This window comes from Rhamphochromis sp. 'chilingali' (assembly GCF_963969265.1).
Source record: "Rhamphochromis sp. 'chilingali' genome assembly, chromosome: 11".
In the NCBI taxonomy this organism is placed as follows: Eukaryota; Metazoa; Chordata; class Actinopteri; order Cichliformes; family Cichlidae; genus Rhamphochromis; species Rhamphochromis sp. 'chilingali'.
This window is the reverse complement of record NC_137938.1, coordinates 10,063,243-10,323,772: the sequence shown is the minus strand read 5'-3', so window position 1 is coordinate 10,323,772 and position 260,530 is coordinate 10,063,243. Positions and strand designations below refer to the sequence as shown.

At 40.2% G+C, this 260,530-nt stretch overlaps 9 protein-coding genes across 12 annotated transcripts; 7 read left to right on the top strand and 2 right to left on the bottom strand.

Annotated features, from left to right (window-relative positions):
* Positions 1-52,069: 52,069 nt before the first annotated feature.
* Positions 52,070-70,486, top strand: LOC308405931 (tumor necrosis factor receptor superfamily member 11B-like). The gene is made up of 6 exons (XM_080896739.1): positions 52,070-52,172; positions 59,908-60,135; positions 60,883-61,027; positions 66,498-66,713; positions 68,645-68,869; positions 69,173-70,486. The coding sequence occupies exons 1-6, from the start codon at positions 52,125-52,127 to the stop codon at positions 69,565-69,567; spliced, it is 1,257 nt and encodes a 418-aa protein (XP_080752865.1). The 5' UTR covers positions 52,070-52,124; the 3' UTR covers positions 69,568-70,486.
* A 1,885-nt stretch (positions 70,487-72,371) lies between these two features.
* LOC308405995 (tumor necrosis factor receptor superfamily member 11B-like) lies at positions 72,372-76,791 on the top strand. The gene is made up of 7 exons (XM_080896806.1): positions 72,372-72,452; positions 72,563-72,925; positions 74,517-74,642; positions 75,274-75,664; positions 75,805-75,984; positions 76,066-76,147; positions 76,244-76,791. Exons 3-7 carry the CDS (start codon positions 74,634-74,636, stop codon positions 76,482-76,484), a joined length of 903 nt encoding a protein of 300 aa, XP_080752932.1. The 5' UTR covers positions 72,372-72,452; positions 72,563-72,925; positions 74,517-74,633; the 3' UTR covers positions 76,485-76,791.
* Positions 76,792-88,479: 11,688 nt separating this feature from the next.
* LOC308405554 (tumor necrosis factor receptor superfamily member 11B-like) lies at positions 88,480-90,532 on the top strand. Its single transcript, XM_080896223.1, has 5 exons — positions 88,480-88,647; positions 88,740-89,130; positions 89,271-89,450; positions 89,532-89,613; positions 89,710-90,532. The coding sequence occupies exons 1-5, from the start codon at positions 88,630-88,632 to the stop codon at positions 89,948-89,950; spliced, it is 912 nt and encodes a 303-aa protein (XP_080752349.1). The 5' UTR covers positions 88,480-88,629; the 3' UTR covers positions 89,951-90,532.
* Positions 90,533-91,085: 553 nt separating this feature from the next.
* On the top strand, positions 91,086-173,403 carry LOC308405580 (F-actin-uncapping protein LRRC16A-like). The gene is made up of 38 exons (XM_080896252.1): positions 91,086-91,598; positions 96,183-96,280; positions 117,886-117,936; positions 122,795-122,854; positions 123,946-124,067; positions 124,854-124,951; positions 126,015-126,085; positions 126,351-126,424; positions 126,586-126,661; positions 130,280-130,368; positions 131,312-131,406; positions 132,217-132,303; positions 133,689-133,792; positions 134,896-134,973; positions 135,440-135,516; positions 137,175-137,279; positions 137,575-137,644; positions 138,973-139,054; positions 139,148-139,247; positions 140,438-140,492; positions 142,320-142,492; positions 143,643-143,711; positions 146,163-146,256; positions 146,432-146,530; positions 146,739-146,867; positions 150,962-151,093; positions 151,233-151,408; positions 151,490-151,577; positions 151,807-151,947; positions 165,040-165,106; positions 165,684-165,910; positions 166,062-166,171; positions 166,314-166,553; positions 166,684-166,894; positions 168,840-168,876; positions 169,007-169,270; positions 169,370-169,498; positions 171,360-173,403. Exons 1-38 carry the CDS (start codon positions 91,559-91,561, stop codon positions 171,530-171,532), a joined length of 4,191 nt encoding a protein of 1,396 aa, XP_080752378.1. The 5' UTR covers positions 91,086-91,558; the 3' UTR covers positions 171,533-173,403.
* LOC308405581 (uncharacterized protein) lies at positions 151,994-156,095 on the bottom strand. The gene is made up of 2 exons (XM_080896253.1): positions 154,318-156,095; positions 151,994-153,910 (listed from the first exon to the last, which is right to left on the bottom strand). Exon 1 carries the CDS (start codon positions 155,894-155,896, stop codon positions 154,544-154,546), a length of 1,353 nt encoding a protein of 450 aa, XP_080752379.1. The 5' UTR covers positions 155,897-156,095; the 3' UTR covers positions 151,994-153,910; positions 154,318-154,543.
* Positions 173,404-174,739: 1,336 nt separating the features above from the next.
* Positions 174,740-192,689, top strand: LOC308405824 (secretagogin-like). The gene is made up of 11 exons (XM_080896573.1): positions 174,740-174,926; positions 175,338-175,408; positions 178,700-178,792; positions 182,781-182,870; positions 184,599-184,655; positions 184,988-185,065; positions 185,638-185,693; positions 185,894-185,939; positions 186,071-186,130; positions 187,802-187,870; positions 192,125-192,689. Exons 1-11 carry the CDS (start codon positions 174,857-174,859, stop codon positions 192,251-192,253), a joined length of 819 nt encoding a protein of 272 aa, XP_080752699.1. The 5' UTR covers positions 174,740-174,856; the 3' UTR covers positions 192,254-192,689.
* An 11,979-nt stretch (positions 192,690-204,668) lies between these two features.
* On the top strand, positions 204,669-207,670 carry LOC308405796 (CCN family member 3-like). Its single transcript, XM_080896539.1, has 5 exons — positions 204,669-204,870; positions 205,078-205,306; positions 205,408-205,662; positions 206,041-206,264; positions 206,418-207,670. Exons 1-5 carry the CDS (start codon positions 204,820-204,822, stop codon positions 206,709-206,711), a joined length of 1,053 nt encoding a protein of 350 aa, XP_080752665.1. The 5' UTR covers positions 204,669-204,819; the 3' UTR covers positions 206,712-207,670.
* Positions 207,671-210,131: 2,461 nt separating this feature from the next.
* Positions 210,132-214,802, bottom strand: LOC308405838 (nuclear factor 7, ovary-like). 4 transcript variants are annotated; one of them, XM_080896599.1, is made up of 2 exons: positions 214,707-214,802; positions 210,132-211,490 (listed from the first exon to the last, which is right to left on the bottom strand). In XM_080896599.1, the coding sequence occupies exon 2, from the start codon at positions 211,486-211,488 to the stop codon at positions 210,223-210,225; it is 1,266 nt and encodes a 421-aa protein (XP_080752725.1). In that variant the 5' UTR covers positions 211,489-211,490; positions 214,707-214,802; the 3' UTR covers positions 210,132-210,222. The 4 variants fall into 4 exon arrangements, with proteins under 4 accessions (XP_080752725.1, XP_080752724.1, XP_080752723.1 ...); XM_080896598.1 differs by having other exon boundaries at positions 210,132-211,510; positions 214,707-214,737; XM_080896597.1 differs by lacking the exon at positions 214,707-214,802 and adding an exon at positions 211,736-213,533 and having other exon boundaries at positions 210,132-211,510.
* Positions 214,803-219,160: 4,358 nt separating this feature from the next.
* Positions 219,161-255,785, top strand: sntb1 (syntrophin, basic 1). Its single transcript, XM_080897630.1, has 8 exons — positions 219,161-219,890; positions 234,673-234,910; positions 241,188-241,305; positions 241,450-241,539; positions 243,021-243,157; positions 243,364-243,560; positions 252,439-252,668; positions 254,844-255,785. The coding sequence occupies exons 1-8, from the start codon at positions 219,347-219,349 to the stop codon at positions 254,934-254,936; spliced, it is 1,647 nt and encodes a 548-aa protein (XP_080753756.1). The 5' UTR covers positions 219,161-219,346; the 3' UTR covers positions 254,937-255,785.
* The last annotated feature ends 4,745 nt before the right edge of the window (positions 255,786-260,530 follow it).

Here is a 260,530-nt window from a genome sequence, read left to right as displayed (position 1 = left end):
GTCAGCTCAGTAAAGCACACTGGATATAAAGTTATTTGTGCACTTGTTCCCCAGTGAGCTCAAGAGCTACCTGCCATTTCCTACTCTTTCCATGGCAGAAGCAAATATCTTAAAACTGTTAGAAAGTACTAGAAACTGGGCAAAATATTTCTTTGAACTGACCTGAAACCTATAGATTTATTCTAATGCATCTAACAGGATAAAGGTGAGCTCACAGTTGACCTGTAGGTGGAGTACTTCTCGATACAATTCTTGTCTTCTCCAAATTCTAACAAATCTAAAGTTTTACTCTAACATATTGATACAACTTGTGACCAAAATTATCTCTTAAACTATTTATGTAGAAAAAAAAGCATGATTATGGGATTTGTTGAAAACTGGAAAATCATCTTTTTAGAATGCTTAGAGCACTTTACACTGCAATCCAAATTTATGCAGTACTTCATCTATCTTGCAGGATCGTCACTTAACTGAACACACATATCTTAGGACTGTGGCAAGAAACTGAATCACCCAGAGAAAACCTACGAAGGCACAAAGTTGAACCCACAGCCATCTTTCGGCTGTGGCACAGTGCTAATCACTGCACCACCATGCCACCCAAAAACCAAGACACACACGTCTTCTTTCCACGAAAAGAGGATACTCCCTCAACAAAATGAGTTCAACATTTGTTTGACATGAAAACAGTGTGATAGAAAGTAATGGCGTTGTGGTTTGGGTGATGGATGAGTATTTACATCTGTCTTCAGACTTCGGTTCAATATCCAGCTCTTCCAGGAAGTATTATACTGAGAAGGGTTTTCACTTTAAGGCTACAGTTTGTGTTATTTGACCATGACTAGTGGCTTACTCCACACTTAAATAAACTGTTTGGTTGCTAAACCTCAACTTAAATTATATCGCCTTAACCTAATCCTAGCTTTAACCTAAGTGGTTTTAACCAGTTACCATGACTACACCATTTCCATAGCTACAGTGTGCAACAGGACCAAATGAAACAAAGTATTCAGTGTAATAGTTGCACATCAAGTATCAAAGGTCACAATCTGGGTTTTAGTTTGTGCTAATGCCTTTATAACCACATGACAGTGTCCTGAACAGACTCGCTTCAGTATATCAAATGTCAGCTTTGCCTTTAGTAGTAAAATGTTAACCAACTATTCAAACGAAGGGGAGGAAAAAATACTCCATGTTTGCTTATTATAAATTACAAAAACAAACCACTTACACCACATTATGTTAACCATTCAAAGTCTTTTGTGCCGATGTACTCGGTGCCCACTTTCACAGGTAGACCTGTTTAACAGCTCGTTAATGCATTACGGCCAATATAGAATCAGCATCCAAACATACATGTCTCGGGACTGCAGGAGAAAAATACCAATCACCCATTCAGATGGCAGCCACTCAGTGCATTTAGCCATGTAGACATGGTCAAGGTAACCTGCTGAAGTTCAAATTGAGGGTTTACAGTGAATTATCTAAAAAAAATGTGAATATTGAGTGATAATACCTTGAGTTTATGGGAGAATGGGCAAACAGAAGTAGAAGTCACACCAAGCACCACTCCTGCCAGCTCAAAAAACAGGAAACTGAAGGCCACACAAACACTGAGGCACATGCTCACCAAACGTGACAACAGCTGATTGGTAAAACATTCCCTGGTCTGATAAGTCTTGAATTTTTCTTCAACATACAGATATTAGGGGCAGAATCTGGCACAAATAATGTGGAAACACGGATTTAGCCTACCTTGTATCAGTGGTTCAGGCTGGTGTTGACTGTGTAATGATATCAGGGGATATTTTCACTCGGACCCTCTTAATCCCAACTAAGCACCATTTAAATGCTACAGCCTACCTGACTATTGTTGCTGACCACGTTCATCCCTTTGTGATGACAGTGTACCCATCTCCTGATGGCAGTAGGGTAACGCACCATGCCGCAAATCAGCTCCAACAGGTTTTTTGAAAACGGCAATGAGATCACTGGCCTCAACTGGCCTCCACAGTCACCAGATCTCAATCCAATAGATCACCTTTGGGATGTGGTGGCACCCTCATGGATGTGCAGCTGACAAATCTGCAGCAACTGTGTGACTTCTCCAGCACCTTATTGAAGTTCGTACCATGAAGAATTGAGGCCAATCCAGTACTAGCATAGGGAACCTAATAAAGTGTCCAGGGCATGTAAATAGCTTTGACTTTTCTTATTAAATTAACTGTTTCTCCAACTTGTTAACTTATTCAAAATAAATTCTGTCACAGCCACATAACAAGGTTTGTTTGCTCTAGGAATCCATGTTAGTGTCTGCATTTCTCTTCAATATTTTACATCATGGCACTTGGTCAAACCAAGTTCCTGGACACAGTTTTACCCTCTGGACAAAACATTTATACTTAAGGAAAATTCCAAAAAGCAGCTGCAGCAGTAGCAAAACTACACTTGCTAATTATTTTAACATTGCAACAGCCTTACATATATTCCATAGGTGCACATGTAGCTTCTGGTATGTTATCCATACTGTCTGGCTAGATGAACTTACACTGGAGGCTAAAATGTAAACACAGTTAATTTCAAATATGTGTGTATCCATGTTTTGTTTTGTGTTGTCTTCTTTGGAAACCGTATCTGTGGACGTACACGTGTGAGTATGTTGTTAAAATCACCGTGCCACAGCGTCCTGATGCGAGGCTTAATTTGTTATCATTTGCATTCCTTCCCGGAGAAAGTCCCTGGGGAAAATTTGATCAGCTTCCCTGAACCCTATAAATGGACACAAAGCACGGTAATTTTCTTTTCAGACGTTTTAGACTAAAATCAACTTCCATGTTTAGGCCGGAGTAAGCAGGCACTGCACTCACGCAGGATCTTTTTTTTATCTGTAAAGAAGAGGTTATTATGAGGCAGATTAATAATGCTCAGACTCACACAGGCCCGGGAAAATACACAGGCTGTCAGTCAGACAGTCACAGGACATCACTGTGTTGAAGTGAAGCAGCACTATAAAAACAGCAGTATTTATAGTAAGCTCACCCATCACCATTTTTAGCTTCGCCCTTTAGACTTCACACTAAAAATCCCCAGCTGTATTTTTACTTAAATACTTATTTTTTTTAACTAATCGCTCTACAACTGATTTAAACAACTTTTGCGCATATTATAATAATTACTGTTTTGCTTTTGTTGAGAAAGATTACTTACTGTTCTAAAGCTAATAATAGCTGTATAACACCAAATTCTCCATAATTGTTTCTGGGAAGGTTCATTTCAACAGCATAGTGATTGGCGACATAAGGACCTCTTCCAGTAACAAATCAAATATATAAGATCATTTCCCCTCCTTGACATCAAACAGTGTAGCAATGCTGTCTAATACTATCAACACACACACAGACACAACTTCATTTATCCTTATAAGACACTTAGAAAGCTTTCAATCAAATTCTGATCTCACTGAGATTACAAACCCCTTTGGGGGATTTAAAACAATACTTGGAGCGAAGATTGATTTTGCAAACCACTTTATCTCACTCTCGATGAAACGCTGGATTAGATAGGGAGCTGTAAGCCGCAAATTGTCGTGTTCAAGTAGCTGGCAATATTAAATATTATGAGTCAGATGGGTGTTGAGAAAACCACCTCTAGAGTACTCACCATTTCTCACGACTCCACCTCACCGCTTTGGATGTCACAGTGTTTTTATAGTATACCTCATCCAGACCTGTGGTTGCACTTTAATATTAAAAATCCTTTCTGTTCTCCATGATTGACTTAAGTCTGAATTCCTCCCCTGTGTCTGAACTACACCTACAAGTTTGGAAATAGCCTCTGCTTAGGAACAGCGGGGGAATCAACAGTAGCCAAACTTCTCTTCTTCTTCTTCTCCATCTTCAGCCAAACACTCTTTGTTTCAAAATGTCAGGTGACAATTTAGACAGACTCACATGTCAAGTAGAATTTATAGATCTGCAATTAACTGTAACTCTTATCATTATTTGAATTTATATTGTTTGGGTGAAATCTATTTTCCATGTAAGCATGTGCATGAATGTGGACATGGTCTCACTTTTAGGATGTTGCTAACCACTAATGTTTACTTAACGTTGTGTGCGCTGCTATACACACCAGACGACGCAGACTGCCAGAGACACAGACGGATTTTGCTGCTAATCACCTCGTCCGCTGTTGGATAAGGTGATTAAAAGAGCAAACTGTATCTGTCTTCTCAAGCAGCTTGTCTTGTGTGAACATGTGCTGATCATGTGTGGCAACACATATACTGTAGCCTAATATAAAAATAAATAATATATACGCACTCTGTGGCCAGTTTATTAGGCACCACTCGCTGGTATTGAGTTGCACCTGCCTGTGCACCTCTTCACGGCACAGATTCAACACGCTGCTGGAAACATTCTTCAGATATTTTGGTCCATGCTGACATGATAGTATCACAGTTGCTGCAGATTTGTTGTTTTGACATTCATTTCATCTCCCATTCCACCAAATCTCAACTGTGCTCTACCAGTTTGAGATGATTTGAGCTTTTAGATAAGCTTTTAGATCCTTACTAAAAGAATGCAGAAGAAGATCGGTACACTGTGGTGGTAAGGGAATGGAAATGGTCAGCAACAGTTCTTAGGAAGGCTGTGGTGTTTAAATAATGTTTAGTTGCAACTAACGGGCCCAAAGTATTCCAAGAAAATATCCCTCACAACATTACACCACCACCAGCAGTCTGATGACATAAGGCATGGATCCATGCTTCCATGTTGTTTATTCTGAACATATCATCCAAATGTTGCAGCAGGAATTCTAATCAGAACAGCCAATTTTTCCAATCTCGTCTTGTCTTATTTTGATTAGCTTATACAAACTGCAGCCTCAGTTTCCTGTTCTTAGCTGACAAGAATGAAACCTGGTGTGGTCTTCTGCTGCTTTAACCTATCTGCTTCAATGTACGACATGCTGTGTGTACAGAGACGCTCTTCCGCATACTTTGGTAGTAGTGAGAGGCTGTGTGACTTACTGTTGCCTTCCTTTTAGCTTTTAGCAGTCAGTCCATTCTTCTCTGGCCTCTGGCAAAAACAAGACACTTTACCCAGAGAACTGCTATAAATATAAGTCTATAGTGTAAGGTCCACACTGGTTTCCAGTAAAGTCGTTTTATTGTTTAGCACACTGTTATGGTTCTTTTGGTTATTGAATTTAGCCAATTAGTCATTTTGGTCATTTTAACAGTCTGTTAAAATCAGCCTACGTACAGTTTGATGGGATAAACAGAAAATGACGGAAAACCTTAAACAGGACTTTCATGTCACTGTGGACAAATTAGTGTTTGGAGAATTCCCCTCGCTGCACCGAACACATCGTGAAAGTGGTTTGGTTGCAGTTTAAAAGCTTCCCAGTCTTCTGCATCAGTTCTCTGGCAGCTTGGCCTCTTTGTCTCACGCTGGCTCTTTGGAGGAGTCACTCTGAATGACTGATTTCAACATCACAGTCTGACACACACACACACACACAAGCAGAGGTAAAAAAAACACACACAAAACAACTAACATCTTTAACTGAAGCAGGAGTAATAATACAACAACAACAACAAGAAAAATTAAAGTTGAGCTCTGCACACAGATTTTCATGTAAGTAGCTGTAGACATGTTTTAGCAGTAAAAACAGCAAATTGTAAGTGGAAAAATGAGAGACGAGCATCCTGTGATGTGTAACTAAAAGCCTGCAGATATTCTCTCTTCCCTAAATTAGTTTCTGGTGTCAGATGTGAGCACTTACTCCACGTATGTGTGAGCCACCCATCTAGTAAAAGCAGCAATCCTTAAATTTCACTGTTTCGATGCTTCTCTTAACTTGTCACACAATTTCTCTTTAATGAGAATTAATAACAGTTGTCCATCTGGAGCTGATGTATTGCAAAAATGCTTAATCTAGCGTTACAAATATGCACTTCTAGATTTCATGTCTCCCTTTCCTTTAATATTATTGATGACTGTTTGTATAACAAGATTAATGGGGGTTTGGGTCGCTTGTCCATCTCCACTGGAACTGGACTTTATGGCACGATTATCAAAAGATTCTAACAACAACAAAACACATTTTCTCTCAGAAGACAAGGCTTTAAAATGTCAAGATGCAAGTGTGAAAAACACCTCTGAAAGATCAGTAATCCGTTCTGGATTTCTTTTTTTTTTTAAATAAAAGAGAGTACTAGAAGTCCTTGGACTCAAACGTAGATCTCCATTTTTATAGCTTTTTCTTCACAGCATAAATCAGTGACACAGAAAATTTAATTTGTAGCGGATGACTTATGGAATGACAACAGAAGGCTGAAGCTGCTTTTGAAGACTGAGGTTGGAGCCTGTAGTGTTGCTTTAGGCACAGCTTGTCCTGTGCGTGTATGTGCGTGTGTGTGTGTAAAAGCAATGGGATGTAATTGTGTGTCTTTAGCGTGGATTTGATACTATGTGCCTGGATTCAAAGCTGCTTCATAAGCCATAATGTTTTATTTCCATGTACACAGCACAGACTCTTTCTCATCACTGCTGTGCAAATACAGGAAAACAACAAACTATGTTCCCCCCCCTGTATTAATCAGCATCAGTCTTAGGCTGAATCTAAATGACTTAAATCTGTGCTGGCGGAGTGAGCAGCGTTACAGATCTCGCCATGATGTGTGGCCTGAGATTATGATGTGTGGGTTGAGACTGTTATGTGCGGTTTAAAAGGCCGTGTGAAATGTGGATTCATGTCGGTGACAGTTTGCAGGAAAGACCTATTCCACTCTTTCTTCTCATATTCACCCTATAAATCACCCCAAAGAGTGAACGTTTAAGCTGTAACAAGAGGAAGGGTGGAGAAGCAAATTCTTGTGCGTGTGTGGCTGAAACATGTTTTATTTTAAGAAATTGATGCAATTAGTGAGAATCACAGCTAATGTTACTGTCGTGGTACTGAGTGGTGTCAGTGTCATTACAGACAAGACAAAAAAAGGTTGATAATCTTGTGCAAAAAAGTACTGTTTGATTGAAATAAACCCTTTATTGTCACGGCCTGGGACCCAGGTCTCATGTATTTTTTGTGTTTTGTTGTCTCTCCTGTTACTCCATCTCCCTGTATGTGTTTTGTTTTCGTCGCGAGAGGGTTTACTTGTCACCCGCAGCCAGCTGTAGCGGATTACTCTGATCAGGAGCAACCTATTTAAGAGAGTGGCTGAGTTCTAGGCACCGTGGGGATTTTTGTGTCAAAGCCATTAAGTACAAGCGTCGATTTATATGTTTGAATGAGTAAAGACCTCGCTATCAGTTGTGGATCACCTGCTGACCCGTATGTGTGTTTGTGTCACCAGGAGTTGGGAGCGGAGCGCCTTACCACAGAGAGAAGTCACGGGTTGGAATTTGGGTTTTGGAGTGGCCATCTTTTCACCTTCAGGAATATTTGCACTGTGTGAGATTCACGTAGGAATCGTCACGGGAGCCACGGTGCTGAATGCTGGACATTATTGTGTTTTTCATTCACTGTAAATAAAGCCTCACTGTTCTTCATCAAAGTCCTGCGTTTGGGCCCACATTCCTACCTGCACTGCAAGCTCTGCCACCGCAGTCCGTGACATTTATTGCACATGTGTGCATGTGTTCAAATCATTATTTACATTAAATCAAAGGAGTAAATAATTAAATTGGGACCTCTGCAAACCAGTTAATATGCAGTTTATACCCATCCTGTCCTAATTATATAAAATTATATGTAAAATTACTTCCACTCATCCAGTTCAGGGTTGTAATTGTAGCTGTGAAAAAGTGAGAGGTGGGGGCTCACCCTGAACAGTTCAGGAATCTATCACAGGGCTAACACATAGAACCAGACTGTGGAAGGAAGCCAGATTACCCAGAGAAAACCCACGCAGAAAGATTGTTCGCAGAAAAACCCCAACCTGCTGGTGGATTTGAACCCAGGACCGTCTTGCCGTGAGGCTGTTTTGCTAACCACTGCTCCTCCCCATAATGACATCAGTTTTTCCAACAAGACATTTCACACATCTTTTCCAACAAGACGTGTGCAACGTTATCACAGCCAGAGCATGAATTCTTGGCTTTGAGACAAGCTTGGCGTGAGAACATGTAGTGACATTCTCTTAGGGCATTCCTCCCAGAATTCACTATGACCTTAATGTCTGACCTTTCAGTTCATCCCCAAGTCCAAGTGAACATTTCCACTACGTTTGAAGAAATTTGTTCAAGGCATTTTCGATATATTCAGTTAATGAGTTTTGACTCCATGTTCTCTGAAGTCACATTTTAGCCATTCAAACTCATCAGTCCATCACTAAGTACAAGTGAACATTTCTGCTAAATGTTCTCCACCTCTGATGATCTGCCTCCATCTCACCCTATCCTTCTCCCACACTAAACCTCTACACATCTTCCTTCACTACATCCATTAAGGTCTTCTGTGGTCTTCCTCTTTTCCACCTGCTCGCCAGCTCCAACCTCAACATCCTTTGTCCAGTATATCCACTATCCCTCCTCCAAACCATCTCAGCCTTGTATTCTCTAACTTTGTCTCTAAAATGCTCACCCTGACCTTTCCATCTGATATACTCTTTTCTCATTTTTTCCATCCTGGTCACTTGCAGTGAAAATCTCAGTTTCTTCAACTCTCCCGCTTTCAGCTCGGCCTCCTATCTCTTCGTCAGTACGACCGTCTCCAAACCAAACATCTCAGCAGGTCTCACAACCATCACGTAAACCCTTTCTTTGACTTTCGCTGCTGTCCACTGATACCTATCTCTACCCGGTCCACCATGCCTGCAATCGTTTCTTCACCTCTCTGTCAGTTATTTTTAATGGTTGAACTCCTATTAAGATTATATAAGATACAGAAATGTGTCTGCACTGGACGGATTACCATTCTCAGACGATAAATACCAAAGCATAAATATTATACTTTGAGTGATCAATATTTTGGTTGTTTATGAAGGGATGTAATGGTCCTTGAATCTGCTATTACAGACTCAAACCCTCATTTGTCTGCAAGAAAGCGAATTTGACTGGTCCTCACCTGTCAGAAGGGAGCTGCTCACTTTAGTTTTGTTTCGAAGGATTTTCTTGCCTGTTGTACTTGGAAACAAAATATTAAAAAAAAATCCACAGTAATATTTATCTACTTATGGTTCCCTTCAGGTTTTGATCCTTTGCTAAATAGTTCTTCCTTTTTCTTTTCTTTCCTTCAGCCGTGTTTCTCCTCTGGCAAAGAGGGAAAACCTTCTCTTTGTGGCAGAAAGAAAAAAAATGACATGAAACAGAGCAAAAGTGTTGCACATGTCAGAAGAAGAAAGCAACACGCCTAAATGGACACTAACTCACACTGTGTCATATCATTAAGAAATGATGCACATGTTTAGAACCAAACAGGATTTAAAGGATATGTTCCCCTATATGCAAAACACACATGAGTTCTGAAACCTGAATTAAAGCAATGTTAAAAAGATAGCTGGGCCTTAACAAAACTAGTTAGAGGAAAGCATCATGCTATGAGCATTTATTAACTCGGTTTTTCCTTGTCTCTTTCCATGGCCCGATTCCCGTTGCTTAACAAAGTGAGCCTCATGACAAAAACTCTAGTTCAGTCTTTACTGACGCGAACTGAGAGGGAAAAAAATATTCTCAGCATCACAGGGATTATCCGAAGCAGACAAAAACAGAAACAGCTGCAGTTTGACTCTCAATATTAGAGAAAGCATACAGCGAGCATGCGACCTGAAATTCTTTCCTAATCTCTAACGGTGGGGTACAGTGCCAAACATGAAAAGGAATTTCTTGCTACTGTGAAATAAATGTTTACTTTTGAGTTGAAGTATTTCTCATCAGATCGTGACTAAAACCTTCCCCATCCTTGAGGAAACTTAATTCTGTTTTCATATGACAGGAAATTGAAAGTGATTCCACAGTTTTTTCCCATCATCATTCCTCATTCACGAGACTCATCTGAACTGCAAGACGCTGTTCATAGTGGATTATCTCGATCTCTCTCTGTCTTGTCATCATCAGCCTTCCAGATGTTAATATTTTCCCTCTTATTACATCCATTCTTTCCAAGAGGCCATGAAAATCAGATAAAATCCCCTTTGTGGCTTAAATCTGTTACAGTTGTGACACCTGTGAGTCTTTCCATTACATTCCTTTAAATATGACCAACAGTTGTCATATTAAACAAACAACAACAACAAAACACTGACTGATCTGAATGTTTCAGCTGACATATTTAAAATGGGCAATTAGTTGCAACACAGTGTGCGAAAAACTTTTCCATAATTGCATTGACATGCTTTTAATTTGGAAAAGGCTGAATAAAAGGATACTTATGCAGCTCTTCATTGTGCAGTGTCAAGTGAGCCATAGTCCCACAGCTGTGTGTGATCAGTCCAGAGCTGTGATGGGATAATGACTTTTGGGGAAGGATTTTACGTCTTACATCTTTGAGAAACCCCATTTAACTATGATCTGTCTGGTAGTTTTCTAAGGTGTCATTGTGAGTTGCCTGGTGCTTCATCTGAGGGTGTTACTTTGTCATTCCTTTCTCTGGCTCAGGGTCATACTGGTGAATCAACGTTTCCCCAGAGGATTTGATGGGTTTGGCTCGTCAACACAAGGCTGCTTGGGTAATTATTGTGATGTCCTCATCTCATCTGTGCTCTCTGTTGTCTTATTTCCATCATCCTGCTGGCCCAGATTTAAGATTCTTTTATGCAGACTAGCTTGTGCTCATCTGTGCCTTCTGAGTTGTCAAAGTTTGTGACCGCAGCACTGCTAACATGAGCTCTTTCTGGAACCCACAGGCCTACTTGCCAGCAACCTAAGATAGTAAAAAGATGGACAAAGCTTGTTATTCTGAGAAATGAAGCCAAGGCAAAAATCCTTTAAACTTTATTAAACTTAATTCGCTTTGACAGCTAGAAGTGGAGTAACTGTTCTAGTTGTGAAGTGTCAGCAGGTTGTATAGACATCTGTGGGAAAACAGCGCCCCGTGCTTGCCTGCTCTCTATTATCAGTAAACTCATCAGTTTTAGTTTATTTAATAGAAATATAATGTTATACTTATAAATATACATTGATTGATGTGTAATTACATGTATGTCTTTTAATGCATCCTTAAAAACTTAGAATTAATCCACTAAAAATATATAGGAGTTGGTACTGGTTTGTGGAACCAGTGTTGCCCTGCCATCTTGAATACAGTGGCTGAGATGAAGGTGGCCATTGGGATTCATTGCGTTTCATATCTATCTAGCCATATAAGTTACTTTTAATTTAAAAAGTGCAAATACATATTTTCACAATCTTGTTCTTGTCATGTCTTTCTCCTGCTCTTGCACTTGATTCCTACCTCATCCTCCTGAATTAAAGTCAGGACTCTAACAAAAAAATGTGCATAAACATACTTATTTATTCTCAATATTTTCATAGTTACTTATTGCCAGCAGAATGTCCGTAATGCTACCTGCAAGCCAGCTAAATAGCAACAACAGCTGGTTATAAGCTAACATACTAGCTAATGTTAGGCTCAAGTGGCCTAAAAATCATACTATCCCACTTTTAAACATCTTGATTACATTCTCACATTGTATGAGAGTTTATTCTCTTAGCACCCAAGTTCAACAAAGTTAGGTCTACTTTAAAGAAAGTATTACTAATGCCAGTTAGCTTGGGCTAACGGCAGCTAACAGAGGCTAAGGGTAGCTAACAGAGGCTAACAGCAGCTAACAGTGGCAAAAACAGCAGCATTTTCCTCTGTGATATTTTAAACACTGTACCTGTAACAGCAATTTTTTTCTGAGGATTCTGAGGACTCCTTTAAATTGTAAATCTCAAAGTCATCTTAGACCTGATGACTTTAATTATGTCTAACTGTCCATTTGTACCAATTTTTTCTATTCCATCTCTGAATGGTGGAAACATACGTGGACACGACATCTGCACCTAAACAGAGGTGACACCTCTTTCACTGAATATCAGTTAATTCCCACTCTTTTCCTTTCCCTGTTTCCATCCTCCTTATCCCCTCCTTCCCCTCCACCCATCCAGCGATGACAGGCTGTCACTTGCAGATGAAAATTGCGTACATTCTGTCTCCCCCGGGTATATGATGGAACATATGATACAGCAAATAGCAGGAAGGGAGGGGCAGGGCAGGAAAGACAACTGGTGGATCGCAACAGATGATTGATTTTGTGGAACACTGCAGCCGTCATATAAATGCTCATTTGTGCAATAAGCTTTGGGTTTGGGATCACCCTGCTGTTTTTTTGTATCCTGGACAAATTTGCACCTCTGGAATATTCACTCTTACCCTTAAAAATCATTAAACTGCCTACTGGCAACACATTCGGGTAGGAAAATCAGAAACTACTCTTGTTTCTTATAATTAGAAAAAGTCTGCAGAGGCTTAAAAACTCCAAAGTTTTGAAGAGAGTTTTATGTCCATATTTTACACATAGGCGTATGCTGTTTGATAGTGAAACATCTTGAGGTACTTTTGACCACAACATGTGGTAATGTGATTTTTGTATATAAATCTTTTTCGCGGGCTGTGCTGAAAATCCTCTCCACCTGAAGGAAAATCTGCCCAGTCTGAAACATGAGGCCAAAATTGCGCTGTTCTTGAGCCGAAAAATCAACATAACTGAACATTTAGGTAATATTATAACAGACTGTGCAGCAGTGGGCTTCGGCTTGTTTACTTGAGGTAAAATGAATGTGTTAATGGCATTTTCCAAGCGTTTTGTAATGTCTTCATGAGCTCTTGAAACCCTGTTAGTTTGGCCATCCATTAAAAAACAATCTGAAATACTTTCATTATTTAAGCTAGAGTATTTTTAAAAAGAAAATCATGTATAAACACCACATCTAATCCCAGGAATGTAATGATCATGTCTGTGTGGATATGACCATTCTTTCTGACCTCTTTACAGTTAGCTGTTGGGTTCCATAGATCTTTATTAACCATGATTCATACAAACTCTTTCAGCATTTCATCGCAGCATATTATGCTAATCTTTAAACTGAACCAAGTTAGTGCTTGTTCTAGATAGCTACATATTTATTACATCTGTTTTTGGGTCCTTCAATTAAATGCATTTTTCCTGCATTTGTCTTATGCATTACTGTCTCTTTATTGTCCTCCAATCCCAAGTAAAATTACTTCTCATTTCATCTTTGTTTTGAATCTGACTGGGGCCCACTGACATCATCACCATGGCTCCAGCAATGCACGCACACACACTTACACACATATGCAGACACACACGCTTGCTTTCATATCTAAGTGAGGATATTTAATTGACATAAAGCTTTCCCTAGCCGCTTACCCTAACCCTAACCATCAAAAATAAATGCGTATAAAACCTAACAATATCCAAATTGTAACCCTAACCCTAAAACCACATTTTGAGTCTATAAAAGGCCTTCAAACTTGTGCGGATGGGCATTTTGTCCCAATAAGGTACTGCTGGTCCCCACAATTATGCTAGCATTCCATATTTTGGTCCTCACAAAGATGTATAAACATTCACACACACACACACACACACACACACACACACACACACACACACACACACACACACACACACACACACACATAGTGGTTACTCAGCCCATTTGCACTGACAAAAGATCATGTTGGTTTTCGGGAGATGGACAAATTACAGGAACAGAAGCTACAATAACTGCATTCTTTCCCCCCGATTTGTTCTTGTTTTTTTCCTTCGACATCTCTAAGCTTTAGTACAAGGACACCTTTTTTAGCTTCTCCTGCCTGTCGGTCTCCTTTACTTCTTGTCTAATGGGTTAAATCTGTCACTGTCCTGTTAGAAAAAAAAGCAGAGCGCATAAGTAAAAGCAGGAGGACAGAGAGCGACTGTGTTCTGCTCCTGCCGGTTCTGATGAGAAAAGCAGACAGAGCACTGGCAGTGCTATGCCGAGGCTGTCTGGAAGAAAGAGACAGGGAGGAAACATTGCGTGGTCAAAGCAGACCAAAAAGGTCACTAAAGATGCACCTGGGATGCTCAGGAACAAACAGAGCCTGGGACCAGACATGAAGGAAGTGTGCATAAACTGCAATTATACTGCAGCTTTTGTGCATCTATATTTGTTAAAGTTAGACTTTTTCTCTCATTTTTCAACAAACTCATTTGGTGCTTATTATAGAGGAGCATTATTGCCTTAACAATATTCAATATTTGGGAAAACCTCACCTCAGTCCTGCATGGTTACCAGCCAAAACTGAGCTACATGTTTACCAGTCTGTGAGAGTACTGTATTTGTATTGTGTGTGTGTGTGTGTGTGTGTGTGTGTGTGTGTGTGTGTGTGTGTGTGTGTGTGTGTGTGTGTGTGTCTGCAGGAACTACTACAAAGGACGTTTTGAGTATTTTGACAGGTGTTTATAAGTCTGTATGTCTGCGGACAGATTGTGTCAACATGATAACACAGCAACAGTGGAATATACAGTCAGGAAATGTTACAGTTATGAAAAACTGAGTGTGAGAATCAGAGATGGGTGTGGACCAACCGAAAAGTACAGTGTAAAGTGTGCTGGAGATAGAGTGGCCAAGAGGTCATCCAGTTTGTGCTTCTGGTCCAGTTTCTTTTTTTAAAAAACGTGTGTTTCTAGCCCCAATATGAGGTATTGTAATTGAATAGATAAATATGTTACGTTTTTAAAAATAATATGGTCTGGAGGATTTGGAGGATGCTGTGGCTGCTTTGATCCCATCACATGGTGCTGTTTAGTTGAATCCACTTTTTCTCTGTAATCTGCATGAGTGATAGCTTGTGTTAAAGACAGAAGATTGAGTGGAATGGTTAAAGTGTTGCGAAAATCGCTGACCTTTTCCCGTAAACAGCGTATGAAGTGAGCTTGCAACAAAAACCCATCAAACGTAACGGAGACAGTTAAGTGACTACATTCATGTGCCGTGAACTATAGTGGATGAATCAACTCTGGCCGCACTACTGGTTCTAATATAGCCTCGCAGGGCATCAGAACCTGGTTTCAGTCATCAGTGGTAGGATAAAAACACAGCCTCGCACACTTTCATGGTCTTCATTTAGAACAAGGACCAACCCTTTTGGAACAGAACTAGCTGTGATGATATTTAGCCCCAATAAATCATACTTGACTGGGGTTTAAGGGCTTCTGCCTGTCTTAGCCTGGTAATCTGGGTAGCCACAGTAGCTTGGAACCTCTTTGATCTTTAGTCATGGTTGTGTGTCTGGAGGCTGAGGAGATTGCCACTTGTCGGTTGATGTGAGTCACCAAACGGCTGATGATGATCCATGGGCATGACAGGAAAAGGGACGTCTGGCAGGTGAACTAATAATTCTTGCATCATTCACATGGACTGAGTGTGGGCATTGTAACAGAGCGATGTCCAGCACAGGGCCCGAAGTGCGTGTTTGTGTGTTTTGTTGGAGGACTTAGCGATGAGAAAAAGGATCAGCATTCTGACTCTGAGCGCTTTTGCGTTGATGAGAAAACGAGTGTGCAAACGTTACAGCTGACCACACAAACACACACATGTACGGACACACAGTGACCTATTCATCAGGGTCTGTGGAGCCTGGAAACTCCCCTGTCACAGCCAAGCACACATATTCAGACGCGCAACTGGCATATGCTGAAACGCTGTGTGAGACAGACAAACAGTAGGCCTGCTGAATCCATCTGTCACATTTCATATACTTAAAATTTGCAACTTCAATAAATCTGTTAGTTTTTTTCCTTGTCTGACATGCAAAGCTTCGTATAACATTATGGCTCTGTTTTCACGCCATTTAAATCACAAGGGCTGGGATTGCTTTAGCTAATTGTCATGTTGTATGTTTTTTTTTTTGTAGTTTTGGCTGAAATGTACTTAATCCTGGGTGTGGTAAGCGCTTAAACTTCTAAAAAGATGTGAGGTTAATTTCAGATGGAGAATTCATAAACCACAGTTGCAAGTAAGAAGGTGCAAATTATCTAAAAAAAAAACAGAATATAAAGTGTCAAAAAGTGCCTTTTCTGTAATAAATTACAGCTGAAAAGCACAGTTCAGTGTTTTCATGTCTGCGGCTCAATAGAGCTGCGTCCCATATTGCTACAGTTTCCTGTTGGCCTTTAAAAGTGCTGCCACAGTTTAAGTGCTTGTGTGGCAGAAAACTCAGCTTCTGAAAAGCCGATACTGTTTATCATCTGTTCGGCTGTGCAAAGCAGCAACATTAACAAAAATGTCCTGAAGATCAAACTACGAATGTTTGATCTTTAGGACATGGATAGGTTCTTCTGTAGCTCCTCCAACACAATAGTTAAAAAAGCACTGAAGTAACCTTAACCCTCCACCCTCAAAATTGTCTTTGCATTCTTACATTCTCAAAGCACTTGTTCATCCAGTGATTAAGGCAAAGCCTCATCGTGTAACCAGTACACACACCTTTAAATATATGTAGCCCTATCCTTACATAAAGGTCAGCATGAACTTATATATCCTCTAAATTTCTCGTAACCATCTGGCTGAAAACAACCACACTCCTCTCCAAGGGAAATTGGACCAGTAGTACGAGGTCCGACTTCAGGCGTCTAATTTGACTTGCTTCTTGATGTGATGGCAGAGTAAAGACAGTGAGAGGAGGAGAGAGGAGGACCTACGAGTGAAGAGGAGGAAACTGGAACATTGTGTGACCACAGAAAGGCCGTAGCTTTAATACGCCTCAGTGAAAAGAGAGGGGAAAGCCAGAAAAACAAAAGGGGGTTTTGGCTACACCTCTTTCGCAAGCGACCTGGTCAGCTCCACAGTCAGCGTGCATATTGGGTGGGGTGTGTCACACACGCTTGGAGCGTGATTTCCCTCCACTTTTCCACTTTCTCTGGTCAGTTTTCTGGATGCACCGCACTACTGTTATCTAATCCTAAGAACTTGTTTTCCCTTACGTTTCCCTTACGTTTAGAGGATAAATATCTGTTTTTGTAGTTGTGTAGTGTTTTTCTAACCTCCAAATCACACAAAACAGTTTTTCCCCCCAGCAGGTTAATACACCATTTTACTATTTTACTATTACGGGTCATGATGTCACATCAACTGTCTGACTTCCAAGAATGCACATGGACACTGGAGTAAATTAAGAGGATATTTCTCTTTTCTTTAGCTACATCAATAAAATTACACTGCCCTCAAAGGAATAGGGTCAGTTACTACAAAAGAAACCAGGAGGGACATTAGCTAGTGGCAGGAATCAGGGACATCTAAACCATATTTTTAAGAGGGACTCTACAGAAAATACCCAAACCCACGTCACAGCTACACAAACATAGTGGAGCCTATGTGCATGCACGCAAACACACGCAGAGAGCATAATAGTTTCAGAAAAACCCCACAAACACAGAAATGGCCCTTAAGAGACTTGAACACGGGGATCTGTGCACAGAGGGCCTGGCATCACATGTTCCAGGATGTGTGGGTCCTACATTTACCAGAAACTGCATTAACAATGAGAAGTCTAACAAGATGATTATATGATTATTACAGCGTTGGCTTGAGAAGAAGAGTTTAAATTAAAGAAAGGGCAGTGGCGGTCAGATGGAAAATCACATGAAAGGCTCAGGGAGGAGTTTCAAAGAATTCCTGATCTTTAAAGACCAGCCTTACATTAAATAAGAGTCACAAGGAGAGGAGTATAGTAGTCATGTCTTTGCGCTGGATTGTTTTTCTTTTGCTTGAAAGTGACAGCGCATGAGTACATAGCTGACAGCTCTTATCGCACACAATAAACACCTTCCTCTCACTTCTCCCGGTGTAGCTTTCTACCCGAGCACGCAATCTGTCAAATAGGTGCTTTGAACCGTAGGTGTTACATGATTGTTTTTGGTTGCTCTGGGAATAGCCTTGCATACTTCCTCAACGCTTGCATATCTTTACATCATTCTGACCACTGCTTGTCAGACAGAGCTCAGAAGTTCAGATCAAAGGCAGTTATTCCACAAAACACAAGCACTGATAGGTGATTTAAGACCATCATTGCCCATTTGAACCTTCGTCCACACGCAGATCCACTTTCCAGATGTTCATTGATAAACTATGGAGCTGATTTGACCGATCCACTCATGCCGGACCACAATACTCACCAATCTGAATGGGAGCATGACGAAGTGGCCTTCTCCCCAAACCTCACTGTTGCTTTGAACCTCCAGAAGGTTTAGAAAGAGACTTAGGAGCTCAGCTCATAATATGGTTACTGGTTAGCCACCAGCGACCACATTTTGCTCTCTGATGTTGCCTTCAGAGGCTCGGTGCAGCTGGCTGATGGTCGAGGTTTGGCTCAACACAACTCTTTGTAGTGTGGCAGGTTGCAAAAAAGCAGGGAATGTCCCCTGTTTGTATTTACGCCCCCCACAAAGCTTATTTATTATCAAGAAAAGGAAACAATGGCCACTTTAGACAAAATAACTTCAGTCATCTCAGATTAGGAGCATGTGGTGTGTCAAATGTTGATTAAAAATTCATTAAAGTGATCAAAGTGAAGGAACAAGCCTTTCTATAAAGGTATCTATTTTTAGGCTTCTTTCCATTTAAATCACTCAAAACTTTATCAGATTCTCTCACAATAAAAAATAACTTTGCAAGAAAAAGGGAAACTTCCACATTCAAACTGCAGCTAAACTACAAAGGCACAGTGATGAGCTGTACAACCAACTCTTCCAGAGAGCTGGCTTGCAGTCTGTCATTGCCAGCCCACTGACTTCTTGATAAGTAGAAACCTTTTGCATGTTTCCAGGCGTCCTTGCACTTCTATTTTGTATAATTTTATTAATTTGCATACATATGTTTGGCTTCCACTGTTGACACGAGATGGTAAAGGTCACCACTCAAGTTAGATCATCCAACAAACATATATGCCATTTCCCTTATGTTAGTGTAGGGTTTTATTTTCTATTTTCAAAAGATCAGATTTACCGTTTAAATAATTATTCATGCATTTCCCTGCAAGTGTAGTGAAAGTCTGTGCTGACCGTTGCCTGAAACATGCAGCAGTCTCTTCTCTGACCAGTAATTAAATCAAATTACAGTTGCGGTCCTTGACGCATCCTTGACCGCTGAGTCAATAGCTGCCATACTAGAGAAAGAAGGGTCAGACTTTGTTGGAGCAGCCGTGGTGCCCTGTACAATTTATCAACAGGCAGTTTTAGAAAGCCTTTTTTCACTGTAAAATGTGCTGATATGGGTGGGATTGTTCTAGCAATTCAAGCCTATCCGACTTTAACTGAATAGTTTAACATTTATTTCCTTCTCTTTAGAAAGTCAGATGATGTAACAAGTGCACGGCCCTCTTTCTAATAAACACTAAGCTTGAGCCAAATAGCATTTCGCTTAAAGACTGTATGGAAACAACACAAAAAAATCTATATATCTATATTTCTGTATCTATATATATATTTGTGGGTTACATGGTATAACAATTTCTCGACAAATAAGAGTTTCTCTGTCCACCCAGCCCTTCTGTGCAGTGCCTACACTATGTCCTGGCATCACCGAGAAAGCCGGGTTCCTGGAAGTCGATGCACCCGGGTGTTGCGCGCCAAGAAAAAAAAAATCCTGTAACTCAACTTAAAACCACAAGTTTTGAGGCATATTTATGCTGTTTGTTTAATGGCACAAAAGGATGCCATTAAGATTCATTGAGATTCAATTAGTGGTGTTTCTGACAGAACGAGGCCAACTCATTTCTCGCTGCTTTCAGCCCTTACGCTCAGCTCGACTGACTCATCTTTGCCCATCTCTATCTCTGTACAATGCTGCACAGAGATACGGTACTGATGTCGGTTTTCTGGTTTACATCAGAAAGAGAACAAACAAATGCTTCCTTTCAGGACATGAGCAGGTAAATGTAGATGCTTGGCAAAGTGCATTAGAAAAACTAAACAGAACCTACTCAAGATCTGTTGGGTCTGCTACTAATTTAAGGACATCTGTGAAATACAACAAGAACAAGCATCTGTTAACATCACAGTGTGAAAACGCTCAGCCACAGAGAAACTCATGATTCACGTAGTAAATATGTGGTGTCTCAGTCTAGTCATACACCATGGATATCCTGCCTGGTTTGGTTCATAGACGAAGTGGATAAGACACTCACACATCAGCGAGTTTTTACCAGTGAATCATTGCACCTGGTCACTTTGGGTTTTCACACACTGAAAAACCACACCCTAACATAGACACTGTAGGCTGTGTTAAACTGCATCACTTTGATCATTTTGGTTTCAGTAGGAAGGCTTACCACTCCCTTTCACTTCATAAACTCCATGAAATGTTTCACTGGTGACTCGTGTGTTTGTCACAGCAGCAATGGCCCCGTTAAAGCTTGGCAGGATATATCAATATGCTTATTGGAGATTTCACATGCTGACGCTCTCTGTCAGGCTACAGTAGACTGAGAGTTCTCCCACTTTAGTGAAAGCATGCTGCTGCAGCTCACTGTCTATCTGCTGTGGCTAAAGTTGGGTCTGTGGGTATCCATGAGCTTAATGGGCAACCAAAGCAATGCAGATTGAAGATAAATGGAAGGATGGATGGATACAGCTTTGGTGCCACCCAAACCTTTAACTATTGAGAGGACAGTAACATAAAATATACTGCTGTGAATCACTTTGTGAACTACATGTGCCTGAAGACACATGTTTAAGTAATGTGAAAGTTTTAATGCAAGGTGAGTTAACCACATGGTTGTATGCAGTGTGTTTATTTTTTATTCATGCAGCTACCATGAAAATACATCCAGTGCAATAGAGTGGGTATGTCACGGTCCTGGGTCACCCAGTGTTTCTGAGTTTCATGATATTTTGTTATTCATCTGTACTCTAGTTTCTTTTCAGCTTATCTAGTTTCATTCTGTCATACCTAGTTTGCAGTTATATTTCATGGTTTATCGGGTTACCCTTGTGTCTCATCCCTGTGTTAATTCTCCCTTTGAGGTTAGTTAGTCTTATCTGTCATGTGTCTTCTCTGCGTAGTTCATGTTGTCTAGCTCGTGTAATGTGTGCGTCTTATTTAGGGTTCCTGTTTTACTTTGATGGGGTCTTGTGTTCAATGTTCATTGCTTTAGTTTCACTTCCCCTGATCACCTCATGTGTGTATTTAAGTCCTCTGTCTTCCTGTGTTCCATCCCTCATGTCAGTGTTTTTTCAGGATTTTGTGCAGGTCATGTTCATGTTTGCTAATTCATGTTTTTCATAGTTTCTTCATGCACCTGCACAAAATCTTGTTCATAGTCGTCATAGTTATTTTCCCATAGTCATTTCTCATTGTCATTTCTAATATTTTCCAGTTTAGGTTTTGGTTTAGCACTCGCCTCTGTTCTTGTTGTGTCTTTTGTTTGCACTCTGGTTGTCAGCCCAATAAAGGCTCGTCTTCAGTTTGAGATCCATTACCGTCTCCTCACTTGCGTCTGCTCTTGGGTCCACCTCACTCACCCCACTCAGACCGTGACAGGGCAGTTATTTTCCTTATGGAAGTTTAGTTGTCATATCACTTTGACAGCTATGAGAAGAGTCTTCTTGTTGCCCTAACATTGAACTGTCCCTCTCTCTGACTTATTATGTATCTTTTTAAGTAAAGCTATTTTAACAGTGCAATAATTAACTTTCCTGTGGTTATGATTTTGTTTATCTGCTATTATATAAGCTATTATGTCAAGTTGTAATTGTTATCCGGTTGTTCAGTCTGACCTCACTAGCCGTGTCTGGGCCTAAACTCTGCTGCAGGTCCATATATCAAATGATCACTGTGGCATTACTGAGAGTTAAAACACTGTCTTAAGTCTTTCATCTTTAATAAAATTATCAGCGATCTGCTCTACCAGGTGTAACAATTGAGTTTAACATCCAGGCATCCATGAAAATGGAATTTATGACATTTAACGGAGTTAGAAGTTAGCAGGAAGTTAGCTCGCTAGCTTCCATGTAAATACAATTTAGCATGTCCTGACTGCGGGGTTTTGGAAACAAATTAAAACGTACAGCTTCCTTATCACTTCCAACATAAATGAAGACAGAAAACTAAACAGCAGTGACGTTTGTAGGGTTACTGAAGTTTGGCTAGCTGGTATATAATGATGTGCTACGTGACCGCTAGCGACACAGCTATGTTAGCATAATATAAACAAGCTAACTTTTTTCCCACTCGATAAAAGTTAACGTGAGTGTTCTCAGTGGTCAGGAACAAATGTAATCGCATGGCAGGATGCTGTAAAAGGACCAAACTTCAGCCAGGAGAACAAGATAAGGAGGAGATAATCCATCCATAATACGAGGTTAGTCATTCATATACTGCTGCATGGGCTGGGCTGTAGTTACATCGTAAGGTTTTAAAAACTGAGCTTAAATAAATGATTAGCGGTAATAAAAGCCGAGAGAGGTCAACGGTGATCACTGACTTTTTTTAGGAGTTTTTTTTAGATTAGGCAGCACGGTGGCGCGGTGATTAGCACTGTTGCCGCACAGCAAGAAGGTCCTGAGTTCAATTCCATCATCAGGCTGGGGTCTTTCTGTGTGGAGTTTGCATGTTCTCCCCGTGTTTGCGTGGGTTCCCTCCGGGTACTCCGGCTTCCTCCCACTGTCCAAAGACGTGCAGCTTGTGGGGATAGGTTAATTGGATAATCCAAATTGCCACTAGGAGTGAATGAGAGTGCGAATGGTTGTCTGTCCCTGTGTGTTGGCCCTGCGACAGACTGGCGACCTGTCCAGGGTGTACCCTGCCTCTCGCCCTACGACAGTTGGGATAGGCTCCAGCGACCCGCGCGACCCTGAAAAAGGATAAGCGGAAGCGAATGGATGGATGGATGGATTTTTTGAGATTAAATAGAAGAAAATACAAAACATTAAACATGTTAACAACACAAAAGCCATATTAAATGCAGACTACTTTAGGCCTGGAAGTAGGATTCATCACGTCATCACTTAATAATCGGATTGCTACAGTTAAATTACATTTAGACCATGGCCTTTCAGATCAAAGTGTTTACATTCTCTGTATTTACCAGAATGTATTTATGTATTAGCTTTCACTTTGAGCACAAGCTGGCAAAAGTGCATGATGTCTGCTTGAGAATTCAAGCACTAGTGCTCTGAGTCAGAATCCATTAATTCCATTGAATATAGGTAAAAGAGTGCCTTTGCCTGCCTGAATTGGCATCAAAAAACTCACTTTGCCTATCAACACAATTAGATAAATGCACTCTTTACAAAAGGTACTGGGAAAATGTGATGAGAAAACTATTTTCCACTTAATTTCAGTCTTTAATGCTGACTGTAAATATAACAACAACTGTGTCTTCAGAGAACAACACTAACTCAGATGATGTAGCACTAGCTGGAAAGGATAATAGGCTCGGCTTGACGTGTAACATGAGACAGTCAGTTCAAGGTGTGTCAAAGCATGTCACGGCATAAAACCATGGTTTGATTACATGAAACAGTCCCATTTTGTACCTTTTAATCATTTAGACTCACTCACACAATTTCACAACAGCTGTGAGATGGCAAACAACAATTATCCTGTTACTGGATGTTCTTTGGGGCAGCTTTAATTGGGAGGTTTAACTAAACTACAAATTGCAGCTTAATTACCTGATAGTTGTGGTCTAAAGTTTACATGCACTCATTGTGGGCATGAATGTCATGGCAAGTTTAGTTTTAACTGTTACGTTTGCACGGTATAAATCTATATAAACTTTTAAAACAAGAGTTGGACACACAAGTTAAAAAGTTTTGACCTATCCACACAGCGTCAAAAGTATACATACAGGCTCAAATATATTAATAATAATGAATAATAAATAATATTACTCATGAATATGAATACTTATGATGTAATCAATTTTTATTATTTATATATCAGCAAGTTTCTGGCATAATTCTAGTTGGATACTTGACCACTCGACCTTACAGAATTGGTAGTTAATTTAAATTAACTGGTTTGTTGACAGTAAACCAGCTTTTAAGGATAGTCCACAAGTTTTCATTAAGGCTTTGGTCAATTTTCATCAGGGTATACCAGAAGTTTAATTTGCCATTTCTAAAAAACTGCAGGTTCCACTGATATTAGTTTAAGTTGTTTAGATGCATCACCATTTGTAAAGAGAAAGACTAAACTGTCATACTTAGATTAGAAGTAAAGGTAAGGTTTTAAAACCTTTAAAAAAGTATGGTGGTGGTAGCATCATGCACTGGGGCTGTTTTGCTGGAAGCAATACCTGGACATTATACAAAGTGGATGTAATAATGAAGAAGAGGGAAGGAATTCTACCAATTCTGCCAAGAACAAAAGCTTTTAAAATAAATTGAAACTTGTTTGGCCAATTCTTGTTCTTTTAAGTCATTAAGACTGATGAATGTATGTCAACTTTTGGCCACAGCTGTATATTTTACACCCTTATAGGTAAATTACAATGGGATGATACAGATATTTATACTGAAGATAAACAAAACCTAACACATTGTTTTTGTGGCAAACACATAACACATTTTAGTAATGATCCTTTTGATTTCATTATTACAAAAATTGTGACCAAGAACAACAAGCCAACAAGGTCGTCAGGGACAGAAATTAGAAGTAGGATTTGTAACTTCATTAAGTAAAGCAAGTAAATTATTTTATAAATGTTATTTCTATTGCACCTTTCAAGATAAACATCTACAAGTGCTTCAGAACAAAATACCAGAGTGTTAAAAAGCATTGACCAAATGCAATTCCAAAAAGATAAGTTTTTAGTTGTTTTTTCTGAAAGAGATCGTCCACAGATCTCAAGCTCAGAGGGAGAAACTTCCAGAATCTGGGGGACACTGTTGCAAAATCGCTGTCTCCTTAATTGTTCAGCCTTGTACGATGCTCGGCCAGTAGCTCACAGATCTGCTGGGGAGGCATGGATGTAAAAGTGCACTGATGTAAGCTGGGGCTTGTCCATGAAGAGCTCAAAGTCAAAACCGGAATATTCAACAGAGAGCCATTGCGGTTGGGTCAGCAATGGTGTGACATGTGAGTACTTGGAAGACTTCTGTACAACCTAAAGATGTTCTAAGAAGTTTTTGCTTTGACAAGTGAACAATGAATTACAGTAATCCAAACATGATCAAATAAATACATAAATGCAATTAATGAATCTCAATCTTCAGTTCAGAATGTGACATACTACATTTTACTATATTTCTAAAGCGATAAGAAAAAAGCAAGCCAAAGATTTGACATGAACATTCAAAGCTGAGTCAAAAGTTATCACAAGGTTCCTGATAGAAGATTTGGCAAATGGGGCAAGGGGACCATTTCCATTACCTTTGGCACAGATCTGTCAGGGTCACAAGCAACTATCTCTATTAAACAGGCCTTCAAAGTGGCAGTAATTAAACCACTACTTATCCATTACGTGATCCAGCTGTTAGGTAATTATAGGTCAATCTCTATGTTATGTCCTGGTCTAGCGGTTAGCATGAAAAAAGGCCAAAATAACAAACAAAACTAGCTATTCCAAAAAGGGAGGTGCTACCTAAACCCTGTTTGAAACAAAAACCAAACAACAGACAAGCGCTACCCTTAACTCCCTAATTGAATAAATAAGAGATTTGGTACAGAGAACAGTAAGGTAGTTCATCCCTTCTGCCTCATTGCTTATTTACAAGTGAAAGAGTATTTACGACACTGCATGCAAAACTTAACGGTTCTCTGAAATCACGTGGGAAATATGTCACTGATGGTTTGGAGCCCAAGGACAGGTCTGCTGCTGCTGTCAGTTGTTGCCAGGTGACAACTGCTGGAGAGGGTTTTTAACATGGTCACTTGATGACGGAAACCAATCTGCAGTTCCAATCAGAAAGAGGACCTGCAGAGATACTTAAAGGCACAGAACACACCCATTGCACAAAATCCAGACTCTGTGATTCAAAATATGGCCCGGGCCGTAACACCACCCCCTTCCCAACACCAAACATCTCCCTTGTAGATGTTTGATACTTAGTGAGATGGAAAACCACGAGAGAGTCGATCCGCTAGCACATTTTCTGATCCTTTCTTGTGGAATATTTCCATATTGAAAACCCGTACCAGGAGTGACCATCTCATGACCATCTCATGACCCTCTGGTTTGAGGCTCATGAGAGGTGCTAAGAAGGGGGTTGTGATCGGTGTAGACAATGACAGGTGATGAACTAGAACCAACATATACTTCAAAATGTTGTAGCGCAAGCAGCAGGGAAAGGGCTTCTTTTTCGATAGTACTGTACTTTTTTGGTGACTGTTACATTTCTTTGAAAAGTAACTGATTGGGTGATCAACGCCCTGTTTGTCTTCCTGCAACAGCACTGCACCTGCACTGCTGGCACTGGCATCCACTTCTAATGTGAAAGGACATGTGAAATCAATTCAATTAAATTCAATTTTATTTATACAGTGCTAAATCAGAACAACAGTTGCCTCAAGGCGCTTTATATTATAAAGTAGACCCTACTAGTGATGTGTCAGTCGCGAGCGAAATGGCTCTTAGAGCCGGATCTTTGACGTGAACAATGCGAGCCGGCTCCTTATCGCGAGCTGTGGGTTTGTTTGTTTTTTGGGGGAGGGGCGGTAGTTACACTCACAGTAGCACAGGAACAGAGCGGGAGGAAGAGAGAGAGAAAGAAAGCCAGGGACAACAACGTCACATTAGAAAGGTATCGTAATCATCCACAACTATTTTCAGTTGCGGATGATAAAGGATTCAGAAGGTTTATTCATGCAGGCCCATATGACAGAGAATATGCATCTTCTTTTTGTTTTCATATTATAATTTATATTTAATTGTGTTGTGGTTTGCAGTGTTTTGTGTTGTTTCACTTTAAATTTGTTTAAAAGGAAAAAGCTGAAAATTTAAATAGTTAAAAGTTGAAATGTGAATAGTTGGTTATGCATCATGGGAATCCCCCGGCAGCCTACGCCTATTGCAGCATAACTAAGGGAGGATTCAGGGTCACCTGGTCCAGCCAGAACTATATGCTTTAGCAAAAAGGAAAGTTTTAAGCATAATCTTAAAATATAGATAGTGTCTGTCTCCCGAATCCAAACTGGAAGCTGGTTCCACAGAAGAGGGGCCTGAAAACTGAAGGCCCTCCCACCCATTCTACGTTTAAATAGTCTAGGAACAACAAGTAGGCCTGCAGTGTGAGAGCGAAGTGCTCTAATAGGGTGATATGGTATGATAAGGTCATTAAGATAAGATGGGCCTGATTATTTAAGACCTTGTATGTCAGGAGCAGGATTTTGAATTTAAAAGGGTATTTAACAGGGATTTAACAGGGAAGCCAATACAGGAGAAATATGCTCCCTCTTTCTAGTCCTTGCTGCAGCATTTTGAATTAATTGAAGGCTTTCCAGGGAGTTTTTAGGACATCCTGATTATAATGAATTGCAGTAGTCCAGCCTAGAAGTAATAAATGCATGAACTAGTTTTTCAGCGTTATTCTGAGACAGGATATTTCTAATTTTAGAGATGTTGCACAAATGGAAGAAAGCAGTCCTACATATTTATTTAATATGTGCATGGAAGGACATATCCTGGTCAAAAATGATCCAGGTCTTTATGTCTTAAAGACATTCCTGCAATTTTAACTAATTGCTGGCTTCATGGATAGATAAAGTTGGGTGTCATCTGCATAGCAGTGAAAACGTATGTTATGCTTATCAGGAGTGGCAAGGACTGGTGTGCTGCAGAGGAGAGTTTTAGCAGACTGAAAATGCATTCTGGCATGTAGTTGACCACACAAAGGGCTGCAACACACTAACCTTCAGCCTTCATTAGTGAAATAGCATCAGTGAAAGTTATGAATGATTTTCTTTTGGCCTCTAACAGTGGACTCATCTCTGATCTTACCTGCTAGACCTCAATACTGTTGACCATAATATTTCGTTATAAAGATTTATGTATTGAAAGTACTGCACTGCAGTGGTTTGACCTGTATCTACATGCTATATTTTAATTTGTATGTAAATGGAGAGTTGGCCTCACACGCTAAGGTAAATTATGGAGTTCCACAGGGTTCCGTGCTAGGACCAATTCTGTTTACATTATGCATACTTCCTTTAGGCAGTATCATTAGAAGCCATAGCATACATTTTCAACGCTATGCAGATGATACCCATCTTCTTCATCTATCAATGAAACCAGATAACACTTATCAGTTAGTTAAACTGCAAAATGTCTTAAAGATATGAAGATTACAATTAGCTTTCTGCTTCTAACTTCAGTTAAAACTGAGGTTATTGTACTTGGCCCTAAAATTCTTAGAAATATGGTATCTGACCAGATACCTACTCTGGATGGCATTACCTTGGCCTCTAGTATCACTGTGAGGAACCTTGGAGTAATTTTTGACCAGAATTTGTCCTTTAATGTGCATATTTCTTCTATTTGTGCAATTTCTCTAAAATTAGGAAAATCCTGTCTCAGAGTAATGCAGAAAAACTAGTGTATGCATTTATTACTTCTAGACTTTACTACTGTAAATCGTTATTTTCAGTGGGTCCTAAAAACTCCCTGAAAATCAGTCACTATAGTCACTAGGGCTTTTAAAAGTAGAATGGGAAGCAGATCCTTCAGCTTTCAAGCCCCTCTTCTGTAGAACCAGTTGCCAGTTTGGATTCGGGAGACAGATACCCTCTCTACTTTTAAGACTAGGCTGAAAACTTTCCTTATTGACAAAGCATATAGTTAGAGCTGGATCAGATGACCCTGAATCATCCCTTAGTTATGCTGCAATACGCCGAGGCTACTGGGGGCTTCCCATGTTGCATGAGTGCTTCACTCAGCTTTTTTCACTCATCATGTGTTTATACACCACTCTGCACGTAATCAGTATTATAAAGCTCTGGCTCTCTTCCACAAACTGTCTCTGTCCTGTCTTCCTCTTCTCACCCCCAACCAGTTGGCAGATGGCTGACCCTCAGTCAGCCTGGTTCTGCTGGAGGTCTGAGGAGGTTTCTTCCCGTTCAAGTGCTGGCTCATACTTGGGTCATCTGATTGTTGAGGTTTTCTCTGTATTACCGTAAGAGCTCTACCTTACAATAAAGCATCTTGAGGCAACTGTTGCTGTTATTTGGCACTAGATAAACTGAATCAAACTAAAAGTTCAGTATTTGGTCGGTGCTTGACTTGCATTTACAGTGCTTCATATTTCCCATAATACTGTTTAGCTTGAGTTGTTTAGCTCAAGACTACCAAGGTACTACCAAGGAAGGCCCTTGGTAGTACCTTGTACTGAAATTGGATCTGTTAGCACTGCAGTCATCACCCAGTTTGTTACGTCAAACGCTGTTCTCCATCTGTTGCAGCTGGCCACCATTACTCTGATCTTGAGTTGTCCACTCTGGCCTAATACTAATTACAGAGGTCTGCAGAGCATCTTGGGGAATAAAAAAAGCAAACAACTTCTAAAATGTACAGAGAGCTGCTAATTTGAGAAATTCTGCTCTAGAAAATAAGACCACAGTTTGTCTTCTGTTGGAGTGAAAATGAATACCCTGCGGTGTTGTTTTATATGTTTGTAGGTTTGACACACAGAGCTGCCATTATATGATCCTGGCCACACAGCACAGCCTGCTTTTACAATAGCAACCCCTCGTTTAATCATCTATTACAAAAGCTTTCCCTACCACTGTTTTGAAAGTTACAAGCTGTCATGCCAGCTAGTACCCATACTGTGCTTTACGGGCTACCTACTATTAAAGCTGAGTCACTTTACTTAGGCATTATTTTAAGACTGCATCAGCAAGTTAGTATTTACCTGTAAATAATCATGTGACGTGTTTGTATGTTAAACTAAGCATCTATATTTTCTTCCAGGTATCTTTCACTTGACAAAAATACATCACCTAACCAAAGATAACAAATAGTTGAAACAGAAAGATGATTAAAAAGAGAAAGAGAAGGGATGATAGAGATTATGCACAGGTATTGAATTGAGTTTTGTAAATAACTGCTCTAAGGTGTATCAACACAGGGCTGTTTTGAGCTAGATGCTAACATCAGGGTGTCTCTCTATAATAATGATAATAATAATACTTGTGATATGTTGTCAACATCTCAGTTGAGCACAGTTTAAAGCAGACCTCACCTGAAAACTTTAAGGTATGGAAGGCAAGAGGGAGATTGTAGGTCTTTGAAAGGAAAGAGTGTCTTCTGTACCCTTTTATTTAATCTAATAAATGAATGGCTCATCAGAGCATCAGAGCATCAGAGAGGAGAAGAAAGTTTTTTTTAATTACTTTAAATGTGGCACTGTTGTGTGTTAGACGAGCTTGTCCAAGTGTTTTAGAAACTACCCATCTACCCGCATTTTCCCACATAGCCATCTCTGGTGTTTACAGTGGATGGTCTAAGGCTACGTCCACACTAATGCGTTTTCGTTTGAAAACGCATCGGTTTCTCAACGTTTTGGCCTTCCATCCACACTGAGATGCGGTTTTCCCCAAGGAAAAAGGCAGCATTTTGAAAACGCTCTCGAAAGCACATGCATTTCAAAACGGAGCTGTCCCGCCGCAGTGTGGACATTCGCAAATGCAGACTTTCGAAAACAATGACGCATGTTGGTCATATGATGCAGTCATGTGACCACTTAAACCAAGATAGCGGACCTTATCGTACCACATCACCATCACATTTGTTTGCTCACAATTTTGGTAGCCCTATCTCCCAGTCGATGCTTTGGAAACCTTGTACTCGTTGGTGGCTTGAAGCAACAAATCCACCTCATTATCAGTCCAGTTGAAAAATTTGGTGCTTTGTCTTGCCATTTAGCAACACGTTTCAAAGAGCCAGAATATAACTAAACGGCAGAGGGAAATGACGCAGGTCGAGTCGTCTTGCGTTTCACACATGCGCAGAACTGCAATGTCAGCGTTTTCGGTCGTTTTATGGGGACACACAACTCTTTGAAAACGACTGAAAACGCTAGTGTGGATGTAGCCTAAGAAAGAGAAAACGTTTAGTGAGTGTCAGTTCTCACTAGATGTCAGATGCCTAGCTTATGTCAGAGGTCAGAAGAGAATGACCAGACTGCTTCATGCTGATAGGACGGTAATAGTAGCTCAAATAACTTGTTACAGCCAAGGTAAATTACCTTACCTTCGTGGAACCTTGAATTCTACTTTGACATTTTGTTAAAGAAAAGATTCAAATAAAATTAAAGACAGCAGAATTACATTGAGCCACTGTGCAGAAGACAATACCAGGTGAAATTCATTTAAGCTAAGAACAAAAAACTGAGGATACAACATGAAACATGAATGTGTGGGTCCATCCTGCCTTGTATAAACAGAGAGTTGGGGAATGGCTGCAATCACAGCATTGTAAGATGGTGACAGATGTACCCTTAGGCCCCCTCCTTGATTCAGAGATGGTCTTTCCCTTTTCACATAAATGGCCTCCTTGACTCCGCGCTCAAACCAGCCCTCCTCCCTGCCCAGGATGTGCACATCCTCGTCACAGAAAGAGTGTCCACTGGCCTAAAGGTGTGAATAGACTGCGGAGTCCTGGCCTGACGAGTTAGCTCTTCTGTGTTGTGTCATCTGCTTAGCCAAATGTTGTTTAGTTTCCCCGATGTATAAATCATGGCAATCCTTGTGGCAATTAACAGTGTAAACTACATTACTCTGTTTGTGTCGGGGGACCTGATCCTTGGGGTGGACCAATTTTTGGCGCAATGTGTTTTGGGGTTTAAAAGCCACAGAGACGCAGTGTTGAGAAAACATGCATCTCAACTGTTCCGATACTCCTGAAACATACGGGATCACTTCGGATTTTTGATTTGGCAGCAGTTGTCCTTCTCTCCTGGATCAGCTGGAACCTTCTTTAGGTGCCTTCCCAGATTTGACAAATGTCTAGCTGGGATAACCACATTTACTCAGGGCCTTCTTAATGTGATGTTCTTCTGCTTTCCTGGTCGTTGTATCTGTGAGGATGGTGCTCGCTCTGCGTTGTAGCATCCTTATGACACTCAGTTTGTGCTCCAGTGGATGATGAGAGTCAAACCTTAAATACTGACCCATATGCGTCGGGGAAACCAAACAACCTCTGGCAAAGTGAAAGAGCTAACTCGTCAGGCCAGGACTCTGCAGTTTGATCCCACCTACAGGCCAGTGGACACTCTTTCAATGATGAGGATGTACACATCCTGGACAAGGAGGAACGCTGGTTTATCTGACAGACAAAAGCGGGATATTGGGAGAGCTTCACGGAGGCAGGTTCTTCTGAAACGGCAGAGACACTGTCACCGAAATAAGCTTAAGGCGGGGTGTGTGTGAGATGATAGCAGAGATTGTCTTACTTGGTTTGAGAGCAGCAACGGAGGGGTGGGAAAGTGGGAGTTGGTGGGTTTGCAGGTGAGAGGTGTGGTGATTGGTGGCAGAGTTCTGGAGCGCAGGCAGGTGAGTTCCATTCTTTCTTCAGCAGGAATGGAGCGTGTGAAGTCCGAACGTGAAGGCCAATTTACCGCCGTAGATTGGTGAAGAAAGACGGTCTGCACTGTTCCTCAACGCTGCTGCCCTTGATTAACAGAGATGGGTTGCAGGTGAAGACAGGCTGGCACAGAGTCCAAGAGCACCACCTAGAAATGTCAGTGATCTGGTCGACACCCACAGGCATGACACAATTTGCATATTAATTGTCATGAAACTGACCTCACAGCCCATTGTTTACCAGTGGTGCTAGTTTCAGTCATTATGCAAATGTTCCGTTTACAAGGTTGGGGAAACCTGCAGTTATCTTAGACTGAAAAAGTCACTTGGTTGAGAGACAAAACTATTCCGAAAACGTTACGTCCAGATTAAAAGAATATGCAAATCCCTTAATGACCACAGGGTAAATCTTCTAATGACTGCTTCCAGCAGAATAATGCATTGTGTCTAAAAGCTTAAATAATCACAGACTGGTTTCTTTAACATGACAGCGAGTTTAGTGTGCTCAAACGATCACCATGGTCACCAGATCTTAATCAAATAGAGCACCTTTGGCATATGAGGGACCAGGAGATTTGCAACATGAATGTGCAGCTGACAAATCTGCAGCAACTGTGTGATTCTTTCAAGTTAATATGGAGCAAAATCTCTGAGGAATTTTTCCAGCACCTTGTTGAATCTATGCCACCATGAATTAGAGCAATTTTGAAGACATCAGGGGGTCACCCATTGCCTAATACAACGGCTGGTGAATGTACATTGCAACTGGCTAAAAACACAAGACTGCAGAGAATAAGGAGTAGGTCTTAAACAATAATTTTACCCACAGACCGCTGTGTTAATGAAGACAGTTTCCCATTTTCATGCCAGTGAAAATGCACGCAGCCCTTTGCAACCAAAAAAATAATTAACAGCTACTTACAGTGTCTACATCCCACAGAAATCTAGCTTATGTGTGATGCATTACCGCTAATTAAAATGACTACCTGTGAGAACCTCTGCCAACCATTACAGCAGCACCCCTGACTTATAAAGTGCTCCCCAGCACTTCTACCACCCGTTGCTTAACATTGTCAGGAGGGGCACGGCTGGCCCACACACCGATTCACAGTGAGTCTGTTCTCCTGGCTGGATCACACTGCCTTCCCAGCACTGAGCCATTGTGTCATTCCATTCCTTTTATTTATGTTTCCTATTGCTTTTTAAACGTGGAAATAAATAATTTCTGACCAGAGATGGATAGTTCAGCTGTGTTTAGAGGCATCACTGGAGCGTTGCTGATTATGGCTTCTAAAGCTGCATTTAAACAGGTAAAAAAGATCTCATTTTGAACAGTTTATTGCACAGTTAGATAATGTTACAAAATGTATTAACAAAATAAATGGACAAAGAAGCCTATTCCTAATTTCCTCATCATTTCTTCCTGCACATTACTTCTGGAGAACTGTAAGGAAAAAAATGTCTAAGCTATCCTTAAACTTGAAACTTATACAGTAAATCATTTGAAAATACAGAGAAATTTCATAAGCATCTCATATTACACATGTGCACAGCACTTTGTTTTTCCCCAGCGTCCGCTGTACTCTGTCTGGGGTTTAGAGAGATGACAGCGTGGATGGTAAAACAATAAGATAAGACTCATTTGCCACAACTGGAATGCACTGATAAACCACAAACTGTCTCTGACGCCATAAAATGAAATGTCTGACCCACTGTATGTTACGATGGGTTTTCCCTTGAGCACTTAGTCAGAATGGTCATGTAATGTTTAGGGAAATACCCAGAATAGTGGCCTGTAATTTGAGCCATTAATAATAATCCAAACCTGGAGAAAGAAGGGAAACAGCTGTTTGACTCTATGAAGGTCTTAAAAACATAAACAGTTGATGAGCTACGTGTTGAAGGCTTAGTAAAATTGTGTGATAGTGTACGGATCAGATCCACTCAACAGGGTTGACTTCAAAATATCCAATGTAGGATGCAATAAAAGAGCAGTGGGGCACATGGTTTTAATTCTGTTTGATCAACAGTTTTCAACTGAAAAAAGGAGTTTATTAGCTGTGGTCACTTCTTAGACCTTTAATAATGTCAGTTTATTCTAGATTAAGTCAACAAAAGCAAAAGAGTTTTTATGTGCACGGTTTACCAAGGCAGACCGCATGCAAAATACCCGGTCTCTGATTGTGAAGTGGCTCAATTCAGCTGTCTTTCACTTCATTTGAACCTTTTCTTCTTTAAAATGTCAAAATGGAAAAGGTTTATAAATTATATGAGTTATCTTTAAAATAAAAAAATGCTATATAGCTATAGACAGTGTTCAATTTATGTATTAGATTTTTTTTTAGATTAAACTTTGAAATGCAAGACGCAGTGCTGTAAGATAACAGTACCTCCATTCAGTTCAAACATGTGTTTTTGATTATCTTTAGTATTAAGCATGTGACCAGTAATTTGAACCAGATGTCCTAAAATAAATAAATAACTATTTTTTAAGTTGCCTGTGTGCAAGTCTGGAAACAAACACGCTGGCAGTATCGTTTCGACTAAAAAAAGATACATTGCAGCTATTACAGCTGTCAAATTACACAGTGTTCATAACCCAGCTCAAAACTCAGACGATTATTCACCTTGAAGACATTTCTCAATAAAACAAAAGTATGGAGCTTGTCTTAACTGACACAACACGACAGACTGCTTTATACCCATAATCTGCACTTACAACAAAATAATATTTTGGAACTCAAACAGAGAGAAAAAGCTCAGAGGGATGTATGTAATGAGATGCTATTAACAAAAAGATTTGAGCTCTTTTATGAACGACTGTGAATTACTTCTTTGTTCTCCCTTCACAGAAATCCATTTTAAAAGTACAAATGCAATACCACAAAAGTTGGGAGGTGGTGTAAAATGTAAAAATAGAATGCAGTCATTTTCAAAACTCATAAGCCCACATCTTATTTCCACTACAAACATATTAAATATTTAAACCTAAGAAAGTGCAACATTTAAAATTCAATTTTAAGGAAAAAAATCACAGCTGGAGGAACATCTAGCAAGTTCTTAGATTAACTGTGAACAAGTCAGTAATGTGACCGAGTGTAAAATGAGCAGCTTATAGAGGCAGACTTTCACAGAAAATGGGCAGAGGTTCGCCAGTCTGCAAAATAGTGATCCAATACATTCCAAAGGTTTATCTCATCCTCAAAGATTCAGAGAATCTGGGGAAATCTGTGCACATATACGGGTGCCCATGAATTTTGGCCCTCATGCATCATTAAAAACAAACATAAATCTGTCATGGAAATCGCAACAAGGGCTCAGGAGCACTTCCAGAAATGTCTGTCTGTGAACACAGTTTACTGTGCCATCCACAAATGCAGGTTAAAGCTCTACCATACAGAGAAGAAGCCACATATGAAAATTATCCCGAAATGTTGCTGTCCTCTCTGCTCCAAAGCTCATTCAAAATTGACTGAAGTCGAAAACTGGTCTGTGAACAGATGAATCAAAATTTGAAATTACTTTTTGAAAACATGGATGCTGCTGCCGCTGCATCAAAAAAGAACCATCCTGCTTGTTATTCACACAGTGCTGAAAGGTGTACATAGATGTTAGAGCGACATGTGCTCTCGTCAATGATGACGGCCTTGGAAGGCCTTGCATATTTGCGGTAGACAACGATTAAACCAACAAACTGCATCTATTACAACAGCATGGTTTCATAGTAGAAGAGTACTGGTGCTGAACTGGCTTCCTTGCTGAGCAGACCTTTCAACAACTGAAGACATTAGGCTCATCAAGAAAAAAGAGAAGAAAGAAGACCCAGGATTAATAAAGGAGCCAGAATCCTATGTCAGACAAGAATAGCACAATATTCCCAGCAGTCCAGCAGCTGGTCTCCTCATTTCCCAGATATGTAAAGACTGTTAAGAGGGGAAGATACACTGTGGCAAATATGGCCGTCCTAACTTTTTTCAATTCAGTTTTATTGATATAGTGCCAATTCACAACAATAATTGCCTCATGACACTTTATATTGTAAAGTCTCGCCTGTCATATCGCCTTCTGCTGCAGCAGTGCCCCGTCCACTGGAGAATCAAGCGTGATGCGCCCAAGAAGACTTGGATCAATCAAACTGAAGACGATCTTAAACAACGACGTCTAACCTTCGAGCAAGCAAAGGTCAAGGCCAGAGATTGCAAGGCCTGGAAGTGCACCGTTGACCAAGACACAGTGTGGATGAGAGCCAGAGGTTAACAATAACAACATAGACAGTTTAATGATGGTGTCGCTATTTTGTTACTATTTCAATAAAAGGAAAGAGTGAAAAGACACGAGCGAAGAAGAAACTTTTTTTCCGTTTTTTTCCATTTAAATATTCGATTTCCTTTTTATGCTCTTTGGTGATTAAATACAGATTCATGACATCTGACAATCACTGCATCACAGCTTTTTTTGAATGGGTGTTGTAATTTTGATTTAAAGTTGATAGGCTCATGCAGAAATTATATTCAGAATATGGTTTGGTCTCGGGTTTTGGACATAGTTTTGAGTTTGTGGATCTTGAATTTAATTTTCCTTAATACATAAATGATATTGTTACAGTTGTTCATCACTCCCCTTCGTATCCCGAGTTCTTTATTTCGGTTAGCATGCTTGTCATTACTATTTCACTCTGTTGTCTCTGTTCAGTCTTTCGTTGCCGTCTGAGTCTTCTGTTTGTGCCTCTCTGTCAAGTTTGTAGCTGAGAGTCTGTTGTCTTTGTTTGGTTTCTTCCTGTATCAGTTTGTTAGTTATCTCTCCTTGTGTGTTCTTCATTAACTTCCCCATGTTTCATTATGAGATTCAGTTCATCTGTGTGCAGTTCCTAAGGTGCCTCCTTTCTTTTCTCTCATTCTCACTTGGATATTTATTCCCTCAGCTTGTTTCAGTTCCTTGTCGTGTCGTCCTATTCCTGTACTGTTCCCGTTACTGTTTACTGTGGTGACTGTTTTCTGTGGTTCCCACAGTCCCGTCATTTCGGAGCTCCCAGTGTTCCCCTAGCATTCGTGTTGCTGTCACACATCACACAAACTGGAAATCAAATATATGAAAACCTTGTTTTCATTTCTTTTATCATTACTTCCCATTTTCTTCTATACCTCTCATTACGCAAGAATCACACTGGTTATTTCCCACTGTAGACTTATTTTTATTGTGTTTGGTTTAAAACTCTGGTATGTATAGTATTGAAATAACTACACCATCATGAAACTGTGTATTTTTACAGTTGTGTGTATAAATTACATGTGATATTTAACTAATGTAAAAAAAAGAATTAAGCTGCTTAAGCTAAAAGTTGCTTGTACAATTGGAGCTATTCAGAGCTGCTCAGTACAAGAGAGCTGCCTATGTTGGGTTGAGTGTTTAGTGGGAAACAACAGCAATCAGAAACACAACCGACAAAAATAAAACTGTCAGAGAAAATCACATACATCTCTTTTTGTGTGTACTTCCCAATTGCCGTGTGAATGTGCTTACAGGTCCTCCTCTTCTATTAAAAGAACGGCACAGCGTTTCCTTTTTTCTCTTCATGTGGTCGTGATGAAGATTCCAAGAAAGCCGAGCAGCCTCACAGTTTGCCTGCGGGAAGACCATCAGCTCTGCTGCTGTGGTCAGAAAGGGAGACCTTCCTGAAAAGAAAACCTTCCACGGATGGATTGGATGAAGCTTAATGAAATCCTCCTTAAGTTAAACAAATATGGCCCTCTGTGTGGACGACCCAAAAGACCCCAGAACATGAATATTTACTCACTCCCCTGTCTTCACCTATCTCTTATTCCTAATTTGTCACTGCTGAGTCGAGGTCGTAACATGGGATTCATTTTTCTTATATTTGCTGCACTTTCTTTGCCTTTTTCCCTCTCTTATTTTCGTGGCACTCTTCCATCACTGCACCTCTCGATTTCCTAAACAGTTTCCTCCGTGCCATTTCCAGTCAGTCAAACCCCAGGTCAGACAAGAATAGTTTTCAGCGCCTTTTTACTGGCAGTGAACCCATCAGTGGATATAGTTCGCACTCCTTAATGGCTGGCTTTTAAACAGATATAAAAAGAATGAAAGCATGTGTCTGTCAGACTCTGTCTCTTTGCGCATTTCAGTACAATCTAGTAGTGTTTTCAGTGTACACAACCACGACTCATCACTGTCATCTAAATACGTTTAAATATATTAATAAATTAGTAATAAATAGACTTTTTTTACCATCTATGGTTGAGTTGAAACTGTAAGCCAAACGCAGAGCATTAAAAACATGTAAATCCTGACCAAAAATTAAATTAAATTTAACAAAGGCTTCATCTTTTGCGGGGGATTTTTGTGCGTATGTGAAACTATTTTACTCACCAACTGCTCAGAGTTTACAGTCATTGCTGATTGGTGTACATTTCAAGTAACTACATGATTCACACAAGTTTCAGAGGTTTATGAGTGAGTATAAAAGTTAAAGTGTCAAAAGAAAACAAAAGACAGAGAAAGATCTTGTTTTCCAGATGTTAAAATATCCCTTGTGCTTAGTGCATAACTGTAGATGAGTAGAGGTTCAAAGGATTAGTCAAGGCGTTCATGGCTTATTTCAATTTTTTTTCACAAATGTGAGATAAGCCTTTGTTACTTTTGGTCAGCAGTGGTTTTAACCTTAGAGCGCTCCCATGGATGTCATTTTTGCCCAGCTGAAAAGTGAACTCTGACCTTAACAGAGGCAAGTGAGGCCTGCAGTTCTTTACATGCTGTTCTGGGTTCTTTTGTGACCTCCTGGTTGAGTTGTTGGTGCGCTCTTTTGGTATTTGGTTGGTCTCCCACTGCTGGAAAGATTCACCACTGTTCCAAGTTTTCTTCATTTCTGAATAATGTCTCTCACAGTGGTTTGCTGGAGTCTCAAAGCCTTAGAAATGAATCTGTAACCCTTTCAACACTGAGAGATGTCATTAACTTTGTTTCTCAGATGTTCTTGAGTTTGATGGCCGGGCATTTACATCGCACCAGGATGTATTGTTTTGTCAAACTGAACTCAGGTTTCCCCCAAACATGTGATTTAACAAGGGGGAGGGAGGGCAAATACTTTTTTATTTATTACGCTAAATGTAACATTTTAAAAGCTTTTTCATGTTTTTTTTATGTTAACAAATATGTTTTTGTTTACAAAAGATGCACACAGTCATTTATTTGGAGGCCATGTTATTGCTATGACATCATGATAATTGCAGTCATTAGATTTTCCACATAGGTTTTCATTAGGTGTGTGACTCACTCCACTGAAAGTGCGTGCATTGTTATCCTTCTGTTGCAGTGTCTGATACCTTATTTTCCTTTGAATGTGTCGTTTCAGATATGAAGCATAAGCATGCGAAGTGCAACAGCTGCATCACTCGTTCTGAATCGCTTCTCCAGATTAAATAAAATTGCTCACATTTTTAAAAACACTTTTAAACCAAAACACACAGTCTTTTGGTTGCTTTACTTGTGGCTTCTGGCAGCTGAAATGAACCAAAAACTCTTATTTCACCAACATAAATTTTAAAAAGTGCTATTTAACTATCTTCACCTCAGTATCCTGCATCCTGTCATCACGGTGATTACGGGAATATCAAGCCTTGGACTGGGTTGAGTATGGAATAATGTCATATTCTTATGTTTATTCAGGAAGACATGCAAATGGATGTAGGAATAACCTTGACTTTATTTTTAAAAACAGTATTTTACAAGAGGTGAAAATTATAACAGAACAAAAATAAGGGCCAACAGCCAATATGTTTGAACTCAAGATGATGTCTGTTCCACACACTGACAAACACCAGACACTATAGCAGAACATTCTGGAAATTTTCTTTATCGCACTTTACACACACGGGACACACGCCCATCCACGCGCTGCCAACAGAATGCAGACAGACAGGCAGACAGGCCATTCCTTTGAGCCAAGCTAAGTGCCCGGTGCTGGGAAAGCCTACTGGACTGCATGCCAGTGGCGTCCTGGTGTGAGAGCAGGAAAACACACTGCTGTTTCAGACTCTGCTGGTTTGTTTGTCATCTTTTCCGAGGTAAAGACAGACTGCAGGAGATTACTGCTGTGGAAAATACTTGCAGAGATAATGATGGAAAAATTCAACAATGCAAAAATGTTCAATTTAAATGGAAACTTACATGGAAACACTGTCGTCTTCATTATGTCATATCTGAGTCAAAAATTACTGATAGCAAATCTAAGACAGTGACGAACATTTTTAACATTGCACACATGTAAAAAATGGGTTTTTGGACTCAACTATTCTTAACTTCTTAATTTGTGACAAATTGTTTATTTTTGGGATCAAGTTTTACTTTTCTGATCCTTCCCATCCGAGTACACAGATCTGACCAATCAAAATGCACGTGGTGAAGAGTGTGTTTGTAGCTCAAAAAGCACACAGGTACTCAATATACAGTAATTTTAAATAATACTATTTTACCTTAGACACTGCTCTCTGAAACATTTTCTCTACCTGCTTAGTCCCAACTAGAGCTCAAACTTCCCTACTGACATCCTGAGATATATCCGAAAGCGTACAAAAGCCATGATACATCTTCAGTTCTAGTGATGGGATTTCCGGATCTTTTTAGAGAACCGGCTGTTTCGGTTCGGCTCACTAAAAAGAGCCGGCTGTTTCAGCTCCGAACCGGCTCTTCAGGTTGTTTTGTTGCTTTAATTAATTTATTATTAACAATAATATAAAATTATGCACAAAAGGAATTACTAATATTAAAAAAAGTGGTTTTATTTATATATGTTTATATATGAACTTCCAAAACAGAGCTACCTAGATCACTTAAATTACACAATTGAAAGCATGAAAGCATATGTGTATTGTTTGTGTATTTATACACAAGCATTCATATATAGTCAAATAATAAAATAAAAAAAAGTTCATTTACCTGTTATTACCACACTTGCTGGCTTGTGTAGCCACTAGGTAACAAAAGTTCAACCCTGTGCCTAGCATCCTGGAGCACTTCTGTTGTCTTTTGTACGTGTTTTGAGTTTTTATGTGCTTCTGAGTTTTTACGTGTTTTGGAGTTTTTACGTGTTTTGGAGTTTGTACGTGCTTCAGGGTTCGTACGTGATTTGAAGTTTGTATGCGCTTTGTCTGTAGGCCACCGTAAATATACTTTTATTTATTCACTTCACATAAAATGTAATATGTAATGTATGTAATGTAATAAATAAATCATATAATACAGAAATCAACTATTCACATTTCAACTTTTAACTATTTAAATTTTCAGCTTTTTCCTTTTACAAATTTAAAGTGAAACAACACAAAACACTGCAAACCACAACACAATTAAATATAAATTATAATATGAAAACTAAAAGAACATGCATATTCTCTGTCATATGGACCTGCATGAATAAACTTTCTGAATCCTTTATCATCTGCAACTGAAAATAGTTGTGGATGATTACTATACCTTTCTAATGTGACGTTGTTGTCCCTGGCTCTCTTTCTCTCTCTCTCCCTCCTGCTTTGTTCCTGTGCTACTGAGTGTAACTACCGCCCCTACCCCCTCTTCCCAGCGTAAAGCACAAGGCTCGCATGCTGAGTGAAGCGGAAAAAAAGTGCGAGAGAGAGGGTGAGAGAAAGAAAAAAAAACCCCCAAGGCTCGCGATAAGGAGTCGGCTCGCGTTGGTCACGTCAAAGAACCGGCTCTAAGAGCCATTTCGTTCGCGACCGACCCATCACTATTCAGTTCATCAAATTCTCCCTGTTGCTGCTTCTTGTGAGAACTGGATGAACTTTCTTCCTTTTCTTGTTTAGAAATATTAGGACCAGCTCATCATTGCTTCGTATCAAGATAATTTTTTTCACAGTATGGCTTTTGAGGACAAATGTTTTTCACAAAAATGCAACGCTTTCAGTATACACTACATGACAATTTCGGATCTGAAAAATCTGGATAATAATCATAAGATTTAGCAGTTTGTAAAATTTTATAGAAAGGTATCACCTTGTCACTGGCTACTTTAAGGGCCTGATATCCACTTATAGGACATTATGCTACCACTGTCCTATTGAAATTTAAAGCAAATGTCCTCATATTTGGATCTCATTTTTCTCAGAAACAAAAATCAGGTAAAATAAAAAAAAAAATTACGTAATTCTTTGTTTTTACATTCATCAGGTCCCAATCATACGGTGGTCCTGAGAGGCCAAATGGACTGCAACTTAAGAAAACAGCAATAAGAAAAACGCTGAAAAAGCACACAAAACACAACGGAAATTGGAAAAATGAAAACAGAAATAGGAAAAAACAGATTTCCAAAAACACAAAGGAAGTGTTTCTGGGGAGACAATAACCCGACGGACCAGTTGCAGGAACCCAAAACGTGGTAGGTGTGTTTTATCATGATTCATATAATACTGATGACGGATTTTAGGCTAATAGTTAGGCTAACACACTTACCTCTCATCTTTTCTCTCTTCACAAAACCAATAGATCCTCCACTTCTTTTAAGTGGAGGCACAATTCTCAGCATATTTTGGTTCCTGCAACTGGTCAGTTGGGTTATTGTCTCCCCAGAAACACTTCCCTTGTGCTTTTGGATTTCTTTTTTCCTATTTCCGTTATCATTTATCCTATTTCTGTTTAGTGTTTTCCTATTTCCGTTGTCGTTTTTCCTATTTCCGTTGTGTTTTGTGTGCTTTTGCAGCGTTTTTCTTATTGCTGGTGTTTTCTTAAGTTGCAGTCCATTTGGCCTCTCAGGGCCACCGTACAATCAGCTCAAATAGCAAAGAGAAATTAAAAATGCATGCCATGAAAGACTTCGGGTCTTAGGAGGTTAAGGTAATAAAAATATTTATGGTTTATAATACCACAAAAGACTACAAAAAATCCTATACATGCACAGTCACATTTCCGCCCTGAGGAAACTCTGGTTTGGCCGTGGCCACTATTAATAGTTCTTAATGAAACCTCCCGTGTGTTTTATTTTTACCCTTTTATGGAGGTGTGACAGGGGTGAAGCCCAACAAGGTACAGTGTAAGTACAGTAGTTGCACAGTAAGGGCATCTTTACTCTGGGTCTGCGCCACTGTAGATTGTGGCCGATGAGTAAGACCTTCTCTGCCACGAGCTCATTTTAGATGGTAAACATTAGGTACAAGTACACACATTGAGAATTCCTTTCATGAACCAAAATTAGACAAACAAGAAAGCAGGCAGCTGCCTCTTGTCTGTTGACTTTCCCTAGCCATCACTTCTCTTTTGCTGACGGCAAAATAATTAAAAAGCCGTATAATGTGTGCTTTTAATTCAACTGTGAGTGTATTTGAGATTCGTTTTACAGGATCCGGCAGTTTCTCAACAAAGAATCACCTGTAAACTGGTTCATTCATTCTTAAAATTAATGCTGTGCTTTTCTGTATTTCTAGAGTCTACATTCCCACTGGTACATGGTCCATAGTCTAGTTCACAGAAAAGCTCTAATGACCATGAAATGCAGTATCATATTTTACACTGAAAACAATGCAAGTGTTGTTTTCAGTGACATCAACATCAGTCTTCTGTAATTACACGATCTCCTTTCTGTGTATCTGAAGCTCTTGTGTCGGATGAGATCTGGTTCTGAAACACATTGGCAATCAGATAGCCTAATAAAGTGTACTGCCAGAAAGCCCTTATTAGCTTCTCGACCAGTAGTGAGGACATGAAATACTTTTGTATTTTGCTCAGGCCCGTTTACCAGGGAACACAAAGTCAGCCTAACAAAAAAGGAACACGATACCATTTCAAGATTCTGTATAAATTCTGCATTTAGAGAGAAGCCTCTAACAGTGAGGCATATTTAGAACATGGAAATTACGATAAATTATAGTAACTAGTTATGACTCATAGACATGACTCATATGACCTACGTTTTGACCCCTATTGGGAAGTTTTCCTGGTAGCAGTTATGCATGTCAGAGTGTGCCAGCGAACATGGAAGTAACCACTAAATTTTTTTTTAAAAGGTGGTCACATTGTTCTTTGAATCTTGAATAACTATTTGGGCACTGTAACTTGTTTTTGCTTTCAAAACAAGTCTTAATTGTTACCAGCTTTGTTGAGCCATATTTCTAATAAACAGTTAAATGGGATGCGACTAAAAATATCCGCTAAGCTGGCTTTCACAGAGTAGAGTATAGCAGGTGGCTGCGATCTATGGTCTATGATTTGTATATCTTAAATCCAAAAACTGTCACACAAGAGCAGTGGCTACACCACACGAAACTGTCCTTTTTGATGGAAACCCAGGTGGTCATTGGCACATTTAAAAGGATTGCGTTAACCTAACCAAAATATTACTGCTGTATCACTCCTGCCTATAAACACTGGCTACATGCTAGCTAATTAGCGCTCACCTGCGCCCTGATAGTGATGAGTTTCATGTCCTTCTCCGCCTCCCAAAAACCACTGACCCAACTAAAATGAAAATACATAGAGTGATCGTATGTTATGCTTTTATCTTGACAGCTATGCAACAAAAACAGATTGTCTAAGAAGTTGGCACAGCTTCAGGTATCTAGTTAGCATGCGCTAGTAGTAACCAGACATATCATTCCACTAACTACAAATGGCCATGAGCCATGACAGACTCGAGAAAGATCTATTAATCTGTCATGCCATCCCACGGTTTCCCTTATTGACTCAAACTAAACCGCAAGCTTCACTGTGGGTGGTGCCCCCATAAAGATTCCTTTGATTTTTCACATTTGCAAATATTCGTTTCGGAAAGCAAAGACATTGGTTTCCCAATGCTCCAAAGCAGATCAAGAGATAATGACACCAGATGGCATCATCATTGGTGTCATCGTTGGAATCACGCTATCTTCAGAAGTCTCAGAAGATATGAAAAAAGCAGTAAGCACTCCAGAAAGTAATTTGTAGCGAGCAAAGTGGCGAGCTTCACTATTTTTAATGCTACAATGGGTGCTGTACATGAACCCCAAGCACCCTAAATTTGCAGGTTGTGGTGCTTGTGGTTCTAGGGAGTGTCGAGTGTTCAGGCATGATGGGGTTTTTGCATGCAGAAACTTGCATTGTATTGCTTCCTGCTAATATTAGTCAGCTACTGCCAGCTACGTGGAAGTGCTAATTTGGTAATGCTTAGCTAGTAATAAGCAAGGGATGATTTTAGGGTGGTAAAAATATCATCTATGTCTTTGTGAATTGTAGACATACCATATTGGACCATGTAAATGTACCAATTTATAGCATTATCGTGAAATAATAGTGAGTGCATTAATGTGTGTTATGGTATAAATATCACCCACAGTACTGTGTAAAATTAGGAAATAAATAAAAACCAAAATTAGTCCACTAATTCACCTGTTGTAATGTTTGTTTAGAAAAACCTGCATGCATTCAGCTCTTCACCATTATTGAATGAAACTGATTCCTAGTAGAGCTTTAAAAGTGGCAGAAAGGCATGCAGCCACCTCCCGAAAATAAGCCTCGTTGCATGCATCACATCTTGACACTACGCAGTTCAGAAGAAGAAGAAAAGAGTTTCCCCTAAATCATTTTCAGAAACCTCACCAGAGAAAACAAGGTAACCACATCAGCTGCCGTGGAAATCCAGGGATCCCTCTAGTGTTATTTCTTCTCCCAAGGTCACATGTGACTCACTGCTTTAACTGGCAAAGCTTCCAACGCTGGGCACAAGTCTGCTGGAACCCTCATCCTTTTTTTCATGCCTGTCTCGCTGTTTTTTTCTGCTACTGCTTTCTTTCATTCGCTTTACAGACACTCAGTGTGTTGCTTGTAAGCCATCGAAAGCCCAGCTACATCAGTCTCACCCTCCCTTCCCCCCTCCCCCTCGACCTTATTTATAATGTGCCCTGACTCACAACCCTGCGCTGCCCACATTTTCTGTAGGCATTTCTGCTCCACATTGATGATTTCAGTATCCTGTTGAGGCTTTTGCATCAGTTAGTAAAATAAAGTCTTGTCCACTGTGATTTCCATCTGAGGGGCCCAGGCAGTGAGAGGTATAAAATGTCCTGAAATAAGAACTTTGAGGTGGACCGCATGAAGGCAGAGGGTAGAATATGAGAAGGTCAAGATCCTTAACAGGGCAACGTGCTTCTTCTTTTGTGTCTGTACAACAACAGAGATTAAAGTGATGTGGCCAGGCTTTCCTGAAAACCTTTTGCATTAACATCACCTTAGCCCACTAACTTAGAGCAGAGCTAAGATGACCCAAGTGAAACTAATAGTTTTAGATGTCTGCAGTATGACTAAACACCACCGTTCAATAGATGCTGCAAACCTTATCTAAACCATATCACACCTTCACTAATGAAACTTATTATTATAACGCGTTCATGTTACTATTATTAACCACCAAGAAGGATGTTTTTATAAAAAATAAACATTTTCTTTTCATAATTCAATCAATATTTGCACTAAAAATATTTGAATGTTGTTCACTAACTATGTGTAATGGTCAAAAAGGACATTCAGTGACACAATTCAATAATTTGACTCTATAGACTTGGCAGCACGGTGGCATGGTTGTTGGAAACCACCATCTGTGGAGTTTGCATGTTCTCCCCGTGTCTGTGTGGGTTCTCTCTGGATATTCAAGCTTCCTTCCACAGTCCAACGACATGCACTTAGGGCAGGGGTGGGCAACTCCAGGCCTCGAGGGCTGGTGTCCTGCAGGTTTTAGATATCACCCTGGGTCAACACACCTGAATCAAATGATTAGTTCATTACCAGACCTCTGCAGAACTACGGGGGTGTCTAAATTCATGGGCTGCATCCTCCTGAGGCCCCATTTGTAGACCGATTACGTCACAGCGACGTGCCGAAGGCTGTCCAAATTCGTAGACTCCTCCGAATGCAGCTGATAAATGCGTCCTTCATTTCCCCAAATTTACAGGATGGGGCCAGTGTGTCCTTCGTGGCCCACCATATCCCAGAATTTATAGCATGGCCCAGCCAAACTCCAATTTCTGGAGTTACTAATTTTTAAAATTACTCTTATTAATCTTTCTGGGTCACAAAATGAACTTTTAACATATTTTCATGTGAGAATGCAGTTGTGTAAACTTTAAATATCTGCTGGGTTTATCAAGATATCACATATTTGCAAAAGTGCTCCGACGTTTTCGGAGACGTCTGTTACCCACTAGCTCGATACGTAGCCGGGAGCTCGAGGGTTACTAGAGCCGCCGAGAACGGCACAACTCCCGGCACATCATTTTCAGATCACCGCGGTCTTTCGCTACTCAGGTTAAACATAATATATAAGTCACTTAGATAATAGTGATGTGCGATACCACTGATTTTCTTTCCGATCCGATACCAAGTAATATTCAGGGTGGTATCGACGATACTGATCCGATACCGATACTTTGTACAAAAACGTATTTTATTTATTGTATCTCAAATTATAGCGTCATAACGATTACAGGACATCAGATTACTTGTTCTTATCACTTAATAATGCAGAGTTCATCATATAGAAATAAAAAAAACCTGAAGTTGTGCGCTATTTGAAGACCTTGCCTGCCTGCCGCACTAAAGGACTCCGTGAGAGACGTCTGTCTCGCCCTAGCAGCACCTGTCCCTGTCCTCCTCTTCAGTTCACCTCAACATATGCTCGTCATATTCTGTGATATGATTTACTCTGAGGTGTTTGACAAGGTTAGTGATGTTGCCACAACCATACATGCCAACCCTCTCGATTTTTCCGGGAGAATACCGGAGCCACCATTCTCCCGAATTTCTCCCGATTGTCCACCCGGACAACAAAATTGAAAAACCATATCGCAGAATTCATAGCACGGCCAAAGCCAATTCCAGTTTCCAACAATGGCGACAGATACTTAGTTTTAATATTACTCTTATTTCTCTTTCTGGGTCGCAAAAAAACTTTTAACATATTTTCAGGAGAGAATGTAGCTGTGTATACTTAAATATCTCAGCCGACCGACACATCGTCTTCAAACCCCCGCGGTCTTTCGCTACTCGGGTTAAACATGATATACAAGTCACTTTGATAATTTAAAAATGTTATTGTTGGGCTTTTTCAGTGTTTTATTTGTTCGTGAGTAAATCGGTTTGGCTGAGATTAAAGTTATTAGATTAGATTAAATTAAATGTAACTTTATTAATTAAGGGTTCCTCCGGGGTTTTCACACAGCTGAATAAACGTCAAACAGAAAACTGATTAAATAGAAGTGTGAGATGGTCGAGAATTTACGCCAGTGTCCTGTTATATTTTAGATAGCAAGGAGCAGACGGCCGAGTTTATTAAACTCCACCGAGACAGCGGTGACGCAAATCTGAAAGCTAGACTGTCCAATTTCACAGCCGTTTACTTCCGGCCAACCCGACCTTCTGAATCTGCCCACGTAGACCACAAAGGCCAGGTCCTCAGGAGGATTCAGCTCATGAATTCGGACATGACTTACAAGACATGTTGAGGAGGCAATTTAGCCATTTGAATTAGCTATGTTGGATCAAGGACACATCTAAAACCTGCAGGACACTGGCCCTCGAGGCCTGGAGTTGCCCACCCCTGACTTAGGTTGCCTGTAGGTGTGAAAGTTAGTGCAAATGATTGTCTCTTTCTTTTAGCAATCTCTCCAGAGTTTACCCCGCCTCTCACCCCACGGTAGCTAGGATGCGCTAGAGCCCCCCCCCCGTTACCCCGATAAGGATAAGTGGAATAGAATGGATGGATGAAGCTTTGCAGACTTCGTCACAGCAGCGGAAAATTCTATTTAAGGAGGAAAGCGAAAAATGCTCAGAACAACTGAGAGTGAGTGTTGTATTGTGAGGAACATGGTGAAACTAATTTACCAGGGCCCCCATATGATGAACTGTGGAACTAAATTTACCACGGTTGACTGAATACATAGTTTCACAGACTATTAAAATGGTTTGGACTTATATTGCCCTTGTTCAGCCGTAGCTAGGTTTTAAAAACAGCTTTGAAATGTGTTTCTTATTCAAGGACGTAGACACACAAACACATACACCAATAGCAGTGAGCTGACATGTCAAATTAGGGATCCATTTGTCTTGCATATAGACACTTTGTGGACTCTAATCACAAAGTGGTTCGGCCTCTAATGGCATGGTTGAGCATGCAATTAGTGTGCAAATCTGCACACATATAAAATCAAAATTAAAATCTAATTAAAATCAAAGCTTTTGCTACATCAGCATTTAGGTGTTTTGCAAGTTTACCCTTCAGTTGCTACCATAACAACGTGTTGTGCACTTTTTGCAGGTGGGGTTTTTGCTACAGTTAATTCCAGGGTTTTGATTGTCTTCTGTTTCTGGTTACCTGCAGTTATCCTTTATTTGCATGATTAGGTGAAAAGTTTTCATTGCACATATTAAAAGAGCTCTTTGTAACTTTCAGCCTTCAGGTGACACTGCCGACACAATAACAGTTACAAGTTCCCTTTTTTACTCATTCGTTTATGAAATCTGTTATGGAAATGAGTTGGTCTGAGATGGGTACAGCACTGGGCAGCTCACTCAGACATCCATGGAGTTAGTCAGGTCAGGCACACACAGCATCGTATGCCATGCACCCAGACAGTACTTGCTAAAGAGAAGTTGCCATGGTCCTAAACAATAGTGGTACTGCTGCTGTGAGAAGTGGATCACCTGCCAGAGATTTGATAAAAAGATGATAAAGTTAAGTAATCACCACATCTTTGTTTGTGCTTATCAAGCATCACCTTTAGAGTTACTTGAAACTTTGTGCGTGTTGTACAGATTGTCCTTTGTTATCCGCATACACACTGATTTTTTCCCCCCTTTAAAAAAGTATTTGCACTCTTTCTACATTCATATGCAATATATGCATGCAGAAACACAGACACATAGTGAGACCTAGCCTTGAGTACATTTTGACAGGCTATTAAAAATAACTGTAGTACAACCGTTGACAGGCCAAAACCAGCCAGCAATTTATGGGCATAGGACAAGTCAGCGAATTGCACTTGTGTGACTTAGATGTGTGTGTATGTGTGTCGGTGGAGCGGTCATGCTCCACTTCACCTCTTAACACCCACGTTTACACTGCGAATACACTGCACACCTCAGCGCCAACTAGCACGTCAGAAAGGCTCGCCGTTCAAGCGTTCCTGTGTGTTTGTGCTCGAGAGGTTGGACGTCCAGCTCCTGCTCCACTATTGTTGTGGTGTACCCTTACCTCAGTGCTGAAAGAGTTGCACAGCATGTGTATTTTTGTATCCTTTTCTTAAAGTATGCATTTGAATGTGCGAGTGTGCGTTTGTGTGTGTCGCGTTGGTCGTATTGTGGTGAGCCGTGACCTCACCACTAACATTTCGCTCACATGCCTTGGACGCCGGTCAGTGGGTGTGCCGTGTGTATTTTCTCTGCTTACGTTGAAACCTTGCGCTTCTACGTCACGGCAGCGGGCTGGGACATTTTGTCATCCTTCTGCATGGGGTGGATGCTAAGCGGATACAAAATGACAAATGGAAAACCAGATCTGTTTTGGGACTTTCAGTGGAAGATGGATATCGATTCAGCATCACGGAGATCACAGCGTGGGTGTGTGGCCTTTTGGGTTTACTATGTGCGTGAGTTACACGTAACTCATCATGGATTTTGTCTGAATTATGGGTGCACTTCTGTCTGGTTAAGGACTTCATTTGCTTTTCTTTTTTAAATCTTTAATTCCCTAGTTTGTCATCCAGTGACATCATCCATTCACAATCTTTTTGCAAGAGCTCCCTCTTTGCTTTCTATGTAGAATGAAGTTTAAAGCGGGTAGCTGAAGTTCTTTGTGCTTTTCTGCTCACTCTACACAAGCTGTGATGGTTAACCTTCTGAGAAAAACAATATTTTTGGTGTTTAATTGTCCTTTTCCACAGTGGGATGTTCAAATAAGCGCTACCACTCTAGCTAAATGATTTTGGCTGGTCCAAATAAACACACGTCAATCATCATGTTTACATTATGTCAAACCAGGAGTCAAAACATTTATTCTGGAAGAGTCTTCTTTATTCACACTGATTAAAGCTATGTGGGTTTTTTTGGTGCTTTTTAGCTTGTCAAATTAGGTGCTTAACCTTTTTTTTTTTTTTTTTACATGTAAACACTTCTGCACAACGTGCATATGGAAACATACTTTTGCACCTTTGTTCCAGAATGTAATTATGTCCTGGGCCTAGCTAGGTGTAACCTGGCTGCAGCAGGGTGACCTTTCAATTTACAACATGTGGCATATTTTTGGGGAATATTTGTATCCCTAAGAAACCCAGCAAACTTGGCTTAATTGATGGATGAACCCACCTCATGCAAGATACGTTTGGAAGTTGTTTTCTTTGATGTCACCTACGCCATCCACTGTTTTGGTTAATCGCGACGCAGCTCCGATGGATGCTGCACTTTATTTTTAGGATCGGAGAATGAGGAGGGAAGAAGGCAGTGCCTTGGAAAACGTGGGTGGGCGCATGGTCTCTCTCTCGCTCTCCCTCTCGCTCTCTCCTGTATATAGTAAAGGCTCTTTGATGGAGACTCCATCATACCGCAGTTCGCTTTTACGCAGAGAAGATGAGCTCACGGATAGCCAAATCCAAACCGGCGATGAAACTGATGGTGGTGAGTAGCCAAAGTGTTTGCAGCTCCGCTCCTTGGATATGCTCAGCAGTAGAGCAGCACTTTATTCTGAAGGAATAACTTTTTCATCTCTTCTTTTTCCTTCGTTTTTGTGTGTGTGTGTGTGTGTGTGTTTTTTTATATATAAAATTACTGATCCTTAGTTGGATTTTGCGATACATAGATTTCAGAAATGCGAATAAATCTGGAGATCTTTGGCATAATTTGAATACAGTGACTTGCATGTATTGTCGTTAAGGGCTAGATAAGGAAAAGCTAAATATTTGCCAACCACATGTTCCCTCTGTGCAGCACGCCTCTGTTCAGGTACTTTGATGATCCCCCATTAATGAGAGGGGCCAGTCTTTAGGCTGTGCGCCACAATCGAAGCGTACCCCTAAATATTGTTCGGTCCTGGTATTTGATGCTGCTATATCGGGCTTTAATAGATGCATTAATATGTGAGCATATAGTTGCTTTTCAGACTCGGCTGCCATTCTCCATATCAGACACAGATGACAATCTAGTTTGTGTATCTGCTGCATGAGTTTGCATATCATTTTATGGCGTGTTGTATCTAGTTTATACTAATAGCAGAAAGTCAGATATATTAGTAGTACGTTTTAGAGCTATGTTAGGATTTTTTTTTTTTTAAAGAGCTATTCAAGTAAATTGTCCGGTGTTGTTTATGCTGGGGATTTGTTTGCTTTTGGTAATGAATGGAGCTCGTTTTATTCACTGCTCTGTTCAGCCTCTACATCTTCAAACACGATCTATAGTTTTCTCAGATAAATTAAAGTTGACTCTGGGTAGTATTTCATTGCTTTTAATACCGCATGATTAAAATGAATGAAATGTTATCCTCCAAAAGCAGAGTGGCACGGTGAATTCCCAGCAGATGGTACAGTGTGTCTGACTTTACACCAATTTGCTCCTTTTTTTTTATGTTGTTTCCATTGGTGTGTTTTGCATGCCGTCCTGTGTCGGGGCCTTTTCTGGTTTTGCATATGTTCATGTATGCTCAAGATGGGTATCAGTCCAGAAACAGATAAAACTCTGTAGCTCCAAAACACTGATCTAATATCCTTTTGGCCTTGTGTGAGAGTGCAGGAAAAAGAGAGATTTTTTTTTTTTGCCAAGCACGGTCAGTCAGGAAGATGCGTGTTGTTTGTGCGTAATTCAGCGAACACGGCTGTGAAATAGTAGTTTATATGACCATATAATGTGATACTCAGTACAGTTTAGTTCCTCTAACTCAGTGTAGCCTGTCCTAAAATAGGCAAATATTCTGCTCTTTTGTTTATGCATCGTTCAGTTAGTCGGCCAGTACATTAGTCATTTGGTGAGTAAGACGGGCAACTTTCTGGCAACTGTTTACTCAGTCAGTCTTGACTGGCAACATCCAGCCAACATCTCCATCTCCTCTGAATCCACCACATGATATGCTTGTTTGTCTGCCTGTCAGCCAGGCTTGGTTGCAGTCTGTCTGAAAAACAATTCTGTGGTAAATGGAAACTGCAATTTTGGATCTTAAATACACCTCCAGCACCTGTGTGCTGTTCCTGTTGCTCTGCATACTCCTCACACATGTGCTTGTGTTGGCTCCAGAAAAATCTGTTTGGGTCATTGCCCAGCATGATGCCAGTGGAATAGTTCATCCTGTCAACCTGCTTTTATGAAGGCACATGTTTCAATATGTAAACAGTCATTTTCTTTGAAAGGGCAAAAATAACGCACCACTGTCAGAGCAGCAGGTAGTCAGTCAGTTGTTGTTGTCAGTGTGTCAACATGACTGTTAACCAGCATGGTTGGATAATCCTACCTCTAATCCTCATGCATGGACATGCTTTCTCCCCCTTTGTTATTATCCATGATCTACTATCTGTGTTCTCTTTATCTTTACGCCGCCTCCACGTTACGCTCTGCTTGTGGCCGTTGGCATTAGCAACAGCAACTTCCTCAAAACTAGCCGCAGCTTCACATGCAGGCTGAAGAAGCTACAGAAAGCTCACTTGGCCAAACACTGGAGAAAGGGTGAGGAATGGCGGGAAAAGACAGAGTTGGGTAGGAAGGTATCACAGCAACATGTTTTAAACAAACAAGCACAAATGTTTATTCAGAAAGCAACAATTGCCTCTAAAGGTTACTTCCATACACCTAACTTCCCGTTTCCATCAACAGTAGGTATTGATAGCAGAAGTTTGTGTGTGGGAGCCTGGGGTGGCTAGGGAGGGGCGAGTGGGATGGAGCAATTAATGGATACAAAGAGGAGAAAGAGAGCCTGCTGTTTATCTCTTACTACTGTATGAATCATTCTAAAAACAGCATGACTGATATGATGCAAATTTCTGTAGTAAAAGATTACCTGACATTAGATGTGTAACAACACGAGAACAGTTTGATTTATTTGGTTTGGTTTCAGCAAGCAGAGAAATAAAAACAACCACAAACGTTTAAATTAGTAAAACAGTCCAGATAATCACAGTGACGCGTGATCACAGAAGCAGAAGAAGTAAAGCTTCGGCCCCTCAATATGATCACAGCATAAAACTACAGGATCTCCTCTTTGTATCCAAATGTTGTGCTGGTGTAGCAATTCAGAAAAGTGATCAGATTTGGTCTTAAATAGCTCAGTTATTGCAGAGTTTTAACTAAAGAACTATAAAGCACTTTCTCAAATAACAGCTCCATCACTTGGACAGTTTGCATGTTTGTGTGTTTATCCAACGGCCCAAATATTTTCTGTTTAACATTTTTACAATAAAGAGAAAAACCCAGCAAAAATCACAAAGAAAGGCACCTTCAGACTGAGAAAGATTTTTGCACGGCAGCACGTTTTTTGGGTTAGAGCGCCTTGACACAAAATCCACAATAAACATTAGCTCTCGTGCATAAACGACTCAGTAATTTAGGTTAATCTGTAAAATGTTCTAGCAGCCAGTTAGAGATTAGAAGTTTCTCCAGCGTGAGAACATGGTGTGAGCGCACCGAGCAGAGACTGCTTGATGTGGTGTGGCATCGTGTGTCGCATAAGTGAAAAAAGACATTGACCTGCGCACACACCCACGGAGGCACACATGCACGCGCAGGCACGCGCACACACGCACACACACGCACACACACGCGCACAGGCTGGAATCCCCCCTCAGACCACCTGCGCTCTGCAGTTAACTGAATCCATGTGCCTGGTGGATAAGCTGGTGCAACGTGGTTTGATCCCTTTGTGCCACAGCTCTTCTCCTCATGCCATGAATTTAAAGCTGACCTCAAGCAAACCGAGCACGGAGTCTGTTTTTTTGCGCTGCATTTCAGCATAGTCCAAACTCTATCTTTCCACGAGCAACACAAAGTATTGTGTTTCTGTTTCATAATGCAGTTGTGAATTACTAAATTGCATTAAAATTTCCCAAGCTCTTTTTATAAAAACATTTGAATCATTTTATCCTGTAGTTTAACCTTTCGGAACACATCAACACAAATGAAATGCATTCGGTTAGCGATAGGACACTGATATTTTGCCTTTTCGTACTAGCTGACCTGTTTGACCTGACCTCTTCACAAACAAATTCAGTCAGAGGGGATGTAAAAAAGGCCCCAATAAACTGCTTTATGTCAGCGCAATAGATTTGCACATAGTTCCAGTCAAAGTATGTCATCATAGTGATAGATCAGTGACAGATAAACAAAACGAAAAGTGTGTGCCTCTGCTCGCTTAATCTCAGAGCCAGTAAATAGCTCACTGGATTGGGTATCACTTGTGTTGAATGTTGTGGGTAGCTAGCACAAGTGAGACGCTTTTGAGACGCTATTGATCCAATATAACCATGTCTGTCACCACCTTCTACAGCATGGAACCCACTCCCGCTGTTTGTTTTGTCTTTATTAAAGAGAAAACATCTCTTAAAGCAGCACATGTTCTCTGTTAAAGCATTGGTAGAAACTTCTCCTCATAAACACGAAGCTTTTTGCTCAGCTCAGTTCAAACGGGATTCGCTGGCACAGGTTATATAAGCAAACTATATCTGATGAAGCGGGTTTATCCAGTATAAATATAGACTGTTTTATTCAAACTTTTTAGTTTAATCCACAGAAATGTGGGAACTTTTTGAGCCTCCTTTTCCAGCAAGCCGTTTTCCAGCGTCGCTTGCAATTATTTACATGTAGCAGCTGCTCTGCCTTGCTCAAGGGCTTTTGCACAGGAATGCTAGAAAATTATCACCATCTCCGTACCTTCACCCTTGATTTTCTCCTCTGAGCTGGCTGAGCTCCAAATAGGATATGTCCCTTGCTAAGCACTCCTCTGATGATGCTAACATTATAATTATGGCTGTCAGTGGCCCCTAGCTGCTGTGTAATTTAGATTTCCCGTGGTCGTCCATGATGTCGTCAGATGGCAGCTTCTAAGGAGACAGACGGGTGAAAAGTTCAGTATCTTTCGTAGCTCTTGATAGATGGAGTCACATGCTCCACAGGACGTCCATCCCAGTGAGTTAATTTTTAAAAAGTTGACATTTTCTCTTCTTCAGTAGCAGAAAGCTACCGTGCTGGGTGGTTGGGATAATTTAGTGCTGCCCATCAGAAAGTGACCAGAAAGCAGGAAGGGCCTTAAATAATGTCTAGAACCTTCTCTGAAAAACATGCAGTCAGATGATCTGAGAGATAACATCTGTATATGCAATAATCTTTCAATATGGAGTCAAACATCTGTTGAACAACACTACTTGTTGTCAAACACTTGTTATACTTTATGAGGGCTGGCCTTGAGTTTTACTTTGTTTTTGTTTTTTTAAAGTCTGCTACATCTGTTTCTCAGGCCTCTGGTTCATTCACTTTGAAGATGACGAAAACATATGTGCACCGAACACTGCACAACCGAGGCATTTCTCAGACCCAACCTAAAAAGCATCATTGTACTCATTCATTTTTATTACCTTTTATACATTTCCTGTCACTGCTTTGTGCTCGCATGTCACAGATTTAGGCAAATCAAACTTGTTTCACAAAAAGTACTAAAGGCAGGACAACAAGGACAGATTGGCTGACAATAAAAAAAATGAACTTTGATAGATTAAAATCAACAAAAGGTGCATGAGAGTCCAACAAAACTAGGTACAAGCACTAGACATCAAAACCTAAACTGAAACAAGATGAAAGGCATGATAGGGATACAGAGGGGAAAGACAGGATTATACAGTGTACATGCAAAGAGCACTAAATGAGAGAACGCAGGTGGAACTAGTAGGGAGGTGGAAATCGGTTACAAAGGTGGTAAAATAAAGGCAAAGACAGCAACTACAAAAAAGATACAGAATGAAGCAGATTGCTAAAATAAAGCAGGACATGACTTTAACTGTGACGCAGAAAGCACATATAGACAGACAGAGGGAGGGACAAGCATGCACATGGCAAGCTATTGTGCCATTTGACGGATTTCTAAAACAAAAGGGGCAAACGTTTATCAAGGGCTCTGACCGAGGGTTGGACTGTCCTGCCAGTAAACCACACCTGGATGATCCAGGTGATCCTCTGTTAGTCACTCAGCATACTCCACTCTCCTGTTTCTAAATCAATTGGATTTGGTCTCTGGGCTTAATGGAGTGTATATACACATTTCTTAATTTAAGGAGTAAGACTATGATTATGGGTTTGAATCTTGCTGGGGCCACCCAGACTACAAACAAAGTCGTGCTACTGCTCAGCAAGTCGCTGATGAAAGCCTTCCACTGAACATTCGGTGGAAGAGGTCGATAGGTTTTGCCGGGAAAAGCACTGCGCTCTCCAGGCTGTTTGATGTTAGGTTTCTATTATGGTGTGCGAAACCCATTCATCTATTTTTTGCCGTCTTCCTCGGTGATGACCATTGGAAAGGGAAACAGAATAAGATGACGCAAATAACAAAACACGTATATGCAGGGTGCACGTAAAGTAGTAGTGTGGACGTAAACGCAGTGACGCTTAGGAAAAACACGTCATTTGTAGTCATTTGTAGAACGGGCAGTTTGTTCAGTAACATGTGGCAGGACAGGGAAGTCGCAGCTGTACTGCACACTGTTTCTCCCAAACTCACACCCACTCATAAACACGCGTAGATTTCTGGTGAAAAGACCTTTTTTCTTTTTATTCTTCAATATTGATTAAAGGATACAGAGGCAGTCATCATGTAACACACACACACACATTCTGGTTTTCCAGCCATTCTTTAGTTGCATGTTCATTTGCACAAAGTCGACTGTTTTTTGTGGCTCCGAGTTCTAAGGTGAATGGGATAAGTACAAATGCATGCACGCAGGAAGGAGATCAGTGGTGTGCTGCGGGTAATCTGTAGAACAGAGTGGGTGACTGTTTTGTATTCTGGTGGTGAATGGGGAAAGCCCAGTAACCTCCAACAGTACTCTTTATGAACAGCAGCCAGGAGACCACAGAGCGCGCAAACCAGCTCTGAGGAAGATGGTAATTGGACATGAACATCGACTAACACGCACACACCCATATACACTCACACGCGCACGCATTCCTGCATGCTCGCACCCCTGCACACACATGCATGGGAGTTTTTTTTTAGTTGTTTGTCATACAAATTCATTTATTTTTGAAGATGCACACATGATATGAAGCAAGAAACCACATGCAAACACACACTCACAGACAATACAAGACGGTCTATTGTTGGTTAGTCGTCCAAGCAGTGAGGATGTATCCGGGCCAACGGGAAAGTCCAAAGAACCAATGGCTAAGGGCCTTTGAGTGGAAGAAGCCTAATGTGTGACAGCTGGTCTGCATGTGCCCTCGACCAGCTAGATTGGCTCCATGTTAAACATGCTCACTAACTGATATCTCATATTTTAGAAATGAACCAAGCGTTTCAGTTTTTGCCTAGGCGATGATACATGGGCTTGTTTTTGTCATTAGTTACACAGGCTTGTCAGAGCCTCGCTGAAAACCACCCACTTTACAGAGTATCCATAACGATGGGCTGGTTTTGGGTGGCTGAGGAGAGTGTGGGTGTGGTGTGGATCTTAATCTGGGACAGTATTAAAGTGCGATAGATCACCTCTGAATCACATCAGATGCTTTTCAGCTGCAAAGCAGCCGAGCTTACGGGGCTGCCGGCATGGGTAGGGAACTGCTAGTGAGGGCAGAGAACACAAGGCTGCACAACTAATGCCTGTAATCCTGTGTCATGCACTTCTTTTATTTCAATGTGTAGAAAATTTTGGCATGACTGAAACATCTGAATTCATTTAAAAAGCTTTGGATTAAAGTCAAACAGATGAGAAATGATGCCAGAAGGCCAATAAAATCATTTTGATCCCTTTATTAATCCTAAAAGTTGAGATCAACAAAAAGCATTTACTGAAAATAATGACGAGTTGAGGCAAAACAAAAAGGGACGTTACTGCCCCAAAAGTTTAAAATACACTTGTGTTATTCCTGAGAATTTGTCCCTATAGAGTAATCAATTTATCAATTTCAGGGAAACTAGTCTATTCTGATTCTCTGAACTGCACTCTGAAGAGCAGCAGAAAGAACAGGACCTTATGTCCACCAGGAGCTTTACTGCTCTGACCTTACAGTCAACTCGTTCTTACTGGAATCTTTGGGTTGGCGAGTGCTCCAAAATATAAAAATATTTGATTCTTTTGCCAAAGTGAAGCTGTTCACGAGACGGGTTTCATTAGAGATTTTGTCACTGCTGTTGAGTCAGTTCCTGAAGCGACTTACTTTCTTTCTCTTGCAGCTTTTGACAGCTTCTCTCTCCTGGGCCTTTCAGCAGCAAGCTGAACAACCAACGTACCAGCACCGTGACCCCGCGACATCCGCGTTCCTCACGTGTAACCAGTGCCCACCTGGCACAGCGGTGAAACGACACTGCACTGCCGACATGCCCACAGAGTGCCAGCCCTGTCCTGACAGGCATTTTGCCGAGAACTGGCACTGGGGGGAGAAATGCCAGTACTGCACCTCGGTACGTATGAGGCCATCAACCTAACATTCAGTTCTAGTTTTTCCTCTTAATAGAAACTAGGGCTACATGTTTCATGAGGCCGATAATGGTTCCTTTGTTGTGTGTTCAGACCGTAACTGACGGGTTTTTGTGACAATTACTGGATTTTGTAGTAAAAAAAGATCAATGTATCGTCTCATACCTAAAAGAATTTCCCAGAGCTGAAATCAAAGTATGGTCAGGAATTATGCACATACCTTTAGTTTTTTGTCTTCCAGCTTTTTTCAGTGGTGCTTTTATGTGGCTTTGCTGGTGTCTTTTCCCAAGATGCATGACCTTACTGTTTATTTATGTTTTGGTGCTGCATTTGTCTTTTTTTTAAGCCAGTATTTCCACTTCAGTTTTTGTTACTAAAAATGAAAGTCCCAGTTTGCTCATTGTGGTAGAATGATCTTCCCCCAGAGTTTTGATGTTTCTCCTCCGCAACTCCAGATAAATTACGCAATCACCACTTTTTCATGATAATCCTTGTATTGTTAACATGTCTGCTTTGTGATGCTTTTAAATTTCAGTTTTCGTCTTCCCAACAGACTAATATGATATTTGAGACAAGTTGCAGAGCGGAAGCATGATGTTCTTTATGACCTGCGTTGCTGTGAACTGCTGTGTTGTTTATAGCAACACATGCAAATAAACTTTTACCTACATTTTCTGTGCGTGTGCAGCTTTACAGCTTCACATGTGTGACCTCTCTGTGTTCCCGTTTAGGTGTGTAAGGAGAGACAGCTAGTGAAGCAGCAGTGCAACAGCACTCATGATCAGCTGTGCGAATGTGCTCCAGGTTTCCACCTAGTGATAGAGTTCTGTATCGCACACAAGGCCTGTTCACCTGGATATGGAGTGGCAGCTTTAGGTAAGAGTAACATCCACATTAAGAATATTATTCAGACTGAGCAGTTTCTATAGGAATTGTTTGAAAAGCGAAAACAGCTGGTTTGGGCAGCACAAAATGCTTTGATTTTTTTTTAAACTGAAAATGATGATCAGAAATTCTGCAAAAGGCAGTTAAGAATTAATAAAATCATAAATAGATAATGATTTTTAATCAAATTGCTACTGAGGCCCATTTTCAGCAGCTGTTGTTCCGGTGCAACATTTTGCAAATTTATTGTTTTACAAAAAAATCAAGAGTACCGTTCCTTTCACAAACCACCGTTTCCTGAAGCTGCCAGTCAAGGACCTGGGAGGCATTCTGCACTGACGCCTCCTGCTTTCTTTTTTTGTGGTTAACTCAGGCTACTTCTGTTAAGGCAGCGGTCTGTGAAGATATTTCTGTGGTCCTGCAAGTAGCCAAATTCACTGCTTGATTAGGGAGAGAAACTGTTTCCAGCTGTACAAAAGGCCACTCAAGTGGAAAAATGGGCCTCTGCAGATGTTATGTATATTAAAAGCAATCAATAATTTATGATTAAGGGTAATCATTTACAACATTTCTGACTATTTCCATATCATATCAAATAAAACAAATGTGTTTTTCCTCCTAAAGAAAGGAGATTCCAGGGTGACGTCAAACCTTTGTGTAAATTGGACTTAAATGAGTAGATTGCTACCAGAAGCAGGAGTGTAAATATAAGGCTCGCGGGCCAGATTTGCCCCAACAAAGACTGCAGTCCAGCCCACTGGAAATCTTTAGAAAGTGTAAAAAGGAGATACATTTTTAATTTCAATTGTATTTTTTAATACATTTTACAGCTTTTCCTGCCGATAAAGCGCTCCCCCAGAGGCACCAAAAGTAATGAAATAACAGATAAACAATTCAATGACAGAAACAATTCATTTTTTTATGATCTACTATAGAATTTTTTCACAGTAAAATAAATAAATAAATAAATAAATAAAATAGGCATTTTTTTAATGAACAAAAACTTTCTGTGGCGACAAGCTGCCAGAACCTTTTTATTTCTTACAGTGTAGGCAGTAGGAAATACATGTAAATAAACAGTTTCTTTCATTTACTGCAGGATTCCTTTATCAGGGGGAAACACTCCGTTATACTTTTTAAAAATAAATAATCAGATTTTATATTATTATATTATTTCACATATCAAATGCATAGTTAAACTGATAGGAAAGGGCTTTCAATGGTCCAGCCCATTTAAAATCTAAGTGGGCTGCATGAAGCCCACCGTGTACAATGGAATTTGACTTTGCTGACATCAGGTGTCTGTAATAGCGCAAGAGTAAATTCAGTCTGCATGTAGACTAGACAGTTGTAGTGGTTTATCTTAGTGAGTAAACATGAGAAAAGTGCAGTATGTGTGCTCAAAGGGACACTCAGTCTGCGTGTCACTGTAACAAGTATCTTTTCTTTGATCTTCTTTTGATCTCACCAATTTCCCGGGCGGGTTACACTGGACTGGCCTGTCAGGAACTTTGATAAAGCAGAGAGATGCGTCAGTTACATTTTCACATTCAGATATGTTCTTAATTATATTACCAGACACCAGGTTTTTCTTCCTCTTCTTCCGAATATGTGAACCAAACCCATTCCTGATGAGCATCTCCCTTTTCACAGAAAAAAACCTTTTTAAAGTGTTTCTTAGAAATGTCCTACTTCTCTGTTTGTGTCTCTTCCTCACAGAGGTATTTTCACCATCTCCTGCTCTGTGTTTCCTGGCAGTGAGAGGCTATCAGGGTTTTTGATGTAGCTGTTAAAACATGCAAAGCATGCTTTGTTGTACTTGTGAACTAGAGCGCTAGATGTGTGAAACGGGCAGTTAAGTTGTAGCTAAGAACAATCTTAACAACTTTATTGCTACATATGCACGATTAAGCTGAGTAACTGGCGCATAAATGCATTTGTCCATGTTGAGAAAAAACAAAATAACTTGATAACTTGTTTCTGAGTCAACAGGAGAACTTGAAAAGTTAGTCTTGACATCATAAAGTGTCTGTGCAAATAAAACAGTCACGTATGTCCTGAAGGTGTGAAATACGTAACTATAGCCTTTCTCCACAAAATGTATCTAATACAGAACTTGGCGTTCTGTATTAGATACATGCTGTATATCAGTGTTCTAACACTGATATACAGCATGTCTGACCTGACTCAGTCTCTTCCACTTTAGTCTGTGTTGTTAGTGATATGAAGTCCTTTGAATGGTCAGCAAGACTAGTTATAGAAATGCCTGTCCATTCCAGAGTTCATCAAACCGTGAAAACAAACTGTCTACTGGCATCACTCAGAAAATTCAGGTTACTTTGTGTCATTCAGTGTGCGCCAAATGAACCACAGCAAATGTATATATCATTATAATAGCTATAACTCATTTCCTTTGATTCCAGGCCTTCAAAGCTAGCCATGTAGCTTTATCTGTGACTTTTTTTTTTATCACATCCTGTAGTGTTGAAAGGTTTTTATGTAAATCAGAGAAGCTAAATCAGAGTGTTATGAATCTTCTATGTCTACAACCCTCAGATAAATTATTATTTGCACAGTATTGTTGTCTTCGGTTTTAAAAGTAAGCAACAGATGATAATGTGACATTTTGAAAGAGTGAAAGCACTTTCTCATTTGTTCCTTTTGTACCTGATAATGCAAATTGTAAAGCATAAAGAGGAAACTTGAGCGATGAGTCATCAACTTATTTCGCCCTTCCTGTGCTTCCTCTTAGAAATAATGTGATGCAACAGTTTCTAGTTTCTCCGGCAGTTTCAACTTAGTCAGTGTGATGTCTCAGACCTTACAAAGACTTAAAATTACGCTGTAGTTTCTGTGTATATGTACTGTATATGCGATGGTCCGTGCAGGTCTATTGGTTGGCATGAGGCTCCAAATGGACTTCTGCATAGTAGCAGTTTACTACAACTAACCCTGGACATGGTCATCAAAAATAAACTGCGGTATTTAAATGATGATCAGTTGTTACCAAGGGAGCCAGATTGTGCCAAGAAAATATCCCCACAACATAACAGCACCAACAACAATCGGAGCCACTGATACAAAGCAGGACGGATCCATGGATTCGTGATAGCCTCTGCTTCCTGCTCTTAGGTGAAAAGAGTGGCACCCGGTGTGGTCTTCTGCTGCGTAAGAGGTATGCAGAAGAGCATCAGATATGCCTCTTGCCTTCCTAAAAGCTCAAAGCCATTTGTTCAGTCTCCTCTGACCATTCTCTATAAACCCTAGAGATAGTTTTTTGTATACTTGGACCAGTCTGCCTGGCACCAACCGTTTAAAGCCATTGAAATCACCTTTCTTTCCCTTTCTGATGTTTAGTTTGAACTCTAGTTGCCATGTTATTTGCTGACCAGATATTTCTGTTAACAAGCAGTTAGACAAAGACCTGATAAAGTGGCTGGTGAGTTTTTAATGTTCTGCAGCTGCGTGAGTCCATGCAACTATCATTCATGCTTAAGAGGTATTGTGTCCATCAACACCTGATACAATAACCATGCGCCAATAACATAGTGGATATCCAATCTGATATTTTTTTCAGATTCCTTCCTTAGTGTGTCTGTAGGAACTGTTGGTGAGAAAGTCTGATTTTAAGCATACCAGTGCACTGAATCTGGTATTTGTACTGGAACCACAGCATAAACTAACACCAACCTTCTCATGACTTCATGTTAAACTTTGGACCAGAGTCCAGAAATCACAAGGATGAAACAACATTTTCCATCGATTGTGGTTATCATGTGACCCCTGCAATACTTTTTTCCATAAATTCCACTGACCTTAATCCACAATCAGCAGACATGAGACAGCAATTTAGGGGATCTCCCCCCCCCACTGAAGCTGAAAAACTTATTATGTAATGCCTCGAGCTGTGGTTAAACCACAGGATGCTGGGTCAGTCTTCTGACAACACAAGCCTTTTATGACTCCGTCCTTTCCCCCTTGATCTCCTGATTGTTTGTTTCTGGTTAGAATTCTTTGTCATTCTCCGAATGGGATTTGCTATGTGGTTCATCTGTGTTTTTGGAATCCGATCGATATGGTAGACAGTACGGGGGGAGGGGGGAACAGCGTGCAAATCAAGTTTTCGTGAGTAATTTTTTTTTTTGCCTCTTCCATGTTTGTTTGATCATTATATTGTTAGGCAAACAAGTGTTAGATCATCAAAATTTCCAAAATACCCAAGATTTATTTTTGTTCAACATTTATTTAGTCAGGTGACGACTTCCTTGATTAAATAAATCAGCAGTAATTAACTTGGAAACCAGTTTTCTAGAGCAGACTGAACAAGCAGCATCGAAAGTTGCACACAAAACTACAACTACAACTACTAACAATAGTAGTAGTTAATATTATCACTATTATAAGCTGTCATTATAATAAAACTTTGATGAACAACAAATCAATGATTCATACAATGTGTTTCATCTATACATGTCTAGAGTCTTTAGTCAATAACTAGTAAACCTTGTATTACATAAACATTAACGATAATATGTGCACCATTAATCAGATCTAAAGCAATTTCTTTTAGCAAAGTGCTGACATGCATTCTTTAAATTTTTTTCCGCAGAGGAAATTCTGAGAAATTGACATTAAAGTCAGCAATAAAATATAACCGTCATACTACAGTTATAGGCTGTCACGTTGTCATCTGACAGAGTACATGCTTTGTCACGACTCGCAGAGGAAACGTTTTTGATTGTTTTTTACGCATATAAGGCGATGGTTTCCTATTTGACGATATGTTTTCAAGAAAGGACGCATTGTACCATGGTAGCGGGAAACTAATCAAAGGTTAAATCTGAAATAAGCATGGCTTGTCGTCCCACGCACTTTCACTTCAAGATCAAAATAAAATGAGGATGTGATTACTAGTTCCACTTCATGGACTGTCATGCGTGCTGATGGTCATATACCAGAAGTTGTGATGGTTTCCTGTAATGGTATTGTGGCAACTGTCAAATGAGATTATAAAAAAAAAGGTCACGTATCTAAATATAGTTTTAAAGTTGCAGCATATTATAGTAAATCAACTGTAAAATAAAGTTCTCAAAACATGCCTACGTATTACTATTAGAAGTGGCTTTGGCTGCAAAAAAATCAGCTGACAAATCACATTGCAGCTAAGTCACATGACATCATAGTAAGAGCATGTAAGATACAGAATGAGGGCAGTGTAGTGACTACGACTGATATGAGTCATTCTCTGAAACACGCTCTCAGTATGATGAGCTTTCACATGTCTCTGCGGTTCTTAGAATCACATCTGCTTCTTTTTGCACTAAATGGTGAAAATGGCTGAGTTTCAGTTAAAGCTCTAGATGAGAAAAAAAATCTGTGGTTAGGTGCTTTCTCACATGCTCAGAAGCGTCACTTCTATCAGTTTTCATTTGCAAAACTTATCTCTGTAAATCTCTTCCAGGTACGCCAGTGAGTGACACAGTGTGTGAACTTTGCCCTGATGGTCATTTCTCCCCGGGTGGCTCCTCCACCAAGCCGTGCCAGCCTCACACGAACTGCTCAGAATTGGGCCTCAAGACACTGAGATGGGGCACGTCCACTGCAGACAGCCAGTGTGGCACTCCGGACAAGAAGGCAACGCTGGAGTGCTCTCATCATCACACTTTGTGCCAGACTGGTGAGAACATACGCGCTGTCATGTTGGGCATGGCGCTGCAGAAAAAGATCATATGGAACGTTTTAGGACTAATCCTGGAATTTGGGTTGATCATTAGCGCAGTGTTTATCCAACACACACACATAAACGCGCGCGCACGCACACACACATGCACCAGTGTTGTTGAGTTAACCTCAGCTGTCAACAACTTAAAAATCAACTTGAAGTGAATTATTTCAAACATGTGGTCATTTTCACTCCTAAAGGCAGGGGATTTCCTCGGTCAGGTTCGCTGTCCAGATTCCAATCTTTTGCAAATTCTTGCGTGCCTTAAAACCAACACAGCAGTGAAAACCAAAGGGTTGAACGCTGGATGTTTATGGCATTGTTGTCAAAAAGACCCATGATGGATCAATTACCCCCTTTAACTGTCACATCCCCAAACACAATAACAGAGGAAACTGAGTCAAAGGAGACGCAAGGCACGCTGGTTGCTCTTTGTTACTCAGACTTTGACTGTGACAGATGCTGAAGGATAATTTGAGATGAGAAGCCGCAAGTATGACACTAAATTCCCAGACCGTGAGAAACCACAGACACTGGAGAACACACACATGCAGATGTACAGACCCTGGCGCACTCATATGCCACACTTAGACGAAAACACACAAAGCTGTGGTCCCTCTGGGAGGGTGATGCTCTCCTCAAACATTCATTCACAAATTGCCTTCCTGGTAACTACACCACCGCAGAGTGCCTGCTTCAAATCCTGGAACAGCTTAGCAGTGTTTCTGAGCAAAAAATGTAAAATTGAAAGCAGTTGGGATTCCCAAAGTCGGTATTAAGCCACCAGGAAGTCACTGTTAGTTGTGGTGCGAGCCGCAATTACATCACTCATAAATTACTGAAATGATCAACATGAAACATGAAATTTGGTGTAATTTCACATCATCTTTAATAAAAAGGATGTGAAATTGCACATTATATGAAGTGTGTCCGGTTGGGAGTGTCCTCAGCGAAAGCAGGAAGAAGAATGTTCGCTTGGCTGCCTTAAAAAATGTAGAGCAACAGGCTCGGCTACAGTTTGGCTCGGCTAGTAGGAGTGATCCCAATGAGTAACAGAAAGAAAAGACAGCTGTGGTTCTCTCGTGGTCAAATTACAAGGCAACACTCTAAACATAGGCAAAACACATGCAAACACAAAAAATATGCAGAAGTAAACTGATGAAGTATTGAAATGTTAAAATCCGTTATATCTAATTTTAAACTGCCTTCAATTAGGAACAAAAAAAAAGAAATTAAAGTTACTTTATGTTGTTATCCCAGATTCCCAGATTGACGTTATTAAGGTGGAGACTATGGAGTCTTTACTGTTGATTTTATGGTTGAAGAGTTGCAGTGACACAGATGAATAAGCAAAACATAGTGAAACTGTTACGTCAGTAAACATAGTGTGTAATGTCAGTTACACAGCGATGTCTATTTAAAGTGTGCAAACATGCGGTAACGTGCCACCACAAACTGTCGTGGAATCGCTCCACAAATGTGCAATTGGGACTTAGGTGGGAACCTCTAAGGTTAGTTTGGCATTATCTACAGATACCGATTTAAACAAGGGGTGAAAAATAAAAGATCTAAAAGACATAAATATGTTTAACATAGCTGATCGCACTAAGATGTCAAGCATTGTACTAAAAGCTGGGCCATGTTTGGGCAGGTGTCACTCTACCAGCCCGCTTGTCATACTGGAATACATACAGCCAATGGTTTGGAATTTACTAAAGTTGTTTTATTACTTGTGAACATTTACTCATTTGTAACAGGTTGTTACAAATGTTACATATGTTACATATGTTAATTCCTTCTGGTTTAAGCAAATGGATATCAAGCATCACTATCCAGAACTTTTGTGCATGTGTGTGTTTTCAAGCCCACTTTGCTTCTCTTTCCAGATGTGACTCTTTGTGAAGAGGCGGTTTTCCAGTCGCTAGCCTCGCTGCGACTTTCCTCGGTGCCCCTGGAACGACTGTTGGACAGTCTTCCTGGGAAGAGGGTGGATCGCAAGAGCCTGGAGAGGCTGAAGAAGACCTGCTCTCCCCAGCAGCAGGTTCTCCACCTTCTGCGACTGTGGAGAGAGCAGAACAAAGACCAGGACAAGCTGTATGGCTTCATACAAGGTATAAAATAAGATTTACAAGAATGCTGCACCAGCACAAACTGGGTTTTTGTTTAGAAAAAAAAAAGGAAAAAAGACTCAGAGATTTTAGAGACTGACCTAGTTGCACATATGTTGCTGTGAGTTTCTTTCTCAAGGTGCAAAATACAGGGAGGAGAATATTTAAATCAAGCGCACAAACTGACCACACATATGAGCAGCGTCTGAGTGTTGTGCTCACATGCTATTTTGCCCTGTTTAACATATCTGTTTGCTATTTTAATTTTTGCATTGGTGTACTAATGTAAACATACTTTATTTGAAGGTGTGAACCACTGTGAGAGGACGGTCTCCCACTGCAGCAGTCTAAAAAACCTGACGCTCGACGACCTCATGAAGGTAACGAACAGCTTGCCGGGAGTGAAAGTTAAGGAGGCGGATGTCCAGGCCGTGGTCTCTTCTTGCCTCCCCAGGCAGTACATTCTGCAGCTTCTTCACCTCTGGAAAAAAGCAAACCACAACCTGGACCTACCAAATGCTCTGTCTCACAGTCTCAGGGTCCTGCGCAACCAACAGGCACCACGTTATCTGCTCAAAGGCCTGAAGAAGATCAGCCGCATCATTGGAACCACCTCGGCACAAAAGATGTTTCAGAAGATGTTTGTCAGTATGCTTCAGGATGGATCGTGTTTTAAAGCCCATAAGCCATTAAATGAATAAGCAGTACACAGGTACAAATAGAAATAGATACAACCTAAAGCATAAATAAACACTATTTCACTGACAAAAAAGGGAACACTAAAAAGATACACAATGAGCAGGGAGGTGCATTTTTTTTGTAATAGTGAGAGGGCTTTATAATATCAAAGCTATGCATATACTGCCTAAAAATGGGTTTTCCTAACTTTAACATGGAAGGAAAGATGGAAAAATAAATTTGTCTTTCCTTCTCTGATTTTTTTCTGACCTAAACGAGGCACTAATAACTTCATCCTCAGTCCACGGTAACCGTCCGCAAGGAAGAATCTGACAAAAAAAAGAGGTGTTCACACATCTGTGTACTGAATACGGATGTAAAATAAAAGGTTTTTGAAAAAAAAAAGATTTTTTAGAACTTCATGACTGGAGTCTGTGAAAAATTAAAAAAAAAGTTATTTAAGATGTAAATATTAATACTATTTTATAGAAAATGGTCCGGCAGATGTTGTTATTGTTGCTTTCTCGCTGTTTGAGAGGAAGGATTTGGTTTCATAATGAAATATTTTTCTCATTTGTTGGTGTGTTTGTTCTGGACTGCTGACAAGCAAAGCTCATCGTTATTATTTTGTAGTTGTTACTTGTATGAATGTACAAAGGAGTGCAATTGTTTTCTATTTAAAAAAAGTAATTTTTACTTTCTGAACATGTAAAGGCTTATGTTTATTACTTCTTAGAAATACTGGATTCCAAATGCTGCAAGTTAATGAAGTGATATTTGTTTTATATTTTTGTTGTATCGCGTTTTTACTATAAGTGTATGATCTTTGTTGTATATGTGCCTGACTGGTCCTTTTTAAGCTTGTTTAAGTTGTGAACATTGATAACAAATGATCTGACTAAATTCAGTGTGTAAAGATGTATTGTTTCATTATAAATATGCAATGAACAGACAGACGATTTTAGTCTTGTGATTTCATAGCAGTGTTAAATTTTGGAGAAACCCCCCCCCCAAAAAACATTGTTTTCTGGTAAATCAACTATATTGTATGCTTTTAGTTTTAAAATCCTCCAAGGGTGCCTTCCCTGAGATGGAAGGGGACTGAATGGCTGACTGGATCAAACAATCTGTACTTCTGATCTCTTGACTGAGAAGAATTTGGTCTTCCCCAGCTTAGCGATCAAGGCGTACAGTGAGTTTCCTGACAGAGCCACTTTGATGTGAGTCACCTACATTAGATCAGCTTTTCCAAGATGTCAGTGTAGCTTCTATTTACACCAAAGTGCACATGAAGCCTGCCAGGATTAGAAACAGAGGCACTGCAGTTACATTTGGATATAGGCCTTGATGATTTCTCTAAGTATGAAAGTGCAGCTGACGTTTCATGGTGGGTCAAATGTCTGAAGTTAAAGGATCACGGTGCATGTAATGTGTACTATAATCATAACTTGATGCTGATTTCATGTATATCTCACAGGCAGTATCATTTTTCTGTAGCGGTGAGGACTTAAGAACTCAGTGATTGAATGGCATAGAAGTGAAGAGTGCAAAAACCTTTTATGGCCAGGATACATTCTGAATTACGCACAGAGGATGTGTCACATTTCAGATCATCTGGTTTTGAAACCCATATTTCACATGAGCGAGTGCCAGTTTTCAGCATGTGACTGAAAGGTTGACCTGATTTTGAGTCGACACACCTACGCAATCTTCTAAACCTTGTGTACCTTGTGTAAATTCCGCAAAGCCAGCACGATACATAACATCTTAAAAGGACTCACAATAAGTGCTACTCAACTAAAAAAAAAGTCATATGGCCACATCGGAAGAGCTGAAAAAAGATATGAAAATCAGCACATTTAAATATGGTATCATTTGCATTTTTTAGACTACACAGCGTTTTTAAACTGTGGATTCTGGCATGTTTGCAATAATAATTTAAAGAACAAAATTAGGACCATGAATCGTGCAATACAAAGTCAGTTAGAACCTAAGAAATAAAGGACATTTGATAAATGTAGGTCGTACTTGTGGGCACAAAGCATTTCCTGCACCGACAAAGCAGTAAATGTGACATTTTATTGCAGGCTGTAAAGTGTGCACATGATAGACTCATCATGCCTATTAGTTGTCGATGCAAGCTAAGAAAACCACTCTAAAGCAGCGGTCTCCAACCCCCGGGCCACGGACCGGTACGTGAGTCGTTTGGTACCGGGCCGTGAGAGTTGAGGCTCGGGTGTGAAATGTACAGTTATCGGGGACTTTATTGGTTTTTAGCATTATTTTGTTATCGTTTTTATCGTTAACTCGGTTTTCCTGGGTCTTCTCACGTGTGTTATGAATAAATCTTATTTTTTTCTGTACCGGTACTAGCCTGTCCGTGAAAATATTGTCAGGCATAAACCGGGCCATGGCGCAAAAAAGGTTGGGGACCGCTGCTCTAAAGGATAATTTTGAACCCTTTTCCCTCAAACTCCTTATCAGCCCATCCCAAAATAAACAGCACACTTGAGGATTGAGTGAAAAACTCAAGTTTCATTTGTTTTACAGCATCACACAGGAAACAAGAAACACTGCATTAATGGATCCTTGGTCGTTAGGAGCTTAAGGGAGATGCTGTAAGTTAGTCACACCAAACCAGCTGGTTCCTAAACCGTCAGCACTTTAAATGTTGGAGATTCGGGAGGATCAAATAGGGAGGAGACACGTTGTCCTTCCTCCTGCTGCTGATTTTAATATCCTAGATCTTATTTCCAGTTATTCCCAGTGAAAATTCCTGCCCCTATTTAAAATTCAGAATTCAGGCCTTTCTGAGTCAGAGTGGATACAGACCTCAGCAGGATCGCCATCAATGCAAGACGATGATCATTATGAGACGAAGGAAAAAAACACCATCTACTGTATCGAGGTATTACTATTACAGAATCGTATAATTAGTTGCCTATAAGTATAGTTATACTAGATTACAACTGTAGTATGTGAGCTACACTTATCAGCAGGTACTGTTCGTCTCCACAGCTTTCTGTACTAGTGCCATTCCTGCTCTCTGGTGAGATCTGCTGCATCAGGGTGGAGGACTCTGATCCCATCTATGAGCACCAAGACCCATTAACCACAGAAACACTCACAGGCTCCGCGTGTCCAATTACTGCATCATCACTGTGTACAGAGAGTGCGAGCCATGCAGAAGTGCCCAATACCTGTGGAACTACCTGCTCTGCGTGTGTGTCACCTGTGAGAGTCTAAAAGGTGTGTGTAGGTGTGTTTTTAGTTTGTGGATTCAAATTTTGTTGGAACTTTCCCAGGTGAGACTTCCGTGACATTCCTCTCAGGATTCTTCAGCGTGCACAGGATGCCTGCTGGGAGGACTTTTATTGCCAGGTGAGCCTGCTCCTTACTTACTTACCCATTACTACGGAGCCCCGCAAGGGACATAGGAGAAAAAAAAATGCGGGATCTCGCAAAAGTTGAATTCCAACAATGGCGGCAGCTACTTAGTTGTAATATTACTCTTTCTGGGTCACAAAATAAACTTTTAAGATATTTTGAGGCGTGAATGTAGCTGTGTAAACGTCAAATAGCTGCTCGGTTTACAAGACATCACATATTTGCAAAAGTGCTCCGACGTTTTCGGAGATGTCTGACACCCACCATTTCGAAGCTAACGGGAGGTCGAGACCTACTACAGCCAGGAGGAACACCACTCTCCCGGCACATCGTGCCTCGACCTCCCGGTCGGCTTCAAGCTGGCGGCCTCCGAAGAATGCGTCTAAAACTTTTGCGAGATCCCGAGTTTGTTTTGCGAGATCTCGCAAAAGTCCATCTTAATTTTTTTTTCTCCCGTGTCCCTTGAGGGGCTCCGTACCTTACACTCCTTCACCTCTTAATTGATAAAAAAGGAATAATATTATGAAGGCTCCTGATGAGCTCATGACCATTATGGGGGGAAAAAAATCCTTATTTTTTTTTATATATAACTCAAATGCACAAATTGGTCAAATTAACCTATTAAATACAATGAACAAGTACAGTGAAACACATCCTACCACAGCTGAGTCATGCTCATATTCTGTGGAAACAGGAAGAGAACAGAGAAATGAAGATCCTGCTGTGACTCACTGACCAGTTCGTTTTGCTAAGTCATCAGACTGTAAACCCCAATCAGTGACTCACTGACGTATTCTGCAAATTAAAAGGGGGACTCACATAGTGACGTATGATTTTGCCTGTTTCAAGAACCAGGTCGTAGAAAAAAAATATCAAAAATTTGTATTAACCCGCACATCATATGCAAATGACAGCACAGACACATTTCCCTGAAAGTTTAGAAGTTTTTCAAGTTGTGCAAAGGCAGATATTTCTCAAAAACCTGTGACTCATGTGTGATAAGATATATTACTGTAACATTGTAGACTTCTTTATTTCGCTATAAATTATATTCATCAAATTCCCACAAATGAAAGAAACAACTGAGCTTTTAAAACTGTGCAAGCTTTGGACTTTTGAATACAATATTACACAATCCACTGTGTATTCAATGACATTACAAAGTAATCATGCATTTCACGTGGAATTCCAATAAAACTGATTGATGTTTGTGGCTGTAATGTGACAAAATGTGGAAAAGTTCAAGGGGGGTGAATACTTTTGCAAGACACTGTATATTTGACCCTACACTTTACAGAAGATTTAAGGTCTTTTAAGAGTAAACAGTAAACTATATGCTCTATTCATGTAATCTCATATCAGTGGCCTCCCAGCAACAAGTTGGTGAAATCTGAAAATGAGCTTAAATGTGAATTATTTCTATCAGACAAGGAGGAACCAAAAAACTCTGTCACAACACTTGATTAAGATGACGCATAAAAAGTTAGCAACAGGCAGTGAGTGAAACTAAATCACACATTACTCCAAATACTTCCTTCCATTTTCTGACAGTTTCTTTTTTCAATAACATTGCTTTACTACACAGAAGTAGTTTGACCTTTAAGATGAAGTTTACAGCTGATTAGACAAACCACATCACCCACGCAGGAATGGTTCCTATAAAGCCGAGTGCTGTCAAATCCTCTTTGACAGACATCCCATCATGAACATGGTGAGTATTTGACACAACTATAGAGCTTAAAATGGGAATACGTGATAGGTTAACATTTCAAAAAACTCATTTATGTTTATTTTACACAGTATGCAAATTCTAGAAATGGGGAAATATTTTACAATAGAAAAAGAATAAACAGAGATATGCATTTATGTTTAATTACATTTGATTATGTAACGCGAAATAGTTAAATACTTAAATCACTTTTATCAATGATTTGTAGAGGACGTTTGCCACAGTGGACTCTTTTGTGCTTACAGTGTACAGATGGTTTATCCATTAGATGCTGCATTGAGGTTAAAGAGGTTTCCTCTTGTTAGTTTCATTCTGGCCCCTGAAAAGTCAGTGTATCAGGTCAGATCAGACAAGAGGCAACTTAAAAACAAAACACAGCTAATGTGAGAGGATTAAAAACAAACAAATGCTTCCATATTTTTGATGCATGTTCCTGTGTTACTGTTTTTGACTTGCGTTTTCAAGTTGTGCAATTTAAGCTAGTAAATATTTCCACTACTTTAGGTGAAATTTTAGAGCTACAGGATGAGGGAGCTATAACTCACAGGCATAGCAAATCACATGTTCTGAGGTATTTTCAGCACTTATAATCAGGTGTCGTCTCTCTCTACAGTTTATCGTGCCAGCGCTGGTCCTGCTCTCGGGTTCACTCTGTGGTGCCTCAGTGGTGGATCCTGTTCCCACCTTTGACCACCGAGACCCGGTAACCGGAGAAATCCTCAAATGTCCCAAGTGTCCACCGGGCACGTTCATGTCTGCTCATTGCACTGCCACCACACCCACACAGTGTCAGCCGTGCAAAAATGGCCACTTCACCGATCTGTGGAACTACCTGCCCAGGTGTCTGTACTGCAGCAACCTTTGCACAGGTAACCTGGAGGTGGAAACAGAGTGCTCCCCGACAACCAACAGGATCTGTCGGTGCAAAGAAGGTTTTTACTCGGCTGATGACTTCTGTATCAGGCACACAGAGTGTGGCCCCGGATACGGGGTTCAAACTAAAGGTACAGTATTCATTTAATAAATGTGAACTACTAAACCATCCATCCATCTTCTTCTGTTTATCCATAACATCAGTATGTCTAACTCACTTTACACTTCCAATGAATGTAGTGACCTGAAGTCCTCTGTTGTCCTCTCTTAGGTACACAGCAGACAAACACCGTTTGTGAAAAGTGTCCAGAGGGATATTTTTCCAGCTCATCTTCTGTGGTGGATTTGTGTGTAAAACATCAGGAGTGCTCCAGCGGGCAGAGCATACTCCTCACTGGCTCAGCCTATTCTGACACCGTGTGTGGCACCTGTGAGAGTCTTGCAAACGGAGGTATGTTATTAATGTTATCTGCCAAAAACAAAATATTTTTTAATGCAACCAAATTTACAAAGTTATTTCAAACTTTCTCAGGTGAGACTCTCAGGACATTCCTCTCAGGATTCTTCCATGCACACAGGATGCGTGTAGGAAAAATCAAGAAGTTTGTTTCCAAGTGAGCACACTCTTTGTCTGTTTGATTATTTTCCAGCACTCCTTCACCTCTAAATTCAAAAAAGATGCCAATTAAACCATTGTCTCCTTGCAACAGATACATCCTTACCTCGTCGAAAGAGAGGTGCAGTCTCCCCAAACAGAGAGAGCCTCTCATGGATCACATCATAGACTGGCTAGCAAAGGCTCCGGAGGAAAAGCTGAGGAAGATTCCCAACATGCTAACAGCTTCAGATCTTAACTCCATGGCAGAAAAACTAAAGAAGAGACTCCATGAGATTAAGCAGCAGAACCCAAACTGCAGCTTAACAATAGATGAAGTAAACAATGCTCTCTAGTCTGCAGTCCGTTACACATTGAAATTTTTTTTATAAGTGTTATAAGAGGATATTTTTACACCATTCTCCATTTTATTGGCGTACATGCATTGTAATAAAGGTAGACAAATGTTAAAACAAATAATATTATTTTTATACATTGAGGCTTCTGATTAGAAGACACATGACTCCATTACAGAAGAGTTGTGAATTATTCCTATGAAATAAGGGCCACAATGAACAAGCTATTAAATACATATATTCACATTGCTACAGCTGTTTTTGTAAACATTGTTAAGAGCTTAAGGGTGGAAAATAAAACAACAACAACTAGGAATTCCACACAAAAAAAACTGAAATATGAAAATATTTTAAACATGACATTGTGATGTTATTTAAAGTTTTAAATAAAAGGATTTTTATAAGATTGTGTGAATGTCATTCAAACTGAAATATTTTACCTGCCAAGTGTAAAAACCAAACAAAGTATCGCGCACATTGTAACCTAAAGTCACAACCTCCTGTATCGCCTCCTCCCTTATGACCTTCCTATGAATGAACTATTTCAAACAAGTGAAAATGTAGCTCGTCTTTCTTGTTATCATGATCCTGGAGTAAAACACATACTTTGTAATTGTATTACAAAGTACTACAGTTAGAGTGAGGAACTGTTAGAGATCCAACACGTTCTCACTCCCAAAGTGTAACAGTCGTGGATATAACAATAGGACAATTTCATGAATTAATCATTGCATAAGCACATTATTAAACTCATTGTAATTATAACTGCATTAATTATTTGATCATTTACTTGACAATAAAATGAAGAATTGGCAGCGATTTCAGCCTAATGTCAAGAGAACTTAGAATGCATTGCTCATCAAAGTTTTGTTAAAGTATAATAATGTACTGTTTTTAAGGATCCTTTTAAACTCACAAAAATACAGTATTGTTTGAGTATTTGCCCCCTTCCTGTCACAGTAATATTAGACCAAGATAACCTGAATAAATTCAAAATGAAGTATTCCAATGATCATTTCATTCATTAAGGGAGAAAAGCTATCCACTACGGAAGCGTGATATACATAATTATCACGTTCGTACAATATAATAATACAATATAATATTTATATTGTAATAACGTGATATTATGTTGTTCAAACGTGAAAAGTATATTGTACAAACAGGAAAAGTATCTTGTTAGAACAATAAACTTTTCACGTTATAACGTGATACACTTGTATTTTTCTTTTGCCTGGGTGGCAGCTCTACGCTTCCGTAATCCACACCTGCCCCTCTGTGAAAAAGTATTTCCCTCTAAAACTGCTTGTGCCACCCTTTGCAGCAAGTAGTGCAATCGAGCGTTTGTGATAATTGGCAGATGTGGGAGGCAGTGTTGGTCAAGTTACTTGAAAAAAGTAATCAGTAACTAATTACTAATTACTTCCCCCAAAAAGTAATCCCGTTACTTTACTGATTACTTATTTTCAAAAGTAATTAATTACTTAGCTACTTAGTTACTTTTTAAAAACACGATTTACAACCTGAATAGGTGATAAAGTGATAGATCTTTCAGCCCAATTCTACTTTTTCTACACAATCCATCATACAAAATGTAATCAAATGAAAAAGTCCCTTTTTAAAACTTGTTTTATTAGTTTTAATCTTTAAACTTTATGCATCAAGCAAAAATTTTATTATATGCAACATTCTCTGACTGGAAGAAATTTGTTTAATATCTAAACTTATTTTCTGCACATTCCAGCACATAAAATATATATTTTTTGTGTTTACACTCAGTCTTTCAAATAGATGCAAGTAAAACACAGCAGAAAATAAATAAAGTCAAAGACTAGCGGTCCGTTTGCTCTATTTTCACCTGTAAGGCGGGAGTAAGGTAGGCGGAGGTTTACCCTGGTGCAGGTGTGCCGCAGCAGTCAGTGGAAGAATCCGCGAGTTTCTCTGTGAATTTCCCATTACGTCGTAGCTACTCGGTGCTTGCTTGGAAGTTTAGGGGTTTTTTTTCGCTGTAAAAAGAAGTTTTCTTCCCACGCACAACGGACGCTAATGTTTTTGTCACTTTTTATGCAATCAAACTCAAAGTAAGGTCAGTACTTCCACGCTTTAAACACTGCACGCTCATACTCTCTCCCACAATCGATATGTGATCCATTGTTGATCTGCACACAGCTGTTGTCACCAACGTCGCACTTGCTTACGTCACTGTCGTGAGACATTCTCGCAAAAAAATCAGTAACGCAGTAATGCAGCGTTCCTACGGGAAAGTAACGGTAATCTAATTACCGTTTTTGCAATAGTAATCCCTTACTTTACTCGTTACTTGAAAAAAGTAATCGGATTACACGTTACTGCCCATCTCTGGTGGGAGGTGTGTAGTCATAAACCCTGCAACTGTCCATCAACACAAAGAGACAGAAAACAAAAGTTCGTTCAGTGCTTGTGTAACAGGGTCATAAATCACATTGTTATAATTACCCAAAATGTGTTCTAAACCCCCAAACCGTTCCTTTTATACCTGACTTTCAGGACCTCCAAGCCTGTAGTTATGTTCATTATCAGTTAGAGCCCCTCCTCATTCTTTTCTTCTTCTTCTTTGGTGCAATCCTATAAATACAGTGTACCTCTTTTGCCTCTCCCCTTTTCTACAATTCCCCTGTGGGAGAGGAGCTGGAGTGGGCAAATTATTTACTTGGAGGTCTTTCTTTCTTTTACCTTTTTTATCAGACACAACACAGAATCACACCGGTTACACTTGACTGCAGGATTTGTGCTGCAGCCCTGACCTGTAAGAGGGTTTACGTTCCTCCTTAGCGTTATGCGCCATCTAGTGGCAACTTTAAGTAAACACCTGATATAGTAACAAGTGGAGGTGGCAAAAGTACAGACATTGTGTCCTTATGAATCAGAATCAGAATACTTTATTAGTCCCTAAGGAAATGATGCTGTAAGTAAGTAGGTGTGCCGATACCCTGTTTGTATTTCTGCCATCCAAAACTTATTTCTTTATCAAGAGAATAGAATAATCCTTTAATTGTCCGACAAGGGGAAATTTGGTTGTAACAGCAGCCAGAAAGACACATATACAAACAAACAGTACACAGGACACAGAACAGAAACATACACAATTTTTCTTACATATTTACATTAAGGACAATGGTTACTATAAACAGAGTGCTGTACGGTTATTAAATTAAATAAAAATAACTACAGATAAGAGGCAAACCAGGTTGTAGTGCGAATCGTTTGATTAAATTATTGCAGTTACAGCGCAGATGCAAACATCTATGTTTGTTGGGAGCAGTTCTGATTGTACAGTCTGACAGCTGCAGGGAGGAAGGACCTGCGGAAACGCTCCTTCATGCATCGAGGATGCAGCAGTCTCTCACTGAAGGAGCTCTGCAGTTCAGCAACATTTACATGCATGGAGTGGGAGACTCTCCATCAGAGATGTTATTTTGGCCAGAGTCCTTCTGTCTCCCACCACCTGCACTGGGTCCAGGGTGCATCCCAGAACAGAGCTGGCCTTCCTGATGAGTTTATCCAACCTCTTCCTCTCAGCTGCCGATAAACTGCTGCTCCAACATACAACACTGTAAAAAATGACAGATGCCACCACAGAGTCATAGAAGGTCTTTAAAAGCGCTCCCTGGACTCCAAATGACGTCAGCAGCCTCAGCAGGTAGAGTCTGCTCTGACCCTTCCTGTAAAGAGCATCAGTGTTGTGGCTCCAGTCCAGTTTATTATTCAGGTGAACACCCAGGTACCTATAAGAGTCCACTATCTCAATGTCCACTCCCTGGATGTTCACCAGTGTCAGTGTGGTGGGTCTGCATCTCCGGAAGTCCACCACCAACTCCTTGGTTTTCCCGGCGTTGATCAGCAGGTGGTTCTGCTGACACCAGTCTACAAAGTCCAGAGTCCACTGTCTGTACTCTGAGTCGTCCTCACCTGTGATGAGGCCGACTATGGCAGAGTCGTCAGAGAACTTCTGTAGGTGGCAGCGTGGGGAGTTGATGGAGAAGTCTGCAGTGTAGAGGGTGAAGAGGAACGGTGCCAGCACAGTTCCCTGTGGGGCTCCCGTACTGCAGACCAGCATATCAGAGACACAGCCCTGTGTCCTCACATACTGTGGATGTCCTGTGAGGTAGTCCAGTATCCACTGGGACATGTGGTGGTCCACTCCCGATAGCTCCAGCTTGTCTCTCAGAAGTCGTGGCTGGATGGTGTTAAAAGCACTGGAGAAATCAAAGAACATGATCCTCACAGTGCTTCCAGGCTTCTCCAGGTGAGTCAGAGCTCGGTGCAGGAGGAAACAATGGCCACTTTGGACAAAATAACTCATCTCAGCTTAGGGGCATCTGGTGTGTCAAATGTTCATTAGAAATTCATACAAGCCTTTCTATAAAGGTATCTATTTATGTGCCCTTTATTAAACTGTAATCAAAGTAAATAAAGACTAATTTCGACTAAACACAAACTTTCCTCAAAACGTTATCACATTTTCTCACAATAGACAGTAACTTTACAAGAAAAAAGAGAAGCTTCCACATTCAAACTGCACCTAGTCTTCACAGAAACAGTGTTGAGCTGTACGACCAGCCCTTCCAGAGAACTGGCTCGCAGCCTGTTACTGCCAGCCCACTGACTTTTTGATGACTAGAAACCTTTTGCATGTTTCCAGATGTCCTTCCACTTTTATTTTTTATAATTATATTCATTTGCATACATATGTCACTGTTGATGCGAGATGGTAAAGAGCACCACTATGGCTGAGTGATTTGAGGAAAATCTAATATCGCAATATTTTTTGGGTATATCACGATACACAATATATATCACGATATGTTTAAATAACCTCCCAAACTATATAGTACTTCAAATTGCACTGGTATACTCATTCAAATTGACCATTCAATATTTTTTTCTATGTGAATTGAAAAATCTGAACGAACTGAAATGTTTTTTTTTTTGTTTTTTTTATGTAAGTTGCACACAGAGGTTTTTCCACAAATGACAATACTGTCACAGTAAGTCTCTTTCTGTGGTCAGTAGTAGACCTTTATCAACCAAAAGATCATAGCAACAAAAAAGTCCATCAAAAATTATTCATGAGACAAAACAAAGAAACAAACAAAAAACCAAGTGAAAGTAAAAATGTGCTTTTAACCCTTCAAGGTCCAAAACAGCAATGGAAAAATGATTTTCTTGCATTTCTTATTGACTTGGGTAAGTAATAACCACAACCAATCATTTTGTTTTTCAATAGACCCTATAGTTTTTAAAATATTGAGCTCTACCTCTTCCTCCCATATGCTAATTATATACAGGGATGAGTGATGGGCATGGAATGGTGATCTTTGCATTGGACTCTTTGCTCCACCATTTGACCGATGAAAGAGGCATGAACCCACAGGCATTAAGAAGGTTGACACATTTGTTGTCAAATCATTTTACTGCAATCAGACCTTCATCAGACCTGTAATCACTGCTCCATTGCCCTTCTTCATCAGGGGAGCTCCACCAGTGCAGTTTGATCACACAGTACTAATGCACCTGACACAAAGGAATTGTTCAAGTTCTGGACCAAGCTGAAACTTGTGAAGAGCTGAGGTTCTTTTATGGGTTTCAAAAGTGTTTTTTACAACTTTGGCCTAGAGGTAGCTTCTGTTCCTTTGCACGGAGGGGAGCATTGAAGAATGTAGATCCCCGTTGATACAGCAGCAAGTCGTGAATGTTGCCAGATGAACTTGGTTGGCAGAACAATTTAAAGCCCTTCTCATCTGGTTTGTTGGCAATATACTGGTGCCAGCCCTGTTGGCTTCATATGAAACCATGACCTCAAACACACTGTGGTTGAAGGTGGATGGTATCATGAGACACCAGTCACGAATCCGCCACAGGACCATGTGATTTTTAGCCATGTAATTGCCATATAGTACTTGTTGAACATGAAATTATAATTTTGACAACTTAGTAATATTAATTTTCCAGCTACTGTAAATTGGTTAAAAGGTGATTAGTTGTGATATTTGTGATTTCCACATGCTACTCTTGATTACATTTTACTCAGAAAGTTACAAAAATTATTTACTGAGGAAATTATTTCAGCATATTCTTGCTGTGCTAACACTTAATGTGATTTATCAACAGCAATTGATCACATACTAAACAGATGTGACCTGTAAGTCCTCTAACACTATATCAGAAAATGATACCTTCCTACTTTAGTTTCATCAAAAACACTCAAAATATGTTGGATGGTTTTTTGTTTCTGACTTCCTGGTTGGGAGAGGGATAAGAAGAACCAACCGTTTGCATCCACAGTGCCCTCTGGTGGAATTTATTGGCATTACAGATGTAAACCAGTCGGTAGAAAAGACTGAATAAGTTAGGTCAATTTCAGTGAAAGCCTCAGTTAGACATAGGGCCTGAAAATGTACTCTACCAATTGGTTGAGCAGAATACTAAAGGGTTAAAAATATATATAATTGTAAAATTTAAAAAATGTGATGACCTTAAATTACAGAAGCAAAAGTCTAGATAGTGACTATAAAAACAACTGACCAAGAACAGTCACAGGTGTCACAGTTGGTTTATTCAACGTTTTCTGTGGGGAGACGTTTAAAACATTCCTAATTTTGCAGCGGAATAAATTTGTTTGTTGCAATTTTTGCAAATGAACACATTTTATTTGACCTCTTTGTGAAATCCAAATGACAACGTGTCTCATTCCCTCGCTCGTCTGTCGCCATATTATTCCCTATCTGGTAGTATATAAACACATGCTGAGCGCAGTGCACCGGGTAGACAATTTTTTTAGAAAACCAATGACTTACTTGTGGGGTGTAGGAGAAAAAAAAACTCAGTGAATTTCATACAGACAGTTTAGTACTTCGATGGCAAATACTCGATGTATATTTTCTATGCTGTGGTGTGCTGGGGGAGCAGCACAGCAAAGAAGGACTCATCCAGGCTGGAGAAACTGATCAGGAAGGCGGGCTCTGTGGTCGGCATGAAGCTGGACACTCTGGTGTCAGTGGCAGAGAAAAGGAGACTAAAAAAAACTGCTGGACATTATGGACAATGCTGGGCATCCTCTGCACACGGCCATTAACAACCAGAAGAGTCTGTTCAGTGACAGGTTGCTTCTCCCAAAGACAAGAACCAACAGACTTAAAAACTCCTTTGTCCCACACGCCATCAGACTGTTTAACTGATGGCGTTAAAGGGAGGGAGGGGAAACAGGAGGACAAAGGAGGGGGGAACAACTAAGCTGTAGTGCCTCTTCACTTCACTGTGCAATACTTTTGTTAATAGTCAATGGTGCAATAGACCTCAATACTTGAAATGTGCAATTCACTTGTATTTTTATTTTTATTCCTATTTATTCTATTTATCCCCTTCGTATATTTTATTTATATATGTCTCTGTATTTATATATGTGTGTGTGTGTGTGTGTGTGTGTGTGTGTGTGTGTGTGTGTGTGTGTGTGTGTATATATAATATTCTGTAACTCTGTAACTTCTGTCGGTGCTGTGCTTTTGGAAATCGAATTTCCCAGAGGAACCCACCCAAGGGATTAATAAAGTTTTATCTTATCTTATCTCTTATCTCTTATACTCGAATGTTACAATAAAGCCTTCTTAACCATTGTATGTGGAAAAACTTGCATTACATCAAGTATACTCAACATATCGCAGACCCCTAAGCACCACTCAAGTTAAATAACCCAACAAGTGTATATTTATTTTTCCTTATTTTAGTGTGGGTTCAATTTTCTATTTTCGAATGAAAGATCTTTACTCAAATAAAAGCAAAAAAGTACAGGCTCTGAAATGTACTTTGAAAAGTAATAAAGTAAAAACTAGCTCCTTGAACAACCTTCTACCACCTATTTTTTTCCAAACCTTACTGAACCTTGTGCTACATTAATGTAATAATAAAATAATCACTGTAGGAATACAAACTTTACTTCAGTCTAAATTTGAATTCTAACAAAGATAACCAGGTAAGCAGAACATGAGCAGAGAAAAAGAAGGAAAATAAAAACTCTTCTGTTGTTTACATTATAGTGGGTTTCTTTGCGTCTAAACAGCAAAGTAAGTAGGGAAGCAGTTAAGGTGTGCACCCGTCCCTGTGCACCAGTCCAACACACTGCTCTTTAGTTTAAACTCATCACAGTAGTGCAGATTTACCTGTTTATCCTGCGCTAACCTGCAGAGGATTTCATGCAGCTTTTAAATAGCAGGTAGCCTACCGCAGCCCCTTTCATAATATGGCAAAAAATAATGTCACATGACGACCTTATTGTAAGCTAAGGGTTGGACTCATCATCAACAAGGAGAAGACCAGAATCCTTAAGATCAAGTCCAATAATAACAACCCAATCACCTTAGTGGGAGTCCTCTGGAGGAAGAACACTCTTTTACCTACCTAGGCAGCATCATCGACCAGCAAGGTTGAACCGATGCAGATGTCAAGGCAAGGATTGGCAAACAAGCGTTGCCTTCGTCCAGCTCAAAAGTTTTGCGAGATCTCGCAAAACAAACTCGGGATCTCGCAAAAGTTTTGCAAAAGTTTACAGCTGTAAAAAGTTAATACGTGACGAGGCAGGAGGAAGCAAAAGAGAACACACTGAACACGAGAGTAGAGACTGTCAAAATAAAACAGGAAACATGCAGACTAAGACACATGGACTTGACACTGGGACCAGGGAAGAAACAGACATGGGAACAGAATCGGGAGACGAAAACAATGACATGACTGGGACACGGAGAGAGGGACAAAGAGGAAACAAGGGACATAGAGGGAGATAATGGGTCGGGGAGCAAGAATTTTCCAACCAAAAATCATCACTCCAATAACCGTCAATAGGCGATGTATTCACGCATGAGACTTTTGATGGGCGGAGCAGTGTAAACATGCACAAACTGAATTGCGTTTAGAACACAGAAGACGTCCAAACATGGACGAACTAATTGCCAAATTGTACACTGGAGGAGAAGGCATAGATAGAAGTGGACTGTTACCTTAGCGAGGAGGTTGTAGACGGAGAAGACAATCCACTGGTTTGGTGGAAAATGCATGAAAAACGTTCCCCATTGATGCCACACATGACACGGAAATATCTGTGTATACAAGCCACAAGCACACCTTCAGAACACGTTTTCAGCACTGCTGGTAATATTGTTATCACTGCTAAAACCTGTTAAAGTAAACATGCTTGTTTTCCTGTCAAAGAGTTTATAAGTTTTGTTTGTAGGGAATATTTTCATTCATTCATTTATTTATTTATTTGAGATGCGCCAAATCGCACAAAATTTTTTTTTAAATTCACTGGAAGAGACATTTTGATTTTTAACTTATTTGTTGTTTGGTCGAGTGTGTAAGACAGATAAACACTGGAACGGCCAGTAAACACCATTATAGTGGAAAAAAGAAGCCAGTTTCTCGTTGTTTCCCTCCCCACCATTGTGGTTTTTTTATTTAAATAAAATGTTTTTGGGTTTTTTTTCTGAACATAGGCTACTGCCGTTCTTTCTTTCTGTTATGAGTTTCAGTAAATGAATCACTGCTGTATTTGGGCACACTCTGAGGAGGGTGCATTTGCTCGCAGCTAAAGGAGGGTGCCATTAAAACAGCGCTATTATTTATTATTATTATTTATTATCTGCTTCTGTTAACTTCATTGAATTGAATAGCCTTTATTGTCATTATACAAGGTACAACGAAATTGGAGTGCCACTCCCTTGGTGCAAAATGCAATAATAACTATAAACATAAAATATAAAAAGTACCGAAGTACTCAAACAATAGTAAGTACGATATACACAGAATAGCAGCATTCATTTAATGATAGTATGAACAGCAGCATAATATAGTGACAGTGGCAAATATGGTATAGTTAAGCAGGTTCAATTGTTTTGTGCTTATTTACTACGGTGATAGCTCTGGGAAAGAAGCTATCCTTGAATCTGTTTGTCCTGGTTTTATGTGACCTGTACCGTCGGCCTGACGGTAATAGTTCAAACAGTTGATTACTAGGGTGAGAGTAGTCCTTAATGATATTGCCAGCTCTGCTGAGGTACCGAGAGTTTGCAATGGCCTCCAGGCTGGGCAGAGAGCAACCAGTGATCTTCTGGGCTGTGTTGATGAGCCTCTGCAGTACTTTCCTATCTGCAACTGAGCACCCTGCATACCATGTTGTTATGCCGTACGTTAGGATGCTCTCTATGGTGGCTCTATAGAATGTCACCAGCAGCCTCTCCTCCAGGTTGTTCCTCCTGAGCACTCTCAAAAAATGGAGACGCTGCTGGGCCTTTTTTACCACTGCCGTGGTATTTGCAGTCCAGGAGAGGTCATCAGCCAACATTATTAGCAAAATTACTCATGGGCAAATAAATAAAAAAATCTCCCTTGTAAAAACGATTGACAATAACCTCAGCCTATAGACTCAGATAGTCGATATATCGCCAACCTTACCGGGGTGAAGATACATGAACTGACATGACAAACAGGGGAGCCATGGAAGGAAACACAAGGAGGGGAACACGTAAACACAAGAGGGAAAAAAAGACAAGGACACACACAAACACAAAGAGAGGGACACAGAGGACAAAGGGGAACCTAAGAAACAAATGATCACAAGCAACCTCAGAGACATAGTAAGAATGATCTCAGAACTAACTAGTTAAACTTAAATTATAATAATACCAAAACACTCACAAAAATAGAATACAAATACACCGAGTCCAAAAACCAAGAGCAAAAGTCCAAGAACATGGTAAAAAACAGTTCTGAAGGCTGGCCGTGATCTAAGGAAACTGAGTGCAAAACAAAACGGTTCAGGTGGCTGGCCAAGTGACCAATGGAAGGGATGGAGCAGGTCCGGAGGCCGACCGCGGGGCCAGCGGTGATGACAGAGCAGGTCTGGAGGCTGACCACGGGGATCCATACAAAGTAGTGTATTTCCAATTATACCTTCCTAATGAATAGGAATAGGACTTTCCTAATGAAAAGTCATCAGACTAATTGTTGTTATTGTTTAATTATGAAGAATTATCAAACAATAAATACAAAACTTGAAAAGTCAATACCAAAATTTTAAAATATTAAATTAACAATCACTAACTAGTATGACTGAAAATATTATAGCTGAGAAACATTTTATAGACGCAAATTATTATCTAACTGCATTGTGTATGAAATGTTTTTCAGTATTTAAACAGCGGTGTTTCGCATATAACTATGACAGGCGGAAGAAGAAGTAGTTCCCAGCAATCGACACAATGGTCCTGATAATCAACTGCAAATTTCCCCTAAATTGATAAAATGAGGATATTTTAATATGAAAATCAATTCCAGAGGATAAATATCTGTTATTGGAGGAATCCATATGTCAGTATCGATCCGCACACCACTACTGTTTTTCAACCACTTGTAGTCATGTCATCAACGCTTGAAAAAACAATTGCGCATCGACAGCGTTATGTACGGTTTAATATGAGGTCGCTATTCATGGTGCCTTCAGGTGCACTTCGTAAGTTCATCAATCTGTACACCCAAAGACATAAGGTTGTTGTTTTGGATTAATTTTCCTTTGTTTGGATAAACATACCTTTAATGACTTTGTTACTCTTTTTGATGCCATGTTGTATATAATTCAAAACTTCTGAAAGTTTCATCTCAAAACAAGTCTATTTTTGTAATTCAACAAATCCTATAATATTTTTTTTATTTAACACATTACCAAGACCCTTGTGATAGCTTTCATGTTTCACTTTTAGAAGCTACCTTATTGTTATGATTTCAGCACTGAATTATATAAAACAACGCATCAAGAACAACAAAGTTATTAAAGACACGTGTTTATCCCAACAACGGAAACATATTGACCCCAAAAAGCCTTTTAAACAGCCTTATGTCCTTGGGAGTAGAGATGGCTGAATTTACGAGGTGCACCTAAAGGCGAAACGAATAGCGACCGCATATGAACCGTACCTAACGTCTGTACGTGCGCAAATGTTTTCCAAGCGTGGATAGCGTCATCGCGGTAAGGATGTGGGGAATTCCCGTGATTTAAACATCAACACATAAACCTAAGACTAGACATCAAGACTTCAAGACACGCGGGTTCATCGTCGACATGTTTGTTGGGAACTCAGTATGTCTTATCTCTGGTGTAATATTGGGAGCGTACTTTTTTGTTGTTTTTTTAATTTTTCGCATAATGTCACGTGTCATTTCTCTTCACAGTTTATCGTGCCAGCGCTGTTCCTGCTCTCTGGTTCACTCTGTGGTGCCTCAGTGGTGGATCCTGTTCCCACCTTTGACCACCGAGACCCGGTAACCGGAGAAATCCTCAAATGTCCCAAGTGTCCACCGGGCACGTTCATGTCTGCTCATTGCACTGCCACCACACCCACACAGTGTCAGCCGTGCAAAAATGGCCACTTCACCGATCTGTGGAACTACCTGCCCAGGTGTCTGTACTGCAACGACCTTTGCACAGGTAACCTGGAGGTGGAAACAGAGTGCTCCCCGACAACCAACAGGATCTGTCGGTGCAAAGAAGGTTTTTACTCGGCTGATGACTTCTGTATCCGGCACACAGAGTGTGGCCCTGGATACGGGGTTCAAACTAAAGGTACAGTATTCATTTAATAAATATGAACTACTAAACCATCCATCCATCTTCTTCTGTTTATCCAAAATATCAGTATGTCTAACTCACTTTACACTTCCAATGAATGTAGTGACCTGAAGTCCTCCTTTGTCCTCTCTTAGGTACACAGCAGACAAACACCGTTTGTGAAACGTGTCCAGAGGGATATTTTTCCAGCTCATCTTCTGTGGTGGATTTGTGTGTAAAACATCAGGAGTGCTCCAGCGGGCAGAGCGTACTCCTCACTGGCTCAGCCTATTCTGACACCGTGTGTGGCACCTGTGAGAGTCTTGCAAACGGAGGTATGTTATTAATGTTATCTGCCAAAAACAAAATATTTTTTAATGCAACCAAATTTACAAAGTTATTTCAAACTTTCTCAGGTGAGACTCTCAGGACATTCCTCTCAGGATTCTTCCATGCACACAGGATGCGTGTAGGAAAAATCAAGAAGTTTGTTTCCAAGTGAGCACACTCTTTGTCTGTTTGATTATTCTCCAGCACTCCTTCACCTCTAAATTCAAAAAAGATGCCAATTAAACCATTGTCTCCTTGCAACAGATACATTCTTACCTCGTCGGAAGAGAGGTCCAGTCTCCCCAAACAGAGAGAGCCTCTCATGGATCACATCATAGACTGGCTGGCAAAGGCTCCAGAGGAAAAGCTGAGGAAGATTCCCGACATGCTAACAGCTTCAGATCTTAACTCCATGGCAGAAAAACTAAAGAAGAGACTCCATGAGATTAAGCAGCAGAACCCAAACTGCAGCTTAACAATAGATGAAGTAAACAATGCTCTCTAGTCTGCAGTCCGTTACACATTTATAAAAACTGTATACCTGTTTTACAAAGTTATGTGATAAAGCAGAATGTTCTTTGTATCGTTTGTCATTTTATAAGTATATATGTACTCTATAAACTTGAGTTTCCATTGCTAAAGCTACTGTTTGTATATGCTGTACTTAACTTCAGATGGTATAGTTTCTGGGAATCAGAGATTTGGTGGTGGAAAGAGGAAGTTCAGGAAAGTATTTGAAGGAAGAGGTTTGCAAAGATTAAGATTATGAAAGCAGACAGGAATACTGAGAGACTACGCATGAAGGAGAAGAGGACTGGAGAGATTGGGCTGGAAATGATTTGCAGCAGGTTTTGACGGTTAAGGATAAATATATGATAAGAAGTGAAGAGTGTGTTGCAAATGAGAGAGAACAGATGAAATAAAGACAGTGATTTAGGAAGTGCAAGTAAAGAGGAAGTATGGGCAGCTATGAAGAGTCTAACTGTGACCGGTCAGCCTTCCAAAAACTGTTAACTACATGTAACTTATGATTTAGCAAGGGTGGAAGAAATCAGAAAGAGGACAAATACTTTTTTACAGCACTCTACCTGATTCTCCAAATTGTTTGACACAATCTCAAAAAGCTGAAATATTCAAATTTCAACTATAGTTCAACTATAGTTTACTAAAAAAAAGTGCTGCAAAACTCCACTTTCATATATATATATATATATCCAACATAGTGCAACCACTACAGCAATCTGTACTGTCAACGAGCTACCACATGGTGTCGCCCTCACTCCGTTTATATTACTGTTGGAAAAACCACTTCCTACAAATTAAATCTTTCACACAATAAAATGTAGCCTGCCACTCTTGACGTATGCTATAGCTGTTTTTCCTCAAAAGACTCTAACAACCATCAAACAAAGCTTTAATATATTTTTTATGTACTTCCAAGCGATATATATACATAATCTCTAAAGCTAACGAAGCTGTGCGCTTTAGCTACTTCTGCATCGGGAGTCTTGTGTGTCAGATGTTAAACATGGGGATTGGCACCGCTAGAGGTCCCAGTCTTCCAGGAGCTGGTGCTGTAGTCTCATTAATATCGGTCTGACACCACCAGCGCCGCCGCCCCCTCCTGCCACGCCATGCCGGTGTTCTGGGAATCGCATCGGCTCCCAGGCTGTCGCATCACCGACCGGGGAGGGGCCCCGTTTCCCACCATTGGCTGGTAGCCTACTGTAGCCCATTACCGACAGCTTTACGGTAGAGTGTGTGTGTGAGAGCGTGTAAGCGGTGGTCTTTTTATCTCGGCCAGGCGCTCAGGCTGCAGGGTTTCAGCATGATTTTAAAAGGACTCTAGCTGATTTTCCCTCCCTAGCATCAGCCTTTACCTCACCACTCTCCAAACTGAAAAGGGATGCGCCTAAACACAAGCGGATACATTGTCCGGACACTGCGAGAGAAGAGGAGCATGTAACCGGGAGAATCCCAGCAGCAGCAGCGGCGGCGGAGGAACCACCTGACTCTTTCCTCTTTTTCCGCTCACGATTTCCCCTCATAATTTAAGGCTTCTCGATGCGCTGAGCCAGTTCTTATCGTTGTTTTGGATATTATCTTCAGCAAAATGAGCGAGGAAGTGTCGGAGGTCCCAAAAGAGCTTCTGGGTAAGATACAAAAGCGGATTTGTGGCTGTGTGTCCGGGCTGGAACAATCACCGATACCCTCTCTCTCATCCTCCTAACTCACAGCGTGCATGTGCTCCGCATGGTAACAAGTTTTACTGATAGTATTGTAACCATAAAATCTATTGTGTTTATAATGCAGCCACACTTGGAGTGCAGTGCTAAGGCACAAATATCCAACCACAGTATAAAAATATGTATACAGGGTTATTTTTTTTTTTCTTTTAAATTCATTCATTTCAATATCATAGCAATACTAAACCGATTTCTCCCTAAAGCAGACTGCTGTTATTAAGAGACTGCAAATTCTTTATCTCCAGTTAAGCTTGGAGATGTTTATACGCGGAGCACTGCCACAAGGTGCTTGTTCTGTTAATGTTTACATGGGAGAAGAGCCAGATAGTTGAGATGTGTGTGGTCAGCCTGTCAGTCCTCTGCACATAATTTTAACTCACAGTCATCCTGGTCCACTTTAGCATCTCTAGCCTTCTTGGTAGCTGCTCTACTCTAACCCTTGTTTTCATGATCCCCTTTCCTCATTTGTGTGAGTCTGGAAACCCCTTGGCTCAGGGTTTCTGTTTAAGAAAGTAGGTCAGGTTTTGACATCCAGGTGTAATGTTGGATGAACTTCATCATTCATCTCAAGCAGGGTTCATTTTCTCATTGCCAGACACAGGAGCAGTGGAGAATGTCAAGGAGGCTTTTAGGAAAATGCTGTCAGGTCACGTGTTAGCCGTGTATCATTTATACTATAGATCCCTAACACAGTTTTTACATGTTATTTTCTGTGTACCCTGGCCTCCAGTTAGGACAGAAGCCAGAAAGCGTGTAATTTTACATTGCAGGAATTTCAGTGGAACTCTTGCATACTTGACCTTTTATCTAATTTGAGCTATTTTGTTTACATTTTCCCTGAACTGTTAAACATATATGTCTTTAACAGAGACTTGGAACCACTTTTAAATACAGTTTCTGCAGGTTTTTACAGTGTTTGGGTTTGTTATAGACGGTATTTTTCCTCCTCTTCTTAATGGGAAATTTCCCTGATGTTTGCTGACTAATTCACCCAACTCTGCACACTAAATATAAGGAATCTGTCTGCGTCTGGGTATAACCAGCCATTCTTTGTTGGTGGTGATGATTCAGTATCATGCAGCATTACTCTTGGCATCGTGCAAGGAGTTTCAGCATGATGCTGCAGATGGAAAATTGTTGCATGAACTCAGAGTGTTCTCTGCTGAGTAACAGGACATGTCAAGTGCTTGTGCTCATGTTTTCCGTTTAACTTACTTGGTAGTGAGCAGATTAGGTCAGGACACTTTGAGTTTCAGCCTTTTGAGGATGGAATATTGAAGTGGACATATTCAGAATAAGTGAGCTCGTGCTCAAAATGTATTTTACTGAAACATGCTCAGACACATTCAAAGTTAGGGCAACAGTTACTCGTCTGATTACACACCTAAAGTAACCAGACAGGCAAGGCTGCGTCAGCAAGGAGAGTTAGGAAACAGAAGGAGAAAGTTTGCAGCGCAATGCTGATGCTGGTAGTAAACTTGACCTTCATCTCTATGATCTTTTTGGAGAGTGAGTTAAATATTTAAAATGCTCTTTCTTTCCATAAAATTGCTTCATGTCACTATTTTCTCACACACAGAAGTTTAAACATTTAGAAGAGAGGAAAAACAATTTTGCTCACTTTTGAAGCAAACTGGCTCTAAAATGACTTAAATGATTATTTGTCTCTATATTGATATATGATGTCTTCTTAATTCTTTATAGATGAAACAGTACAGTGATGGAAATCTCAGGAGGGATTTTTTTCACACTCCTCTTCACAGAAACTTTAAGTCCTTTAGGTTTCTTGGCTGCTTCTTGTTAACTCCAAGCTTCAGCTCTCTTCAAAGATTTTCTATAGGACTGAGATCTGGAGACCGGCCAGGCCACTCGAGCATCTTAGTATTTATCTTCTTCAGCCACTCCTTTGTTTCATTAGTGATATGTTTTGGGTCATTGTCATGCTGGACACCCATCTGTTACTAAGGGAAGGAGGACCTTTTTTAAGATTTTACAGTACACGGCCCTGTCCATTGGCCCCTCAATGCTGTGAAGTCGTTGTGCACCCTTAGCAGGAAAGCAGCCTGAAAGCATGTTTTCACCTCCATGCTAGACTGTGGGGATGATGTTCTTTGAGCCATACACAAAGAATCTGCCTGTACACATGCCTTCTTGAGCAGGGGGACCTTGTAGGCTCTGAAAAATTCCAATCCATTACTTTGTTGTGTGTTACTAATGGTGTTCTTGGTAATCCGGTTGTTCAGTGATGACGCGACGAATCCTACTTCCGGGTCTAAAGTAGTCTGCGTTTAATATGGCTTTTGTGTTGTTAACATGTTTAATGTTATGTATTTTCTTCTATTTGATCTCAAAAAGCTCCTAAAACAGTCAGCGACCACTGTTGACCTCCCTCGGCTTTTATTACCGCTAATTATTTATTTAAGCTCAGTTTTTAAAACCTTAGGATGTAACTACAGCCCAGCCCATGCAGCAGTATATGAATGACTAACCTCGTATTGTGGATGGATTATCTCAGTTGTTCTCCTGGCTGAAGTTTGGTCCTTTTACAGCATCCTGCCATGCGATTACATTTGTTCCTGACCACCGAGAACACTCACATTAACTTTTATCGAGTGGAAAAAAAGTTAGCTTGTTTATATTATGCTAACATAGCTGTGTCGCTAGCGGTCACGTAGCACATCATTATATACCAGCTAGCCAAACTTCAGTAACCCTACAAACGTCACTGCTGTTTAGTTTTCGGTCTTCATTTATGCTGGAAGTGATAACAGAGCTGTACGTTTTAATTTGTTTCCAAAACCCCGCAGTCAGGACATGCTATATTGTATTTAGATAGAAGCTAGCGAGCTAACTCCCTGCTAACTTCTAACTCCGTTAAATGTCATAAATTCCGTTTTCATGGATGCCTGGATGTTAAACTCAATTGTTACACCTGGTAGAGCAGAACGCTGATCATTTTATTAAAGATGAAAGACTTTAGACAGTTTTTCAACTCTCAGTAATCCCATAGTGATCGTTTGATATATGGACCTGCAGCGGAGTTTAGACCCAGACACGGCTAGTGACGTCAGACTGAACAACCGGATTGCAGCCCCACCTGCAGTCAGATTATTAACAAGCTCCTCCTCCAGCATTTGATCAAATAATTATTTCCCCTACTGTGTCATGAGTGTATTTATTAGTGGCTTTGTGAAGCAACAAATCAGGTTTGACACTAAGTTAATAAATTAGCCAACTAATTTATGGAGCTCTCAGTAGTTTGTTTACACTTTTGCAATGACATAAGTGTCTCATTTCCCCATCACCTCCAATTTAAACTGGTGTGACCTATAGCATATAGCACACATGCTCTACCTACCAAATGAAAACAAATGCCTTGTGAAATAAGAAATCCTGTCACAGCTACATTAAATTGGCAGAAAAAAAAATTACATCCGAGTCCGACACGAGTGATTTGAGACCAAAATCTGCCCAGACCCATTAAAACATACAAGGCCTACATTTGTGGCCTTTTGAGAGTCGCAGAGATTTTTCTGTGACTCTCAGGTCTCTGCACTGAGGTTGCAAAAGTGCTGCAGCAGGAAATGGTGCACACTTGCAGTGAAGTTTATTTAGGAAGCTCAAGGCTGGCAGATGAACCGTTTTGCACCGTACCTAATTATTACTTTTCCTTTGATCTTATGATGGTGTGAGGAAGCCCGTAGGCGAGGATATGCGCAGCACAGATGTACATGCAGAATCCCCGTCTGTGTCAGACGCATGTGCGCAGACTGCATTTGTGACTGTGTTTTAGGTGAATTAACGTGGAGAGGGGGCTGACCCAGTTCTCCTGTTTGAGCCTGTTCGCTGGTTGTTGACACTTCTGCTGGGTGTGAATAATCAGTCTGTAACGGGAAACATACACTCGGCATTAAGCCTCTGTGGGCCTGTGTTCAAACGGGTATGGATATACTCACATGCATAATTGAAATAATTGAAATTATTATATTATAAATGATGTTTTTTCTTTTCTTTTCTTTTTATGTGTTAGAAAGTAGGCGTTAAACGTCTCAGTCGTCAGAAGAGGGATTCATGATCTGATAATTAAATGAAAACTAGAATAAAGTCAATATTCTGTTATATTAAAATGGAACTTAAATATTTCATCATTTTTTTTCCTAATCAGTAGATATGATGGATTTTTCCCCTGTGGCTGATGTACACTGATCTTTCTCTGCTGCGTAAGCAAAGTTGGAAAGAGACTACAAATGAAAAAGAATATACATTAAAAGCCTTCTCTTCTCTTCTCTTCTCTTCTCTTCTCTTCTCTTCTCTTCTCTTCTCTTCTCTTCTCTTCTCTTCTCTTCTCTTCTCTTCTCTTCTCTTCTCTTCTCTTGTTGTAGGGAATTACAATTTCTTTAACAGCATTTTCCCAAATTTTCTCACTTTAGTCTGTGTCACTCCTTATTTATTTGACTCCTTATTTGACATCTTCTCTCCTCCTCTGTGTAGAGAGCGTGAGGGATGCGGTGGGAAGAAAAGTGAAGCTGTCACTGCGGAAGAGAGTCAAACTGGAGATCAAAGGAGACAAGATGGAGAACAGAGTATTGGTGAGTCAACTCCTGATGCTGCCAAACCATGTTGTTTCATTAAGGCTTGCATTTATCGAAATGTACTGATTTCTCCTAAGAACGTCAAAAATCTTCCTGCTTTTCCCACACTTGTCTTTAGCTGCATAGTTTGTCTTTTCAAGGTTCACTACTTTGATTTTTAGGCTGGTTGCACAGCAGCCCTGAACATTTCTAGACATGAAGGAGCGCTTCATTAAGAGTTCACGTGTAAAAACGGCTTGAGTGTGTGATCTGATTAGAAGGGGCAGTGGAGTGTGTGTGTAAAGCATCCAGCTGGTAACATTTATCAGGTTTTATTAATAATTGCCAGTGCAGTGTCTGGCATTAACCCAATATGTGGGCTGTGTGATCTTCTCGGCGGGGTTTTGTAAAGGTTGCACAAGAGCTGAATAAATCGGACTCGGGGAGTTGCACTGTGATTGCTTTTCTTTTTTTGGTAAGGATTTATTTATATTTTGGCTGAATTTCTGTTATTAAAAATATGCTGAGCTGAATGTTAGCAGTTCATATTGGCAGTGCCCTGCTGGCCCTTTTAGTAGGATTACTTTTATAATGAAGAAACATGTCACGATTGTCTGCCAAAAGGAAACACCTTTTTCCCTATAATTTCTAAGGATGTGTATGTTGCGTGTTGGCGATAAGGATATCCTCACAATGAATCTCCCATGCTGACTCTTAGCTTGTAAGTTTGGATACAGTTTGAGGGAGTCGAGCAATCGAGGTTTTAAAAGACGATTTTAAAGTTGCCTTATCTGTGTAGCTCCAAAGTGGCTGCTACTTTGCTGATAGTGTTGATCAGTGGCTCAATCTACAGCCACTAGCTTCCTTTGCTACTTGTCCGATGCGTCATTCATTCATTCTGTCATTTATTCACTTATTTATCCATCCAGCGACATCTCTGACTTTAAACACCAGCCCTCAGTGTGTGCAGAAATCAAGTGGAAATAGCAGCTCAGACCATTAACTTTTGGCCGCAGATCAGTAAATCCACCAGCAGCTAAATAATTAATACCTGGCAGATCATTAAAAATGCACTTGGCTCTTTCTGTGATGAACAGGGACAAAAAGCTGATATAGTTAAGACAGAACAGTTGCTTTTGTAAATCAGCATCTAAGCAGGGCTCATACAGTTGGATAGTACTTTGTGAAAATGGCAGGAGTCTTTTAGTAACTCAGCTCTTAGTGGAACGTGGAGCTTTTTGTAATTCAGCTTTGTGTGGGGGGAAAAAGCTTTGTGAATAGGCCTGCACAAGATTTCTCACATTTCTTCCATCTATATGCTTGTGGTAATGCTAGCACTGCTAGTACTGTACAAGTCTCCTAGGGACACAAGCAGAAAGAGGTAAGAGACAAAAGTGATGAGCATCTCTTTAACATCTTCTGTACTTGCTAAATGGTCTGGGAGCACACTGTGGGGGGAGAAAGTAGGCCTTCCTCTACTAAATGAGATGAATTAGCACTGCTGGTTTCTGGAGCCATCAGAGTCAGCACGGTTGATGTGGAAGAGGTACAGATGTGTTATTTAAAGACTTCTGTTATTTGCTAGTGTTTTACTTGCTGCATAAAAGGGCATTTCTGGTTTCATTCCTAATGTTAGCTGTGATTTTAATAAATCAACCTTTAATAACCCACAGTACTGTGCAAAAGCATCGAGCCATATCTTATTTCTGTATAGTTTGAATCCAAGGAAGCAGAATTTCTTGGAATGGAAGTGGTCTTAAGCAAGAGTTTTCCAGGCTTTCTGAAGGTCTTTCAAAGTTTTTCTTTGGACATTGGCTGCTTTTTAACTCATTTTCATTCCAGTGCAAACATTACAGGAAACATCACAAGCCCAAAAAAGCCCTAAACAAAATCTGCAGCAGACGAACAGTATTGGAAGTCATGTCTTGTCAAAGTCATGTGCTTAAGAAATAGGAAACGGGTCCAGCATAAACCTGACATAGAACGTGAGAGATGCATCTGGCCCTTCAGGTGATCCATTGACTATTCACTGAAGCCTCATCAGAAATGGTGTCAGTGGAAGGTTGACTGTCAAAAAGCTCGACAGTCGCTTGAAACTTTTAAGGAAGGGAAACTGGGAGAAAAAGCTGAGGTATGCCATATTACACAAAAACTTGATTGAAAATCAGTGGCAACAGGTCTTATGGAGAAGAGATTTATTGCAGAAGTAAAGTAGCCTCTTGTATAAGAATAATAAGATGAATACAGAGGGATGCACCTCCTGGGAACTTGGCTCTTTCACTTTAAGAACCTTGAGAATTGTTCACACACTGGTCTGCCTAAAATGGGTAAAAATGTGCTCTTGACAGTCCACTGTTAGCGTCCACAGGAATCATGTAATCTATTAATACAACATGGTCTCTGCAGAGGACCATACACGTGCAGACAGACACACAACATACACAATTGTAACTATCACCCTGTCTCCTTGATGTCCACCAATCGCAATTTTCCTGTAACAAAGTATTTTGTTCTATTTGTATAGTATGTTTTTCAGTTTATCTCATTCTATTCTATTGGTTTTTCTCTTTTTAAAACTTTTCATTAATACTCAAATGTAATTTAGTCCATTCTAGTGCTCGACCTGCAGCTAACTTTACGTGGCTATGACAACAATGTCGCTATGTAGGAGCTGGACACAGAGGCTATAGTAGTGCTCATACGCACATACGCACTAAACAAAAGAAAGAAGTGGGAGTCAGTACTGGGAAGTGAGGAATTCCAGTGGAGTGGCTCTAGTATTTCTTCCAGACGCGGAGCGTGACGTCGTATCGGCGCTCTGCTCGACTGAACAGAACAAGTACAGCGCTGTTTGTTGCTCTGCAGAAAAGCAGAGTCTGACAGACTGATTATGGAGGAAGTGGCTCAGAGGGAAAATAAACATGTCACGAAGTGTAACCTGTGAGTGTTATCTAGAGTTTGGCATGATGAAAGAACAATCTATTTATAGATTGCCTGGAGATTAAATGTTACTATCAAATATGAGCTTCAAGTATTTTGGAAAAGTACAAACAGGAAGTAGAAACAGGATGAAGAAAAAGGGGGCGTTCAGCTAGTTTAAATGGAGGGTATAGCTAGTATATTATGGAAGTGTAGCATCTGCTGTTCAGTGTTTAAGGTCTAAAAGAGGTGTAAAGTTTTCGAGTCCTTACAGCTTGAATTATTATAGAACAGATTAGCCATCAATACAAACTTAAGTCAGTTTAATACTATTGCGGTTTAGTACAGTTGGAAAAATTAACTTTGTTAGGATTTGATTATGCAGTAAATGGAAAGTATGATTCTGTTCAAGTAACCTTGATGAGTAATGTGTTCTTACTGACGCTGAGTAGAACCTACATCAGTGTTCTCCTCCTCCCAACTTTGTTAGGTGTTCAAATCATGGCAAGCAGCTCTCCTTTCTTTCTGTGGTTGTTTACTCTAATCTTGGTGGACAGCAGACTCTAGGACGTTTTTGTGATTTTTACGTGACACCTTGCAGTTTTGCTGTTGGCTTCTCTTTTACTTAAAAAGTACCATATATCTATTTTTACAACAGTTTATCTGTTCTTTGCAAGTATTACTCAAAAACATATGGATGCATGGAAAAGCTATCTAGAGGTGGAGCTTGGCTAAACTTTGAAATTGTGAACTTTAGAAGTTGATCTAGACCTGTATCTGAATTTAGGTAATTTTGGAAGCATGGATTGCCATTGTGGTTTAAGGGACAGTGGATCTTTCACATCATATGCATGTCGCACATTATCTTCTTCCTTAGAAAGTCCAGACCAAGATGTCCAAGGACGTAATTCATGCATGGTATGGAAGGAATGTTTAGCCTTGGTGGAGATGCAGTCTCACAGTGCTCTTGTTCAGTTGTTTGCTCGTGTACTCATTCAAAGAGGAGTAAACACTCCCTTCCTTTACTTTTGAAATACTGAACCTTAGCCCTGTAACATTACAAATAAACTCCGACCTATATAGGATTTTTTGTTGTTGTTTTGTTTTTAGACAGATACCTGTCCTGATTTGTTGATTTACAAATCTGATATTCGAATGTGTCATGGAATATTTTTTCCTTGAGAAATGCAAAACATAAACAGGTTTCCTTAACGTTTGGTTTTTGTGGTCATTTATTTACTTCTCTCGGTTTGCCAGACTCTGCTTGTATCAGCTGGTTGTCATGTTTGTGGCTTTCTAAGCAGGTTGCCATGAAGGAAGTTGCAGAGAGTCCCTTGTGAACAAACCATGCAATGTCAACATTTTCACTTATCGGCCATTATAAATGCTGAAGCCGATAGATCAGCAAAGAGCTAACACCAGCCTAACCCTAGTTTTATTTCCTTTTTAAAAAGAATCATCACTTCTTTTTTAATTTTTTTTTTAAGAAATAAAGTTTAAAATGAGGATCTTTATATTTAAAAATACACATTATTGTTTTGATATTTGAAATACTGTCTCTGTATTATTTGTAATTTTCAGTGGGTTAAATGATCTGCAGATTGGTAAGTTTTGTTGTTATGTACAGAAACACAGACTAATAACCTTTTTGGTTATATCAAACAGGCACCCTCATCGGCTACATAATGAGTGGAAAATTTTAAATGTAATAAAATGAATATACTGTACAATGAGCACTGTGCGTGTTTATTGCAGTTAATGCAATCTCTTCTTTGAAATGATACCTACATCAGTAGCGTAGTATCTTCAGAAGCCATCCGGCTGATGTTTTGTTTGATACATTTCTTTTACCTGACTACAGATGCCACATAAACTCCTAAACTTAATTTGCTTTAGAACATGCGACACCTCTCTCTCCACTGTGGCGTGTACAGATAATCAAGGGAGCAGTATTGTTATTTCCACTATCAATTAGGCTGTCTATTATATACACACACTCCCAGCCTGAGCGAGGCTGGGAGTGTGCCTGAGGCATCTGTTAAGCGCACGAAAGCTTGATACATACAGCCAGCTCCCTGCTTTGAAGACGGGGATGAAGGGGATACAGATAATAACATCAGTCCATCAAACACACCCTGGAGTAGAAGCGAAGGGAGAGGGGAAGAGTAAAATGTGTATTGAAATGTAGTGTACAGGGCAGAGTGCATGGAGAATAATCAGTGGAGAAAAACCATCATAGCAAAGACCAAAGCTTCAAATCTTGTCCAACCTGTCACTGTTCTCTTTTCTTTAACCTCGAGGCCTGTCTTTAGAGGAATTGTGAAAATGGAAGTGACCCAGTTGTCTACTCCCAGATGATCACCTGTAATGTTCCCATGTGGGAACCAGGAGTCCTCTGGTCTTTCTTTGACAGAAAAAGTACCCTCCTATGTTAAATTCTCTTTTTTTATGAGTGTTTTATTATTATTTTTTCATAGTGTGTCTACTTCCTATTAAGAAGTGTTTAAAAATGTCATAATCTAAAGTTATTATTGCATTTTAGGTGTCGCCATGACATTGACTGCTTTGTGAATTAGTGAACTAGTTTTTAAAGATGCACAGTTCAAAGGGAGAGCCCATCATCTCTATTGTGTCACAGTGTTACATGTGTTCAGGGCTGCCATTGGTCACTGAGCAATAATTTTGTGATATCCGGCAGCTTCGTGAATCGTGACAGTGGGATGTTCTCACTGGGAACTGGAGTGGGAGTTTGGGGTGTGTGGTTAAAGCAGTCTGACAAAAACCACAGTGATCTTACAGGATCTTTCCTGTCCAAATACATCTATTTTTAGTTTGGTTATCATTCCTGTGGTTGGGAATCATTTTGGAACTTTGCATGGCTGTGTGCAAACGATTACTTTTTTTTTTCTCGCCTTCCCCCCTTTAACTCGAGTTCAAACCGTTTTAATGATGTGAAGCCCATCATGGCTGTGTGTATTAACTGCTTAATGCTCCTTCAAGTACCTCTGTGTTTTTATCTCATTAGGATGTGCTGATTATTCACATAATTAGGATGACATTTGCAGTTAACCAGGCAGAAAAAATGTGTCAAACAGGTCACAGCTTCCCTGCTGAGTATACTCTGAAGTTACTATAATACATTGTAGTATTTAATCTACTATTACTGCTCTTGGCTAGTACATGGGCTAAAAGCAAGAGACATACATGGTCCATACCAAAAAGTGATTGTTTTAAAATTATGTTTTTTGAGTAACCTATGCATTAAACAGGCAATATTCTTAATTGTTACATTTTAGTTTTCTCTCTAAACTGTAGTAAGTTATAGGATCAACTCTCAATGAAATAACTTTATTTCAAATAACTACTGGCTGCTGGAAAAACATACAGATAATTGATGAAACTGAAACTGAGTTGCTGTAAACAGCGTTGCTTTTTTCTCTTTTTCAGTTGTTTCCTTCATTTTCCTTGAACAGTTTTGATCCTTTGCTCATACCAAGGCTAGCTTGCTGTTGCTTATGAGCTCCGGCTAGCTTTAGCTTCAGCTATTTTGCCGTTGTTAGTGTCATTAAAATGTCAACGTTCAGCCAACTGAGGGTGATTTAAATGTCTGATTAGGTTTGTCATTAAATGTTATGCTGGCCCCCCTTTTACTTCAGGACATTGCTGAGCTTTAACTCTAACAGCATGATAGCATGTGGCTGTGAGTGCAAGTGTGTGCTAGCAACTATTTTCCTGTCTTGCTGTTGCACGTTCATGAAATGGACTGGTTTGTAATTAAACATATTGGTCTGGCTGGTCACTTGTCCAAGTCAAGAACTCTGAAGACTAATATTTGTCCAGTACTTAGAATTTTTATGTTTGTTTTTTGTTTTTTTTAGCTGCCTTCTTTTATTTTTCCAAACACAAACACGGCTTTAGGCAATGTAAAGTTTCAGGTTCATCTCCCTAACAGTGTGGTCAAGGATACACAGCAAAACGTAATCAAATTATTCATTTAAGTCAATCAGAAAAGTCTCGACTGAATGCAGGATCTAGTTTTGTTTTGTCAGGAAGTCTAATTTTAGCACATCATGCATCCACACCATGCTATCAGAAAGCTTTTTATTCACCAACCTCTTTCCAAGCAGTTTGGTTTCTGTAAAGTACTGGACCAGATTTAGCTGAATGAGCAGGGTTAATTAGGAGTCGCATGGAGTTGGTTCTCTCTCTCTCTCTCGGTGTGTGTGTGTGCGTGTGTGTGTGTGTGTGTGTGTGTGTGTGTGTGTGTGTGCATGAGAGAGAGTGTGGGTAATAGTATGGTGGGTCTAACTGTGTTGTGATATAGCGATCAAAGACACAGACAGTCTTTCATCTACTGAGTGCAGAGCAAATTGTAGAAAGACAAAGCATTAACATGGTCACTTTTGTATAATTGACTTTGATATTACAAGATAAATAAATGCTCACAAAGTACATCAATAAAGCTCCACATTAACAAACATAGTCTCTGGAGTACACTTCAGCATCGCTTCAGCAGCCGAACACTTATGCATGTTTAAAAATATATGTGTGTGTGTGTATATATATATATATATATATATATATATATATATATATATATATATATATATATATATATATACTCATCCAGTCTCAGAAAGCACTGGTTAAAGTGTTTGTGTATTTATTGATTTATTTTAAGTAATTGTGTTTTATGTATATTATGGTTTTATATTTTTACAAATGCTTTATATACTTATTTATATACATATATATATTTAATGGTATACCTTGTGTTGTGTGTGTGTGTGTGTGTGTGGGGGGGGGGGAGTTGTGTGTGTGTGTGTGTGTTTCTTGTCTTGTTTTTATGGACATGTAGTCTGCCAATAAAGATTGAATTGAATATATATATATATATATATATATATATATATGTATATATATATATATATATATATATATATGTATATGTGCGGGGAAAAACTCCAAAAAAAAAGCTAAAGAAGAAGTGTGGCTAACATTTGTTGTTGGGGTTGTTTAAAAAAAGTGCTAAACTTCATGTTAGTGCCCAAAACATTATCCCACAGGGGTATATTGTATATACTAACACTAACATCACATGGAAAAGCAGGCTATATGACACCAGTATGTGTATGTGTGAGAAAGTATTACCAGAATCACCATACTGCCTTTTCCATGAATAAGTAAGAAGTTTACAGTTTCTTTCCTGTCATGCTTTAGTGACTCAGTGTATGTCACTCTGTGTTGTATTACCCACCACCAAGCTGAATAGTGATTGTGTTACAGCATTATCGAGCCCATTATGCCCTACAAAACCTCCCCAGAGAGACATTAACCTGTCACGTAGCGTGGCTCAATGCAAGTCCCGCCCACAGTCATTCATCTTTATTACCTCATAGGTCATGGGCATTGTCACTCAGAGTGTCTGAGTAATATAATTGACCCTGCCTAAGGTCGCTGATTTGATAGGTTTGGGTCATATAATTTCACACTATTGACTTCCAGTATGTCTGATTTCAACCTCACCTTTAATAGTCCTGTCTTTTTTTTTCTTCAAAATCTTCATAATGTGGTTCATTGCTCTTGTCTGTGGTTTGGTGCTGATCTGCAGTGGCCTAGTATGGACAGCATCAGCTGGTTTTTATTGGGTGTAATTGAATGAGGTTTGTAGGTCACAGCAGCAGTCAGCATTGATTGGACAACAATGACATTTGTACACCATGTCATAGTAAACAGCCACAAAACAATGAAGGCTAATCAATGTAAGGTTTTGTGTCGAAAAAATGAACCCAGCGATCAAGTAAAGACAATCCTCTTATTGTTTTACTCCCAGACTGACCTAATTCATGTTTTTTGCCTGTATGAATCCATATTTTAGGCTTGAAATTTAGATGTTGAGGTAGAGGTGGGTGATATAAACGATATACGATAGAAACGATATAAATTTGGCCAACGATAGAGATTTTGACAATACGGCTCTATCGCGATAGCGCATATTGATGATGTCATCAAGCGCCTGTTTTGGTCGAAAGCATCGCAGCGGCTACGACCACTGTCATCTGCAAATTATGCCGGGCGACAGTCATAGCAAAGAGATGAAGCACTTTTGAAACATGGGGAAAGCCAAAAACTGCGCTTCCTCCAATTCCGTAACATTGATTCATTAATGTTGAATTCTCTCGCAGCTGCTCTATTCCCAAGTTGTTGCAGTATATTAATAACTAACCTCGTATTGTGGATGAATAATCTCAGTTGTTCTCCTGACTGAAGTTTGGCCCGTGTATAGCATCCTGCTACGTGATTGCATTTGTCCCTGACCACCAGAATCCCTCACGTTAACTTTTATCGAGTGGAAAAAAGTTAGCGTTCGTCCTCCAGCTTCACTGTGCTAATGTTATGCTAACATAGCTGTGTCGCTAGCAATCACGTAGCACAACATTATATACCAGGTAGTCGAACTTCAGTAACCCTACAAACGTCACTGCTGTTTAGTTTTCTGTCTTCATTTATGTTGGAAGTGATAGCAGAGCTGTACGTTTTAATTAGTTTCAAAAATCTCTCAGTCAGAACATGGTATGTCATGTTTAGGTGGAAACTAGCGAGCTAACTTCCTGTTAACTTCTAACTCCGTTAAATTTAATAAATTCTGTTTTCAGGGATGCATGGATGTTAAACTTAATTGTTACACCTGCTAAAGCAGCAAAGCTGATGATTTTATTAAAGATGAAAGAATTTAGACCATTTTTAACTCTCAGTGTTCATTTGACTTTGGGTCCCAAAGACTTTGGGACTTTGGGACGGAGTTTTGGACCCAGATTACTCCGTGAAGCTCCTCACTACGGCAGCGGTAATGCCCTGACAATCCATCAAAACATTTTTTAACAGATTTCTGCACGCCAAAATCGGTTTGAGGTCAGTAAGCACAACCAGAATTCATACATAAGGCACACCCGATTTTTGAGAAAATTAAAGGATTTTAAGTGTGCCTTATAGTGTGGAAAATACGTTATACAGAAGAAAAGAATATATTGCAATATATATCGTTACCGCACATGCTTCAGATTATATCGCGATATGGATTTTAGGCCATATTGCCCAGCCCTATGTCGAGGCTTAAACCAACAACTCAAGTCAAAACAGGATGGAAACCCCAAACGGGCGCATCATATTGGACACTTTGCTGTGTCACAGACATTTTCACACATGCAAAATGACTGCAGTGACTTCTGAAAGCTTTTGCTGCATGGTTGGTTTTTATAATCTCATTGCAGTTCAGGTTGCATTATTATTTTTATTGTGGCCTGCTATAGACTAAATGCAGTTCCAACGATCATTACTTAATGAATTAATGGTGGGCTTGAATCTCATATAGGAGACAATTGCACCCCTTTTATTCAGTGATTTTTGGTCCTTGTATGAAGTCACATGTATCCGTTTGTGTTAATGCTCAACTCCCAGTGTATTCCGGAGTTGGAAGCCAATTACCGCAGGACGAAGATGGGAATCGAGAACAAGCTGTATAATTAATGAGCTTTCAAGGTGCTGATAAACAGATTGTATTACCATTGAACAGCGTCAGGCTAGTTGTGTCACCTTTCTCAAGTCTTTATGCTAAACTAAGCTCATTAGCTGTTGGCTGTTTTCATGAATGTTAAAAATATGTTTTGTTTCGTTTTGTTTTTTTGTTTTTTTGTTGTGTTCCTATAAAACAGAAAAGCATATTTCACAAAATGTCTAAAAGATCTAAAATTGGAAGTCCTGCTTATGGCCGTTATAGTACTGTCCCGTCTTAGCTATGACCAATTTCCATTTTTCTTTAAAGGGACGGTCCCATTAAGGTACTGTTGCTGTCATGGTAATGGTAGCTATGGATGTGAGGGATTTGTATATGAAACAATAAATCTTTGCTGCCCTCACTGGTAGTGACCTACCACTATAAGGACTTGCATAGAAGGCTGCTGGTAACAGCTAGCATTGCTAATGTTGGGCATAATGAGTGTTTTTGTTAATTTTAGATTAGCTGATTAGTATAATTTGTAAGGCATGATTAAAGCCACTAGATACTTTTTCAGTTAGGAAATTATTGGCTAGGAATGATCCTCCAGTCTTTGACCTTTGGAGTACTCGACCCTCACACATTAGTGGTGCCTTCTTAATCGCATTTTATGGTCCCTCAAATGTGTCTGCCTGCCTATGTGTTTATATTTGGTCAGTGAACAGATGAGGGTTTTTATCCACCGCAAATGTTGGTCCAGTACATTCCTCCAGAATCCCAACTACATTTCGCTGAATGCAGATGATGCCGGTCGGATGCTGATTGGTTGGCAAGTGGGCTGGAAAAGGGAAGTGAACAACAGCAGAGTTCACAAGAAATGGAAGAAGCATGAAAAAAATCAATAAATGTACAATATGAAAATTACAGGCTGTGACTGCAGTGGACACTTCATTGTTTAACACTCAGTTTCACTTCAGCTCTGTGGATGTTAGAAGTTCACTCTCCTGTGCCGCTGGCTGATGGACCAGCAGAAGTACAAGCAAGAGTAACCCACAGACCGGTTGAACCACATATTTTATGCACTGGCTCAATCAATAACAAACACTCAGTTGGTTGGCTGACCTTTGTGAATGACAGTAACACTATTAAGACTTTGTTTAATGCTTGCAGTTGCCATATTTCGCTGGTATACACTTCCTTCTGATGTTTTCGTGCAGTGCACAGCAATATGTGACCTCAATACATCACCTGTTTAATGGTTTCATAGAAAGAGCCACATCTGTTTTTCTTTCTTCCTTTTTTTTGTGTAATATATTTACTGATGCTGTCTGGATTTCTAACCTGGTATCCCCTAATACTGTGATACAGCTTAAGCCTAGTGCCCAGCGCTGAGTTTGCGTGTGTTATTACTACCAGCTGATGTTATCTTGTCGCTCCAGAGGGAAACCACGGGTAATGCCAACCCCCCTCCCTCCTCCCTTTGATTGCTCTGCCTTTGTCTGTGTCGGTCCTTACTGTATTCCTGTTAGAGGGTTTCCACTCTGATTTTTTTTTGTTACCTTGGTTGTAAAAATGGCACTCTCACCTCCTCTGCTCTCTCTTTTTTTTCATGTGATTCACTGTCTCACTCTTTAATCTCAGTGGTCTACAGTGATATCCGATTTGCCCACAAACTGGCTCACAATCAAATAGCTACACACACACACACACACACACACACACACACACACACACACACACACACACACACCCAACCTCCTCATTGTGTCTGGCTGGCATGCTGATGAATGAATGAGCCCCTGTGGTTCCTCCTTATCTCTGTAACCTAAACACGGACACAGCTCATAGAGGATGGTGTGCAGGCTGTGGCACTGCTCTAAGGGGTGACCCGTGTTATTCCCATGTGTTAAGCTATAAAACCATGATACATATCCTGGACCTGGAAATTAGAGTATAATCCTAATCTGAAAGCATAGTCATTTAATCCCTGTGCCTGGCCCTTTGAGTGCTTGATCAGTCTCAGATATGTTGTGTTAGCAGGTTAGCAGCATTTTAAACTTGTTAGGGACAGAAGCTGCACACAGAAGTGATCTATGGTGCCTGATTCAATATGCAAAAATGCTTTTTTGGGTTTAGTCTGGAGACTAATATGTCAACTGCTGCATGGATTTTCTTTTTTGCTGTGATGTGTGCTGTGATACATTTCCATTGCTCAAGCTTACATGGTCTTCTATTCATTATTTAAGACCTTGTGCATATATGCTGACAGCTTCTTGTCTGACTAAAAGAAAAAAAAAAATCAGCAGTAACACTGAAAATAGAATAAAGCTTGAAATGTAACATAATCAGACTCCACAGTTATTGATGCCTCGGCTCATTGCAGCTGTGGTCTGACGAGACCAGCCAATCAAATCTGTTCAGGGAAGTAGCACTGTCAGCCACCTTTGTTCCTCACTGCGCTCATCTCTCCAGCAGTAAAACGCAGAATGATGAACAGGCAGTGATAAAAGAAAATTGATGTCTCTCGTTCAGTTCTCTTCATGGCTGCTGGTGTAGTGTGGGAGGGATATGCACTGCAGGATGGTTTCATTCATAATTGGAACACGGTGCATTATTAGCCATTTGAGCTGTCTCCATTATTATTGTGCAGTGTTTGGCATGCTTCCCTAAATTATATAAGTGAGCATAAAGATACTGATGTCTTTGCTTATCTGGCTGCTGCTACCTTTTGCAAAATTACAGCAGTTCTAAGGTTTATTTAGATGTACACAGGCAGTGTTATTTTTCTCAACTGGGGTTGCAGACAGAAGACCAAACTGTACATAATCATGTCACCTATTTTATAACCAATGCTGTACTAGGAAAAGGTACTACATACTGGCGTTGTGCTGTGGTTTTGGCATAGCGTGAGTCTGCAGACGTTAGAGGAGCAGACCTCAGCTGCACCGTCAGCAGCTTATCTTAGCTGTGGAGAATCAATATAAAATAAATGATTTCTCTGCCTGAATATAGAATGGTTAGGGGAGCCTTTTCTGGAGCCAATTTAGGTTCAACTCGACCTCTACGCAAATCCCACCGGTGATTACTTCTGTGTTAGTCCGACTGAGTCTTCCTACTCTATCAGTGGAGATAAGGGGTTATCTTTGGCACCAGAGGCTTTTCCCACTGCAGGCATATGGCAGGAACACAGAAGAGCGCGTTTCCTCTGCTGACGAAAATTATCTGTTTGCTTTGTGGATGCTTTAAAATATATAAGTGAAGGGATTTATCAAAATGTGCAAACAAACATATAAATACAGTGTTTAAGGCAAAAGCAGGTTGAAAGTCAACATTTAGTTTAGCAACTTTTATACTTTAACACGACATGAGCTCTCTTAGACAACCTTTCTGTAACTCGTCTTCAGGAATAGTTCTCCAGGCTTTTATAGGGACATTCAAAGTTCTTCATTGAGTATTGGCTGCCTTTTCTTCCATTCTGCTTCCATAATGTTAAGTTCCAAGCTTTAGGGAGGTCAATGGTTATGTTAATGCTTATGGTGTTCCACTGAGTGGCAGTGTGTTTGAGATCATTGTCATGCTGACGAATGAAACCATGCCGATCAGACACTTTCCAAATGGTATTGCATTCTTGATCAAAGTCTAAAGGTACTCTAATGAGTTCCTAATGCCATCAAATTTTTGACAAGTTCCCCAACACTGCAGGCTGAAGTGCAGCCCCAAGCCATGACAGAATTTCCACAATGGCTGTAGACACTAGTTGTTATACCTCTCTCCTGACCTCCTCTTGTACATACTAACAGCTAATTTTAACCAAAAATTTAAATTTTGGGTTCATCACTCCATCAGTCTTGTTGCCACTTATCTTTCAGTCCAGTTTTTTTGTAATTTGGTATACCTGCACCTCTTCTCCTTGTTTCCCTTCCTTGGCTCCTTGACAGTGATCTGTAATTAGTGTTATCCCGGTTTTGTCTTTCAGACCTAAAAAATTTGATCCATGTGGGATTACATTTCAGGACAGTCTCTGAAACAAAAACTTTGCAAATAAGTGTAAAATGAGAATTTTTTTTCTTTGTTAAATTTAATTTTAATTTTATAAGCCAGCTGACAACCAACCAGCTGCTATCGCAGCACAGTTTTAGTATTTTAGTGCTGTAATGACCTTACATTAAAGTCACGTTACAAAAATGCAGACAGACTGAACAAACCATAATAGAGAAAGAATCAATCAAGAAATTGTCATGGTTGAAGGAAGCACTATAGAGCGAAAGGCTTAGGCTTCAAACTTTCCAGATTTTTATCTAATTGAACATCCAAATGATGCACAGGAACAAGTCTGATACATCAAGTCCCGATTCCTCAAATTACAGGACCAAACTTGGTCCTCTGCCACCATCACTGTCCCAGATTCCAAAGGGCAGATGTCCTTTGCCCATGTTTACCTACATAATATTAGGCAGGTGGCTCTTCTGTTATGGCTCACAAGTGTAATAATATTGGATCCATGAGCCACAGTATTGCGTTAATTTTTTTAAGGCAGTAAATAAAAACAAATTGAATTCAAGGAGCGTTGGATAAGCGACTATAATAATAAATGACTATATTATTATTATAATTGTCTTTTTCATTAAAAATAAAAAGGGTGGCACACCATGCTATTGAGTATTCACTGATCTATTTAAATCCACTTCTATACTATTGACGCAATGAATCCAAAAACCCTGGCGACCCGACCCGCTCGGATTATGTATGAAGTAGACGTGGCACACATGAAGGTATCTGCCTTACTGATTATATTGTAGTATTTTCCTTTTTATAATAGCTGCTCCGGGCCAGTGATCATCAGCCCATCTCTTACACTGAATTACACCATCCCTGATCGCTCCAAGATATGAGCAGACAGTGGTTTGAGTCTATTGGTATGCCTTCTCTTTACATACTCGCCACATATATATGTGCACACAGACAGTAGCATGAGCAATTATATGTGCTGTACATACAAGAGAGGAGGTACCAAAACAATGAATTTCAGGTTGCAACAGTTTTTCCTCTGTATATTGCTTTATGATGGCATTCAGTTTGAGATAAAGGCTGAACAAGAAGGAAAAATAACCTGAGCATTCTCCTTCTTGGGTTTTTCTGTGCCACGATTATTTTTTTCTTTTTTAATATTCATACATTCCACGGCATAAAGACGAGCATTTGTGCATAGTATTTAAAATACAGTGAGGCACAATGAGGCCACAGAAGTATGGGCACATTAAGAGATTATGGAATAAAAGAGAGGGAATGAGAGAAATTCACTGCATTGGCTCCACGGAGAGCTGATGGATTTCAGTGTACTAACAGCTGAGAGGGTCATCACAGCAGCATTTGTTTTGACAGAGATAAAACAGCTTTGCAACACTTCCCTTCATTAAATGTCTTCTCCTGTGATTGTATTTACATCATGGCTTCTTATCAGCAAAATAGCACTTAAGCTCTATTAAGTTATTTCACTGGGTTTGGTCTACCACCGCCCTCGCTCGCCTTCACCCACAGTCTCCCTCTCTGTCTCAATGCTGCTCTTTCTCTCTGTCTCTCTCCCCTCTTTACTTTTTGTGGTGCATAGACTTAAAAAAATACTCTTTTATTGTGCTGTGTTGACAGTTTGCAGCCAACATCATGACTCGTTAATGTTAGACATAGTGAAGGACATGTCTGGCATTAGTTATGCAATAAAGAGTCTGTGTCAGCAGTGGACTGAGGGGATGTTGTGCTGGCTGTGCGCTATCCACTGACTGAACATATTTTGGCTTCAGCATGAAATGAATGAAACAATTAGTTAAACACTTTACCTCCCTGCTGCCAAAATTTCTGGTGAGTCATAATTTGTCCAAGAGAAAAAATGATAGGCTTAATTTTGGCTTTGGAGGGTAGAGTTTCAAGCTAATACCAGCATGCTTGATCAGAAGCTGTACCCACAGGCTCTATGGGTCTATTACGTGGACATAAATACCTGCTAATTAGTACTAAGGCCTGAGAGCAGACTTCTTGGATGGTCTGTTAGTACAACCAGCCATACAGCAAGCCATATTATCTGGCAGATAGCTGCACTGAAAATGCTAGAGGAGGCAGCACACAATGTCTAACTTCATGACTCCATTTAGCACAAGTGAACCCTAACAGACAACTGCTGGCTACAGGAACTCACATGACCTCTTATCCCCACACTGGTGTTGTTCCTACAACCTCATAATAATGATGTTCATCCAGGATCAGCATTGCAGTTGACTACTGTCTGAGTATTCAGTTAGCATTAGCTAAGAAGTAAGCTAAACACAAGTAACCAAAATGTGGCTAACGGACAAACCTAGCTTGGTGGTATATTTGTTGGATAAGGAAAACATTTTAAAATGCCTACTATTTGTTCCGGAAGAGAGGTTTATATAAACAAAAGCATTTTATATATCTATAGATAGATTATTATGATGATGCAGGAACAACACCAACACCAAGACATCAGATACGCCACCAGTGGATCAACCTGTGAGTCAAAGTGGCCATGCTCTTATCTTTAGGCCCTTTTGAAGTGTAAAAGGGTGAATACATTCTAAGAGGTGAATTAGCTGAAGTGACTCATTCTGTTTTTAGCTTAGGGGTCTTATTCTTAGGTGTATTGACTCTCTCTTGGAGCAAGTCACCACTTCAGTTCTTGGCACTGCCACTCTGGGTTGATTTCTCTGCTCTGGGACACATAAGTATCTTTGACAGTGCCACAAATGTTGTTGCTTTTTTTATTTTGTTTTTAGTTTTAATTCTGGACATTTCTCTCACCCAGAACAAACCAAAGGAATACATTTGACACTGTGTGATTGATGGCTACAACTGAGTGTGAATGCACCCCAAGACATGATGGATGAATAAAGCATTTTTTGGTGGGGGGAAGATTTCCTGTGGTTGAGTGCTGCCACAGCTGAATGGCCGCAGATGAAACGCTGCTCTGTGTGGCTCCGGTTCCTACAGAGATTCAGGCTAACTGTAGGCCAGACTGAGAGTTGTTTTAAGGGTGAGAAAACTCATTGACATTCTCAGGCAAGACTTGGCACCGCAGTGTATGGCTTTCATGTGCGTGCGTCTATTAGTGTATTCACAAATGTGTGTTTGCAGTATGGGGCAGCAGTTGCCGTAGCAACGCAAAGTGTGTTTGAGTGGATAAATGGGTTGGCGGGCGGGAGACGGGAGGGGGGTGTTGACAATTTGACAGCCAAAAAATAATCTACAAATGATAAAAGTATGAATGGACTACACAACACACACGCGCACACGCACACACACACGCACACGCACACGCACACACACACACGCACAGTTTTACACTTTTCCGATCTTGATTTATTGCTAATCTTTTAAAAGTGGTTCGAGGTCTTCTTGGCCTGTACTTCTTTGTGCTTTAACTGCAAATTTTTTTTTGTTTGTTTTTTGTTTTTTTTTTTTACATGTGCACGAAGCAAAAATGAGCTGTATCTATAGCTCTGTGTCAGATGTTTGTGTATATGTGTGCGTATGTGTGTCTGTCTGCCGGTGATATGTATTTCAGGCCAAGAAGACAAATGGTGCTTTAGAGCTTGTGGCAGTTATCTTGCATGTGAGCCACCAGGATGTGTGTGAATGCTAGTGTGTCTCTATGTGTATTACAGTGAGAGAGAGAGAGGGTGTGTGCAATAGCAGATGCTCTCTCTGGTCTTGCAGACATGCTTCAATGCTGCTGCCATCTGGTTGGCTGAGTAGAGCTGAACGCACGATGGTGGTCGCTGTGAAATCACTGGCTGATGGGAAGGCTCAAGGCTTAAATCCACTTAAGACAGATAGCAAAGACAGAGAGAGGTAGAGGGGACATTGCAGAGGGGGGGGTCATGGGTCGTTGTGCCTTTGTCCACTTTAAAGTGCAGATGGAGAGAGTGGTGCGCTGAGAGAGTGCCGAGGGGCGATCATGCGTTGACAGGAGGAGGATGGCAGGAAGGAAAGCTAAAGGAAAAATTGAAGAGGCTGTGGCAGCTTAAAGTTTGTGAAACACTTTGAATTTGTTATAAGGGGTGCTGAATTTATCCTTTTCAAAGTATGTGACTGACCTGCATTACTTTAATTGATTTAATTTAAGTACTGGATTATTTACAGTTCTTTAAATTTACAATTTACAAAGACCGGACATGTAAGACGAAACCTCAGTCACATGGTTACTCTACTCTACTCACAGTCAGTGAGTTCTTTGTAATGACCATTTGCAAGAAGACGCTGCTCATAATAATATAACTGTATAAGGAATTGAGATAAAAAAAATACAGCTTTTATTCCAGTAACTCAATCAAAAAATTGATAAAGTAAATAATGATCAAATATAGATATGTTGACCTTTAATCAGAATCAGGATACTAATCTCCCAGAGAGAAACTGCTTTAGACATTAATTTGGGTCTAAAAAATAATTATAATGACATCAACAAGAATATATTTTTGTTAACTTTGGAAACTCCCTCCAGAGCCACAGAAGACATTTTAGAGCAGTTTCCACTAGTTGAATACTGCCCCTGGTGATGACTAATCTCAACTGTGTAAAGCAGCTGGAGAGCCCCTTTAACAGTTCCCAAGGTTAGACAAACTCGTTGCAATATAAACTGTAAAGTTATTGCCCAAATTATGGATTATGTATATCCATCTCAGTTGCATCAGTTACAGTCTCTACACTTTCCTCAGTTGATATTAAACTAAAGTGATCTTTAAATAAAATTTGTATCTTTATTTACCCCTTAAGGAGAAATGAAATGTATTCCATCACTAGTACACCTGCAGACACATTGTATCTAAATGAGTGCTACAGTGCAGAAATGATACTGAGACAATGACAGGAGATTTGAGAGTAGCAGCAGTGACTGGTGCTCTTTAGAAGAGGTTATCTTTGGCCATACAGGCTGGCCTGTCTGTCTCCATCACATCAAACCATGAAAGCCTTGCCAGTGAAGCTGAGCCACAGAGGCCTGGGAACCACTGTCATTCCTTTAAACCGTGCCTTTCATCCTTCTGTTTCTCTTTTCACGTCTATAAAAAAAGATTTTGACAGTCTCTAGACTTGCTTCAGTGTTTTCTCTCTTCCTGTCCTGACCTTCAAATCAGTCATTGTTTCACGAAACCTGTTATCTCTCCTCCTGTTTTGTTTGTATTCTTTCACTTTGCTTTTCTGCTTCTAAACCTTCTGATCAGTTTTCTCTAACTTCTGTTCTCTTTTTTTCTGCTACCTCCATTTTCTTTTTGTTTGTAGTGTGTCAAGCTTAGCTGATCTAAGCTGTCTTTCTCTGTAGCCTGCATGTTAAGATTGTGAATGTTTTTGAGTTAATTCAATACTTGTGGCATTTGTGGCAGTTTTTCCCTAAAAATCTGATTGGCTTTACCAAAATTATTTAAACTGTAAGTATGACACAGATAAACAGTTTGGGCTATTTCAGCTCTGACAGAAGGAAGTTGAGTAACCAACAACAAATATACTTTTTTTTTCTTTTCTTTTTTCTTTCAAGTAAACTGAGCATATTAGGACTTCAGACTCTTGGTCAGACACATTTAATGGAGAACATGTTTTTTGTTGTTGTGTATTTTTTTTTGGCCCTCTGCATGTTAGATTTCATATTTTGGGTAAATAGAGCACAGGAATGACATTCAGCAAAGGTCTGGGGCCAGAGGTTGATTTGGGGTTTTGGCTATTAAGGCATTTTAGTCCATGCGGTGTGAGCCTAACTGCAGAAATCATGAAAATTTAGAGGCTAGCCAATTTAACAGTTCATCAAGAACGTAATATGCCGATAAATGATTAGTGTAAAACAAATATCTCTTCCTGGTGTGTATCTTTGCTGACCAAGCAGGGTGTTTTCTTTGAAAAGGCTGGCAGTGTCCCTCTGAAGTTTTAAAGGTCAACCTTTGCTGTGCTGTGATACTTTTTGGCAGGAGAAAAAGCAGTGTTATGATCCATGCCTTTGTCTTTAAAATGTTACATTATGTCTTTTTGATGTTAATCTTTTTTTACTTCTTAAAGGTTGAAACCTTTGTTCTCCTGTTTGTGGTGCCCGTATGATAAAATTTGTTCACTTTACACATCCAACTTCCTCCCTGAATTGGTTTAGTGGAAGATGGATATGGACGGATAGCCTGCCTTCAGGTGCAATATGTCTGCAAGCCGCTTTGCAACCCACATCAACCCTGTTTTAGGGCTTGTCTGTTCTTTGGGTGTTATACTTTTGACATCTGTACGTATATACAAATTAAGGTGGGGGTGGTCCCACAACATGACTGCAGATAAATAGCTTTTTTTGACTGTAGTAATCCTGACTGAAATTGCATCCTTTCCACTGTTAATATTACGAGGAAGATCTCCAAAACCACATTATACTCCTTGTGAGGCATCAAAACAATTCAGCCAAATGACCCTTCAAAGCTGCTTGTCTGCTTGAAAGTGTTGCTCAACCAGGCATTAGAGATGTGCCTGGTTGAGCCTTTCACAGACCAGCAACATAAGTAAGCTCTGCCCTCGCTGTGTTCCATCATAAACACACATGATCAAGACAGTTTATTCAGCAGGGAGAAGCAACACAAACACAAAGTTTGCCTGCCTAAACCATCTTTTAAACATGAATTCTGGGCATTGTTGGGCGACTCGAGGTGGGACATCACGCGAAAGTTGCCTTTTCTTATATACAGACATCTTCTTACTGCTTTGGTTTAAATAAGGGAGCTACCTCAGTAGAGCTTGCAGGAGACTGTATACATGAATACCACTTGCTCCTTGCAGATTAACTGGACCATTACCACCACTGTTCTTACATGGGTGCATTCAGGCCTCAAAAGGACTTTGTATTAGAGAGCTGGCAGATTAAAGACCATTTAATGTGTGCGTAAGCTCTGCCGGGTAATGTCTAAAGAATGTTAGTGCAGCAGTGCATGTGTATCTTTAGTGAGCTGAGCTGATAAAGAGACTTTAACAAATGTTTCAATGTTATTAGTTCTACGTTTCAAGTGTCAGTGAATCTTTCTGTTACACTCTTTTCACAGAGATGCTTCACAGTCACAAGTCTTTTCATCCTGATGAGTCACCAGAGCAGCTCTTTGTGTTCTTTGCCATTTCCTGGTTCTTGTTGTTCACAGTGTATATTTACAGCAACATACTCATTATTGTCTCTGTTCTCCCCTAGGCTCTCGCATCTTACCGAGCCTACCTCTTGACGGCACGCATTCCTGCCAAGGTAAGAGCAGTTGAGAATAGTATTCTTTACTAAATGAAGAGTGTAGGATTGTGTTAGAAAAGTACTTTTAGGGTTCATTTTTTCCATTTAAATAAATCATATTAAACTGTTGAAATCACTTCAGAAGTTTTGGAACTTCTTGGAAAGTTTTCTGGAAATGGTTTCTGGGATTTTCCTTGCTAACTGGCTTCATTCTCCTCTTTCACTACGTGTTTGTTGCGAGAGAAAAACACAAACTTAAAAAAATGTATATTAACATTTTTCTGGTTAATTTCAGAATATGAAGACTGAACCAAAAGGTTCATGACCATAAAACCAAAACAACAAGCTGCTCATTGTCTGAATAATGATCAGTGTGTTGCAACTCTTTTATTACACACAGTAGCACTGTTTTCTCTTCATTATTAATGTTGTAATGCTTGTTGCAGGCAGCAGTGTGTGATATTTCCTTACAGCAGAGTTAGCAATTCTGTTTCAGCCATCATTTGCTCTCACTGGTGATACAGGGAGCAGTTTTGGATTTAAATAGATACTTTTAAGTTTGTGTACCTGAAGCAGTTCTAAAGCTTGCTGGCAAATCCTTTTATACAGTGGTGCGATAATGCAGTGCAGATGGTAACTGTCACCAGCACTGAAATATCCCTCATCATCTTTACAAGCACAGTCACCACTACCACATAAAAACCAGCAGTGCAATAACACAACACAGATGTTCATGCAAAACTGCTGTTACCATCACTACATGTATTATCAAGGTTAACAGCAGACTTGTGCTGCTGTTTTTGCACAATAAAAGTTGTTTAAAATAGTTTTGTCCAATCCTGCATCTGTAATATTCTGATAAAGAAAAAAAATAAGCAGAATGTATTACAGGAGTGTGAAGTGGGTGAGCCAGTGGCCAAGGGTTTACTGGCTTTTCTGGCCATCAAGTACACATGACACACACAGACCCACAAGGTGGATACAGTACCATCCATGCTGTTGCGGCTGCTAATGCTAATGAAACAAAAAAAGTGATTAAGCACGTTTTCAGTGTCAGCAGTTTTCAGCAGTAGTAGTGACTCATTGTCAAAAATAGCCTCTAGCCTGACCACATGCATAACCAAAGCTTGGAGTCATAAACCCAAACAGGGATGTGACTGTATATAGAAAACACCTACAAAATCTGGACTCGCCTGACAGGACAGGAAAGCTTTAACAGTATTTCTCTCAAGTCGCAATATTGCATACCATCTTATTTTAAAAGAAAAAGCTGCCTGCTCTCCAGTGAATAAGGTGCCCTGGAGACAGTGCAGTTGGTTGATTGACTGAACACAGAAAACATCATAGTTTACTCTTTCACATAACATCATTTTCCACTTTGGAAAAGTTTCTAGTGTTATGAGCCACAAGTTTAAAGTCTGTTTATTTAGCTGGTTCTGCATCTGTTTTTTATCTGTCTGCTGTCCTTTGACCAGAGGGATTAGACACCTGCTTTATAAAGAGCCGCCCCCATATCTCATCCTGCATTCGGATCTTTTTCCACCTTTTTTTCTTTTCTTGGCTTAAACACCTCTTCTGTTGGGAGACAGTTCTCTCTCTTGTAGTGAAACCAATCTTTCTTTGGTTAGCCAGATCACAGCCACAGTTCACCTTTCCTCCCCTATTTCTTTTCTCACTCTTATCCTGCCAATCTTTTTCAATAATCCATTAGTTCATCCGTTTCTCTTACGCTGACACCTCTGTTTCCGTCCCCCACTCACTACAATGCCAAAGGTCAATGGGATAACTAGTATCTTGTCTTCAGTGGATTGACTTTATTTTAAATGAATTTATATTACATTAAGCTGACAGGCAGAAGATTTTTTTTTAATTTATTTTTTTAAGGAAAAATTACAGTTTTGTGATTAATTTTGTGATTGACTAATTTTTGCATCAAAAATTCTTTATTTCTATTATTATTATTATTGTTAATAGTAGTAGTATTAGTATTATTCATTCACTAGTGCCAACTAATGCACTAATGTTATGGGTGGTTTCTTGGCGCCTGTTATTAAAACTAGAAAAAGAGAAAAAGTAAAAGATTGTTACCATATTTCTCCTAAATGTACTTTTCTAATGTAAAGTCTGTTTCACAGCCAAGATCAATCAATCCTAAATAAAGTTTAGCTTCTCCTCACTCTGGATCCTCAGTACTCACCTTCTGTTGAAAGCTGTTTTTTTTTTTTTAAATAATACAACAGATGATTTTGTATTATTTTATGGTAAAAGGTAAATGCATGGATTCTTGTATAGTTATGCATAAAAAGTGGTAATGCTTTAAAACCCTATAGGAGCACAAACTGTACGATGGGGATTTCATGCGTATTGTTTTCCTGAAAGCAGCCCGAGGCCTTAATGTTGAAGTGTTTTTAGTGTATAAAAGTAAAACCTCAGTTAAACATTAGACTGTATATTTCTCCTCTTAGTTATAGCTGAAATCCCCCTCTAGCTCTCTCATGTGCTTGTCAGTGGTTTTCTGTGTGTGTGCACGCTGCTTCGATTGATGCTTTGGCTCCTCTTGAGAAGCTCCAGGGCCTCGCTGTCTGCCAGTGTCTTCCTAAAAGCATGCACACATGCTCACACACACATTCATTCAGATCTTCCTTCTTGCCTTTTGTCTCTGTTTATTTTTGTAGCCTCACCTGTATGCTCTTCAGCTCGGTTGTCTTTTGTTTGATGTCAGAACTAATGGAGTTTATGTAATAAAAGGTCACACTGAGCATACCTTTGATATACAAAACATAGTCAGTGTCCATTATCTCATTAAAACCTGAAATACAAATGGTCAGCAGCATCCTCAATATTAACAGTTATAATAAATACCTTTCAGATAAACTTAGGTGCAGTGTGACCCGTTAGACTGACAGACGGGCAGTGAACGAATGAGTGAATGATGCAATTACTCAGGCATTTGGTTCCATACACCTCCCAGCATGGAGCTGGCCGTCGCCAATGGCTGAAGCCCAGATTTCATCACCACACTGATTTAAGTCCTTTCAGATTACAGCCACACCTTTTTACAGGCTGAAATAAATAAACTGATTGACCTATTTTACATTATGGATACATATTGTAGCAAACAACACTTTGCAGTAACAAATGAGCATCAAAATTAGTGTAAGATTAATTTAGTGTCTTACAGTTGGTAGCCTTCTACCCTGTTAAAACTTACCAAACCTCCCTATATAACAATAACAGCTACTGGAGTCTGTTGCTTTGTTTTATTTGAGAAACATGTCATTAGCTGAGCTGATTTCTTCTGCTGTATTTATGTCAGTTATGCTAATTTCTTCTTTAAAAGTCAGTTCACATCAAAGTAAGCGCTGAATATAAATTGGGGGGCGGGGTGTTTTTACACAGCACCTTGAGTGAGAGAGTTGCTATTGTGTGTTTATTGTGGATTTAGTAACCACAAGCACTACGAAACCAAATGCGCGCGCGCACACACACACACTGCATACTGTAGTCAGACAGTAGACAGACAGTCTGCTTATCCTCTCCCTCCTCTCATCTCTGAGCCAAGCCTCAGGAACACAGCGCCCACCTGGAATAGTCTGGCCCTGCTCTCTGGCCTACCCTCAGGCACTGTATGTGTTTGTGTGAAAGCAAGCAGCAGAGGAAAACTGCACTCGGTATGAAGCAGAAGGCATTTGTATGCACAGGTTTTCAATCTCATTTAAAAGAATCTGTTTCTGTCCTTTTAAGGCCTGTGAAGGCAAGTCGCTCTGAGTTGCTCTCTTGAAGCAGAAATAAAACATTCAGATGCAAGACTGCTCTAGGTTTCTCTAGCCCTAATGTTTTGATAGACTGTCTTTTGAATGATGATTCAGTATATTTTGTGTTCTGTTTAAGCTGCAAGAGAGCCATACTCATTTCAAACAGTTTAAAAAGTACATTTGAAATTGTGCAAAGCAGGGAAAAGCCACAAGAAGTTGAACAGTATGTGTCATATGTAGTAGTTTTATTTTACTTCCATTGGACTTGACTGAAAACTGAGATGCAAGTATTTGTGATGAAAAACATGTAACACCAAATATGACTTTAAAACAAGTTCGTCTGTGTGAGTCGGTGTTGGAAGATTAAATTACTGCAACCTGACTTATTAACTGTGACACAGACACTTTTAAGCAGGACTCATTAGATTAGAGTTAGCGCATTACACCAATTTATTCCTAATATTCTTCTTCTCTCTTTTCTTTTTCGGTTGTTATAATTGTTCTTCTTAATACCAACCAGCATATTCTTCAACAGTATGGTAACACTAGACTGTAATAACTTGTAGTTCAGCACGATCTGCACTAAAGCTAAACCAATGGATTTCAGAGCCCGATATTGCCCGATATCAGGTATATGGTAATCCATTGGTGTTTGTATTTATAACGATGATAATTAAAAATGTATAAAGTGAAATAGGGAATGGCAAAACAAGCTTGACGATGTTTGAGTGTTAAAGTTGCATAGTTTATCCAGAGAAGGGTGTCTTGCAAATCCCTTTTTGGCAGCACACATATTTGGAAATCCACAAGCCCAACACCCAGCTGATCCGAGCAGCGTCAGACAGGGTGTGGGTTTAAAAAAACAACTATCTTAGTGAAGTTTAGATAAAAATGTTTATGCTTGTGTGTCTGGAAGAAAAAATATATTGGCTGATATATAGGATTATTCTCTATTAAAAAAAAAAAAAAAAAAAATCTGTATTGTTTACGAACGATGACGATACAGATATTTAAAAATCTTGTATCTGCGGTATCTGTGTCGCTGTCACTTCTCATTAGTACAAGGTCATGCCATTGGATGATATTAAAATTTTAATGGGACATCTGTTCTCTTCTTTTAGGTGGAACACTCCTTTAATTATCTGGAGATCCAGGGAATTGCTTGCAACAAGCCAACGCAGGTACAGAAAAATATGAAAGAAAAAAGCTTCACACTACAGTCATTCTCATGTTAAGAGTAAGAACAAAGTTGAAGCTGTCCAGCTATTCCTTTAAATTGTGTTTCCATTTTGTGTTGTTGTTAAAGTGCATCATCTGTGTTATATCTGTAACCTGTCCAGATGCTGTTTAAAGCATTACGATTAAAAAAATGAAGCATTGAATAGTCAGTGAGACAATAGGCACATAAACACACATGCCTAAACTTTTATATGTCAGGTTTTAATATTGTTTTGTTTCTGTGTGTGCTCATGATGTTTTAATCATCAGCATATATTGTACTAATACACTAAATCTGGTGAAAAGACTTTTTATCCTATTTAGGGACACTTCAGCAGGATGAAAAAATAAAATAGACAAATCTAAAACTATGGCAGGAAAACGTCTTAAATGCTGGTATGATCTGTAGAAACTCATTAATTCACGGCTAACCAGAACGGAACATCTGTGCCAAGCTGCCAGTCAGCAGGATTTATCCATAAAATATGATAATCCAGCACTAACCACCCTGTTCCTGGAGCTGAACCTCTGTCCCACTCGTCTGAGAGATGTCAGTCCTCTTAATATCTTGACCGATGGTCTCCCATGTATCAGCAAAGATTATGTAAATTTTGGCCGGTAGAAGAGGCTCTGATCTGCATTTGCATAATTGTAGTGAATGCTGAAATGGTCAGCCAGTCTTGGTTAATACTATTAAATCATTACATGCAGAGATGTGGGATAGAACTGTTGTTACGTAGATAGATGGGTTTTTACATTTTTTTCACTTTAATTATTTTCAGTAGATTCCAGGGAGGTGTTTAAAAAAAAAAAAGAAGTCAAATATGGATTAAAATGAACAGAATAAGACACATGCATGCAAAAACACACAATACATCAATCTTGAATCCTAACATTAACTGATTATCAGTCAGTTATATCTGATTAAACCAGACCGAAGGAGAAAGTAAAAATGTGTCGGTCCCTTAACTAAATGGGTGCACTTGTGATTGACTTGCAGTGAAGGTGGAATCATTAATTGTTGTGATAACTAATTAAGATTATGTCCGTTAAGCTGTCCATAGAATATGAGCGCGGCTCATTTTCGTTGAAGTTGCCCTCCACAGACGAGGTAAATGAGGTGGTGGCTCACATAGGAAACTGTATGCAGAGGATATGTCCAGGTCTGCCCCCTAGGTGAGTTCAGTGTGTGCGTGTGTGTGTGTGTGTGTGTGTGTGTGTGTGTGTGTGTGTGTGTGTGTGTGTGTGTGTGTGTGTGTGTGTGTGTGTGTGTGTGTGTGTGTGTGTGTGCATGTGTGTGTGTAAAATGTACAGTATTCACCTGTCTCGTCAGTATGGCTGTGTATTGCAGTGCAGATGTGAGTGTCTTTCATAGATTTGTTGAACAGGAAGCAAGAATAGAAATGCAGAAATGAATATGGACGTAAACCATAAACTTCTATAACCTTTGAACAGTACAGTGTTTGAGCTCATCGTGAGGCTGACCATCATTAAATGTGATTGTATTTTATTTAACCCTTTAAAGCCTGAGCTACTGGCAGAAAATTCTATTTTATAGAAAATTGAGTATTTATTAAACTTTGTGACAAATAGAAAAAAATGTACATTTGCATATGAGTTTTAATTTGTATCAATTCTGCTACAACTGGGTGTGTGTGTGTGTATCAAATAAGATACAACAGGCATTAAAGGGTTAATACTGCCTTTTGTTATATTTTAAGCAGTTAGATGTTAGTTGTTTTTTTTTTAAATTTAAGATCACATAGTTTATTTTTAAATTCCTGCTGTACCATGTAGTGCATAACAGCTGCCTCATCGCTTGCTTACAAGATGTCTGTAGAAAAGTAAGGCTTTGCAAAAGCAGTTCAGTATTGCTTGTTTCAAAAAGAATGAAACTGTTAGTTTGAAACTCTCACCAGCTGCAGTTTTCATAATATATTTTCATTTGACTTCTTTTCTCAGTAAAGTGATGAAGAAGCTTTGCATGGAGCCTCCAGACAGGCTCTCTTCTCTGCAGACTCTGTGGGAGAACAATAAACCTGCTGAACCTGGACCCTGTGGTATGAACCTGTGACTACTGCGTGCATCTGCACACAGTACTGTGCAAAAATCTTGAGCCACCCATTATTTCTTTATATTTTACTTCCACGGAGCCAGACTTGCAGCCTGTCACAGAAACCCACATGTCTCTCCAGTTATTAAATCTATGAAAAATGCCAAAGATAAAAGTTTTACAGTCATAAAACAGCATTTCTTGACCAACAAGGTGATTCTTAAAGAGCTAACTTGGTGTATGTCAGTAATGTGAGATCTAACAGTGTGCAGTGTGTCCTTAAAAACTGAGTAAACTTGAAAAGTGGAGGACAAAAGAAGTAGCAATGTAATTTCCTTAAGAAAAAAGGAAGATATCCCCCAAAAAAACTTAACACAGGATTTGACAGATTTATCTGGCTCTTTAGATGATCTATCTACTGTTCACTGAAGCCTCATCATCTCTTAGTGGAAGGTTGGATATCAAGAAGCCATTCTTAAGGAAGGAAAACTGTGAGAAAAAGCTGAGATATGCCAAATTGCACAAGAACTGGACTAAAAATCAGTGGCAACGGGTCTGTTTGAGTGATTTAGGGTTAAATCATCCTCAGTGTGTACACAGTAGGTCAGGAGAGAGGTACAACAGAGTGTGTCTACAGGAATCTGTAAAACACGTTATGTTTGAATGTTTTGGGGATGCATTTCAACCAATGGTGTTGGAAATCTGGTCAAAAATTGTTGGAATCATGAACACAGAAATGTGTCATCCGATTTCTATCCATCATGTAATGCTATCTGGTAAGCATCTAAATGCCTTATATACTGTATTTCCATGAATGTTTTCACAGATTTCAATAAATCAATATCAATATATCTACATTACATTTTCTTAACAAAAGCAGGACATGAAGAATGGCTCAAGACTTTTCCAAACAGCTCTCTCTATATATTCTAAATGATGTGTTGCTGCTGTAGTAAGTTTACATGGTCTGTGCAGTGTTGCAAATAATCACGTTTCCAAAATCCTCCTTTCACATGTCTACTTTGTTCTGTTTTCTCTTTTCGTATTTGATGGTCTCCGTCTCTGTGTAGGTGGGTTTTCTCAGATGTACCGATGTGTTTGTGACTGGTTGGGGATGCCTTACAGAGAAGAGGTGCAGTGGGTAAGCATTGTTTATATTCTTTTGTGCAGTTGCACAGATCACATTGACAGATTCTTCTTCATCTAAGCCTCACCGCTGTAGGCTGGATCCATAAACATGCAACAACTTTTGATAAGGCCCAACAGCACTGACACATATATAGAGCCTTATTTCTTGACGCCTTCGTGCTCTTGCTCTTTTTCTCCTACATGAAACAAATCTTTTACTCTCCCAGTGCAATTGCTTTGTTTCTAGAGTCAAGATTAATTAATCGTTTCCTTTCCAGGATGTAGACACTATATATTTAACGCAAGACACCAGAGAACTTAATTTGCAGGACTTCAGTCATCTGGAGAACAGGTGAGTGCCGGCAAAGATCTTTAAATATTACCACCAGTGCAATTTAAAAACTACCATCAAAGTCATCACTGAGTCTGAGATGGTATTGATGAGAGAGATAAAAAAAGATTTTATGGCTGCTCTGACTTTTTCTCTTCTGCATTTGTCGTCCTCCTCCTCAGGGATCTGGTAGCTATAATAGCAGTCCTGGAGTTTAACCAGTGGTTCACCAAGGTCTCTACTAAGGATTACAAGCTGGTTAGTACTTCTCATATTTGAAAATCTGGCTAACACTATGCAAGCTAAAGTCTGAGCACTCCAAAGAAGATTTAATATTCAGTTCTTTGTTAACACTGTGTTAAGAGCTCTGTGGTCATGTCAGAGGATGTAGTTTGCTGAGAGAGTGCTGCTCATCACCAAGCATATTAACAAAGGTAGATCTTATAGCAGCGCTAGTCTCTTCCATTCTCATTCCTTTAGTTTGTATATGAATGTAGCTTATATCTTCATTGTGCTGGATAAAAGGTATGCGCTGTTAGTGTTTTCCCACAGAACCAGATTTAATCCTATCCCAGGTGTAAGTAGGTAAGAAAGCCGCCCTGCTGTATTTCTTTGGTTGGGTAAACCTGCTGCTCACTGCCTCGCCTCATTGCTACAACTGCGGTACGTTAGTTTCTGCTTTGTATGAGTCGGTATTTGTCGGTAAGGGCTTAGAGTTTGCCTCCATTTGTGATTTATGTCTCAAGTGATAACAGAAAGCGGTTAATTAGAGCAAAAGATGGAGATTTATTCTGTTTTATTGTGGGTCTAAAACTGTGTTGAGAGTGTTATCATGTCACGTTTGGCATATTTTAAATTATGCTAAAGAGCAGAGCTGATTTTCCTTACTATTTTGTGAAAGTTAAAAAAGGGGCACCTAACACTGTTGTTGCATCACATAGATTTCAGTTGTGTAATGTCTGTTTCTTTCTATATTGCATATTTCGATTTTTCCTTCTCTTTGTAAATTCCCTCTAATGTAAGCAGCTTTTCCTCTACCTTTTGCTTATGGTATATAGGGGTGTATGCACAGAATACTTTCCCCTTTGTTTCCTCCATCTCCCCCACCACTCTGTTGACTGACGATCAGTCCAATGTTTTCGTGTGATAAGACTCCTAATCCGTACTAGACAAAGGGGCTCAATGTCTTGGGCTGTTGCCCCCCTGCAGCACTCCATTACCAACTCTGCGTCTCGAGGCTTCGCTCAGTCTCACCAATTACCACACGCAGCTTCCTCAGTCCGAGCAATTATCTCACGCTTCCGTCATGGACAATTTCTTTCGTGCTGAATTTTAAAATCCTGTCCCTTGTGATGCCGTGTTTAAACTTGGGCACAAATGTTCACGCAGGTACATGTGCTAATGTTTGCCCTTCTATTTGAGATTAGTGTGTGGTTATGATGATACGTAAGGCTTTTGTCTTAGTGCTATTCAATTGTGTGTGCTGCTTGAGTGTTGTTGTTTTTTTGGCAGTGTTTGAATTGTATTCTGTGGCTTTACAACCCAGTCCTCTTTGAGTGCTTTAAGGGGGAAAAAATCCTCTTTTCCCAATGTGTGCATATTTGTATAGAGATACTGGGGAAGCTGGAGAAACAAGAGCTGCGAGGATGTGATCTGGAGCGTGATTATTTCTGATTCCCGTTCCAATGGAAATAATAGGAAGTCTGACAGAACAATAAGAGAGGAAGAGAGTGTGAGAGAAGGCGATGACAGCCAGCAGAGCAGTGGGACAGAAACATGAAGGTCGGGGGGAAAGGTCAGTGGACAAAATGAAAGTGAGAAATGCCAGATGAGTAAGGAAACGAGGCAGAAAGCATCACAAGGAGTAATCGTGTTTAACAATTACACCAGAAGAGGGGAACTAAACATTTTAGCTTGTGAAAGTAGACAGAATGAGGCCAGTTGATGCACAAAAAGTTCAACGAGAGGTTGACACTCAAGCTGGTCTGCTTTGTGTTTAACGTTCAGCCGTAGCGTTACTTTAAGAAATACCCTGTGGATCACCGAGAACAAAAACAGTTGATAAGGAGATGTAAAACATTAAATCCACGCGCCTCAAGCCTTAAACTTCAGTCTTGCATCTCTATCGTATAGATAAGGATAAGCAATATCAGTGCAGCAGACTGAGTAATAAAACAAATACAGACACAAACACTCACAGGCAGCAGGCTATCACAGTGAGGGATTTCGCTGCTCATCCTCAGTTCATTCAGGCTGTTTGTCTAGTGGTCTAATCAAGATGCTGAGCCCAGCAATGAGAGAGGAGTAGAGGAGAGGATGGCAGAGGGATAACCCTTTAATGAAGCCATGATAGCGCGGTGTGCATGCGTGCACGCACATGTGTGAAAGCGTGGGACAATTTAGCAGAGTGCAGGGTCAGAACACCACAGCGTGACAAGGTTGTTATTTAATGAGTGGTTAATGGTACAATACACATGCTGACAGTGTCGCCCTGCTGTCCCCAACAGTGTTATTGTGGCTGCTGTGGAAAAGACAAGACTTCTTTGTGTGCCCTCTGCCTCTCTGCTCGCTCCCCTGTTTTTCTCCATTTCATCCATCACTACCCTGGTATCGCTCTTTTTAAAAAAATATAGCATGTGTCATCCACGGTGGCCTCCATCCTTCTTATTCTTTTCTTTAACACTCATAGTTTCGATGAGTAAACATGTGAACAACAGTCCCTTTCTTCCGAGTTTTCCTGATACTGTCTCCTTCTCTTTCCATCATCACTCTCTCCTTTCTCTCCTCCACACTCTAGAGGCCCGCGTTGGACAATACAGGCACTGTTTTGGCCACACTGAGGTTGCTGGCTAACAGAAACAGCCCCTCACTGAAGAAATGTCAGCTACTGTGATTAATAACAACATACTGGCCCTTCTATCATAACGAAAGTTTTTGAGTTTTTCGGTACAGATTATTGGAAGATATATCTGTAGCAATGCTAACTGAATATGTCTGGTGCATGATTTCTGTGTATGTATGACGCAGCACACAGTGAAGTGGGTCAGTGAGCATCTAGGTAGGGCATGGACATTCAGCTGTTGAATCTTTAATTTTGTCTAAATACGAGTGCTTTTCGTCCCTCTGTTGTGTCTCCTGTGGTGTTCAGACCACAGAAGCGAGAACTATTTTTCTCCCTCTTAAGGTGTCCAGAGTCTGAACTCCCCAGTCTCTCCCTTGTCATGCCTAAATGGTCTTTAAGTAGAAGAATTCACTTGTATACTGTTGGGTTTTAATTAGCATAAATAGACTGCTTTCTGGAGAGAGCAGTTGAGAACGAACACTTGCAAAAGTACATTTCTTTATTGTTCCTGTGACCTTCAGTATCGAAGTTTTGCTGTTCCAGATAAATCATGTTCTAAGCCTTGGAGCTTGTTCAGTTAATTTGCATATTTTTATGCTGTGAACAGCTTTGAGTGTGACCCATCATTTTCTGTCCGTTCACACTTTTCGTGTGCATCATTCACGAATCTTTAGGAAAGAATATATTATTCTTAGTATTTTGCTAGAAAAATCAGAAACGGGAAGTGCTTTGAGCTTGAAAGTCAATGTTTCCAGATCACCTTTAATCTTCAACACAGCCTGAACTCTTATAGAGAAGCTGTCCTGTAATTTCTTTAAGTCATCTTCAGAAATGGTTCTTTAGGCTCCTTGAGGGACATTCAAAGCTCTTCTTCTTCTTGGATGTTTGCTGCCTTTTGTTCTTTTCTCTGCCAAGATGATCCTCCATACAGTCTGTAGAGATGATGATTTGAACCAAAATTGTACTAACACATAAAAATATAATGACTTTTGCACAGCTGTTACCAAAATGCTTTGACATATGTTCGTCTTCAGTCTGCAGATGTGTGTGAGCAGATCCTTCGGGTGGTGTCTCGATCCAGTCGACTGGAGGAGTTGGTCCTGGACAATGCAGGACTCAAAACGTAAGAAAATACGAAATGTTAATGTCAAAGACAATTAAAAGGTAGCTAGGACAGTACACATATGTAATCATTAGCACACTTTCAAATCTCAGAACTCCAAGGTTGCTTAATAACAGATTAAAATGAGTTTAATGAATTGAAAATATAGGGAGAATTATGATGTGACTCTCTGATTTTGAAAGCTTTTTCTTTTTTTTGCTATTGAATGAAAAAATTTTGACGAAAACTATTTATTTTGAAAATCCAAGGTTTGCATCCAGAATGAATACAGCTAAAAATGCTACCTCACATTATGGGAGGTGATTTACCCTTTTCAATCTACCCTTTTAATCTCTTAGTCAAAAGTGTCTGTGCTATATGGAAGTGCAATATTAAATCTCTGGAGTGACCTTTTATATTGACAGGTCGGACATTACTTGGGTCAGATTTATGATTTCGTGTAATTTAGTTTTATACCTGCTTGATATAATAGTAATAAAGCCCATTTTTAATGAGTGTCACAGCAAGAGAAAACTGTTAATGTGTTTGAAGCATTGTCATACACAGACTCAGTATTTTCAGGTTCAAGCTATGGGATGACCGAGATCTACATACGGAAAACTGCAGCAACATTGCAGAGGGTACCGCGATGTTAATTTGATTTAGCTTCCGTCAGATCTGTGAAGGAAATGGCTGTGCATCACATTACTGGATCCAGTTTTGTTAATCTATTTAGTGTTGAAATGGGAGCTTTGCCAGGCTGTTCCAGTGTATTCCCTTCTTTAAAAATATTGGATAGCTTTTTTAGCAGTCCCAATCTAATATTTCAGTTCACTTTCTGTAAGCTTTTCTTTCCTGCTACTGTAAAAGCAACATCAAAGGTGCTGAAGCATTCTGAAGGTCTTTGTTTGGTGCTTACATTGTTTATAGACCTGTAATGAATACATCCTTTCACAATCTACAGCGATTTTGCCCAGAAGCTAGCTGCTGCTCTGGCCCACAACCCCAGCTCAGGACTCACCACTATTAATCTTGCCAACAACCCACTGGAGGACAGAGGTAAAAATGCTCAGATCTAGTTTAATGTATTTCTCTGTGATCTTCTTCTTTCTCCTCTCTAAAAGCTGTGTTTCACCTCTGCTCTGTAATATTAAAATACAATTTTCACAGGTTACAAATGGTTACAGCATTCTTTTAAATATAGTAATATATCACGTAATTGCATTGGCTCTGGCACTGGAATCAGGAGGTGGGGAAGCTGTACAGTTAGAATGACTAGAAATGGCAAACAAATCCAAACAGATAGAAAACAAATAAAGCGACATGCAGGTAGAGTGAAAGGACAGCTCTATAGTACAAACACCACAGCCTGACACAGCCAGAGTTAGTGATGATACAGACGGTTTATGTTCCATTGTGATTGTGCAGTTAGTGCAGCATTTTAATATTTCATCAGCTCTGTCCTAAGGCCTCTCAGTCTATCCAGGACACATGAATTAAAGATGCATTCCACCAAATATTCATACAGATGCTTGCAACAGATGTCTGGGGCTCACCAGTCTCTAGTTTATTTGTCATCATGTAAAATTTATTACAAATATTTGGTGAATATGCCCTTCATAGGCATATATATGTATATAAATCTATCATTTCATTTTTGCCATACTATACCTTAAAATAAATAATAATATTAAAAATAAAAGGTGGCTCATTCTGATAACTGTAACTATATTGTCATATAAACTAAGCAGTTTTTTTTTCTTTTTATTGCCATGTGGTGTAATGCTTTCTTTTTCAGGTAACAAATACCCAAGCATTCATGGACAGTTAAGATAGACCTGTGTTGAATAAATTCTTCTCTCGTTGCAGGTGTTTCCTCCCTGGGTGCTCAGTTTGCCAAACTCCGTTTGGGGCTCAAGCATTTAAACTTTTCCAAAACCTCACTCTCACCCAAAGGTATGTGCTGTTTTCCCTTGGTGTTTGCGTCTGTAGAGTTGTTAAATGTTAAAGCGATCCGTGGATCCACTTGCAAGATTGTAGCAAAAGTAACAGATTGGTTAAAAGGACATATGATACAAATATCGTGCTGTAATCACTTGGTTTTTTTTCCGTTTTTGTATGCATTTACATGCACCCCTACAGAAAGATGCACTTAATTTCCTCCACTAATGTGATCACACCCACTGTTGGGATGCTAATGAGACTTAATTATCACACTATTAACACTCTTATAGAGAGATGCATGGAAAGGGAAGAAATTGTAAACAGTGTTCATGTTTTCATTTGCATAAATGCTATTCTCTAAATCACTTTCCTTCAGTCTGTAGCCCAAAGTCCTTCCTTTAATAAATAGTGCCAAGAGGCTGATTGTATTTAAGGCTATTCTAGATTGAAATTTCTCTGTCAGCAGTTACTTGCAGCCTATTTTTTTCTTGGTTATCATCCAAAATAAACTATTCAGCACCATGCTGGTCTATAGGAATTCATTGTAAACCTGCTTTTTTTCAGGCAATCAATAAAAAGCTATCATATTCCACATGCTGAGTTAGTAAGGCTGCTTAAACTGAGCTCTGCCTTGCTGAAGGTTCAATCCATAATTTGTGACTCCATGCCAAGAGCAAAAGCTGCAGATTGGGGACATTTACTCTTTTTTTTTTTTCTTTTTTTTTGTTTGGGTTTTTTAAAACAGCTTTGCTGCAGCACATAATTCAGCAATTTGCTCATTTGATGTTTTGAATGTCCTTTTTCTTACTCTCATTTGTCTTTAATCTCATTCTTTTTCATCTCTTCATCAAAGCATTTATTTGACAGTCACGCCTTGATTTACAGGCTGACACAGTCAGTTAGGACTTCATAGTATTAAAGTGTCAGAGTACCATGTCAGCCATGCGATGTGATGTGACACAGGTCAGTGGTTGCGTGCACAGTGTGTCAATAATAAGCTGTGGAAATGCAGGCGTGCATAGACATGCATTCCACATGCATTTTAACTCTGGCAAACACACACTGGTTGCATAAAGATTAGTTTTTGTGGGGCTTTTTCAGTATATTTATTGCAAGATATCTTTTTCAATATATTTATTAAGTCGGTAATATCGCCTTTACTGTGTTTATTTTGATAGGTTTTTATTGGAATTGTGGATTGCATTTACAGAACTGTGTGGAGGCCTACTCGTTTCATTTTCCATGCGCTCACTCGACGTTCTGAGCCCGTTTTTTCCGGTCTTCTCCCACTGCTCATTTCCTGCCATTTCCTTCAATATACTGTCAAAACATCAAGTGGAGATTTGAGGGCTATGATAACGCTGACAGTGCTTGTTTTGTGTGTGTTTGTGTTATAGGGGTGAATAGCCTTTGCCAGTCACTGAGTGCCAACCCGTCCATCCCCAGCAGCCTAGTCCATCTGGACCTCTCAGGGAACATGCTCCGAGGAGACGACATGCAGGTACTGAACATAAACTGTGGGGGGAAAAAAAATGTCAGTTTTGTGTAAATCATTTATCTTTGATTATCTTTGAATATTAATAGTATATTAGAAATTTAAAGAAAATTTCATTAGTGTCTGAAGGGGCATTCATTTGCTTAATTAGCCAGAGTAGAGCAGTCTTCATCAATTTGTATCGCTAACCCAACTTGTCTGCAAACACCTGCAAACTCCTCTACAACCAGAAAGGAAACCATTTACCTTCAAAGTAAAAGCAGTGCACTTTTGAAATGTGTGAAATGCAATCACAGTGAGGTTCTCGACTGAGTTCAGTTTGCGACTGCCAGCCACCTTAAGCAAACACATGCTAACCGATCAGGAACACTTTTCCATAACAACGGTGGTTTTCAAGGGGTCACTGACTGAGTTCTTAGTAAAAAGTAAAGACAAACACATACACATTATTTAAATGTGTTGCACCACTGACAGATGAGAAAGGAATAGTTTGGTATTTCTTGCATTCTTGCTTGGATTTGATTACAAACGTAGTTTAAAAATCAGTGATTTAATACCTGGTGCTAATAAAATTCACAATTCCTGGCTGTTCATGTCAGTGTTAATGTGTTAAGTTGCAGTGTTGTAACAGTTATTGCCTCTGGTCAATGTTGTGTCAGTGTCAGTGCTAAAGCTGGGGTCGAGCGGTATACAGAGCAAAGGCATTGCGAATAAAAAATTAGTTTTCTGTCTCGCAACTCTTTCTTCCACATGGGTTTGCAATAATAGGGTCAGAAGTGGGATTGATGCTTAGCCTGAAAATTGGATAGAGCGAGATCCAGATTCTCGAAAGAGCTATAGAGCAGAACTTCTGGCATCTGGAAAACCTGGCACTAAAGCAAGCTGAGCGGGCCAGTGATGCGAATTTTCCGTCCCACCCTGTTGGCTGCAGTGCACTGCAGCTCATCACTTAGTGATCGAGAGGACAAGTGAAACTCTGCCACATTCCTTCAAATCCAACAAAAATGGGTTGAAATCAGATTTATGAATGCTCTGCATCCACCAGCAGACACATAAATATGGTGACACTCTGTTCCCACACTAGGTTGTTCTTATGCTTTATTTTTTAGCACTTCTACCACTTCCTCGGCCAGCCAAACAGCCTGGCAACCCTTGACCTCTCCAACACTGATTGCTTATTGGACCAGGTGAGTGAGTCAAAATGAAACTGGACAAAGGAGCTAAATAGATAAATAGTTAAAGAGATGTCTGCTTCATTATTATACCGTAGTGATTCGCATTTTTGGTAAACAGACCACACAAACCTGCAGAGTTACTTTCTGCAAACGAGCAACGTTTAATTAGAGTGAAATACTCGCTATTAATGTCTGTGTTTCAGGCAGTGTAACCCACTCAATCTGTGTTGCTGTTGAGTATATGTAAAGTGGTGTAATACTGTATGTGAAGTATTGATGTGGGTCTAAGAGCCAAACACAGTTTATTGATTAGTTTGAGGTGTAGCCAGCTGTCATCCAAAGAAATTATTGATTCTCTTGCAAGTCATATTTTTTTCTCTCCTGTGTACCAATAAATCTAAATACATTCATGCATCTCAAAAACAGCTGCAATGAAAACTATTGCAACTGATTGATCTTTTTATTATGTGTGTTCCAGGTTTGCTCAGCACTGCTGCGGGGCTCAGTTGAACACCTCTCTGTTCTCAACGTGTCAAAGAGCGTCTTCCCTCACAGGTAAAAAAAAAAAAAAAAAAATACAAATCTGGGTTTTACTAACTCAGACCTGATGAGGAGGAAGTCATTTCTAATGCACTGTATTCTGTATTAGATGCTCTGTCATTGAAGAGCAAATGTGTATGATTTTATGAAAGTACTGCACATGCTACAACTGAAGGTGTATAAACAAATGCCCAATAGACCAAAACTTCAATGTTCTTTAGTTTCATCTTTAATGATGGTTTTCAATCACAGCTTTACAGCATCAGCACCATTGTTATCCCTAACCTGTAAAAGGCTGATGGGACATTGCTGTAACCCTGCCGGGTGGGCAGGCAACATGGACAGCCAAGTTTGTGAATGGAAGAACTCGAGAACAAGGCAACGTGGGATTTTGAAATTCATAACTTAGAGGTGTATCTATTAAAGTTTAGGTCAAGTTTCCTCTGAAGAGCTTGTGAATGTGATAACTCCAGAAGGAGGTAAACTAGGGTTTTCAGATTGATGAAATTGGTGCAACTACCAGGAGGCTGAGGATAACACTCAGTTGTTTGTTTGTTTTTTGTTATTACTAACAATCAGTATTACTGATTGTATTGAATTTGGGGTTAACTTTGTGTGTGATGGTTAGCTCTGTTTCCTCATACAAGAAGCTTTCTGGTTGGATGTAGCTGCTTCTGTGTGGAGTTGTTGTTCTTCCTCTGGATCCACGTTTCTGCCTCTTCCTGCTTTCAGTGTTTGTTAGCCCTGGAACTGCTTCTTATTCAATATAAACCCCCTATGACTGTCTGTGCGTGGATGTGCAGTGGATGGGTGGACTAAATTATGTTTTGTTCCAGTTGAAACTGGTGGCATGTGTGTAGTTTTTTAACAGCTGCATCTTTTTGTGAAATAATAATGAGGTAATCATGATTAACTTGCTTGGATAGAAAATATACAGTAGGGTAGTAATTTTTGTTTTCCATGATGTGATAGTGGAAGATGGGCTTTGACCTGGAAGAGTCTCTCATTGCTGTTAATACAGCACCCACTGAGGCTAATGTTTGATTCTCCTTTCTGTCTTTATGTATAGGAGTACTGGCTGAATCAGTCTTTTATTTATAAGGGTCTGTATGTTGATGTGTGACACCTGCTGGTAGTCAAGTGTCATCACATCTATGTGAGTTCAAATTCTGTGAATTTGCACTTGATTGTTGAGATTTTGTGACTGGCAGATGGGTGAGTGGTGGAGCTTTTTCCCCCAGTGTGTCTCAAAGGAGTCGAGGACTTTATCAAAAGAAGAGGTGGAGGATGGAGGGGAGTGAGGATTGGGTAAGCAGAGTAAGGTAAAGAGGACCTGACTATAGCATGTGGAAGAAGATGGAGGCTAGTGAAGTGTAAGGAAGAGCTGAGCAACTAAGCACTTCCAACTAAGAGTTGCAGTATATGTGGGACCCATCTGTGCTGCTTGATTGGTAGAGCTACAACTCCTTATCTGAAACATCAGATAAAGTTGGTCATGAGATTTTAGAGTAGTACAATCTTAATGTTGTCATGAATGTCTTCTGCATTACTGATCCTTTTGCTCGTACCACAAAAAAGCGAGGAAGCAAGCTTGTAGACTTAGTGAAATTCTATCCGATGTTGACTCTATGTAGTGTCATTATTTCATCCTTATTCTCTTTTTGTTTCTGTAGGAAAGGCAAAGACGTGCCCCCGTCCTTCAAGCATTTCTTCAGTAGTGCCGCATCTCTCACCTCCATCAACGTGTCAGGAACCAAGCTGCCACCAGAGGCTGTGAAGTGAGACAGCAATTCATTCACTTTTAATGTGTCTGAGGGCCTCCTTCCAAATTCTCAGAGCCCATTTTGAAGCATAGATACCATTTAAATGCCGCTTGTCTCGTCAGCCCTACAATGACTAACTCTGAGTTTATTGTTTTCACTGAAAGTAGTATTACATGAATTATATAAAAAATATAGAATTTGAATGAAGGCCATCTGGTCTTACTTTCTCCTTACTTTTAAAATTATCTCATTTTTCATGTTTTGAATTATAAATATGTATTTTTAACTGGAAATAATGTCATTACTGTAGAGCGCTCCTACTTGGTCTGGCCAGTAACCCAAGTGTGAAGGATGTCTCTCTAGACCTCAGCTGCTGTGAGGTAAGACGCAGAGAGTGCAGTGCGTGCAGGGCAAGTAGGGAACTGGGAACTTTCATGGCACATTTGCAAAAATAATATATTTAATATTTAAATAACCATTTATTTACTAACCAATGAGACAAGTGATATTTAGCTGTAGTTTTGTTTCTGTAAGTGTGCTTCCAAGCTATCATTTAAGAGCGCTTTTTTTAATACTACTAAAAAAAAAAAAGCGCAAAAAGATGATACTCGTCCAATGCAATCGGCTTTTTAGGATCCACTCAAAAACCATTTGACAGGCTAATGATGCTGCAAAGAGGCTGCATAATGGAGTACTCGGCAGACAACAGGGAGGGATAAAAGGCGGAGAGAGGAACAGTGAGAGGGAAGGGTGAAGTTTGAGTTGGGGATTTGGGATGTGGGGTCAGTTTCCAGCTGTAGTTGTTCTGCCGTAACTCTCAAACACACACATCAGCCTTCACCTTCCCCTGCTCCAAAAAGAGAAAAGACAGCTCTCTGCAGATTTATCTTGATGGCTAAAGATAGCTCATAACAGATTACCCAGGAAATCCGAATCCAGATCCCCACAGAAACCTTCCCAAACCAAAGCTTTTTTGGGGGGAAATGACGCAAGCGTCCCTTTTCAATGCCTTAATGAACCGTTTGGTGGGGGCGGACAGAATCTGTTGTCTGAGTGCGATCGCAGCATGCAAAATAAGGACTCCCCGCTGAGTGTGTTGCATGTGCAAATGCGTGTCTTTGATAAGTGAGTGTGTGGCCAGAAGAATGCTCATTAAGCATCTGTGTGTTTTGTTGTTGGTAATTGCTGGCTTGCTTTTGACATGCTGTTCTCTCTCTCTAATGCTTCTGTAAGCTTGGCCATTGTGTAAGTACTAATGTGCTCACTCTTAATAATTAACACGTCATTCTTCCTTTTTTCATGTGCACGTTTGGCTTTTTTTTTTCCTGCTGATCTTATGCTTAGTGGAGCTTTTTTCCCCTCAACATTTTGCATTAATTAAAAGCTACAGTTGCTCTGAATGATCTGTGCAGCTATTTTAAAGAATGTGCATTAAGTCATAGTAAATTGGATGTGTGTTACTTGAAATAATCCTATGCAGATGTTTTGCATTTTGTAATAAAGGAAATTTTAGGAGGTGCACAGAAGCTTACATTTTTGTTGTGTACTTGAATATATAGTTGAATTTTTTATGAAGCATTCAATCCTTTGTGGAAGTACTGTGACCTTTTGTGTTCATATTTTCCAGTCACAGTGCAGGATTTGTTTGTTTCAGATGCTTGGCGGTAAAATGAACATATTACCACAGTTTGTTTTCCTGTGCTTTCAGCTGCGGTCTGGAGGATCTCAGATCCTTGAAGGTTGTATTGCTGAGATCCCAAACATCTCCAGCCTGGATATCTCTGACAACGGTGAGATGCTGGTGATCATGCTTATTGTAATCTGTATTTACTAATCTCAAAGCAGAGGTGTATTACAGTACAACATATACCTTTCATTTTCAGGATTAGACTCAGAGTTGTCCACTCTGCTTGTTTGGTTGGCCAAGAACCGGTCTATCAGACACCTCTCTCTGGGCAAGAACTTCAACAACATCAAATCCAAGTAAGGATGCAGCAAAGGAGGAGGTGGTGTTGAGCTGTTGTGCACAGCTTGGAGCTTCCGCTGAAGTCAAAGGGAAGGCCGGGATTGAGTTTTGCTCTATATCCTGACTTGATTCTGGGAATAAAACATTACAAACAATCAAGAAATTAGGCAAGGGTTGAGTTTAAAATCTCCAGTACAAATCATTGAAGTCTGGCTTTTCCTCTTAGCAACTGCTTGTTTACTATTTATTAGTATTCTGTGAAGGTGAACAACCAGATATGTAAGGCTACGTTCACACTGCAGGTCTTAATGCTCAATTCCGATTTTTTGATCAAATCCGATTTTTTTGTCTGCTCGTTCACACTACAAATAAAATGCGACAGCAAACACGCTCTAGTGTGAACGCTCAAAGCGGCCCGCATGCGCAAAAGAAGACGTCACACAAAAGCGCTCTGTTTGGACCCAGAGCAAACAATATTGTTTGACTGATGGCCCTTAATATAAAGACTTCGGACTTTACGTTTCCCAATTTTTGCTTTAAGTTATTTTGTTATTTACATAATAATGTAAATAACCTAATAATTATCCTTATTGCTGTTTTAGAGGAGCGGTGCTTCAAAGGATAGTTGCAGATTTCTGTCAGAATCTGCCGATTATACATCCATCCATCCATCCATTCGCTTCCGCTTATCCTTTTCAGGGTCGCGGGGGGCGCTGGAGCCTATCCCAGCTGTCATAGGGCGAAAGGCGGGGTACACCCTGGACAGGTCGCCAGTACAAATAAAATGTTCACGTTGTCTTCCCAACAGTTTCACTGACATCTACACTGGAAGGCCAGGAAGCGTTCACGATGTCTTCTCGGGCGCTTCTCCGGAGCTGATAATTGGTGTCTGTCTTGTGTCAGTGACGTAAAAGACGGATTTAATGCGACATGACCGTTCAAACAGCAGTCGCTTTCTAAAAAATCGGATATGTATCGGATTCAGTACCACATACGAAAGTGACCCAGATCGGATTTGAAAATATCGGATTTGTGCCGTTCATACTGTCATAGCATGATCGGATATGGGTCGCATAGGGTCAAAAAAATCGGATTTGATGCGCTTTCGCCTGCAGTGTGAACGTAGCCTAAGAGGATTTACAAAATGTCACTAGGCTGAAAAAAATCATTTTATAGTGTTTATATACTTTTTCTTCTGTCTGCTTAGAAATCTCGCTCCAGTGTTGGACAGCTTGGTTCACCTGATTCAGGAGGAGGAGTCGGTGAGTTTTTTCCATTTCTCTCTCTGTGTGGTCAGCAACCATGTGACAACAGAGAACATCTTAAATACAGATATCACAGAAAGGCAGCCAGGGGCTAGAGCAAGTCCCTGAATCTCCACCAGCTGCGCTCCAGCTGACCACTGACCTCACCAGTGGACGGTTATGTTGCATGTTTTGCTACACTGATCAATCAAGACACAGTTCAGCATGGAAATTATGCAAGTTGGTCTCAAAATTTTAACCCTTGTCATTGCACACTGCAGATTTTCAACTGGTAGTGCAAGCCCAGTATAAATATGTCATTAAAATAATTTATATGGTAAATATCCAACATCTGCCTAGCTTAACTTGGCATTATGGGTACAAAATTGGGGAAATCCCTGTTGTTTTAATCAACTTAGTTCACCAATTTATTGATGAACTATTGCTATGAAGCCACTATTTGCATCTCTCAGGCTTCAATCTCCCAGTCCTTTTTTCCCTTTTTGTTTTTCAAGCGTAGAAAGGGATGCCACTAGTAATTACTTTTGTAAGCACAGCATACTGATACTATCATTATATACCTTCCTTTGCCTGCACTTATTGGTGTACTTGCATCTTAATTGTGCCCTGCTTTCTTTTGTGATCAGAGAACATGTTTAAGCCAGTTTTTATTTGCGGAAACGCAGAGATTTCAATCTTGTTTCGTATTTACAGAAGTTAAGCAAGAATTTTCTTCCGTGGCTATTCCAGTGTAAACTTCTCTATTTATATTTTTTGTTTGTGTTAAATGTTTTTAGTGAAACACGAGCGGATGAAGGCTGTAATTAATTCTGTGCTTCCCCAGAGAAGCTCTAATCAAGTAATCCTCTGCTTGAATAACCATGTTGACACTGGCCTTTCACACGGTCATCACCACACACACTGCAATTTATAGTCATTATCTCTAAATTTATCCCATGAATATGCCTTCTGAGTTTCATTAAAAGGAAATCCTTCATGTCAGAACAAACAGCCTTTGCTCTGTCGCCCCATTCGCTTTGTGAGCGCATTAACTGTTAGTTTGCTCTGTTTAAAGCTCTCTATATTTAGAGCTCGTTCCCAACACAGGAAACCATGAGATGTTAATTTCATTGCCAAGATCAGTTATTAAAAGAAATAATGAAACCTTTCTCATCCAACAATAGGTCTCTTGTATTTCTGTTGCAGCTCATGGAATGAGCATGCGTGCAGGCCTTGACGTGACTACAGCTGGATATTTATTTATAAACTCAATATAATTGAATTCAAAGAAAGGGTATCCAGTACACTTCTTAGTTACTATTTTTACAGGTTATGCGCTCTACATTTATTATTTTGAAAGTTGAGATAAGCTGAAACTGTAGGGATTAAATGAAGTTTGCAGTATTCAAATCTGTTTTCTTTTTTAGTTTTTTTTGTTTATGAAAAAACCTGAGAGTTTTATAAAGTTTCTGTCATGTCCAGCTTCATTATCACATTTTCTTTGTGGTAAAGATCATAGGGTGGGCCGATGGAAACATTATTAAACTGTAATAAAGTGATGCGAATTATTTATTGTAACAGTGACTAAGCTCTTGAATGCTTTAACTGGAAAACAGGTCAAAATCGCCAAAATAAAAGGAGTTCCTATTGAATGCTTTCCAGCAATGCCAAAACATATCAAATACTACTTGACGGCCACGCATGTTGACATGTTTACTGTCCTGTATTAGTAATTTTGAATGCATTTCTCCCTTTATATTCATAATATGTACCCACTCTAATCACCTTTACCCTCTCTTGTCCCCACACACACCTTTTGTCCCTGTTAAATCTTGCCCTTCCCAGCCCCTCAACTCTCTGTCTCTAGCAGACTCCAGGCTCAAGAGTGATCTCACCATCATTCTCAATGCTTTGGGCAGCAACTCCACGCTCACAAGGCTTGACATCAGTGGGAATGCAATGGGTGACATGGGGGCCAAAATGCTGGCTAAGGCGTTACAGATCAACTCCAAACTCAGGTAGCTGTGCAGGGGTCAAAGCTGCGCCACATGGTTGTAACTTTTTAAAACTGCTTGTTTCATAAGCTGAGGGGCTTCTAAGAGTTCCAGTTTAAAAGCAACTTGTCTAGTAGCATCTAATAATAAAGATATGAAGCTGGACATAGATCCACATTAACCCTAGAAGACTAATGTGCAGGTTTGTAACACCATCAGTAACACGATATACCCGATGAAACATATGTACTTTTCTCCTATTCCTCCTTATTCAGCATCTCATCAAATAAATAAAGGTATCATGGGGGTACCCTATAAAAAGGCTCTAAATTTAGTGGAAAATTAGGGAATTATTAACAACAAAATTCCTTAAAAAACTGAAAAGGACAATGGAACTGGGAATGTCCTCACTTCTAGGGCCACCCATTCCTGGCACATGTAAAACTTGGAGGCACGATCTCCCTGCATCAATGACATTTTTTGATGGAGAAAAAATGACCAAATGACTATTATTTATTTATTTATTCATTTATTTATTTATTTATTTGACTACATGAATTCCCCTGGAAATAACCACAAAGTGGTATTTATTCATCATGTGGGTGAAAATCACCTGACATTGGTGTTCTAGGATTAATAAACCTGTGTAATTACTGCTGTATTAATAATAAGATAAGATAAGATAAGATAACCTTTATTAGTCCCACACGTGGGAAATTTGTTTTGTCACAGCAGGAAGTGGACAGTGCAAAAGTTATGACGCAAAAATTAGAATACAATAAGAATAAATACAGTACACAACTGTACAGAATAGAATAAAATAATATACTATATACAGTAGTAGTAATAATGCAGTAACTAAAATAGGCTACAATATTTACAATGCCCTATATACGAATTATTGCACAGTTATTTGTATTCAACAGTCCATATCTTATACTTACGTATATTGTTTTGACACAGATTTTGCCTTTTGCCACTGTGCAGTTAAATATTCAAACCACTATTTTATAGCCCTTTTCTTTTTTTACCCCCTTTTTTCTGTATAAAATCCCTATAAATGTTCTTTAATGCCTATGGGTAATCAGAAGATAGCAAGTAAAATCTTGTAAATCATCTTTGAGAATTAATGGCTTCCTCTGTTCGGGTCATACTGTGTGCTTGTTTTGAGCAGGACTGTGATCTGGGATAAGAACAACACCAGCCCTCAGGGTCTGCAGGATGTAGCAGCCGCTCTGGAAAAGTAAGTAATGCCGTCCATGCTTGTAAATGTGTTGTCTATTCAAAATTAAATCTTTAAATGTATAGTGCTTCTATAATGCCTTTTTTTCTTTCTTTTTTTACACCGTGCATGCTTTTGTGTATAACATTAAAACTGCTGAAGGAACGGATGTGTAGTTACTGTAGCTTTTGCAGCCCAGATGGGGGTTTTTCTTTGTGCAGAGCAGAAGGAAAGTCTGAGGTTTGTTTAGACAGGAGGAAAAGATAAGAGGAAGGAAGGCGCAGAGAGGAGAGAGTGACACATGCAGGGAATACTACAGAGACACAATGACATGAAAGTGTGCTGAGGGAAAGAAAGCGTGATACATTAAGACATAAAAAAGTAGAAGTCAAAGCCAGACAAATCAGATTTTGTTTACCGTGCCTTCAGATTGTGTATCTGGATGTTTGTGCGTGTGAATAAATTTGCTTCTGGGATGTGTAGGTTCATCCACCTCTTTCCTCTTTTTCATCTCCTCTCTCTTTGTCATATTCTCCCAGCAGCACATATCTTCATTTCCCCTCCGAGTCTCTGTGCTGTATTATTGAAAAAACAATTTCTTGTTTCTGATCTCCGTTCGGTTCAGCAGTGCAGCATCGCGTGTCTTTGTTTCCTTTGCTCAATTCGCCATTTTCCTCCTGTGTACCTTGCATTCTTTAAAGTTTTTTTCTCTCCAGATATTCAATACTGCAATATAACAGACAGTTGGAGTATTCAAAGTCTCCCACAATCCCCAGCATATAAAAGCTATCCACGGGTCTCAGTGATTTATAGAAATTGTTCAGAGTAGATCTGTCTGGTCAAGGCGTGAGGAAGGAGAGCACACATAACAATCTGAATGAATAACAATCATTTATTCAGTCTTTGAGGTTAAAAAATTATTCTAATCCCTTTGCTTTACCTTCATATCGCAACAGGTTTATACACTACCAGTCAAAAGTTTGGCCACACCTTCTCATTTAATGGTTTTCCTTTATTTTCATGACTGTTTACATTGTAGATTCTCACTGAAGGCATGAAAACAATGAATTAACACATATAGAATTATGTAGTAAACAAAAAAGTGAGAAATAACTCAAAACGTGTTATATTTTAGATTCTTCAAAATATCCACCCTTTGCTTTGTTTACTGCTTTGTACACGCTTGGCATTAGGGCTGTGCGATATGACCAAAATCTCATATGCTGATATAAAACATCTATCGTCCGATAACGATATAAATCACAAAAAATTTTATATTTTCTGTAAATTCTGTGAATCTCGGATAGGTGAAGTGTTTCCAGCTGGGCGTCATGTATCTGGAGTCGAGTGTTTTAACCGATGCATGAAACTATACTTTTTTAGACATAGGTTGTAACGGCCGCCGTTTTCTTTGAGTATTTATTAGACGGCGGGGAAAAGCCTGTTCTAATGTTTGAGTCTAAGGTTTATTTTTTAGCACCTGATGGCTCTTTTTTTTGCTTCTCATCCATCAATAATACTTTTTCACGTGATTCTGTTTATTTTGAAAAGTCTCAACAGGATCTTGAGCTTTATTGTGAAAAGTTTATGTGGAAAATAAACAAGCGGACATGCGATGGTTTTACCGTCGTTGTTGCTAACAACAACCCATAAAAACAGTAGTCTGTAGTGTGGTTATATTAAATATAAGAGAAAGAGAGAACTTTAAGAAATTAATATAGCCACTACAATGGCCATCAAAACGATGAAAAAATATTGCCGTAAACAGTTTATTTTGGGACACCACGAAACAAACATAGCGTAAAATGAAACGAAAGATGTTTTTATATCGTCATCCGATATATATCGTTATATATGGAACAGCCCTACTTGGCATTTTCTCAATGAGCTTCATGAGGTCGTCATCTGAAATGGTCCAGAAGCAGTTCCCAGAGATGTTGAGCACTTGTTGACCCTTTTGCCTTTACTGCAGTCCATCTCACCCCAAACCATCTCGATTGGGATTAAATCAGGTGACTGTGGAGGCCAGGCCATGAACCCTGACACCACTTAGAGAAGGCCGAGGGTTTGCAGCACTGTCAACAAAGCAAAGGGTGGCTACTTTGAGGAATCTAAAATATAAGACATATTTAGAGTTATTTATTAATTTTTTCTTTGCTACATAATTCCATATATCTTGCTTTATATATTTCTTGTCTTCAGTTTGTATCTACAATGTAGAATTGTAGTACTGTATATATGCTTTTTTGTCTTTGTTTTTCTGCCTTACATGTCTGTCCCTTCATCTCTCCAATCTTAATGTGGATGTAAATAATGTGTGTGATTCTCACTTAGAGATCAGTGACCTCCGCAGGAGTACCAGTTTAATCCAATAATGTTTCACTGCTACAATGCACAATGCGTCTCTAAATACATCACTTTGCTTCTTCTTCATTTTGTTTTTCGTCTGTTTTTAAAAAAAATATCCATTAGGAACTTCACCATTCGTTTCATGCCCCTCCCCATCATCGATGCCTCCCAGGCTCTAAAGGCGAGCCCTGAGAAAACTGAGGATGCCTTACTAAAGGTACATGAAGAACTCCCTCTGGTTCCTGTCTTTTAGAGACTTTTAGTCTTTAAAACATGCTGAATGCAATGGCATCAGTGAAGAAAAACATTCTGAATAAACTGACACTGATTTTAATTTTAATCTTTTATTTTAAGTTTGCTGTCATGACATCAGCTTTGTTTTCGCTCCATAGATTGAAACGTATTTGTACAGGAACCACGAAACAAGAAAATATCTTCAGGAACAGGCTTATCGGCTTCAGCAGGGCATCGTAACCACAACCACACAGCAGGTGAGTGAGGCGATTATTGCGACCCCAAGAAACTTAAACTCTTCTGCTCTGAACTTGAGTTAATATTAAATATGTTGGTGTAGTGATATAGCACTGAGTGTCTTTGCCCCAAGTTATACTAAATTGCATCTGGAAACTCCTCTTTTGAGCATTTTACATGTTGTATGGCACACAAAAACAGTCATCGCTTGTTGTTTTTGTTTTCCAGATGATTGACAGGATTTGTGTTAAAGTCCAGGACCACCTGAACTCTCTGAGGAACTCGGAGACGGACGCCATCTTGGAGGATGTCAGGTCAGCGGAGAGCCTCATCAAAGATGCCAGAAATTCAAAAACGGTGAGGAGACAGCTGAAGGGGTCAAGGATTCTTTATTATCACCAAAGGGGCAATTTGTTGTACAGTCAGCAGAAAACACACTAACATCAATCAGTAAATAGTCAGTAGATACACAAAATCGCTACATTATGTAAAATTACAATTAAGAAGATATTCAAAAGCTCAACGGCAGCTGGGACAAAGGAGTTCTTGAGTCTATTTGTCCTTCACATACAGTTTCTGAAACCAGACGGAAGCAACTGGACGTCCTTTGATAAGAGAAGGCTAAGATCAGCCAGGATAGACTGGGCCTTCTTCAATATCCTAAACTTGTGCCTAGTCACACCTGGTCAAAGGAGCTTGCAAAGAAAAGCGTCTGGACTTCTTTAAGTTGCTTGAAGACGTTTCACCTCTCATCCGAGAAGCTTCTTCAGTTCTAAGGTCAAATGGTGGAGAGTCCCAGATATAAACCTAGTGGGAGTGACCCCCCACAGAGGGACAAAAGGACCCCCTGATGATCCTCTAATCGCATGAGCCAAGGTGGGAAACTGGGCGTGGGTCCCAATCAGCCAGAGTTTCGGGTGTGTTCATTGTGAAACCTGGCCCCACCTTATCATGCGAATTCCTGAGGTCAGATGGCCCAGGATGTGAGTGGGCGTTAAGGCGTCTGGGAAGGGATCTCAAAACTGGATTATAGATGGCAGAGAGTTGGTGTCGTAAACCCCCGCCTCTGTTCAAAGATGGTCGCTCACAGTAGACATAGATGGCTTCTTTCACTCCTCTTTCAAACCATCTGTCCTCTCTGTCCAAAATGTGAACATTGGCATCCTCGAAAGAGTGACCTTTATCCTTAAGATGCAGATGGACGGCTGAGTCTTGTCCTGTGGAGGTGGCTCTTCTGTGTTGTGCCATGCGCTTGTGAAGTGGCTGTTTGGTCTCTCCAATGTAGAGGTCTGGGCATTCCTCGCTGCACTGTGCAGCATACACCACATTGTTAAGTTTGTGTTTTGTCCAAGCTCCTTTGACTACGATGACCTGGATGACTGAGAACCTTCACAGACACCTAGTCACACCTGCACTTTTGCTGCACACTGTAACTGTACACTGAAGTCTCTAAGAACAGATTTGATAAAAACAATATTCTAATAAAAGTGTTTTCGACATTAAAACCAAAAAGCTTGAGATAAAATATTAATAAAACATTCAGTTAATCTTTACATGCTGTGACCATTCAGTTAAAAAAATGAAAAGGCGGACAAAAGGTGGGCTGCCAAAGATGCTTCCAAAAGTGTTTCTGTTTCAAAAAGCACAAAAGCATCAAGAGGAGAAGCATTATTTGTACTGTAAACACTGGATTATCAATGGATATACGAGTCATGGTTTGTACCAGTAAATGTGCAATGCCCATGCTTACTTTCAGTGTGCAGAAGTCCAGACCACAGCCTGTCAGAATCATATATATTATTTTATGCAATAGATTTAAATTTTCTTCCTACATTTGTTCTAAATCATTGTATTAATTCTACTTTTTTGTTAGTTTTTTTTCTTACTGGAAAACAAAAAATTATGTAGGGTATGTTTGTCTTAAATAATGTACAAAAGAAGTATTCAAAACAAACCAACATTTTCAAATTCACCAAGTATCCTGCGTCATAAAAGATTTTAAGGTGTATTTGTCAGCTATAGACACATACCAGGCATAACGTTATGACCACCTGCTAAGTATTGTGCTGGTCCCCCTTTTTGCATTCAATGGGGCCCCAATCTGAGCTACAGTCTGTTGGTTTAAACCACGCAATCCGTCCTTTTCTGTGAAGAGCACGTTTGTGCATGAGTGAGCCTTGGATGCCCACTGCTGTTCCCTCCTTGGACCACTTTTGATAATAAGTGACCACTGCAGCCTGAGAATAGCCCACAGGAGCTCTGACGCAGTCGTCTAGCCATCACAGTTTGGCCCTCATCCAACTTGCTCAAATCTTTAAGCTTGCCCATTTTTTCCTGTTCCTAATACATCAACTTTACCCATATGGAAAAGATATATATAAATCTTATAAAGTTTGTATCTGTCTTGTGTGAAACTTGTATGAAAAGCATATAAGAGTGAAAACAGATATAAGATCCCTTGAAAAATTATATAATGAAACTTGTATGTTTTGGATACTTACTAAAACAATGTATGAAAGTAATGAGAAAGTGGCCACTTTCATGAGTAATCACATATAAGTTTTTACTATTTCTTTTCCATATGGGTAAAGGGACAAAACGTCCACCTTCACACTAATATAGCCCACCCATCAACAGGTGCCATGATAAAGTGATAATGAGTGTTATCCACTTCACGTCATCAGCGGTTATGCCCGATCGGTGCACATGCATTAGGAAACATGGCTGCCCTGTACTAATATATTGACACACGTACGCAAACTCTATCTTACTTTACTGTCAGTGTTTTATTATATTCTATATGTTCCATTTTAGGGCTGAACGATATATCGCATTTGCGATAATATCGCGACATGATCAAGTGCAATTTTCTAACCGCAAAGGCTGCGATTATACTCTGGACATGTCCAAATTCATGGGGTGCATCCTCCTGAGGCCGCATTTGTAGACCGATTACGTCACAGCGACGCGCCGAAGGCTGTCCAAATTACTACCATATCCCAGAATTCATAGCGCGGCCCAGCCAAACTCCAGTTTCCAGCAATGGCGGCCGCTACTAAGTTTTAAAATTACTCATACTAATCTTTCTGGGTCACAAAATAAACTTTTAACATATTTTCAGGCGAGAAAGTAGTTGTGTAAACATCAAATATCTGCTCGGTTTATCAAGATATCCCATATTTGCAAAAGTGCTTCGACGTTTTCAGAGGCGTCTGCTACCCACCAGCTCGACAGCTAGCCGGGAGCTCGAGGGTTACTGATGCGGCCGAGAACGGCACAACTCCCGGCACATCATTTTCAGATCACCGCGGAGTTTCGCTGCTCGGGTTAAACGTAATATATAAGTCACTTAGACAACCTAAAAATGTTATTGTTGGGCTTTTTTCAGTGTTTTGTTTGTTCGTGAGTAAATCGGTTTGGCTGAGATTAAAGTTATTAGATTAGATAAAATAAAACTTTATTAATCCCCCGGGTGGGTTCCTCCTTGGTTTTCACACAGCTGACTAAACGTCAAACAGAAAACTTATTAAACAGAAGTATGAGACAGTCGAGAATTTACACCAGTGTCTGGTTATATTTTAGATAGCAAGAAGCAGACGGCCGAGTTTATTAAACTCCACCGAGACAGCGGTGACGCTATTCAGAAGGCTAGACCGTCCAATTTCACGCCTTTAAACTTTAAAGGCGTGTTTGTGTGTGTGTTTATACAATTGCTATTTTGTTTGCACTTTATGTGTAATGTTACTGACTGCAGAGATCAGTAAGATGTGTGTATTTTTTATTTATTAGTTTTATTTATTTAATATTATTTTTTAATTGAATGACTGTCTAGTAGTTCACAGATGTCGAAAAACTGAGTGTGGTAAAGCCACTGATTTTTTTTTATGTATATTTCTGCAATCTGCACATTGTACTGACTTTCATTTTAATGTTTACACCAGGGTTCCTTGTCAGCACTTTATGCTCAGATGTTTGTAAGCTAAAAATAAACTATTGTGTATGTTCAAATATACTGTTGTGATTGAAGAAGTTAAATAAAAATGTCAGTCATCAATTCATGCATCACCTCATGTCATCATAACAGAGGTCTGTCTTCCAGGAAAGAACAGTTTAAAATTAATGTAATATAGTATTGGCCATACTATATGATGTATTGCTTGTCTTTGTTTAATAATACAGAAGACAAAGACCTTAAAAAATAATCGCATATCGCATCGCAATCGCAATATTGGGGCAAAAAATCGCAATTAGATTATTTTCCATAATCGTTCAGCCCTATTCCATTTGAATTTAGACTTTTATAATGAATTTAGTAATACAGTGTGGATAGTTTATATTGTTCCAGTGATATCGAGATGTTTCTTTTTCAAAATTTAGAGCAAAAATTCAATCAGCCATATTGAAAGCCCATGTTTATCCTGTCCTTGTGTGCCTTCCTGTCATGTTTTTAGCTGCTTCCCAACCTCTACCACCTCGGATCAGCTTCCAGAGAGGAGGTGAACAGTACTTCAGTAGGTCCAATTCAGGAGAAACTGGAGTCTATGGCCGGGGAGGTGACTGCTGTCATGGACCAACAGCTGCAGGTTGGGCCTTAACGGTCATAGATTAGTAAAGTCTGTGAAATTGCATTTTAAATGTAGGCTCATGAGATCAGTATGACAGCTGTCATCTAGTAATTTAATCAGATCCATCATTACATTTTCCTCCCTGCTGTCTCTTTAGACGCTATTGGAGACCATGATGGATGCAGCAGAGTCTCTGTGTCCTCATGTGATGAAGAAGAGTAATCTTCGAGTAGAGCTGATGAAGGCCAGCTCAGCTAGGATGGTTGTACCTAAAAGCTTTGTTAGCAAAACCCTCCTGGAGCAGTCTGGGGTAGATATCATCAACAAGATCAGGTGTGTTTGGAGGCTTCATAGTTTAAGCATTTAAGTCTGTTGTGACCTTACAGCTCCCCTCACCTTCTCTCTCTGTGGCAGTGAGGTGAAGCTGAGTCTAGCGTCCTTTCTGTCCGATCGCATCGTCGATGAGATTTTGGAGGCTCTTTCCACGTCACAGCACGTGCTGGTAAGATTAGAATCGACTGTTTTGTATTCATTAATTAACAATGGCTAGAGGGGGAAAAGTAAATGTTGATTTAAAATTATTTAGTATTTTCTCCCCTATTGATCTTGTCTCATCCTGACTCTTCACCCCTTCTGTTTGCTTGCCTTTCAACAACTTTCCTTCTTCTCTTTACATCTTTTGTCTCTCTTGCGCGCTATCTCATTGTTTTTCTTGTCACCGGTCGTCTCAGGCGGATCATCTGGTACGCCGAGGTCGCCCCTTGGTGCAGCAGGAGTCGGTGGACCTGGATGTGCCGGAGGAAAAGATTCCAAAAAGGGCATCGGCCGAGATACTGGAGGCTGAGAGGCTTGAGGATTTGGAAACATGTATGGTAGGTTATGGTGGGCAACAGGTGAGGGTGTGAGTGTTTAATTAGAATTAACGGCTGACCTACCTAAGCAAAGGGAGGCAGTGGTTCTTGCTCACAGTTAGCTGTAGCTCACAAATACACCTGCCTTAAATTTAACCTCTACCTAAAAAATTAGTTCTCGTCATCTTTACATTGACCATCATTAATTCTAGCACAGACTGAAAAACTTTTGCCAAAATGCTAACAGCACTCTTGGCTGTTATTGGCTCATTTTTAATGCAGGTGAGTAAATAGTGTAGAAAGGCTACAAAACTAGGCTGGAGTTTGATTTGATTTTGATTTGATTTTATTGATTAGCATTCAAATTCAAATCTCAGTGAAAACAGTGAGAAAAAAAAACAGTGAAAACACAACAAAAATCTACCATAAAGAAAGAAAGCATGAGACAAGGCTAATCAAAAGGTATTGGCTGAAGCATTTGCTTATTACGCCAACCCTTTTCACAAAATATCTTTTTGTATGCAGCTCCTGTACACAGGGCTTGAAGAAAATAATAAAACAAAGCAAAAACCAAACCAAACAAACAAACAAACAAAAAAAAAAACAAAGAAAAAAAAAACTTTCCACCTTAGATAAGTAACTACATCAAAGCAAAAGAATCAAGAGGTTGGTTTTTTTTTCTCCTTTTTGCACTTTTCATTCTTGATTTATATATTTTTCTAATACTCTATTTTTAAACATGTTTTTAAACAAGGAAAATGAACCACACCTTTTTAAATCACTGTCATAACTATTCCACAGTTTAACTCCTCTAACAGAAACACATCTCTGCTTTATATTTGTACTTATCTTGTTTTTTTTAAAGAAATCTGTTCCCCTTAAGTCATATTGACTCTCCCTGACTTTGAACAGTTTCTGAGTACTGGGGCAAAGCAAGTTATTTTGTGTTTTATACATTATCTGTGCCATTTTATATTCAACTAAATCATAAAATATCAGGGTATTCAGATTAATAAACAAAATGTTAGTTGGTTCTATATAGTTTGATTGGTTTATAATTCTTATAGCTCTTTTTTGTAACTTGAAAATATGAAGAGTGTTCGTTTTATATGCATTACCCCATATCTCCAGACAATAAGTCATATATAGAAGCAACAGAGTACAATAAAGTGTGTATAATGATTTTTTGTTCAGGACATGCTTTGTTTTATAGAGAATAGCAATGGTTTTTGACATTTTTGTTTTCACGTGGTTTATATGAGACTTCCATCTCAGCTTATCATCAATTATCACTCCAAGAAATTTATTTTCGTACACTCTTTCAATTTCAATTCCATTAACCCTTATTTTAGACACATTTTTCACTTGTCTAATGCCAAAAATAATCAATTTTGTTTTCTTTATATTTAATGATAACTTATTTACATCAAACCAGTTTTTAAATATATTTAACTCCTTTTCCGCTGTAGTCAGAAGCTGTTCTAAGTTTTTACCTGAGCAGTACAGAGTGGTATCATCAGCAAACAATACACATTTTAACAGTTTGGAAACACTACATATGTCATTTATATATAATATAAATAATTTAGGGCCCAGCACAGAGCCCTGAGGAACACCACAAGTTACCTTCAACTGCTTAGATTTTACATTATTGAATTCGACATATTGATATCGTTCATCCAGGTAACTTTTCATCCACTTGTATGCTATCCCTCTTATGCCATATCTCTCTAGTTTATTCATTAATATAGAATGATCAATTGTATTGTAATGGTAATGTATGTTTGCACTGATTGCCGATCACGCTTCAACTGAGTCGTCCTCGGTCAGAAGGAATGGTACTCCACAGTGATGTAGTTCAAATAACTTTACTAAGGAGGTGGCAGATGACATCAACAGGATGTACAGCGTTGGTAGGGAGGCGTTATAGGATTCACATGCAGGTAAAGGGGGTGTGAGTGTGTCTATGGGTGTGTGTGGTCATCTGTAAACAGAAAAACAAACATTTGTATTAACCACTATGGATAGCAGTGTACCCCTTCTACAGTACTGTGGGTTTCCAGCGTAATGTTATACAATCTGCCATAACCTCATGGCCACTAGATGGCACCCTAAGACCATAAATGAATTTCTGGCTCGTATATACATTGGCAACCCAGACCTCTGCAGATTACAACGATTCAGAGAATAAACATAGTAAATAGTTACATCCGCCTACAACCACAATGCTTGACAGTAAGTCGTATATGAAATGAAACATGGGCTGAACACAAGGCTGCCTGTAGTAGGCCAAAAAAACGCATCTTAGCGATAGCAACGGGACTAGCTTCTTACATAGCAAATTACACAGATAAAGTCAAACAAGCATCACTCTCATCTTAAAATACTCACATGGTAAGCACGCACACAGTATTAACTCACACAGGAATGCAAGTAAATACGTTATCCTCCGACACACCTCTCATCTGTGCAGAACTGCGCTGAACACGTTCCCAACCGGAAGTACAGATACCGAGGTGCATCATGGGTAACGTAGTATAAACAGTTACAATGAACAAGCGGACTTTTAACAGCCGCCCCTGTATTTGTAGGCAAATACACTCCCGCTAGAGTCCTTCTATTTTGAAACAGTGTCATGTGAGTCCTCAGGAACTTCGGGAAGTTCTACCAGCTTAGTTACCGGGCGAACATAGGTACTGTCTTTAACTTTGACCTCGGCGGCTCGAACAACGCCATCAATCCCTGGGAAAACTTTGACAATGGTACCCACAGGCCAAAGGCCTCTAGGCAAGTTATAGTCCACAATCATAACAGCTTGTCCCACAGCCATGTTGTCAGTGGACTTCCTCCATTTCTGTCGGAGTTGCAGTCCTGGGAGGTAGTTCTGTATGAACCGCTTCCAGAAGTGGTCGCTGATGACCTGACTGTGCCTCCATCTTCTGTTCGAAAGAGTGCCTGAGGGGCCATAAACTGCCTGGGGTAGTGCCGAATCATGCCGCCCCATCAAAAGAAGATTTGGTGTGATGGGATCTGGGTCAGCTATGTCAGCCGATGCATAGCCGAGCGGCTTTGAGTTCAAAATGCCCTCAACCTCTATGAGAGCAGTGAGTAGGACTTCTTCCGCCACAACTTGGTCCTTCAGGACTACTTGCAAAGCTGACTTCACTGCTCTGATTTCCCTTTCCCATGCTCCTCCGAAATGAGGAGAGTGTGGGGGATTGAAGCAGAAGTTGATAGTCTGCTTGGCCAGTTGCTGCTTGAGGTCCGGCTCCATGTTTTCAAACGCCGTTTGGAGTTCTCTGTGCCCACCTCTGAAATTGGTCCCTCGATCAGACCACATCTCGTATGGCTTTCCTCGGCGTGCAATAAATCTGCGTAATGACATAAGGAAGGAATCGGTGTCAAGACTAGGGAGGAGATCAAGGTGCACGCATCTGGTTGTAAGACACTTGTAGATAATTCCCCAGCGTTTCTCTCTTCTACGACCTATCTTTATCGTGTATGGCCCAAAACAGTCTACGCCCGTTGACCAGAACGGCGGCTTATAGAGTCTCAGCCGTGATGAAGGTAAGTCAGCCATTTTGGGTGTAGAAGGCGAGGCGCGCCATCTCCTACAGTCCACACACTGGTGCTGATGCTTCTTAATGGCTTGACGTCCTCTGAGAATCCAATAGGTGCGCCGTATTTCCGCAAACAGCCTCTCTGCACCTGGATGAAGGAGCTGGTCATCATAAGTTTTTATGATGAGCTTGGTCAGGGGATGTTCAGCTGCTAATACGATGGGATGAATACTGTCTGGATCTAAGTCTGCAGCTCGACGGAGGCGGCCTCCGACTCTGAGGAGACCGGTAAGACTGTCATATTCAGGGGACAGCACGCTAAGACGGCTGTCTGAGCGGACTGGGTGCCCGATCTGGAGGGCTCGGGCCTCCTCTGGGAAGCTGTCAGTCTGAGCCGAGCAAAGCAGCATGGTCTTGGTTTCTAGTTGCTCCACTGCTGTAATAGGAGCGTCAGCCGCCCCGTGTTGGGTCTGGTATGTAGCAGCAATCAGCTCATCTAGCGTGGCATACTGTGTTGGATCCGGTAAGGTCGGGGATGCAGAAGCGTGCCCACAGAATGCAGTCTTCCTGAGCTCTGCCTCACTGCATGCCGGGAACTCTGTTGGAAACTTAGGCCAAGTGTCAGCAGTTTGTGACAGAAAGGGTGGACCATGTGACCAACGATTGCAGACAGTTAGGTCAGCGAGATGTTTCCCTCTGGTGATGTCATCAGCGGGATTGAGGTCACATACCGCCACTGTTCAGGAGATGTCAGCTCCTGTATTTCACAGATTCTAGTCCCCACGAATACCTTATAGCGACAGGAACAAGACTGGATCCACTGTAGCACCGTTGTAGAGTCTGTCCACAGGTAGATCGATTGCAGGAGAATGGTGAGCTCTGTCTGGAGTAATTTGGCCAATTGGGCTCCTGTGAGTGCTGCGCAAAGCTCCAGCCGGGGCATTGACACCTGTTTGCGTGGGGCCACTCTGGAGCGAGCCATCAGGAATGATGTGGCGATGGGCAGTTGTTGCTCGATTACTCGGAGATAATCCACAGCCCCATACGCCTTTTCTGATGCGTCACAGAATATGTGAGCCTCGTATGTCACATTGCTGGAGTTGTGAGAAGGAGCGTAGCAGCGGGGAATGGTGACATGCTGAAGGTGTGACAGTTCGCCTTCCCACTCAAGCCAGGACTTAAGTAGATTCCCTTCGATGGGCTCATCCCATCCTCTCTCTGTGCTCCACAGGGCCTGTACAATCAGCTTGGCCCTTGTAGTGTAGGGACAAATATAACCTAGGGGGTCATACTGGGTAGCTAGTACCTTGTACACGTTGCGCAGCGTGACCGTGGAGTAGGTTATAGGGCGGTGCTTATATCCCAGGACATCTGTCGGGCAGTGCCAGCTGAGTCCTAATGTTGACTCTTGTGGGTCGAGACTTTTGAAGTTCAGCCAAAGCTCGCAGCTCTCTGATCTAGCTGAAGCGGGCAGGTGAGCAACTACTTCGGGCACGTTGCTCGCCCACTGACGTATCTCGAATCCTCCTTGAATGAGTAAATCTCTCATTCGGTCGATGAGCTGCTTTGCTTCTTCTGGTTTGGACAGGGACTGTAAACAGTTATCCACATAGAAGGCTGTGTGGACAGAGTCACAGATGTCCTTGTGGGTGTCTTTGTGCTCCCTTGCATGTCTCTGTAGGGCGAAAATAGCACAACAGGGGCTACATGTCGTTCCGAAGGGCAAAACTCTCCACTCATATACGTCTGGGGGCCGGTCAGTTTCACAATCCCTCCACAGAAACCGTAGCAGAGGACAATCCTCTGGGAGCAGCCGAATCTGGTGAAACATGGCTTTGATATCTCCACTCACAGCTACAGGGTGTTGGCGGAAGCGGAGTAATACCCCCAGCAGAGTGGGCCCCAAGGGAGGTCCTGGTAAGAGGTAGTGGTTCAGGACGGCCCCCTGAAACTCAAACGAACAGTTGAAGACCACCCTAGCCTTATTATTGTGATGTACCATGTGATGGGGTACATACCATGACTCGGAAGAGCTATGTGTCTCATCTGGGCTCAGCTTAACAACATAACCAGAATCTACTAACCTGTGGATCTCCTGGCTGTATGTGAGGGTCAGATCAGGATTCTTGGCCAGCTTACGTTCGGTGGATCTGAGGAGGCCTTTTACTGCTTCAGGAGAGACACACATCCGTGGAAAGTCCCTTCTTCTCAGCAGCGGAGTGGCGTATCTCTCGACACCGTCTACTGGGACTCTGATGGTCTTTGTCTCCAACATAGCTACCGCCTCTCTGTCCTCCTTTGACCGTGTGACCTCCTTCTCTGTCCTGTAGGGGGGAGCATCTAGTTGCCACAAACGCTTCACATCTTGATGCAGGGCCTCTGCAGGAGAAAGGCACATGTTCAGGCACTGCAGGTCCCCCTCAGATGTAGGCATACTACTGGCCGGCCCCTGGATGGCCCATCCGAGCTTGGTGCAGATAGCTACTGGCCCTTTGGACGACCCCCGAAGGACGGGGCGGACAGGGGTGATGAGATGAGCGTTATCTGAGCCAATCAGCACCAAAGGTTGGATCTGGTTAAATCCCTCAATCTGGACTTTCTGTAAGTGAAGATACTTCTTCTTTAGCTGTTCAGCTGGACATGACTGAGTAGCTAGGCTCAGTTGTTGGGCTGTGAAGGCATGTGTTACTTTGTACCTCACTTTGGGCTTAGCCCTTGGTGACACCTGAAATGAGACAAAGCCTCCCTTCATCTGGATTACATCTCGACGGATAGTTCTCAGTGAGAGTGTTGCTTCCTCCTGTTCCAAACCTAGAGATTTAACTGCCGCTGGAAGCACAACAGTCTTCTCTGAGCCGTCATCGAGCACAGCAAATGTATCCAGTGATTTGCCCCCATGATGTAGTTGGATTGGTACTACCTTAAGCATAACACGACCTGAGTGACTTGAATAGTCTAGGTAGACCATACTAGTACTCACAGTTAGTATGTTAGGGTCCCGCTTCTTGGCCTCAACCAGGTCATGGAGCACCGACAAATGCTGGTCACCACAGGTGCTGCACGGCTTCTTCAGAGTACACTGCTCTGGAGAATGTTTACGGCCACAGCGCCAGCATTTGGCCTTCTCGGTAATCCAGGTAGCCATAGCTTTGAGGTCTAGCCTTTTGAATCCATCACAGCCATTCAGATAATGCTCTGTCCCTTCGCAGTATGGACAATAAGGTTTGAACTTCTGTTTCTTCTTAGGTTGGACTGTCGGATCTGGAGCTGTAGATTCTCCCTCCTGTTTTAGCTTGGCTTGGGCTGGATTTGGGCCGTAGTAGATGGAAGCAGATCTGTTGTGTGGCTTGAGCCCTGCTGAGGCTTTGAGTAGGTTCTTCTCTGGACGTGGCTTGTCCGGGGGCATTTGAGAGGCTTGTCTGGATAGCTGAAGGACTTGGGATTTCCGTTCGAGCCATTCTGAGAAGTCGTACATATTGTATGTTCGGCTGCTGCCACTGCGGATGATCCCCCGGGTGATACAGTACTCGATGAAGTTGTCCCTGTAGTTCAGAGGGAGCTTGGTAAGCAGTCTATCCACATGTGAACCACAATGAAGCTCACTGGCTGCTACTTCATCCATGGTACTGAGAAGCCCAACCAGGCTGGACACCGACAGGGAGAGGTCTTCAATAGCTTGAGAGTCTCCGGCTCTAATAGGGGGGCAGTTTAATATAGTGCTAAGCTCACTTTGGACTAACTGCCTTGGCTGTCCATACCTCTGCTCTAGCGCCCTCATTGCACTAGTGTAGGGAGTGCGGTCGTGAATGTAGCGCTTGGCTACCTGTACGGCGCTGGGATGCTCTAGATGATCTAGTAGGACCTGATACTTGTAATCTTCTCCCAGATGAGAATATGGCCCTAAGGTGCTGTCCAGCCCTTTCTTTAATAAGGCGAAGTCACTCTCTCTCCCCGACCGGAAGATCACCAGCTTAGGCTTTGGAATGCCATATGAAGATGCCACCATCATCTCCATCAGGTTTGGTAGAGGCGTTCCTGCTGGGTAAATTGTGGCAACCTGTGGATTATGGTGTTCAGCAGAGGAAGATGATGAATAGTTACATCCTGAGGGATAAGGAACATAGTATTTGCCAGCTGGATCGGGCAAAGCTTCAGGATGCAGTATGGTGGGCACAGGGGGATGAGCTTCTGCCCACTGTGATGGCTGGGGCACAGGTGCTGGTGGACCTGAAGGTTGCTGCAAGTACACAGGATTAGCTGGATGTCTGACTTGGAAGACAGGAGCAGCGGGATGTGACATCTGCTGCAGACTCGCTGGGTCCACAGCCTGTGATAGCTGGTGCATTGAAAGATGAGCATGTTGTAGTGGCTGATCAGCTGGGGATGCAGAATGTAATAGCTGCACCTGGCCTGGCCTGTTTATCAGGGGCTGATGTTCCGATCGCTGATATGAGAAGGGTTCAGCAGTGCATCGTCCAGGTCTCCTGAGTGGCGTCGATGCGGCTACATAAGTGGCAGGGTGCAGCACTGGCTGAATGTGAAGGCTCGCTTTACGGGGAGGTGATGGAGCAGATGTTTCCGCTTGCGTTGGCATGTTTGCAGGTGTTGTGGTGCCCTGCTCTGAGGGACTTACTAGCACAGTTAGTGGCTCTGTGGTATCATGTAACACCTCATTGCTAGGTTGTAGTGGTGCAACTTCTGTTATGGAGGAAATACGTTGGGGTTGTTCTAACGCTCCTGTTTCTGGGGGAAGAGGACTGCCAGGTTTAGAAGCTTGCTCCAAACGCTCCACCCGCTTTAGTAATGTCCCACGAGTTTCCTCCATAGACACTTGCAGTTGAGTCATGTGTTGGAGGTAGGGCTGGGCGATATGACCCAAAATTCATATCTCGATATTTTTTAGCTGGATGGCGATATAAGATATATATCTCGATATATTTTTTTAAAGCCATAAAGTAAGAACAAAAAGAGAGTTCTTAGTCAAAGCTGTGTCCCAGATGTCACACAGGCACTTTTATTAACATAGAACAGATATACATAAAATTTACTCAAAAATAAATTATGAGCATTTATTAAATAATAATGCTCCATAAATAAAAGAAAACAATGTTGTTTTTGTGCTAAACAAAAAGCTCACAATTGTGCAGTCAAAATGTAAACCAAAAGACGCTGAGCACAATAACAAAGACAGATTTCACAGCTGCTCTGTTCCCAACTTCTACTGCGTGACTGACAGCCTGGAGTTTGAAATCCGCTTCGCAACCACGTCTCTTAACAGGTGCCATTTATGGTCCTTATACACAGTAGGGTAATATTACGTTGAAGCACAGTACGTATCACTCCGCGAGGCTCAGCCGTAATGCTCCGACAATCCATCAAGCGGTGCAGCTCCGTAGCTTACCAAAGTCGTACTAAAACATTTTTTCACAGATTGCTGAGCGCCGTGTTCCACATAAAATCGGTTCGCAGTCATCAAGCACAACCAGAATTCATACATAAGGCGCTGTTAGGTATTTTAGTACCATGGTAGCATTTACTGGATATTGTTTTATAGTGACATTATGCAGGAAAACTCTGTCATTCAATAAGGCCCCTTTGTTTTAGTTATTTTTCTCTTTGACCCAAGAATTGATGTGTGAGAATCACAGGCTGGTACAAGGTTGAAATACCACAGAGATCACTCCCTCAGCTACATTAGTTTCTTAATCTTTTAGACGCCTGTTGAAGGCCAAATGGTTTGTTTCAGATTTCACTAATGTAAGAACTCTTTGTTTTGTGCCTTGAAAATATGTCGCTGAGATAATCACAATTGTAGCTGAACTGATACACTACACAAAGGATGCTTCTTCACCCAAGGGCAGGAAGACGCTCCCTTATCTTGGTCTGTACTGGTTTAAACTGATAAATCTGCTGTCTCATGAATTTTACCCTCTATATAAACTGTTGTACTTGTGAATAAAGTTGAGTCACTTTGGGAAGACAATCTAAAGCAGTCTCTGTTTTCTTGTTCTCCCAAGCTGCTCCCGAGCTGTAACTCGTTAACGGAGATTTGCCGTGTCCATCTTGTCGCTTCCTGCAGGTGAAGTGATGGGGGAGGAGGGGAGGCCGAGTAACGTTGCTTAAAGACGAAAGTGGACAAAAGAGAGGCAAACTTGCGGCTCCACAAGTATAATTATAACGTAACATAGACTATATCGATATAAAGGATATTGTCACATCTTATATCTCGTATAAAAATATATCGATATTTTTTAAAAACTCGATATATCGTCCAGCTCTAGTTGGAGGACACTGCTCCAAACTGATTCCATCTTCTGCCATCTCTCATCCTCTTCATAGTCGGAGCTGCTTGAACTACTTGGAGCTCTAGATGGCTCGGGTGGCTCAGTTAGGTTGTGCTCATAGTCCACCAGATGTCCCGGAAGTTTCTTCTCCCGCGCTGGACGGGGGCTATTCGATGCACCTCTATCCCGAGGGTTTGCCATCTCATTAACTCAGCCAAGGCGAACTCCGGCTCGAAGGACCACTTGTAATGTATGTTTGCACTGATTGCCGATCACGCTTCAACTGAGTCGTCCTCGGTCAGAAGGAATGGTACTCCACAGTGATGTAGTTCAAATAACTTTACTAAGGAGGTGGCAGATGACATCAACAGGATGTACAGCGTTGGTAGGGAGGCGTTATAGGATTCACATGCAGGTAAAGGGGGTGTGAGTGTGTCTATGGGTGTGTGTGGTCATCTGTAAACAGAAAAACAAACATTTGTATTAACCACTATGGATAGCAGTGTACCCCTTCTACAGTACTGTGGGTTTCCAGCGTAATGTTATACAATCTGCCATAACCTCATGGCCACTAGATGGCACCCTAAGACCATAAATGAATTTCTGGCTCGTATATACATTGGCAACCCAGACCTCTGCAGATTACAACGATTCAGAGAATAAACATAGTAAATAGTTACATCCGCCTACAACCACAATGCTTGACAGTAAGTCGTATATGAAATGAAACATGGGCTGAACACAAGGCTGCCTGTAGTAGGCCAAAAAAACGCATCTTAGCGATAGCAACGGGACTAGCTTCTTACATAGCAAATTACACAGATAAAGTCAAACAAGCATCACTCTCATCTTACAATACTCACATGGTAAGCACGCACACAGTATTAACTCACACAGGAATGCAAGTAAATACGTTATCCTCCGACACACCTCTCATCTGTGCAGAACTGCGCTGAACACGTTCCCAACCGGAAGTACAGATACCGAGGTGCATCATGGGTAACGTAGTATAAACAGTTACAATGAACAAGCGGACTTTTAACATGTATCAAACGCCTTTTTAAAGTCTATAAATACACCAACAGTATATTCCTTATTATCTATTGCATTAGATATCCCTTCAACAAGTTCCATCACTGCCATTGAAGTGGACCTTTTCACTCTAAAGCCATATTGGTTATCGCTTAGGAGATTATGCTTCTCCATATATTTATCAAGTCTATTAACAAAAAACTTTTCTAAAATTTTTGAGAACTGTGGGAGTAGTGATATTGGCCTGTAATTGGTAAACTGACATCTCTCTCCGTTTTTATGGATTGGAATAACTTTTGCTATTTTCATTTGTGAGGGAAACACACCAGTTCGAAAGGACAGATTACAAATGTATGCGAAAGGTTGCACTATATATTCTATAATACTTTTAACTAATATCATGTCAATACCAAAACAGTCAGTGGACTTTTTATTTTTAAATGTCTTCACAATGTTAATTATTTCTCTATGAGTTGCAGCACCAATAAACATGGAGGACACATTCTGAGTAATATGTTTATTTAGGTCGTTATTATTTCTTGACTCTGGAATTTCTTTTGCTAAATTAAAGCCAACATTTAAAAGAAATCATTAAATTCATTTGCAATGTCTTTAGTTTTATCAAGCACAATATCTTTATCTTTTTTTAAAAATTCTGGATAATTCTTATTTTTTGAGCCCTTTTTGATTAGACTGTTTAATATCCTCCATGTTTCTTGTGTGTTACTTCTACTTTGCTCCAATAATTTGTGGTAATATTTTTTCTTACTTGTTCTTATAATATTTACTAATCTATTTTTATATAACTTGTACTTTATTTCAGCATCTTTTGTCCTCTGTTTTATGAATCTCTTATATAGATTATTTTTCTTTTTACATGCATCTTCTATCCCCTTTGTGATCCATGGCTTATTTGATCTGTGATGCTTTCTAGTGATTTTCATTAAAGGACAATGTTTAAGTTCACTACCAGCAGTGCAATATATATTATTTCTCCCAGCCAAACTGGAACAGAAGCAAGTGAAAACAGTCTTTTATAGGCCTCGAGTTAAGAGGTGAAATATTTAGCAGTGTCCGTTTTTTTTCTGTTGGCAAAACAAAGATGATAACTGTAATCATCTGGCAGAAAAGTGTTGGTGCAGTCTGCTGTGGGGAAAAGCAGCAAGTCCTCCTGTCCTCTGTCTTCCTCTGGTTCCATAGTTATCTCCACGTTTTTTTCTTCTTCTTCTTAAATCTTTCCCCTGCCTCCCTCTCCTTCCTCCTCTGCTTCCTTTCATTTTCCTCGCTTGTTCTTCGTTAGGCCTTACTCTGTGTTGTCTCCCTTTCTCTTCAATCTTTTCCTCTTTTCCTTCTTCTCTTTTCCTCCTTTGCTCCATGGAGATTCTGTGCTGCACCAGTGTAAGTAATAGTGGACTGCCTCGCTCGATTCTCGTTCCTGTCCACTTTTCTTTGCTCTCACTGTTCTTTTCCTTGTCCCTCACTCTCCCCTGTGCATGCCTGCTATACAGTCCTCACTGGGTTCTTTTACAATTTGGTGTATGAAGAGTGTTTCCTTAAAAAGAAGCAGTAGAGCTTCCCTCATCCTGCCACTGTGTTTAAGGATAAATAATAAAGATAACATTTCAAACCCCTTTAAAATTCTAGAGATTTGTCAGATTAACCAGTTGATACTTTGGTTTGTTAACTAACAGTATGAGCTCCAAGTCTGAAGAAAACTGGCCTACAATATTGTTATTTTCTTTAAAATATGTTCTAAGTTAAATATACATTTGGCTTCTGGAGATCCGATCTCATCTTGTGGCACTGAGATACGAGTAAATAAAAGCAGCAGTCAAGACTTCGGAGAAGGGGTGGACAAAAAAATTTATTAAAGGGCCACATAAGACTCCGGGATTGTTGTGGAGGGCTGCAGCAATAAGCTGAACTCAGTTCTGCCCAATATTAATTTTTATCTCTTCATAAGCTTGACGGTTAAACACAGGAAGCTATAATATCTGTTATTGAGTTTCAACGTTAAGGAATTAGAAATATAAGATGTGGAAAACATGTTAACGGCTCGCTTGTGTCGCGTTATGACAGATGTGCTGTTTGTTCTTTTGTTCACTCTTTTTGTACTTGCACACAGTTGTTGCTTACGTGGTTTTAAAATCTTCAGCACTCATCCACTCGTCACTTATAGAAAATAAAGTTTTCATTTTAGTTCACAGTTGCTACAAGTGTAACTTTTCCTCCTGCAGATGACTCCAAAATCCAAAAGGAAGAGCATCCACAGCAGGATGCTGCGACCAGTGTCTCGTGCCTTTGGTTAGTACTTCATATTTCTGAGTTTACATGTTATAACACCACGTTCTCTTAAATTGAGATTATCATGCTGTCTTGCTGCTTTAGGCTATACAAAGCAGAATAATTCTAGTTTTGTAGTTGGATTAATTTTTTTTTTACCTTTTGTGATTTTTATTTCTTGTTTAGTTTTTATTGGTTGGAAATCTTTAGTTTTACTTAAATTTGTGTTAGTTTTAGTGTTTAGTTTAGTTATAGAGGACACATGCCAGAGGCAAGATTTAGGAAAATATTTAGAAAAATAGACGCAAAGTTTCAAATATGTCCAATAAACCGTCATCAGCTAAGTCATGTTAACTTTCTTTGTTTTTTCCTTTTTTAAAAGACAATTTTCCAAGTTCCCAAAATCATTTCATGTTGTTAACGTGTCATAAAAATCTAGTTTTTATTTTTTTTATTATAGTTAAAATCTTTTTTTCATATCTAGTTTGAGTTTTTCAGTTTGTAGTTTTAACTGTAATAACGTTAATAAGAAGTTGACTTGATGGGGTTTTATTTTTTATTTCTCTGTATTTGATCCTATAAAATTACAAATCTACAGAGATGGAGTTTGACCTGGACAAAGCCCTAGAAGATGTCCCCATCCATGTGGAGGATACTTCAACTTCATCTCACACTCCATCCACTCCATCTATGGTGCTGCCCAAACTGGAGCCATGTCCCACAGGTGTGATGGTGGAGCTTCCATCTGAGGAAGAAAAAAAGCTCCAGCACTTCACCAAACTCCGACCTCGGAGGAACAAAAAGACACATTCCAGCAAAGTACCAGTGAGTGGTCAAGATGGGTTTCTCAAGTTTACTTCAAGGCATTAGTGAGCTTACATTTGTCTCAAAATAACATATAAGACCTCTTTAGATATAGTCCAGTGCAGTTGATCTGCTTTCTGTCAGATGGTCCAGAAAATCTTTTTTCTTTCAGCAAATCAGCAGCACTCCATCTCAAGATGGGGAACAGAACAGCCTCATGGGAAGGGTGGATGAGGGTGTAGATGAGTTCTTCTCTAAAAAAGTCACCAAGATGGATTCCAAGTAAGGACTGTACTCTTGTCTCTTTATGTTTTTATCCACTGAATACATAAGTTGAAATGGGCTTCATCTTGACATTTCTAATACTCCTCTCTTATTAAGTCTTTCTCTCATGTGTCCCTTTGTCCGTCGTGTCTTTTCTCAGGCGTTCCCTGAAGAGTTCAGAATCTCAAGATGGCGAGAAGAAAAAGAAAGGAGGATTTCTAAATCTCATCAAACGATCCTCTAAATCGGATAAATCAGACAAACTGGATAAGTCTGAGAAAATCCAGGCCACTTTAACATCCTCGGGTCCATCACCCTCTGCACAGCCATCCGTCATCCCAGAGGAGCCTTCCTCACCGAAGGTTGCAATTAAGAGCCCAGCACCTGAGCCGAAGTCGAGGTGAAGATGAAGACTAAAGCAGAATTATATATATATATATATATATATATATATATATATATATATTTTTTTTTATATTCCTCTGTAACCACTCCCAGCTTTTTTGACAACATTTCCGTCTCCACCACAGAGACGCCTCCAGTCGCTCACAGCCCACAGACTACAGCAGCAGCTCAGACCGCTCAGAGGAGCTGAGGACACCAGACTCCATGGACGAACCCTGGGAGGGTTCAGATGGCAGGGGGAGTCCTCAGGGAGGCAAGCGGTATCCTGGTGTGCAGATGATGGGCAGTGGGCTCCTAGCAGAGATGAAAGCCAAGCACGAAAGAAGAGCGTACAAGGTAAAGTGATGCCAATTAAACCAAAAAATAAAGAAACTACACAAAGTACATGAAAATGGGGCACAGCAATATGTATGATGGCTCTGTTTCAAAGATGAAGACAAAGACTTGAGGCAAATCCAAAAAGACTTAAACTCTGCAGTTCTGTCGCACATATACAAGCTTAATTTAGTGAGTAAAAAGTCTTTGAGTTAAGAATGTATTACAGAGCAGTCACACACATAAACATGCCGAACTAATCCTGCAAACATCCTGCCAGTGGAACCAAATAGCTACTGCTCTACTTATTTCTTTGATTGGTGATATAATGAAGCGGTTTAAAGTTGATTCATATGTTTGGGCTTTTAAATGGGTAGAGAAGCACACAGGGATTAAAATGCGTTAAAATATATTTACACATTCCAGGAATTAAAGTCATTGTCTATGCTAATTGTTTGTCTATAAATGTATACACACATGCACACACATTTTTATTTTTATTTTGTCTGTATTTGGATTTAAAAGGCCTTTGGTTCAGATGCCCTTCCTCCTCCTCCTCCCCCTTCACCTCCTTCTCACCCTCACCCCTGACACTCGTCACGACTCACTCCACCCTGGGTTCAAGCCCAGTCTCTGAAGTTGAGCTAAAGATATTGCCTTAATAAGCGACGCAATAAAAGAAGATGAATATTTTTTTTAAATGGGACTTTCCTGTCCTGTCACACTTCATTTAGTGGATTTCCTATTTGTCTCGCCTGGGCCATTTTCACAGCTTTTTTTTCCTCCTTCCTCTTGGTATACCCTCATTTCTTGTCAAAACACAGCCTATTTTTTTTTCTTCTTTCATATTCGAGCAGTGATAATCTTTTTACTTGTTTTTGTTTTTGAATGTAAAGCAATTCGTCCTTGTGGCTAATTATTGCTCTGTAGTTGGGTGGGGCCCTTACATGGCATCAGTTTTGGTATTAGGGTTGTTCTTAGCTTGTGAAAATAATACTGCAGTTAATTTTTAATCAATATTGTGTTATTTAAGTTTATTTAAAACAAGTCTTATTTAGCAGATAGATGGAAAAATAAACTGTAAACTGTAGTTTTAATAAGTTCAGAGGATCCTGATCAGTCAATCAACGATATCCCAGTACACCCTTGCTGGTGGTGCTTTTTTAAAAAGAGCATATTTGGATTCAAAGCACTCTAGGTTATGAGCTTCCACTTGTCAAAGCTCCTTTATTCAACAGTCACTAAGTGTGACGTCCCCGCTGGGAGGATGTGTAAAATAAGAAGCATCGAAAATCAAAGGCATGCAAGGACCCTGATGACCTCAGGCTGCTCACAGCACCTGACAACATGTTGACATAAAAACACAAACAAGCCTCTCTGCCAGAGGGCAAGGTGAGAGTAGCAGGAATGGAAACAAGTGCAAAGTTGAATTGATGGAAACATGAAATCAAGCAAAATGACAAAATTAAGACGAAAAAGAAGGCCGATTTTATTTTTTTCTGTCATGACTCACAGCATGACATAAGTGCTGTGAATATTCTACCTACATAGATTTCCCAGCCATACAACTGCTCGTCCCACACGTCCGTCTGCTTTATCCACTGTGACATATTTATTTCCCCTGGTGTGTATTAAAAATAGAAAAGGAAAAAAGAGAAAATGGAAAAAAATGTATTTTGATTCAAAGGGGGAAGAATTAGTGTGGCAACACCAGGGATTAAACTAAAAGTTTGCGCACAGAGAGGTTTGTGGTATTTGCATCATTCGGGGGTTTCTGGGTCTTGTACCTTGTATCAGTAGCACTAAAGCTTCTCCTGCTGTACGCCGCTTCTGGTTGGCTTCCTGGTGTGTGTATGGTTGAAACTGAAAAACTGCAAATGCATGTGTGCACTTGAGCCTGATCTAAAACTATTCAGCTGTTTTGTGTAGTGATCCAGTGTTTATTTGTTTTTTTCGTCTGCTCTAGTCTTCCAGCCCTGACAGACCTGACAGCAATACAACAGGTGAGCTTTTTTCTTCTTCATATACCTGAAATTTTAGAGGAGAAAGTTTAAGAATCTTTTTGATGTTTCCAGTACAATAAAACAATAAAAAAACAGATTTTTCTTTTTCATTGTTACACGTGTAAAACAGCCAAGCCTCAACCCACCACTCCAGAAAGCAGGTCTCCAGGTGGTTCTGTTAGTAAGCCCGACCCTGCTTCTCCAGAGAAGACCTCACCACGCGGTGAGACTAAGCCAGAGCCAGCTCCTCGTCTCAGAGCTACATCTTCCTCGAGTTCCCCAGGAGGACCAGTAAGTCCCAAACCACCGGTGCCACAGGGAGCAAAGCCTGCTCTGGCTGCTCGACCTACAATCCCGCAGAAGCCGAGGACCACGAATAGCAGCAGGAGCATAGGTACTGTCAAACTCTGTGCGATGTTTTATTTTGTTAGGTATGTATCCATACTTAATGCTTAAAGATTGTTTTCTCTTGCTTTGTTTTTTCTTCACATAGATGAGAGCTCAGATTCCACCAGCAGTGGCAGTGTGTCTCATAAAGCCACAGGTCTTCCTCCAACACTGAAGAGGGTGCTATCGGAAAAAGGCAAGGACGGAGTCTCCACCAACAAAACCACTCAGGAAGGTACGTTTCTCCTATTTTGTTCATGTTAACACATTAAAGAAAATAGATTTAGAGCCTCACTGAAAATGCAGTGAACTGTCAGTCATCCCCGTATAAATACATCAGCTGTTACTTTTTTGTCTCCTCGTGAAGTTGGACAGACTGGTGGATGTTTGATCTCGCTGTCAGGATCTGACACAGTGTTTGCTTCCCCTGCGGTCTCGTATTTGCTATCGTGCCGTGGAGGCCGCTGCTGTATTTTCTACAAAATGACAGATGTGACACTGACAGATTCGGGTCACAGCTCTCACAAGGCTCTCACTGCCTTTGATCTACTATCTATTATGTAACACTTACACATAATTATTAATGTGAGAGTTTGTATTTGAAACCCTGGTCCAGTGGCCAATCTTCAAGTGACCTTTGACAAAAGTTTTCATTTCAAACATGAATACTGGGTAGATCCCAACATTTAAAACGTAAAGCACTGCCTTTATATTCCTTATGATGATTGTAAATTCAACTTTATATGAAAAAAGTAAATGAAACATCACAGAAAGAAATAACTCGGAAAGGTTCCAGAGTTGCCTAAAGGAGGAGCTCAGTTTAGTAGCCACATAAAGAAGTCATTGATTTGAATCTAAATATGACACAAGAAGGAGCTGAAATGTAGTCCCTGTTGTTATCTGGTTGTTATCTGGTTGTTATCTGTTCCTGATGGAGGAATCCACACAGTGTGTTTATTCAAACTACATTTAAACAGCAATGTTAACTTCTGTTCAGATTAAAGTCCCAGTTCACCAGAAGCCTGAAGCCACTGTGGTCCAGTAAGCGAAGACTACAGACCGTCTTCCCCCTGGTCTCAGTCATCTCACTGAACTTGCCCATATTACTGTCCAAACACCTCATGTTCCCCATGATGATCACTCAACAGCTCCGCCTCTGAAACTCTGCACTTTGCACTTTCCTCCAGATCTCATCTGGGATCCCAGGCCTCGCTCCAGGCACTGCAGTTGTCAGCGTGATCTGCTGGTCAATGTAGTGCAAAGTAAAACCACTAGTAAACTTTAAAAAAAAAAAGTAATTTTGCAAGATTTCAAAAGCAAAAAGTTGCCATTTTGACTCAACATAATGATCACAATAAGCAAGAAAAATCAACTTCATGCAGGCTACCACTCAGAAAAAGTGTTGTGAGTTTGGAGTGAGATTCTTTTTGAAAGTAGATACAAAGTACAGCTCCTGAAATATGCTGAAACTACAAAGACGGGATCAAAGCCAATATTCAAACTGTGGACAGCATAAATCTTAATCCCTAAAGTGAGTTTATGTATTATTAACTGAGTGTAGGGCTGCCGTTGAGAATATTTAAAATATTGCAATTTTCTCTCCATTTCTTAATGGAACATATGGAACGCCACTTCTTTCATTCCCGTGGGACCACAGAGCTTAAATTCATTCATGTCAACTCAACCAATCATATGCCATGGTACTGAATCTTACTCTTCAAATTGCACAGTCACAATGGTCTGTTGCCAGTTTAGAAATATGGTTAAAAAAGCTAACTATGCTTCTGCTCGAGGCTCTGAGCTAAAAGGTCCAAACATAGATAGCTAAAATGTTACAAGTTCTCTTGATTTAATTTTATTTTCGCTTTCCTTTCATAGTCTTATAACTTAATAATATCATTATTACAGCAGCAAACATGGTTATTTTTTCCATTATCCTACTGTTCAAAAATAACCATAATATAGAAAGAGAACCGAGGTGAAAATAAGCAGCCATCAGTCCTTGTGGGTTAGTCACTAAACAATAAACAGCTAAAACTGTTAAAGTTTTCTTCTCTTTCTTGCTTCATTATTTCTTCTCCTTTTATCTCCACCAGTGAGATCTATGTTGGACTCTGTTCAGCGATCCAGCCCTCTCAGCACCAACTCTGAAGATCACAGCTCCTCCAAGAACAAGGACCAAAGTGCAAACTCAGACAAGGACAAAGCAGCAGGCAAGAAGTCCTCAGACTCTGGGGAGGAGGCAGACAAAGACTTTATTTTGATATAAGTAAAACAAATTGACGTAAAACGCCTGTTGACAAGCTTCAAATTTACATTGAACGAAGGAAGGCCCCCACAGGGCAGCAAACCTAACTGTTGTTTCTTTTGTGTTAGAGCTTGTACCTGTAGGTCCTGTCTGACTGCAAAGTACAACAATCATATTTGGTTTGTAGTAGTTTATAAAAAGAAAACCTCTTAATTTAATCATGTTTAATGATGGGTTTTAACTCCTTGGTTATCTAACCTAACCCAAATACTTTACTATGTCGCAAAAGAGCTTCCTTCTCACAGACAGCCTTCTCTCTCCTCTCTAGATCACACTATTGATCTCTGCTTTCAGGTAAAAATCTCATGTCTGGAACTTGAATAGAAATCTTAAGTTTTCAAACCACTAAAAATGATGCATGACATTTATACAAAAAAGCAGAGAGACTGTGAAAGTGTGTGTACGTGTAAAATCTTTAACTTGAGTCTTTCTGTTGTCTGTTGCCATAGCTCGTCTCCGAAGGACCAAACACGCAATACCGCTCACGTCACGATTACTGTACTTTACCCATACAACCAGACCAGGAATCAATGGCGTTTGTTTTTTTCAATATATTTTTACAGATTTTGGTATATACAATCTTCAGCATGTGCAAAGGACTTTTTGGGGACTTCAACGGTGCCTGAATCCATTATGCAATTCGTGTTTTTTTTACAGGAATATACAGGTTTCAGCTGAGACTCTAAGCAAAGACAGAACTCAGATATATTTGATGTACTTTGACTTACTCACAGGGGACTAGCCAGACTACACTGCAGGACTGAGGGATAACTCTAAATCAGTGTAAAGCAAACACACCACCTGGACTCAAGTTAGACTCACTGCAAGAGCTGGAGTGACAGTGCGATGTGTTTAACCTGAACTTTATTGATAATCAGTATGGCTTCAGCACTGTTAAATAATACTGTTCTCTGTACGTAAACACTGTGGAAAAATATCTTATTTGCTGTTTTAAGGGGAGAGGATACCACTAAAGTGCAATACAGAGTTTGATTGTATACATTTTGGCCAAATTTCTGTGTTTATAACAAAATTAAATTCTTACTAAGTGTTCCTGAAAACAAATTGCAGCCTTTAGTCGAAATGTTGAGACTCTGTATTGCTCTTAAAGATAAAGAGGGCTCCTTCCTTCCAAAAACAGACTAATGTTATTCATTGAGTAATATTGACATTCCTCCAAAAGAAAAGCCCAGGCTTTGAAAATAACCTCATCAGTTTGTCCTCTGTGTAAAAGCAGGATACAGGAAGGAAATCCAGCCTTCAGACACTCTTCTTCCTCAGCATCTTCCAAATTTAGTTCACTTTTACTTTCCACACAGGACGGGGGAAAAATCTCAAGCCATTAGGTGGCAATCATAATGCTTAAATTCAAAAAGCAAGCAGTGCCTAAAGTGAAAGTGAACTGAAGGTAGCAGTATTTTGACCACGTGGACCTTCGGGCTATTTTGTACATACCATTTTCAGGATCTGACTGAGTCACATTAGCTCGGGTCTCAGGCCAAATTCTTCTGATTTCTCTCTTCTAAGAACAAGCAGTGACCTTTTCACACTGATACAGTTTGCAAACTTTCTCAAATACATGGTGCTTTTGGACTCAATAATCTTCAGAATTGAAAAAAAGTAAAGAAAACAGTGAAAGTGGCAAAGGATTTGTGGACAGCTCATCTCTCCATCTGCACGTGATGCTGTTTTTTTTGATACTGGACCGTGCAGTTTCACAGACGTTGCATAAATGGTTTGATATCCCACTCATGCCACGTCGGTTTTTAGTGGCCGATATGCTTCAGTCAGCCCACTCTTCCTGAGTGTGATGCTGCACTGTGTTGCCAGTTCAGTCTTAAACAGATGCCTCTGTTTTTATTTCGAGCTCTGCAGTCACTCGGTCTGACATAATGTCAGCATCACACTCTATAAACACCGGTATGTAAACTCCAACCTTTTATATCGCATTAACTACTTATTCTGCAGGTCGAGCTGTGCTCTATTGTCATTTTGATATGTGCGCTCAAGATTGGGTCTTCATGAACAGTGTGAAAGGGCCATGGCTTGTATTTATGTTACTGTGCAAGAGCCTAATTCAAGTCAGGGCCAAAGGTCTTACTGGTGCACCTTTTCCATATATTATGGTGTCTTCTGATGTCTTTTTTCTAGGGTTAGGTTTTGCTTCTTTGTCACTAATCATGGACTTGAAATAACGTCTCTGCTGTATATAGTCTTGTCCCTAAGAGCTGCTTTGATTTTCAACACTCAGACTTCACTTTTTGTCTCAAAGGTGTTCACGCCTATCTAAAACAAACAAAAACAAAAAAAGCACTACTTTGCAATATGCTGCAAGGAAAGGATCCGGACATCTGTGGTGTCGCGTGAAAGATAGTTTCCAGTTTCCTTCCAAACTTGAGTGTCCACATCGTTTCTGTTGGTGGGAGAAACATGAAAATAACTCGTAGCATTAAGTTTAGACCTCGGTGTCTACGTGTGTGACTGCATGATGTGACTGTGAGTTGTACTGTATGTATATATGTGCTGTCATACATGTAGGTGTGTGTATATATGTATGTGTAACATATGCACGTGTAATATACTTACATATGATATAGCCACACACCTATGTGACCGCAGCGAATCCTATATTGTTTTGGTACTAAGTACACTTCTATACTAGTGATTTGTTTGTAACTTATTTGGAATAATAAAAAAAAAAATTCAAAAAAAGCAAACAGTGGCCGGTGATGTCTTGATCATTTGTTGGTTTTCCTCTCACTTGTTTATAAATGTAGAAATGAATTCTTTGTACGTAATTATTTATTAAACGTAATCACTTTAGGTTTACTTAGATTGTTAATGGCACTTCAATGTGTTTTTGTTGTTTGGTTGTTTCCTTCTGTCATTAATACATCACTTGTTCTGTTTGGACACGGTTAAATATGTTCCACTAAGTCTGATGATGGGCATTTCTTCATGCAATTAATACTGATTAAAATAATTTTACAGGCTATAACATTTGTCACGTTGTGTGTATCTGCTGTTCCAGTTGAAGATCTGCTTTGCAGTGTAGCTAAACAACCACCAGATGGCAAATACAGTAGTGCTGTTCCTTCTGGATGTGAACTGTGTGTTTCTCTCTCTCCCTACACACACATACACAGAGGAAGGAGGAGTGGTTTTTCGCTTAGTCACAAAAAGCATATGTCAACCAAGCAGGCTACAGTGTAAAAACAGTTTGTCACCTCAGACGTCGTTCTTTCTGTATGTGTAAAGTTCACAGCCTGCTTTTCCTTAATAAACATGGACTCTGCCTTTGAGGACCTGGACGCAGCTGGTTTCCTGGAGATATGGCAACACTTTGATGCAGATGGTAAGGACATTCACTCATGTCTTCTTATTGTTCTTATAATAAAGATACATAAAACAGTGGAGTACCTAGAATTATTTTTTTGTCATTGTTAGACATTTAAGAAAGGTGACCTCTCATGAAGTTGAAATATTATAATCACATTAAAAAAAATAAAAAAAGAAGAGAATGAGTGAGTTGTTCATTTCCTGTAGGAACTTTGTATTAATCACATCTGAAAAGATTAGATAAAACAAAGAGGGTGTTGAATACTAAGCAGTAGTGCAAAGTTGCACAAGACACCTAAAAATATGAACTCGGCTTGTTTATGGTAGAGCTACTTCTCCACTAGGTATTTATTTATTTATTTGAAAGAAAATCCAACTTTGTTTAATTGTTAATGACATCGGGATTTTCTTTTTTATAATTGGACAGATAATGGCTACATTGAGGGCAAAGAGCTTGATGACTTTTTCCGTCACATGATGAAAAGACTGCGTCCACAGGTAAGTCGCCTCTGGATGAATTATTGCGATGACAGCTGTTAAATACAGTCAAGGGCAGCTGATCAAGCACAATGCTGAAAATTATAGCATCGTAACATCTGATCCTGACACTCTGTGTGCATGTAGTATGATTTTATCTCTATATAGTATCAGTAGAAGTAGTGGTGTAGAAATTTGCATGAAGGCCTGCATTTTATAGATTGTTTAGTCTAATGCTTTTCTATTTCTGTTGCCACAAAATTTACAAATTGCTGCACAGTAGGAGGTATTTTCTTCTTTTTGGTCTCATGAATTCACTGGAGGCAGTTTATGAAAAGAAAAGCGTGAATTGGGTAATCCCAATTTTAATTCAGACACAGAATTCACAGCATTTTCTGCCGTGTGGGCAGCTGAACATTATGGAGCTATCTAAAATGGGTGGGGTAACTTAAGGATGTTAGGCACAACTCAATTAAAGAGCTCTGGGCACTGTCAGGAAAAGCACTTGACGTGATTAGAAACTGGCCATTTCTGTGTGTTTTGTGCACTAATGACACATCGTGTTTACTGAGGAACGTTATAGTACCATTGTCTTGAAAAAAAGACAGAGCCAGCTCTTTCCTAATGGACACTGAGACGAGCACACATCTATTAGCACACGTTCATGTTTGCATGTGTGTTTATCAGTGGAACTCCCTTGGATACTAATTATGTAGTACTAGTACAAACAGACCACCAACCACATGTCCTTTTTGTCTTTCTGATGTTTGCTTTCCATCCATAATGCCCCCCCCCCAAGGTGATATAGTGTTTGGTGTGTTTGTTTTTGTGCTACAAAAGCACTTGACAGTCATTCTGTTTTTTTCTATTCATTGCTTTTGAACTATTGGGCAGCATCAGCCACACAGTGCTCTTTGGTTTGTTCTTTTGTTTCCTGGAGTGCATCATGCCACATAATTATGCATGTGGTGCAAAATATTGTACAAGAATTGCTCACAAGTTGCATACTCAGGTTTTATGTGATACATTGCAAGTCTAATGTGGCAGTAAAATCTAAACAATGCTCAAGTTAGTATTGTGCTAGTCTAGAAAAACATGTTTTTCAAATTAAGTTGTTTGCTTTAAAATCTTTACTTAGCAACAGAGTGAGTGATACAAGGCTAATGCTCAAGAGCAATACTCTTTCTGCAATGAGAAGGGCTGTCACCTTGTAGTCTGCAGACTGTGTACACTGCATTGGATGAAGCAGAGAGTCAGACTTCAGCCCCTTAGATCCACAGGTTTCTATAGTTACTGTTACAGAGTGGTTCATGGTTAAAAAAGAACTGAAAGATGAGCTGCTAAATATACTTTAAAAGAACTTCAGTGGCTCAAAATTATCGCCTTCAGTTGATTCACACTTATCTGACATCTGGCAGAGAAAGAAACTGGTCTGCAGAGGAAATGAAAGAAGCTGAGATAAGCATGCAACAAACTAACTCTGCACTGCTTTTTCTTTCTTTTTATGGTCTATTTAATTTTGTTTACAGTCTATTAGAAAGTGTTTTCTTTATTCTTGAATGCAACTCTAGTACAGTGTTGTGCATCAAATAGCAAGTTAAGAATCCATCAGATAAAAGCACATAATTGAGATGGTAATGGAAAATAAAAAGACCCAGCACAGTCTGTCCACTGGGAATCTCAATGGATCAGTGTTGTTCTATTCTAGGTGAAGACTCAAAGCACTCTACACAATATGCCTCATTCACATCCATTCATACTAGTACTTTTTTCTATCTAAGTGCTTTCTATCTAACAATTAGATATTCCAATGAATACATCGAAGAGTAATTTGTGGGTTGAGTATCTTGGCCAAGGATACTTTGGCGACCAGCCAGGGATCGAACCACCAACCTTCCACTGAGTAGAAGACCTACTCACCTAATGAGCTCCAGTCACTCCAGTCACAAGCCTCTGGATTGTTGTTAGGGTACTATATAAACCGAATGACTGATAAATGAACTGAAAAAGATCTCATTTTGTCCGAAAAGTTGTCAGCTCTCTCAGGACTGCTCTTTGACTTGAGTCAACAGGTTGGTCTGGCAGTAATTACAACGAGCTCGCACAGGTCCCAAGGATGGTTTCCAGTGGATGGATCAGTCGGTTCCGAGCCCCTTTTTGTTGGCATGGTGATAGACAGGCTGGCAGTGGAGATCAAAGCAGTAGTCTTAGAAAGCGATGATGTTCCCAGACAACATTGTGACCTGTAGTTCGAATACGGAGCATGTAGAAAGGCCCTGCAGAGGTGGGGGTATGCCCTGGATAATAGAGGAATGAAATTTGAAGTAAGACAGAATATGTGAATGAGAGATAAGTGTGGAAAAGTGAAGCTGCAAGGAGTTGAGGTATTCAAGGTAGAGTAGTTTAAATACACTTGAGAGAAGTAAAGAAACGAGTGCAGGTAGGGTGGAGTGAGCGGAGAGGAGTGTGGGGGATGATTTGCAACAGAAGGAGCAGCAAGAGATCAAGGGAATGTTTACAAGATAGTAGTGAAACCTGCTGTGATGTATGGTTGGGCGATGCTAGCACTAACAAAGAGAGAGGAGGCTGAGCTGGAGGTGGCAGAGCTGAGGAAGCTGAGATTTTCACTAGGAAAGACCAGGATGGGATTAGAAATGAAAACATCAGATAGACAGCTCGGGTTCTACATTTTGGAGACAAAGTTAGAGAAGCAAGTTTGAGCTGTATTTAACATGTGCAGAGGAGGGATAGCTGATATATTGGACAGAGGGGGTTTGAGGTGGAGCTGCTAGGCAGGTGGGGAAGAGGAAGACCACAGAGGAGGTTCATAGATGTTGTGAAGGGGGACATGCAGAGTGACAGGAGAATGGTAGAGGGTAGATGTAGGCAGGTGATCTCCTGCAGTGATAATGTAGTGAGTAGTGAGAATGGGAATGTGAAAAGGAAGGCCAAGTAAGTGAACTGTGGGTTAAGCTGTGGATCAGTTAGCCTGGGGTAGAGAAAGCAGACCTTGAGAGAAAAAAAAGTCTTAGATTAAATAAGTATCCATGGTGACACTGCTTAAAATAAGTGTGACTCACCCATTGAAGTATTATGTTCAATATCTTTGATTCTTAAGATTCTCAAATATATAGTAAGCAACCTGTATGTAATAGCATAACTGGATTTATCTTATATATTATATTTTATTACTGTGTACATTTAGAACCGTTGTTTATTCCACACTGTAGCTGCCTTTCAGTTAAACCGTGTACTGGTTTTGTAATGGTTGAGTTTGGATAGAGAATCAATGTTTTGTTTTAATTTGTACAGGACAAAGTCACTGAAGAAGATGTCCAGAATTTGAAGAAAAGGTTTATGTCTGCCTATGATGTCACTGCCGACGGGAAACTACAGATTCAGGAGGTACAGCCAGTTATGTCTCATAACACACATGAATTCTCCTTTTTTCTTTAATACCAAAGCTTTCAGCAAAATGTGAAAATTTAAGCTGTACAATTCTAGACTTTGGTGTGCACAAACATCCAGCATGACACTACAAAGTCACTCTCTGATAACTTGTTTAGTTTCTTGGGCTAACTTCCTGTTTTCTATACACTTTGTCTATTCAAGTCCTCCTATCACTTCTTTAGCTGCATGTCCTTTTCTTCTTTTATTTACCTCATCTATGTATGACAGTAGCTCAGTCTGTATGTTATCTAAGAAGAACTGAAATTATTCGGACTAATGGGGCTTATCCAAAGTTATCCTTGCAGCGAAAAGACAGCCAGAGGAGAATAGCACGAAAATCCTAATTTAAAGAGTAACAGTCCATATAATAAATATCAGTTTGCTCTATATACAATGTATAAACTGTACTCTTTTGTTCTTTTGATGCTTACATTATGCAGTGTAAACAATATACTGGCATTGTGAAAGGCCCACTGATTTATTTTAATTCTTCAAACATCGACATCATTTTTTTTGGGGTTTAACCAGGGTTAATTCTTACAGGACTTTCTGATTTATTCCATTTATTTCCTTAAATCAAATGTGACTGACGAGTTAACATGCAGCAGCTGTTCCCCTGAATTTTACAGACATATTTATATGTCGCTGCTCTCCCGAGCTCCACTCTGGGTAATTGATGCACCTCCCAGCTAAGCAGTAGCCACAGTGCTTCATCAGAGCAATGAAATGAATTATGTTTCCTTCTAACACAGAAACTTTCAGCCATTCATTAGACCATTCCCATGTGTGCAGCAACCACAGACACAAAAGCTTAGGCATTTACTCAGAAAGCTGAAAATAAAAATCAATACATATCTTCCCTAAGTGCCCCGTTGAAGATTTACTGTGACCGAGGCAGGGACAGAGTATTCTTTGTAGCTTCATGTTCTGCCCATCTGAATTTCCCGACACAGTTTCAAAACCATAACTCAGGTTTTATGTCAGTAATTGCTTATAAAAATTTCCAGTCTGGTAACAATCATCCTTTTGTGCCAACTCTGTTTGTGTGGATGTCACTATAATCATTTTTATGTAAGCTATTATAATTGTTGTGCTAATTTAGCAGGTGATTCAAGCTCTTGTCCAAACAAATGGAAAGGCAATCGTAGTTTCAGTTGTCACATGCAGTCCCTGGCTGCTTACAAGTACACCTGTTAAATCAAGCAAATATCTAATAAGCCAAACCTGTGGTAGCAATCAAATTCAACAAGGTCAAGATGACCTGCTGAAGGTCAAACTGACCTTCAGAGCTGGAGAAGAACGGTGATTTAAATGAACATGGTGTGTTTTTTGGTGCCAGAATGGCAGCTCCGAGTATTTCAGAAACGGCTGATCTACTGGGATTTTCACACACAACCATCTCTAGAGTTTTCAAAGAATGTTCTGAATAAGAGAAAATATTCAGAGAGTGCCAGTACTATGGTGCTTTGCTGATGTGAGAGGTCAGAGAATGGCCAGAACTCTTGGAGCTGATAAGAAGGCAACAGTAAATTAAATATCCACTCATTACAAACAGATGGTGAATCTTTAAGTAGATAGGCTACAGCAGCAGAAGACTGGATGCTGCCTGATATGATGAGTCTCAATTTCTGCTGCAATATATACATGGTAGGCCAGGATTTGAGGTGAATGGAAAGAAAGCATGGAACTATTCTGATTCATATACAGTATTACACCATTGTTGGCACAAGTTCGCACTAACTGAACACTACAGGCTACCTGAAGACTTTACTTCCACCAGTGTGTGCCCACCTTCTAATGGCTGCTTCCAGTAGGATAATGTGTACAATGCTCTGTGGTACTAGCTCAGAAACTGAACTAGTTCAGAGACAAGTTCAGTCTCTGAGACAAGTTCAGTCTCTAAACAGAGTATGTAGTAAACTAACACCTCTGTTCAAACACTTCTCTTGTCATACTTGTCATAGAGAGTCCTCCAGATGTGTGTGCAAGATTCAAGGTGACAGAGCTTTAGCTGCGATGCTCCACACACACATTCATAAAGACTGCAGTTATCATTTTTAACAAAGTGTAGCTAATGTTCAGTCTCAACACATAAAAATTCACTACATGTAAATGTGTGCTAGGACATATATTGAGCATTTTATTTGCATCATAGTGGTATAAGTTGAAATACTTATTTAAGTCATATCATTTATAGATGTAGCATCTCATCTGGGTTTGTACCAGGAATTGCTACACACTTGAAGATAAATGTGTCTGAATCAACCACTTTTTGGGTCATGATGCCATCTCCCCACCCTGCACGCTTGAGACATCCTCACATACCGTAAATGTCGGGCTATAAGCCGCTACTTTTTGCACAAGCTTTGAACCCTGCGGCTTTTAGTCAGGTGCGGCTTTTCTATGGATTGTCCGTGATTTTTGTCATATCGTAAGACGATTTGTTTTGTGTGTTCCGCTGTTGTACGGCACTACGTTGCCTGGCGGAAGGATCGGGGTTCAAGAGTAGTATGTTAGTCACATGTCCGTCCGCCAGGCAACGTAGTGCCGTACGAAGTAGCGCGAAAAACAAACTTCAAAGTAGCGCTACGCGTTCAGCGGGAGTCGTGGATGATGAGCGGCGATAAACTTGCAAGTTATGCCCAAAAAGCAAGTTATGCCCAACTCCACCGGTGGATTCTGACAGCGTGGAAAAGTGTGAAAACATCCACGATCACCAACGGATTTTGAAGGGCTGGACTGCTGCATGATGGAGAGGAGGACACCGCCACGGCCCTTCTGAGGGTGTTCGACTCTGACACTGACAATGAGGATTTCTTTGGTTTTGAAAGTGACAACGAAGGAGAGAAGAAGAGTGGATGACGAAGCCATCATGAGCCTGTTTGTATCCGACACTGGAGAAGAGGACTTTGGTGGTTTTAGTGCGCAGGAAGAAGAGAAAGATGGTGGTGAATGACTGACTTTTCTTCTTGTTAAAGCTGTGTCACTGCACCTGAGCCTAAAAGGTAGTCCGAATCTATTTTTCTGGTGTGCTGTAGGCTACTGTTATGTACTACATGTGCAAATATGTACCCATAACTTGTTTTTCAAAATATTAATAAAAGTGATGTCTCCAAACAGCCATCTCTTTCCTGACAATTCCCTTTGTGCATATTCTCTTACATATGATAAGTCAACATTGAAACACCTGCGGCTTTTGGTCAGGTGCGGCTAATGTATGTACAAAACAGGATTTTCCCCTGATTTTAGCTTGTGCGGCTAATATTTAGGTGCGCTTTGTAGTCCGGGAAATACGGTATATTATTAGTAGGAAGTCAAAAACCCAGAAAGCCACAATATCCTGTCTCTGCTGCAGTTGCTGTTTCTATACATGAGTGATCTGTTTAAGTGCACTTAGCAAACAAACTGTTGTGTGCCAGATATACATCATGGCATGAATTCTTTGGTGTGTGCAACTGTTATGTTGCGACCACATGCCTCACTGGCAAAAAGAAAACTTACAGAGGTCTGTTTTGCATCTGTGACTTTTGTTTCACGGCATTAAAGCGAGCTAAGAAAAAACCATTAAGCAACACTTGTTTAGGCAATCAGCTCTTTAAAAGCCACATATTTTGTGCAGTAAACAATTTTGTTTTACTATAGGTCTCATCAGGATTTGTGACCTGAATGCGCCAGTATTATCTCGTGTTTTAGTAGGAATGATGATCGAAGATGGTTTAATCTGCTAATGGAGGCCTGATGTTGGTTAGAAGGACAGACAAGAGTAAAGCATCATGAACTGGAGAGGAGCCAGGATGGGCTAGTGCAGGACCACACCTAAATTAAATCATCCCCATGTGTTGTCTCCCAATATGGAAACTTTAGTCGAGAATTAAGATGAAAAGCTTCACGGAGCATCATCATTGTCTTTACTCAGATTTTTGTGTCTGTTTTTATTTTCCAGCTGGCCCACATGATCCTGCCTGAGGATGAAAACTTCCTTTTAGTTTTCCGCAGAGAAAATCCTCTGGACAACACTGTTGAATTCATGACGGTAAGGTCAAAAATAACACACGAGAGCAGAGCATGGCATGACCTAAGCATCGCCCATCAACAATTTTAACAATTAAAAGTAATGCCAGTAGTATTAAAACCTCTCAAACCCCAGTGGTATCTTGATGACCCAGGCTTTGAGGCTTGCATATGGAGAACACACCGTTAAAGATCTGATTAGTGGACTGTTTTTTATATCCTCAAATGATACATTATTTCACTGGACATCATCGTCCTTTTTTTGCACGTTGGAAGAGTATGAATGGGCTCAGGTGTTCTTTTATTTGATTAAGTTGACTAAAAAATCTTCATGGCAGGTCAGATTCAACAAGTCGCATGTGAGATTTCTGCATGAACGCTTGCAGCTACTGATTGTTGTTTGAAATGCTTTACAGTGTGGTGATAGCCCATTGTGGTTCTTCAAACCTTCAACAGGTTTTCCTGAATATATTACCCAAATTACTCACCCATCGAAATCACTGAGTTCAGGTGTTCCACTTCACTTCTGTGCTCACAGGGGTAAAATTAACAAACAAAGAATGGGTCGCTCTTCCACAAAGGGAATTCCAGGGTGGTACCGTGATAGGATGCCACCTGTGCTACAAGTAAAATTTCCTCACACTTAAATTTTCCACTGTCAGCTGTTAGTGGTATTAAAAAAAAGGTGGAAGCGATTGGGAGTGTCAGCATTTCATCCACGGAGTAGTAGGCCATGTAAAATTAAAGCATGAGGTGCATGTTCTGCAGAGGTTGCCAACTTTCTGCAGAGTCAGTTGCTACTGACCTCCAGACTTCATATGACCTTCAGATTAGTACAAGAACAAAGAGCAGAAAGAGCTTCATGGCATGGGTTTCCATAGCCGAGCACCTGCATCCACACCTTACATCACCAAGTGCATGTAAAGTGTCAGCTGCAGTGGAGACGTGTTCTCTCATCCTCTTCTCCCTCTGGCAATCCGATGGCTAGGTTTGATGGTTGCCCAGAGAACAGTACTTGTCTGCTGGACTGTGCCAAGTATAAAGTTTAGTGGAGGAGGGATTATGGTGTGGGGTTGTTTTTTGGGGAGTTGGACTCGGTCTCTTAGTTCCAGAACGCTCTGTGCTTCAGCATACCAAGACATTTTGGAAAATGTCATGCTCCCAACTTTGTGGGAACAGTTTGGGGATGGCCCCTTCCTGTTCCAACATGACTGCGCACCAGCACACAAAGTAAGGTCCAGAAAGACACGGAATGAGCACGTTTGGTGTGGGAGAACTTCACTGGCCTGCACAGAGTCCTGACCTCAACCGATTTGGGATTACTTAGAGCGGTCTGGTCCAACATCAGCGTCTGAACTCACATGTGTGTTTCTGGAAGAATCTTCACTAATTCCCATAAACACACTCCTAAACCTTGTGGGAAAGCCGTCCTAGAAGATTTGAAGCCGTTATAGCTGAAAAGGGTGGTCTGACATCATATTAAATCCTATGGATAAAGAATGAGATGTCACACAAATGTGTTTGCATGTGAAGGCAGACAAGTGAGTACTGTTGGCAATAAATCCATAATAATCGATCTAAAGTAAATCTGCACTGCACTTCCAGGGAATTTCACCAGCAAACTGCAATTCTCTTTAGTTAATATCCTGTAAAAACATGATGATATGAGTTACCATGATTTTACAGTATTCAGATAGTCTCAATAACCGCGGGACATCACATGTAATACTTTGCTGATTTGCCTGTTTAGATATGGAGGAAGTATGATGTTGACTGCAGTGGCTACATATCGGCTCAGGAGCTGAAGGTAACAAAAATAAACTCCTTGTGAAGCAGAAGCATTTAATGTGTCTTTTCCTCACTGACTGTTTCCTGTTCTTCCACATACCAAGATGCAATCTTTTTCTTCAGAATAGAGATTCGTTGTTTTTGGTGTGATCTAGTAATGGCTGTTTGATTTAGAGATATACGGTGCTTTAAATGCATATCAATGCTGTGAATGTCTTTACTTTTTTTTCATACCGTGCATAAATAAAGCGCTATTTTTGTTTTGGTTTTGTTTTGTTTTTTTGCAGAATTTGTAAACTAGAACTCCTAGAACTGACTGTTTTGCTGTTTGATTATTTGATAAACCGACAGGCTTTCCTGAAAGACTTGTTCGAGCTGCAGCACAAGGAAGTGACACCGGACAAGCTGGAGGACTACACTGATACAATGGTAGTAAATCCAACTCTTGAATTAAGTGCAATTAGTCCTTGCTGACAGTTTATGCTGTTGATTCAGTGTGAAGCTGGACTCATCGGCCCCTTCATTGACTTAACTGTTAGCCGGATCGCCTGTTGCATTTCCTGTGTGGCTGTGTAAAGCTGGTAAAGGAGTTGTGGGTTTCCTGTAATGTTGACTTGTATTGGTTGTCCCCAAAACATTACTTGTTTTTATTTAGTTTTTATTAGAGATTTTTGCGATTCTTGTGATGTCATTTTGTTGGTATTTTCTTTGCTTTTGCGGCTATCAAATGACAAAAGGATCAAAATCGAGCAATATCAAATACAAATTCTTTTTCCCCAGTTACTTTTCTACCAGCCTCAAGTGTCAGACAGCCTATTCCTTCTCCTTTATAGTTTTCATTTTACAAGAGATTGATTCTCCCATAGAGGCATACAGATTGATGAGTGGCTCTAGAGTCGCAGGTGGTTTTAAGAAAAAAGGCAGAAAAACAAAGAAATAAGACAGACGTTCACTGAGGGTTATGTTTTTCATGCTTCTTAACACATCCTGTTATCTTGCAGATGAAAATCTTTGACAAAAACAAGGACGGACGTTTGGATCTGAACGAGCTGGCGAGGTACGGCTCAAAGATTCTTGCTCAGTGATAACAGCTCAAGATGCTACATGTCTCAGAATGAATTCCACTGTCTCTTACCGGATACACAGAATGTCCGTTTGTTTAGTTATTCTGTAAGAATGAATGAAACTATTCATAAGATTATTTCAAAGCTGGTGATACAAACTATTTCCCTGTTTTTTCCATGTTTTTCCCATAAGGATCTTAGCTTTAGAAGAAAATTTCCTTCTCCAGTTCCGAATGGATGTAAGTTTCTTCTTTATGTTGCTCTTTCATAAGTTTTGTAACTGGATCAACAACAGATTAAAATCTATGATTAAATCAAATTCTTGTTTAACTTTTTTCCCTCCTCCCGTCTCGTCCCTTGTTCATCCAAGGCCTGCAGTAAAGACGAGAGAAAGAGAGACTTTGAGAAGATTTTTAACCACTATGATGTTGTAAGTACAATAATACAGTGAGTGGATGAAAGACAATCATTTCCAGACATGTTTTCCACGTTATTCATCAGCACATTCTGAAAGAAAATATGGGAATATTGTGGTAAGACATCGTGTGGAACAAGTGACACATCATCACTACATTTGTTGCGCCTCTAAAATGTTGCATCTGCACTGTATTCCAACTTCTCAGTGTACTGTTAATTGTTACGGCAAGTCGTAGCAGATAGTTGTGATGAATCACATGATCGATCTCAGTGGAAGACAACACATAACTGAAGACATAAGCAAGGAGGCACAAAATACAGGGGATATTTAGTAGGAGTAAACCAAATTAGGTATTACTCTGCAGGTATTTTTACATGCCACACAATGTGCAGCTATGTGCAGGTTTATTAACTGTCCATCTCTAACAAATATTTCTTTGGTTGCTTGTTCAACAAGCTAGAGACTAAAGGGAGAAAGGCTGCTGTCTGGCTCAGTGTTAAACTGACTGAATATTAAAATAAAATCTGCATCTATGTAGACAAACACTATTTGGCTTGCCAAATGCAAACCTAGGGGTCAAATAATATTGGATGTTTGGATTCAGGTTTTCTTTGTTAAAACAAAGCAGATATTTTTTGCTGTAGCAAATACAAAAAATAATAATAATTTCAGCAGAAATCATGAGCAAAGCACCCTGTGGTGATAAAGCTGCCGGCAGTGGACGGCTGTATAATATATTATTTTCTGCGCCCGCAGTTGCCAATTTCCATGTAGTGTGTCGATCAGATTGTAACATAAAACATGGGTTCAGCAGTCTCTTTTCAACTTGTTATTGAATCTCTTATCAGTAGGACTGACCCTAGGACAGATATCATCAGCACTATTGTCTTCCTGTGCCAATTAATAGCACTCACAGATTTGCATACTGTGCTGCGGTGGGCTCGGTACATCTGTAATCTAGATGATGATGTAAATAATCCATTATGTAGTCAAATCACACTCTGGGATGATGAGTTAACGCTGTCATTCTGATTAATCAAACACCTACTGCAGCCTGAGAACCCTCCAATAAGCCCACATATTCCCGAAAGTAATCTGCATGCAGTTGTCAAGTTATACCTGAGGAAATGATCTGAATGAACCCTTTTTTTCTGTACTTGGATACATGATCAAATCAGCTTACTGACAATTGTTCTGCAGTTTTCAGGATATTAAAGAATAAAGTAGTTTAAGTACTTAACATATAATAGAGTAGAAAGATGGGAACAAGTTAGTTAGCTAATATTTTAACATAGGCAGAAGGTTAAAGAGCTAAGAGCTGGTCTCTTGGTAAAACCCAGTTCTATTCTATAAACATTTAAGTATTTATATGAGTAGTTTTTAGCACAGAATAAAAGACAGTGACGTGATTCCCTAAGATCTGATTTTTAAACTTTTTTCTATGAGTCGTTTCACCGACGCCTGCAATTAATTTCATTCATCCTCCGATGAGTTTCCTTTTCCTTTGTACATAACAATTGTGGGACAACCCTCACCCCTAACTAGCAAACAAAAGAAAGAAAGAAAAAAGGAAAAAGCTGACTGCCTGACTAATGTGAGTGGGAAGTAAGTTACAAAGGATAATAAGCGCCTTTGTTTTTACCTCTCTACTTTCCTACAACTTCTTTTCTTTTTCTTGTTCAGAGTGAGACAGGAGCACTTGAGGGTCCTGAGGTCGATGGCTTTGTCAAGGATATGATGGGCCTTGTCAGGGTAAGAGTCTGTTCTTTGGTCCACTTAATGTAATGGTTGTGCCAGTCAGAGTAGTACTGTCACGATCCTGGGTCTTATGACCCAGTGTTTTGAGTTTTAGTTCATTTTGATGTTTTAGTTTATGTAAGCCCTTCAGGTTCCTAAGTTCATTTGTTATCATGCTTAAGTGTTTCTAGTTCTTATTATTTCCCCCTCGTGTTTCCAACTATGGTAAATCTCCCCTGCTTTTCATGTGTTTCATGTCTGTGTCTTACATTGTGAAGTTTGGGTTGTCATGTCTACGTCTCATTATGTTTCCTGTTTTATTGTGAAGAGGTCTGGTGTTTCTGTGTTCATCGTGTTCAGTTTTACTCTTCCCCTGTGGCGTTGTTATGTTCATGTTGATCTACTGTGCCTTTCTGTTCCATGTTTCAGATCCCTATGTTCTGTCTCCCCCAGTCTGTTAAGTCCACATGTCTTGAGTTCCGTCAGTGTGTTTCCTGTTTTACTTTCACAGTCTGTTCTATGTTAATGTTTCTAGTTTTGCTTCCCTTGCCTCGTCCTGCTTAATTACTCTCAGCTGTGCTCTCCTCCTGTGGCTCATTCCCCCTCGTTATCCCTCAGTGTATTTAAGCCCCATGTTTCTCTTTGTCAGTGTTGCGTCCTCCATCATAGCTGTGTGATTTTTCCCTGTGGCTCCTTGTGCTTTAGTTTTTCCCAGTTTAGTTTAGTTTATTTTGTGTTGTTTTTCGTGTCCCACTTCACGCCAGCAATAAAGCTGTGTTTTTTGAGTTTACCTTTTGACTCTGTGAGTTTGCGTTTGGGTCCTACTCTTGCCTGCACACGGCCGTATTGTGACAGAAGGACGCAACCAGACAATGGACCCAGCAACTCATAATCCCTCCGCTGAGCTCCGGGAGGACATGATCTATGCGGTGGAGTTTCTATGCCAGGAATGGTTTGCGCTGCCCTTTGAAGAGTACCAGGAGGAGTTAGCCATCCGTCTGCAGAGGATGGTTTCTGGACTTCCCTGGCTATTTGGCACGCTAAACCCTCTCATCCAGGACTTCCTCGTTTCCACCGTACACATCCGCCCGGATCGGCCTCTCCACTATGAAGACTCGGAGGAGGTTCAGCCCGGTCCGCTGGAGGATTCGCGGGCTGGCACGTCTCCTCCCCCTCCTTCCCGGAGAAAACGGCGTTCACGCTGTCAGCAATCCCGAGCAGCGGAGCAGTTTTCTTCCACTGCTGGAGGGCCCGAGGAGCCCGTCCAGCTTCATGCCATGTCAGCTGGAGGGCCCGAGGAGCCCGTCCAGCCTCAAGTCACGTCAGCTGGGGGGCCCGAGGAGCCCGTCCAGCCTCACGCCACGTCAGCTGGAGGGCCCGAGGAGCCCGTCCAGCTTCATGCCATGTCAGCTGGAGGGCCCGAGGAGCCCGTCCAGCCTCAAGTCACGTCTGCTGGGGGACCCGAGGAGCCCGTCCAGCCTCACGCCACGTCAGCTGGAGGGCCCGAGGAGCCCGTCCGGCCTCACGCCACGTCAGCTGGAGGGCCCGAGGAGCCCGTCCGGCCTCACGCCACGTCAGCTGGAGGGCCCGAGGAGCCCGTCCGGCCTCACGCCACGTTAGCTGGCGGGCCCGAGGAGCCCGTCCGGCCACCTTCTGCTTCACCACCTGTGGCTGTAGTGCCGCCACCTGCAGGACCACCACCTGCTGCGCTACCGCCTGCTGCTTCTGCGCCTCAGCCTGAGGACGACACCTCGCCTGGTTCTGCTACACCTCAGTCTGAGAACTTATACGAACTCATCTCACCCACTATAGACTGTGTGTTGCTGCAACTTACACAGCCTCCTGCCACGTCAGCTGGGGGGCCCGAGGAGCCCGTCCAGCCACCACCTGCGGCTGCCTCACTGTCACCTGGTTCTGCTTCAGCCTCGCCTGGTCCAGCCTCAGAGTCTTCAGCCTCGCCTGGTCCGGCCTCATCAGAGTCTTCAGCCTCGCCATGTCCGGCCTCTGCCTCTGCTGCGTCTGGCCCTGCCTCGCCTCAGCCAGAGGTCTCCGCACCTGCTGGCCCTGCCTCGCCTGGTCCTGTTGCGCCAGCTGGAGGTTCAGCCAAGCCCGTCCAGCATCCTTCTATGCCGTCGACTGCAGCGCCATTATCTGGTCCTGCCTCGCCTGGTCCTGCCACGGCCCAGCCAGAGGTCGACAGCACACCTCTGCTCGTCTCGCCTGCCAAGCCACGTCCAGCATGGCTGTTTCTGGGGCCTGTCAAAACAGCCTGTTCATGGAAACCCACCAAACCACCCGACGGGTCTTGTCCACGTCGCCGCCGGCCGCCAGCCAAGCCGCCCGAGTGTGGCCAGCCATACCTGCTTCGCCACTGCCTCCTTCCTCGTGGCCGGCCCCCTGAACCTTTGAACTATGAACTGTTATGCTATCGACCTCCAGGACGGCCCCCTGAACTACTTAACTGTGGACTTTTGTGCTGTCACCCTCCAGGTTGGCCCCCGGAAAGTTTTGAGAACTGTCTCCGGAGCTTTAGTGCCTTTCATGGGCTTTTTGCGCCCTTTTTGTGGGACTTTTGCTCTGGTTTTGGTCGGTTTCGTGTTTGTTTCTTTGTTCATGGTTTTGGGCGTCTGGAATCCACCCTTGAAGGGGGGGCTCTGTCACGATCCTGGGTCTTATGACCCAGTGTTTTGAGTTTTAGTTCATTTTGATGTTTTAGTTTATGTAAGCCCTTCAGGTTCCTAAGTTCATTTGTTATCATGCTTAAGTGTTTCTAGTTCTTATTATTTCCCCCTCGTGTTTCCAACTATGGTAAATCTCCCCTGCTTTTCATGTGTTTCATGTCTGTGTCTTACATTGTGAAGTTTGGGTTGTCATGTCTACGTCTCATTATGTTTCCTGTTTTATTGTGAAGAGGTCTGGTGTTTCTGTGTTCATCGTGTTCAGTTTTACTCTTCCCCTGTGGCGTTGTTATGTTCATGTTGATCTACTGTGCCTTTCTGTTCCATGTTTCAGATCCCTATGTTCTGTCTCCCCCAGTCTGTTAAGTCCACATGTCTTGAGTTCCGTCAGTGTGTTTCCTGTTTTACTTTCACAGTCTGTTCTATGTTAATGTTTCTAGTTTTGCTTCCCTTGCCTCGTCCTGCTTAATTACTCTCAGCTGTGCTCTCCTCCTGTGGCTCATTCCCCCTCGTTATCCCTCAGTGTATTTAAGCCCCATGTTTCTCTTTGTCAGTGTTGCGTCCTCCATCATAGCTGTGTGATTTTTCCCTGTGGCTCCTTGTGCTTTAGTTTTTCCCAGTTTAGTTTAGTTTATTTTGTGTTGTTTTTCGTGTCCCACTTCACGCCAGCAATAAAGCTGTGTTTTTTGAGTTTACCTTTTGACTCTGTGAGTTTGCGTTTGGGTCCTACTCTTGCCTGCACACGGCCGTATTGTGACAAGTACTTAGCTGAAAATGCTGACATTAGCTTACAAAACATCGTCCTACTGAAGACTATACCCCCCTCTGTTCTTCCACATCTCAGCGGTGGTCTATTGGATCAAGATCTGGTGACTGTGGAAGGCATTTGAGTGCAGTGGACTCATTTTCACGTTCAAGAAAGCAGTTTGAGATGATATAAAAGGATGGGCATGGTCAGCAGTGATGCTCAATTGGTACTAAGGGGCCCAAAATGTGCCAAGAAAATTACACTATTACACCACCACCAACAGTGTGAACCATCTGCCTGATGGCTTCATGTTTTCAAGTCACCAGACAGGGCAGTGTTTTACAACCTGTTTCATTTTGGCCAGTTTGTGCACATTAAAGCAAATGAAACAGGTGTGCCTAACAAAGTGGCCAGAGAATGTATCTGCTCAGTAATTGCTGGTGGCGAAATCATTCATCATCATATGTAAACAAGATTAATCATCAGTCATTGCTCTCCCTGTTGTACCATCTCTCTCCCTTCAACAGCAGAAATGAGAGTTGTTCCTATACAGCTTCACTGTTTTGTGTGTGACCTACATTACGTGTTATGGCGAGTGTGTAATGTTGTGTTATCTATATGAAACAGATTTATCAGACTCCCTACTTCCTGAATACAAAAACTGATCATGCTCATGCACACACACTAATGACACGTTGCTGTAAACAAAAACAAAACTCCTGTTTTCTACCCGTTTTCTTTAGTTACACAGATATTAATCTATAATATAAATAAATACTGAATACAAAGAAGGGAAAGTCACCACATTAGTTAGAGATGAATTTGTACTTTTCTCCTCTCCAGCCTAATATCACGGGTCCTGAGCTGGACAAGCTGCGAGCCGTTCTGCTGCGTCACTGCGATGTCAACAAGGATGGAAAGATCCAAAGGAACGAGTTAGCTCTGTGTCTGGGAGTCAAGCTGAAAAATTAGAGATCTGTACTGTACTAGTGGATTATGAAACAATGACGCTACGTGTGCTGCTTAATCGATAATAAATGATAGCTAGTGAAATGCTGTGTTATGCTCTAAGTCAAGTTGCTAAGTTATTAAAGGTCAGCATTCATGGTGTATTGGATCCTGATATGCTAGGCATAATAAGATGCTCTGTGGCGAAATAAAATGACCTCTGATCTGAAATTACAGGTTATTTGTGCATGAAAACAATGAGGTTTGAATGTTACGTTGAAATGAACTTCAGTGCCATATGATTTGTGGTATATCAGTGTGCTGTTTCATGTGAAAATAAATCCTTTTTTCATTCTGATGTTTTCTTGGAGTACCTTATGCACTTGCATGTTTCTCTGCTTACAGAGAAGGCTTACTCACAGGATGTTGAGAATATTTTTACTGTAATGGTCTGCAGAGGAAATAAACAATGGCATATTGATTTCTCGTGTCATGTAAAATCTTTAACCCTCTCAGGCTCAAATTAAGTTTTTGTTGCTAATGCACAAAAGAATACCTGCAGTGGTACTTCTGAGTAAAAAAAACTCATAAAATATGTATGTGGGGTAATCAGGTTGTTAGCTTTTAAATGTCGCAAATCTGCAACGCCTGCCTTGAGAGGGTTAAAATGTTAAAGCCGGTGCTGGTGTTTCCTGTAGAAAATAATAACATGAAAGCTGCACAGTCTTTGTAGATGAGACGCCTTTTCAGTTTCTTTTATCAGTTTTATCACATTGATGATGATGACTGCAAAAACACAAGGAAAGAATTATAATGTTTGGAGTGTGCAGAAGCAAATAAGGGGCTACAGAAGGTGTGTCAAACATAAGGCCCAGGGCCAGAATTGGCCTGGCAAAGACTCAAACCTGACCAGCTGAAATGCTTCGGTAAAAGTGAAGGAGGGCGTCAATTTTGTGACTTTTAAATGTGTTTTCATACGTTTAACTACTTTTCCTGCTGATGAAGATCTCAAAGTAAACAAGCAAAAAACAATTAAATGTTCCTGTTTTTGCTGTCTATAGATTTTTTTTTTTTAAATGAACAAAAACCTTGTTTTATAAATACGGAGCGGTCTGGGCAATGAACTACCAGCACCTTTTCTGTAATATTACACATCTGTCAAAAAGGAAGACCAAGACATGCTGTGGAAATTCAGTTTCTTCTTCTTCTTCTTTTTTTTTAACCTTATATTGAGACATCTCAGAGATTAGTTATTACACTGACAGAAAAGAGAGTTTCACTCATCCAGCCCACTTCTGGGTAAAGTTTGCTGTATGTGACCAACATGTAAAATGAGTTTCACATCCCTGGGATAAAGATTAATCCAATAGCCGTTTGTTGGCTGATCATTTGTATTCTAAAAACACTGTTTCTGATCAGGCTAAGCTCAATGATCTGCTTAGAGAAGGTCAGGTCTAAATACTCCACCACATACACTGTAACACATGTCATTCTGATCCTTCTCTGCTAACAGCTCACAGAGATGGACAATGTAAACTAAAGCTGTTAAAATAAAAACAGCCCTCAAGCCACTGAAAGGGACTAATGGTGAAGACCTAAAAGCTTTACTCTGGATTACGGAGCCTCATTAACCTTTGAGTCTCCACAAAGCTCCTGTGCGCGCATGTGTGTGTGTGAGAGATCACTCACCAAAGAAGCCTTGCTACCTTTACACTGTTTGCTTTATACAGGTAATAGGTTCAGTTGCGAGTGTTTTCGTGCATGTCTGGTACAGTTAAGGGCTGATTGTGTGTTTTTGTGTGGGCAGAGCAGCTGCTACCCAATTGCTGCAAAACACTTTCCCATTATGGCCAACCACCGTATCACATGAATCATTTGCAGTGGCTGTTTAACAGCTATTGTAGGCGAGTAGGAGGGAATTTCAATAAAATACAATTTCTATCATCAAGGCTGGAGCACGGTGTATTCAGAATTATTCAGGCCATTTTTTAGTTTAATCATTCTTGTATTATCAGCTGAATAAAACTTAATTTTAGATGACAGTGCTTTCAGATTGACCTGGACTATATCTGAACCACTATCAGCCTGCCAAAGGCTGACGATATCACAAATATATTGAGTCAAAACAGAAGGCTCTTGGATTTTTAGATCCGCTTTACCGGGAAAATGTAATATTTTCTTTCCCCAGGAATAAGCTTAGATATAGATGGCTACCTCCTTCATTTATGAATAAAAATGACTGCACGGAGAAAGATCCATATTTTTGTGTAAATAATTTCCACTTTATAATATTGGTTGTATTTATTTAGTGGAGACGTGATGCCTCTTGATATGTGGCCTCGGAGCAAAATATCCCTGAACCACCATTGCTCCAAGCCCCTAAACAGGTTATAACCCTATTAGGTAGAGCTTAATTCTTAAGTAATGACCCATGGATGCATTTATTTTGTAGTGTTCCACTGCAAGAGCTGTGCCTGATACTTTAAAGCTCTTGGAGTATGTCTATTGAAGCCAGACACAATATATGGTTAAAGGGTAGCTATAGTTAAGTCTAAGATATGCAGATCATGTTCACATCTATGCAACTGTTTCTGCAAACATCTGTTAAACTAATCTGAGCAAACAGGAAAGCATACCACATCACTTGTCAAATATGGTGGTGTAGAGGTTTATCTGTGTAGTTTCTCAGTCATCCAGGCCGTGGCACTCTAAGAATCTTGGAAGAAAAGCGAGTGACTTTTATCCTTTTGTACACTGCGCCTAAAGGAGGCCGTCTATGTCCGCGGTGAACAACTGTCACTGAATAAAGGGAGCGTTGTGATACCAACTGTCTGCCACCTACAATGCAGTTTTGCGATCAACATCCACTCACATGTGTCAGGTGACCCCGATGGGTCATCCCCAATAGGGCGAAGCAAGATCTTACAGTGGTTTCACCCCAAAACCTCTGGTGGTAACAAGGCAGACCTTTTTCCACACCTTGGCTCATGTGGTGAAACACATGATTAACAGTTGGTCAACAACCCTTTTAAGGGACAATCCCCTCAGGGTTTTAAATACCTGGGACTTGTGGAGGGGAAACATCTTCACGAAACTTCAGGCGCTTTATTTTCAAGCTCCTGAGACAATGTAGAGGTGCACAGGATGTTTCTGTGTGCTTGGATTAAGTTGAATACATTAAAACTCAAAAACAAGTCTGCATGACATTCAATTCTTTAAATGTTCTAGTTCATCCTCAATAGGAAAATCAAATTATTAATAATAGATTTTAATCTATAGTGTCGGTACATTATTGCAGGCTGAAAATGCATTACAAGTCACTTAAGTGAAGGTGTTGCTCTGTTTTTGACCTTAACAGTGCTGATACATTTCATTTATAAAAGCAGATTTTGGTTTTTTGCCAATTCAATGCAAATTTATCATCCAAAAATACTCTGGCTTGTCTGCTTGCGTTCATGTCACACTTTCACAATCAACATCCTGCACCAGGAACCTTCCTCTGGTCTGCACCAGGCTGCACCTGTCAAAATTCACACCAGCCCATATTGCACTTAAAGTGCAAACAGGCAGTTTGTTTTAACCAAACCAAACAGGGAAGGTGTTATAACAGCCTTAGAGACTGTTTAGATTTGGCTTGTTTCTGAAGGCCACCAAAAAAAATCTAACTTGTTTTATGATTTGTTTTGAATGTATTTGCACTATTGTCTTATTAAACGCGAGAAGGGCACCTGCTGGGTTACTGCTTTAACGAGGTAGATTTTACAGCCATTCCTAATTTAATCACGACTGCGTTTTTCCTTTGAGTGGCACATGGCACATGGCGTCTAATGTGTTTTCACTTTGAAGTCATTATTCTGTCTTTGTGTTCAGTTCCAAGAACTAAGATGGCTAATAGGAGCATTGTTTTCCATCAGTGGGACAATTTTCCTGAAAAAAGCAAATAAGTTGTATGTGAAGTTATATCTCATGTTGATGATGAATACAAAATAGTCTTGAATGTAGCATACTAAAGGAACATTTCAACCGCTGGGAGATTTTTGCTCGACATGTGAAGCTACACCTGTTGTTACAATATTGGTGTGCTAGCTGGAAGCCCTTTGAGTAATTAAGACACAGCTGCTGAACCAATAAGTGCACGCATATTGGATTGTGTGTGTGTATGTGTGTGTGCCTGCATGTGAGAGGGAGAGCTGGAAAGAGAAGGAGACACTCCCTTCTGCACAGAACATCATTTTAATATTGGATAATGCTGCCCTCTAGCAGACAGGCAAGGGAGTGAAAAAAACAAAACAAACAAAAAACCCACCAACAATTTTTGTGATTTTCAGTGATAATAAATTGAGTCTGCAAAACAGTTTAAGGTTTATTCTCACTTGTCGCACTCCTAAAGCTTCCTGTTCTCCTATAAACATTGACATATAAAAACAAAAGAAACCCAAAGTGGGACTATCAAATTAAAACTGAGGTCATTAGAGTGTTAAAGTGTCACACTCATATATGTTATGTATATGTTACATATATGTTTGATTTCCTGGTTGATCACTTTTGTGCACGAATGTTCTCTTTATATCCAGAAGAGGCCACTATAGAGCTACGCATGAACACTCCACTTTTTTAACAGTATGACTGTTTTTTTATTGTTCTCAAAAGCCCAATGTACTCACAGATGCAGATGAGCTCATGGCAGTTTAAAGAGACAAAACAAAAAAACTTTTAGCTGACCACGTGTCCTGACTGGAGGTAAGGCCAGCTAATAAAGAGCCAAGAACATGTTGCACATCTCAAAAAAATTTTTTCTTTCTTTAGATACATTTTTACTCCCTAAAAACAGAGACCACATGCAATTTGATGGCTAAGCCTAGCTCTTGGGTAAATATCTGCAGGAATGCCCTGCTGCATGAAGCTGCGTGTCTGACGATGCTAAACTGGGAACAATAGGTAGTTAAATTTATGAAGGCAGTGGTGCTGGGCAGACGGCTGACCCCAGTCCTTCTTCCATGTCACTTCTCCAGAATATTCTAAGTAAGTAAACACCAAATAAGAAAGGTGCTGTAAATTGTAACCCTTAAAAGCCTGCCTCTGAGCAGTTGCGTTTCAATCCCTCTCCTAGGTGAAGCATAACATTCCCACGTTGCCAGTGCTAAATAGCCAGAGGACCTATAAGCTGAACTCTCAACATACTTCACAATCTGCCAGGTCACTGGTTGCCAAGGATTTAACTGAGCAGCTCCATGACCTTTGCAATAGAAGGTCATTCAAAGACAAGATATGTTGTGAAACAAGGGCCTTTGAATTTATCTCGTAAATTTTTGCTGCAGTTTAGCCAAACTCAGAACAGTGAATCAAACAGATTAAATGTTATCATTATGTCACAAACTTCTTTGAGGTTCAGATGCAAAAACGCAAAGAAATCGACACAACTTGCTCGTTAATAAAGTGGGCCATCACAACATTTCTTCTAACAACCCAACTCTTATGTTTACTTGTTATTTCAGAGCTGTTTAAATGTATCGTTTTTAAATTTATTATTTTGCTACTGGTTTGAATTAATAATAATAATAATAATAATGACATCAATAAAACAGTAGATTAAAATAGATTCTAATAAATTAAAATACAGAAACCAGCAAAATACAACCACAAACAACAAATTAAAATAAAACCACAGAATTTGACAGCAAGTAAAATATGTAATCTGTAATCTGAATTCACACTCCCTATTGTTTATTACTGAATTCATTTATTGTAGCTGATCACTTATTTATTAGGACATCTCAGCACAAAACAGACATTCACGTTTAACCATGTTAATGTTCATAAGTCAAAATGTTTTAATAAAACAAATCTTGCCAGTCATTTCAAACTGTTTATTCTGCAACACAAATTAAGGAATGAAATGAAGTGAGGACTAAGAAATAAAGTCCTTAGTAATCAGGCAGTAAACATGACTATTTCTGTAACAATCATAAAGTTCCAGTGCATTACACAGCACTGAGACTGCGTATACACTTTATGCTTTTAAAGGGTATTGGAAGAATAATACTAAGTGTGTGTGGCAGCAGTGATAAAGCCAATGACTCAAACCACCCAAAACGTGTTTATATGCTGACATTTTGAAATTTTCAGCTGCGAATATTTTATTATAAGATACAGAACTTATTTAAAACATGCAATTACAGGCACTCGTACTTAAACATTATGTTTTTAGGGATACTTCTCCTGTAAATGCCCTCATAAATCTAGGAAATTTGTAAAATAATCCCCAAAAATCCAGTGATCGTTGATCTTAATATAAACCAAATATACTTTAGGCTTCAAAGTCTAAGTCCAAGCCCTTCTGTCAGCTTTTCCAGTCAGACCTCCCTCAGTTAGTTCGTTTTTTGTGCGCCGTTAAACTTGGCTGTGAATTCAATTTTTTATTGTGGTCTGATTTTTTATAAGCTCTCCCCCAAGTGGCAGCCATGTGTTCAGTTCTTCAGCCACAAAGACGTTAAAACAAACATCACCATGGAACAGATGGACTCTGCCCTCGGCTGCAAACTGTGACAAACAGAAAGCTCAACAGGGTGTCCTGTTGGAAATGCAAAGACTGACTGTGAATAGCATTAAACACGCTTTTGTTGCACTGCTGCTATCGGTCTCTGCTGCTTCAAAATGACTGTCAGAATGAACATTTTGGTTTTTCCCTCAGAGAACACTGCACATCTTCAAGTTAGATACATGACGCTGATGTGTGCAGGCAGGCACCTCCCAGTTTAAGTACTTTTAAGACAATAAGTGACTCCAAGGGCTGACTGCTTGAAAACTATGATCTGCTACTGAGCAAAAGAAAGTCCCTCGTACTTTATGACCAGATTCAATTACTGCACCCGAAACAGCTGAAAAGTTGAGTCTAAAGCTTCCCTCTCCTTGCACACAGGAAGCCATCGGGTCCCTCTGTTTCCTTCAGCAGAGTATAAAGCCATTTGACATCCTGTTGAAGTGCAGCCTGTGGTTTTTCCATACAACATGTTTTATTAGTTGAAGCTCCACATTGTGTCCATCCACTACCACCCACCATTAGAGACACATGCCTCTGTCCCAGTGATTCAGCTCATATGCAGTGGCATACTGCAAATAAACCCTGACTGAGAGATTTGTGGTGGCCTCCCAAGCTGCTAAACCCACTGACTGACTGCCACTAGGCAAGCGAATTTAAATTGCGATGAGCATTAAACTTTGTGTATGATTCATATGGACATGATAAAAGACTTTCAATATGTTGCCCTGAGCAGATGATTAAAATTTAGGCGACGGCGACGAGTCGCTTTGATCAGGATGTTTCAACTCTTCCTGAACCCGGCCAGAGCAAGAGATGAAGCCCTAGTCGGGGTGAGAGAGCCTGAAGCCATGTCTACTATGCTTTGACTCATTGGTTGAACAGCTTATTAGGCTGCCACTTTTTTCAGCGTTTTGTATCTAGCATATACTACTATGATTAGTATTCCTTTCAGTTTGTAAGAAAATAACAATGTGCTGGAGAGTTATATGTTTGAGGATTTAAAGCCTGTTTACTGAAAAGAACCATATTTGGACTTAAGGCATGGCAGTTTTAACCATGTTGAATTATTCAAGGTCTTATTTTGTAATTCCTTTGGAAAAGAATTGATCAAACACTGCAGTTACTGAGTTTACACTCTTTCATTTACTTCATACCACCATCAGAATGCACACTAAGAACATTAAATATTTTATGGGCTTCATAAAAAACATATCAGGAGAGACCAATAACCCAGACTGGACTTTGTGTTCACTTTTATCATTTTCACAAAACTGGAAAAAGCTCTGTTCTAAGTGTGTTACAGTTATTACAAACAGAAGTCTGTGCAAATAATTATATTTGTCTTCAACAGAGAAACCAGCCAAATTTGCATTGTGAATGTTTGGATCCATATGACTTATCCCAGGTGGTTTTCAGGTGGAGAAAACTTTCTGCAAACAATGAAGTCACTTTTGAAAAAGGATGTTATGACAAGCATATAAAGAAATATGAATACCCTGTAATAACGGTGTAATTAAATGCAATATAAAGCTGAAAAAAGGTTTAATGTACATTTGATTTGGGATTCCAAACTACAAAGTAAGAAAGTGTGACACTCACCAAAAGCTAAACCTAATAGAACATTTTAATATTGGCTCATAAGGTGTCATAACATGTCAGGAGCATATAATTAAACTGAGCAGAAGGACTGGAAAACAAAAGACAGCTGTGAAAGAGTCAAAACTACAGTTCAAATGTCCTAATGAAGGTTGGTTGCAAAGCCAAATCTATGCACACAGCTTCCACACAGGCTGGCTGACTGACTGGATGGATGGAAAAATATATGGATTGGCAAAACTCACCTGTTTTACATTTTATTACAATGTAAAAAATAGTTACCTTTGTTTTTTTTGAATGTTTTTAAGTCAGCATCCAGTATAACTGTCCAGGGATCCATGCTTCCATCTTGCTAACCAGGCTAGCCTGCCAGATAGCATAAGCCAATAACTTTGTCCAAATATGCCCCCCACCCCCGGTTTCAAAGGGAAACAGAGTGCCAAACTTCGAATTTTAAAACAGTAATCCACAAACCATTAGATGGTACGTTGTCACAGTGGCTATTGCCATCATACAAATTTGTATACAATATAAATAACAGGTCAAAGATGCTGAATACTCCACCCACTGCACCACACGGTGTGTTCACCACAAAGGTTTCCTTATTATTTGTTGCAAACTATTGTTGACTGTAAACGCTCAGAGAATCAGGGCGTGAAGCTCTCAGAGGAGGCTGTGACTGTGTGGCCTGACCACTTGGCAAAAAGCTTACAGCCCTACAGCAGAGTCCAACACCAACACCAACAGGATGACAGGCCAAATTATGGTAATAACCTCTCAGTGTGTCAAATCTCATTTTAAAGTGGCACTAAAACGTGTCCTACCGCTGGATTATAAAATGCATTTAACAGGTAAACAAAAGACGAGTGACAATAACAAAAAGGGGGATGAGACCTCATCTACTATTGTAGCCACAGACCCCCTCTGGAGAAATAAATATAGACACAGAAAGACTGGCACATGTGGATAAATGTCATCTCAGCCTCTACATTATTCCTTCTATTACGGTGCCATCTACATTTTTTGACCCATTCCTTTAAATCTACAGATTTGTAACCACATTGCTCAAAGATTTCCAAGAATTTAAATATTTTCCCCAACGGTCACGGCCAGTGAAAACTCTACAGTGATCTAAAAGTTGTAAAGTTTGTAATCAGGTAAAAAGAAAAATATTAGGAGAGCATTCAAATAATGTATTTTTCTGCCAGTGAATATCAAAAGAAAGGCATCTTGGATGGTTGATAGTATAAAGAAACAAGAACAAAAGCAGATGATGGATGTTAAAAAAAACTTTTCTTTTTTAGTGACATTGTATCACATCCTACAGCTCTACTGCTCATGATGAGATGTCTGGCACAGCCTCTCCTCCTATTAGTCCAAAGAAGCTGAAGAGGAGATAATGGACGAAGTTAAAAAGTAGATCTCTGCGCAGACTGAGCAAACAAAGTTGTGAAGTTTGACATTCTTTGGCTTCCTCTGGTAAAACTGTTTGAACAGCACTGAATTTGAAGCTTTTGGCAGGGCCAAGTTATTTAGAGAGTTTGAGTTTTGGTTGGGGGTGGGGGTGGGTTTGGCTTGCTTTATGTTACTCACTATCAAAGGGGCAGTATACTGCGAAGGACCGAGAAGCTTTTAAAAACAGCTGGAACCTGGACACACTTCCTGATGTAATCATAGTTTTGAACTATTTCACTTATTTTAGAAATGTGAAAAAATATATATTGTTGTGGCAACAAAACAGATATCAGCATGGATAAATTTGGTATTACTGAGTGAAATCAGGTGTTGTATGCCAACTTTCCAAAACAGAAACAACCTCCTGCACTATATTGTTACTGCTCTGGATTTTTAGACACACTCCCTTTGGGGTTGTGCCAAGAAAAGCATCCTTCACGAACATCTGCCACACACTTTATTAAACCCCACTTTGTACGTGAGTGGCACTGGATCCACTTATACCTTTGTGTGAACCCAGTTTCAATGTCATCTGCTTTAATCTGTTTAAATGTCTCCTAACATGCATGTGGGATTACAAGAACAACTACAAAGATTGAACCTATTTCATGTTTTTTTATGATGATCATGAAAACTGTATTGGACTGGAATCAGACGCCCCCATTAAATGATTTTCATTTTGGATTCCAGTTAGCTTCATCTCTATTGCAAAAGTATTCGGCCCCCTTGAACTTTCCCACATTTTGTCACATTACAGCCACAAACATGAATCCATTTTACTGGAATTCCACGTGAAAGACCAACACAAAGTGGTGCACACGTGAGAAGTGGAACGGAAATCATACATGACTCCAAACATTTTTTACAAATAATTAACTGAAAAGTGGGGTGTGCGTAATTATTCAGCCCCTGAGTGCAGTCAGCTGCCCATAGACATTGCCTGATGAGTGCTAATGACTAAATAGAGAGCACCTGTGTGTAATCTAATGTCAGTACAAATACAGCTGCTCTGTGACGGCCTCAGAGGTTGTCTAAGAGAATCTTGGGACCAACAACACCATGAAGTCCAAAGAACACACCAGACGGGTCAGGGATAAAGTTATTGAGAAACTTAAAGCAGGCTTAGACTACAAAAAGATTTCCCAAGCCTTGAACATCCCACGGAGCACTGTTCAAGCGATCATTCAGAAATGGAAGGAGTATGGCACAACTGTAAACCTACCAAGACAAGGACGTCCACCTAAACTCACAGGCCGAACAAGGAGAGCGCTGATCAGAAATGCAGCCAAGAGGCCCATGGTGACTCTGGACGAGCTGCAGAGATCTACAGCTCAGGTGGGGGAATCGGTCCATAGGACAACTATTAGTCGTGCGCTGCACAAAGTTGGCCTTTATGGAAGAGTGGCAAGAAGAAAGCCATCGTTAACAGAAAACCATAAGAAGTCCCGTTTGCAGTTTGCCACAAGCCATGTGGGGGACACAGCAAACATGTGGAAGAAGCTGCTCTGGTCAGATGAGACCAAAATGGAACTTTTTGGCCAAAATGCAAAACACTATGTGTGGCGGAAAACTAACACTGCACATCACTCTGAACACACCATCCCCACTGTCAGATATGGTGGTGGCAGCATCATGCTCTGTGGGTGCTCCTCTTCAGCAGGGACAGGGAAGCTGGTCAGAGTTGATGGGAAGATGGATGGAGCCAAATACAGGGTAGTCTTGGAAGAAAACCTCTTGGAGTCTGCAAAAGACTTGAGACTGGGGCGGAGGTTCACCTTCCAGCAGGACAACGACCCTAAACATAAAGCCAGGGCAACAATGGAACGGTTTAAAACAAAACATATCCATGTGTTAGAACGGCCCAGTCAAAGTCCAGATCTAAATCCAATCGAGAATCTGTGGCAAGATCTGAAAACTGCTGTTCACAAACGCTGTCCATCTAATCTGACTGAGCTGGAGCTGTTTTGCAAAGAAGAATGGGCAAAGATTTCAGTCTGTAGATGTGCAAAGCTGGTAGAGACTGGCAGCTGTAATTGCAGCAAAAGGTGGTTCTACAAAGACTCAGGGGGCTGAATAATTATGCACACCCCACTTTGCAGTTATTTATTTGTATAAAATGTTTGGAGTCATGTATGATTTCCGTTCCACTTCTCACGTGTGCACCACTTTGTGTTGGTCTTTCACGTGAAATTCCAATAAAATGGATTCATGTTTGTGGCTGTAATGTGACAAAATGTGGAAAAGTTCAAGGGGGCCGAATACTTTTGCAAGCCACTGTATGTCTGGTGAGAAGACACCATAATACACCTCAGGATAGATGTGTTTTTGTCATCTCCCTGCTTTTCCAAGCTGCTGATGAACCAAATGTTTCCACTGTGCAGCTATTTAAAGAAATAGAAATGAGTCTACAGGGAATAGCATGGTTTTTCACTGTGACCTCCAAGGCACGGTTCAAGGAAAGAGGTCAAAGGGTTAAAAGTAAGAGCCAGCCTGCTGTATATGATATTAACATCTTGGACTGCAACAAAAGGAACCTATAATATAAATAGTTATGATAAAAGTGTATATAACAAAAACAGCTGTTTCTTGTGCAATCAACTGAATGCACAAATATAATTTATGATGATTAATTCAGCTGAATAAAATAAAAACGTTTCCTCGGAGAATCCAATCTTGTGTCAGCTGGACCCTCTGTTGGGTTCGTGGCACGTCTTTGATCCGGTCGCTCCATAAAATGCAGCCCTCGCCTTCGTCCAGCAGTCTGGGAGATCTTTCCAGCATTCCTTCCTGTTTGTCGTCATGGTGCCAGCAGGACAGCTGGGCTGTATTTAAGGTCCTCCTCTTCTGAACTCTGACCAGAACGACAAAGACACCTTCTGCTACATCACACAGCCAGAGAGGAGGGAAGAATAAACCCTGAACCAAAGGACTCAAATCAGACCCTGAAGACAACTGCACGTTTTTTAGGCTGCAAATAGTTTTGATTCCATGCAGGAAGATGGTCAGTGTGGTGGATAGAGTGGTATTTGTTTTCTTCGTCACAGCACAGGTAGGAATCACAGTGGTAATGAAATATCCCTGTAGGACTTTAGGTTTTAACATGGAAGTGTTTTATTATTTAATACCAGGTAGTTAAATCATTTTAAATAGTTTTATGTATATTTGATGTATATTTTTATATTTTTGTTTTACTCGCAATCAGTTTAAAAATGGAGATTTACTAACTTGTGAAATACATTTTTTGTTTTTTCCATAGGTTTTTACACTAGTCTGGTGCCAGGTGTGTCCACGTCGATGCCAGTGCCCTAAAGAGCCTCCCATGTGTCCCCCTGGGGTGCCTCTGGTTCTGGATGATTGCATCTGCTGCCTGGTGTGCGCCCGTCAAAAAGGGCAGGCGTGCTCTGACATGAACCCTTGTGACACACGTAAAGGGCTCCAATGTGACTACTCAGCTGACATCCACAAGAGGACTGGTATTTGTGCAGGTGAATGGGATGATCTTAGGGCTACTACATAGATTTTTCAAAATCATAGCTTAACCCTTCATAGTTTTGTCCTCTCTTGTTGTTTTGCCTTCTTCCTCCAGCTCCCAAGGTAGCTGTGTGTGTTATAGACGGCTCTGTCTACCAGAACGGGCAGACCTTTTTCCCCAGCTGTAAGTACCAGTGCATATGCCGCGACGGGCAGGTAGCATGTGTGTCACGCTGCAACGTGGATGTTATGCTGCCTGGACCAGACTGCCCCATGCCACGCAGGATCCAGGTGCCTGGAGAGTGCTGCGAGAAGTGGGTGTGTGAGCCCCAGGCTGGGGCCAGTGCACTGGGCGGCTTTGCCATGGCAGGTGAGAAGATTGCAAGTAGGATGAAATGAGATGGGCTGTTTATACTGAGGTGTACATAAGCTGCACATTGTTTTTTGAAATTGGAGTCACTCCTCTGTGAGACACAGTGCTAAAAGGTTTTGCATATTTCTTTGACATTTTTAGAGTTAAGGTAGTAAGAACCAGGAGAAGGAGTAAAAGAAGAAATTAGAGTAAGATTTGAGGACGAGGAAGCACAGAACAAAGAGACAGTGTTGCAACATGAGTCTGGAATGTGCAACCTGAGCATGGTCTCTTAAACATGCCAAGGCACATGGTGATCACTGGCTTTTCCAGAATATGCTTTGAAGCTTTTACTTTTAGATTTCTGTCTAAACTGCCTTTCTGTGTTTCATTCAGCCTACCGTCAGGAAGAAACTGTGAGTTTTGACGCTTGGGACCGGAGCCTGAACTGCATTGAGCAGACTACAGAGTGGGGAGCGTGCTCTCAAACGTGCGGCATGGGGGTGTCCACCAGGGTCACAAATAAGAACAGCCGGTGTGAGATGGTGAAGCAGAGTCGGCTGTGTATGATTAGACCCTGCGATGAGCAGCAGGTCCAGCTGACACAGCTTGCACAACAGGTACAATCTGAGTAGAGGTTTCTTCCTTTTCTTTAGCTTGCGTAACTTGACTGCATGAGCTAATTTCACAACGACAAAGCACAAGAATGGAGTTATTTTCCAGAGCGATGTAGCGCACATTAACTGAGTTGTCGTTTCTACCGCTCCCTGCAGAGAGGCAGTAGGTGCCAGAAGATGGTGAGGAGCAGCAAAGCCATTCACCTCTCCTATAAGAACTGCACCAGCGTCCAAGCCTACAAACCTCGGTTCTGTGGCTCCTGCACAGACGGACGCTGCTGCACCCCTCACAGAACCAAAACCGCGCTGGTGGAGTTCCGGTGTGCTAATGGGAAAACTACACGGAGGCCCGTCATGGTGATCACGACGTGCGCCTGCCACCGCCACTGCCCTCGAGACAATGCTGCGTGGCCGCCCTCAGAGCTGGGTTACACTGGCATGCGAATATAGATCAGGGAGTACCCAAAAGTTTATTAGTGAGATCACAATTATCACCAGAGTGTGGCTAATGACTCTGTTTTAAAACCATCTATATCTTTAGTATAAATGAAGAACTATACACACTATATTCAATAGAGCCATAATTTGGGACATGTACACATCTGACATCTGTCCATTGTGGTACATGTATTCATGTATTCATTTTTTGATTCCCCTGGTGAGGAATTGTTTCACATCCTGTGGAAGATAAAAAATCTTTACTTTTATTAAGTACGATGAAAGCACTTAAACCTTATGACTGGAATGGATTCCATCTGATGCCTCTTCACTTTTGGAGATCAGATACAGCATACTGCAATCCTTCCATAATAGATTTGGACAGATGAGTGTAGGCTGTAAAGAGTCTTTTAAACACCCTCTATTAAAGAGGTAGAGTAGTATGATGATATACAAGCACAGGGTTGTGTCATGACTGTACGAAGCCTTTCTCCAACATAGTGTTTATTGCTAATAAATGCAAGAATACCCTGTATCAGAATAAATGTTACTGTACAGCTTGACACTTGGATTAAAATTCATATTGATAAACAGACAGAAAAGAGGAGAGTGAGAGCAAAGGTTACAACCAGAGGCGATCAGTAACCTTTTCTCCCACCGTGAGACACGTTTTTGAAATAGCTGAACTGTTTACTTTGGACATGGTTGCAAACAAAAGCTCAACCGGTGAAAGAGTTCACTGTGGTGTCTAAGTGCCATTTCTAACATTGTCTTGAAATCTTGCCTCTGTTTTAAATGTACGCTTTTTATTTCTAGTGGACTTGTTTCTGTAGTTTTATTTAAAGTAGTGCACGTAACAGCTATTTTGATCATGACAAAAGTTTTGTAAATACTTGCTGTGTAGCCTGTTTGACCGAGTGTGTATTGAATACACAGTTAACTGGTAATATTAAACACAAATTGTATATATTTTTTCTGCTTGATCCTTTTCAGCTTCTTTTTGTACGTTTCTGAACAAAAATTGCAAATCCCAGCATTTGAAATAAAGGTGTATTTTTTTGTATGAAAGCTTTGTTCTTTTTATTGCCATGCAATGATAAAATCTGCATTTGGAATCATTCTTACTCTTGGGATGAAGGTAGGATAAAATATCATTTTCAATTGGTTTGAGCAAAATGTGAAACACATGCAAGTTTTTAATATAAAACTTGCAGCTTGCGAATAAAGCTTGCAGGACACAGCGTGCCACTGATAGAATAGAATAGCCTTTATTGTCATTGTACAGAGTACAACGAAATTGGAGAGCCACTCCCTTGGTGCAAGATAAATAATAAATATAAATGTAAAATATAAAAAGTACAATAAAATAATCGCAAGTACTCAAACGATATATACAGGATAGCAGCATTAATATAATGACAGTATGAATAGCAGCATAATATAATGGCAGTGACGGTACGGTATAGCTAAGCAGGTTCAATTGTTTTTGTGCTTATTTACTACGGTGATAGCTCTGGGAAAGAAGCTATCCCTGAATCTGTTTGTCCTGGTTTTATGTGACCTGTACCGTCAGCCTGACGGTAATAGTTCAAACAGTTGATTGCTGGGGTGAGAGTGGTCCTTGATGATATTGCCAGCTCTGCTGAGGTACCGAGAGTTTGCAGTGACCTCCAGGCTGGGCAGAGAGCAGCCAGTGATCTGTGGGCTGTGTTCACTGGCTGCTCTCTGATGCTGCTGAATGCGTGGTAGATCCACATCTGCTGTACTTGATGTCTACGGGAAATTGTTACGTGACTATGTCAGACTCTGGATTTGCAAACTATTACTTGACTGACAATGGCTGCTCTACATTAAGAAGAAGAATTTAGAATTTGGTAATATAGTTTGAGAACCCACAAATTCAAATGACAAAAATAGGCTTTTTCCCAGAAATAAATTGACATATTTTATTTTTCAGGCACGTGTTTTGGGAAATACCTCTTCCAAAGGATTCCCTTTTGAAACGTTAAGATGTCTGTGTTGGGACCTGGGAATTACCAAACCCTGTGAACTCTGCTGACAGTGGGAGGTGGCTCTTTGACCTCTCTCCATGAACCCAACCTGGGCGGTCATAATGGAAAAGCCTAATATTCCCTGTGGGACTCCCACAGTTTCCTAAAATACCTCCTCAGTGGAAACTTTAGTTCATAGCTCAAATCAGCGGGGGCTGACAGTGTGGTCGGTGCTTCTGATTGCATTATTTTTGCTGTCCAGAGGTGTGTGGAGATGTGTGGTTTTAACATGTGGCTATAGGATTTTAAGCTTGTTATGTTGTAGTCAGTTGTATTTACTCTAAAAAAAATTTTTTATTGATATGAATACGAATTTTTTGAGGGATTTGCATAGAAAAAGTGAATGGATTCCATCTTATGCGAAATAGACCAGAAAACCAGTAACATGTAAAGAACAATACAGTAACAACTTGAAAAACATGCAGAATACAATTTAAAATCTTAGGTCAATACAGTATCACTGACATAAAGAAACCTTTTATGTATCAACACTGTATCAGTTATTATTATTTCAGCTTGTATAATGTTCTTAGTTCAGCATGCTGGCATGATACTGACATTAACACTATAACTGGGGCTATTGGGAATGTCAGCAGGACTGACCATGAGGCTGCCTTGCAAATAGAAATTTTGAGCTGATAATGCAAAATGAAAAGTTATCTTTCATTATGGTTATCTTAGAAATTTCTCTCCAGTTAATTATATGGCAGAGCTGCTAAATATAAAATCTTGAACATTAATTTCTGAGCAGCGAACAAATTGCTTTTACCTTAAGTCTCCAAGGAGCTTTAATTTTTCTTAAAAATTGAAAATAAAACCCAATGTGGTGGTTTAGCTACATTAAGTACTGTTTAGTTGTACTGTATACAGTATTTCATCTGACTTTAGTGATTTGTGAACGTATGAGGGGGTATTAGAAAGCGTGAGCATATTGCTCCCCCAAGTGGTGTTACCATGCTCTTGAAAACCTAATGTGAATCATTTTTCATGTCGTGCAATAATAATGTACTCAAAAATGATAATATTACAGCTGTAAAAGCATTTATTGTGATTTTCTGACATTTTCTATATAAAGTTCCATCATATTGTTGCACATGGTTAAGTGGCAGATTCCTTCATCACTACGCAGCTGGAAGCACACTGACCACAGCTTGTTAGTCTTCCAGCTCATACAGGAAAAGATATCCATCTCTGTGAAGAGTAACGATGAGAAAAAAAAAAAAAAAAAAAAAAATTTATATATATATATATATATATATATATATATATATATATATATATATATATATATATATATATATATATATATATATATATATATATATATATATATATATATAGCTTTAAGAAATACTCTTGAAAAACATTTTTAGTAGGAAGTTTAAAAAGTAGTAAATTAAAAAGCAAAGGTCAACATCATTGTTGCCAAGCATCCAGCACTGAAAGGAAATCACATCAGTGGTAGGATTAGATTAGTCCTCTCGTTCATTCAATGACGTCCAATATGAAATTAGAAACACGAATATCAAAACAAACATCCAGTATAAGCGATTTGATTCTGGATCTTGAAAAATTTCTCGGAACTTCCGTTGCAGCCTCTGTACACAGCTGAGTTCCTCAAAAGGACGAAAGAACAGGAAAATCCTCTCGCTGAAGTTGCAGCCAGTAACAGAGTACACTATCATTGCATTGTCTGGATCATAGAAGAACAAGCATCCCTGCTCATAATCTACAAACACCATGACTCTTTCAGGCCTTCTTCTTAAAACAGGCATTTGCAGGCATTGTTGACATCTGCAGTAGTTACTTCCTGACCTTACAATCCAATTTCCATTCCTGGGGTTTGGTCTGAATTTCTTTTGTCTTTGCATCGACTCCGGGACAACTCCTAAAACCCAGCCGGTCTGCCCTCCAACATGAACCTCGTAGTAAAATCTCCCTTCAGACAAGCCCTTATTTTCAGAGATGTAGGAATAGCCACCGATATGCCGTGGCTCCTCAGTGAGAAAAGAAAAAGGAGGAGGACCTACTATCTGATTAGGCACTTTTTCTTTTGCTTTACCTTTGCTTTTCTTCTTCCTCCGTGTTTTCAGTTTTATCCTCTGATAATTCTGTGCTTGTTCTTGCTTAATTTCTGGCTCTTCTAATTTTTTCTTCCCCATCTGAGCTCTTTTATCTACATATTCTTCCTCCAAAGGGACAGTATCGTGAGCGCTGTGTTCCGTACACAGGGTACAAACACGAGTCTGCTCTGTCCTACAGAAGAGCTCTAAAATTTTGTTGTGTTTTGTGCATATTTTGTCCTCCAGGTCATGCACAGGATTAGTCAGTCTGTGTCTTTTTAAGGCAGCGACTCTCTTATGAGGCTCTAAATGTGTCTCACAGAAAGAAGCCAAACAGACTAAACAGGTTTTAGAGGCTCTGAACTTATTGCCAGAGCAATAATCACATGGCACCTGTCCAGGTGGGAGTGGAGAATTATTCTCAGCTGTTACAGGGAGCGTCTTAAAATTCTCCACAACCTCCCTGAATCCGGTGTTGACACGAAGTTTGAGCCCTTTGTTGAACTTCTCGTTGCACAGTGGACACTGACGTTGCTCTTTGTCTTTCCAGTGTTTGGTGAGACAGGCTTTGCAGAAGTTGTGTCCACATGGAATAGAAACAGGCTCAGTGAAGACATCCAGGCAGATGGAGCACTGGAGCTGATCTTCTGTCAGAAAACTGCTGGCTGCGGCCATTCCTGGAGCATGAGTTTGAAATCTATTGAGTATCAATAATAATACCTATTATTAATTCATAGAATTACTAATATGAGCCATTACACACCAGAAAAATAACAAAACAAGGCTAAAAACATGATCATAGAGTGACCCCGATGCTGCTGTCAACTAAACTTCCACGTAAAAGTCTAATCAAGTTTTAATCATTCACTTTACTTTGAATAAACATAATTAAATGGATGTTATTAAAGGACTTGATCCTTACCTTCCTGGACACAAATTCTTATTTGTTCTGCTGCCTCTTTAAAACAAACTATGCTGCCTTTAAAAGTTTGACTTTCGACTGCGCTGCAATGCTCACTTTCATTTCCTTATAAACGATTGAAATGTGCTCCTCCTCCCCTGACTCACACTCACAGGGAACAAGTCCAGGTTTAACTGGTGAAGTATTGTTGGCATCCACATGGCATGAAAAGTATGCATGTAAAAATGTACTATAAAAACAACAAACTATAAGCAGAATTCAAAGTATTAAAATACTCATCCTAGTTTTCTACATAAACCAGGGGAGCTGAGCCCCGCCTTGTATGCAGACCTGTTTCCTGTCTTTGTACACAAACTGCTCTGTTTGCTTTCATTTCCTTGTAAATGATGCGAAAGTAGCTCCATGCTCTGCTGAGTAACACTCCCTTTGACTTGTTTATTTATGACCCTCACCTCTTAACAGCCCTGAAAAGCAAATAATGACATTAAATGACTGAGAGCATGAGTTATATAAGCACTACTGTCTTTAATTATCTCTTACTGCAATCACTAAATTAACTTATTTACAAAAGCCACGAGAAGCGACTTTGAGTGTCTTAATCTTGAAAAACTCTCTTCTTGTAGCAAGCAAGTGGTTACTTGTACAGCCTCTGTTCTTAAAGGGTTAACTTCCACAGCTATGTTTGTGTGTTTCGCTCACAGGAATGAACTATTGTGCAATATTCCTTCCTTTGCCTGCACATTTGACTGAAGTTCTTGTTTCTAATTGTGGTTGCCTGAGTTTTAAAACCACCCAGAAACAGATAGTGCAAAGTTGTACTTGGTCAACAAGTTATATGATAATGTTTTATTTTCTTCTATAAAACCAAAGGTAAGCACTTTACACACTTTAAGTGCTACCAGCATGACTATAATCCGTTTTGTTTTATTTTTTTCATTTCAGTATCAGATTCCATTTGGCACCAGCATGTCACACTGACAGCTGGCTTCTCATATATTTGTATAGCTTTGTGCCAGTCAGTTGTCCAGCTGCCATTAACTTAATCTCCCAGCCCCCTTTTCACCATTCAGCATCATGCCACCCCTTTATCCATATGCACAAATCTCAATTGCAAGCTAACCAGTAAATATGTCTGGTCTTTCTAATGTCCATCCAGCATCTGCTACATGTAGACAAGAACTACTTTCCATTTGGGTGGAGTAGATCCAGCATCCTTGTGGTGTGCACGCTGACTCACTTATATGGCTTACTGGAACACATATCTAATTTGTTTCAGCTGTGCTTTTCCTGTAATCAAAGTAAAAGAAAAAATATTTTTGACGGGAAAATTTTTTGTAAGTTAGTATTAATATGAGAGGATGAGAAGGCAGGAAACACGAAAGAACAGGTGAAAGGATAGACGGGCTCAGTCATGTAAGCCATGAGGGCATGGAGTGGCAATGAAACTTTTATTGAAACTATGTACCTGTGGTTTCTAATATAACTGCTGAGAACAAGATATATTTACCAAGAGTGTCCTAAACTATCAGGAGTGCTTGTTTTGTTTGCCAAACCATGTGCAGGTAAAATTAAAATTAACCCTAAATAACAAATCATTCATTTTGCTTAAACCTTTTTTTTTTTTTTTTTTAATGCTGCTAAATTGCTGCTTATTTTTTGTTTCTGTCGGACTAATAAGGCTTTACATCAAGTTATTGTGTATCAACACATAAACACCACTGAACTGATACTACTGAATGGCCCCCAGATCAGGGGCGGATCTAGAGGAATTTTTTTTAGGGTGACATGGAAAACAAATGGGGTGGCAAAATCAAAGCCTTTAAAAAAACCCAAAACAAACCAAACAAAAACACACATATGCAGGTGTTACATATGGTTAAAACGATTCAAATGCAGTAATTATACACATTTCATATAAATATGATCTATAACGTAATTATTTTCTGTACCCCACATAATTAAACATTTCAGTTACATAAAACATGTGAATTTTGATTTTATGTACTGTATAGCCTGTATAATAAATAAGTATGTAGCCCAATAAGTATATAATCCAGAAAGCTACACAACATGGGGTGGTTTATTTACAAACAAGTCTAACTTAAGTTTTACACTATTTTTTGTTAGAAATAATCAAATTGTTACATGTTTAAATTTACACAAAGTGTTAGAAATCTGAATTTAGTTATTTTTTCATTGACATACTATATTAACATAACTGATATGGAATCACACAAAAAACAAAATCCTAGTAGTAGTTATATTTTTTACTGTAAAAACCACAGACATGTTTAATAAATTATTTTCATAACTTGAAATGCAAATATAAATTGTAAATTTTGAAAACTTATGCACAAATTTTGTAAACAAAGTTATATGCAACTATTTATCTAAAAATGCAGCTAATGCATCTGGCGGTTTGTTGTTTGTTTTTTTATACAACCATATAAAAAAAAAAAAAGAAAGAAAGAAAGAAATACTGCTATAACTAAAATGAGAGAACAATCAGGTGTCACAATAAGATGACCCACAAATTATTTGTGACAGTAAAAATAAAATAAAATAAATAAATAGTGCGTCCGCCTCAAGACAGTGGAGACACCACAGGGATAAACCCTGCGGGCCTGACAACAGGTGTATCACTCCACCTGGAGACAGTGTTTACATGACAATCTGCATTTGTAACATTCATTAGTGCCCTCACTGACACACAAAACAAAACAACGAATACAAAACACACTAACCATACACTCCACGCTTAACGTCACAAATCTCCCACATCTCAAAACTCGCTGTTGACATCGCTCTCTCGCTCTCTCCTTGCTCTCTTCTTAAACAATTGGTGTATACTTTGAAGTCCGAACTTTCAACACAAGCTCAAATGGAGACTCAGCGTGGCTGCAGCTTGTTGCTATATCAGCTAAAATCAGTCAGGTGTGTCCGTGGACCTCAGAGGGTTTATAAAACTCACCTTCATTCCATGTGACAAACAACCACCTGTGTGAAATCTGAAATGCCCACGGTGTTGATTCAAAATGTGATCTGGCACAATCACAGTCAGAAAACAAGAAATAAATCCGGTCGGCACTACGGGCTGAACCATTTGTTAATTGTGGAGAGGGGTTAACACTATGTAATATATTCAGTTTTATAATTTATATTCAGTGTTAATAATAGCTAGGCTCAAAGTGTTAATGCTATCTTATTTTGATAAACAACTCTGTCATATGTAACACTTGGGTGGAAATAGGGATGGCAAGAAATCATTTTGCCACCATTCTAGATCCGCCCCTGCCCAAGATCTGCGAGAAGATCCCCCAAGACACCAACTGTGTATCATTAGGAGCACCATCAGGTATGCACACATGCATGTGGGGGCCATACAAACTAACATTTTGAGTTACTGGACTACTGGTAATGGACTAGCCTGCTGCATCATTTTCCCCCTTTGATTTGGTTGATAATTTTCATTTCCGTCAAACAATGTGGCATCATTTCATCCCTAACACATTACTCAGTCCATATCAGTACATTTATCCAGCATGATTTTCTTTCCCATTCAGATCTCAAGCGTTCATTTAATTGATTTGAGAAGTGTATTTTACAAAATCCTGATCTTTTTTTCTTTGTCTATGAGGAGCGTGTCCTCATTTTGTTTTGGACAAGCATAAAGATGTATGTGCCACCAAGCATGGACAAAGGCAATGGTCATTCCCACCATGTTTTTCCCTGTATAAGCTTTATATAGGAAAACTGACATGTCAGTCTTAAAGCAGCAAACTTAAAAAGGTTTTCTCAGTGTACTCGATTCTCAGTCCAGCTAAAACTAATAGATAAAAAATGTATTGGTGAAGCAATATGATGACTATACATGTTTCTGTAAAGCTGAGGTAAGGCCATGTCTCTCACTGAGTCGCATCAGCTCTATAAGCTTTTTGAAAATTGACAGTGAAAGGTTTTTCTCAACAGTTAAGTGCCTCATTTGTTGTATGTTTCATTTCATAATGCACCAAATATATTAGTTTTTCCTGCTTGGCACCCAGACTGCAGGGATCTGATTATACATGCAGAATGCGGTTTGGCATTGTCTTACTGAATTAAGCAAGGTCTTCCCCTGGAAAAAAGCATTTGTCCCTCCAAAACTTGTATATATCATTTGGCATTAATGGTTATTCATGTTATTCATGCCATGTGCATTAATGCCCATAGATGCTGCTTTTTAGACTGTGGGCTGCTTTTTAAACTTATGGACTGATAGCAAGCTGGATGGTCGTCTCTTGTGATTTCCTAAAAGATATTTTCACATTTTATTCATCATATCACCAAACAGTTATCTCCCCCCTTTTTTTTTAAATTTATGTTTTATTAATCACAGTGGGGGGAAACAAAACAAAACCAAACTAACAAACCAGAACATACAATGAGATTATACAAAATCGGGCCTCCCATTTTGTACATATTTCAACCATTTCAACCAGTAATCCTCAAATGTGTCCGCCTGCAACTTTAGTCTAAAAGTTATTCTTTCCATAACAAAATAGTATATATCACATCAATCCACTCATTTATAGTAGGAGTATCCTCCTTAAGCCAACGGCGGGTTATGGCCTTTTTGGAAGCTACCAACAGCACACTGAACAAATATTTATCCGGTTTGCATAGATTAAGACTCTCTAAGTTACCCGGGTACAATACTGCAAAATGAAATTGTATTTTCTTTTGAAAGATTGTTTCCAGGACTTTATGTATTTCCTTCAAAAATGGAACCACACGAGGACATTCCCATAAAATGTGGAAATGATTTGCTGCTGCATGTCCACACTGCCTCCAGCATGTTGTGTTATGAGAATAATTGGATTTTTGAGCCGGGGTATTAAAATAACGAATTACATTCTTCCAACTGAATTCCCTCCACGAGGCGGAGCTTGTTACCGACCACTGCTGCCTACAGATCCCATCCCATTCCTCTCCTGTTAGGGATAGATTACCCTCTGTTTCCCATCTTGCTTTAACATATCTCGTATCATGACCCCTTAGATTGGTCAGTGAACAATATAATTTGGAAATAAGTTTTTGATAGGGTGCATCTCTATATGCATTCTCGAATATATAAATAATTTCTTCATTCCCAGTCGATAACTGGGGATGTTTTACCAAAAAAAAAAAAAAACCCAGTTATCTCCCTTGCGTAGCTGTGGCTTTCAGAAATGTCTCTGTGCCCTTGAAATGGTTTCCTCTACAGAATTACATGTATTAATAGGCCAGACACAACAGCCATTCAGTAGAATTTAGATAATTTTTAATCTCCAAATTCTTTTCACTTGTTTTGTTGAAAAATGCTTTATTTAATTATAGCATTATGCATCTTTCCTGGTCTTTAGCTTCCTATTTTTCAACTTGTCAGCTGAAACATGTTGCAGGTGACAAGTTTTTTTAAACACAGCATCCATGCTTTTAGGGTCAAATAGGCCTAGTAGGGACGATTAGCCTAGTAAAACTAGAGATGGATGATGAAGAAAAGCTGAAGAGAGATGGGGAAAAAGATATACCAAAGTGAGCTTTACGAATGAGTGTGGTTTTTTTCCCCCTTGGGGCCATTGGTGGCCCTGAATGAATAAATGATTCAATAAAAAGTGAAATAATAGTAATAATAATAAAAAAAACAAAGCTCAAAACAAGATCGGGACACATGTGCGTCCAGTAAGTCTTCATCTGACTGCTTCCCCCTCTTAATTATCGCCAGAAAGCCAGTTCACAGACCCACAACACAGAACATGTGCGTTTGTGTGTAACCACACCTCTGTGCAGCTGCTCTCTGATGCACTGAAAACAAAATGTGCAATCAAGTCGCCGGGTGAGGAGGGATATAAAAAAGATTTATTAACACCTTTAAGTACCATCACCTTTAAAAAGATAGCACTCTCTCCCTCTCTGTTTCTTTGTTTGTTTTGAAGGTCATTATCACAACAAAGATTGTACATTTCACGTGACAGCTCATTTCCATATAAAAGTAAAAATCGCTTGTATTGCCTACACCTCATTAAACTAAAAATATTCTTTGTATTTCTGTTGCAGTCTCTTGCTCACAGTTAATCATGTCTTTAGTGCAGCTCAGTAGTAATGATCTGACATAGTTTTTAGGGCAGGCTTGTAGGGAAGCTTGTTTCCCACACTGCACAGCATTCCTACATATTTCCATAACTGAACAACTTTTAATGACACGTTTTAACTTAATCCCAAACACAATCTAGTTGTGCACATATGGCACAAAACCGAGGTTAAATACTCTACATTAGCAGTCTGCGGCCAAGTCATACATTCACTAAATCGCCAAAGAGGCTCTAGTATTTAGTATTTAAAGGCGTCACCGGTAGGTGTCGTAGCAACATTTCTAATAGTTTAGTGTGACACTGTGGTCTACTTCAGCACGTTTCAGCACTTGAGCAGCTGTGAGTAATATCCACAGCCAGACAGCTGCGGAGCTAAAGACGTTTACATTAAACATTGTTCTTGTTCTCAGTATTCCAGCTTTTACTGACACGCAGTCAGGAGTTGGTGATGAGATGAAACTGATTTTGTCTCAGCCTCAATGTCAGTCACTCACTAGACTTGAACACAGGGGTTAAGCCTGTGAAGAAAGGTCCGCCTGACCAGCGATGCTCCGAGAAGCTCCGGTCACTATGCTGACATCTCCAGCTGCGCTCTCAAGGTCTGAGCTGACTGACTTTTTTTTCAGCTTTCTGGATCGTGTGTGATTGACAGGGCGTAAGGACGTCCTTTGATAATAGTAGACAAAGCAAAGCCTTAGAGGGAGGCCTTCCTTGACAGAGTTTCAGAGAAAAACGTGCTCCCTCTCTTCTTTCGTTCTTCGAAACAACAAAACCCGCACAGGCGCATTCCTGTACGCGCGTAAAACCTTCTCACTTCACCCACGGAAAAACGGGCTATCGTAGAAGACTGGAACCCACTAGACACTTGAAAGACTGGAAATTAGTTCTAGTCATATATATGATTCATCTTATTATTAATATTATTTAAATATGTCTTTAAAAATCTAGCGCCGTGGAAAAAAATGCAAATTTTCCGTGACTTCAGTTCCATCTTACCCAAGAGCGCACAAAACAAAAATATTCTACTCCACAAATTACATTTTCTTTTCCTGCCAGTGTAAAAGATTCGTAAAGCCCACTCTAACATGACAGTAGTGTAGGCACATATCATGGTAGTCTTGTCGGTTCTGAATTAGCTGGAATAGATGAGAAGTGAATTTTTGCCTAATCTTCCCGGTGTTTGTTTACCTCTGTGGTTAGCGTGTTTTACAAGAAGTTGGCAAATGATGTACACATTTTGTACAAGCGGGATCTGGAGATGGGATCGGCTGACGGCGGGGGGAGGAAAACTCCACCCAGCAGATAGGATCTTGGGCAGGCAGAGCGGAGGGGGAGTTTGCGCTGAAAGAGCTCGGGCTGGTCGGACGGGACGCTCGATATAAGTCCTGCAGAAAACTTCAGAGGGGGCAAAGTCCAGCCCGGGCGAGAGGGAGATAGGGTGGAACTTGCGAGCGCACTGGGAACTAAATCACATGTGATTTTTTACAGAAATGCTCCAAAGATGGCGGTGGTAGTAGCGACTGGAGTTCCGATTGGCTCTGGAGTGCAAAAAAGTGGATTTGTGGAGGTTTTGGTGCGAGAGCAGTGGCACAAAGTTTTGGTCAACTTGAACGAGGAAGCGCTCACGTTAAGCTGTGAGAGCAACGTTAACGAGAGTGTCGATGACAATGTCAACTCTAACGGCGTTACCAACGGATCTTACCATGACAACAGTAATACCAACTCCAACAATGGCCCCCAAACTGTGCGCACCGCGTTCACGGACCTCCCGGAGCGGGTACCCGAAGCGATCGCCAACAAAAAGCGGTGCGTCAAGGTGACCAAGCAGGAAGTCGGGGGACTCGGGATTAGCATCAAAGGGGGGAAGGAGAATAAGATGCCCATCCTCATCAGTAAAATATTCAAGGGGCTCGCTGCGGACCAGACCCAGTCTCTGTATGTGGGGGACGCGATCCTGTCCGTGAACGGTATGAACCTGCGGGACGCGACCCACGACGAGGCTGTGCAGGCGTTGAAACGAGCCGGGAAAGAGGTGACTCTGGAAGGTAAGGCATACTGGAGAGGAGGCATGTGAGAGGATAAAAGAATTAGAGGAACACCTGAAAGAGAGGTAGAGGTCGGGGAACCTTTTATTGATTGACTAGATTACGGGTTGTTTTTTGGAAGCCCCTGTGAGTGTTTGTGCAAGTACAGATTTTATTTAGTGAATGAGTGAAAAGCGTACCCCGACGGTAAGAGCTAAGTGTAACATATTCCACATCAGTTTGTGTGTCAGTTTCTCAAATGTTGCGTAATATTTTTGGGATGCCCATAGGCTCACTCAAAAGACGTGAGGAGAGCAGTGCTCCTTCACTGAATGACACCGGTAATGTCGGAAGAACCTCTGGCTCCACATGGTTGCCTTTTTAGACTCAGGTTTCTCGATCATGTCCATTAGACACATTTTTTATTTTCTACTTTCCAGTTAATTACAGTCACTTGTCACTCACTTGTTACATTAATAGAATGTGCAGGAAAAAAGAAAAGAACCGGGAAAAACACTGCTTCCACTTTGACCTCTGCTGTAGGATGTAATTTATTTTACATTAAAGAAGAGAGGTGCTGGTTGTCATACCTGGGAAAGTAAATATTATTCCAGCAGCCGATATTAATTCACCCTGTTTATATCAAATTAGATTGCAGTCACCTTAGTCTTGAACAACACTGGCATTTGGTGCTGTTTTATTACATAATTTGGAAACAGGTTACAGACTGATTGCCTTTTGCAGAAAAGAATAATTGAGATTAAGGAAATAGGTATTATGCAACTAGATGTGCCATGGGACAATCATGCAACATCAAACTCATATCTTTTCCCTTCCTCTGGCCTTTTTTGCTTCCTCAAATGTGCAGCCTGTTCATTTTTTTTTTACAGTTGCTTTCAGCTAAAATATCAAGATGTAGATCAAGATTAGGCTGTGGGTAGCCACACTGAGAAAGGTGAAGACCATTTTACTACACACAGACACACGTGCACACACACACACGCACACGCATTCCTTCATACAGGAAACTGTTGCACATAAGTGCCTACTTCTCAGTTCTTTCATTCCTGTCCCTAAGAGGACTCTTGGACCCAAGACAATGAGAACAAAGTGTCTCTCTCTCTCTCTCTCTCCCATACACATGTGCACACGACTCTCTCTCATCTCAGATACACAAACACGGTGATCACACTCCTCATGGGGACATGCTGGTCCCAGCTGAAAACTGTATCACGATCTGAAAGAAGGGCAGAGGAGATCGGAGCAGAGGAAGGTGAAGAGAGAGAAAAATGAGGGGGTATAAGAGCATTTAATGGGAGACTGAGTGGATGAGAGACTGAAACAGAAGGACAGTTAACAAGAGGTTTAAAGAGGCTGAAATAAAGATTACTGTGAGGGTTAGTATTTTCACAGTAACTGCTATTTAAGAGAGATAATTTGCACGTGAGAAATTGGGTAACACATGAAGGTGTTGCACAACAAAATGGCATCAATTAGTCAAATGTAAAGTAAAATCGAATGAATAGTGATATGTCAAACCTAAATATCAGCACCATTTTATTTTATTCTTGAGTGGGAGCCACCTTGAAAAGATTTGAGAGAGGCAGACTGTATCATATGAGGAAAGAGATCAAGACAAAATATCTGATGTGTCTTTTAGGAGATCGTACCTGTCCCGTGGGAATAGAGTGTGCTGGTGCAATTTGTCTGCAAATGTGCAAAGGATTTGTACGTGGATGTTTGTAATCTGTGTATCCTTTACTAAAGCACAGACAAGGCATCTTGGAAACTCATTACGAAGGACAGATATGTCTGAAAATAGGCAGCAGCTACTTCCCTCCGCTTCACACAGCTGTGAGAGGGCAGCAGTTTGACCCACTGAGAACAAGCCCTGATGTCAGAGAGCCTCCTGCTTTAGTTAAAGAGTCCTCAGAGACTCTCGGTAGGCTCTGTTCTTTGCTCAGTATGCAGTCAGACAAACCAAATGGGAATCTCTATAAGGAGATCAGTAAAGGCTCTGCACCACAAAACTCCTAGCAACCGCAACCGGTAATGTTATGGTGGTCTGTTGAAGGACCGATCAACAAATGGCACCTTTAGAGACAATCGTCGAAGTTTGTGCCACAGAATTTTATTTTTGGAGTGTCTGCCTTGTGCTGTGCAGCTGGATGTTTGCACTCAAGATTGTTTGCAGACGAGGTCCACTTAGAACACTAATCTGTCACCGTTATCGGTAATTTGACAAGGCCAAGGCCTATTATTTCTTGTTTGTGATCATGATTACAACCAGTAGTCTCTCTTTGACAGCGCTCATTGGACTGACCAGTACTCAGAACAGTGGTAACGTCCAAGAAACTGAGTGAAGATCTAAGAAGGAGAATTGTAGATTTACACAAATTTGGAAGGTTTCTTGGAGACATTTAAAAACTTCAAGCAGTTGTATGTAAATACAAGTTTCAGATCTGTCACCACTTTGCCAAGGTCTGGAAGAAGACCCAAACTGTCAGCCTCAGATGAGAGGAGAAAACCCAGGAACCACCAAACCTGCCATGAACTGTAAGCTGCTGAAACAGCAGTTGCACTGTCCACAAGTGAAACAAATTTTACCCTAATTTTACACTTTAAACTTGGAGTGTCTGCCTTTGCTGTGCAGTGCAGCTGGATGTTTGCACTCAAGATTGTTTGCAAACGAGATCAGCTTAGAACGCAGTTTAATCGGTCACCTTTAAATAACCGCTTGCGGCAGGTCACCATGATAAAGGCCAGAGTTTTGGTTTGTAGCGCGCTGTGTTCACAGAAGACATTTTGACATGTCACAGCAAGAAAAGCAAAGCATAAGAAAAATAATCCTATATGTATGTCTGTGAAGGTTCTCAGTCATCCAGGTCATCGTAGTCAAAGGAGCTTGCAAAGAAAAGCGTCTGGACTTCTTTAAGTTGCTTGAAGACGTTTCACCTCTCATCCGAGAAGCTTCTTCAGTTCTAAGGTCAAATGGTGGAGAGTCCCAGATATAAACCTAGTGGGAGTGACCCCCCACAGAGGGACAAAAGGACCCCCTGATGATCCTCTAGTCGCCTGAGCCAAGGTGGGAAACTGGGCGTGGGTCCCAATCAGCCAGAGTTTCGGGTGTGTTCATTGTGAAACCTGGCCCCACCTTATCATGCGAATTCCTGAGGTCAGATGGCCCAGGATGTGAGTGGGCGTTAAGGCGTCTGTGAAGGGATCTCAAAACTGGATTATAGATGGCAGAGATGTATCCTCCTAATCCTATATGTAATTATAGCTGCATGAGAAATACCAGGGCCCTGAAACAGGCGGCTACATGGAATTTACCATTCATTATTTTTATTGTTTACACCTTTACTTGTCCTATGGCATGTCTACTGAAAAAGAGCTAATGGACAGGTGTGCAGAGGTGAGAAAGAAGGCAGGGTTCATGTTCACAAGCTTCTTTTTTGTTCACTTTAACAACACTGAGTGGAATACCATGAATGCCTTTGAGGGAACACTGTTTACCCGTTTGAATGATTCATGTTGTACAGATAAAGACAGCAAACAGACACAGAGTCCTTCCACAGATTTGAACCAGTGGGGTGCTGGATGGCAAGTGTTTGTTTTTTCGGTCTTGCGTTATTTATTTGTCTACCACTGTAAATGTGCTTTCTAAATAAACCTCCCTTCACTTGACTCTTCTCCAACACACTTTTGCTTTTAGACGTGATCGGATGTCACATTTTATCAGACAGTTTGCTTGAAGTGCACTGAGCCCTTAAATGACACTGAGGGATTCTCCCGTGCCCTCCGTCAGCAAACATAGGTCTTAATCTGCCTCCTCTCGCATCATCAGGGCTCTATAGAAAACCTCTGAAATACCCTGCGTGGCAACATCACGGATGTGAACCCTTTTACCTCTCAACGTTAACTACAATAAGAATTTTATGGTCCCTGTACTGTGTTCTTTGTTTTCTTTCTTATGTTTTCTTTTTGTTAAATGTTTTTATGCAGTGATGATTGACACTTCAGTCCAATCATGTGGGTGTTAAAGTTGATTCATGCCTCAGCTTAAGATGCTTAAGATGAAAAGACATGAGAAGAATTCTTTTGGAGAAAAACACGTCAATTCACTCGTCTCTGTAAATATAACGGAATAGTTTAACCCTATAATAGATGGTAGGTGGCAAAACAGATTATTTATTTTAAGACATATATGTATTAATTTAAGTATTCATGTGATGAGTCATCAAGTGAAATTAAGGATAAACATATTACTCCTGATGTCAGATTACAGCTAAGATGTAAATTGGAGTAATTATGTAACTAGGTTGCTGGTGCGATGCCTGGTTCCTCTGATCTATATATCAAAGTGTCCTATGGCAGGATACTTAACCCCAAATTGCTCCACAATGCATCCACTGGTGTTATTGTGTGCATGTGTGTGTGATAAAGAGCTGTGTGAACACCTGTGGGAAGGGCTTAGTGTGGCTTGTAGTGTAAAAGTGTCTTAAGGGATCAGCAAGACTATAAAAGTGCCATTATAAATAACAATCTAAATTGACTTTTCACTGACCTCAGAGCAATAGGATGTTCTATTAACTTGACTCTTTTAGAAGCTGCCAACACTTTGAGATGTTTAAAAATGACTTAATAACAGTTAAACAATTCTCAGAAGCTTCCATCCACTCATCATGGGCATGAATGCATATTTACATATACTTAAATCTTTTAATTAGTGGTGCTGAAGGTCGTCTAACTTGACAAGGCTTATTAATTTCTTGTTTGTGATCATGGTTGACTACAACCAGTAGTCTCTTTTTGACAGCGCTCATTGGACTGACCAATACTCAGAACAGTGCAAAAGACCAAGAAACAGAGTGAAGATCTAAGGAGAATTGTAGAGGTCTGGAAGAAGACCCAAACTGTCAGCCTCAGGTGAGAGGAGAAAACCCAGGAACCAACCAGCCTGCCATGAACTGTGAGCTGCTGGGACACCAGTTGCACTGTCCACAAGCGAAACAAATTTTACACTATCACTATCACAGTTCATATCATCATGGAAAAATCAAAATCAGTATTTTTATGATCAGAGGAAACTAATATTGAGCTGTTTGGCCTCAATGACAAGAGCTATGCTTGTACATTTAGCTTGTACAGTAATCTAAGAATACTGTACAAGCTGTCGTGCATGGTGTTGGTAGCATCATGCACTGTTTTTGCTGCTGTTACTGCACATTTGATATAGTGAAATAATAAATAATTTAAGGTGAAATTCTTAAGCTTCACCTTAAATTAGCAGCTAGATGGTTGAAACATGGACACAACTGGGTAGGACAAAGATTCCAAACACACATCAAAACTGGTTTTTGGAAAGGATAAAGCAGGCCAACATTAAGCTTCTGGAATGGCCTTCGCATAGCATCGACCCCAACCCTATTGAACATTTCAGAACTGGCTTTAAAGCTTGGTCCATGCAAGGAAACCAGTCGATTTACATGTCATAAATTCAACGTTGTGCACCCAATTCATGTTTTTAAAGTCATTAAAGATACATGTTATATAATCATTCCAACCTGAAAAAATAGTTCAAAGAAGTCATTAAAAGCCAAAAATGACATGTTTGTGATGAGTGTATGTAAACTTCTGACCACAACTGTAATTACTAGAGGTATAAAGAGTCTTAGAATAATTGTTCTGTTCGCTCCTTAATTTTTATCCTCTGGTTTGTCTATGTGGTATTTCTTGTTTTTAGGTTTTGTCTTTTTTTAATGGGAGATCTTGATGTAATAAATATAAACTCCTTTATCCTGATGCATTTCCTGTTCACCCTTTAACAGCTTTAACCTGATATTAATCAACACCTGACTACATGGCTAATAGAGCAGTCATTTTGACTTGAACTAGCAGGTAACATTAAACTGTGTATTTCATCATAAAGCTTGCCTAACATATCAGTAGTGTCCCTGCAGCTACAGTGATCCCTCAATTCATCTTTGTAGCATCATCCAGTGTCTGGCTTCAGTTTATCCACCAGGCTGAGCATTTCAAGTAGCTTATAAGGAACATTTACATCTTCTCTAACAAGTCTTATTACCCACTGCAGTGCAGTGGGCAGAACCTCAGTCTAAGAAACACGAGTGCATGTAGAGAGACAGGTCAGTTTCTACTAAATTGGGACAGTTTGGGGAAAATCTTCCCTTTAGATCAGTCGTTTATTACAACTGGTCATCAACATCGAGATTAATGTTTTTTTTAAATTCACTCTTGCCTGTCACCTTGTTTGGAGAAGCATAAATTCTAGTCTGGCAAGCACAATATTTATATTCTGCACTTGAGCAAATAATGCTTAGTATTTATTCAGAGTGCTTTGTTTGTAGCCAAAAATGCAGTTCCTGATTAAAACGGATCAGTGAATTTTTGTCAGATCAAAACAAGTCCTATGCAAATAGGTGCAGATCTTAATTTAGAAAGTGGCTGCCCCGGTGTTTGATTCACACATTTCACTTCTGTTTTCCCCCTGAATGTGCTGACTTATTTTGCAACCAGTGGCACACTGGTTGCAAAATAAGTCAGCTTGCATAGAAGTCCGCAGTGCATGTGCACAAACCCAGGATTCATGAATATTTTGTTAGTTGAAGCTGTTTGTACTCTGTGAACAAACTATCTCTTTGTGAGTAAAACAAACAGTAAAGCAGGGTATGGTTGAGGCTATGGCTACTTTATGATTAATACGCCACTACCACAGAGGTACGCAGTGTCCTCTGGTACTCCCCTTGATCTGTTCCTTCCTTTTGTTCATCTTTTAAATACAGTCTGTGGAGAAAACTTCATTTTTTTGGCTGATTGTTTGAAAAGGAGAACCTCAAAAGAGATTTTATACACACGGTACTTGTGTTAAATGAATGCAGCACAAGTAAAAAGTGTTTGTTTTCTTAAGTTGAGGACCAACTGTTCACCCTACAAAAACATTATTATCTAAATAAATGCAGATAATGGGTTACATAAGGGCACCATAAAGACACACAACTCCTATTTAACAAGTTTAATTGGTAGTATTTTTTTGTATTTTAATTAATAGTATATTTACTGACGGAACCATTGCACGCAGCTGAGTGCATGCAAACAAATATTGGCAACCTTCCCATTGGAAGCAGAGCATGTTAAGAATAAAAAGTCAGAAAACAATAGAACACCTGCCACACTTCACTTCAGCCACGGGAAATGAGTCGGTGTCCTGTAAGCTCTCCTGTTGAGCCTTTAACAAGCCAAAGCTGTCATCACCTGACATCTGGAAGTGTGTGTGCGTGCATGTGTGCGTGCTGCTGTCAGCAGTGTGATGCAGCGTGCGTGTCTGAATGAGCATCTGCCTGTTTGTGTGCATTCGTGCGTGCCATCAATTTAAATCATCAGCGTTGTTGTCTAGACGAGTGAGAGTCGATATATGGCTGAGTGTGTGTGGAAAGAGAAGAGCGCGAGTCAGCGTGTCTACCAGCTGACTGTTTATGTCATTAGAGAAAATATCATCTCCTTCAATACAGCTTGTGGAGGCTGACTCAGAGCGGATGACTGTGATGATAATAACAGCAACTGTGGCGTTGTACTCGTGGTTGTGGCGGTGGAGATAATAGATTGAATCATTCATTCCTCTCCTGTGCGAGTGTTTTATAGAGACAAAACAAAAGCAGCGACCCGGCGCTGACACTCATCTGTTTTGTTTGGAAAAAAACACAAAAACTTTTTTTCTCCAGGTGTAATCATTGTGTTTATGTGCATTATGTTTATTTTAGCCTAGTTTCCTTGTGATTGTGAGGACAAAATAGTTGTTTTTTTTTATTATAGTGGAGAAGAAGCACATCAATTTAGTCCTTACATTAGGATTTTTAAAGGAGTGAACAAAAATGACACATGTTAGAGTCTCTTAGTCATGCAGCATCGCAGACTTCTGTTGAACGTATGAGGCAGTAGGCTTTTGTCAAACCCACCATCTGCTCAGTCTGTGGTTTTGGTTTTTAGTAGGTCTACTTGTTTGTGTTGCCATTTGTGGAAACGGGGGAAAATGTAGAATACAGCTCTAATTTAGAGATTCCTGTTAATGAAATATTTGTCATATGTGTCGCTTTAGTGAGTAATGGAAAGTTAATTTACCGGCAAACAATATTTGTCGATTTTTAGATAAAGGCTCTCTTTAGAGTTGTTGTACTGTTTATGTGAGTATTAGAACAGTTTAAGGGGAAATCCTGCACTTTGACCACTGCTATGCGGTGGCAGTGGGCGTCTCAAACATTTGGCTCCTGAGCCTCATGCAGCTCTCTAGTGGATCCAAAAAAATTGTATGAACAGTAATACGATACTAATTAACGGTTGTTTATTGTATTATTTAAATTTTTTATCAAATATTGCTTCAAGCTATTCTTAATTGGTAGTAGTGAAACTACCTGAAATAGAGAGAGTGCATATATCGTACAATGGAAGAAAAGAGGAAGACAACAGAGAAGATTCATGAATGTAGTGAAGGACAGCAAAAGGGTTGAAGTGACAGAGCAGGATGTGTATCCTATACATATGTCTAGCCTGTGTGACTATTTTTGAGTCCCCCTACCTATGGATTCCAAATCCCCCCAAAACTAAATGCTGCAGAGAAAAGCCTTCAATTTAACAGCCTGTGAACAAACTTGTTTTAACTTTGTTTTCACTCCCAACACTGTCGGTGTATTGGTGTGCTCTTGCTGGAGTTTGTTCAAAATTTAATTGAATTTTTAAGCTACTGGGATCTTATTGGGATTGTATTTTATTCATTGTCAATCTAAACTCAGCACTTTAAATTTGACTAAATTACACCAAAACAGATGGGACTCATACTTACCTGCGTTGCTTCGTATCTACAGTGCTTTAAAGGGAGACATGTTAACATGTTTTATAGATTTATTTGGTTAAAGTGTCTCAAAAATTGTTTTTCTGATAGTAAAGGCTGTCAACTCCTGCCTTAGATGAACAAGTATCTGTAAATTAGTAAAAAGATGCGCAGTTACCTTTGCCCTGTGATGAAAGTTTTTTATCCTGTCTCTGATAGACCCCCCCCCCCCCCCCCCCCCTGCAAATCCAGTTTAAATGCATTTATTTATTTATTTTTATCATTGTCTTAGTGTCTTCAAAATCATTTTCTACCACTGTAAAAACAGGATCTGAGGAAATACATGTTGGAGGAATCGTGTGTTGCTGTTTTAAGACATAGTCTGCATATAAGTCATTTGCACTGTTTCCACTTCAGAGCTGGAAAGTGAGGCCTTAATCACACCGAGTCGTCGTCTTCTTCTTCCAAACGTCATGGCACAAAATGTGTCATCTGGAAGAACATCTTTCAGCCTCAGCTGATTCACTGTCTCTGTGTGTGGAGGTGATTCCTGAGCCAAGACCAAACTGAAAGCCCAGTCCTTGGTCATGCTGAATGGCTGGTTAACATTACCACACAAGTTGTCAGGGTTTCACAAGTTATTTTGTGCTTTATTGTTTGCGCTGTTGAAGGGAGGTAGTTGTGGATTAATTATCTTTTATAGGCTTTTTGTCAATGTAGTCCTTTCAGTACTCTCTACAGAACTCCCAGTAATACGTTTAATCCTCTTAAATAGCCAAAGTCTTTTGTCTAAACACAGCAGTAATGTCGTATTTGAAAAGTGAAAGCATGCATGAGATTACGGCAGGTGACCTGGCACTATTTTGAAGCTGTTATTTCTATTAGTTTTTATGCTTCAAGCATGGAAGTTAAACTGTGACCATATTTCTCTTGTTTTCTACAGCTTCCATCATCTCAATGTTATAGACATCAGCCTAGAATTGCTAACCAGTTTTCCTTTATACAATAATAAGCTGAATACTCACTGCACTCCTTACTTGATAGCTGCATGCATGAATCTGAGCTAAAAGAGTTTGGAAAGATCAAACTTTATGATGCAAAACTTGTAACCCCACAAAGTGACTGTATCCTCCTGCTCACACTTTCATCCTCTGAAGCTTTGGGTTTTTTTTAAAGTTGCTAGCTGTCATAATTCAGGGGAAGTGCTTTATAGGTAAATTCAAATTTTTGATAATGATATCTGCTAAATGTAAAGTTAAAGTAAAGTAAAAAGTAAAGTAAGTAAAAAAAGTAAGTAAAGAAAGTAAAAAGTAAGTAAAGTAAAAGTAAAGTGTGCGTGTTAGTCCCCATAGGGAAATAGTTCCTCTGCATTTAACCCATTCACCCAGTGAAGCAGTGGGCAGCCACCAGTGCAGCGCCCGGGGAGCAGTGTGTAGGGACGGTACCTTGCTCAGGGGTACCTCAGGGTAGCCGTTCAGTGGAGTCGAACCCCCGACCTTCCGATCATGGGGCCACCACTCTACCTACTGAGCTATCCCTGCCTGTGAGTGCGAATGGTGTAGGTTTGTTATCTTTAACATTCAGGTTAATGTTTAATGTAATTTCAATGCAAGTTTCTTATGTCCTGAACACACACTGTGGTGTCCACATCCTCTGCATTTGCATCTGCACATTTGCATTTTTTTTGGGCAAATAAGTCTTTGAGCGCTCCTTTTGTGCTCCTTTCTCTTTCTTATTTCTTTCATACTCTCTACTGTGCATCACTCAGACTACACTATGCCAAATTCCCTCACTCCTGCAGTAAATATCATATTTACATCCATCCATTCGCTTTCGCTTATCCTTTTCAGGGTCGCGGGGGGCGCTGGAGCCTATCCCAGCTGTCATAGGGCGAGAGGCGGGGTACACCCTGGACAGGTCGCCAGTCTGTCGCAGGGCTAACACACAGAGACAAACAACCATTCGCACTCACATTCACTGCCGCATTCACACCTATGGGCAATCCCCACAGGTTAACTCATATTTATAGCACGATAACTAAATCATTAAGTTCAGTATTACATATAGAAGTACTCTTTAATCTGTTAGTACTACATCTCTTGTGTTGTAACATCATCGGCGGTATTTTAAAATGTGACATTTTAGCAAATGCCTTTCAGGTGTCTTTTATATAAATATGCTCTTCAGAAAGTTGATTAGAAAAGTGTTGAACTTGGTGTCAGTTCATGGTCAGTGAGTAAGCATACCTATGCACATTTCACGTTTCTTTAACCTGCTGTTAGTTGCTACACATTGTTCGGTTAAGGTAGTATTGGAATCTTTGAAATATTGGCCAACATCTTACAAAAAGGTGCCTCGAGGGTGGATTTGTAAGGGCCTTTTGTGTTGCTGTAGTATCCAGGTACAAGAGGAAAAGGCCCAATTCTACAGTCAGAGGAGCGTCTCTTTTTTTTTCTACCTCTTTAGTCTGGTTTGGCCTCTTTCCAGCTTTTACCAGTCTACTTTCACTTCCGCAGCTTTAATGAGTGTTTTTTTTCTCTCCTTTGATGCACTTTCTCACAAAACAGAAAGTACATTTGAAGCATATAGTAGTAAATGCAATGACTTCAAACCCCATTAAATACCGTTAAAGACCATTAAATAAAAAAAGAGACAATGAGACAGCTACAGTAATTACACTTAATGTTATAGACCAGAGTGTGTGTTTGTCAAGAGGGACGGACTGAAGAGTGTGTGTTTGTCGTTGTGTATTCATTGTGAAGGTCTAACAGTCAAGAACAAATTGAGTGCATCAGCTGTAAAAATGTGTAAGTAATGGATCGTGTACAGTTTCTATTAAGCGAAGAGCGTTTGAATCATCAAAAGAAGTCAATGACTTCACTGGTGAGTCGAACAGCTGTTTTGATGCATTGAGGCATCTGCATCAATGACTGCTGTAACTGCAAAATACCTCGGAGAATGGAAATCACACCACTACTACTACTACTACTAATAATAATAAAAAAAGATTTATCTGCACATGGGTGAGCAAGGATGAGCTGGAAAGTGGAAAATAAAATCAAATAGATAGGGAAGTGTAGCCTCTCGTTTGAATCTCTTTAGTTTGACTTATGTAACAGCAAACCGGCTCATAGACTCCTCTCATGGCTCCAGTAGTATGAGCCCTATCCTTTTCAAGCTCTTCTCCAGCTATTGAGGTTATTGCGCAGAGCTGGCGCTGTAATGGGATAGAAACACGACCCAAGGGAATGCACACAGATGTACACACTTACAGTGTAATGACTGCACGGACTGTACCCCTTTTTATTTTCCCCTCCACTGGAAACACTTAGAGCTCTATTTCTAGGAATGGGGATTCTTTGTAGATGTTAACTGCAAGCAAATCATCAACTAAACATTATGTTTTTATAGTAGATGGGTGGCATGTCTTTTTTTTTCTGCTCAGAGAGTGGACTGTAAATTTGTAACCAGGGTATCAGCTGTTTGGGTAGATAATAATAAAGGTTTTGTGTATGGTGTGAAATTAACGGGTAAGTTGTTAGGATTGTGCCACATGTTTGTGTCTGAAAATCAGCAGATGGATTCATCTTGCTTCGTGCTGTCTTTACAGTCACGTTCTCTACCAGCGTCGGAAACTGACACAGAGCAAAAGACGCCTAGCTGATCAACCGCAGGTCTTGTGGTTTCTGTGTGGTGTACATGCTTTCACAGTTATTTTTTAAGGATGTATGATTTAGGCACAGTGCTGTGGGTAGGCCCATTAGAAAGGTGTGATTATATATGTGTTTTGTTTTTGTTTTTTTAGCCTGAGCCCAAATACCAAGTCTAAACTTTCAAACTGACATTTAAAGGAATGCAGAGGGAGCAAACGCATCCTCACAGTGCAGGAATGGCTGAACTAAGATGCTCAGAAAAATTTCAGCAAAACGCCACAAGTCACGAATTTGATGTTCTGCTGCAGATTTGTGATGTTTGCAACACAAAGTATGAGGCAGATGGTCTCTGTGCTGCTGTCTAATCACAAAAGTCAGTCTCAGTCTTTCAGACTTTTGCTTCTTCCCTTTTTTATTAATATCCTTCGAGTTAACACACTTAACATAAAGCAGAAGTGGTTGTCCTTATTTGACTGCGCTGGATTTGATCTATTCAGTCCTTTGATTTCAACAAAAGTATCAACCTTTTTTTTTTTTTTTTTTTTTTTCAAGCTGTTTTAATCTGATCTGACTGTGTGGGTTATTCTACTGTGCAATTAGATCACATCGTATCTGTACGTCCATTGAGGACACTCTTACATCATCCCTGTCTTCTCCTCTGTGTTATGAGCCTCTGTGTTATGAGCCTATCATCCCTAATTTACAGGTTGGAGGTTAGGCTTGTTATACCATCCCGTAGTGCTCAATAGTGCTTCTACCAAGAATAGTTCACATGCTGGATTACAAATGCCACCAGCCATATGCCAATTATATGCAGCTGTACTGCGAGATATGCCAATTAGACATCCAGGCCATAATAAGGATTTAGCGTATTCAGGACATAGAAAGCAATCTGTGCACCCACTTTATCTCCGACTCCCTATTTCTGTCTTTCACTGTAACATGGTTCCAGCCTTCTTTTCTCCTCCTCTCAAAGAGGAGGACATGTGGAATTTAAAATGAGCATCAGTATGACTCGTACAAGTAAAGCTGTGTGTTTTCCTGGATTCGGCGTTTCTCAGATAGCCCAGCGGCGTCGGCCGTGGATCTTGAAGTGACTCAGTGGTGCCAGAGCTGCCAGCAGCAACAGAGACGATGAGGCAAATCAATACGTTTCAACAAATTATTGAGAGCTGAAGAGGCACTTGATTTTGTTGACAAAAACCACCGCAGTTAAATGGCATGTTGACATTTACTGTTATCAAGTGGCAGCACAGAGGGCCACTTAATTATTACAGGAACATGTATCACTGTTTTTCCACTGAGCTTCCTGCTGTCTGTGGAGCAAAACGTGTATTGCTTTATCAGAAAACTCTGTGGACAATAGTCATCTTTAGAGATGACATTATTCAGAGGACACTGAATATTTTAGTGAGAGAGCATCTGAAGTGGGCTTCTATCGTGCACTCCAGAGCACATGTGCAAAGTAACTGATTTGATTCTCTTCCTTCTGATTTTAACGGGTGAACGAGAACGTATTGGACAGATGATTGTAAAACTACACACAGGAAATATATGGTGAGGGCGTGACGCAGCAGGTCTGAGGCTGTAATCAATCTAATTAACCGCCACTGCATGATGCGGACACGAAACAGACTTGTGGTCCTAAGTTTTATTACTATCAGAGGCAAGTTTCTGTAATCTGTACACCCTCCTGGGTCTCTGACAAGCATCATTAACGCACAGATATGTTGCTGAAAATTACTTTTCCGCCCCGTGAAAGTCTGTGCTTAACAAACACTTCAGTGGTATTATAAGTAAAACAGTTTCAATGTTGGCTGTGCATGTGAACATTTGTGGTATCCTCACTTCCTTCCTCTGCGTTATGACAGATACAGACTACCTTCAAAACAACAAGGTTTGTTAATTGCTGCTGAAGCACATATGGATTTTACATTATGAGTATCTGCAAGCCTGTAAGGTCAAACGTGTTGGGATTTTAATTGGCCTTTGTATTAAATGAGGTTACAACCCTGCCAGCAAAAGAACAGCCTCATTGTTATACATGTAGCCTTTTTTCATTTTAATATGTATTTTTGTAAAAGTATATATATTTATACGAATTAAATCATTTATACTGTTTAGAGTGTGCAAAGACAAATAGGCGTCACTATAGCATATAAATATGAACCATTTTATCTACAGAAAATTATGAAGATGGCCAAACGTGACGACAAATAATTTGCAATCTCAACATGTGGCTCAATTTTTATTGTTATCATTGCTTTGTGTGTACTAAAAATGTATTTCTTCTATTCCTCTCCAGTCAAGTATATGCGTGAGGCCACACCATATGTCAAAAAGGGCTCTCCCGTGTCAGAGATCGGCTGGGAGACGCCTCCTCCCGAGTCCCCCCGTCTCAGCAGCCCTCCCGTCACCTCCTCACCTGAAACTCCAAGTCCTACGATTCAGCACTCCTTGTCTCTGAACGGTGACAGGAGGTGCATACCACTGAAGATGTGTTATGTAACCCGAGCCATGACCACACCAGACCCTGAGAACAGGTAGAGAAGACACACACACACACACACACACACACACACACACACACACACACACACACACACACACACACACACACACACACACACACACACACACAAACAAGCCCGTTCAGCTATCTTAGTGAGGACCTTCATCGACATAATGGTTCATACATTAACCACACACATAGTTCCACCTTGGGCTGAGTAATATGATCTTGAATCCAAACTGTTATTAATTTAACATGTTCTGTACATTTTGTTTTGCCAGGCCTGCAGCGCTTTTTCAAATTCTTAATTCTGTATTTAGTGGTGAGTGAAACGAAACTCCATTGTGGATACAATGTATCTTTTTTTTCTTGCGCTCATAGTTCACCAGGTTTGTCTTGAAAAGATGCTCATATTATGTTTGTGGGTCACTGGAACTATTTTTTGTGTGCAGTTTTTTCTGTTTGTTGTCGTCTTTTTTGCAACACAGATATGTTGGGTATAAGTCTGTCATGTGACTGTAGTCAGACATACCTTTCAGGCTTTGTTACTAGAAAATGTTTGAAAGTTCACCTCAGAACTTTCTCCTCCCAAAGTTACACAGCAAGAGGTCTGGGCTGCTGGGGGATTCCCGTGATGTACTGAGTGTTTCTTCTTTAGTCATCTTTTCCACTCACTATGTATTTATACACCTCTCTGCATTTAATCATTAGTTATTATCAATGTCTTTTGTCCTGTCCACCACAACCGGTCGTGGCAGGTGGCTGCCCCTCCACGAGCCTGGTTCTGCTGGAGGTTTCTTCCTGTTAAAAGGGAGTTTTTCCTTCCCACTGTTGCCGAAGTGCTTGCTCAAAGGGGGTCATATGATTGTTGGGTTTTCTGTTTACTTTGTATTATGGTAGGGATTTCACCTTACAATATAGAGCGCCTTGAGGCAACTGTTGTTGTGATTTGGCTCTGTATAAATAAAATTGAATTTAACAGAAACAAAGAAAAGATCGTTGGTTACTTTAGTTAATTAAAGGTTAACTAGTTTTCTGCTCCTGCATGTCACAGTGAGTGAACAGAAGCAGCCTTCTCCAGCTGTCCTGTGGGGATTACTCAGTAACGGGTTTTTAAAATCCATTTTCAGTTTTCCTTAAAGACAAACCTTTGAAGTATTGCCTAGCTAATTCTCAGTCAGTGGGGGGTGGTCTGTTAGGGGCTGTCATCAAGCTAATTGGTTGGTAATTTGACAATGGCCCACTCAAACAGCATGGGGGAAGATAAGAGTGATTTACTCTCCTTTTCTAAACACGTTTGATATCAGAGTTTGTGTGCTTTATGCCCTAGCTGTCTTTCTCTCTGCCTCACTTTCTGTGTTGCTTCCCTACTTGTTTATACTTTGCTCTCTTTTATGTCTGTTTTTCATACTTGTTTGTGTTTTTGTCTGCTTGGTTTCCTCTACCTTTCTTTTCTATCATCATCTCTCTTTGTATTCTGCCATCTGAATCAATTTTCTGTCTCTATTGTCCTCCCATCCTTGTCACTCTCTTGATATTTTACTTTTTGCCCTCTAAACAATTGTCAGTGTTTTCCTATCATTCTGTGCCTCGTCTAGTCCTGCCTCCCTCTCCATATGTATGATTCTGGGAGAAAGTGGAAGCTCACGCTTGAAAGCTTGAGATGATGAAGGAAACATCAAAGCCAAGTCGCAACTGTCTTTATGGAAACGCTACAACAACACTTTAACATTATAAATCTACTAAATAATCAGTCAGTAAAAATAAACAAATCTAATAAAAATAGAATGAAAAGTAAAAACGCCATCTGTGGATAGAATATGTGGTTCTCTGTCAGCTGGAAACACGATGTACTTTTTAAACTTTTGCAGTATCAGCTTATCGTGGAAGCTGTGTTTAGATTGTTCGGCTTAGATTTGGTTTCGTTTGACTTTTTCTCAGTTTGAAGTGCTAGTTTTTCATTGCACTTGCAGCTGCAGGTGTTTGAGTTGTTGAGACATTTCGTACCACATTAAGCATAAAGGCAACACGCAAGGCTGCTTGATACTTACCTTCATTATGATTAGCATTGTTTTTATAAGTATCAAAGAAAATAAGTTCATTTCAAAAATATTCTTTTGTCTGCTTCCTGTAAACTACAAAGAAGTTTGTGCCTCTAAATTCCTACAGCATGTTGTAAAGTTTACATCCTGTAGGAAAATCAAATACTTAACCTTTCAAGTCTTCTTAGAAGTCTTCTGCTTTTTAACCAGTTGCTTAAGTTCTCTTTACCATTATGTAAACACAGCAGTAATTTCCATCTACTGTTTGCTCTTCCTGTAATATGGGCTGTAACTAGCGAGTGCTAGTTATAGACATGCTTGGTAGAATCATTTGTTTAGGGTTGTGTTACACATTACCATCTGTTAGCATCTCCTCCTCACATGCCTTTGTACCCTAGTTGCACTCGACAGCATGTTTTTGCCTGAAGTGGTGGAACAAATTGGTTGTTTCCACCTTTAGAAGGAACAGTTTTCTTGCATATTTTGCAAAGTACTGTGCGCTAAAGTCTGACATCTTTTAGGCAAACCACTTAATATATTAAGCTAGCTCTTAAATTGTTATTGGAGTCTATAATGCTGTTCTTGCTCTCAAGCATGCTTGGGCTTGTGTTGTTGTGCTAGGAAATGTAAAGGCAAGACATCAACATGTCATTGATTTCGCAATATTACAATTTTATATGACATAAACATTTATACTGATATAAGCAGGGATGGTATGATATGACACAGCCTTAGTGTGTATTTCCCAAGGTACTAAAATAAAGCAGGGTCACTTAAGATTCTTATTTATATCAGTGGCTGTTAATGAGCATAATGTTAGTTGGGACAGTCTGGAAAGTAATACTCAACTTGTTATTCCAGTATTTAAGCTAAAGAAAGAATTACATTCAGAGTCGTGTAATTATTCTGCAGTCGTACTAGCTTGCTACTGCTAATTAGCACGGTTGTTAGCCGGCTTGAAGTTAGCTTAACTTAGCTCCTGTTGGTGTTAGTCTGCAATGCTTACCTGGTATGTACACTGCCCGCAGGGTACTAATTTCACATCTTCTTGTTTAGCGTTTTTGCTTTATTTGGTTATGATTACTAAACCGAAGCAAGCAAAGCAGAAATCGTCTGTTTGTCACTGTCTTAAAGGGTGCGGTTTCTCTTTGCAAGACAAGGATCAGCACAAAACATTCCACATGTACCTGCAGATTGTCCACGCTAGTAGAGCATTGGCTAAGCCCGAAGACTGTGCATTTTGTCACTTGGTCCGGGATTCAACCCTGGAAAGACAGGTGACATTTGTGGAGAAAGTGCTGTCCTGTCACATGGCACGACCCTTCCCTCTCCGAGTCTAGAGTCCCAGTTATTTGCGTCTCCGTACATCTAATTGGCAAATCTCAAATATGAAGGGCTGTAAATTTGATTTAGCTTGGCTACTGCTACTGCATCTGCAAGCCACTTTGGAACCAACATTGACCCCAGCTCCTCCTTCTCATGCTCTGTGCGATCTAATCAGTGTTGTGTCAATGTGGATTCCTTCTCTCTTCTGTGCTAGGAGTAAGGAGTCCTTTTTTGCTTCCCACATATCCTTGTAAAAGGACAGGAAGGAGGTCCAGGGAGGCTCCATACTCACAGACATAAACTGCCACTGGAAATAATTATCTTCTTTTGACTAAAGTAGGCCTGACTGAAGGACTCTAATAGTACAAAAAAGTTGCAGTTAATTAGCATGGACCTGGCCTTGGGGTATGTGCTCAGTGGTATTCTGCTATATCCACATGGGACAATCATCTAGTCTTCTCATATATGAGTGTTTTACACAACAACAACAACAACACAACTTGTGGTTAAAGTTCATTAATTTGAAGTTTATTATTACACAAAAAAAACATGACAGACTTGAACTTTGCTGACTTTATTTGTGAGTAGCTGGGATCAATATCTCATCTAGTGACATAGGCAGCTTAAGCTTTACACAGATAACACTGTTATGTGGTTTGATAAAGCTTGAGGGCAGATTCACAGACACAGATAAAGTCCTTAGCAAAATTTATCTTGACTAACCTGTTTTCTCTCAAGAAAGTCAAGAAAGTTCTTTCCTTTCTTCACTTCCAGCCTTACCTTGCCAGTAGATGTTTGGTAAATGTTTAAACAGAAGGACGCCCAAGTTGAAATGCAGGTTGTCGTTTTTAAGCCGCAAAAGTTTGACGAGGTGTTCATATTTGTCCCGAAAGTTAGATGTTTCACAGAGTTTGGCTGTTCTGATATAATAAACAGAAGTTAAAGATTGCAGAGTGAGATTAAACTCTTTTTTCATTTTAAGGATTCGGGGGTGATAAAATGGCTTTATATTAAGTGATAGATGAGCCTGTTTTATCTTCTTTTACTTTACTCAGTGCAATGTTCATCTATCTGAGGTTTTTCTCTTCATTCCAGCAGATGCTGTTTAAACTGTGTTTAAGCCTAAGATTCAGAAGATTGGCATTTGAGGAAAGATGGGACAGTGATGAGCAGGAGTGATAATTCAGAAGGAGTGAGTTAATAAAGAAGGGGACTACATGACAGGAGAAGGAGAGAAAGTAATGATGTTTACTTTTGGGTGAAGACAGGTTAATTATAATACAGATAATAAGGCAGATAGCTAAAATTCTCAAGTCAGGGTTTCACAACAAGGCTTAAAAAATCACTGAACGACATCTCCGTGTCTACATCCATACAGTCTATCCTTGGATCACATCTGCATGATGGAAGAGACCTTGAATACATATTTGCTAAATCTATTGATAATCCCACGAGGACAACTACCCTTTGATCAAATGAGAGATTTAACTTCTTTCATGCAGGAGCACACTTATGTAACGCCATGCATTCAGAGCAGTAGCCTTTTCAGCTCAGCTCAGTTTTATTTCTATAGAGCCAATTTACATGAAAACATCTTAAGATGCTGAGTTAAAAATTGTAGCGAGAACCCAAAGATCCACTTGTGCTGTTTGTGTGTGGGATGGGTTTCGTTGCTAGTCCTCCCTATGTTCCCCATTCCTGCATCATGCAATCAAGGGACAGATAACTTAGGTTGTCAAAGTTTTTGCCAAAGCAAATAGCACACCAAAAAACTTTCTCTACAAAAAGCACTTTTAGCCCCGGAATTCAGCCCTTATAGCTCCTCTCCTCCAGGATGCCCTTTATCAACCTGCCTTTTTACAAGCACCGATTCTATTTTTAGTTCAGATTAACACCTGGAGCTTATCTACTGTAGATGGTCTCGCCTACGTTTTGATAGAAGAGCAAATTAATCATATCCACTGGGGATTTTTTCAGGTTCTCCGTCTGTGTGATAAAAGAAAGCTGCAAAGAAAGCATTTTTGTCATGTTGAAACCACCCTTAGTGTGGAGTTTTAGTCCACTGTGCCACAGCTAATTTTTTCTCTGTATTTTCAATCGTATTTTAAAGGTTGTTATTAAATGGATATTACCAAAGCGTACACAAGCAGACACTGTTCCTACTTGAGCTTCATTTACCTTATTTGTGCATTTTCAATCCTTGAAAATCACGTGATAAACATTGTAGACTGTGCATACTTCAAACACGGCCCAAACACAATGTGAAGTACACATTGTACAGTTGCTACCATATCGCTTCTTTTAAATCTTTGAGTCAAGAATATTTAATAGTTTTCTGTGTCCACTGTTACTCTTATTATTTCCTTCCTTTAAAGTGGTCAGGTTATTTATCTATAGCATACTGGTTTACGTCGTGGAGCTGTATACTTGCTTTGCTGCCCTATAAAACAACAGTGCACCACTTTATGCACTGTAGGCAGACACATGTGCCTTTTTAAAATTCATATTCACTGAGCACACAATCAAAGAGCCATTCAGAGAGATTGAAAGGCATGTGTTTGTTTGTTTTTTTTAACCAAGGCCAGAAAGACTCACATTTCATGTAAGCAGATTAGATATGGAAATTTGGAGAGAGACGGCGCTGGTCTCCCACAGAGAATGCAATGCATGTTGAATAAACAAAAATTTCCATGCCATTTATTTCATTGTTCTGACCGAGTTGCTGTGATTAAGCAAATAAGAAAGGGGGCATATGTTAAAGCGCAAACCTGAAAAGGTAATATTTGAGTCCTAAAACTATAAGTCCAGAATAAATTGGAGTTTTGTGGTAAGGCTAACAAATATATTTTCAAGATTCTTCACTCTCAAGGTTTTAGCACTCGCTTCAGGATGATAACAGAGAAGTTCAACCTATTTAACTTTTCTTATCTTCCCCTGTAGACAACTAGAGCTACACTCTCCTGATGTCAGGCACACTGTGGTGCTGCGTTGCCCAGACCAACCATCTGCCCTGTCGTGGTTCTCCGCCATGCACTCTGTCACATCAGCACTGGCACAGGTCTGTCTTCTACGTGAAATATTATACCAGTGTCTCTCAGCACTCGATATTTCAGTAGATATAAGTAAGCCTCTGGAAATGTCTTTGAATGTTAAGTTATGCATATTGAACTATTTACCTTAAAAATGATCCATCTTGCTACAGCGGGTGCTGCAAGAGGTTATCCAAAACACAGCCAGGGCAGGAGTTGCTGGCAGCAAAGAGATACGACACCTGGGATGGCTTGCAGGCAAGGTAGGAGTGCATTACTCACAGTGTGGGGATATAAATTTGTCTACCCTCTGGGGGTGGGACAGCAAATTTCTATATCAGTTCTTAATCAGCTCCTGATACATTATTCCAATGTATTTTATGAGGGTTAATATATCTGGAATCTGAGTTAATGCCCTTATGAGATAAAGCATTTGTTGTTTGTGTGTAAAGTTGTAAAGGGTATTTTTTTAATTGAGTCAGATGGTAGAAATCCTTCAAAATAGTCACGTAAAAGCAGCATAAAAAGCCATCTGTCACAGAGAAGGGGGAAATATGATAGTCAGGTGTAAATGTCAAGAAAATCGCCATGCAGCTGCACACATTTGTACACAGAAAACGACAAAAATAGTTTGCTTGATAAAGCAGTGGCAGTATTTACTTGTTGCATACTACTTGGAGTTGTCAGATTAACTGTTGGAGAAAGATAAAGCAATAGGTCAATCTGCATGTCAGAAAGGTGTAAATTAGTGAGGCGGTGGGCCTGGGAAAGGGGCCCAGATGGTGTATGAATATATGACAAAGTATTAATGTGGTGTGTGTTTGTACTGTGTATACATACATGCAGACATCTGTGCAGAGATATCTGTATCTACCTAATTTAGTCCTCGTGAATTCGACAGTATTTTAATCTTTAAATGCAGCACAATACTGTTACTTAGCAACATATTCTGATTATGTTAAAAATATGACCCTTGACCCTCTAAATCCCACGATACGATTGGATGAGGCAGAACTTCAAAGAGCTGGCCGTGGCTGTGCTGCAGATAAGCTCTCATAATGAGAATAGTTATGGAGCATTGTAAAATGAAATACCACACTTGGTGTGTGCGTGCTCTGAGTGAGGGGTTTGTAGAGATGAGTGGCTGAGGGGGCACCGCTAAGCATATGCTTAAAAAAACCTACAACTGCACACCAGCCACATTTATTTTGGGTGCACAATAGTGAATCTAGACATTTCCTGTGACAGAACAGAACAGCCTTGTGAACAGCTATTACAGATTGCAACTACACACATGCTCACACACACACCAGTCTTCTCTGTTACTGCCAGTGATCAGCCTCATCAGCACTCTCATTTAAAAACATGAAGACAATCTTAGTATTTGCAAAAACCACAAGAGGGAATAGGTATTTCTAATCGTGCAGAATTGATGTGATCAAATTTATATTGCACAGGTTTACAGGATTAACTGCCTAGTTAATCTATTATATTAGAATTTTACTAATTGATCATTTAATTTTGAATTCATCTATCAGGTTTTTTTTGTCATCAAATAATACTGCTAAATTTATGTCACAATGCCTTGCATACAAAGATATTGACTATATGGGCCAATAGCTGGAGCGTTTGTCGTGCGGATAATCCTCCTGATTAGTGCAGCTCTTTAAAAGACTAATTTTTATATATCTATATGTCAGACCATTAAAGGAAAGCTGTCATAGTCTCGTTGTTTGTGCTGCAGACAGAGAGTGAGAAGCAGTGCTGGAAGCCGGTGCTGGTGGTGGTGACAGAAAAGGACCTGCTGCTATATGACTGCTTACCACGAGGCCAGGAGGCCTGGCAGAGCCCTACACACACTTACCCACTTTTAGCAACGCGGTAGGACCCTCATAAAGATACTGACTTGCAGAAACTTGCACATGCATTAATATTGGGCCTTAACACATTCAATTTGTTTTATGATGACTAACACTATGGTGTTGCTTTTTTCATTTAAAAATGATTTTTCTAAAAATACTTCCAAGCTTAAGAGTGTATATTGAATTTCTTCTCTTTGCTAAAAGGCTTTGTATGTGTTTATTTAGTCTGGTCCACTCAGGCCCTGACCGGGGGTCGCCGCACTCTGGCACAGAGCTGTTCTTTGCCACTCGGACTGGCACACGACTTGGCATTGAGACTCACCTGTTCCGGACTGAGACCACCAAGGACCTGTCCCTGTGGACCAGACACATTGTGAATGGATGTCACGGATCAGCTGAGATGATCAAAGAAGTCTCTACGAGTGAGTCCCGCTACACAGCACACAAACATTAAGATTAAGTGATATAATGCATAAAAAACATAGGAACATGCATATTGATACACCTGCATAGAGACAGGAATGCATGTAGGAGCTATGGCTGGAGCAGGTTGAGTTGTGCAGGTCACTGTGCTGGATTCTGTGATGCTTTCTCACGTGTGTTCAGGCATGCTGCAGCAAATCATATCCAGAGAGATTTAAGAGGCTGCACCAGTAAGTACAGCCTGAGGTCTGGCAAGCGTAAATCTGGTACAAAGAGCATAATATATACAGACTCCTACATCCACTAAAACATTAGGATACCTTTGGGTTTGTGATATAATTTGACAGCCATATGGAGGATGTGGACAAAGTACTTGCTTTTTATAGAAATGAACGCTTTTCTACTGTGTGTGTGTGTGTGTGTGTGTGTGTGTGTGTGTGTGTGTGTGTGTGTGTGTGTGCGTGCGTGTGTGTGTGTTCCTGTCTAGCTATCTTTGTGAGGACCAACATGTGCATTCTACTATACTTGTGAGAACTAGAGATGGACCGATCCGATATTACGTATCGGTATCGGTCCGATACTGACCTAAATTACTGGATCGGATATCGGAGAAAAATAAAAAATGTAATCCGATCCATTAAATATCACGAAAGCACCTCACAAAACTTGCAACACGCCGTAACTCACCACAGAACGTTAGCACGTCGGAGCAGTAGGCATCACGTGATAGAGCGGCTGTGGCATGCGGGACCTGTCGGTGGTCTGGATAGCATTTGGAGCTTCGCTAGCAACCCGGCATTTCATCTCCGACAAAGTTATCCCCGAGAGAAGTAAAGCAAGTGTGTAAGTCCATCTCTGAATGTAAAGCATTCCTGCGTTAAGCTTAACAAGCGACTGCCTCTTCTTGCTGCTACTTCAATCATGAAACTGCTTAACGATCAGCTGATCGGCTTTTCTGTTGCGAGTCCGTGTCTCTAGTTTGCTTTTGGCCCACTTTGCACCAGAAAGAGGAAACCAGCGGCTGAACAACAGCAGCACGTTTAAGCTTGATAAGCTGTTGTTAGAATTTATTTATTATTACTTTCTACTCGAGGATCTTTTTCTACGTAGCTGACGGCTGGTAACTGTGCAGGGGCGGATCTAGCAAAGTTTAGCCAGGGGGGCCGATAGGGCATTAACAGGGAAAAGGGGGCACAAAGACATACTTTTCTTTCTTATTCTCATTTAAAATGTCGAGCTTTTAATAAATAATTATCTGACACCCAAAGTTTTAATTTGATGTAAAAGGAATAGAAGTCCATTATTGTATATAGTAACTATTAAGTCTAATATATATACCCTAGTAAGCTATAGTACTCTTTACTTTGGGAAGGTACCATCTGTGCAGTCTGCAATTTTGTTGAAGAAAGATGTTGAATCTATTTAATATTTCTTGAAAAATAATTGATTTCTGTGCATTTTTTTTCACACTGCATCAAATTAAGGTTGATTACGTCGATTAAGCATCATGAGGTGGAGCGTGAGGGGTGGTTCCCTATTTTTTATTTATTTATTTTTGTTGTTGCTGGGAGTTGGAACCCTATTAGTTAGGTTGCTTAATATTTATGCTAAGTACTCTTTAAAATACCAGAATAGGGAGGATGGTGTAGGTTTAAGTTTATTAGATTGATCAGTATTGCTGAACTATGAAATATTTTTTTTTGCATACAGGTATAACAGAATAGCTTTAGTGTAGTTGTTGTTTTAAACTTGAGTATGAACTTGCAAAATGCAGCAAGATATTTTAAAAAACACTTTTGTTGATTAAAAAAACACTATCGGATTCATATCGGTATCGGCAGATATCCAAATTTATGATATCGGTATCGGTATCGGACATAAAAAAGTGGTATCGTGCCATCTCTAGTGAGAACCACATTCATTTTTAATGGTTAGGGTAAGGGGCTAGGGAAACCATTATGTCGATGAAGGTCCTCACTAAGATAGCTGAACGGGCTTGTGTGTGTGTGTGTGTGTGTGTGTGTGTGTGTGTGTGTGTGTGTGTGTGTGTGTGTGTGTGTGTTATTTAGCAGTGAGCACTGGTCGTCCCGGGAATTTCAGCAGAATACCACCCCTCCCTCTCCCAAAGCACAGAATGCCCTGGGACCTCCACTTCTCCCTTGGGTGCCCCTTCTCACGTTGCCAAACTAACTTTCTCTTCAGATTCTAGCCAATCACGAAACAGACTTTATTCCGACTCGAGCGGTGACCATCACCGTCATTGTGTCCTCGTTGTCAGTGTAGTTTCTGGAGCATTTATCGCCAAGCTCTTGTTAAAACGTTCCTAAAAATGCGTCTCCACACATGTCACGCTGTGATTAGCGTAGCACGACTTTATTCACGTCTGTGAAACTTAATTTAAAACCTCTAAGCTGCATTGTAAAAGTATGATTTTGTTTGTCATGGCAGTTAGCTGTGAAATGTGAACGCAATCAGCACATTTTCTTTAATCCCATGACTAAACGTTGTCTAGACTGACGCGCGTTGCTCAACATAAATGATCTGTTGCTCTAAACGCAGCAATGAAAGAAAGAAATCAAAGGCCACAGCCACGATACAGCCACACAGGTAATTTCTTTTACTTGTCTACTGGATGCCCAAAAGACTTCATAGGGGTGTGTGGGTGCATAGTCCTATATTGCTCGGCATAGCTTTGCCCACCTCCAATCTGAGCAGAGGTTGATTCTACCAAGATGAGTGAAAACACATGTGCGGTCATGCAGGGCCTTTAGAGTCTGCTGTAACTATTTTTGGCCACTCAGGGGTAGCTGAAAAAAATTCTATGAAAACAGCAACAACATATTATCATCATTCAAATTGATATGACCAACTTAAACACCCAGCAGACTGAGAAACGTTCAAATTCATCTGGAGTCGTGCTTCTTTTCATTCTCTTTTCAGGCATCTGTCTCTTAATAATCCTCAGGAAACCAGAGAGCTGCTTTGACTCTAGCTAAGTCTCCCTGCTGTTTGCTGCTTGACTTTTTTTTGACAGCTGCTTTATTTGCTAAAACATCTGCATGCACAACATCTGTAAAGACTGTTTATATGCTAGTAGTGCTAGCAGTAAGAAAAACTCAGTTGGGTTTTAAAAACCCATCGATACATTTTCTTCTCCTTATCTAATTTGGGGTTGAGAGTGTTACATTCCAGCTTGAGAGGCGGGGTCAACCTAGGACAGGTAGCCAGTCTTGTGTCAGGGCTAAAGCAAAGAGACTGATAACCACTCACCACTCACCATTTTGCATGTTCTTCCTGTGTCTGTGTGGGTTCTCTCTCGGTTACCCACACAGTCCAAAGACATGCAGCTGACTGGTGGGGTTAAAAACCAAGCAACAAAAAGTGGTTTTGAAAATGTTTTTCTGATGTTTCCTGATTAGTAGAGGAAGGAGATTCACAATTTGTGAGCATTTTAAATCCCAGTCCCAGTCTCTGCTATGCTTTAACTTGGACCTCGGGCCAACCAGGACCAGTAATCTGCTGAGCAGACTTCAGGGATGTGTGGCAGTGATGTGTGTATGTGTAAAGCAAAGGGGTGCCAACCCTTTTAATACTGGTCTGAACCCTTCCATGATCATTTAGCATATTAAAATGTTAACGTTTTCTCCTTAGCACTAAGCAGAGAGGAACCGCTTAGGGTGTTAGTTTTACAGGTCTTTTAAATTAATAAAGCAACCTGATGGAAAACAACAGATTAAATGCAAGTGATTCACTAAAGTTCTAAAATCTGATGAATATAACAACGATCCAGCCAAGAGTTGTTGAGATTTTACTCACAGCTCATGTTTTTAAAACTCATGTTGACTGTAGAGGTCAGGTCGGGAGGCGCCATCTTTTGGGAACGGCAATAAATATACAAATTTATTCCTTTGCAGACCATTTAACATTTGTGTGTGGATGGGGTATTTATCACTTTCGTCCAACTAACAGGTCTACTGAACCATGCTATTACCACTGCTACAAATGTTTATTGTAATAGATTTCTTTGATTAATTTTTTGACTATACTTTAATATTCTTTTGGGTAATAAGTTGGTGACACGGGGTTTTGAATCTCCATTGCTCCCTATACCTAACCTTTTTTCTAGAATGGACTGATGCACATTCCTCAGTGCATTTGCTCATGTGTCAGCGGTTGCCACTTGAGGATTCATTATACTGACCTTGTCTGCTTTTCGTCTGTGTTATATTCTAAATCATCCTTATAGTTTATTCACTGTCAGATCCTATAATAAAGATTTGCTCTGAAGATGGATTAACTTTCAATCACTCATCGGGCAGAAGGCCGTTCTTGAGGGGCTTTAAAGGCGTATTTGAAATCAAATTTTGTGAGCTCTCGGCCTGCTGTCATTCCCTTTATTATTATTATCCAAGGTGACTTAAACCTTCTCGAGGTTATTCTGGTATTTTAAGCAATTAGCGGAAGAAGTCACTGCCACGATGTTCTGTGGTGCATATCATGGCATAATATATGAATAGTTTAAACCTTACTCATGTCTACCGTAAATCCTCTCTCCCTGCCTTCCGACATCTGCATGCTTTTCACCAGTGTTAATCAAAATCAATAACTGAAAGCTCTCCGCCTTCCCTCCTGTAATGCACGCTAATTAGCATGTGTGATTTGCCTAATGCCGTTTTACATGGGTCTTGTAGCGAGACCGCTTTCTCAACTGTGTTTTCCAAAGTCAAGCAAACTTTACTCTCAGCTTCAAACCATTAGCTGTTTAAAGTCAGCAATCCCCACGTCCTCCTTTTCAAGCTTCTCTTTAATGTTGTCGTTGAAGTGACAGCTGCAGAACCTGCCGAATTGTCTTGGAGGTCGATACAGTCTCCTTAATGAACAGGTAAACCTCTTAATGACTTAGAGGACTTTAAAAAGCAATTTTATCTCAGGGGCTGTGGGAAATTAACCTATTAACCTGCTGCGACACTTGAAGACCGGAGCTGTGGGTTGCAGTTTCAAAATATGAGGTACTCTGCCTCCTCCTAATGAGTTACAAGTTACAAGACAAATAATACTGAATGCAACTTTTTGTCTCCTAATAATCTTTTAGAATTTCCACTTGTTGGTGTTTGTAACACACTTAGTGTCTCCCTCCTTTTTTTTTTTTCTCTGACCCCTCTTTCCCTGATTCATTTGGCTCCTCTCTGGCTCCCAGTGTTATCACTTTCTGCCCCTCCTTCTGTCTCTTCCACTCACCATCAGGCAGAAAGAAGGGCTTTTGTTGCTGCCTGAAAAGCCTCTTTCTCCCTCTGTGTGTGTATTCTTGTGGGAACTTTCTCCACAGAACAATGTTCTCAGGTAGAAGACTTTCAGGTCTAATATTCTCTCCTGAACACAACAAAGACCGCCACTCTTTGTTTCATTTGCAGCGCCATTTATACCATTAGGAACACGCTGTTCCCGTCACATTGTTTATACATCGTTAGAAAAATATTACACGTTATGAGACTCATTTTTCATCGGGGGTTAAAACAGGATATTATCCTCTATTTGACTGTATGTGTGTGGCTCAGCTTCTATTTGAATCAGACTGCTCTCCATATCAACATTACTTCCTGAAGCGTAGTCATCACACAGGTTGTTGTTTGAGTATCACAGGCAATAAGTAGGAAAGAGATTAATTTATTGCTTTATTTACTTGAATGTAATTTGAGTCTCTTTTGTGCTACATTTAACAACATTAACATAAAGTTGCATATATTTCAATTTGTTATAAATGCAAATGGAGATCAGACAAAAGTGGACAAAAGACCTTTCACGTCCTAGGACCTGGCGTCCACATATGTGGACATCACATTTTGGGTTATTTATACCAAAATAGTCAATTTTTCTCTACAAGGGCCTGATATCCACTTACGAGGACATTATACTGCTACTGTTCTATCAAATGTTTAAACAAATATCCTCATATGTGGCTCTCATTTTTCTTAGAAACAAAAATTAGGTAAAAAAAAATAAATAAATCTGGTAATTCTTTGTTTTTACATTCATCAGCTCCCAATCAGCCCAAATATCAAAGAGAAATTAAAAATGCATGTCGTGGAAGAGTTCAGGTCTTAGGAGGTTAAAAATACTCAAACACTGCCAGATACTTTATATTTGTCACCATGTTGTTCACATTGCTCTCCAACTTTTATGTCAGTGTTTTTTGGTTTTGTTTGTCAAGAGTTCAAAGAAGTTCAAACTGAGGTGGTCGTCTCAAGAAACGTAGCTGTTCATAGCGTGAGGTGTACAGTAAGCTTGGAGTGTTTGAAGGATTTTCAAAGATTACAGGTGTCAACAAGTTTCCGCCTGTTTAACTAAAAAAAAAAAAGCAGATACTTGAGCATTAATATTAAGCCAGCAACACTGATAATGCTGTACACCTGCATGAATGTCATTGGCTGTAACAGCACTCAGCTAATGTAAATCTGGCTTTAGTTTTGTGTCTTAACTAAAGCTGTGCCACGTTTATCACTTTTATGCGCTCCCTATAACTTGACCCAAACCTGCAGCTTTTAATCTCTGTGCACCTGCAGTTTGTGCTCCTACTTTTGCTTTGTAACGAGTATGATGAAGTGCTAATTGAGCACATTCGTGTAGCATTTTGTTCCACGCTTGTTTTACAGCTGACAGCTCCCGCTGTTTGTAATCTAGAATAAGACATTCCAGAGTGAAATTAAAGTTTCTTTTTTGCCTTTCTGCTGACCCACACTGAAATATGCTTGAAAAGAGCAAAATCAAAATGAATGTAGAATGCATTTCTGTGTTTAATTACATTCTTGTGCACTGCAAATTACCCTGTATGGGGGAAATAAAACTCACAGGAAGTCAAGTCACATTTGCTAACCGTCCTCTCTTAGTTGTTGTTGTTGTTGTTTTTTTGTTTTTTTAGATAAACTGAAACATGGTAGTCTGATTAGGAAGGTTTAACTGCCAACATAGTTAATTAGACATTATGTGTCTCTTTCAGTTTAACGACAAGCTAACAACTACTAAACCCTAAAGAGCAACAATGTGGTTTACTGGAGGTCGTTATTCACCAGGACGTGAAGTGACGTGTGTTTTTGGGTTATTTTCATGTTAAAAGACAAACAGAAGACACAGACTTAGTTTAGCTGCTGACTACTTGAGGTTTTCTTTGAAAATCTTCACAAAGCTGTCTTTCTTAAAGATTTTTTCCACCTTGACAAGATCCCCGAGATCCAGACGAACAGAAGCATTCCCACAACAAAATACTCAGACGACCGTGTTTCACTGTGGAGACGGTGTTCTGTAGCTCGTGCACCTCTTCTTTCTCCAAACATAAGCAGTATCTCTTTGGCCAAACTAGACTCTAGTTTGGTGTCATCTAACCAAAGCCTGCGCTTCCAGTATCCATAATTTTCTCCAGGTTATCCTTTGCATACTATAATATTGCCTAAAGTTGTCTGTTCTGCAGAAGTGGAGTTTTTCTTGCTCTGCAGGCTTGCAGTTCATTCCTCTGCAGGATTTTTCTTCTTTGAGGCAATTCCAGACTCAGCCAAGTCATTCACTCATGTCTTGGCAGTTGTTCTGGGGTCTTCAGACACATCTCTCACTAGTTTTCTTTTCAGTTTTTGAGATCTTTGATTCTTGCCTCTACCAGGCTTGTTCTGCACTGTGTGGCTCTCTTTGTTGATGATACTTCTCACTCCAGTTCTTGACACATGGAAATGTTGTGATATCTCTGTATATCCATCGCCTACCTCTACAAAGTTAAAGCTTATCATTGCACAGCAGTGGTTTGTGCTATGGATTACATTGACACTGATCATTTTTGTTATTTTCTGAAATTATTCTGTTATTGTGTGCAAGTAGAATAGAATTAATACTTTGTAAAGAAAACTAGTGTGTTTAGAAATGCTGAAAATCACCTGCGATGTTAAAAGTGCTTTTAAACAGTGCCTCGTGTGTGTGTGTGTGTGTGTGTGTGTGTGTGTATATCTACATACAAACATCCATCCTTGTACACACATCTTGGTCAAACAATAGAAAGATAACATCTCTCTTCTCTCTTACCGTCTCTTTGTCAAACAAACACGCTGCTTGGTAGATCAGATATCGTCAGGAGAGCACAGTTTGTGCTGCAAATGAAGTTTTCGTCTTGCGGCCTTCACGTCTGCTGCAGGGAGTGGAGGTATTCTGCTGTCAAGGAGTGAAAAATAAGGCTAAATGCACCTAGATCACACAGTGCGGGGACAAGGCAAAGCAGGAGGAGCTGATAAAGATAGTACACTCAGCTTTCAGCTAAGACACCTGCTGTGACGAGAGGAGGAAGAGCGGGAGAAAAGTGATGAGAAATGTTGTAAAATAGAGAAATTACACTCCCTGCTTTCAGCCGAATGAGAAGGAGAGTGTGTCACTGAAATGCTGCTACTTCATTTAGTAAGTAAACAGATATGAGATACAAGAGATACGAGGGTTTGGGTTGTTTATAACGTGCCAGGACTGACAACCAGCCCTCGAACGGCACTAATAAACCATATTACTGGCATGAATATGCAAAAGCTCTTTTAGATCAGCCATCCCAGTTCACTCAGAGGAAGTGTACCTCTCTTGGATGTAGTATAGCTAATGTTCCAGTCTCTTGTTGGACTTTGGGTTCCACAGGCACAGTTGTTATAGACTGTGAACAAAACACAGCTTTTGTCAGTGAGCAACACTTTGTAAGGATTTTATGGTTTTTACACATAAAAAAACAAAAATTTTCCCTTGTATGTTAAGACTAGCTATTCTACTCTTGCTCTCTGCAGGTATCCTTTAGACCTCACTCTTCCACCTCCAAGCCAAGCATCGTGAGCACCTTGTTAACAATCAAAAATCTTTGTCTTCCAGGTTGTCTGTACCGGGGTCAGGAGTGTCGGCTGGCGATCCACTATGAGAGGGGCTTCTCTGTGCTGGCTGACCCGAAAGCAGAAGATGGGGAGGACTTTGAGGAGAGAGTAGCTCGCACTACTAGCAAGCCCCAAGTTCTCCTCTCTTACCCCTTTGAAAAACTAAAGATGTCTTCAGATGACGGAGTACGCATGCTGTTCCTCGACTTTGGGGGGAAGGAAGGGGAAATTGTGAGTGTTTTTTTTTTTTTCTTTGGTTCATTTTTTGTATTTTTAACTTCACATTTAGACACACAAACCCTCACAAAATATGTTCATGTATAAGAATCGGTTTCTTCTAAGAGGTGAACACTGATAGTAGTGATTGTATTTTTGTGAGGGTTTTTTGTTTGTTTTTCAGCTACACCATAGTTTAATTGAAAGATATCATAACGGCACTTCTATAAAGTCTTGTTCTTGGAGTCGGCACAATCTAATAAAAAGAATGAGTTTGAGTTTCTAAGGCTGTGAAAGTCAAACGTGCAGCAGCCACAAAGTGTCACTGAAAGGAGGAGTTACTTTAGTAGCCCAGATGTTTCTGCAGATGTTTCCCAGGCCTGTTCAAAATCAACTTTAAACAAACACACATTATGACACATAATTTCTTACATTTTCCTGACTATAAACCATACCTGTTACATTTCTAACCATGATTCAGAGGTGGTGTTTATTTTAGTGAAGAGGTTTGTAAAAACCTTGTTTTATTGACAGGTGGGTAAGGCACGGGCCAAAATGCTGACTCGGATCTTCCCGAGGAAGTTGCCGTGGATTCCTTGAATCCAAAGGGTTCAGTTACAGCTTGATTTTCCAGTAATTCATATTTTAAAAGACACTATGTCCTAAAAAGTGTTTAAGTGGTATAATTGTGTCAGCGTTTAGAAATACTGGTGAGTAAAAAGCATCAGGCTTAAATGGGTGTGGTTACACACACCTCACAGTAAACAGAATAGGTTCATTCCCACTCTCAGGGGCTTTCGCAAGGCCTTCTGGGAATTAAGGAACACGAGCTGCGCTAGAAGCAAGCGCAACAGGAAGAAGGAATGTGGTACAGCAGAAAGTAAATTACAGCACTTAATCAAAAAATCTGAAATGAAATAAACTTCGCACGAACACTTAAGTCTTTGAAGGTAAGAGCACACGAGTTTTCCTTAAAAATAGCCCGTCACTTACTGTAAGAGTTTTAATCTGTTTTACACCACCTAGCAGTTCACTGATTAGATGTCCAGGTGGCTCATGTTTCAGAGGCCAACCTCGAGTAATTCAGGACCAGAAAACAGCCGAGTGCAAACCCAAGCCAGTGTGTGCATCAGTGTGGTTTAGGTTGGATTTTATGTGACTATTAATGTGCCTGTAGAGTACCTTTCCCCAGCCTTTAAACAAAGTGTTTACCCAGAGCAACAACATTGCCTTTGCATCACTCATAAAGCCGTGTCATTTACTGTATGCTGGAAGAGAGAGTGATGGTGAAACAATATAGACTCCCCAGGCTTATGGGATTTAGAAATTGGAAACGGATGTTTATGTCAACGCCTCGATCTGCTGTGACAGTCCACATACAGCTCTGTGTAGAACTTCTGTCGGATACACTAGCGTTTGACTGCTCCGTTTAAGCTGATGGCAAATAAGCAAAGACTTTGGCGCTTTGAATCAAAACCCACTGCTGACTACCTTAGCAGAAACAGCTTTAGTGTCTATAGTGTTTCTGAAATCCCAGCACAGCTATAGGCTTTATAAGAGGAATCCCAAGACATTTGCGGATGTGGCTGATGGCTCATTAGCTCATCGTTTGAAAAAGGAGATAACTAGGAGTCTTTTTTCCCCCCACACAGTATGTACTGTACTGTAAATTTAGCAGGATCTAAACTTGTCTAATTTTGTCACAGATGCACATACAGAAAGCGTGTAATATCAAGCCAAGCTTTATGGTCCAATCACAGTGTAGCTACATGTAGATCTGCTCTGGCTTCACTTGTTTCTGCAGTGTTACAGTTAACCATCTAAACAGTAGTTTTAGTGTGAATTTCTAGGTTAAATCTCCCCACTGACCTCAGGAACAGGATATGAGTCACAGTACCGGTGAAATCACCCACTGTTGATTCAGGCTATGAGAGAGCTTTGTTCATAGTGATGTGGTGTTTGCGTGCATACTTGTGTGTGCTTGGCACCAGCTAGGGCCGTCTAATACTTGCCACATGGAGAACCATTTGTGTGCAGTTAGTTTTGAGTATATTTCTTTTGGTTTTAAGTGCTTTGCAGATTCATTTTCTGTTTGTTTTTTTTTAAATATACATAGATCATTGTTTCTCATTTGTATCCCAGCTGTGTTTTTGAATTTTTAATCCTGTTGTTTTTCTTTTCCTTTTATAGCAATTGGACCTCCACTCATGTCCAAAGCCAATCGTCTTCATCCTCCACTCTTTCCTCTCTGCTAAGATCTCCCGCCTGGGTCTGGTAGCTTGATGGCGTCTCCACAAAGGGACATGTAAACTTCTTTGAAAGCAGAACTCCACCTTGTCTGTCCGCCTATCTGCAGCCTGCATGCAGTTAAACCATCTCAAACTCCTTCAGTCGGAAACCCGAGCTGAGCGAATGTAGCCTCTATCTGGAAATCAAACTCTGTATGGATTCTCCAACTCTATCTTTAAGAAAAAAAAATTAAGAAAGAGATCAAAGTGAAAATGTGCTCTTAACAGACTCTCTGTAATGGCTGCATGGACTGAAATGTTGATTGAAGAAACACGGAGGAAAGTTCAGACTGGCCTAGATACAGAAGGATGACATAAGGACATATGAAAGGAGAATATCGGGCATTGCTGTCACGTTCGGATTTGGAAGGATTGTCCACGTGTAGCAGGCCTGGGATGAATTCACTTTCCATTCAATCAAAATACCAGGCAAACTGCCTTCCATTTACCAATTAAATAATTTATTTACCATTAGCTCTGAAAGGACATTCTGAATTTCACTTGTCATTTTTCTTCCACAAACACTTGACACACTGTGGAAAAACTTTGCGCATTTGTCTTTATTAGCGTCCCCTGAGATGTCTCGCTAGCAGTGTCGGCATTCATCATCGGAGCTCGTCGCCACAGTCTGCGGCTCGGATTCCCACAGTGTGACAGCTCATTCAGATTCAAAATGTCACTGTATTCTTTTAACACACCGCACACAATAAGCTGGTGGCCCAGTATTTGAGCTGACAGCGATCTGACAGTTAAATTAGCGTTACATGCATGGAGTTTTACGTTCAGGGCGTAGGGATGCGTTTGATTAAATTATCCCTGACAGAACTACAGCTAAATAAGACATGTAAAGAAGCAGTTTAATCTTTTAGGTAAATATGCTCGTTGATGCTCCTGCTGAGAGATGACTGCTATAAGCACTTGCGACCACTTTATTAGGAACTACTAACGCATTTAAAAGCTCTGCCAGAACTGTGACCTCTTATGAAGTCGCATTTTCAGTTTCTCTACCTTTTTGAGCCCTTCACGTGTGCCCGTGGGTTGGTACCTTTCAGTACAGTGCTGTCCAACGCACACCGATGACCTCGCTCAGAAATACAAACTAAAAGTCAGGATGTGGAAACAGCATGACATATTAAACCCCAAAGATAATGTTTAATGCATGAATTTGCACCACTAACCACAGGTTTCTTACCATTAGCTAAATGCTTACTTTCTTCTGCCATCCTTTTCTTCATGTTAGTAACTCAGAAAGTAGGATACCATTATTTGAGCAGTTTTCTTGGATTTATGTGAGACGTTTTTGCGTGAATTTTCCGAGTAGTATTCCAGCACAGCATGAACAGCTAGTCTGGCTCTGTCTTCCCCATTTAATCTTTACTCTACTAGTAAGTTGATTTTGTTATCTTTGGACAGAGTGAGGCTAACTTGGTCGAAAAATAAAGACTTTGCCTGAAAACAGTTAATCTTAAACTTACATAATAAAGTTTATTTACCTATTCTGAGGGAAAAATATTTTTCCACAAAATGCCATTGGAGAAAATGTTACCAGTTGCTAAATTGACCTTGTGGTAAAGGGGATTTAGTCTAAAAAAGACTGCAGCTAAGAACTTGACTAATAACAGCAAACTCTGTAAAACAATAACTTGATGTTTTCACACAATAAACACATGACGTGTTAATAAGTCAGCTCTAGAACCTTTGGACAGACCCAGTGTAGCTGTTTCCTCTTTCCACTCTAAGCTGTGGTCTGTGGCCTTATGTTTAGATGACTGAGTGAGCCTTCTCGTTTAGATCTTTTTAACAAACTGAGTCAGCATACCTCTCATCATTTCAAACAATCTCACTAAGAGTATCCAGTCCGATCAGACGTGATGATGCTGTTTTGCTCCTCTTGTCTTAATTCCAGGGCTGACAATTTCCCAGCACACCTCTCTCTACATCATAAACTGCTTACAAACTGCAACCCGATCACGAAAATACCTGCCATGTATAATTCAAGTGATTCTCAGTATTTGTACTGAAACTTAAAGTTCGATGAAATATTGCCCCAAACTTCCTGTATTATTTGTGAGAAAAACCAAAACAAGTTGGCTATCGTGGTCTTCAATCCTGCTTTAGTCCTGTAGCCGCCACGCAGCTCATTATTCTTTTAGATGTCATGCAGCAGATCAACTCTGTATGCCGCTCTGTCTCTGACAGGCTGGCTGCCGGCTCTTTTCTCGTGCCTTTAAACATCTGAAGAAAGTAAATATTTGAATTATAAAAGAAGTGAATCAGAGATCACAGGGTGAGCATGAAATAGTGTGACTTCTATGATGGCTGTTAAAAGTGGTATTTTTGTGTTTGCGTTCTTTATATTGTAAACACACTGAAATATTTCCAGTGGTCATTTATACACACACACACACACACACACACACACACACACACACACACACACACACACACACACACACTGTGATTGTAATCTTACTACACTGTAGAAGAAATTTTTGTTGTACTGATAGTAAAAGAGACACTGTAACACCTCGATAATCCAGCACTTACTGATAATGCCAAACAGCGAGATGCTCTTTGACTAAAGGATGCTTTGATACGTAGAATACTCCGATGCCTTCGGCAGCTACTGTACTGTCACTCACAATGAAAAGCTTAGTTTTTAATTCAAACTGTGCACATAAATCATGTATTTAACAACAGTGACATGATGAGTTTGTTTTCATTGTCTTCCTTTGTGATTTACTCGTTGCTCATTAACACTGAGGACCAATCAACACTACTGCCATGTTAAAATGTAAATTAAATCTGTTGATAATATTGGCTTTCAGCTCATTTTTATTTATGATGTTATGATGGAGCACTCGAATTGTCTCTTCCTTCAGCTTCGGGCTCAAGCTGAGCACAACGCTACCTGTAAATATTTTCTCTGCAGTGCAGCGAAAACCAAGTTTTACTTTAACAGAGAGTTGGGATGAATAGCAGCGTGCTAAATTACAGTGTATTGGTGGCAGATCAGCTTTACTTAGAAAGTGTTTTATTGGCTATTTCAGCAGATAGGATTCATGGAGCAGTTGAGTTGTGTGTTGCACTTAATGCGGCCATAACTCTTGACACTGTTTACTTGAATCCTAGGTGATGAGGTAGCATCCTTTCTCTCTTCCTCCTCCACACACTGGACTGGCACGTCGTGTTTCTGTCGAGGTTGACGTGTTGTGACCTGAAACAAAGTAATAACTCTCAACATTGTTTACTAGCCGACATCCTTTGCCAGTAAATTTTCCCACCTCTCCAAAGCTCCTTGCGTTCCCCTTCTGTTCGAGCTGATATTGAGCTCAGAAGTCAGACTCTCAGCAGGACACCAAACGTCTGCAGATAGTTGCATCATATGAAAGAAAATCACTTCTCCACAGGTCAGCTTTCCCACTGAGACACGCACAAGGCTGTGTTTGTGGTAAGCTTAATACCTGAAAACGCACACAAACGGACCGACGGCGTTTGTGCTGAAATTTTGCGCACGCACCGAACCACAGAAACGTGAACGCTCGCGTGTGCCCAGCCTTCTCACGGAGGGAGAGTGAGAGAATGGACCGTATTGAGTGAGGCTTTCAGCTTTTCATTTTAAGGGCTTGGCAAAGTGCCAAATCAATTAGCAATCAGTCATAAACTGTGTGTCTGTTTGTGTGTGAGAGCGGCCCAAAGTTGTGTTTTTGTGCACACAGTGGATACCTCTCTCAGCAGCATGCAACTGCATTCCACTAAAGTTGTTTTTTTGTGTGTTTTTAATGCATGTGTGGGTGGAGGGGGCGTGAAGGGGCTCTGAATGAATAGCTTTTCTCTTGGCTGAGCCTCTTGTTGCATTCCTCAACTGTGGCAGGTCCTCACAGGTCCTGGGTCGCTTACGTGTGCGTGTTTGCATGTATTTGCATTTGGCTGCATGCAAGAGTGTAAATCTGCTGTATGTTTTGTGTGAGTTGGAATCAGAATTGCTGGAGGAACAGAACAGAGCATGTAGGATGAAGAAAAGAAGGCACGCAGAAGGCTAAAGTCAATACATTTATGAGGTGAAATGTCTAGATGGAAACTTAAACTTTTATACGGGTCCTTACTTTAGTAACATAAAAGAAGTAGAGTCTGGCTGAATGGCATGAAATGCTGAAAAGTCATGGTCCAGAGGTACAGACTACGAATGGTGTGATCCAGACAGCAGAATACTTGAATAGCCAGTATGTTTCACTTCGATTCATGGGATAACCTGCGTGTGTGTGTGTGTGTGTGTGTGTGTGTGTGTGTGTGTGTGTGTGTGTGTGTGTGTGTTGGACAGGGCCCTTTCTATCATACACACACCCACTTGCACATTCTCTAACTGAACAAACTCACCTAAAATATTTGATTATTATTTAACTACTATAGTAAAAAAAAAAAAAAAAAAAAAAAGACGAATAACCCAAGTTTGCAAGTGAAGGTACACTAAATCTGTCATGTGGCTTCATGAATGTCACAGTGCAGTTTACACTTTGTTGCCTTTACTACAGCACGGGGCTCCAGACATTCAGTGCCCTTGAAACACTATGCATTTAAGTTGCAGATAACGCTTGAAGGTAACCACATTGCATTATCACAACGTTAAGTTGATATGACAAATGTGTTTGCAAAGTAATCCTTGTTTACATTAACTGCATGCACAATGCAAAATTAGCATTCATTTAAAGTCATTCAAATGTCATAGTAATATTTTCTCTTTTTTAAAGGTACAGTCAGACATCTTTTTAGTTTAGTTCATAGAAAATTATAATGTTTTACTTAGAAATATACAGTCATTAGTGGGTAATTATGTCTTTCAACAGATTAATGTGTTCTCATAAACAAATAAATGCAAAGTGAGCGGGTTTGTGGAAGCCACCAAGTCGTCCCATTGTCTTGAATAGAGTGGTCGAGATGGAGATCGCTGGTCCACCTAATCATATTTTATGGATGTGGCCATACGCGGTACGCTTTTACATGCCATGGCAAATTTTTATTTCTGAAATAAGGGACACACAAAAAAATTCTGTTGCTGAAAAATACGACAGAAAGGAACCAGCCTGATAGTTGATAAGACATTCAAGTAGTTCTCTCGTCTATATTAATTTTATAGAAACAAATGGTGATGACATTATTATTATTATTATTATTATTATTATTATTATTATTATTATTATTATTAATAGACTCCAAAACAGATCAAGAGTAGCCTTGTTGTCTACTTTGAAAACACTTTGTTCCAAATTACAAGTAATTTTTTCCAGGTGTCCTATAAAACAGCTGGCAGGGCTGACTGTCTTGCTGCTTTGTCTCTAGAAGCTCCCATAATAAGAGTCATCATGATTCAAAATTTCTAAAAGTTTAACAACTTTAAATTTTATGGAAAGTTTCTAATTGGTGATTGGTTTAGTGTTTGTGTGATGCTTCCCTTCAGGACTCAGTACTGGATTTCATTTGCTATCAAAACTTCAAACTTTTTCTAAAAGTAAAGATAAAAATTACAACGTAGATTAAGACATGATGCCACCATAAAAAGCACTTGTAATGCACCTCCTAAGTCTCTGTCCC

Bases quoted from the DNA above. Each gene is read 5' to 3' on its own strand.
- LOC308405931 (XM_080896739.1), top strand. From the start codon at position 52,125: ATGAGCTCACGGATAGCCAAATCCAAACCGGCGATGAAACTGATGGTG. The intron at 60,136-60,882 runs GTACGTATGAGG...GTTCCCGTTTAG, and splicing joins AATGCCAGTACTGCACCTCG to GTGTGTAAGGAGAGACAGCT. The intron at 66,714-68,644 runs GTGAGAACATAC...TTCTCTTTCCAG, and splicing joins TCACACTTTGTGCCAGACTG to ATGTGACTCTTTGTGAAGAG.
- LOC308405995 (XM_080896806.1), top strand. The intron at 75,665-75,804 runs GTACAGTATTCA...GTCCTCTCTTAG, and splicing joins ATACGGGGTTCAAACTAAAG to GTACACAGCAGACAAACACC. The intron at 75,985-76,065 runs GTATGTTATTAA...AAACTTTCTCAG, and splicing joins TGAGAGTCTTGCAAACGGAG to GTGAGACTCTCAGGACATTC.
- LOC308405554 (XM_080896223.1), top strand. The intron at 89,131-89,270 runs GTACAGTATTCA...GTCCTCTCTTAG, and splicing joins ATACGGGGTTCAAACTAAAG to GTACACAGCAGACAAACACC. The intron at 89,451-89,531 runs GTATGTTATTAA...AAACTTTCTCAG, and splicing joins TGAGAGTCTTGCAAACGGAG to GTGAGACTCTCAGGACATTC.
- LOC308405580 (XM_080896252.1), top strand. From the start codon at position 91,559: ATGAGCGAGGAAGTGTCGGAGGTCCCAAAAGAGCTTCTGG. The intron at 137,645-138,972 runs GTAAGACGCAGA...CTGTGCTTTCAG, and splicing joins TAGACCTCAGCTGCTGTGAG to CTGCGGTCTGGAGGATCTCA. The intron at 146,868-150,961 runs GTGAGGAGACAG...TCATGTTTTTAG, and splicing joins ATGCCAGAAATTCAAAAACG to CTGCTTCCCAACCTCTACCA.
- LOC308405581 (XM_080896253.1), bottom strand. From the start codon at position 155,896: ATGCTGCTTTGCTCGGCTCAGACTGACAGCTTCCCAGAGGAGGCCCGA.
- LOC308405824 (XM_080896573.1), top strand. From the start codon at position 174,857: ATGGACTCTGCCTTTGAGGACCTGGACGCAGCTGGTTTCCTGGAGATA. The intron at 175,409-178,699 runs GTAAGTCGCCTC...TAATTTGTACAG, and splicing joins TGAAAAGACTGCGTCCACAG to GACAAAGTCACTGAAGAAGA. The intron at 184,656-184,987 runs GTAACAAAAATA...ATAAACCGACAG, and splicing joins TATCGGCTCAGGAGCTGAAG to GCTTTCCTGAAAGACTTGTT.
- LOC308405796 (XM_080896539.1), top strand. From the start codon at position 204,820: ATGGTCAGTGTGGTGGATAGAGTGGTATTTGTTTTCTTCGTCACAGCA. The intron at 205,307-205,407 runs GTGAATGGGATG...TTCTTCCTCCAG, and splicing joins GAGGACTGGTATTTGTGCAG to CTCCCAAGGTAGCTGTGTGT. The intron at 206,265-206,417 runs GTACAATCTGAG...CGCTCCCTGCAG, and splicing joins TGACACAGCTTGCACAACAG to AGAGGCAGTAGGTGCCAGAA.
- LOC308405838 (XM_080896599.1), bottom strand. From the start codon at position 211,488: ATGGCCGCAGCCAGCAGTTTTCTGACAGAAGATCAGCTCCAGTGCTCC.
- sntb1 (XM_080897630.1), top strand. From the start codon at position 219,347: ATGGCGGTGGTAGTAGCGACTGGAGTTCCGATTGGCTCTGGAGTGCAA. The intron at 243,158-243,363 runs GTAGGACCCTCA...GTGTTTATTTAG, and splicing joins TACCCACTTTTAGCAACGCG to TCTGGTCCACTCAGGCCCTG. The intron at 252,669-254,843 runs GTGAGTGTTTTT...TTCCTTTTATAG, and splicing joins GGGGGAAGGAAGGGGAAATT to CAATTGGACCTCCACTCATG.